The 288358-nt window shown below is 36.5% G+C and overlaps 1 protein-coding gene and 1 pseudogene across 6 annotated transcripts; both read left to right on the top strand.

Moving 5' to 3' along the window:
* The first annotated feature begins 53657 nt into the window (after positions 1-53657).
* Positions 53658-210181, top strand: LOC105483565 (hepatocyte nuclear factor 4 gamma). 6 transcript variants are annotated; one of them, XM_011744448.2, is made up of 11 exons: positions 53843-53923; positions 130665-130784; positions 187536-187704; positions 191710-191804; positions 194776-194882; positions 196414-196569; positions 199382-199469; positions 201897-202049; positions 202177-202413; positions 203725-203847; positions 207302-210181. In XM_011744448.2, exons 3-11 carry the CDS (start codon positions 187559-187561, stop codon positions 207421-207423), a joined length of 1227 nt encoding a protein of 408 aa, XP_011742750.1. In that variant the 5' UTR covers positions 53843-53923; positions 130665-130784; positions 187536-187558; the 3' UTR covers positions 207424-210181. The 6 variants fall into 6 exon arrangements, with proteins under 6 accessions (XP_011742753.1, XP_011742750.1, XP_011742751.1 ...); XM_011744449.3 differs by lacking the exon at positions 53843-53923 and adding an exon at positions 54005-54155; XM_071068073.1 differs by lacking the exon at positions 53843-53923 and adding an exon at positions 121682-121742.
* A 29000-nt stretch (positions 210182-239181) lies between these two features.
* LOC139355824 (protein phosphatase 1 regulatory subunit 14B pseudogene) lies at positions 239182-241882 on the top strand (annotated as a pseudogene).
* The last annotated feature ends 46476 nt before the right edge of the window (positions 241883-288358 follow it).

The following is a 288358-nucleotide window of genomic DNA, read 5'->3' as shown; positions in this document are numbered from 1 at the left end:
TTAAGAAAATAATTCCAACGGTGTAAGAGGGATACTGAGAGCTTCGCTATGAATAGCCACAATAAAAAAATAAAAAATAATAGATGTTGGCAGGCATGTGGTAAAAACGAAACACTTCTACACTGCTGGTGGGAATGTGAACTTATACAACCACTATGGAGAACAGTGTGGAGATTCTTTAAAGAACTAAAAGTAGAACTACCATTTGATCCAGCAATCCCACTACTGGATATCTACACAGAGAAAAGAAATCATTATATGAAAAAGATCCTGCACATGAATGTTTATAACAGCACAATTTGCAATTGCAAAAACATGGAACCCACCCAAATGCCCATCAATCAATGAGTGGATAAAAAATTGTGGTGTATCACAGGTGGGAACTGAACAATGAGATCACTTGGACTCGGGAAGGGGAATATCATACACCAGGGCCTATCATGGGGAGGGGGGAGGGGGGAGGGATTGGATTGGTAGTTATACCTGATCTAAATGACGAGTTGATGGGTGCTGACGAGTTGATGAGTGCAGCACGCCAACATGGCGCAAGTATACATATGTAACAAACCTGCACGTTATCCACATGTACCCTAGAACTTAAAGTATAATAAAAAAAAAAATTGTGGTGTATATATACCACATATTATATAATGTGGTGTGTATATATAATATATATAATATATAAAAATATATATTTTATATATAAATATATAAAAATAATATATAATATATAGTATATTATATATTATATTATATAATAGATATATAATATATAATAGAAATATATATTTCCATATATAAAAATATATAAAATATATAAAATAATATATAATATATTGTATATATAATATATAGTATATATATTATATATAATATATATAGTATATATATAATATATACTATATATTATATATAATAGATATATAATAGATATATATAAAATACATAATAGAAATATTACATATTTCTATATATATTTGTCTATGGCCTCTGTCGGGAGCTGGGACACCTGGACAGAGTGGGCCACCTAAATTGGGTGGGACACGTCGCCTCCCTCAGGGGAAGTCCCATTCCATGCAGGTGCAGAGATCCCATAAAGGCCCCCAGGTTTATGAGAAACACACATTCACCCATCCAAACCCAAAATATATATATATATATTATATATTATATGTTATATGATTTCTGAGATGGTCCAAAATCTCAGAAATCGCCACTAAGGAACTTATCTGTGTAACCAAAAAACACGTGTCCCAAAAAATATATATTAATTATATATTTTATACATAATTATATATTATTATAATATATATTATATATTATATGATATTATTATAATATCCTTTTCAAACATGACTTTTTTATATATCTATATATAATAGAACACTATTATATATGTATATAATATATATGTATATAATAGAACACTACTCAGCAATAAATAGGAATAAATTAATGTCAGTTGCAGCTAGCTGGATGAGATTGGAGACTACTATTCTAAGTGAAGTAACCCAAGAATGGAAAACCAAATATCATATGTTCTCACTCATAACTGAGGGCTAAGCTATGAGGATGGAAAGGCATAAGAATGACACAATGGACTTTGGGGACTCAGGGGGAAAGGGTGAGAAAGGGGTGAGGGATAAAAGACTGCAAATAGGGTGCAGTGTATACTGCTTGGGTGATGGGTGCACCAAAATCTCACAAATCACCACTAAAGAACTTACTCATGTAAGCAAACACTACCTGTTCCCCAATAACCTATGGAATTAATATATATATACACACACACAGAACCATATATCTATGGAATTAATATATATATGGAACCATATATATATGAACCATATATATGAACTATATATACTAAAGTTTATATATAAAAAGTATATATATAGTTCCATAAATATATATAGTTCCATATATATGTGTATATATATAGTTTATATATATAAACTATAGTATATATATGGAACCAGTTTATATATATACAACTATATATATATGGAACCAGTTTATATATATGACTATATATATATATGGAACCAGTTTATATATATAACTATATATATATAGAACCATATCTAAATGCCCCACAACCAACAAGTGGATTAAAAAAAATGTGATATATATAGACCATGGAATACTACTCAGCCATAAAAAAGAACAAAATAATGGCATTTGCAGCAACCTGGATGGAGCTGGAGGCCACTATTCTTTTTTTTTTTTTTTTTTTTTTTTTGAGACGGAGTCTCACGCTGTTGCCCAGGCTGGAGTGCAGTGGCGAGATCTCGGCTCACTGCAAGCTCCGCCTCCCGGGTTCCCGCCATTCTCCTGCCTCAGCCTCCTGAGTAGCTGGGACTACAGGCGCCCGCCACCGCGCCCGGCTAATTTTTTGTATTTTTAGTAGAGACGGGGTTTCACTGTGGTCTCGATCTCCTGACCTTGTGATCCGCCCGCCTCGGCCTCCCAAAGTGCTGGGATTACAGGCTTGAGCCACCGCGCCCGGCCTGGAGGCCACTATTCTAAGTGACTAATTCAGGAATGGAAAACCAAATATTGTATGTTCTCACTTATAGGTGACAGCTAAGCTATGAGGATGCAAAACATAAGAATGAGATAATGGACCCTGGGGACTTGAAGGAAAGGGTGGGAGGAGAATAAGGAATGAAAGACTATACATTGGGTACAGTATACACTGCTCAAGTGAGAGATGGTCCAAAATCTCAGAAATCACCACTAAGGAACTTATCTGTGTAACCGAAAACCACGTGTCCCCCAAAAATGATTGAAATAAAAAATAAATTTTAAAAATATATATGATATATGTGAATAAATTGCACAGTAATTCCATCACTTTGAAACTCAGATATGTTTAACTTAATCCTTCACATTGTGAAAAAACTTCCTTATCTGAAATTTTCGCTGTTGATATGACTGGTTTCTTTCTATATTCACAAAAATAGTTCTTAGTGGAATATTACCATGAATATACTTCATGCAAAATTAATTTTCAAGTAATCAGAATGCAATACACATGCTTCATATTTTATTCTTAATTCTTCTTAGTATTAGTCTAATTTTGAGGTTTGGGATTGAGATATCCTTGCATATATGCACCATCTTTGACCTGACAATCTCATATTTTCCCTAAGCTTAGCTTAAGCTTCACCTCTTCTGGGACATCTTCTATAATCGCTTCATTCCTTGGCCCCAGAGGAAGGTCAGAACCTTTCCTCTTCATATCTTCACAACTTCTAATTCTTCTAGTTGCTTTTATTAGAGCTTTCATCACTTGCATTGTACTTGCTTGTTTACATGTGTATCTACATGACAAGTTGGATCTCTTTAGGAAAATTATGCTTTCTTTTACTCATCTTTCTATCTTCAGTATCTGGCACTAAATAAATAATGAATAGAATATGTAAATAAACAGAACACGGATGCACTAAGTACCAGCAGAATTTGCAGTGTGTAATGATTGAGAACAACCTAAGGTTTAACAGACCCAGATTGAAAATTGCTGCTGACACTTGATAACTTTGATGTCTCTAAACCCCAAATACATCTTTGGGAAATGGAAATATTACATTTGTGAGACAGCTTTTACAAAAGGTTGTGAAAATTAGGAAATGAACAAAAATCTAAATAAACACTATGTCAAGCACATAGTATGCTATATAGAGAGGATTTGGTGGGTTTTGTTGGTGGTGGTGGTGTTGTTGTTTTGCGATTGTTATTCTATCCTTAGACATAACTGAGGCTGAGATATGAAATCCCTCAATCAATACTTATGATATTTCTACTAGGTCTCATAAGTGAGAGTCATGTTTGAAAAGGATGCAGAAAGTCCCTAGAACAAGTTGACAATCAAAGGAGATAAGTCACAGAAGCAAACTGCAATCCGAGAAAGCAGGTTAGCTCAAAAGTGAGAAGGATGAAAGTAGGAAAATGAAAATTGGGCCTAGAGTAATACCAGAGACTCAGGTGACAGGCTGGATAGTGATTGTTCACTTGCTTGCTTGGGTATTTTTAATCATAGATGTTGGTTCGGAATTGGGAGAACATGTCTACATATTACACATTCATTTAAAAAGGTTGAAGCAGAACAGTTTATATGGGTTTATTCTCTTAATCCAAATAAAATGTTTGAATATCTTCAATCCACCTTCCAAGTGCTCAGAACCCCTTATCAGTCTATTAGTCAACAAAATGGGCTGAGCACGGTGACTCACACCTGTTTTGAGAGGCCTAGGCAGGAGAACAGCTTGAGCCCAGGAGTTGAAGCCCAGCCCAAGCAACACAGTGAGACTTTGTCTCTAGAAAAAGTTTCTAAAAATTAGCCAGCCATAGTGGTGCATGCCTGTAGTCCCAGCTACTTGGGAGGCTGAGGTGGAAGGATCACTTGAGCCTCAGAATTTGAGGCTGTAGTGAGCCATGATCATGCCACTGCACTCCAGCCTGGGAAACATAGCAAGATCCTGTCTCAAAAAATAAAAAAGTAATTTACAAATTTTAAAAAGTATTGATTGCCTAATATATCCCCAGCCCATGCTGGTGCTCTAGAAGTCTAATAGACACCACTGGGGCCTTTCATGTGATCGATTGGATAAGACCACTTTACCCATAAAACAGACATCAACGGTCTACATTTGACAGTAGAATTTCAATTTTTACTATTATTTTCTAACAGTTTGAGTTAGGTACCTTTCTTAAATGCACTGAACAGTTTCCTGCCTTCATAAACAGAAGATATTTAATATAAGTAGAATGTTTCCTACTAATCAGATTATCGACATCATTGGCTGTTTCCTGATATAATTATGGTTCTCAGCTTTCTTGATGGTGGAAACAAAACTTACTCATTTTAATTTTTAAAGATATATAGATATTGAAAAAAAGGTTGAATTAAAGAATAAATAATACCTTCCATTTATATTAAAGATTCCTAAGGTGCTAGGGAGCTTTCTGAGGTCTGAAATCTTTCTTTCTTTCTTTTTTTTTTTTTTAATCTTTCTAGATGTCAGCTCTAGTTTTACAGTATGTATCACTTTATCTTTCATCCAAGCCCCTTTTCCAAGTTTTGATTCTTATTTTTTGCATACTAGAAGAATAGACAAGTAAGTTTATTAAAATTCTGTCTAAATTAGGAATGAATAGATTCATATATTTCTAGTAAGTAGTATGTATAAACGTTAGGTTACTGATGCTATTTTGAGTTTCAGAGTTTTTTTTTCTTTTGGTTTCTTATTATCTTGTTTCCAAATATTTGAGATTGTCAGATAAATTTCATGACTGAAAGTGGCATGAATACAATTAAAGGTACGAGGAAGTGCAACACTATTTGGTATAAGCTCTGCAATTCACCGAATTCCAAAAATAGAACGACCTTTGAAGTCTGCATAGTAAGGGAAAGTATTCAGAGTCAAGAGTTATTACTCTCAATTACGTTTCCTTTATTTTTCTAGGTACTAGGGAAAGCCTGCATATATACTTAATGAAAAGAAATGCATACAGCATAAAATTTTAGGCAGGCTGAACTGCATGTACAAAGGCACAGATTCAAGGAAGGGAAAATTTGGTGAACTTAAGCAATGGCAAGGAATGTGATTTGATTGAAATTGAGGTTACATGTCGGGCAACAGAAGTTAGAGGCAGATATAAGATGATGGAGGTAGGATGGAAAAAAATGGCCAAGGACATGGAATACCCTGCTAGATTATGGGTGTTATTCATCAGAGCACTTGCTTTTAACTATTGGTGTTCTTCATAATCACCTGGTGAGTTTGTTAGAAATAGTACCTGCTATTTTTGCTATGAATCCTCTAATTTAAGAACCACTACTTTAGAGAATAAGAAGCCAGTTGAGATTTAAGAGCAAGAGGCTGATGTAATTAAAGCTTTGCTTGTTTGTTCATCCCAGAAAAATAACTGGCTGGGCTTGGTGGCTCACACCTGTAACCCCAGCATTTTGGGAGGCTGAGACAGGAGGTTTGCTGGAGCCCAGGAGTTTGAGACCAGCCTGGGCAACACAATGAGACTCCATCTCTACAGAAAAATTTAAAACTTAGCAGGACATGGTTTTGCACATCTGTAGTCCCAGCTATTTGGGAAGATGAGGTAAAAAGATAACTTGAGCCCAGAAAGTTGAGGCTGAAATGAGCCATGATAGTGACACTGCACTCCAGGCTGGGTGACAGAGCAAGACCTTCACTCAACTTCCACCCGACCCACCCCACCCCCCAAAAAGAGAAAATAACTGAAAGTATAATGGAAAAGAGAAAGACTGAGGAAAAATAATTTAGTAGGAGGTATGCAAAAGCCATCATATCTACAGAAGGACAGACTACTAACTTTGGCCTGATTAAGCAGGTTGCAGTACACATAAGATAGAAGAAGGAAAAGTAACTGAAAATTTTAAGAAATAAATGCCTAAGAAACGACCAGATAATGAAATCTTAATTACCAATTATGTATGAGTTTTACCTCTAAAGTACAATGTTTTTATTATCTATTATATAACCTATATGAGTTTTGTTATTAATTGATATTTGAGATTAGTCCAGGTGATGAAACAATAAAATAATACAGGATTTTTTTATTATCAAAGTAATACACTTAATTTTAAAAGCATGAAGTATCAAAACCTAAACAAAATTTACTATGAACTTATTAAAAAGGCAGAAAAGTCAAAGTTTAAAAAAAATTGCGGTTCTTTTGAGGGGAAAATGCAACCTCTCTTCCAATATTCCACGATTCACTGCTAGAACTGAGAGAAACTCAGAGAAAACAAGTACTATATTTCTTCTCATGTGAAGAAGTAACCTATTACTATTTTACTCATTCATTAATTCCTTCAGCTGCAATTTATTGAGGAGTTACTATATGCTAGATACTTAACTAAGGGCATATATTCAGTGTGCACAAAGCTAGATATATGTCCTATTCTCCAGAGTTTGCTCTCCCTAGCTAGAGACATAATTAAAGGGAGAGAAACTGTGATTAAAGGCTAAGAAGAGATGCTTAACAACTACTAGCCCCGCCAAACTGATATAATATCTTGGTGTTCTAAATATCCAGTAAGAAGAAAGAAGACACATTTATAAATGAATGGTATGTTCATATTAAAGGGAAAATGAAGTATTTGCAAATAATTTAGAATTAGAAATTTTTCATTTGAGTATAATGTGGTTCGTCCACTATTTAGTTATGTAACATTAATGAACATACTTAAGTCTCATGATTTACTTATGTTTAAAGTGAGAATAAATATAAAATTTCAAAAAGGACTGCCAGCCTATAGCAAATATATAAAACAAAATAAGTACATGAAATAAAGTGGAACGTGAATAAAGTGTGGAATAAAGTACATGAAATCATTTTGTAAATTGTAAAGGACTCTGGGGATGTTATATGACATATAAACAAAGTACCATATGAAGAACTTCTTAAACTCTATTTGAGCTTAGTCTATGAATACTCACTCTGTTTGAAATGTTTATTAGAACAAGAAGTGTAGGTCTATAAATTGCCTATTATTTTGGGCCATTTAATTATAAGACTAAAATTATCAATTCTTAAAATATTAAAGTCTGCAAAATGGCTGCACTTTTAGAGCTATTTTTCGGTGGTTGTTAAAATTGATCTGATCTGTTAACTTGTCACTGGACAATTTTAAAGAAGTATGTAGTTTAAATTTCCTATCCAAATAAACCTATCTTCAATATAGTTACATCTCCATACATTAAGTTATGGAGATAAACTCAGGTTTCCCAAAAATGTTTCTTTACTAAAACAAAAAAACACTCAGGCTTTCCAACTTTCATAAAATGAGTCAAAATTAAATTTCAAGAGTGAGATGTTTCCTTAATGTTTCCTTAAATGAACTGTTGACAAGTCTTTGGAACACTGCAGTATTAAATTTGGCTTCCCTCACAATAAGGCTTCTTCTGTACAGATTGTTAAAATCTAGTCACCACACAACCATAGATCCAGAATTTTCATTTTTGTTCCAAAATGTCACTGGAAGGGATTTTGCCCTTGCAAACTGCATAAAATTTACAGTAGAATATTTGTAAAAGCAGAATGCTGAAATAGATCTGCTTTGATTCCTTGGTAAAGAGAAAAGAAGGGCAAGAAGCTTCAGCTTCTGTTTACCCTGGCTTTAACTCAAGATAAGCCTTAAAATTACTTTTTGGTGTACAAACAGTGTGGTTTCCCCATCAAAAGGTTATTTGTTATAAAAGGGCTTTATTCTGTAAGATATTGGGTACATTCACTTTGTAATTAGAGCTGCCAAACCCTGGGCCAGTGTGAGGTCAAAATCATGTCTTTTTATGATGCTCTTTTTTCCTGATTATAAAAGTAATAATAAAGCAATAGGACCAATTTTTCCCCGCAGAGGATTCTCTCAAGTTAACTGCAGCATGAAAAAATTAACCATAAACAGATGCCCTGATTTTGCCCTTTTAAAAAAACAATGTCTCGAAAGCTTTCTCAAACACTACAATGCTGTACAGAGACTGTTTGGGGTAAAAATGAGATTGTGTTGTTATTATTGTTGTTATTTTTTATATTTATCTGGCACTGAATGAATGAATGAATGAATGAGTGAACAAGCTTTCACATGAGCCAGACTGTTTTATTTTCTGGACAGGCAACAAAAAACAGGGGTAATCAAATACAAATTTTATCCTGTTGCAGTGTTTATTGCTGAGAGTTGTGAAGCAATATCAAGAACACAGTGACTCTGCACGAGAATTTTTACCACTTAAGTCTTAATAATGAAACATTTATAGTTGACTCGATATATAAAATCAATGTTTATTTTTCCACTACCAATTTTCGTTTTCCTAGTCTCCATACCTACTTAATTTTTAAATTTCTTACTTCATTGGCAAGGGTGAACAGGTCCTAAAATAAAGTAGTTATTGCTCAACTTTGAGTCTCAGATTTACCTTTTTAGATATATGCTTTCATAAAAAAATGAATGTTTTGAACACTAGCCGTTGTTGAAAGAAGAAATCATCTTGCAGTTCACAAATCTTCCCACTGTAAAGCCGGAGCAAAGGTTAAGGGTCTCAGCATAGGGTTTTCCTACAAAAGTCATAGCAAAGAGTAAAGAACATCAGTGCAATTCAAAGGAAAAAGACCAACCTTCGGCATCAGGATGAGGTTGGAAAGATTTGGAGAAGAGGACAATCGTGAGGCAGAAACAACTTCCCTTCTACTCAACTAGTCAGGTCAACCCTGGAAGAGGAGATAGGATGTTCTGAGAAGAAATGATAGAACACAGGAGGAAGTTTGGAAAGCTGAGAGGAGACTATATCATAGGAAACAGTGTAACATCATGGTTTCACTGAAATAGAGCATGAGTAAATATTTCAAGTCATGAAGCAGTGTGGGCCAGTGCCTGTGACCTCTGTGGCACACACAGGGGTTTTTGATGGCTGAGAGGAGGATAGAGAAGTGATGAAAAGCTGGTTTTCAGAGTTGCAGTATTGCAGGGCACCCAATGACATGAAGCCCCCAGGACATCTCCGTGGAGATAGCATGGACTCAGAAAAAGGTGGGCCAAACAGAGGTCCTTTCTTCCCCACCATTAGATTGGAGACTCTTTGTCCTGCATCGTTATCATACCTCCTGGGGAAAGAAATGGGGAAGAGAAAACTCTTCCTGATGAGAAGTTTGACATGACTATCTGAAAGACACCAACAACTGGAATAAGTGTTGGCTTACCAAGATTGAAGTTTTATTTTCCTTTTCTCTTTTACCCTCTCCTTAGTCACTGAGAAAGGGTGCTTGAGATGAAGATGAAATCAATTCTAGAAAATAAATCATGCCACAGGTTAACGTATCTGAGTTGTAGTGGGTAAATTCTGAGTGCATAAAAGTGGTATTACCTGGACATTCCACAGCACTCCCCTAAACTCTGTTTCCATTCTTTGCTGTGGGACTGTAGCAAGGAGATATTAACTTTCCCAGGCTTAAATTGAATTTTTGGAAGAAAAAGGAAACTTGTTTATTCTGAGTAAAATCTCATAGTTGTGAGCTTACACAACTATACTCTCCCACAAAAGAAAGAATAAAGGCAAATAATAATCATTTTAGTATCATTGGTTATGATTTCAAATACAATTTTATAAAAATGCAAAGGTATACTCAAAGCCATGTATCTAAAACAAACTATAGTTCAGGAAAATTATAACATACTGAATGCTGTTTTTGGAAAATAACTTTTTCTAAATTATGCTAAATTAATAATGTACGTTATACAAATATTTCTTACATTGCATTTATTACATTGTATTTATTACACTGAATAATACTTGATAGAGTTGCAATTCTCTTACTTTAGTGATTTTTTTTTTTTTTTTTTTTGAGACAGAGTCTCACTCTGTTGCCCAGGCTGGAGTGCAGTGGCATGATCTTGGCTCACTGCAAACTTTGCCTCCCTGGTTCAAACAATTCTCATGCCTCAGCCTCCTGAGTAGCTGAGACCACAGGCAAGCGCCACCATGCCCAGCTAATTTTTGTAATTTAGTAGAGACGGGGTTTCACCATGTAGGCCAGGCTGGTCTCAAACTCCTGACCTCAAGTAATCCATATGCCTCAGCCTCCCAAAGTGCTGGGATTACGGGTGTGAGTCACTGAGGCTGGACTTATTTTAGTGATTTTCGATGGTAGTATAAAGCTAATTAAAAAATATATATATGTGTGTGTATATATATATATATATACACACACACACACACACATATATAGTCCAGAGAAAAATATGTTGACTATATTTAATCATGAAGAAATATTTTAGACTTTCTTCTGTGTTGCCTGCTTTCCCCTATGAATGTGCTGAAAGAACAAAAGCAGAATAAAAATGTTCATATTTGTGGACATACAGAGTGGAATAATAGACACTGGAGACTTGAAAATGTGGGAGGGTAGAAGGGGGTAAGGGATTTGAAATTACCGTGGCTACAATATACACTATTCAGGTGATGGTTACGCTAAAAGCCCGCACTTCACTACTACGCTATTGCTTAACGAATCCACGTAACAGATTTGCATTTGTATCACCTAAAACTATAAAAATAAAAAACATATAATAAAAAACAAAAAAGTAAAACTGTCCATGTTTGGATAAATATAATTTCATGAATAAGCCAAAGAAATTAACATCTTGGGTTTTATGTATAGAGTAGCTTTACAGGTAGTTTTGATGTCCTTTCCCAATGCTGAATTGAATTATCTGGATAATGCACTTGGACTTGACTTTGCCAGTGAAAATAAGCCCAAAAAGATGGAGAAACGCACATCTTTTAAATCTCAATTTCCTAATGCATAAAATTAGGAGTTTGGACTAAATTATAGCTAAATATTTAATGTGCCAAAGTTCTCTTAACTAGGGATTCTTTAAAATTCATCCATATTAGTCTTCATTACTTACACTAAATCATAAGAAACAATTCTACACACACATATGTCATAGCATTCATATCTATTATATTATTATACTTCGGTTATGTCAACATTCCATCAAAACTAGCCGGGAGAAAAAATCTAAACAAAACTTCAATATCAAGAAAGGGCCCATGTAGCCATCTGGTGGTTACTAAGGGAAATACATTTGAATCTTTCCATCAATATTGAACATTGGTATACAGTGTTTTAAAAAATAAGCCATTCTTATACTAATTTAATATTTGCATGATTCTAAGACTCACCTAAGATATTTTAATTTCTTATAGATGTATATTTACTTTAATATTTTTCTTTAAGGCATAGTACTTTTCTCTCTATTATATATTAATTACTAAGAAATAGACATAGTTGTGGCTATTCATTATAAATTATGCCATCATTACACTTTTGAGATGATAGCTCCTTTAAAATATAAGCTCCAAATAAACTAAACACATAAAGTTGAATAATTATGGATTATGGATAAGCTTTTTATAAATACCCATATATTACTTATGTTTGCATATAGGACCTTTCACTCAGTATGCATATATTATTACATATATTATGACAGGTGTCAGGATCCATAAACATATAAAAAAGTATAGATCAGGTTTTGAAAAATAATGTAAAGACATACACAAGTGGTAATATATAAACATATCCTAGCATTGTTAAACTTGACTAAAGTACAAAAATATCAAAGATCATGTTGTTTGAAGAAAGTTAATTGCAAGAAAAAAACTACCCTATGTAGATTTACCTACATATTGCTATTACCTATGTAATGCCTTACCTGTGTAATGCTTTCATAAATTATTGCTCATTTAGAAAATTTTACAAATATTCTGAATATGTCTTTTAGAGAAATAGACATTTTTCAATGTAGCTGTTTCTAAGCAATAAAAAGCTAGTTTACAATTTAATATGACCATGATAAAATGCAAAAATTATTATGGATATTATTAGTAAAGTTTTGCAGATAGAGGCAAAATAAATGTGTAAATTTACCAGAGGAATATTTTGTCATAGATCTATGTTAAAAAAAAAGAAAGTAAATAAATGAAAAACTATTTTAAAAATTCATGTGCTATATTTTTCCCAAAAGGCAGTGATATTCTTAATATACTAAAATATAACAGTTGCTAAAAAATGCAAGTTTATGAGATTAGCAGTGCATTTGCATAACAATAATGTTATTGTTACTACTTTGCTAGGCATTCGTGACATCATTGTATATTATATTTAACTCAATGTTTATTTAAATGTGAAGGCTCATGTACACATATTGTTCAGATAAAACCCTTGCTCAGAATTGATTTTCAAATGTGTAATACTTTTCTTCTGTGTAATTTTATTGCTAACTTTATGAATAGTGAGTTTTTCAGTCAATAAAGTATATAGAAACAATACACAATGTTTTAGTGAGGTTATGATGGAAATGTAAAAGTCAATGAATCTGATAACAAAGGAAACCAAGGAAAAATTAAAAAGCTCAACACCACTAAACTTTCAATTTTAACATTTAAATCTAGAAATGTCAATGTGACTAATAAATTCTCATTAAAACTGGTGATTTTTATAATCATTCTGTAGATATAACACAGAGAAGACGGTCAAGACTGGTTTCCTCAATTCCTGACTTCAAGTACAATTCTGTCCCGCTCAAGCCAAAAACAAAACAAAACAAAACAAACAAAAAAACACAACTGAAAACATCAAATTTTAAAGATACAAAAGAATAAGCAAATATGCTTAAATCATATGTATGAAACAAATATTTATTACCTACACCTACCTAAGCTTTTTGTCTAGAATATTGGTGTGAACATTCTATACCAAGAGTTTTGGCCCTTTAATACTATTCTCAGAACCATTTTTGTTGGTTTGTATTTTAATGAGCAGAGAAGAGTACTGATTCCAGAGACACGTATTTCTGGTCTAAAAGTCAGCTCTACTGGTTAATAAATATCCCTTCTTGAAAATAATAAGAAAACGTTAGTATTATAACACGACTTTTTTATTGTAAAATTAGAGAGTTGATTGCATATGTATTCATTATATATAAGTGAGTAATTATAAAGTTAACAATCAAATAGCTACCACATAGGTCAAGAGTTTTGCCTATAACCAAAACTTCACCATTTGACCCTTTCATACTGTCTTGCTTTCTTTTTTTTATAAATTTACTACAGCAGCGTGAACACTTTACAATGTATTTTAAGTTTTTCCAGGTGTGATTTTCATGTAAATGAAATCATACCATATTCATTCTTTATATCTTAATTCTTTCAACATTACATTTGTGAGATTTACTCATGTTCTATGCAGTGGCAGTGAGTTAATTTTCATAGCTGTATAGAATTTGAATATGAATATATATATACACTTTCATTCAAACTGTATACAGCTATGAAAACATATATATACAGCTACATATACAGCTATGAATACACACACAGCCATATGTATATATTTTTTTCTATTCTAGTATCAATGGGCACTTGCGTTATTTCCAGTTTAGAGCTGCTACAAACAAAATCACTATAAAGATTCTTGTGGGGGGCGGTTCCAAGATGGCCGAATAGGAACAGCTCCAGTGTACAGCTCCCAGTGTAAGCGACACAGAAGATGGGTGATTTTTGCATTTCCAACTGAGTTATCGGGTTCATCTCACCGAGGCTTGTTGGACAGTGGGTGCAGGACAGTGGGTGCAGCCCACCAAGCGTGAGCCGAAGCAGGGCGAGGCATCACCTCACCCAGGAAGCACAAGGGGTCAGGGAATTCGCTTTCCTAGCCAAGGGAAGTTGTGACAGATGTCACTTGGAAAATCGGGTCACTTCCACCCCAATACTGTGCTTTTCCAATGGTCTTAGCAAACAGCACACCAGAAGATTATATCCTGTGCCTGGCTCAGAGGGTCCTATGCCCAGGGAGCCTTGCTCATTGCTAGCACAGCAGTCTGAGATCAAACTGCAAGGCAGCAGCGAGGCTGGGGGAGGGGCGCCCACCATTGCTGAGGCTTGAGTAGGTAAACAAAGCTGCCAGGAAGCTTGAACTGGGTGGAGTCCACCACAGCTCAAGGAGGCCTGCCTACCTCTGTAGACTCCACCTCTAGGGGCAGGGCATAGCCAAAAAAAAGGCAGCAGAAACCTCTGCAGACTTAAATGTCCCTGTCTGACACCTTTGAAGAGAGGAGTGGTACTCCCAGCATGGAGTTTGAGATCTGAGATTGGACAGACTGCCTCTTCAAGTGGGTCCCTGACCCCTGAGCAGCCTAACTGGGAGGCATCCCCCAGTAGAGGCACACTGAAACCCCACACAATTGGGTAACCCTCTGAGATGAAGCTTCCAAAGGAACAATCAGGCAGCAACATTTGCTGTTCAGCAATACTCGCTGTTCTGCAGCCTCCACTGCTGATACCCAGGCAAACAGGATCTGGAGTGGACCTCCAGCAAACTCCAACAGACCTGCAGCTGTGGATCCTGATTGTTAGAAGGAAAACTAACAAACAGAAAGGACATCCACACCAAAACCTCATCTTTATGTCACCATGATCAAAGACCAAAGGTAGGTAAAACCACAAAGATGGGGAAAAAACAGAGAGCCTCTCCTCCTCCAAAGGAACACAACTCCTCGCCAGCAACGGAACAAAGCTGGACGGAGAATGACTTTGACGAGTTGAGAGAAGAAGGCTTCAGATGATCAAACTTCTCCCAGCTACAGGAGGAAGTTCGACCCATCAGAAAGAAGCTAAAAACTTGCAAAAAAAAGATTAGATGAATGGCTAACAAGAATAACCAGTGTAGAGAATTCCTTAAATGACCTGATGGAGCTAAAAACCATGGCATGAGAACTACGTGACACATGCACGAGCTTCAGTAGCCGATTTGATCAACTGGAAGAAAGGATATCAGACATTGAAGATCAAATGAATGAAATGAAGTGAGAAGAGAAGTTTCGAGAAAAAAGTAAAAGGAAATGAACAAAGCCTCCAAGAAATATGGGACTATGTGAAAAGACCAAATCTACATCTGATTGGTGTACCTGAAAATGACGGGGAGAATGGAACCAAGGTGGAAAACACTCTTCAGGATATTATCCAAGAGAACTTCCCCAACCTAGCAAGGAAGGTCAACATTCAAATTCAGGAAATACAGAGAATGCCACAAAGATGCTCCTTGAGAAGAGCAACCCCGATACACATAATTGTCAGATTCACCAAAGTTGAAATGAAGGAAAAAATGTTAAGGGCAGTCAGAGAGAAAGGTCGGGTTACCCACAAAGGGAAGCGCATCAGACTAACAGAGGATCTCTCGGCACAAACTCTACAAGCCAGAAGAGAGTGGGGGCCAAAATTCAACATTCTTAAAGAAAACAATTTTCAACCCTGAATTTCATATCCAGCCAAACCAAGCTTCATAAGTGAAAGAGAAATAAAATCCTTTATAGACAAGCAAATGCTGAGAGATTTTGTCACCACCAGGCCTACCTTACAAGAGCTCCTGAAGGAAGCACTAAACATGGAAAGTAACAACCGGTACCAGCCACTGCAAAATCATGCCAAATTGTAAAGACCATTGATGCTAGGAAGAAACTGCATCACTAATGAGCAAAATAACCAGCTCACATCATAATGACAGGATCAAATTCACACATAACAATATTAACCTTAAATGTAAATGGGCTAAATGCTCCAATTAAAAGACACAGACTGGCAAATTGGATAAAGAGTCAAGACCCAGCAGTGTGCTGTATTCACAAGACCCATCTCATGTGCAGAGACACATATGGGCTCAAAATAAAGGGACGGAGGAAGATCTCTCAAGCAAATAAAAACAGGGGTTGCAATCCTAGTCTCTGATAAAACAGACTCTAAACCAACAAAGATCAAAAGAGACAAAGAAGGCCATTACATAATGGTAAAGGGATCAATTCAACAAGAAGAGTTAACTATCCTAAATACATATGCACCCAACAGGAGCACCCAGATTCATAAAGCAAGTCCTTAGAGACCTACAAAGAGACGTAGAGACTTAGACTCCCACACAATAATAATGGGAGACTTTAACACCCCACTGTCAACATTAGACAGATCAATGAGACAGAAAGTTTAAAAGGATATCCAGGAATTGAACTCATCTCTGCACCAAGTGGACCTAATAGACATCTACAGAACTCTCCACCCCAAATCAACAGAATATACATTCTTTTCAGCACCACATCGCACTTATTCCAACATTGATCACATAGTTGGAAGTAAAGCACTCCTCAGCAAATGTAAAACAACAGAAATTATAACAAACTGTCTCTCAGACCACAGTGCAATCAAACTAGAACTCAGGACTAAGAAACTCATTCAAAACCACTCAACTGAATGGAAACTAAACAACCTGCTCCTGAATGACTACTGGGTACATAACAAAATGAAGGCAGAAATAAAGATGTTCTTTGAAACCAATGAGAAAAAAGACACACATACCAGAATCTCTGGAACACATTTAAAGCTGTGCAAACAGGGAAATTTACAGCACTAAATGCCCAAAGGAGAAAGCAGGAAAGATCTAAAATTGACACCCTAACATCACAATTAAAAGAACTAGAGAAGTAAGAGCAAATACATTCAAAAGTTAGCAGGAGGCAAGAAATAACTAAGACCAGAGCAGAACTGAAGGAGATAGAGACACAAAAAACTCTTCAAAAAATCAATGAATCCAGGAGCTGGTTTTTTGAAAAGATCAAGAAAATTGATAGACCACTAGCAAGACTAATAACGAAGAAAAGAGAGAAGAATCAAATAGATGCAATAAATGCAATAAAAGACAGATCAATGAGACAGAAAGTTAAAAAGGATATCCAGGAATTGAACTCATCTCTGCACCAAGCGGATCTAATAGACATCTACAGAACTCTCCACCCCAAATCAACAGAATATACATTCTCATTGATGCAATAAAAAATGATAGAGGGGATATCACCACCAATCTCACAGAAATACAAACTACCATCAGAGAATACTATAAACACCTCTACGCAAATAAATTAGAAAATCTAGAAGAAATGGATAAATTCCTGGACACATGCGTCCTCCCAAGACTAAATCAGGAAGCAGTTGAATCCCTGAATAGACCAATAACAGGCTCTGAAATTGATGCAACACATAATAGCCTACCAACCCAACAAAGTCCAGAACCAGATGGATTCACAGCCAAATTCTACCAGAGGTACAAGGAGGAGCTGGTACCATTCCTTCTGAGACTATTCCAATCAATAGAAAAATATGGAATCCTCCCTAACTCATTTTATAAAGCCAGCATCATCCTGATACTAAAGCCTGGCAGAGACACAACAAAAAAAAAAGAGAATTTTAGACCAATATCCCTGATGAACATTAATTCAAAAATCCTCAATAAACTACTGGCAAACTGAATCCAGCAGCACATCAAAAAGCTTATCCACCATGATCAAGTGGGCTTCATCCCTGGGATGCAAGGCTGGTTCAACATATGCAAATTAATAAACGTAATCCATCATATAAACAGAACCAAAGATAAAAACCACATGATTATCTCAATAGATGTAGAAAAGGCCTTTGACAAAATTCACCAGACCTTCATGCTAAAAATTCTCAATCAATTTGGTACTGATGGAATGTATCTGAAAATAACAAGAGCTATTTATGACAAACCCACAGCCTATATCATACTGAATGGGAAAAAACTGGAAGCTTTCCCTTTGAAAACTGGCACAAGACAGGGATGCCCTCTCTCACCACTCGTATTCAACATAGTGTTGGAAGTTCTGGCCAGGATAATCAGGAAGGAGAATGAAGCAAAGGGTATTCAATTAGGAAAAGAGGAAGTCAAATCGTCCCTGTTTGCAGATGACATGATTGTATATTTAGAAAACCACATCGTCTCAGCTCAAAATCTCCTTAAGCTGATAAGCAACTTCAGCAAAGTCTCAGGATACAAAATCAATGTGCAAAAAACACAAGCATTCTTATACACCAATAACAGACAAACAGAGATCTAAATCATGAATGAACTCCCATTCACAATTGCTTCAAAGAGAATAAAATACCTAGGATTCCAACTTACAAGGCATGTGAAGGACCTCTTGAAGGAGAACTACAAACCAATACTCAATGAAATAAAAGAGGACACAAACAAATGGAAGAACATTCCATGCTCATGGATAGGAAGAGTCAATATTGTGAAAATGGCCATACTGCCCAAGGTAATTTATAGATTCAATGCCATCGCCATCAAGCTACCAATGACTTTCTTCACAGAATTGGAAAAAAATACTTTAAAGTTCATATGGAACCAAAAAAGAGCCTGCATTGCCAAGACAGTCCTAAGCCAAAAGAACAAAGCTGGAGGCATCTCACTACCTGACTTCAAACTATACTCCAAGGCTACAGTAACCAAAACAGCATGGTACTGGTACCAGAACAGAGATATAGGCCAATGGAACAGAATAGAACCCTCAGAAATAATAGCACACATCTACAACCATCTGATCTTTGACAAACCTGACAAAAGCAAGAAATGAGGAAAGGATTCCCTATTTAATAAATGGTGCTGGGAAAACTGGCTAGCCATATGCAGAAAGCTGAAACTGGATCCCTTCCTTAGACCTTATACAAAAATTACTTCAAGAGGGATTAGAGACTTAAATGTGAGACCTAAAACCATAAAAACCCTGGAAGAAAACCTAGGAAATATCATTCAGGACATAGGAATGGGCAAGGATTTCATGTCTAAAACGCCCAAAGCAATGGCAACAAAAGTCAAAATAGACAAATGGGATCTAATTAAACTAAAGAGCTTCTGCACAGCAAAAGAAACTACCATCAGAGTGAACAGGCAACCCACAGAATGGGAGAAAAATTTTACAATCTACTCATCTGACAAAGGGCTAATATCCAGAATCTACAAAGAACTCAAACAAACTTTCAAGAAAAAAAGCAAACAACCCCATCAAAAAGTGGGGAAAGGATATGGACAGACACTTCTCAAAAGAAGACATTTATGCAGCCAACAGACACATGAAAAAAATGCTCATCATCATCACTGGCCATCAGAGAAATGCAAATCAAAACCACAGTGAGATACTATCTCACACCAGTTAGAATGGCAATCATTAAAAAGTCAGGGAACAACAGGTGCTGGAGAGGATGTGGAGAAATAGGAACAGTTTTACACTGTTGGTGGGACTGAAAACTAGTTCAACCATTATGGAAAACAGTGTGGTGATTCCTCAAGGATCTAGAACTAGAAATACCATTTGACCCAGCCATCCCATTACTGGGTATATACCCAAAGGATTATAAATCATGCTGCTATAAACACACATGCACACATATGTTTATTGTGGCACTATTCACAATAGCAAAGACTTGGAACCAACCCAAATGTCCATCAATGATAGACTGGATTAAGAAAATGTGGCACATAGACACCTTGCAATACTATGCAGCCATAAAAAAGGATGAGTTCATGTCCTCTGTAGGGACATGGATGAAGCTGGAAACCATCATTCTGAGCAAGCTATCGCAAGGACAGAAAATCAAACACTGCATTTTCTCACTTATAGGTGGGAACTGAACAATAAGAACACTTGGACACAGGGTGGGGAACATCACACAGTGGGGCCTGTCGTGGGGTTGGGTGAGGGGGGAGGGATAGCATTAGGTGATATACCTAATGTAAATGACGAGTTAATGGGTGCAGCACACTAACATGGCCCATGTATACATATGTAACAAACCTGCATGTTGTTCACATGTACCCTAGAACTTAAAGTATAATAAATAAAAAAAGGAAAAAAATGATTCTTGTACATGCAACCTGGAGAACATGTACAAGACTATCTCTAGGGCATGATTCTAGGAGTGTAATTGCTAGGTTTACTGTATTTGTATTGTATCTTTAATTCTACAGCTGAACTTTTTTCCCAAAGTAGTTGCTCCAATATGTAGCCCCATCTTCTTATTGGAGGAGAGTTTCCTTTACTAAGCACACTTCCCAAAATATGTTATTGTCAGACTTTTCAAGTTTTGTGTAGTAGCAGTTATCTAATGGCATCACATTTTGGTTAAATTCCACAATTCCTTGACTACAAATAGGATTGATCATCTTTTTACTCCCTTGTTGGCCATTTATATTTCCTTTTTTATAGAGGTTAGGCATGGTGGCTCATTCCTGTAATACTAGCACTTTTGAAGGCTAAGGGGGAGGATCACTTGAGTCCAGTAGTTCAAGACCAGCCTGGGCAACATGGTGAGACCCTGTCTCTAAAAAAAATAAAAATTATGTGGTCATGGTGGTGTCTTACTGTAGTCCCAGTTGCTTTGGAGGCTGAGGCTGGAGCATCACTTGCTCACAAGAGGTTGAGGCTGCAGTGAACTATGATCCTGCTACTGCATTCCAGCCTCAGTGACAGTGCAAGACCCCGTCTCAAAAATAAATAAAGAAAAAATAAATGTCGTTACTTCAACTTGACTTTTGAATACCTGCTACATCAAATTTTAGATGACAGATTTCTCTCTTTTAAATTTTTAAATGACAGGTTTCTCTCTTTTCTCACTTTAGGCCGGGTGCAGTGGCTCACGCCTGTAATCCCAACACTTTGGGAGGCCAAGGTGGGCAGATTGCCTGAGCTCAGGAGTTCGCAACCAGCCTGGGCAACACAGTGAATTCCCATCTCTACTAAAATACAAAAAATTAGCCAGGCGTGGTGGCAGGGGCCTGTAATTCCAGCTACTCGGAAGGCTGAGGCAGGAGAATCGCTTGAATCTGGGAGGCAGAGATTGCAGTGAGCCGAGGTCATGCCACTGAACTCCAGCCTGGGCAACAGAGCAAGATTCCGTCTCAAAAAAAAGAAAAAGAAAAAGAAAAACACTTTGAAGATGTCATGTCATTTTCTTCTAGCTTGCCTTGTTTTTGAGGAAAAAATTATTGTTGTTGCTTATGTAATATGACTTCTATGTCTTCTCCTCACCTTTCTTGGAGCATTTTAAATATTTTCTAAAGATTTAAAAAAATCTCTTTCTTTATTCTTATTTTATTTTGTTTTATTTTACTTTCGTGAGAAAGAGTCTCACTCTATTGCCCAGGCTGGAATCCAGTAGTGTAATCTCAGCTTACTGCAACCTCCACCCTCCAGGTTCAAACAATTAAAAAAAAAAAATCGTTTTTTGTCTTTCTTTATTGTTTAGTAATGTGACCATGATATGAAGAGGTGTGATTTTCTTTGTATTCATTCTGGTTGAGAGCCATTGAGATTTGTGAACCTGTATATTAATGCTTTTTATAAAAATTGTAAAATCGGCCAGGCACAGTTGCTCAAACCTGTAATCCCAGTACTTTGGGAGGAGACCAGCCTGGCGAACATGGTAAAACCCCGTCTCTATTAAAAATACAAAAATGACCCGGGCACGGTGGCGGGCACCTGTAATCCCAGCTACTCACTAAGTCTGGTAGGTCTGCTCCACCAGGTGGCCGGATACTGCCCACATGCCCCTATCATTGCTGTGACACGGAATGCCCAGACAGCTCGTTAGGCCCACCTGTACCATGGCATCTTCCCTGTGCTGTGCAAGAACCCAGTCCAGGAGGCCTGGGCTGAGGACGTGGACCTCTGGGTGAACTTGGCCATGAATGTTGGCAATGCCTAAGCCTTCTTCAAGAAGGGAGATGTGGTCATTGTGCTGACTGGGTGGCGCCCTGGCTCCGGCTTCACCAACACCATGCGTGTTGTTTCTGTGCCGTAATGGACCCCAGAGCCCCTCCTCCAGCCCCTGTCCCACCTCCTTCCCCCAACCCGTCCATTAGACCAGCAACGCTTGTAGAGCTCACTCTGGGCTGTAATGTGGCACTGGTGGACTGGGACACCAGCGAAGAAGATCAATGCCTCGCTGAAACATGACTGTGTTTACAGCCTGCTCTAGTGGGACAGCCCAGAGCCTGGCTGCCCATCATGTGGCCCCACCCAATCAAGGGAAGAAGGAGGAATGCTGGACTGGAGGGGTGACAACTTCCTTTCTTGTGTTCACTCTGTTCAGTTCCTTTAGAAAATGGATGCCCAGAGGACTCCCAACCCTGGCCTGGAGTCAGGAAACAGCCCGCGAGAGTTAGGGGCCTTAGGGCACGGGGCAGTTGTTCCACTGAAGTGGACTCTGATCCTGGTCCTTACTTGCTTCCCCAACCCCCTGGGCTTCCCCAATCTGCACCTGTCCCCGCCCTCCACTCAGCTGCCCTGCAGAAAACACTCCACCCTCCACCTTCCATTTTCCCCTACTACTGCAGCACCTCCAGGCCTGTTGCTATAGAGCCTACCTGTATGTCAATAAGTAACAGCTGACGCACGCACACGCGCGCGCGCGCACACACACACACACACACACAATATAAACATGAGCCGGGAATGGTGATGGGCACCTGTAATCCCAGCTACTTGGGAGGCTGAGGCAGGAGAATCAGTTGACGCTGGGAGGTGAAGATTGCAGTGAGCTGAGATTGTACCATTGTACCCCAGCCTGGGCGACAAAACCAGACTCTACCTAAAAAAAAAAAAGAAAAAGAAAAAAAAATTCCTCACCGACATTTCTTTCCATTCCATTTTTTTTTTCTTCTTTCTGGAATTTCAATTACATGTATATTAGACCACTTCATAAAATCTTACAGGTAGTGATGCTTTTCTCATTTTTTTCACCCTTTTTTTTCTTTTTCTGCTTCAATGTGAGTAATTACTATGACTATTTTAATTTCATTTATCATTCTGTAGTATTCAATCTTTTATTCAACCCAATGAATAGATGTTTGATTTCAGACTATATATATATACACATACGTATGTGGGTTTTGCTCTCAGAATTTCCACTTGTGTCTTGGAATGCCTCATCCTTTCACTCACTCTATCCACCTTTTTCTCTAAATTTATTCATATATCTATAATAGTCAGTTTAAACAACCTAATTTAAACCTTGTGTGTTTTTCTTATTCATGAGTCACATATTCCTTTTTCTTTGCTGTTTTGTTACTTTTAATTGTATACTAGTCGTTGTGTACAGAAGAACAATGGAGATTAAAATATGATTTTGTTTTACTTAGTTTTATTTGTCAGAAAGTGCAACCCTTTTCCTTGGCCTGACAGTGAGTAGAGGACTAATTATTTAGATAATTTCTGAAGTTGAATTGAACTAAAGCTGGATTGTACCTTTAAATTCAGTTGAATTTGACCATGATCAGAGGCATTCTCAACCTCCCATGTTGCTACCATGTTTATTATGTCAGTATTTGAGATGAAAACAGATTGGATTTCAATTTCAGATATTTTTGAACCAAAAGTTGAGATTTGCATGCGGCAATCCATGATTAAATGTAGTTCTATGTGATTTCTTCCCACTTTTCTCTCAAATCAAGTTTTTTTGTTTGTTTTTTGTTTGTTTGTTTTTTGCAGAGAGGATGCAAAATTAAGCTTGTATTGATTGGAGCCAAAAGAGAACTGTCAGGTAGAACAATTTGTTTTGGATTCAGGGCTCTAGTTACCAAACTGAACTGGATTTGTTTGCCACATGCATTGGAAAGCCAAACACCAAAGCATCAGGTTTTCATATAGAGAAAGGTTTATTGTGAGTCACCTGGCAAGGGGATAGGAGGCAATGCTCAAATCTGTCTCTCTGAGCTGGAGGCTGGGGCAGGTTTTATAGGCAGAGGGTAATAAGATGCAAGCTGATTGGATCTTGCAGTGAAGTGATGTTGGGAGGTGTGATCTTATTGAATCGCATAATGGGGTGATGCCAGGGCTCAGTCTGATTAGATCATGGATCATGCCATGTGGTATCAGTTTCTTAGTTTGGTCCCGTTTCTTGGTCCAAGCACTTACTTTCCTCCTGTGGTTGCACACTTGGTTTATCTACGCATGCTTAGGTGACAAAACTTGCAACCTGGGGTCCATGGCAACTGAAAAACAACTCACTATTTTATTACCCAAAGTTGAACGAGGTTGGGTTAGTTTTATAATTGCACTCTTATTTGATTTCATCTCTTCAACCTACACTATTATCTAAGGCTTAGCTGATTTATTCTATTCTTGGAAGAGTTTCTCCTATGTCAGGCTTTTTCTCTGTCCAGGCCTATCTAAACTAGATACCCAACCCTAGTAATGGAAGCTGACGTCATGGTTGTCTGCTCACCTGTGGAGAGCTTGTTCCTCTCTAGAATTCAATTTATTGAGCCTCTTTGTATCCACTGTTCTCTGCTAGTTGCAAACAAAATTGTGATTTTTTAGCAAAAGAAAGTACTTATCTATATATTTTAGATATATATATCTAAATACATATATCTAAATATAAATATCTCTCATATATATATATATATATATATATATATATATATATATATTTTAGAGACAGGGCCTGGCTCTGTTACCCAGGTCAGAGTGCAATGGCACAATCATGGCTCACTGCAGCCTGGAGCTCCTAAACTAGAGCAATTTTTCTGCCTCATCCTCTCAAGTAGCTAGGACTACAGGCACGCACCACCACACCTGGCCAATTTGTATCTTTATTTTAGTTTTTGTAGAGAGAGGGTCTTTTTCTATGTTGCCCAAGCTGGTCTCAAACTCCAGGCCTCAAGTGATCCTCCCACCTCGGCTTCCCAAATAAGTAGGATTACAGGCCTAACCCACCATGCCTAACTAAAAATTGTGATTTTTATTTTGTCTGTATTTTTCTTGTTGCCATGGATATTTCTACATTTTTAGAAGAATGCCATTTATCTGAGACCATATTAGACATAACATAATGCTGATCCAAGAAAGTGAGGCACAATAAAAATCTGGAAAATTCCATTTCTCAAAAGGGTTAAAGAATAAATATGCTTAACACAATGGATATTTTCAAGTGTATATGCTTATCTTTCTATTAATGCACAAATATTTCACTGAATTACTGCAGCTTTAGGGTAAGTATTGATCACTATTAGGGCAAGTTCTCTCTCTCCTTTTTTTTCTTGAAGAGCGTAATGATTTTTCTTGGCTTTTTGGCACTTTATCAAAACATACATTCCTTCAACTTGGGAGAACTGATGACATGTTAAAAAGAAGAGAGACAGGAACAAGCACACTGAGTCCCCTCACCATGTGATGCCCTGTGCTGCCTTGAGACTTTGAAGGCTCTCACCCAATACAGTCCCTTGTCCTTGAACTTCTCAGCCTCCATAATTGTAATAAATAAATTTATTTTCTTCGTAAATTATCCAGTTTCAAGTATTCTGTTATAAGCAACAGAAAATGGACTAATGCTGCATGGGAACTTGTCTGAGTTTATATTGTATCAGTTTCTGATTCAAGAGGAAAAAGTAGAAATTTCTACTCTTTCGAGGAGGGAATCTGCCCCAGTTTGGATCAAATTATTCACCTTTTGGACACCATGATCCAAGGTATGGAAACTAATCATTGGCTCAGCCCAAGATGTGTCCTTCCATTTGTATGGAGAATGGGATAGACTGAGGCAGAGTACACTGACTAGCCACCCATTATAAACTACTAAAAGCTACTAAAAGGGAAAGTAGGTCTCAAAGGTTATGTGGGGTGTGAGGCGAGTTGGAGGTGAGACTGTTCTGATGTTACCCAGAAAATGGGAGGAAGGCTGGGCAGATGAAAACAACAAGCTCCTGGAAAGCAGAAACTATAGTTTTTCAATGTTTTCCTCTGCCCCCATCCCTCATATCTCCTCTGAACAGAGAGAGTGGTTTCTGAGGTAAACTGATCACAGGAAATATCTATGGGCTGAATTTATGAATCAAAGCTATAGAGTTTTAAAATATATTCATAAGAAATTTTGCTTTGCAACTATGTATGGAACAAAATAATGATTTTTTTAAACATTGGTGAGATAGGTACCAGTGTCAAAAAAAATAAAGGAAGATAGAAGGTTTAGAGAGTAGGGTAAAGATATTGAATGTGGAATAAAGATTTATATCAAACACAAGAACAGACAAATACATTTGTTTTAGTGGAAGAGAATTGTAATGACTTCTCTGCTTTCAGTCTCTCCAAATCTTACCCATAATTCCAGGCATGACTTATGCACCTTCTTTTCAATCTTGACATCTGTGGAATTCCGACCTTCATCAACCTCTCTGTTCAGTAATCCCACTCTGTTTATATCTTTTTTGTAATGCCACAAAGAGTAAATTTGACCATTTATTTGAAATTGCAGAATAATGAGATATTTATGTCCTTAATAATTTCTTATAAATATGTCTTGGATGTCTCAATTAGGTTCTAGATTTTTTAACAGAAAGTGACAAGTCTTTTGCTGCTCTTTAAACCTATTTAGTCCTGATAATAGCTCTGAACACACAGTACTTCAGTTAATGTGTGTGGATAGTAAAGTATCAAAATGGAATGTTAGGAACTTCCCGCAGGATATATCTTGTTACTGCTTTGAAGGTAGTTTAAGAAAAAAACATGAGGTCTGCTAACTATGCATCTTTATATTTACTGTTAGAGATGCCAAGTCATCACCATCCTTCTTCTTCTAGGAAAAAAAAAAAAAAAAGAGGGTTAAAATCAGAGCCCTGTCTCCTCAGTAAACAGGTAAATTTATGCCACTAGAAGAGTATTAACAATCAAAAAAGAGGAAAGGATGAGAAGCTCAACTGGCTTCTGTAAGCACATCTCATTTAGACTGGAACGACAATTTAGATTCTCTTGGAATTTGTTACAAATTCTTTGGAGAAAATGGTAGAATATAGATAATTAAAAATGAAAGAATTCTCTCAAAATGTGATCCAAGTCTATTTTGTTTGTCTCACCTGAAATAGAATAAAGAATTTATATTTTTTTTTCTTAAAAAGTATCTGTTTTTAAGATCTGTTCCTTTCTCAATTAAGTTATTCAGGGTCCATGAAAGTTATGAGGACAGAAGAACTAGTCCAAATCACTGGGGTGAACAGTACATAGTACAGGCGGGAAACTAAATATTAGCCCCATGTGGAAAGATTTTAGCTAATTTGTCTTTTCTGAGATGAAGGTAGGTGCGTAGGTTTTCTTGTTTGCAGAGCTTGTCCTGCTTCTGTATACTTGCTAGTGAACCAAACAAATGTCTAAAATTGCATAACTACATTGAACAAGTCAATTTCTTATGAACTATCATGTATCTTTGTCTTCTACACCCCATGATGCTTTCAAATTCAGGTCACATAATTTTTCTATTTATAAAACACTTGTGTAAAAATCAAATAAGATGAAATATGAAAATAATATTTTGGATTTCAAATACAGAGAACCAAGAACTCAAAAAAAAAAAAAATGACAGTGATGAGGGAGAAAACTTGGCCTTTACCTAAATTCCAGCACAGAAAACATGTCCCAGTTTACTAAAATATAGATGTAGCTATGTAGTAGCTCTTTTTGTTGTAATACAGACTAGTCCGATGTAGTTTGATTTCTAACTTAGAAATATGGTTTCTCTTGAGGCTCAAACATGGCATCTGGTAGTGACTGATTTTCTTCTGCATCATTTTGGTCACATGTACTTTGGATGAGATATAGTGATGTCCATGTCTGAATATTGTCAGAATAATGAGATGAATCTAGCAAAGGCTATAGTCAAGATCAAAAACCAATGCAGCCACAACTGGCTGGACCAAGAATCAAGAATCTTCCAGCACATGTACAGCTCAGAAGAAGCAAACAGGGACAGCTAGACACAAGGAACCCTTTGCTGGTCTGTGTTAGACATGAAGAAGCCGCTGAGAATTTTGGTGAAGTAAAGGCAGAAGACTGAGGAAGGATCCTGAATTAACTAAAATTATCTGCAACTCACTAAAGTTAAATTTCTGTGACAGAGAACATTGGAGACTCAAAATGGACCTTAAATTCAGTATCAAAAAAGAAAAATAGGCAGCGCACGATGGCTCACACCTGTAATCCCAGCACTTTGAGAGGCCAAGGCAGGAGGATTGCTTGAACCCAAGAGTTTGAGACCAGCATGGGCAATACAGCAAGGCCCCTCTGTACAAAAAATCAGGCAGATGTGGTGGTGTATGCCTGTTCCCAGCTACTTGGAAGGCTGAGGCAGAAGGATCTCTTGAGCCCGGAAGATTGAGATTGCAGTGATCCAGGTTTATATCACTGTACTCCAGCCCTGGTGACAGAGCAAGACCACGTCTCAATAAATAAATAAATAAGCATTTCTGGTCCAATTGGCTTTGTGAAGTGAGAGGCATGTTTGATTAACTTGAAAAGAAAAGTTGTTTCAAGAGAACAGCTAATCATGTCAGTTACTACAAGTTTCAAACTTAAATTTTGGGAGTTTCTATTATTCTGGGAAATGACAGGAATGCAGGGAATTGTGGGAAAGCAGATGGCAGATCTTCCAGAGCAAAGGCCTAATTCTTCAAATTGTGAAGGCAGATATGCCCAGGCCTGTGTGGACTGCAAGCATGATGGAGCAGCAAGAAGCCTATTTGCATCAGGGTTGGGAATGCTTCATGGAAAAAAATAGATATTGATGAATTGGTATGCTTAGCTCTTTTTTTTTTTTTTTTTTTTTTTTTGACAAAACTATTAAGTTTTGAAGGAGGCAAAGGACCCTAAAAAATCTATCCTGTTTAAAATAGAGTCACACAGGCTGCATCAAATAATACGTTGGGAGGCAGAGTTCCAGATAAAGTTTTAGCGTAACATTTTGTGTGACACACAGATGGACACAAGTGGCTTGGGACAGTTAACACCTGTGGCCTTAGAAGTGACGGGAGAATGATATATGCTCTCTCTGATGACTACTTGGTGTTCTGGCTGTTCCAGAAGACACTAGTAATGGGATCCAGTAAAAAACAAGGAGATCTATAGGTTAAAACCACATGAAATTAGAAATAGAGAATGAACCATTATGTCATCAAACATGTCAAAATATGCTGTTTTGTTTTGTAATAAATACCTTCGGCAACAATCTACCCCACCCCCAACACCACCATCAAAAAAAGAGAAAATACACATTTAGGAAAAATTTAGTAGTACACTTCGTTCCTCAAGAGAGTTGATAATGAACATGTTAACTTGTTCAAAATATGTGATGACCTCTACCATCCACCATGGGGGCTATAAGGATATCACTGACCGCCTAAAAACCAGAGGAAGTATGTCTGATGAAGAAATATCAACAAGTATTCCAAAAAGAAGCAGTTAACTTGAAAAAATTATGCTTGAAGACAAAGACTGAATAAGTGTGGCTGCAAAAGGTACATTTACTTATCACACTGTGATGTGTGACTTTTCATATACAGTCATGAGTCACTTCACAACTGGGATACATTCTGAGAAATGCATCATTAGGCAATTCCATCATTGTATGAACATCATAAAGTGTACTTACACAAACTTAGATGGTAGAGTCTACTACACACCTAGGCTATATGGTATGGTACTGATCCGTGGCCTGTCAGGTACCAGGCCTCACAGCAGTAGGTGAGCGGCAGGCGAGTGACAGAAGCTTCATCTGTATTTATAGCCACTCCCCACAGCCGGTATTATCCCCTGAGCTCCGCCTCCTGGGAGATCAGCAGCAGCATTAGATTTTCATAAGAGCACAAACCGTATCATGAACTGCACATGCAAAGGGTCTAGATTGCATATGGTCTTTAGAAGAATCTAATGCCTGGTGTTCTGAGGGAGAGCTGAGGCGGTGATGCTAGCACTGGGGAGCAGTTGCAAATACAGATTAACATTAGCAGAGAGGTTTGATTGCACAGAGACCATAATAAATTAATTGCTTGCAGACTCGTATCAAAACCTTATCAGTGAGTGGGCAAGTGACAATTAAGCTGCATCTGGTGGCAGGCTTTTTAGTGGAGAGTTGATGTACTTTAATTTTAAAGCTGCATCCGGTGGTTTTAAAAGTATATTTGAGACAACTTCAAATCTCTATACATTCTAGATTAAAGTCAAGGCAGAATATCCTGAGATTGCCACAGAAGCACTGAAAATAGGATATTTCCAATATCCTATCCTTGTGAAGCAGGGTTTTCTGCAGTGACAGCAACCAAAATGAGATTATGGAGTAGACTGGACATAAGCAACACACTTTGGGTGTCACTGCCTCCCATCAACCCCAGATAAGACCATCTAGTTGCAGGAAGACAAACTCAGGGCTCACATATTATAATCTTATGGGATTAGCATCATATTTGCAGTCTGTTGTTGACCAAAACATCATTAAATGGCACGTGACTATAATCGTTAATTTTACTCATTTAATTATTTCTTATGGAATTATGAAATGATTGAGTTTTGGGTTTTTTTGGTTTTTTTTTTTGTTTTTCTGTTTTTTTTTTTTTAGATTGGGCACACTGGAATAATACAATCTTATGTCCCTATTTTAAGGTTCCTTATCTCTATTTATTTATTTATTTATTTATTTATTTATTTACTTACTTATTTTGAGACAGCATCTCGCTTGGTTGCCCAGGCTGGAGCGCAGTGGTGCAATCTCAGCTCACTGCAACCTCCACCCGCTGAGCTCAAGAGATTTTCCCACTTCAGCCTCCTGAGCTGCTGGGACCACAAGTGCACACCACCATACCCGGCTGTGTTTTGTTTGTTTGTTTTGCTTTGTTTTGTGTTTTTGTATTTCTAGTAGAGACGGGGTCTTGCCGTATTGCCCAAGCTGATCTCGAAATCCTGAGCTTAAGCTATCCACCTGCCTCAGACTGCGAAAGGGCTGAGATTACTGGCGTAAGCCACCGCGCCCCGCCTGTGAAATGGTTATTGATAGAATGTTAGATCCTTTAGCAAAAGATCTTTATAGAGTTAGATAATGTCAGTTTTATATCAAAGCTATCAGATGCTAAAAGTAATAATCACCTAAGCTAATTTTAATAACAATTTGATAATTTATTCATCAATTTATGGAAGCAATATAGAGACTTAGAAGTTTATTTTTGTCTGATGTGGAACAATTGAGGTAATGAATGCTGCCATGAATTCTATTAAGAAGGTCAAAGTTAAGGACAATTTTTTGCCTTTTTTTTTTTTTTTTTTTTTTTTTTTTGAGACAGAGTCTCGCTTAGTCGCCCAGGCTGGAGTGCAATGGCGCGATCTCGGCTCACTGCAAGCTCCGCCTCCCGGGTTCACGCCATTCTCCTGCCTCAGCCTCCCGAGTAGCTGGGACTACAGGCGCCCGCCGCCTCGCCCGGCTAATTTTTTGCATTTTTAGTAGAGACGGGGTTTCACCGTGTTAGCCAGGATGGTCTCGATCTCCTGACCTCGTGATCCGCCTGCCTCGGCCTCCCAAAGTGCTGGGATTACAGGCGTGAGCCACCGCGCCCGGCAAGGACAATTTTTTGTACTGACAATTCAGAATACTATATTTTCATGAAACTCAGTAGCATTAAACCATGAACATTTTAGAATTAGGAAACCAGTGAACCAGAAACATACTTTAAATTAAATTACTCATAGTGTAAACATAGTTCACAAATGCACCTATATTATATCTTATAGATGTAATTGTTCTTATATCTTTTTATGTGCTCAGGTAATGTCATCACCTGCACTCAAACACCAGGTGACTCTAATTTCCAAGCCCATGCATGCATTTAACCACTAAGATACCCCCACCCTCCAGCTTAAGAGTTTTCCTCTCCATTGTCCCATAGTTTGAGAAACGTTACACCACTGAATATACAATCTGTTTTCTATTTTATTTTCAGGAAGAATGCAAACTTAAAGAACAAAACTTGATCAAGGTTGAATATAAGAATGAATTTTCTGTAAAAGTAATTTAATGTTTAATAGTTTTCTATTATTATCATAACAAATGACCAGAAATGTATTGTCTTAAAACATATATGTATCATCTTACAGTTCAATCGGTCAGGAGTCCAACACAGGTGTCCCTAAGCTAAAATCAACGTGCAGCCTGGCTGCAATATTTTTTGGAGACTCTAAGAGAATTCCTTGCTTTGTCTATTAGTTTGGTGCAAAAGTAATTGCGATTCTGCCATTACTTTTATCTCAAAACTTGCAATTACTTTTTCACCAACATAATAGCTTCTAGAGGCTGCCTACATTCCTTTGCTTTGATCTTCTTTCTCCATCTTCAAATCAGCAAAGCAGCATCTTTTCGACCCTGCCTCTGTCATCACATCTGTTTCTCTGACAACATCTGGGAAAGATTGTTTGCCTTTATATACTCATGAGATTAGGTTGAGCTCTCTCAGGTAATGCAGTATAATCTCCCCATGTCAAGATTCTTAACATTTTTTTTTCTTATTTTTTTATTTTATTTTATCTAGAGGCGAGATCTCGCTGCATTGCCCAGGCTGGTCTTGAACTCCTCAGCTCAAGCCATCTGCCCACCTCGGCCTTCCAAAGTGCTGGGATTATAGGCATGAGTCACCATCCCATGTCCAAGGTTCTTAACTTAATCACTTCTACCAAATTCTTTTGGATGTACATGAACATATTCGTAGGTTCCAAGTTAGGGGGTGGAAATCGTTTGTGGGCTGTTGTTTTGCCTACCACAAGCATCCAAATAAACTGTCCTGTTCTACCAACCAACCCGTATATTGAAATGTAACAGTCTCACAATGATACATTACAATGATAAAAGTTATAAAAGAAAGTTGCAAGGGCCAAGAGAATATGTAACAGAAAAGTCTTCTTCAAGAAGTTTGAGCTGACAACTGAAGAATGGGTAGAAGATAAATAAGCCAAGATTGTTGAGCACGTGTACTGTAGGCTGCGGTGCTTTCAAGGAATGGAAAGGTCAGAGTAAAGGCTATATAATGAGTAAGGAGAAGAGTGGCATAATCTAATATCAACCAAAGAACCAGGGACCAGGTCATGCAGGCTTTTTAGATTCTATTAACTTTTTAAAAATCTTAAGTGCAGTGAGAAGTCATTTAAGGGTTTGAAGCAGGAGGAGAAGTGTTGTAATCAAATTTAGCATTTTGGAGGATGTTTCTAGCTTCACTGGGGAAAACGGATTAAAAGGGACAAAAGTGGTTACAAGTTACTAAAAGAGTTGATATAAGATGCTGTGGTCTCATCTACTCTCAGAGATCCTAAAGTCACCTCAATAAATCCCAGGTCTTCTCACAGAAATGTCTTTTTCTTTAGCGTCTCCCATGTGAGTAGATAACCATCTAGTTTGGTCAGCCAAAACGTGAGAGTCGTCTCTCATCTTCCCCTTGTCACCTTCCAACATTCAAGTTCTATCAGTTCTGCCCCTAAATAGTGTTTGAATTTGTACCCATCTTTACATCTTCACTGCCACCACTCTAGTACAGACTACTCTCATTTCTTGCCCAGGATATTGATATAGGCTTTTAACTGATTCCCCACATAGATTTTTGCTCCCTCTGTTATCCACACTGCAACCAGAGTGATCTTTCTAAAGCATAAAATTTATTAAAATCCGTTTACTATACTTTACGTTCCATACCTCCTCCCTTCACTCACACACACACATGCAGACACACACACATATTTATGACCCATAGGTGGCTTCCTACTGCCCAGAACATACAGAATTGCAGCTTCACCCCTGCTCTGTGTCCTCCAGGAGCAGATGACGGTCTCCCTCCCCAGCTGTCATACCCCATAAAGATCCCTCCCTCTCAAGCTCCATTTCAGAGGCCTTATGTTTCTCTGGGTATGCTGGGCTCCCTCTCATAATACCGCTTTTGTGAAAGCCAATTTCTTAGACTGTCTGTCTACAACGTTTCTCCTGTGTCTAGCTAACTCTGATTCTTTTTCATGTCACAGATGAGAGATTATTTCCTGAAGGAAGCATTTTCTAATACCTCAGTTCTTCTTTTGTGTTCTTATATCTTCTTAGGTGCTCAGGTAATGTTGTCACCTGCACTCAAATCCAGGTGACTCTGATTTCCATGCCCATGCATTTAATCATTAAGATGCCCCCACCCTCCAGCTTAAGAGTTTTTGTCGCCAATGTCCCATAGTTTGAGCAAGGCTACACCATTGAGTATACAATCTATTTTCTATTTTATTTTCAGGAAGAATGTGAGCTTAAAGAACAAAACTTGACCGAGGTTGAATATAATAATGACTTTTCTGTAAAAGTAATTTAATGTTTAATGGTTTTTGGTTACACCCCAAGTAGACACTTGATAAGTGAGAATCCGTGATAAGAATTTTCAAAGTTGTGCTTAAAGAACGTATATACCAAGTGTATTAGTTAGCATGAGCACTGCCTGGGAACAGAGAAATGAATGAGCCTGTGACACTGGGAGAGCTCTCACAGCTGTTAACCTCCCTGGGAAAAATTGCAAACACAATAGGTGACTTTGCAAGTCATCTTAACAAGTAAAAGAATAAGTAAGGAATCTCCTATTCTTAGAGAAAAGGGGTGAGATGTACTAATGATGCTGCTTAAAGAGGTTTACATTTTCACTGTTTGTGCCATGCGATAGATAAAAAGGGCTCCAGTCTCCAAGGTTGTCACTCCATCACCCTTCACAACACTAAATTCACTTAATTTTTTTTTCCCTTTAGCAGCTAAGGATGTTATCACTTATGCTGAGGTCACTGAGAGGGTAATACTACTGTTGGAGACACTAATGAAAAGGTACAGTGGTGACATGAGTTAATTGCATAGTTACCACACAATTACCAATTAATGTTCTACTGATGTTAACAGAGAAAGTGAGAGAGCTAGCATTATGTGTACTGAGCACTGCACGGTATAATAATATAATATAATATAATATAATATAATATAATATAATATAATATAATATAAATAGTGTTAGCAGTATACAACATTTTCCTGAACAGGTTTGCTCACATAAATAAAGAGGATCAAGAAAATGTGTGTTTTCCCATGTTTACTGTTCTAACACTGCTTGAAAATGAACCTAATAACAATGATCTTTCTTTCAACTCTTTCCCTCTTAATCATTCAGGTTTCAAAAACCCAGCTGCTAGAATTTTTTTTTTTAATTTAATGTTCAGCTACAAAAATAGTTATTTTACTCCCGAACACAAGCTTCAATGTGACTTTATTTTTCTATAAGTGAAACAGATTAGGTTGTGGACTCAGTTTCTGTAACAGAAAAAAAATCTTTATGAAAATTGTATTAGATGAAAATAAATCTCGCCAGGTGTGGTGGCTCACGCCTGTAATTCTAGCACTTTGGGAAGCTGAGGCATGTGGATCACTTGAGGTTAGGAGTTTGAGACCAGCCTGGCCAACATGGTGAAACCCCATCTCTACTAAAAGTACAAAAATTAGCTGGGTGTGGTGGCAGGTGGCTGTAGTCCCAGTTACTTGGGAGTGTGAGCCAAGAGAATCCCTTGAACCCGGGAGGCGGAGGCTGCAGTGAGCCGAGATCATGCCACTGTACTTCAGCTTGGGTGACAGAGCAATACTCTGTCTGAAATAAATAAATAAATAAATATTTTTAATTTTTAATTTTTGAGATGGAGTTTTGCTCTTTCACCCGGGCTGGAGTGAAGCAGCGCAATCTCAGCTTATTGCAACCTCCACCTCCTGGGTTCAAGCAATTTTCCTGCCTTAGCCTCCCAAATAGTTGGGATTACAGGCATCCACCACCATGCCTGGCTAATTTTTTTGTATTTCTAACAGAGATAGGGTTTAACCACGTTGGTCAGGCTGGTCACAAACTCCTGACCTCAGGTGATCCACCCTCCTCAGCCTCCCGAAGTGCTGAGATTACAGTCATGAGCCACCTTGACCAGTCTATAAATAAATAAATAAATAAATCTCTTTATCTAGTGTTTGATTAGTTCCTTACTTGCCCATAATTTTCAGGATCTTTGAATGTATTTTATTTCAACATTTTTACAAATTCCTGGAAAAACAAAAAGACCTTTTTTTTAGTGTTTAAATCAATTTTCTTGAGGTATAATTGAAATATGAGAGAATGAATTGTTTTAAGTGTATAGTTCAATGAAAATATGCTCATTTTAAAATATGATTTATTTCTTGAGTCTCTGAAGGATTATTTCAGTAAAAGTAGGAACTGATTGCTTCTAGAAAATTATCCATAACATCTCTGAACTCACCTCTTGAGAAATTTTGCCCTGAATACCACACACAGCCCATAACTTACCTATTACCCACACAGATGTAGAGCAAATCTAAGAGCAAACTTTCTGTCAAAACAATTTAATGTTAAACAGTTTTCAGTTATGACCTCCACACATTTGCTGATAATGAGCCATAATAGGCAACAGCAATAAACTAAAATAAAATTCACAAATTCTTTGCTATTATCCAGTCAAATATATACATGAAGTACAAGGCACTTGCAGACACTGGAGACACAGTAGTAAACAGCACAGACACAGCCCCTACGACTCGTTTCTTTATCCTTCCTAACATTTTGGTAATCTATTTAATACTGCATATTAAAACAATTCCTGGTTATATTAACTAGAGTAAATTCTGTTCTCTGAATACTGAACAATGTATTATAGCTACTAATGCTTTCTTTTCTAATGCATGGTCCCAAATTACTGTCTTTCCATGAATCTGCTATTGCTGCTGACTCAATATAATGTCCACACTGTAGAGTACATATGGGACTATAGCCCATTTCCATTGATGGTAAAAGCAATTTTCCAATTGTTTAGGAGTTGAATAGAGTCCTGATTGTGCAGAAAAATGACCTCATCATATGTGTCCTTAAGTGCTTAATGCTCATAGTTATATATGAGCATTATATGAGGTTACAAAAGAATGTTAAGGTTAATACTTGCAAACATCAAGATTTCTCAGTGTGGTCATTAGACCAGCAGCAGCAGCATCACCGTGAACTTCTTGGAAATGCAGATTCTTGGGTCTCACCTCAGACCTATTCAATTAGAAACAAAAAGTGGGCTCCCAATCTGTATTTTAACGAATGCTCCAGGTAATTCTGACGCACAGTTAGTTTGAGGATCTCTGGGTTGAATTACGCTCAGATAACTAACATTTTAAGGCTTAAAACACAGAAGGTAGGCCGGGCACAATAGCTCATGCCTGTAATCTCAGCATTTTGGAAAGACTAGACCGGCAGGACGCTTGAGCCCAGGAAATCAAGACCAGCCTAGGAAACAGGGCAAAACCATTCTCTACCAAAAATTAACCCAGCATAGTGGTGCACGTCTATAGTCCCTGCTGCTAGGAAGGCTGAGTTGGAAGGACTGCTTGAGCCCAGTAATCAGAGATTGCAGTGAGCCAAGATGGCGCCACTGCACTACAGCCTGGGCAACAGAGAGACTCACTCTCAAAAGGAAAACAAACAAACAAAAACAAAAAACAAAACACCACCACCAAGGGTTTGTTTCTCACTTATGCAGGATATTTTTTGGTGTGTTATCTGGCTGCTCTCTTTTGCGATGTCCCTACTTTAGAATCCATGCTAAAGAAACATTGCTGCCATCATTTTAAGGGAAAAAAGACATCTGGCAAATAGATGTTCTTGCCTAGAAAGGCACATGTCCTTCCACTTAGAACATTTTATCCATATCTGGTCACTCAGGCCCACCTGGTAAGGTAAGATCAGGAAATGCTATCTAACATTTCCCTGGAAGGAAGAGATCAGAAATAGCAAATGGCTTTTTTGACCACCATAATGCCCAAATCTTGCACTCAAATATTTGGCTCATTCTCTCATCTGCAGACAAAATACACTCACCCACTAATGAAGGCACATGAAACAGGGCTGGACGTGGTGGCTCACACCTGTAATTTCAACTCTTTGGGAGGTCAAGGTGGGTAGATCACCTGAGGTCAGGAGTTCAAGACCAGCCTGATCAACATGTTCAAACCCTGTCTCTACTAAAAATACAAAATTAGCTGGGCATGATGGCACGCACCTGTAATCCTAGCTACTCAGGAGGCTGAGGCAGGAGAATCGCTTGAACCTGGGAGGTGAAAGTTGCAGTGAGCCGAGATCACACCACTGCACTCCAGCCTGGACAATAAGAGCGAAACTCCATCTCAAATAAATAAATAAATAAATGAAAATAAAACGAAAGTCCCAACCAACGTGGCACTGAGCCCAAACTCCACATTTTTTGGGTGAAGCATTATATTATTTAAAGTTGGGATAATGTGTGATAGTCATTACAGCACCTTTGGAAGTAGCTCCTCCTAATTCAAATAACCATGGAAAAAAGGCAAGTTACTCTTCTCCTAATAATAAATGATGGAAAAGGGCAGTTTATCCACTAAAAACATTCCCATGTAGAAAAGTGATGAATGGCCATCATGCAGCAGTCTCTGTTCTACAGCAATTCTAAAATCCAGGTGATCAGATTCTGCAAGGGTCTTCTACCTGCAGAACAGCATGTTCATTCAGTTCCTCCAAGATGCAGATGCCCAAGATGGGAGTAAATATGCAATTATTTTGTTATGAGAAAAACTTGTGAGAAAAAAAATAGGGAAGGAGCCAGGGGAAGCTGGGAGAGACATAAGGGCATGACGTCAACCTGACCCTAAGTGAAGGAGGGAGGACAGGAAGGTAGAAGAATCTTCCATGACCACACAGTCAAAAGAAGGTCCAACAAGACCGCCAGGGGTTTCTGGAGCCAAAATCAGCCATTAGAGTAATACCTTATCTCAAATGAGCCTGCCTTAGTAGAAATGGGACTGCGTTTGTGTCCCTGGTGCACTCAGTCACCACCAATGTGAAACCTGTGGCAAATGTGCCACTGGGCAGGCTTGATGAGGGATGTCAAAGTGTGGTAGATCAGTTAGTGAAGCTCCCTGTCTTTGGAGGTCTGCAAGACATGTACTTATGGCCACCACAATCCACCCATTGTGTCTTTTAGGTATACTCACACAGGTTCCGGGAGCAGCTCCTCCACACTTCCTGGGGATCCCTCTTCCTGTCTGGAACCCAGAAGAGGGAGGTTAGTGAGATGAACAACAGTCTCCATCGCTGTGGTTGATCCTAGAGATAGCACTCATCCTCTCATCCACCATTCATTCAAATTCCCCTCACTTTCAGCTACCACTTTGGAATTTACCCGTCTACAAGCAGCCCTACCTCTTCCTGCTCATTAGAAATTGCTCAGTATGGTGATTCTTTTGTCTGCTGGCCCCCGGGCACATGGAATCCAAAGTGCTCTGATAGCAGCTGTAACTTGTAGTTCAATGGCAACCTTGCTTTACATTCCCTTTAAGATCACATTCCTCTGGGGACTAGGACTTTTAAAACTGCATGGCCCAGAGTTTGTGGAAACAAGAAGTACAGTGTTTCCCACTGTGTCATTGAGGGCAATGGTTATAGAGGCCACTTTTGCTTTCACCTCTTGATTCCTGGATCCAGGTATCTTTTCTCTTGTGGACACAAGCCATGTGGGGGTGTTTGATTTAATAAATACAGCCATCCTGAAAGATGGTACCCCACCCTTTCAAGTGTTTTCTCCAATGTGGTACTTCAATTATATCTTTGTTTTTGTTTTTTGTTTGTTTTGAGATGGAGTCTTGCTCTGTTGCATAGGCTAGAGTGCAGTAGCATGACCTTGGCTCACTACAACCTCTGCTTCTCGGGTTCAAGTGATTCCTGTGCCTCAGCCTGCCAAGTAGCTGAGATTACAGGCACATGCCACCATGCCCAGTTAATTTTTTTTTTTTAGTAGAGATGGAGCTTCACCATGTTGGCCAGACTGGTCTCGAACTCCTGACCTCGAGTGATCTGCTTGCTCAGCCTCCCAAAGTGCTGGGATTACAAGCATGAGCCACTGCACCCAGCCCCAGTTATACCCTTGGAAGGCTGATCCAGATTTCAGTGAAGCTGGTTGACTCTGAGTCATGCATAGACCCCATAGTCACGTAGATCCCGTAGTAATGGTCCTGCTCTCATATCCCTAGTTACATACAACGTTGTGTGGGTTATGCCGGGAGATAACCCTAGCTGTCAACTTGGCATGCAGGTCAGAAAGTGAGCAGCTTCTAAGGGGGGAGGGAGTCATCTGTTCCCTTGAATGAGACAGGTTTCTGCAGCATCTTCTGGCACAGAGGAAATGCTAGCCCTGACTAGGGAAGAATGAATCACTTCTGTACCCCCAGAAGACCCAGGGAAGTTACAGAGACAATATTCTTTTTTTTTTTTTTTTTTTTTTTTTTGAGACGGAGTCTCGCCCTGTCGCCCAGGCTGGAGTGCAGTGGCCAGATCTCAGCTCACTGCAAGCTCCGCCTCCCGGGTTTACGCCATTCTCCTGCCTCAGCCTCCCGAGTAGCTGGGACTACAGGCGCCCGCCACCTCGCCCGGCTAAGTTTTTGTATTTTTTAGTAGAGACGGGGTTTCACCGTGTCAGCCAGGATGGTCTCAATCTCCTGACCTCGTAATCCGCCCGTCTCGGCCTCCCAAAGTGCTGGGATTACAGGCTTGAGCCACCGCGCCCGGCCTGAGACAATATTCTTATGGTCAGTTCATCTGGTTGACTGTATACCGTGATTCAGGATTTGAAATTTTCCTTAGCAGGGCCCTAACATTCATATAGCAGACATGCCGTGGCTGAGCATTCAAATATCTCAGGAGTTCTGTTATTCTGACAACTAGGTCTTCAGTGTAACCTTAACTGTGTCCGCCCTTCCACGCCAAGTATAAGGGCATTTTTTGTAAACCTGAGACAGAAACTCTCTGGCTTTCACAGTTAGGTATTTACCGCTGGTTAACAGCCCTTACTCTCTCATTATTCTTCGGCAGGGGTAATATAATCTAACAGTAATCAATGAACTCAGCATTGCTACCCTCATGTTTCTCCAAATACATATTATTTTCAAATGACACCAAATTATATCATTATCATACCTTCCACAACATCCCCCGCCCCCACCCTCACCGGAACAATTTCTGAGGTCACCTCTGTTGAAATCTTTGGCAATTATTCTGCCACCTTGTGCCAGGGACAACCTGTACTCCACTGATCAACCAGGATGATGTCTTCGCTACCTGCCACGTGCTGAGTGAGCTATGTTTACCTTTTACTTGTTAGAGTTAAGAAATATTTTAATCTTCCAACTGTACAATTTTCCTAAATTTCTTTCTTCTCTTTCACTTATGTGTATAAATCAGCAAAATCATTTTTTCTTGTAATATATCGCCAAACATAGCCAACTGCAACAAACATTGTTACCAACATCTATTTTCAGAGCATGTTTCCTGGAGCTCGAGTTAACTAGGTATATAACCTGACTTCCAAGTTAATACAATCACCAGTTTACCAGATGCTTCACTGACACATTTTATGGATTTCAGATTTTGAAACCAGTTTTCTCACCACCTATGTATGCCCAGCCCTTTAACTATTGCCACATACTTAATAAGGTTTTTGTTTCTCTGTAATTAGCATGCCACTTCTGGTATGAATTTCTGTTTCAGTTAAATTTGGTTAGCTTATATTATATTATCAAGCATATTCACAAATTTCAGCTTAAAAAAACAAGGGATTGTTTTACTTACATAAATATCCCTAGCAGAGCAGCTGGAGACCTACTCCATTCTGTGCCCACTTTTGTAGCCCAGGCTGATGGAGCATCCACTATCTGGATCAAGTCCTTGCCACCATGATGGGGCCCAACTCTGCCAGGGCTCCACCCAGTCACCCCCGAGGCAACCAAGTATAAATGGGACTTATTCCAGTTGATACAAGAGCAATTCTGCCTCCTGAGATAACTACTGAAATTCCAATTCTTCCCCTCACTATTAGACCTGAGTAATGTAACTTATCCAAAGGCTCCTGAAGGGAATAGGAGACACCACAGAAATGTCTAGAGAGGTATCTCTCCATGAACTAAACTCTGGGCATTGAGAACCTGGACAAAAGGAAACAATAGTTAGAAGAGAACTCACAGATAAATCCCTCCTCTTTCCTTCTCACCACTCTCTCCTGCATCTATCAGGATCCACTCAGGAGACTGAAATCCCAGCTGCAATTTTAACACACACACAAAAACTCAATGTAAAGACTTTTAATTAGATAAAAAGTAGTTGTATTAGTCTGATTTGCTATAACAAAATGCTGGGTGCCCTAAGTAGCAGAAATTTACATTCTCCAGTTCTGGAGCCTAAAAGTCCAAGATCAAGGTTCCAGCTGGGTTTCCAGTGGTGAGTCTCCTCCTGCTTGCAAATGGCTGCTTTCTCACTATCCCCTCCCTCACGTGGTCTTTCGTCAATGTGTACACACAGAAGAAGAGATGCAGAGCTCTCTGGTGTCTCTTTCTTACAGTGCCACTAATCTTATCAGATTAAAACCCCACCCTTATGACCTCATTTACCCGTAATTACTTCCTCTTTAGAGGCTACATCTCCAAATACAGTCATGCTAGGGGTTGAAGATTCAACATTTGAATTTGGAGGTACATAGACATTCAGTCCATAATATACCATAACTTCGATCAGATTTTCAAAGTGACCTAAACCTAAGAAAATGTAACAATCATTGATTTGGAAATTAGAAAGTTACAGGGATGCCTAGAATGCACAGGTTTTCTTTAAGTATTATTAATTAAAATATTAACAGGTTAAAAGATAGTAAAATATAAAAGATGAGACAGCCACTGGTTTTGCCTACATCATGTCCATTCTATACTTCCTTACTGTAGTAGACTCAGGAAAAAATAACCATAAATTTCTCCCTTTCCTGTAAGTATTGTGAGTTTGCCATCCTCCCATCAGGAAGTAATATTTCTCTCTCTACTTGAACCTTGGATTAGCCATGTCATTGGCTGTAATCAATGGGACATTAACAAACATAACATTAAATGATGCTTAAAAGGTACTAGTGTATTGGAGCTTGCCTTCTCTTCCTTTTTTTAGTAATGCTGAGACTACCATGAGAAGTCATATCTTCCTGGGTCATGAATGGTCATATAGAGAAAGAGGAAGGGCCAGCAATCCCAGTTGAAGTCTTAGACAAGAGTTTAAGGCCATTGCATATTATTCAGTCGAGCTGTCACAGAACTGACCCACCAACCCAAAGAATTGTGAGATATAATATTATCATTGTTTTAAGCAACTATATTCTGAGGTAGCTTGTTGTATTGCAAAATTCAATTTATTAATACGTATTAACAAAATCTCAAATGTATTTGGTTTGGCAGTCTGGTTACTGAAGATAACCTTCCTGTAATCTATGACTATAAATAGTATCTTCTTGATCCAGTTCTGGCCAACGAAGCATATACATACGTTGTTAATTGGTGTCTGGTAGTGGAGCCAGCTAAAGGGAGGCAATTCTAGTTAGAATGGTCCTTTGGCCCTTTGCTTTTCCTCCTCCTTCTTGCCTGGAATACAGATAAAATAAAGGAAACATATTGCAACCATGAGATAAAAGTCCCACTCTAAGAATGGTAGGACAGGAAAATAGAAAGCGATTGAGCCTCGATGGTAGTTTAGTTGCCCTACCAGGTCAGGACTATACAATCTCCAGACTTTTTGTTATATGAGAAAAATAAAATCTTTAATCCACTGGAATAAATGAATGCAAATACTAACTCAAGGTATTAAAGAAGGTGGAATCACTGACGGTTCCTATTTTGCTAGCTTTGTCAATTGGATAATGGTTCCATTAATCCAAAGAAAAGAGATATTTGGGGATAAGATGATTTAGAATACACTGAGTTTAAAGTGCCTGTAAAAGGTATAGAAGACACCAGTTGGAAGGTGAGAGGTGAGACAAAGCTGTTATAATACTGATAGGTAGAGGGAAGATCTGGGTTTAAGTATAATTTAAGGAATCAACAGCCAATGTTGTGGTAGGTAAAACTGTTAGAGTGCATGGGATTTCCCAGGAAGAGTCAGAAGAAAAAAGTGTAAAGGAAGAATCTTAGGAAACAGCAGTTGTTATAGGATGGTCGGAGCAAAGTGTTAAGAAATACAGATAAAAGAATGCTAAGAGGGTTAGACATAGACTCTGGTGAGCTTAATATAAGGATTGAACATGTCCTTATTGGATTTACCAATCAGGAAGCCACTAAGGCCCTTTCTGAGAGCAGAGTCCCTGGAGTGGAACCAGCTAAAGCCGGATTATGGTGGGTGGAAGAGTGAATGAAAGGTGTTGATAAGGAGACCATAAGTCGACTTGGCTAGTGAATCTTGGCTGCAAAGGACAAAAAAACAGGGCAATACCAGAAGGAGACAGAGTAGAGAGGAAATTTTGCTTTTGCTTTTTAAAAATGTTTTAGTTCGTTGGTAAGACTTGAACCTATTTATAGCCTGCAGGGAAGAAACTATTGGAGGGGGAGAGTGTGAAGATATAAGAAAAAGAAATACTGTAATTGGTAGAACAAGGCCAGGCATAGGCAGGAAGGGATGGAATGAAGAACACAGGTGGACGGATTAACCATAAATAGGAGTTGAATCTCTTCTTCCTGTGAGAGCATCAATATTTCTTCCTGAGAAGGGGAAGGTGCACTTAGATCTACATGGATACACAAGAGAGATACAAAGGGCCTGACTGCTGTAGTTTCAGCTTTTATCTGCTGTGTGATCTTGATTGGAGGCATGTAAGAGATCAGGAAGGCAGAACAAGTGGTTTCTCGTGTTAAACCATGGCAGGAATCCCGCGCCAGCTGCTGTCAGCTTTTGAAAATATTCACTACTCATAAATTAATACCTACATGCTACAGTGTTACTTAATTAGTCATCGTTAATATTTCAAATATTCTGAATTACAACAAAGCAAAAACATATTGCATCAGAGATTGATCATTCACCTATAGTTTCTAAAATGAGCAATATGCTTCTGGAAGAGAAGTCTTGTTCTCATGACACAATTATTGAGGAATCTGAATACATTTAACCAGCTTAGGTTTATACAGTCACTGTCCTGAAAAGAGGGTAATATTTTCTGTAATTAGGTAATAGAAAAATATGTTCAGAACACACTTACATTTTGTTTTGTAAATAAAATAAAATTGGAAATTAGAATGAGGCAAAGTGGAAAAATAATTGAGATGATGAGGCCAGCTAAGTTCAGGGACAAATTTTTGGCAGTATGTTGGAGGGCTTTTCAAGAACTGTTTGCAGTAGCATGGGTAACTTTATTACTTGAAATTAAAATACAGAGGGGCATAGACTCTAGAATCAATTTATAATAAAGATTTGAATGACAGTGGTCAAAAATTATACTAAATAGATGAGATGAGTGAATATATTTTTTGCTTTTTACATATATTTTTCTTAGTACTTGATTTTTATAATTAGTGTTAATTAACTGATTTTTTTTTTCTTTTCATTTGGATGTCTGATACATTACAGACCATGTGCCTTCAAGCAAATGCTTCTTTGGGATGTACCTTGTATCTCTTTTATTTTTTTATATTTATTTATTTATTTTTTTTGAGATGGAGTCTTGTTGTGTCCCTCAGACTCCTTTAGCCCATAACTTGAATCGCAGTGATGTCTTTTTGCCTCTTTTGTTTATGGGAGGCAGCATGATATGAAAGGTGCACGCCACCCTCGCCACCCTCGGCTCTGGAACCTTATCAGCTCTGACCTACCAGTTTCATGACTTCCTGATTCCTCAGCTTCCAGGATCGCTAGTAAAATGGTGTTTACAATATAGATCTTCTAGGGTTTTTGTAAGTACTCAATGTGTTAAGTACTTAAAATCCCATAAAATATTCCTGGCATATTAAAAGCACCCTTAAAATAAAAAATGTCAGCTATCATTAAAATATAGTGATGATTTTTTAATGGTCATTTCATCAGTAAGACTTCTACATATGTTAAATATTTTATAATGTGAACTTCAACAAAAAGTAGTTTTCAGTTGCCCTACCAAGTAGATTTTTACTCGTTTTTGATGAGGTTGTCCCTAGGTATCCATGGGTGATTGCTTCTAGGACTTCCTGAAGATGCCAAGATCTGAGAATATTCATCTCTAATATAAAATGGTATAGGCTGGGTGCAGTGGCTCAAGCCTGTAATCCCAGCACTTTGGGAGTCAGAGGCCAGTGGATCACAAGGTCAAGAGATCGAGACCATCCTGGCCAACATGGTGAAACCCTGTCTCTACTAAAAATAAAAAAATTAGCTGGGGGTGGTGGCCCATGCCTGTAATCCCAGCTACTGGGGAGGCTGAGGCAGGAGAATCACTTGAACCCGGGAAGTGGAGGTTCCAGTGAGCTGAGATCATGCCACTGTACTCCAGCCTGGTGACAGAGTGAAACTCCATCTCAAAAAAAAAAAAAAAGAAAAAGAAAAAGAAAAGGTGTAGTATTTGCATATCACCTAAGTATTAATACATCCTCCAGTATACTTTAAATCATCTCTACATTACTTATAGTACTTAATTTAATGCAAATATTATATAAATAGTTATATTGTTTAGGGCATAAGACAACAAAAAAGTTTTGTAAATCTTCAGTACAGATGCAACCATTCATTTTTTTTTCCCAAATATTTTCTGCCAAGTGCGATGGCTCATGCCACCAGCACTTTGTGAGGCCGAGATGGGTGGATTGCTTGAGCTCAGGAATTCAAAACTAGCCTGGGCAATCATGGTGAAACCCAGCATCTACTAAAAACACAAAATTTAGCTGGGCATTGTGGTGCATTCCTGTAGTCCCAGCTGCTTGAGAGGCTGAGGTGGTAGGATTGCTTGAGCCTAGGAGACAGAGGTTTCAATGAGCCAAGGTGCACCACTGCACTCCAGCCTGGGCGACAGAGGGAGACCCTGTCTTAAACAAATATATATATATATGTGTGTATATATACATATCTATTCAATCCTCGGTGTGTTGAATCCAGGGATGCAGAACCAACTGTATTTGATGTGGTCTAATTTTGAAGGAGTATAAAACTTATAGCAAGGTATCAAAAGCAAGCATGTGAGTGTGTAAGTATAATCAACTCCATCTTTCTTTGCTGCTGCTGCTGTTCCTTCTCCTTTTCATCCTCCTTTTCTCTTTCTTTTTGCGAAAATGAGAGATGGCTTTGTGCACGCGTTTTCAGAGTCCAAACAGGAAGTAGGTACCTCTTAGCTGTTTTTTGAATTCTTGAAATTTGCATATCAACTGGATCCAAAGCTGATAGAGAATTTAATCCATAAAAAGACAAATAGCATAAAATTTATATGAAGATATTTAGAAGAAAAACTAGTATATAATAAATTGATGATCTGAGTGAAGATCAGTAACCTTAATGATTAATACATACAAAAGGAAATGAAATAAATTGAATGATTATGTTATAACACTCCCTAGTGCAATAGTGTGTTTCTTTCACTTTAGCTTTAATTTTACATTTTTCTTTCATTTCTTATACTTGTTTTGGTTTGTAAATAAGAAAACAACTAGACTCAGAGGCTTTGGAGGATACCTAGAATCTGTATTTTCTCTTATGCCCACTAGATGGCAGGTATAGGATTCTGAATGCTTTTCAGGAGCTATGTGTCACCTATTTTTTTTTTTTTTTTTTTTTTTTTTAAAGCTCACTGTAATTGCATTCATGTAAAGTTCAAAAATAGTCAAAGCTAATTGGGTTAGAAGTCAGGATAGTGGCTACCTTCGGAAGAAGGTAGTGACTGGAAAGGTTTATGGAGTACTGGAAATATCCTATTTATTTTACTTTTAAATTCATTTATTTTTTAATTGACATATAACATTGTATGTATTTATTATATACAACATAATGTGTTGAAGTATATAAACATTGTGGAATTGTTAAGCCTAGCTAATTAACAAATGCATTACCTCACATAGTTATCATATTTGTGAGGGGAATACTTAACATCCACTCTCTTGGCATTTTTTAAAAGTACAATACCTTGTCCTTAAATATGGCCTCCATGTTGTGCAATAGATCTCTTGAACTTATTTTGTCACCTATTCTTATTTGCAGCACTAGATGAGAAAACCAGTTTTGTTCAAAGCACAACATTTTAGAAATCAATCATTTTATCTTCAGCCCCCTCCCCCAGTCTCCTACATAGATCCTAAAAAACAAACAAACAAAAAAAGGACTGGTAAAACTGGTCAAGGAAGATAGGGTTTCTAATAAGGCTTTTAAGTATTTTCATACAATACACTCATTTTCCGTCTTTTTCCTTTCTCCTTTGGACACATACGATCCAAAATGTGGTGTAGTCTCTGTGTAATCTCAGTGCTTTTATTTTCTCACAGTGGAAACATCCCTGTTGCCCAATTGCAAGGGGCAGAGAGAGAGTACATTGTAAATTGTTAGTCGATTTACTTTGTGGTTTTTTTTTTTTGTTTGTTTGTTTGTTTGTTTGTTTTTTTGAGACGGAGTCTTGCTCTGTCGCCCAGGCTGGAGTGCAGTGGCCAGATCTCAGCTCACTGCAAGCTCCGCCTCTCGGGTTCCCGCCATTCTCCTGCCTCAGCCTCCCGAGCAGCTGGGACCACAGGCGCCGCCACCTCGCCCGGCTAATTTTTTGTGTTTTTAGTAGAGACGGGGTTTCGCCGTGTTAGCCAGGATGGTCTCGATCTCCTGACCTTGTGATCCGCCCGTCTCGGCCTCCCAAAGTGCTGGGATTACAGGCTTGAGCCACCGCGCCCGGCCGATTTATGTTTTCTTTGTGAAAAAAAAAAGAGTAGGAAATTGGGGAATTTTAAATAGTTCTTTCCTTGTTTCTCACCATTTTGTTTAAAGTTTTTCTTTTTCTTTTCTTTTCTTTTTTTTTTTCCTTGCTTGAAATACAGCTGAAATAACTGAGTTTTCTACTTGAAACGTGTGTGCCTTTCCACTGAGGGGCCAAGGCCCTGGAAATGTAAAGGGCCAATCTTTGTTACAGAGGGGTTCATTGCAGTGAAGGGCGGGTTCTGCAAAGACAAACAGGTCTCATAGATAGTTGCCAAGGACACCGAATACATCTTTGCATTACACCTTGAACTAGCGTGCTCGTATCACCTGTTTTTATTGCATGCACTATAAATGACTGTAAAAGTTTGCAAATCTTGTAGAGACCTTGGCAATCAATACTTCAGCAGGAAATCTACAAAGAGGCGGGTGGGAAGAGAAGTGATCCAACTTACTAGTTTGCCTATTTGGTACAAGAACCATACCTTGACATTGAGAATTAATAAGTGTGTTCGATTTTCACGGTGTCTCAGTCAGACGTGTAACATACGCAGAGTAGTTTCAATTTAGACGCTCAATTTGAAATCTTGGCTTTGCATTTTTATTAACAGGTAACGGAGTCTGGGAACATTCCTTGGCCTTCCTTAATCTAAACTTACTCTGGGTGCTTCTGATCTGTGACTTGAGTGCAAAATAAAGACTAATTTTTATCTGGGTCAATGTGGGGCCAAGTAGGGTGGCCAGTCCTGAAGACCACGCCTGCAGCTTTAGTGTTTTTAAATGTCTAACCACCAAACGGGTCATGCAAGTGTATGGACTGTTTTCTTTTCTTTTTGGAGTCTGCACAGTGATGGTAGGACTGGGAGTACTAATCAATCCCTGTGCCACGTTCAATCGGTCTGTTCTACTGATTTTTATTGTTGTTCTTGTTTCACCGTGTTAAATTTAAGTGTTTAAGAAGTGGACGCCCCGTGGAAAGCCCGACAAATCAAACAGCAGAGGAGGGTACCAAAGTCCCGGGGTCCCAGTTACAGTCTGCTATTGCTCTAGGCCCAGCAGGGGTGGACGTCGTTGAAGGCTACGGTGCAGGTCGGAGAAGATGAAATGGCCTCGCATCCCCTTTCCCGGAGGCTCGAGTCGGCAGATTTAGAGCTCCGACAATCTGTGCCCTCGCTTTGGACTGCGCCAGGGAGCAAAAAACCTGTGCTTTTTTGAAAGAGGCCGGGGCAACAAGGTAGAGAGCCGCAGCCAGAAGCAGCCCCGGGCCATAAACCCGAGGCCTGGATGGCTTAAGGCTGAAACCGCCCCCGCCCCCACCCTCACCCTGCTGGCCGAGCCCTCCCCCCTCCTAGCCACAGTGACCGGAATCCCAGCCTCCCCTTCTGATGCATAAAACATTCAGTGGCCTCCAGGGAGTTTTTGAAATTCTGGCGGAGGCTGCTTTATCCGTTGTTTCGCCCCCTGGGTCAAACACTGGTCCATTGGGTGAGTTGGAGGAGCGATTAGCTCAGCTATGGACTAAATTTAACCTGAGTCCCGGTGGCCGCGTCCCGCCCGCGGTCCTTTCCATACGAGTGGCTTTGAAGGTGTCACTGAGCTGTGCCCAAATCTAGAAAAGAATGGGAGGGGAACTGCATGAGCTTTTAAATTTTCTTCCTTTTCCCCTCTCTTCCTGCGTGTAAACTCGGGTAAAGGTGGGCGGTAATCCCCACTAATTGAGCCCGCGTGGGGAGGTAGCGACTCCGGCGTGGGTGCCACAGCGGTCGCGAAATATCGGGTTCTGGACCCGGTCAGCAGGGGTGGCAGCGGCCCTAGCAGCACCTAGGCAGGAAGAGGACACTTCCCGTTCGCGTTTGGTGATGGTTTCATGTGCCAGGACATGGGCGCGGAGTTGCCCTCGGAAATAGGGTCTCTGGATGCTGAAATCATAAAGATGTGTTCCCTGAGGTTGCGCGCGCCGGCCCGCACCCTCCCTAATTCCTGAGCCCTCTGCCTGAGGCCACTGCTTTTAATTAATAGTATCAGAACGGTTCGTGGGAGAACCTGAAGTTCTTATCAAGACAATCTTGGTGGCGTAGGGAAGCGCGAGAGTGGGGGTGAGGGGGTAGGGGGTGGGAGGAATGGTGTAAAAAAGATTAAATACCAAAGAGAAAAGGAAAAGTACAGGCTAAACGAGACATTTAATAGAAAAGTGAAGTAAAGGATTTTTGACGCCACATTTTGTGTATTTAGTTTTAGGTTAAAAGAGCAGATGCAACATAAATATATATGTGTATAATTTCCCCCAAACCACTAACTAGCGAAATGGAACATTGTATCTGCTGAGAACCTTTCCCTGAAAAATTATCCTGAGCCTTTCTTCTCATTGTTGTCCAACCCCCCCACCCCCAAGCATCAGGGGACGACTCTCCATAGAGCACATTTTTCATCTTCAGCAGCTTAAAGCCATGCCATGGAGAATCGTAATAAATTAGTTTCAGGAACAATATAAGTGATGCTGTAAAGCTTGGTCGTGTAGCATTGGTTTATCTAGTAAAAACCGCCAAGCTCCAGAGTGGAGTCAAATCCTTGTCCCTTCTTCTAGTTCTTAACGTCGTTTATTTATTCATTCATCCATTCATTCATCTGAAACCCCTTCTTCTTGCTCCTGACACAGAATGGTTGGCAGTGTTACCTAAACTCTTCTCAGGGGTTTTTAAAAATTGAACAAATGCAATGTTTTTCTTAGATAATAATAAGACTGCACAGAGTTTAATTTCTTGAATGCATGACTGTTTTTCTCATTATTGAAAATCCTCGTGTTGACAAATTTTGTCACAAAGTTCTACATATTGTGTCAAAATAATTTTGTACACAGAACATATGACTATTTCCTGGTAGATCAGCTATTCTACCACATACCAGTAATGAATTAATTATTCAAAACCCAACCCACTTACATCGCGGATTAACAGTGGAATAAACTGAGACTATTGAATTAAAATATTATTTCTCTGCTGAGAACAAGAGATGTCAGGTGTCATTAAAGCTTCTGTGAATGAGGATGAAGAACTTGTCTCCAGACTTTGTGTTTTATGGAAACTATACATTTACATTTTGGCATAGAATAAAACAACCTTCATTCTCCAAGTATCTGGAAATATTTTTAAAGAGAATGTCCACAGGTGATCTGTAAACTACACACCTATGAAAGATTTGCATAATAAATATAACCCGTTAATTGTAACTCTTCTGCCTCTCCCGTGTCTGGATGGTTTCCCATGAGCGATATGAACAGAGGCCACTTTTTTGACACGGTTTGCAAACCGCGTGGGCAACAAGCAACCAAAGAATGTGTTTTATTCAAAAAGGTCGATTTATAGAAAAATAGTATATGATCTCTCCCCTTTGTCCTCATTTCTAAAACAACCAACAACTTGTTTTTCAAAGAACCTTTCAGCAAGATATTCGGAAGGAGGAAACTGAGAAAGTTTAGTAAATCCGATCTAAAAAGAAAAAGAAGAAACACCTAGCTCTTTGATCTCCCTGGCATTGTTATTACAGCCTTAAAATATCAGCCAACCCTCTGGTAGGAAAAGAAAAATCTTACGGATTAAGTAACTATTTATCTCATGATGATAATTACTTGTTTGACCTGAAGTCACTCATTCCTGAAACCACGAAGTTAAATTGTTGAGATGTTTTTAAAAACCGGCTCCCTGGCTGTATTGCTTGTGAACAAATGCCTGACCAAGAAGATCAGCGCATCTGGGATGGGTCTGAGCCCCACTTATGCAAGTCCAAAGCTAAAGGGTATGGGAGGGAGAAAGGGAAGTTTTCCATCAAATACATATGTAAAGAGGTACTTAAAGACTAAAACCACAGGTAGCTGGCACGGATGGGAACGGAAAACCATTCCCCCTCCTCTTCCCAGAACTCTTGCCGAGCTAGGTGGTCAGGAGCGTCATGGTAGAATATAACCCTAGAGGCCCAACGTGCAGTTTGAAGAAACGGTGGGGGCTTCCCCTAGTGGTGTGGCTTCAGAGCTGCCCCTAGGAACCCATTTAATTCCCTTTAAAGATACTTCCAGCCGTTTCTGGACCTCATGAGCTCAGGATGAAATCGGCATTCTAGGGTCAGCAGGCTTCCCCCTGCTACCGCGCGTCCAAAAGCACTTCCACAAGCCAGGGTTGACATCGCCCAAGACGAGGCGTGACCCGGGGCGGGGGAGGGGACTTAGCACGAGTCGAGTGAAGGATGCCCTGGCCTCGGGCTCCAGGCGCGGACCCTCGGGGGCTCCCCAGGGTGTAGGAGGCGGAGAGCGATCCGCTCCAGTCCAGAGCGGTGCAGCGCGGGGCGCCTCGCCCGGATGGTGGAGATTCCGGCAGTGGCGGCGGCAGTCACCGCCTGGGCCCCGCGAAGGCCCGAGAGAGCCACTGCGGTCTCGGGAGACCGGGCTTTGAGACTTGCTGGCCCGACCGCCAGTCGCCCTGGGGCCTTGGGAACAGGGAAATGCGCGCGCCGAGGCGGTGGCGGCCTCGCTGCTTTCAGTTTTCATTGAGTCTACTGGTTACTGTTTAACGTCCCCACCCACGTTTCAGTTTGTTTAGTAAATCGATCGGACTGTGAGAGTCAGGCCGCTGCCCTGTCGCCATTGAGCAAAGCTAATATTCTCCCAGCATATGGTCTAAAATATTTGCTAGAGATCGGGAAAAACAAACAAACAAACAAACAACAACAAAATCCTTAAGCTTCCTCTCCCAAGTCCCCTCAGCCCCACCCCCACTTCCCACCTCCTGGCTTTCAGCAAACTTCCCAGCCTGGGAAAAGTGCGGCGCGGGACAGCGCGGCGGGGTGGGTGGGGGACCTGATGCCAGGAGATGCGGCGGCGGCCGCGCGGCTGACTGCGACTCGGGAGCTCCGGGAGCGGCCCGCGCAGGTAAGTTTCTCCGCCGCCGCCCGGGGCCCGGGCTGGCCGCAGCGCACTGCCCCGGCTGCTGCCGGGCGGGAGGAGCCTCGATTCCCCTCGGGCGGCCGAAGGAGGGGCTGAGCCCTAGGACCCCTAGGCCGGTCCGTGTGGAAAGCAGATGCCCCAAGGCCTCGCCCAGGCTGCTCTGGAGGGAAGAAGGCTCTGGAGGGAAGAAGGCGCTGGAGGGAAGAAGGCGCTGGAGGTGGGGCAGCAGGGAGTAAGGGGAGCGGGGAAGTGAAAGATGCCAGTTCTTCACCTTAGAAAAGAAAGAAAGAGAGAAGGGAGGAGAGAAATAGAGATAGAGAGAGCTGTATTTGTATTTGTTTGGGTGCAAAGAAAGCTTTGGTGGCTGTAGCGGGTCATGTGATTCCCAGGTCTCTAGGGGGTCTTCCGTGTAAGTACTTCTGTGGCCTGAGGCAAGTCCAGGACAAATGGATGTTCATGGACCCTGGAGGTCTGTGGGGAGGTGCTTGGTCCTGCAGCATCACCCCTTGCATGGCCTTCTCTCAAGTCTCAGCTTCCATCCGTCTCTCATGGACAAATTTTGGGAGTCGGCATCTGCCGGTGATGCCGTTGGGGGATACTTTAAATATAATATTGAGACCTTCCTAGCTAACTTTGGGATGACATGCCCTTTGGAAGCTTAGTTAACAACGTGCCAGTTAAGCAATAACCGTTCTGTGTCTAACTGAAATAAGCCAGCACGTGATAAGATCTTAGAATGGAATATATGTGCTTCATACCTGATGATCTGTGCTTATAAATCTTGCTCTGAACTGAGTCAAAGCACTGCTCCAACAAGCAAAACAATCAGCATGAGTTTTCACTTGCGGGCAAGGGCAAGAGAATACAGAATCCAGAAGCTCAAAAGTGAATGGGACGTCCTGGAAACTAAATACTCATTGAGAGCACCATTTCCTGGTTTTGTTTTTGTTAGTTTCTTCTACTTTCTCGTTCATTTTACAGGTTTCTCTTCTCCCTTTAGAGGCGGTTATTTGTCCTTAAACTGTTCTTCCTGTCTAGCTGTCACCGTTTTTCCATAGGAGTCCTCCTGTCCCCACCTCCTCACCACCACTCCCTCTCTTTTCATGTCCTGTGGACACTCTCATTCAGGCCACCTGATCTGCTGTGTGGTTGAAGTAGGTGAACAAGTAGTGTTGGGCTCTTTCCTGGTATCATTTGAAGGTGTGGCAAGGAGAGGGAGGTGGTGGTGAGTGTTGGTAAACTGCTCATTTTTCACTTTTCAAAATGGAGTGGAAAATTGAGAGCTGTTTGTCTTCCCATTTCTCCTGAGCTCCAGTTATGGGCATGCAAATAAGGACATTTTTCCAACATGCTTTATGAAGGTTCAACCCTTTTACTAAAGTGTGTTTATTAAGATCTCACAAATATTGCATTCTTTAATCACGATTATAGGCATATGGGATAGCGCAAATTTATTTTAGGGATTGCTAAGATTTTAAAAAAACATACTCCTTATGCAAATAATAAGTATTTGTTTTTGAGTGCCTTGTTTTTTGTTTTTGTTTTTTCCAAGATGAAGTCTTGCTCTGTCACCCAGGCTAGAGTGTAGTGGCACAATCTCAGCTCACTGCAACCTCTGCCTCCCCGGTTCAGCCTCCAGAGTAGCTGGGATTACAGGCACCCACCACCACGCCCAGCTAATTTTTGTATTTTTAGTAAAGATGGGGTTTCACCATGTTGGCCAGGCTGGTCTTGAACTCCTGACCTCGTGATCTACTCGCCTTGGCCTCCCAAAGTGCTGGGATTGTAGGCGTGAGCCACCACAACCGACCTGTTTTTATTTATTTTAAATTCTTGTTTTTTCTATGAATTCTGAAGGTAATATTTTCTCATAAAACAACATCAAAATTGTAGTAAAACATAAAAACAGCCCCCCTCCTCCATGTATATGTAACTTCTGTTGATGTTTGGGTTTGTATTTCTCTAATCTCCATGTGTATAACACAGAAATTTTTCTTTTATTGTTTTAAAATTTGAATAATGGTTCATATCATACTAGTATTCTGAAATTTATTTTTCTTTAATATTTTTCAAATGCTTATCTGTCAATATATACAGATTTTTTTTTTAATGTGTCTACCTAAGGTAACCAGCCAATGTCCCTCAGAATATTCACTTGGATTTTTCAATTCTAAGTATTACAAACAATGATGTGAATATCTACGTGCATTATCTTTGCATGGATACTGTTGAATATTTATTCTGAGAAGAGAATTGCTGGCACCAGGGAGATGTTTGATAGATATTGCCAAGAGCCTTTCTAAACACCCACAGTATATTTATTGTACCATGCTTGCCAACACTTGATAATAATGACTTATTTAGAATGTTGTCAATCTATTGTTGAAAAATTGATTCCTCATCGTTGGGAATTGTATAAACCAGTCCCAGAACATCTGACTTGGGGATTTTGGGAATTTCGCTTTAAAAATATAATAAAATGGGAATGGAATTAAATACACTTGAATATACCACCTTATTCTGAGCTTGTAAAAGAATCTACTGCATTTGTTGCTAACTATCCATTTACTGAATGGCTGGAGATACTGACACATGATAAGTGAGCATTTCTAGATTGCAAACATGGTCCACAGGTTGCAGTTGTAATTTTGTGGTTTGTACCTACATGTTTGCCCCCTTCCTAAGAGAAGATTCACACCCCTAGGACAAAAGTATGATTTTAAATGAGGTCTTATCACTCTGGATCCTTTAAAAAGTTATCCCTGCAAATGAAACAACTGGGTATGTTGTTGAAACAAACGCAGCCTTGCGATTACTTCTCTCCACCCTCCTCAAAGGTATTTATACCTATTGGTGTCAGTCCTGACACTCATATACAGACATAAGGAACTCTGCAAATATGGCTTACTCTTATTCTTATGTTTTAAAGAACACACACACACACACATATACACACATACACATATATAGATAAGGTAATTCTTATGGAATACTTAATATGCACTAGGTACTATTGTAGGCAATGTATATGCTTTTTGCTTTTTAGATTCTTATAACAATCTTATGCCATTCATATGAACAGTCTTCCTACTTTACAGATGGGAAAAGTGAACCAGAGATAAATGAATTAACTTGACTAAGGTTACACGTTTACACGGGATAGAGTTGCGGATTCAAATGCAGGCACGTCGACTCTAGGTCGTGAACAGAACCATGGCTGCTCCATGTTCTCATTGAGTTGCTCACTGCACAGAGGTGCCTAACTGAGCAGAGGAAGGGTTGAAACCTTGACACTACCCACAAGCCAAGCCATGTCCCTTTGCTTTTGGCTAAATATTCCCTGGGGAAGACACTTTTCTAGGCCACAAAATATCTGTAAGAGGTATCAGCACCCTTCCTGCTGTTGGATAATTTGTAGGAGCTATACAGAGCTATTTGTTTCCATATGTATCTTTGTAACTCAATACTATTTTACCCACTCATTATAGGTAGACCTTAAATAACAGATCTGCCTTATTGCCTGTTCTTCCCTACCTTATATTTTAAAATGTGTTGATAGAGTATGCTCTTTACATGAGAGAATTAGCTGATAACATCTGATGTTCCCCTGAAAAGCTTTCATTTTTATCAAGATGGTTTCCTGGAAATCGAATAGGGAGTTCATTTTTTTCTCTTTGTGTAACACTCAACATTTTGAAGAACATGAAGGTCTTTGAGGATGACCAGCTTCATGGGAAGTTCTGTGGTGTATAAGTCACAAGGGCAGGCCTTGTGGTCAGATGGCAAGGTTTACATCCCAGCCCAGTTTTTCACTAAATGCGAAGGGAGGGGGAGCTTCGGCAACTTATCCTCTTTGAGGCCCAATTTCCTCATTTTTGAAATGTTTGCAATTATAATACCTGTGTCATAGAATTGGTAGGGTAATTATATATGCTAATCCATGGGAAACATTTAGAACAGTGCCTGGCACATTGAGTACCAGGTATGTGTTCTGTGTTGCTGTCCTTATGATAGAGTGAGATAATGCATCTAAAGCACTGCTTGACTTGTTGTAAGTTCTTAATAGGTGTCACTTGTTTTTATTGATCTTCTCTCTAGAGATTATTATATTTATATACACAAAGTACTTATAACTTCAGAAAATTGTGGACCCCTGGAAACCTGTCCAAACCCTCTAATAGGCCTTGGAGATGTATTGATGAATAAGAAAGAGAGTCTCTAATTTCTTGGAGCATACAGCTAAGCAGTGTAGAGAAAAATCACACCACGTATAGTTCAATGGCTGGAACATTGGCTTTGGAGTCATTCCCACCTGTGTGCAGATCTCAGTTCTGCCCCTTGTCAGTTGTGTATCCCAGAGCAAGACATTTAATGTTTCTTCAGATTAAATAGCTATGAAATGAGAAAATAGTTCTTACTCTCAAAGTACATGTGGATAAATTCTTGCATTATTTAAATCAAGCATTTTATCTGTTGAATGTTTGACACTCCGTACACTCTATTTCAGTAGAGAAGAATCATATTTATAAACGATAACAAAAAGTTGACAAGAAATCTAGACAGTTTTTCCCCATCTAATTTAAAAGTATCATTATTTAATAGTAGGATATCATTTAAAAGTATGATATCAACTGGACCTGACAATTTAATGTTTTAAATATTTTGAATCTTTGCTCCCTTGGGCTTAGGCACTGTCTTGTGCGTTGCTTACGCTCTTGGCTGACTGAAGATTATGGACTGTGTTTCAATTTTTTTTTTTTTTTTTTGCATTTTCTTATTTCAGACATCATAGTTATAGGTTTCAAATAAAGTTAATACACATTACTTTAGCAGAAATTAAGTTATAGGGTCTGTACACAGTACCTGGAATACAAATATAAGTAAAGCAATGTCTCTACCCACAAACAGTAATAATCTACCTTGAAGACAAACATAAGGTGACACTATTATATTGGGATAATAAATAATTATAATTAGTATAATACCATGGAAAACAGAAGCAAAAAAGGATACTTTTAGCTTGAGTAGCCTGGAGATATATCAGGGAAGTGTTATTGACTTCTGATGAGAACTTGCTGAGTAGAGAAGAATTAGAAAAGTATTTGGGGCAGAGGAGATTGCACTTGGAGTAGGAATAGTGGCAAGACATGAAGTGGGGAAGGAACACTGGGCCAGATTCTAACAATATTGGATGTAGTAACAAGGATTGGACGATGTCTGCTAGGCACTGGGAAGCCATCAAAATCTTTAAGCAGGTTGAGTTAAGATTTTCTTTTTTTTTTTAAAGATTGACTGGCAGCATATTGGAAAATAGATTAAAGACAGAAAGAAAGGGAGAGGAGAGGAGGACAGGAGAGAGCAGGGGAGGGGAGGGGGAGGGGACAGGAGGGGAGGGGAGGGAAGAGGATTAGTAAGAACTTGTAAGCAATTGTCCAGTGGCAATGAAGATGAGAAAAGATTAGAATCTGTAGGTTTCAAAGGTATTTAAACTGAATTGAACGATTACAGAATATGTAAGATGAAGGGGTGAGAGAGATTGAAACTGACTTACATTTCTATATTTCTCAGCAATGACTTAGAAACAACCCTTTCCTAAGATTCTCCTGTCTGACTAGGGATATCTATTAAAAAAAAATTATTGGCTGAGTGTGGTGGCTCATGCCTGTAATTCTAGCACTTTGGGAGACTGAGGCAGGTGGATCACTTGAGGTCAGGAGTTTGAAACCAGTTTGGCCAACATGGTGAAACCCCACAAAAAAATTAGAGTGGGCATGGTGGCGGGCGCCTGTAATTTCAGCTACTTGGGAGGCTGAGGCAGGAGAATTGCTTGAACCTATGAGGTGGGATTGCAGTAAGCTGAGATTGTGCCATTACACTCCAGCCTGGGTGGCGAAGAGAGACTTTGTCTCAAAAAATTAAAAAAAAAAAAAAATTAAAAATTTATTATTCAACATGCTAAGTATAATTGTTGAGTCCTGGGGAACTATTATTCAAACCTAGTAAAAAGCCCACTCACTTTTCCTGGAGTAGGTTATTAAATGTAAAATCTTTATTTTTAAGTCAGATTTATTGCGATATAATTTGCCATCAGTAAAATCCCTTTTAATGCATGTGTTTCAGTGAGTTTTGAAAAAGGTATGTAGTTTTGTAACCATTACCACAATGAAGATAAAGAATATTTCTGCGCCCATCTCCCTCAAACTCCCTGTGCCCTTTTGTCATTTTTCCCTTCCACTACACCCCAGGCAACCACAGATCTGATTTCTGTCATTAATGTTGCCTTTTCCAGGATAATATATAAATGGAGTCATATAGTATGTACCCTTTTATGTCTTTTTTTTTTTAACTTAGCATAATTATTTTGAGATTCATTCATCTTATTGTGTGCATCAGGAGTTTATTCCTTTGGGGGAGAAAAAAACCCTTGGATTTATGCGATATTATTGACATACCATAAACTGCATATATTTAAAGTGTACAATTTGAGAAGTTTTGATATATGCGTATACCCATGAAATCACCACAGTAAAGATAGTGAATATAGCCAACACCTCCAAAGGCTTTTTAAAGATCTTTTATACACTCTTTCTCCTGGTCCTTGCCATCCCCTCCTCCCCTGTAAATTTGTTTGCATTTTCTAGAATTTTATATCCACGGGGTCATGCAGTGTTATTTTGTGTCTGGCATATTTCACTCAGTGTAATTATTTTGAGATGTATTTATACGCTTGCATGTATGAATAGTTCTTTTTAAAAATATTTTTTGCTAAATAGCATAATGTTGTATAGATATTCTGCAATTTGTTTATTTGTTCACTTGATGAACATTTGGGTTGTTTCCAAGTTTTGACTATTACAAATAACACTGCTATGAACTTTCTTGTATCCAGTCTTGGTGTATACACTTACATTTGTCTTATATGATTACCTAGGAATAATAGAATGGTTGGGTCAAAGGCAAAGAGTTATCAAACCGGTTTCCAGAGTGGTTGTCCGATTTTACATTTCCACCAGTAGGGCTTGAGAATTCCAGTTTCTTTACATCCTAACCAACACTTGGTATGATCAGTCTTCTAATTTTAGACATTCTAAAAGGTATGAGATATTTCATTGTGATTTTGATTTGTATTTCCCTAATGACTCATGATTCTGAACATCTTTTCACGAACTTATGTAACATAAATGATTATCTTTGGTGAAGTTTTATTCAAATCCTGTGCAGTCCCCTTCTTTTAAAACTGAATTGTTTGTTTTTTTTCATTATCAAGTTAGAAGAGTTCTATATATATTATAGATATCAGTCCTTTTTAAGATATGGGTTTTGAAAATATTTTCTCCCCACATGAATTTATTCTTGTACAATGGATAGGATTTGATCAACAGAAAAAGGGTAAAGAATATTATAATCATAAATGGGAATAACCTGTACAAATAAAAAAATACAAAATTGGATTTACGAGGCCTCAATATGCAGTAAAATAGAAAAAGGTGATAGAAAATGAGTTTTCAAAAATAAAGATTAGCCTAAATATAAAGACCTATTTGTGTCATGCTATGGAATTTAGACTCTTTTGTGAGCACTAATTCTACTACAACAACAATACAACAACAATAGTTATACTAAGAATTGAGTGTTACAGTTTATATATTTTTTATATACACAGTCTACAGTGTTTCCCCTGCATTAGTTTACTTTAGTCTTGTGACAACTATGTGAAGGCACAGAGACTTGGAGCCATGTGAAGTCAATATCAAATATAGGTTTTTGGAGTTTAAGCCAATGCCTTTTCAACCAGTGCGTGCATGTGTGTGTTGGGGGGCGTGGGGGGAGGTCATGCATGTGTAAATTTAATGGGGTGTGAGGAAAGAAAGACAACTGGATTGGTCTACAAGGGCTCAGAAGGGCACTTTCCCAATAGGGCAGGAGGCAGTGTCCTGCTGAGCTCTGGCAGGTGGTACAATAGGTTCTGATAAAGGTTAGGGTGTATAGCTGTACTTTAAAATGACAATTCACAGATATTACAGAACGGTTCACAAAAATTTCAAAATCTCAGAAGATATTTTAGATTCTGCGAATTATTTTTTAGTTGTCTTTTATTTGTAACCTGACTCTAGATAAAGTAAAATTATATGGGTCAATTTGTTAAGAAAAAATCATGTGATCAAGTTCTAGTCTTTATTTTTAATTTCATGATTTTTATTTTTAGTTTCTCATGGGAATTCAAAGAACTTACTTTTTCAAACACAGTCCTTTTGTTCAGTATATTCTGATTTCATTGTCTTGCTCAGGGCTCTGCCCTGACTTTTTTCTCCATACCGCTGACATGCAATTTGAACCTCAGATCAACTTCAGAAACTTGAATGAAAATTACCTGCTGAACAGGCTTATGATTTGGAAGTTTTCATTTTTTTCTTCAGTTTTTGAACTTACATTGAAGTTTTGAAATGTCCTGATTTGCTGTGTTTTCAAAATTTTCACCCATTTTTAACTCCTATAGATTCTTTTTATGGTAAAGTAACAGTGGCTTATAACCCAGAGAAATTGAAGTCTACTTGCAGGTGTGTGGCTTCTCCATATTAAAATGGTGTACCCGTATAAGGAAGGTAAAAATGATTTTAAAAGTAATTATGTTTAATATGCTAATACACATTACTGTATGTTATTTGTATATCTTTTGTGTGATCATTTCAAAATCAGTTTAAGAACTACTCATGTATTGTACAGCATGTCTATGTAGACTTCACATGGGATCTGCCATTTTCTCACAGATAAACCTAGAAGGCCTGAATTTCTTTCAAAATAAATTTGCAAAATCATTCTGTTTACATTCATATTACTTAATTTGTTTGGGATGATGAAAAACACATGCAGGTTTTGGAGTTAAATACACTTGATTCAAGCCTGCAGCTTTGAGCATGTGAACATGTTAGCAAACTTCCTGGAGCTCTGCCTACCCACTTCACTGTACATTGTGAGACATAAATAAGATGGCATTTAAAGTGCTCAGCACAGAGTCTGGCAAAAGGTGGATGTACTTAATAAATGTTGTGATTGCTTGCTATCTTGACTCTTCTCTATATTAATATTTCTATATATTTATTCTTATTTCTGTAGGTTTGGTACACACACACACGAGCATGTGCATGCGCGTGCAAGTGTGCGTGCGCGCGCACACACACACACACACACTGCTGTGACTAGTCAGTGACTAGTCAACATTCTCTTATTTTAATTTTTTATAGATGAGGGTCACCCAGGCTGAAGTGCAGTGGTGTGATCATAGCTCACTGTAGCCTCAAACTCCTGGCCACAAGCCATCCTCCTGCCTCAGCCTTCCGAACAGCTGGGATTACAGGGAGTTAACATTTATTCAGTTTATATATGCTAGACACTAAGTGCTTCACATATATTAAGTTGTTTAATTCTTTCAATAACTCTATAAGGTATAAGCTGTTGTTATCACCACTATGCTGCTGAGGAAACTGAGTCAAGGAGATGTTATGAATACCCTGTGAGACTAAACAACCAGTATAAGCATTAAACAGGAACCAAGGCCATTTGTCTCCAGAGCCCAATTTCTTCTGATAATAACTTTAATACTAATAAGGTCTTATGCTATTAATCTCATCTCAGTTTTTATAGTATCTTCTAAAGCTAAAAATTAAATAAGGTAATTTTATTTTTCTCCTTCTCTGTGTTCTGTCAATTATTTTTATGAAGCATATGAATGATTTCACTGAATTCAATTTGAGCATCAATTAGGTGAAAGTAATTTAACTGATATGTCATGTGTAAATAAACGATATGGCAGATTGACTTCTGAGACATGTTAGAATAGATTTTGTGAAACCCTGAACATGATATTTTAATTGAAACTAATTTATGAAATCAGGAATAAACATTGTAATAGTCACATGTTTGATCAAATAGAACCTGGTGCCTATGGTATTAATTTTTATCTAGTTTTTCCCAGATAAATTCTGAATACATAGTTAATTATAAATGTGTATGCCTTACTGTCTTCTCTTCAAAAATCACAAATAAGTATTGTTTAGAAAGTTTCTTGATGGGTAACTACTTAGTAAAACTTCTTGGGAAGTGAGGCTTACAATTTAAAAGACATGAGATGTTTCAGAAGCTAATTTTTCTTTCTTTCTTAATTTAGTTGGTCACTTACTTTCTAGACAAAGAATCCTGCTACCTGAAACTATCCTCATTATGGGTGTATTAAATAGGAAACTTGGGTATATTTGTACCTAGCACATGTAACACATATTGAATTACTCTCTATTACCACATGGCTTATGAATTTTAATGGTCATATTTTTCTTCTATTTATGCATAGATTCCCAGAATGTTAAAACTTTTATAACTTGCAAAGTAATTGTTGTGTAAGTAGAGAATATTTTGAATTTATATCCTCAAGCTGCCTTACATTACTCGAGTTGTAATGGAGAATAAATAGTGTGCCTGAATAACACGTAGTTTTATGATTTAAGCCCAAAACAATTTTGGATAACATTGTGGTTTTCTAGTACATAAAACACGTATTTTTTCTTATAAATGAGTTCAAAATCTGACATTTTGTTTGTAAAATTGAGCTAACATTTCTTTGAAAGAAGTAGCTATGATAAAAATGTATCCTTTGTTAAAAAGGGTTACAATTCAATTAGGCAAGAGTTTTTGAATGGGTTTTATTTGCAAAACATGTTGTGGCTCAAGTGACTTAAAAAAAATAAAATCCTTGGAATTTAGGAACTGGCAAATTAGTTGGGAAAATAACTACAAGTTTCACTGAAATTGGACTATGGTAGGTGTTGTAATATACAAATCACTTATTCCAGGATACTAATATACATACATACATAGAAACACAAACACACACACACACATATAACATATATATATATTAAATACACATTCACACATAATATATGTATATCTTTGTATATATATTATTATTATTAGTTTTTGAGACAGAGTCTTGCTCTGTTGCCAGGCTGGAGTGCAATGGCACGATCTTGGCTCATTGCAACCTCCACTTCCTGGGTTCAAAAGATTCTCCTATCTCAGCTTCCCGAGTAGCTGGGACTATAGGCGTGCACCACCATGCCCAGCTAATTGTTGTATTTTTAGTAGAGACTGGGTTTCACCATGTTGGCGAGACCAAGAGATGGTCTCGATCTCGACCTTGTGATCCGCCCCACTTGGCCTCCTAAAGTGCTGGGATTACAGGTGTGAGCCGCCGCGCCTGACCTATATATATTCAATACACATTCACACACATATGTGTATATCTGTGTGTATATATTATTTATATGCATTAATAACATACATCAGAATATTAACACGTGTAAATACACATGTGCATTTAGATTGTAAATATATGAAATGCTTCATCCTAAGTTTAATTGAATTAAATAAAAGAACTTAACCACTCTTAATCATTTGCTGTATTTTCCGTTATCTATCATTAGTGCCATTCTTACACTTAAGTATTATTCCTTGAACAATTTGTAAATTTAAAGCAAAGAAAAAGCAAAATTAGAAGAGCCATCAAAACTGGTGAAGATTATTTTGATAAAAGAAGAAAATGGGACAAAAATGTGGGAAATTAATGTAACCTAGAATAATATAAATTCACTTCTATAAAAATATATATAACAAAGAGATTGCATATCACCTTTTAAAAAATAGTTTTTTACAGTTATAGGAAAAATACACAGACCTTATTTAAACAATACATTTTTTCCTAAATGAAGAAAAAGAAGGAATATAATATATATTTTAGGTAGGAGTGTTAGTTTGCTAGAGCCACCATAACATAATTCCACATACTGGGTGGCTTAAATAACAGAAATTTATCTTTTCTCAGTTCTGGAGGCTAGAAATTTAAGATCAAGGTTTCAGCAGGCTTGGTGTGTTCTGAAGCCCTTCTCCTTGGCTTGCAGGTGGCTGCTTCCTCCTGATGTCCTCATATGGCTGCCCCTAGATTGGTGTCTGTCTGTGTCCTGATCCCCTTTTATGAGGACACCAGTCATATTGTATCAGGGCCCACCAACATGACTTCTTCATCTTACCTTAGTTATTTCTTTCTGAGGTACCACTGGGGGTTAAGATTTTAACATATGATTTGGGGAGGGACACATAGTTCAGCCAATAATAACAGAGCAGCCATAAAATGGTTTTGTCTCATTAGAAGCTTGGATGTTTTAAATCTTCTTTACAGTCTATGCATATATTTGTTTTCGACTATCAATTAAGTCAACAGGGTTCAAACATCTATAATCAAAACCATTTGTTTACTTGTAGAAAGCTTTCCTCTCTCTTAACACTCATTCTCATCCACACTTTCCTTGTTGTTGGCCTTAGCATATTCCCCCTTTGACAAGTCCTTCTGGCTAGGACAAACGGCAAAACTGATGTGACTTGAGGATGATATCTGCAGTCACTGAATATATAGAAAGAAGAATCTTTCATGAATAATCTAGCGATAAATCTCTCTCTCTCTCTCTGTCTCTCTCTCTTTTTGTTTTTGTTTGTTTGTTTGTTTGGTTGGTTGGTTTTGTTTTGTTTGAAATGGAGTTTCGCTCTTGTTGCCCAGGCTGGAGTGCAATGGCGCGATCTCAGCTCCCCGCAACCCCTACCTACCCGGTTGAAGCGATTCTCTTGCCTCAGCCTCCCGAGTAGGTGGCATTACAGGCATGAGCCACCGTGCCTGGCTAATTTTGTATTTTTAGTAGAGACAGGGTTTCTCCATGTTGGTCAGGCTGGTCTCGAATTCCTGATCTCAGGTGATCCGCCCGCCTCGGCCTCCCGAAGTGCTGTGATTTCAGGCATGAGCCACTGTGCCCGCTTGTGATAAGTTTCTTGTGTTTTAAAAATTTATTTTTGTCTGCTACTTATGTACAAACCACTATTTTCCCATCATGGCCTTTGAGTAAACGATAGTGTTTTGATTAAATAACAGCAGAGGGAAGTTCTGTGGGCATGCATGTTTGTGTCCCTGAGACTATCAGAAGTTAAACAACAGTGCCAAAGTAAGCTGAACTCCAAAGCAAGGCAGATACTGTGTTTGCATTTGGGAGAAACAGTTTAAGTATTTCTTTGAGGCTTTTGTACTCTGCTCGGTTCAGGTCCTCATACAGGCATTCATGTATCACCTTAATTTATAAATGGTGAGTTTTAGTAAGAAACGTTGAATTTACACAGAGAATAATCCAGAGGCTACTGCACTAGGTACTTCTCTTGAATCAACAGAAAGAAAAACACAGCAAAGCGCCCTTCATGTGGAGCAAAAGTTTCAAGATGTTAGACCCATTCCGAGGTACTCTATCTATGGTGGCATCCCCTCTGTCTGTTTGAAAGAGATAAATACACATAAGCCTTTAAGATACAAAGGGCAGTTTCTGTATTTGAAGTTATGCATTCAACAGGTGATTTCAGGGTTTCTCAGGTCAAATCCTAACAACTCTTATTGCAGTACAAGCTCCATGATTCACGCCCACAAACACTTCAGTGTCACTTACAGTGTAATTTCAGCTCATGGATGTTTGGAAGAGTATGCTCACTCCCGTGAGTCTGTTTTAAAACAGTGAGTTATTAGTTGTGTTACGGCTTTAGCGATCTTGCAATAAATATATTAGGAACAGTAGTTTGTTCATTTAGAGAAATTTATCAGGTCCTAGCTGTGTAACTTCTTTGTGCCTTAGTTTGCACATCTCTCATCTGGGATACCACCACTTACTTCCGTAGGATTCCTGAGAATCTTCAATTGAACAAGATATATAAGACAACACTCAGCACCATTTCTGGTACTTGGCAGTTGCTTAATCAACTGAAATATTTTCTCTCTACTATTTTTAATTTCCTCTTATGATATCAGAACTAGGTTAAAAAAAAAGAACTCCCAATTTTTTTTGCTTAAATCAAAAGCCAGGAGTCTTCTTAATTTCTGTCTTCTCCTTACACATCTTATCTAATTCATCAGTAAATTAGAGATCTGCCAATGTTACCTTCAAATGGGCCTCACGTTTTCCACTTATCTTTACTTCTATAACTACTATGTTGTCTGAGCCAATTGTGTACCCAGACCACTGCTGTAAGTCTACGAACTGCTTTCTCAGTAACCACGTTGCTCCCTTCAAGGGAGCATTAAAACGTAAATAAGAATACGTTGTCTTCTTGCTTCAAATCATCTGATTGGTTCTCATTGTGCTAAGAATAAAGTCCAGACTCTCTGTTGTGGCCTATGAGGCATCTGATGTTCTGGCCTCAGCCAGAGGCCAAGAGAGGTAAGAGAGATCTTACCTCTTGCAACTCTCTTTGACCCCCCCAAGTTTTAGTCACATCTGAGTTTTCTTTATTCTCCTTAAATTAGTCAAGCTTTTTTTTTTTTTTTTTCTTTTTTTATCTCAGGGCCTTCATCACTTTGTTCAATATTCCTTCCAAACCCTTCCCCGACCTCCCATCCGCAAACATCACATGAATATATTTTATCCTTTAGTTCTCAGTTTCTGTGAGTTTCCTCTGATTTGTACAGGTGTCTTTTTTCATATTTATTGATGATTGGAGATAACTGAATAGACCCAGCTGACTGGGAGGTCTATCAGCAGCAGAAGGTTGAGAGGATATTGTCACAGAAGACCAGGGAGCAAGAGGAGAAAGGAAATTAGGATACTGAGTATTTAATGAAGCAAAACAAACAAACAAAATAACTCTGACTCATTCTTTACATATAACCTGAATATGTATATGACATGACATAATTATTTTTGTTTGGATTAAGACATGATGATTACAAGAAATGCTAGTTGAGGATTCTAAAGCAGTACTGGACAATAAAAGTATAATTCAGCCTCATGTGTACTTTTAGTTCTCTTACAGCCACATTGCAGGTAAGTAGAAACAAAGGAAAGTCACTTTAATAATCTATTTTATTTAACTGAATATATTAAAAATATAATCACTTCAATGTATAACCAATATAAATGGACAAATTATTAATGAGAAAAAACAAAGCAAACAAAATTATTAATAAGATCTTTTCTGTTCTTTTCTCATAGTAGGGCTTGGAAATCTGTGCATTTTACACTTGCAGCATATCTCACTTCACCTAGTCACAGTTCAGAGCTCTGTGATCACATGTGGCCAGTGGCTACCGAATTGGTCAGTCCAGGTCTAACGGTTATTTAAAGGAAGTTTAATCTGCACCAACCTAATTGGTCAGTCCAGGTCTAAAGGTTATTTAAAGGAAGTTTAATCTGCACCATTCTTTTATCGTCTAGGATGACTTTTTATTCAATTTTGTGACAATTTAACTTTGAATTGGTTTTTTAGATTAGATATACCAGCTTTCTATTTTCAATGACTTTTAAATAGACTTATGGGAAAAATATGTTCTTGCATTTATGAAAAATCTATCATCTCTATCTTAATTATGTTTGAAGATAAATAAGGTTGACAGGGGTTAGTTTACACTGGAGAGTTGACAGTGCTGCTAGACTTTCCACAACTTTTAAGATTTACGTAAGGCAGTTTATACGGAAATTGCACATGCAAGTGGTTCACAAACTTGAGTGGGCATCAGAATCAGCGGAAAGCTAGTAACTCTGAAGATTTTTCGGCTTCACCCCAGGACTCAGTAGGGCTAGGATGGTGCCGAGCACCTGCATTTGTAGCAAGTTTGCAGGTGCTGCTGCTGCTGCTGGTAGAGGCCCGTACTGGCATACACCATCTCATCTCTCCACATGCATGGTGCACGTGGAGATTGCCTTGAGCGACAGGGCATGCTTTTCTTCTTTATATGGTTGATGATGCAGACCTTGGAAACGACTCTTTTTTTCCTTTGTTTCTATGTGTGTGTGCGCCAGTTGGAGGGTAGAGGGAGGAAGTTACTTACCTGTTCATTATGCTGTTATGTTCTACTCTGAGAAAACAGTAGCAAAATAACTTTAGGGGAAGCATAACAACAGAATAAATTCCAGAGAAGGAAACTGAGATCAGTGACCAACACAAGCTCCTAGTGACTGTTCCATATATTTTACCACGCTGTGAAGGGTGGGGAAATAGGAAAGTATTTTACCTGTACAGTGTCGATTTTCTAGGTCCAGATGACAGACTATTACTGAAGTAATAATAGCTTTGTTGAATACTGAACCAAAAGCTAATATTTTCCCCAGAGTAATTTATCTGTTTTCTAGCCATTATGATATCCACTAAGTTCTAAGTGTTAAATTAGCTTTGAGGCTCACATGGAAATAAGTACCATTGTTTATATGATCAGGCCAGTGCTTGTTCAGCTACTGCTTCATGTTGGATTTCTGCAAAGCTGCAATTGTGTGAATCAGGCCTCAGTGGATACTATGTAAAATGAATGTCAAATTTCTGAGTGGTGAGGAAAATCATTATCAAAGTAAATATATTAACTTTGATAAGGCTATACATTTTAAGATTTTTTTAAAAAAGGCTAAATTTAGGAAATAATCCAGTGAAATTAATCTTTCCTCCTTATGTTCTCTGAAAACTTTTATTTCCTTGCTACATTATCTAATATTTATTGAGCATTTAATATTTGCAGGCATTGCTCTAAATGCTTTATCAGCATTAGTTCATTTAGTCCTCATAACAAGCTGATGACTATATTATTATCATTCCGATTTTACAGATTGGTGTTACACAACCAGTTAGGAGCAGAGATGATATTCTCCTGGACTTAACTGCCACATTATATCTTCCTCTGTGAGATTCAGCTGCCTTAATGCCTTCTTTCAGCACTCGGTCTTTCTTCCTTGACCTTCTCCTAGTTCATAAACTTATACCCAACTATACATCCATTTGAAATAGTTTTGGCCAGGAATTTTTTTCCCTTTTCCATAATTTTATACTTTTTTCTCCCTCCATGTCTTCCCTGTCATTCACCTTATCTGAAAGTATAATCTCTCTTCTTTTGGCTTAACTCTGCCCTTAATAACATTTTACATTAGTTAGCTCTCATAACTTTCAATTTATTTATGACTATTCTTTTTTTATTTTTTGATATGGAGTCTCACTCTGTTGCCCAGGCTGGAGTGTGGTGACGCAATCTCGCTCACCGCAAGCTCTGCCTTCTGGGTTCCTGCCATTCTCCTGCCTCAGCCTCCTGACTAGCTGGGACTACAGGCGCCCGCCACCATGCCCGACTAATTTTTTTGTATTTTTAGTGGAGACGGGGTTTCACTGTGTTTGCCAGGGTGGTCTCCATCTCCTGACCTCGTGAGCCGCCTGCCTCGGCCTCCCAAAGTGCTGGGATTACAGGCGTGAGCCACCACGCCTGGCCATTTATGACTATTCTTAATTATAAAAGCAGAAACAGAACATTTAAAGAGTTTTTTAAATGAAAATCAAATCACTATCCAGCACACACATACTTCCTTCTTTGAAACTTTCTGCCCAGTTTCTTTTTTGTTTTTTTTTTTGAGACAGAGTCTTGCTCTGTCGCCCAGGCTGGAGTGCAGTGGGGCAATCTTGGTGCACTGCAACCTCCACCTCCCGGGATCAAGCAATTCTTCTGCCTCAAACTCCCGAGTAGCTGGGACTACAGGTGCGCGTCACCACACCCAGCTAATTTTTGTATTTTTAGTAGACCCGGGGTTTCACCATGTTGGCCAGGATGGTCTTGATCTCTTGACCTCATGATCCACCTGCCTTGGCCTTCCAAAATGCTGAGATTACAGGTGTGAGCCATTGCGCCTGGCCCTGTCCAGTTTCTTACATGTGTGTGTTTGTTGGCAGGTGTATGTTTTTTATTCACTATGAGTAATATGTATATGGATTTTTACATTGATTATTGAATTATTTTTTTCCTTATTAGAGTAATATTTAGCATTATCTTCTTAATATCAAATTAAATGTTCATTAAACAGAAATAATACAACCTACCTAACCCTTTTTAAAATTTTTGTACAGGTTGAGAATGTTTATTAATACAGCATTTTAAATTTTTTACCTTTATTTTATTTTTTAAATTTCCACTTTTATTTTTGATTCAGAGACCACATGTGCAGGTTTATTACAAGGGTATATTGGATGATGCTAAAGTTTGGGCTTCTACTGATGCCATCACTCAGATAGTGGCAATAATACCCAACAGGAAGTTTTTCATCTCTTGCTCCCTTCTCTCCTTCACACCTTTTGGAGTTCCCGGAGTCTACTGTTTCTAACTGTATGTCCATGTCTACCCAAGATTTAGCTCCCACTTATAAGTGAGAACGTGCAATAATTGGTTTTCTGTTTTTGTGTTAATTTGCTTAGGATAATGGCCTCCAGTTGCATCCATGGTGCTGCAAAGAACATGATTTTTCAATTTTTTAAATGACTGCATAGTATTCCATGGTGTGTGTGTGTGTGTGTGTGTGTATATATATATACCATCTTTTCTTTATCTAATCCACCATTGTTGGGTGCCAAGGTTGATGCCATGTCTTTGCTATTGTGAATACAGCTATGATGAACATACAAATGCATTTGTCTTTTTGGTAAAATCATTTATTTTCCTTTGAGTACATACCTAGTAATGGAATTGCCAGGTCTAGTAGTTCTATTTTTAGTGCTTTGAGAAATATGCAAACTGTGAATAGAGCTGCGATGAACATACAAATGCATTTGTCTTTGTAGTAAAATCATTTATTTTCCTTTGAGTACATACCTAGTAACAGAATTGCCAGGTCAAATGAGAGTTCTATTTTTAGTGCTTTGAGAAATCTGCAAACTGCCTTCCACAGTGACTGAACTAATTTACATTCCCACCAATAGTGTAGAAGCATTTCCTTTTCTCTGCAGCTTCACCAACATCAATGCAGCTTATTTACTTATTTATGTATTTACGTATTTATTTATTTATTTATTTTTGAGACAGAGTTTTGCTCAGCCACCCAGGCTGGAGTGCAGTGGTGCGATCTCGGCTCACTGCAATCTCTGTCTCCCGAGTTCAAGTGATTCTCCCATCTCAGCCTCCCGAGTAGCTGGGATTACAGGCACCTGTCATCATACCTGGCTAATTTTTGTATTTTAGTGGAGATGGTGTTTCACCATGTGGGCGAGGCTGATCTTGAACTCCCAACCTTAGGTGATCCTCTTGCCTTGGCTTCCCAAAGTGCTAGGATTACAGGCATGAGCCACTGCGCCCAGCCCAATACAGCTTTTAAAAAAATCAACTTATCTAGTATTAACTTCCAGAAGTTAATTTAGTGAGTCAACAAATTAGCCTTTTTCTGGCTTTTTACATATATCTTTGTATTGGTTTTGCTTTTAAATGATTTTTTTTTTAAGTTAATGGTAGCCAATCTTAATCACACACTCAAATTTTTACATATATATACACACATACACACTTCTCTAACAATTGCTACCCCACATAGAAAATTTCCAACTCCCCAAAAGTATCACTGGGCTCCTAACCAGGCATAGATTAATTTCACCTATTTTACTGTCTTGCTGTGTATTTTTGTTGTTGTTCTGTGGTATGCCATTGGATGAATATGCCACAAATAATTTACCAAATCTACTGTCGATGGTCAGTTAGGTTTCCCGTTTTAGGCTATTACAATAAAACTGTCTTGCACATAGTTTACAAGTCTTTCACTGGACTTGAGCACTCCTTTCTGATGGGTCTATTTCTAAGGGTGGATTTACTGGACCATAGGGGATACATGTATTTAGCTAATATTAGTTTTTTAAGGTATAAAATCTATTTAAAATATGAATGGATATATTTCTATTTTGTCAATTGGTAAGAATAGTATACTATCATTTGAAAGGAGAGAGATTCAATAATTTAGAAAAGTGGTAGCAGTCTAGAAGGAACTACTTCCACTTGCCTTTGGTCATTTCCTTTCTTTCTATATGAGCTTACTGTACATGCAACTATATAACTATTTTTTCACAGCAATATATTCCTAAGTTTTTAGACTTTTATTATCATACTGTTTTGGCTATAAGTACCTTTCACTTCCATTCTTCATGGATTTCGCTCATGCCATTGTGTCTGTCCAGAATCACATCTTCCCTGATCTCTATTTGTTTCCCCATTGCACTTCCTCTAAACTTATCATACTTTTAATGATACATTTTAAAGAACTGAAGCTATTCTTATAAATTATCTCCTCCAGTCATCTTATAGAATAATTTTCTCTAAATTAAGCAGACACTTCTTTTATATCTTCTTTTATACCTCTGAACCAGGAAGTTAACTCAGAAAAACATTTCCTTCAACACAGGCTTTCATTTGTTTGTTAGGGTGTGCCGGCAATAAATATTTTCTCTCTGGGACACCTAAATTATGGCCACTGTTTTAACCTTAATAATATTGTTGAGGTGCAGACCAGACAATGTTTCCATTATTGCAATTTTTATTTATTGGAGGATAAAAGGTTGTTTAGTGAAAAGAGTAGATGGGAAGAGATAATGATTGGCTAAGTACTATGGAACTCCCTGACACAGATCTAATTATGTTAATGTTTAGTTCAGTACTTGGGAGTATTACAGTCACTTGTTAAAACTCCATCATGTAACACCTTTTTCAGGCCTGGGATCATGATGGGGTTAGGCATAAATACAATGATTAATTTTTAATGCAAGTTAATAATCAGATTTAAACATTTTAAATCTGTGTATTCTTTTTCATATTGTTTTTTAAGTGGTTTATTTTTGAAAAAAGTTTTAGTTAATGTTCAATGATATTGTTATTACATGAGAAGTGAGGTGATAATAAGTAATCTTTTTAGACCAGTCTTATCAAAAATTTACAGCATACCATGTACTGGCTATTTGCAGGTATTCTTTTACTCATGATCTCTCTGTATTTCTTAGAATGCATGTTACCTTGTGAATATCAGTGAGTAGGCTATGATGTTGAACATCTGACAGGCATCCAGATTCTAATTAAGTGTTGAAATAAAAATATTAAAAAATTAAGAATAGGCCAGGCACAGTGGATCACACCTGTAGTTCAGCACTTTGGAAGGCTGAGGTGGGAGGATCACTTGAGGTCAGAAGATCAAGACCAGCCTGGCCAACATGGTGAAACCCTGTCTCTGCTAAAAATACAAAAATTAGCCTGATGTAATGGCACCTATCTGTAGTCCCAGCTACTTGGGAGGCTGAGGCAGGAGAATCGCTTGAACCCAGGAGGCAGAGGTTGTAGTGAGCTGAGATTGCACCATTGCATACCAACCTGGGTGACAGAGTGAGACCCCGTCTCAAAAAATAAATAAATAAATAAAATAAAATAAAGACTATCTTGGCATCTAGTATACTACATGACAGGTAGTGAATGCCTTGATAAGTATTTGTTGAATGAATGAATATATTAATATAATAGGTTAAATTGTAATAAGCCTATATTTCTTTGATTTGGATAATAGCAGGGTATATTGAGAAAAATGTGGAAAATAAACAGAATTTATATACTACCCCTATAAATGTATATATATGTTATGTGTATTATATGAAATAAGTTACATTTTATTAATGCAAATAAACCCTGAAGGTTTGTGTAGCACCTTAAGCCAGCAGTTCTTTTCCTCGGTTTGCACCCTTCACAAAGTCTTGCACGTGAATAAGAGGAAGTAAGTACAGTAATATCAATCAAAGCAATGTTGTTTTTAGTAGTTGAAATCAACAGACAATCCCAATGTCCATCAATATGCATAAAACATTGCTTTATATACGTACAATGGAACATTACATTGTGGTGAGAACACATAAACTAGAGGTATACCCATCAACATGAGTATTAATATTATTACATACATTTCGTTATTGATCAAAACCTAAGGTTAATGCTGAATCGTTTTAATCTATACCTAGCAGGTGGGTATATGATTGGAGAGAGGCACAACTAGGGCTTTCCCAGAGTGTCAGTGTTCTCTTTCTTCACATAGGTAGGTTATTTGGTGTTTCATTTATTGTTAGCCTTTTATCTGCACAAATGCATTATATGTATGCTTTCATCTCTGATATATTTTAAAATTAAAAAGAAAATAAACTATTTCCTAGGGGTAGTAATATGTTAGGTAATATCCTTGTATTTATAGAGCTTCCAGCTACAGTAAAGGTAGACATTAATTCAATAACTGCAATTACTCCAGGCTTATTTAATAAGAAGTATGTGATGCCATAAGACTATGCAATAGCTGATACAATCTAATCAAGAAAGTGCAGAAAGAGCTTCACTGAGAAAGTGGGAACTGAGCTGATATCTAAATGATGAGTGAAAATTAGCTTAGAAAACAAAGGAAAAAAAAGAGGATTATTTGCAAAGGCCTTGTGGCGCGGGAGAGAGCACTGTTAAACATGAAGAAAATAAAGAAGGCCGGTATAGTTGGAGAAAACGGTATCATGAAGAATATTGAGAGGTAGTAAGGGTCAAAATAAGAATCTTGTAGATAAATGTTAATGCTTTTGCCTTTGCCTATGTTGATGAGAAACTACCGAGATATTTTAAGCAGGGAGATGATGTCAACAGATTTACACTTTGAATATATTATTCTGGTGGCAGGTGAAAAATGGATTGGGTGGAGGCAAAGGTAGATACGGGAAGACCAGTCAAGACAGTATTTTAGTAGTTCAGGCGCCAGATCATGATAGCTTAACGGAAGTTACTGGTAGAGGATATCAGAAGAGTAGATTGATTTCAGAGAAATTTTGAGGGCAAAATATAAGGGACTTGGTAATAATTTGGAAATGGCAAGTGTGCAAGAAATTCCTCAAGAATAATTTCTAAGTTTCTAGCTTGCTTAAATGAATGGTTGGTGGTACCCCTCACAAAGAGAGAATATAGGAAGAAGACCAAAGGTTAAATGGACTCTCTAATATGGTCAGATTTGTACGCCTAACATCTGTGCATCTTAGATCTCTGAGAGGAGGTACTGACTCAATTTAGACTTTGTCTTTCAAAAGTTATGTTTCAACAATGTATTTTGTCTGGAATTTAATCTTCAATATAGTGTAACTCCATTTTTTTCTCTTTTTTTTTTGTTCTTTAGACAACATACAGACATATTAATATAAAGTAAGTGTTTGGGTTCTTTTTTTCTTTCTTCCATTTCAATTTCTTACCATTGTCCCTACTTCTACCATAGGAATCTCTGGATTTCTTTCCACCACAGGAATCTCTGACTCTAAATCCCACATAATGGAGGATTATTGGTTCTTTGCTACTCACCATGGTTAATTAATACTCACTTCTCATAATGAAGCTGGTAGTATCTAATGTAAGCCTTGTTCCAGGATCAGTGAAGATCATGACGTTTCATAAAAGTGTAGTGAAGTGAAGCATAGCTCTGTGTTTTGTTCCCTTTAAAGTGGAAAGTCCCATCAGGTCCAAAAGTCTGAGCTGAAGAAAGGTGGCTAGAATCATAGCCTTTCATTGCAGTCTTCCAATCAGAAACCTCATAGTTATCCTTTCCTTGAATTTCTGACAGTATGGTAGACCGAATGTCTAGAGAAATCCTTTCATTAACAAAAAACCTAAAGATTCCAGACAGTATAGCCAAGGCTGATGGATAACGAGGTCAGGAGATCGAGACCATCCTGGCTAACACAGTGAAACCTCGTCTCTACTAAAAATATAAAAAATTAGCCAGGCATAATGGCATGCGCCTGTAGTCCCAGCTACTAGGGAGGCTGAGGCAGGAGAATCGTTTGAACCTGGGAGGCAGAGGTTGCAATGAGCCGAGATCATACCACTACACTCCAGCCTGGTCAACAGAGTGAGACCTCGTCTCAAAAAAATAAATAAATAAAAATTTAAAAAATAAATTAATTGCATAGCTGAGTTGGTGGAAAGTAAGGGGAATTCTCAGAGTCCATGAACAGCATGAAATAACAAATCAAGCGAAGTAAGCAAGATGAATGTCACTGAAACAGACATTTTCTCTGAAGATGTTTGGCAGTTCTTCATTGCCTATAGCCTAGGATTTAAAAGACCATTTTTTTTTTGTAAACAAATTTAGTTTGAGCTGGCAAAAGTTGGCAGATTTGACTGCAAATACCTCGGCATGAATAGGATCCCTGAAAGGCAATACTTACTGTGAATTAAATAAGTAAATGAAAGAGACGGGGGTAGGGAGGGGAGAGAGAGAGAGAAAGAGACAGAGAGAGAGAGAGAATGCTGTTGAGGGAGATATTTCGTTCTGGGTGTAGTGAAGGAAAAGGAAAGTTTCACCAGAAGAAAATTCGTAACCTCTCCATTATGTAAGCCATATTCATAGTACGTATGTAACGTCAAAACCTCTAAAGGTAAAATTTTACTTTTAAGTGACACTTGGTTGATAGTGTCCCCAAGTACTTTGCAGAAGCAAGCAAAAATCCTGTTAAAAGAAAACACTTTAAATAAAGGTCCAAAATAACTCTCATAGATAAAATTTCAAAGGACATGAGATTGCATTAAAAAGATAATCACTAAATACAGACAGAATAGAACATCTCAGTGAAAGAAATCAGTAAAAACAAACTGCAGAAGTAGATTACAAAGATTGTTGTTAGAAATTTCATTTGTAGAATGTAAATTAATTATATATAACGTTCAATAATATAATTATTAAAAATACGGTAAAAGAAGACTATAAAAACAAACAGATGCATTTAAAAAATAACCAAAGAGCATTTTGAGATATGAAGAAAAATTAACAAATGAAAGTTGAAATGTATTGTATGTGTTAAAGTATATAGAAGGTAAAGCAAGGAGACCGAGCTGGAAAATACATGAGACTTTAGGAAATAGGGAGGACAGAAAGAGAAATTGCAACATGCATCTAATTGGAGAGCCGGAATGAGGGAAGAGAAAAAACATGGGTGAGATGTTTAAAGTGATAATAGTTGAATTACTTTTAGAATTGATGAAAGACATAGATCTTCATATTCACATAGCAAAACAAATCTTAAGTTAATTATAATTATGGTATAATCACAGAATGGTTTGATATATTACAGTGAAATCACTGAACGTTGATCAAGATTTTTAAACAGCAGAAAAAGATAATATAGAAAATAGAAGACAGTAGTATATGATAGACATGAATCTAAACATATCAGTGATCACAATAAATATGTTGAGTTAAATTTTCAATTAAAGGCGATTATCAGACAGAAAACAAAACACTACAAAGAAAATCCCAATTCTGTTGTTTATAGGAACACACCTAAACTAAAGAATATAGATGCTGAGTGCAGTGGCTCACACCTGTAATCCCAGCACTTACAACAGTGGCTGAAGTAACAGTATAGCTGGAACTAAAGAGTTGCAGACCAGCCTGGGCCACATAGGGAGATCCCATCTCTACAAAAATAAAAAGAAAAATAATTAGCCAGGCATCATGATGTGCCTGTAGTCCCAGCTACTCAGAAGGCTAAGGAGGGAGGATAGTTTGAGCCCAGGAGTCTGAGGCTATAGGTTAAACCATGATTGCACCACTGCACTCCAACCTGGCTTACAGCCCTGTATTAAAAAAAAAAAAAAAAAAAACAGATTACAGAAAATTTTAAAAGTGAAAACATGGGAAAAGATATACCAAAAGAAAAAAAAAAGAATTTATTTATTTATTATTTATTATTTTTTTTTTGAGAAGGAATCTCACTCTGTTGCCCAGGCTGTAGTGCAGTGGCACCATCTTGACACACTGCAATCTCTGCCTTCTGGTTTCAAGCGATTCTTGTGCCTCAGCCTCCCAAGAAGCTGGGATTATGTCTGGCTAATTTTTGTATTTTTAGTAGATATGGGGTTTCACCACGTTGGCCAGGCTGGTCTCAAACTGCTGGTCTCAAGTGATCCACCCGCTTCAGCCTCCCAAAGCACTGTGATTACAGGCATAAGCCACCATGCCCAGCCAGAATTTACTTTTTAAATAACATAACAAGGAAATTCTAAGACAAAAATACTGTTCTATATGGTAGCTAGCTTCTGAGATGCCATCCAGCAATCCTTGTCCTCTGGTATTCATGACTTTTTATAAGACTCATCTAAGAATGAATAGGTATGATCTTTTTAACCAATAAGATAGTCCAGAAATGACAATGTGTGATTTCTGAGGTTAAGTTATAAAGCACAGTGTAGCTTTCACCTTATTCTTTTGGAACACTTTATGGGGGACCATCAGCTGGAATTCTGTGTAAACATTTAGGCAGTGTGGAAAGGTACATATTTAATAAATTGAAGCCTCAACAGACACTAACAATTTGCCAGCTATTTGAGTGAGCCATTTGCAAAGAAGATCCCTGCCCCAGTGAAGTCTTTGGATGTCTGTACTCCTGCTAATACTTTGAGTGTGCCCTGTGAGAGATCTCAAAACAGAACCACACAGCTAAACTGCTCCCAAATTTCTGACCCGTAGAAGCTATAAGAAGGCCAGGTCAGATGGCCCATGACTCTAATCTGAGCACTTTTGGATGCTGAGGCAGGAGGATGGCTTGAGGCTAAGAATTAGAGACAGGCCTGGTCAACATAGCAAGACCCCATCTCTATAAAAGAGAAGAAGAAAAAAGTTAGCCGGGCATGGTGGTGTGCACCCATAGTTTTAGCTACTTAGGAGACTGAGGCAGAGGATCACTTGAGCCCAAGAGTTTGAGAGTTCAGTGAGCTTTGATGGGACCATGACCCTATAGCCTGGGTGACAGAGAGAGACCCTGTCTCAGAACAAAGAAAAAAACAGAGAAAGAAAGGAACTTTAAGATAAATTTTAATTGTTGCGTTAGGCCATTAAATCTCTAAGCAACTCAACCCAACAAGAAAATATGATTGTATTTACTGATTGATTTTCAAATGTTTTCCTATTATTATTATCAGTAGTAGTAGTAGTAGAAGTACTAGTAGAGACAAGGTCTCACTACTATGTTGCACAGGCAGGTCTCAAACTCCTGGGCTTCAGTGATCCTCCCACCTCAGCCTCCCAAAGTGTTGGGATTACAGGCATGAGCCACCAAGCTTAGCTGAAGATACAATTTTAAACCTTTATGCATGCAAGTATAATGTCAAAATAAACTAGGTACTAATTTGCATACATTTTAATATATCATTACAGCTGGAAACTTTAAGACAGCTATATCAGCAATTCTAATATTGACTAGCCAAAAAACAATAAGTATATAGAAGATTTTATAAATTGCAAAAGACTAATGTCATATAACTATAGTGTCTGACTTTAGCGTAGTTAAAATAGGATTCAGTATAAAGATAAGAACCCTCTAGTTTGGAAATAAAAATAATAGATACCTTAAAATAACTTTATTTATTTATTTATTTTTTGAGACAGAGTCTCATTCTGCTGTCAGACTGGAGTGCAGTGGCGAGATCTCTGCTCACTGCAACCTCTGCTTCCCAGGTTTAAGTGATTCTCCTTCCTCAGCCTCCTGAGTAGCTGGGATTATAGGCACCTGCCACCCCACCTGGCTAATTTTTGTGTTTTTAGTAGAGATGGGGTTTCACCATGTTGGCCAGGATGGTCTCGATCTCCTGACTGCATGATCCGCCCGACTTTGCCTCCCAAAGTGCTGGGATTACAGGCGTGAGCCACTGTGCCCAGACTAAATAACTTATTTTCCAAGAAGAAATCGTAATGGAAATTAGAAATTGTTTAAAAATGAATGATCATGAAAATGCCACATATCAAACCATCTGGAATAGCACTGAAGTAGAAACAAAAGGGGAAGTTAAGGCCTTAACAAGCTTATAATATAGGAAAAAACGGTGCACATAGATGAGATAAACACCCAACTAAAGAAGTCAGAAACAGAACAACAAAATAAACACAAAGTAGAAGGAAAGAAGTCGTATGATAAAAATGTAATAAACAAGGAAACAATAATACAATAGAGAATGACAAATAGGGAGTGAAAAACAACACTTAAAATTTGAAAACTCCTAACAAAATGATTCCAGAACACAAATGACAAGGCCAACACACACACACACACACACACACACACACACACACACACACACACAATCAGGCAAGAAAAGTGGGATATAACTATGATGCAGCAGGTATTGCAATGATAATACAGGGACACGATAAATAGCTTTACACCTGTACACTTAAAAAATTTAAAATAGTAATGTGTCCACAAAAATATAGTTTCTCAAAAATAACATTTGAAGAAACAGAAAAACTTAGTAGTCTGATAATCATTAAGGACTTGAACCCATTGTCAAAAATCTCTCCATAAAGAACGTACGAATCTCAATAAATGATTTTACAGGTGCATTTACCTAACAGTTAAGGAATCTGTAATTTCAGTCTTACTTTAACTCTTTAAAAGAACAGAACATTTGGGAACACTCTGCAACTTATTTCATGAGGCTAGTGTAATTCTGATATCAAACCAACACAAAATACAAGAAGGAAAAAATAGTAGGTCCGTCTGACTCAAGCACAGATGCAAAGGCCCTATACAAAATATTAGGAAAGCACCTAATTTGTTTATAAAAGATAAATCATGATCACAGGTTTATTATAGAAATGCAAACTTGATTCGTTATTAGAAATCTACTAATGTATTCACCAAATTTATAGGTTAGAAGTAAAATCTATTACAGTCATCTTACAAATACAGAAAAACAACCTATAAAATTAATGTCAATTCATATATTTGTTAAAAAAGCTTAACAACCTAAAAATACAAGAAACTGCCTTTACTATAATAAAGTGCAGTTACCAAACATTTTTGCTAAATATTTCATTCCATGGTGAAACATTAAAATCCAGAGTAAATCAATGATGCCTGTTTTTACCACATCAGTTCAACACTGTACTGCAGACTGGACCCAGGGCAATGGCAAGAGAAAAAGCAACAAGTTATTAGGCTCTGAAAAGAAAAAAATAATTTTTGTTGTTGTTTTGAGATAGTCTCGCTCTGTCACCTAGCCTGGAGTGCAGTGGCAAGATCTTGGCTCACTGCAGCCTCCGCCTCCCGGGTTCAGGCGATTCTCCTGACTTAGCCTCCCAAGAAGTTGGGATTACAGGCATGCACCACCATGCTCAGCTAATTTTTGTATTTTTAGTAGAGATGGGGTTTCTCCATATTAGCCAGGCTAGTCTCGAACTCCTGACCTCAGGTGATCCACCCACCTTGGCCTCCCAAAGTGCTGGAATTACAGGTATGATTTTAATGTTCTATAGAAGATAGGACTTCCTATTTTAAAAAATCTATAGAAGAATTTTTAGTAATTTTTTACTATAAAATCCAAATACAGCATTCATGTGCATTTATGTATATCAATAGTCTGTTGTTACTGTCTTAACTTTGAAATAAGGTACCTCAGAATAATGGGAAAATGCAAGTTGTTTACATGGGAGAGAATAAAATTGTATTGAAAAACATTAGAAGACACTTAAATAAATAAAAAATTATAAATAGGAAGGCACTGTTTTCAAAACAACAGTTTTGCTCAAATTGGTTTATGATTTAATGCAATTCCTATTGTCTCACCAGGACTTTTCATGAAAACTGACTAGCTCATTTGAACATTTATGTGGTAGATGAAATGGACAAGAATTACTGATTTGCTCTTGAAAAAGTAGGACAAGGAAAGACCTCTTGCCCTATCAGATATCAAGATCTATTTTAAAACTATTATAATTATTACAATGTATTGTTAGTTTAGAAATATATTGCTGAAACAGAATGCTCAGCCCATAAACAACCCACACTTCTGTGGAAACTCATTCTCTGAGCCTGCATTGCAGATCAGTGGGGAAAGGGTAGTTGTCTGAACAAAAGATACTGGGAAAACTGGTAGTTAGTATAGAAAAGATGAAACTGGATCCCACCTCACACTTAAAATTCAATTCCAATTGGCTTAATAGGCGAAATTTGAAAGGAACATAAGAGAATATCCTTTTGATTACTTTTCATGAAAGAATTACTTTTAAAAAGAAGCAAAGCTGTAAAGAGACACTGAAACGTCAGGTGCAGTGGCTCATGCCTGTAATCCCAGCACTTTGGGAGGCCGAGGCGGGCGGATCACGAGGTCAGGAAAGGTCAGGAGATCAAGACCATCCTGGCTAACACGGGGAAACCACGTCTGTACTAAAAATACAAAAAAATTAGCCGGGCTCGGTGGCGGGCGCCTGTAGTCCCAGCTGCTCGGGAGGCTGAGGCAGGAGAATGCCGTGAACCCGGGAGGCGGAGCTTGTAGTGAGCCGAGATCACGCCGCTGCACTCTAGCCTGGGCAACAAGCGAGACTCCTTCTCAGAAAAAAAAAAAAAAAAAAAAAAAGAGAGAGAGAGAGAGACTGAAACATATTTAAAGTTTAAAATGAGAACTTTGTCCAGGCACAGTGGCTCACACCTGTAATCTCAGCACTTTGGGAGGCTGACATGGGAAGATCACTTGAGGCCAGGAGTTTGCAACCAGCCTGGGCAACACAGTGAAACCCCTGTCTCTGCACAAAATAAAAAAGTTAGCTGGGCATGGTGGTGCATGCCTGTAGTCCCAGCTACTCAGGAGGCTGAGGCTGGAGGATCGCTTAAGCCCAGGAGTTCAAAGCAGCTGTGAGCTATGATTGTGCTACTGCATTTCAGCCTGGGCTGAGCATCAGAAAAACATTGTTTCTTTAAAAACAAAAACAAAAACAAAAAACTCTGTTGGTGGTCAGACACTATAAAAGATTGCAATGGCATTCCAAAAGCTGGGAGAAAATATTTGCAATGCCTATGACCAACAAAGTTTCGAAAATAAAAAGTCAGAGTCAGTCAACTAAAAAAAAAAACCCGATAGAAAAGTGGGAATAAGCCATAGACATTTCATAGAAATATTTGTAAACATATTCGCACTTATCTATAATTAGAGAAAAGCAAGTTTAAACTGAAATTCTTCTGTCATACTCATCATATTTCCAGGTATTAAGTGTATAACACTATCAGCATTAGTGAGCAACAGGAACTGGCATACACTGTAGGCAAAGTGAATCTTTCTACAATCCCTCTAGAAATCTATTTGGAATCAATGGTAAAGTTAAGCTATAACACTGAGAAAGCAGTTCCACTGCTAAGTATATGTCAGGGCAAGGGGACTTAAACTATCCAGGACAAAGGAAGAACGTTTTTTAAAATTTCCAGTCTTTTATAAAATGTGACAAAAATAAATTATTAAAAAAACGGCTTGAACCCAGGAGGTGGAGGTTGCAGTGAGCCAAGATCACGCCACTGCACTCCAGCCTGGCGACAGAGCAAGACTCTGTCTCAAAAAACAAACAAACAACAACAACAACAACAAGAAATGTTAATACACTTCTGGAAAACAAAAAATTTAAAAACATAGTCATAAAAAATATAAACTCTTTTATCATTAGATTTGGTAGACATATAATTATATTTTAATAAAATAATATAAAGTAACACTGATGAAAATACAGTTAGGCAAATCAAACAAGTTGTTCATTGAAAGTGTGATTATTATAAATTAATATAAATAATCACTATTATACTTGTCACCTTTTGTCATTGCACAATTATTTCTAAATAAAATGCTATGCGTGAAATAAGCCTTTCATACATTTTATGACTATAGGAGTACTTTGAATATTCATAGTATGTAATTAATAGAGTTTTTAATGTGACAAATGAGCTCGTTTCTTGCTTGTTTGATGTATCTAAACTGGATTGGATTGATGACAACACTACAAGGAATACCGTATTATTGAAGTTGTTCCCATATTTTGTTACACTAAATCAATTTCACAAAAGCATGTTGACAGGTATGTACATGTAATGATGCATATACATAAACAGATGCATATTTAAGAAATCGTGAGTTCACTCTCATACCTCCAATTCTAATCTGTCACCAGATGGTCTTTCTTGACTTTTCTCATTCCCTATTTGTCTCTTCTTGTACAGCCAGAGCCCTGGCTCCCAATAACTACAAAACATTTATTTATTTGCTTAGTCCTATATTGACATCTAAAACTGTTTCAGAATTACTTCCACTGTACCACTGTAAAACTTAAAACAAGTACTGGATATGTTAGAACTTTTTCCCTGTCCCTAACATCCAACCCTGCTCCAGACTGAGTGAATACAGACAAATAATGAGTTCACAGGAAACTTGGATTAATTCCTTTCTTTCCTCTCAATCTCCCTCCCTCTTTCTTTCTCTCCATCCCTCCCTCCCTTCCTTTCTTCCTTTTCAGTTATGATATTCATTTGGAATGCAATTTACCTTCATGCATTTTACCTTGCTTTCTTTCTGTTTTATGGTTTTCTTTATGCTTCCATTCTTATTTAATGAAATTTTAAAATATGTATGTTATGCTTTCAAAAGTAAAAACAATATATATAAAAGTATTATGACAGGACTCACACTTTCATTATCTCTTCTACTCTATACTCCAATCACATGTAACCAATTTCAGTGGGATTATTTTTCATAAAGATTAGCAAATATATGTGTATTAGTTTTTGTTTTTTTCTTTCACGAGTAGGGTAAATATATAAGCTTTTCTTTTTCCCTCACTTTGATTTTTTTTTTCCTCCACTTAATTATCTCTCTTGAAAGTTACTCCAAATCCATTTATAGAGATCCTCGTCATTATTTCTTTGTAGTTGCATAGTACTGCATCGTATATGTGTATTCATTGTATGTTTAACCAGCATCCTAGGCTTAGATATTTAGGCAGTTTCAATATTTGTAACTACAAACAATCCTATAACAAATAACATTGTGCATATATTTATCATGGTTGGAGATGTATCTTAAGGATTAATTCATAGTAATGAGATTAAAGCATCCAAAGAGTAAATGAAAATATAATTATTTTTAACTTTTATACAACATTAACCCATGGAGCCTGGGATTGCAGGCGGATGCCATAATTATTTAGTATTTTCAAAGTTCATTTTCAAATCTCCATCCATAACCTGTTTTAATTTATAGTTAACTTAAATGATGAATGTTTTACGTGTCTGAAATTTGATGAAAAGTAAATTCCAAAGTACTCTATCAGATTCATAGAATTCAATGCTAATTTTTTTGCTGATGTGCAATATCAAGATCTTCACTGATAATATTGTTAAATTATAGGATACGTCACAATACTCTAAAAACTTTGCTCTTTTAGGCTTCTGACTTTCATTTTTGTTTTTTATCTAACATTGAAAACATATTACTTTTTTTCTTAGAAAGATATATGAAGAGCAGTGAATATACTAAAGATAAAGACAATGAAGTAAGTCTGGCAGTCTCCATCATATCTTTACTTGGGATCAAAATGGTTTAATAATTGCAAAGATATTTAGAGTTCCCATGTATGAAGTCATGTCAAAAACTTTAAACATTCTCTATTGAACATTTTCCTTTATTAAGCATTATACCTCCACATGAAATAAAGAGATTTTTAAATAAAATAAGCTTCCATGTTATGATCATAATATAATAATTTCTAACTTAAAACCGTTCTTTAGAGAATTCAGTTTTTACTACATCACTAAGACTTTTTTTTATAGTAAGTCTTTCTTGGTGAAGCAATCAGAATACTGATTTCTATTCTCATGAAAGCTCCTTAAACTTTGTTTTCTTTCCAGTTTCCAAACACAGTATTGAAGGTGAAAGCTTCTTAATCTGCATAACTATTCCAGAATATTGCCTTGTCATTGCAACTGTGCCATCAGAACATTATCTTAATGAAACTTAAACTCCCAACTATTAGTCAATGTAATCCTTTTCAGTTTTTGCAAATCTATAGCTGGTTGCTTCTAGTCATCAATGATGTTCAGAAAATACTTGTCTATACTACCGGCCTATACAGTTTACACAGAGATCAAAATAGCCGCCACGTTCGTGATATTTTTGCATTCATCCAGTTCCTAGCTGTATTTGTTCTGTGAGTGAGTCCACTATTTTTCTTCATTTTCTGTAGTGTTTTAAAGTATGCTGTCATTGAAAAGTGGGACTTAAGCTACTTTCTTTGCAGTGGTTGCAGCTGTCATTTCTAACACACTTTTGATGCAGTCTTTCACTAATGTCTCAGCAACTTTTTATGATTTTTTAGCTTTAGCAACACCAACTGCTTTTCAAAACCATCTATGAAGTGCTTATGTTTCAATAGGAATATGTGTAGTTTCACAGATTGCCAACAATTATGACTAAGAAACTAAATCACATATATGGAAGACAATGTTTTATTTCTTTGAAATTTATTTTTTGTTATTTTGTTTAGTGTTACCACTACATTCTGATAAGGTATACCTTGTCCTGACCAAAATTAAGGAAAAAAAAGTGAAGCTTATACTGCTGGCAATAAACTAAACATTAAAAATAGCTACTATTTGTATTTTTAGTAGAGATGGGGTTTTGCCATGTCGGCCAGGCTGATGTCAGACTCCTGGCCTCAAGTGATCCGCCCTCTTCAGCCTCCCAAAGTGCTGGGATTACAGATGTGAGCCACCATGCCTGGCCTTTATAACAAATTTTGAAGTGTACAAGAGAATATTATTAACTGTAGGCATAATGTATAGCAGATCTTGATAACTGTTTTTTGTCATACTGTGAGTTCAACATTATCAAACTAGCCAAGTCCTATTAAATGATATGAGTTCACTGATTCTGTGCTTGGATATTATAGCAAAGCCAGATTACTGTTAAAATTTCTAAATGCTTGCTCTTCATTTCTATACTTATCCCATCACAAACTTGTAGCAAACTATCAGCGAACTGGCTTCGGTCCACAAACCACGCATTGATTTTTGCACCTGGAAACATACACCAGAATATTTATAGCAACACTGTTTGCAAAAGCAAAAATTGGAAACGTCCCAAATGTCCATTTAGAGTAGAATGGATAAATGCATTGTGGTATACTCATGTGATGATTTACTATATAGTAGAGAAAATAAATAAAGCATTCTTGTATCTATTAACATAGATGAGTCTTATAAACACAATGTTCAGGAAAAAAAATCAAGTCAGAGAAGAATGTATTACAGTAGTATTTTATTTATATAAAGATTCAAAAGAGAAACAACTAAACAGTTAATTGTTACTAATCATAGATATGTGGTAAAACTCAAAGAAATGCAAGAAGGTATTATCACAGAATAGAAATTACCCCAGGGAGTGGAGATTCAACCAAGTTCAGGTACCAGGGCACTCCAAAATTACTGTATATGCTCTACTTTATAACCTGGGTATTGGGCATATGGATATTCATTTCATTGTTATTAAACTCAACACATATTAAATATTCTTTTGCATATATATTTTATGATAAAATTACCAAAATTATAAGTAGGCAAGACTTTTAAAAAATATTTTTGAAATACATTTAAAAACATGTGAATAGCCTAGCACAAATATAGAAATTTGATCATGACAATATAAAAACCTGGTTTTTAAGGTGTCCAGGGATAAAAATAAAATAAAATGCCTATATTCTGTGAGTTTGCCAGAACAACTGTAGAACAAGTAAAGCAGAACAGTCAAGGTCAGATGACTATCAGTATAAATAAATAAGGGCGACTTGTTGTACTGGATATTAATTAAACTCTAAAACTATGATAATTAAAGCACTATCATACTGGTTTGAGAAATGAAGAGTAGAGCAATGAAACAACGTAAAAGCTCTGAAACACAACCTGATATTTGTACGTTTCTAATATAAGATTATATGATGTAAGTATAATGCATGCTTATAATATGTTATTGTAATATATATAAGGGGGAAACTGATAAGTACTGCTGGATACTGTTATGAATATTTGTTGGGAATGAAAAATTGTAAGTGAAATATTCCAAAAATTTTAAAAAAACACAAAAAGGACAACTATCTATTTAATCTTGGGATAAGGAAAACTTTCTAAAAATAAAAGCAAAGTAAGAAACTATAAAAGGAAGTAATGACAGATTTGATGAAAGTTAAACATTTAAAAAATACATAGGACTATATCAGAATTATTACAAATCAAGCAGCCTATTGACATTATTTTCTGTATTACAAATACAGATTTAACTCCCTAAAATGCAAAAGACTTCATAAATTAAGATGAAAATTTCTCAAACCTCATTAAAAATGACAAAGAAAATCAAATAGCATAATTTCACAAAAACTGAGATTTGGGGGAGTATAGCGGTTAGAATGAAGATCACGTTGCTATCTTTAAAGGGCCCAAAAAGTTGTTTAAATAAAATAGAAGTTTCTTTCTCATATAACAACACCAAAGTCTCTGGTCTAGGTTGGATGGCATTTGTGTTATTTGGGGATTCAGACTGCTTCTATCTTTCCACTTTGCTATCTCCTAGGGCAGCCATTGACAATTTTTTTTTGTAAAGAGCCAGATTATAAATACTGTAGAATTTGGGGGTCATATGGTTTCTGTTGCAGTTACTCTACTCTGCAATTGTAGAATTAAAGCAGCTATAAACAACACATAAACAAATGGTTATAGCTATCTTCCTATAAAACTTTTGTAAATTTGGTTTAATTAACTAAAAGTACATAAATTTTTGGTGTACAAAATGATGTTTTAATATATTCATACACTGTAGAATGGCTAGGTCAAGCTACTTCATATATGTATTATTTCAGTAATTTTTTTGTTGTAAGCTTTATGATACTGGTTTGAGAAATGAAGAATAGTTAAAATCTACTTAAAATCTATTCTCAGCAATTTTTAAGAGTACAACATACTGTTACTAACTATAGTCCCCCAATGTACCTGTATTCTTCCTGTATAACTAAAATGTTGTATCCTTTGGCAAATATTTCCCCAATCCTTTTATTCCCCACCACCTTAGTCTCTGGCAATCACCATTTTGCTGTCTGTTTCTGAGTTTGACATTGTTAGAGTCCACACAGAAGTGTGATCTGTGACAGGTGTCTTTCTGTGCCTGGGTGATTTCACTTAACACAATGTCCTCCAAGTTCACCTATGTTGTTGCAAAATAAAATTTTAATTTTTAAGGCCAAATAGCATTCAATTGTGTATATATTCAACATTTTCCTTATCTACTCATTGATTGATGGACACTTAGGTTAATTACATGTCTTGGCTATTGTGAATAGTGCTGCAATGAATATGGGTGTATTTTGGAGGGATCTCATATATTTGATACAATTCCAATAAGAAAAATAAAACAAAAATCAAACATTAATAGCCATAAGTATTCCTAAGGCCTGCAACATACTGATTCATATTCTTTGAATATATACACAGTAGTCAGATTGACGGATCATATGGTAGCTCTATTTTTAATTTTTTTGAGGAACCTCCATACTGTTTTCCATAATGGCTGTGCTAATTTACATTCTCACCAACTGTGTACAAGGGTTCCCTTTTCTTCTCATTGTCTTTCATCTTGATATTGATAATAGCCAACTGACAAGTGTAAGGGGATATCTCATTGTGGTTTTAATCTGCATTTCCCTGATGATTAGTGCCACAATTTGAGTGTGCCCCCCAAAATTCATGTGTTGAACACTTAATCCATAATGCAACAAGTGTTGAGAAATGGGAACTTTTAGAGACGTTTAAGTCCTGAGGGATCTGTCCTCATAACTGAATTAATGTTACTATCATGGGAGTGGGCCATTATCTCTAGAGTGGGTTTGTTAGAAACGTGAGTTCACAGCTCTCTCACTATGTGTCTTGTGTGCTTTCTTGTCTTTCCACCCTCCACCATGCGATGATGCAGCAAAAGCCCTTCACCAGATGCCAGCATCTTGATATTAGACTTTTGAACCTCCAAAATTGTGAGAAATAACTTTCTTTATAAATTATCTAGTCTGTGGTATTCTGTTATGGCCACACAAAACAGACTAAGACAATTAGTAATGTTGAACATTTTTTCATATGCCCCATTGGCCATGTGTATGTCTTTTTTTTTTTTTTTTAGAAATGTCTATTCTGGTCCTTTGCCCATTTGGGCGTTTACTTGTTTTTGTTTTGTTTTCTTTGCCATTGAGTTGTTTGAGTTCCTTACATATTTTGGATATTAACCCCTTACAAATGTAAAGCTTGCAAATATATTCTCCCATTCTGCAGGTTGTCTCTTTACTCTGTTGATTGTGTCCTTGGCTGTGCAGCACTTTTTAGTCTGATATAATTCCTCTTGTATATTTTTGCTTTTGTTACCTGTGCTTTTATAGCCACATCCAAAAAAAAAAAAAATTGCCCAGAAAAATGTCATGGAGCTTTTCCCCTATGTTTTCTTCTGGTAGTTTTATAGTTTCAGGTCTTACATTTAAGTCTTTAATCCATGTTGAGTTGACTTTTGTAAATGGTATGAGATGAGGGTTAAATTTCATTCTTCTGCATGTGAACATTCAGTTTTCCCCAGCACCATTTATTGAGGAGACTGCTCTTTTCCCATTTTGTGTTCTTGGCATCTTTAATGAAAATCAATTGATTCTAAGTGTATGTATTTATTTCTGGGCTCTTTATGCTGTCCCATTGGTCTATGTGCTTATTTGTATGCCCATACCATAATGTTTTGATTACTAGAGCTTTGTAGTAGATTTTAAAATCAGGTAGTGTGATGCCTCCAGCTTTGTTGTTTGTCCCACAAAACTATTTACAAGACAGACAATTTGGTAGTTTAACAGCTTTTGCTCTAAGGCCTTATCTTGTTCTGTTAGGTTGAGGCCTAATCAGAGGCACACCATACTCTAGCTTGCAGGAAGGAGTGAGCATGGAAGATTTCATGCACAATGTCTGAAGGCCTAGGCACCTAAGTAGCAAACATCACTTCTAATCCCATTCCCTTGGTGCCAACTTAGTTCTATGGCTTCACTGAGCTGCAAATATGGCTGGGAATATGATCTTCACCTCCGAAGTGCCCAGATACAAATCTTTTGCTGTGGAAGGAGGGAGGTCATATGTCCGGGAACTACTGGATATCTTTGCCAAACTAGTATTCAACAAATTCAAAGTAACTTTACAATTTTATAATAAACAATATAAATAAATATTACTAAAGAACAAAAGTTATAATATTCAGTGTTGTTATTATACCATTTCTAGTGGTTACAGTAGTAATATTTATAACAAATGATTGTTACAATATTAGTATGTGTCCAACACCAAAGTACATGATTTATAGACTTTTTTATTCCTAACACAACCTCAAGGTTTGTGCACATTTATTGTCACCACTTTCCAAATGAGTATCTTTTTAATGAATTTAAAGACTAATGTGGCCGGGCGCGGTGGCTCACGCCTGTAATCCCAGAACTTTGGAAGCCCGAAGTGGGTGGATCACAAGGTCAGGAGATCGAGACCATCCTGGCTAACACAGCAAAATCCTGTCTCTACTGAAAATACAAAAAATTAGCCAGGCGCGGTGGCAGGCGCCTGTAGTCTCAGCTACTTGGGAGGCTGAGGCAGGAGAATGGCGTGAACCCACAAGGTGGAGCTTGCAGTGAGCCGAGATCGTACCACTGCACTCCAGCCTGGGCGACAGAGCAAGACTCCGTCTCAAAACAAAACAAAAAAAAAGACCAATATATGCAATTAGTAACTGTTTGATCCATAGTTCAACACCAGACAGTCCTATTTTAAAGCTTATGCTCTTCACTACTAGATAATAAAAATATGAACACTTTTATGAAGAGTGAATGTGTTTGCTTTTCCACTTGAATAAGAGATTATTGAAGGCACTCTCTATTATTAATTTTGGTTCTTGAGCACATGGCCTGGTCTATATTAGATACATTTAGAATAAATTAATGAAGAAATGAACGATTATATAAATTTAAAAACGTTATGTGATTGCTAAAGTTCACCTAGAGAATAGCAACCATGTCAGGCCTTCCTAACTTCAGCTTTCTATTTTCTATGCCAGGCTGTTCTAATATCTGCAACCAGACTCCTTGTTTCAGGACAATAGGCATATGTCTGTGTTGTTCCTTGCCAGAAGCAGAATGGCACCAAGACTAATTACACTGATTTGAGCCTCCTGGTGAGAGGTGAAGCCAGCTGGACTTCCTGGGTCCAGAGGGGACTTGGAGAACTTTTTTGTCTAGCAAGAGGTTTGTAAAATGCACCAATCAGTGTTCTGTAAAAACACGTCAATCAGCGCTCTGTAGCTAGCTAAAGGTTTATAAATGGACCAATCTGTGCTCTGTAAAATGGACCAATCAGCGCTCTCTAAAATGGACCTATCAGCAGGACAGGGACAGAGACAAATAAGGGAATAAAAGCTGGCCACCCCCCAGCAAGCAGTGGCAACCCACTAGGGTCCCCTTCCATGCTGTGGAAGCTTGTTCTTTCGCTCTTCACAATAAATCTTGCTGCTGCTCACTCTTTGGGTCCATGCCATCTTTAAGAGCTATGACACTCACTGTGAAGGTCCGTGACTCCATTCTTAAAGTCCGTGAGACCACGAACCCACCAGAAGGAACCAGCTCCAGACACATTAGGACTAAGACCTTGATCTGCCTTCTTTGTGGGCAAGCTATGTCATATCTCTGATCCTAATGTTTTTTGCTTCGTTTTATAAAATAAGTAAAAATAATGTATATCACACAAGGTTGATGTCATGGACTGAATATTCCTGTCCTTCTCAAATTTATATGTTAAAATCCTTCCCAAATTTATATGTTAAAGTCCCAGTGTGATGGTATTTGGAGATGGGGACTTCAGGACATAATTAATATTAGAATAGGTGATACAGTGGGGCTCTCATGATGAGATTAATTGCTTTATAAGAAGAAGAAGAAGAGATTTCTCTCTCTCTCTCTTTCTCTCTCTCCCCCCCCTCCCCTATTCCACATACAGAAAAAAAGCCCTGTGAGGACATAGCAAGAAGGCAACTATTAGCAAGCCAGGAAGAGGGCCCTCACCAGAACTCAATTCTGCTAGCACCCTGATTTTGTACTTATAGTCCCAAGAACCAAGCGAAATAAAATTCTGTTGCTTAAGCCATCCAGTCTCTAGTATTTTGTTATAGCAACCTGAGCTAATTAAGATAGGTGGTACTAAGGGTTAAATGAGATAAGTATAAAATGTTTAGTACATTTCCCAGTACATCATAAAACCTCAGTACATGAAGTTCTTATTATCCTGGGCATTGAATGGTGTGTCTAGCACTTGGTACCCACTAATAGTAAGCACACAGTAGTCCACTTGTTATCTTTCTATGTCATCTCCAACTGTTTACCACCTCCTTGCTCTCCAACCACATTGGCCTACCTGAAGTTTCCAGAAGATACAGAGCTTGTTGCTGTTGTCAGGCTTGTACCTGCTGTGCTCGCCACAGAAGGCCTCTTCTCCCTATTTGCTCAGGTCTCTTAAGTGTCATTCTCTTAGAGTGGCCTTCTTAATTAACCTACCCCAAATAACCCTAATCACTCTGTCACCTCATCCTTCTTCATTTCTTTTCATTAAGTAGTCACTGACATTTTGAGTAATAGATTTAGTTATTTTTGTGGTATCCCTCTTGCTTACCAGAATAAGGTCCATGAGGGCAGGGAATATCCCAAGTGCTGAGAAGAGTACCTAGCCTATAGTATCATTAAACCTATTTTTGAGTGATTGAATGAAAGGAGTTTTATAAGAAAATGCTTCTAGCAAGGAACAAACTATGTAGAAACACATGTATATATGTTAGCATTTTGGAGGGAATGCTTGCCATTCATATATAAAAATTAAGATAAAGGTTTTTAGTCTCTCCTTTCTTATTGTGCTGACATCATCCGTTTTGTGTAAATAATACATTCATTAAATGTATTATTCCATCTCATCAAAAATCAAACAACTCAACTTCCAAATTAAGTATATCAACTCTCAAAGCGATGAAACATTGATATAAGTTTTTGGAGACTGACTTCCTAACAAATTAGTACCAGATTATCATAGTCTTTTTGTAAAAACAAAATGCAGTTCCTAAAACATATAATTTTTGAAACTTTTTATAAATTTAAGCATTATATTCTATATACCTCTTCAACTGTCTTTATCTGGAGAGATTGTATTTGTTTTTATTTAATCATATTGCTTTTAGGCAGATAGGAAGTGATTAATAATTAAAAATTAATTTCCATAAAGTGTTGGTATCTTTAGTTACACACATGCCACAATGATAATCAATGTGGTGAGTAATGTTTAGGTACTGTGCTCCAGAGAACAATTCAATCAATTGCCCAAACTGGTGTTTCCTGTTATGCATGAACTTGGGGAACTATAATTTTCTGAATAATTCAACTTAAAGTAAAGCAAAATGAAATGTGTGAGTAATTAAAGAAAATGTTCTTCTGCTAATATTTATTCTGATAAATCATTTCAGTTCGATGTTTGATTTTGCAGACACATCCATAATATCATTGAATTAGTAAAATATAATAACTCTAAAAAAGCTCATAGAAGTGATTATTGCCTCTACATTTTCTAGTAAGATGTTAATTTTTTTAGATAACTGTAATGCACTGTGAATATAATTTCTTCTACAAGTTACTTTTGCTGCTTCTAAAATATTAGTGGTAGCAGTGTTTGCATACTTTCTGTATAAAGACTGATTTGATGTCATCTCTCAATCACAAAAAAAAAAGTCAAACCAAAACAGAAAGGTCTTCATTTAATCAACTAATACAATTATTACCAATTCTATAGAATTAGATATTTAAATCAGAGCTAGCTGCAACAAGTTATACGAGCTTTGCCGTTTTATGAACATAATTTGACTAAGCAGTTATGAGATCTGTAAAGAACACGTCTTATCTGGGTGTAGCTGGGGACGTCTTTGTTCAGAAGTACACAGAATTGTATAAACCTGTCCAGAGCCTCAAATATATCCAGTAAGGCTCATTTTCTACATATGTGAGATCTTATTCTCTGTATAAGATCTTAACTGGGTAGTGCAAAATTTGACATAATATTATATCATTAATGAAGAAATAAACAGAAAAGAAGAGAATGAATCTCAAATTCATTGAGTACCTACCAAGAATGAAAATAAAAACATTTGAAAGTGGTATGTGGCCTGAGATGTAACACAATTTGAGAAGAAATTTAGGGAATATTATAAGCATTTGCTGATTTGTACACTTGAAATATTGTTTCAAAAAATCCCCTTTTTATTTCCCTGAATGCATGCTCCTCTGAAGAGAATAACTTTCCCTGTGTTATTGGATTACTTAGTTTTCATTTCAAGTTTAAATGTGATGTTTTATGTTGTTTGGGCCATTTTTAAGCCTGATTTATTTTATTTTTAAATAGAACAGAAAGCATTGACTCAGAAATATTTCCTTAGAAAGGGGGACAATGATAGTCTTTCCAGGTTGGTAACCAAAATCTATTCCTAGTCTTCAGAAAATGGTAACATTAACAGTCTATATAAAAGCCACATAGAATAAAGAATATTTTATTTATTTAATTTATTTTAATGAATTAATTTTTATTATTTTATTATTTTGTTTTGAGTCAGAGTCTCACTCTATTGCCCAGGCTGGAGTGCAGTGGTATGATCAAAGCTCATTGCAGCCTCAACTGCCTAGATTCAAGCAATTCCCCCACTTCAGCCTCCTGAGTAGCTGGGATCTCAGACGTGTGCCACCATGACTAAAAAAATTTAAAAAAAAATTATTTGTAGAGACGAAGTCTCACTATATTGCCCAGGCTGGTCTTGAACTCCTCGGCTAAATCAATCCTCCTGCCTTGGCTTCCCAGAGTGCTGAGATTAAGGTGTGAGCACCTGCCCTAAGAATATTTTAACTAGTTAATTTGTTTAAATATTTATCCAGTCTCTAATATATTTAGAACAGATCCATTGGCTAATTAATTGATTCAGTCATTTACCAAGCATCTGAAGTATTCAGAACAGATCCTGAGGCTCTTTATTATAGCTGTAGTCCAGTTGTAAAGAGGACAGAGGACCCACATACATCAGTTTTAAAGACAAGGAACCACACCTCTTACATACCACATAATTTAAGAGAAAGTGATCAGATGGAGATTTGTATTAATGTCCTGGCACCATGTTCCTTATTTGACATAATCAGGTGGTTCCTTGACTTGTCAGGTGGCTTTATATGATCCTCTGTCTTGAACCTAAGATAGAAGGGAGATTGGTCACTGGCTATACACTTTATGCCTATTCCTCTACACGCCTCTGAGATAAATATTTTTAACACTGTTATTTAACTAAACTGAACATGTCCAGGATGAGACAGCAAGTAACAGGGTATCAGAATTAAAACTTGAGTCTATGTGACTCTAATGACTTTCCCCTAGATCTTATTAAGGATTATTTAAGTAGAGAGGTAGTTTCTTAGAGAGATTGGAAATTCCTTGGGGCCTGATGTGTTGCATTGAATCTAATAGGTGGATCTTCTGTTGTTTGCTATAGAGAATACTTCTGAAAGGCATGTGGAATATCTGGGGCAGGGATCGGGGCAATGGGTGTGGTGGCTGCTCAGGTCTAGTTCTATATAAAGATATTTTTCTCATAAGAGCATTGCCATAGAGTAAGGCATTTACTGGAGACAGGGATGCAGGAGTATATGTGAATTACATATAACATTGTGTGTGCATGTGTGTGTGTATGTTTATATTGCTAGGAGTGAGATGATGGTCTTTTGCAGTAGAGAACAAAAAAGAAAGATACCAATTTTGAGGAAAATGTAATGAATTATTCTGTTTTATATATATATATATATATATATATTTTTTTTTTTTAGAGGCAGTGTCTCACTATATTGCCCAGGCTGGTCTCAAACTCCTAGGTCCAAGAGACCCTTTCACTTCAGCCTTCCACAGTGCTTAATTTACAGAGTGAGCCACCAAGTCAAGCCTCAGTTATATCTTAAGACTAGCCTGCTCACTGGTAGACGGTTAGGTTTAGATATGCACATTTAGGAGGCAACGATAAAAGTAGCTGCTCCTATTGTACATACAATCACTGAATGAATGTATATAAAGAAATAGATACAAGAGGGTTAAATACCCAGTCAGGAGGAAAATGTAAAACCCACTAAGGAGATGAGAAAGGAAAAAAATCAGTAGAAAGAAGACTATTGTTAGTTTATATTTAATGGTCTAACCTTTTTTTTTACGTCTAAGGAAGAATAGTTGTCAAAATGAGGGAAACTCTAAAGCTAAAGACACATTCAGATTGATTTTCAAAGCTTCATTTTCTCAAATGATACTGGGGTCAAATTTTCATAGTATCTACTCAGACAACAACAGTAACAAATAAAAAGCTGTTTTGTCTCTGAGCATTAAAAAAACGTAAAAATGTTCCTACTATCCTCTAAGTTTCTTGAAGACAGAAATTGTATCTCCTTAATGTCTTTGTTTCCTAAATGTCTGGTACATGTGATGAATTGATTTTACACCTTCATAGAAAGAAGCAATAACCTCCACTTACAGGTTGGCATTTAGGGGCATAGTTCAGGTTGCATCAGCATCATAACTGGGTCAAAGTTAAGAACACAGTTTTCATCTCATGTGTGTTTTTAAATCAAAAGTGAAAACTAAAGGGAATAACGACAATCTTCTATTTTATTTTTCTAATGACTTTTATATTTTAACTGCTATTTAATGGATATGATATTATTGAAAACATTCTGATTATCCTTAATAATGTACTTTTTTTTTTTTTTTTTTGAGACGGATTCTTGCTCTGTGCCCCAGGCTGGAGTGCAGTGGCGCGATCTCGGCTCACTGAAAGCTCCGCCCCCCGGGTTTACGCCATTCTCCTGCCTCAGCTTCCCGAGTAGCTGGGACTACTGGCGCCCGCCACCGCGCCCGGCTAATTTTTTTGTGTTTTTAGTAGAGACGGGGTTTCACCGTGTTAGCCAGGATGATCTCGATCTCCTGACCTCGTGTTCCGCCCTCCTCGGCCTCCCAAAGTGCTGGGATTACAGGCTTGAGCCACTGTGCCCGGCCAATAATGTACATTTTTAAAGGTCAGTAGTGATCTTTATCTAAGGCAATAAAGATTATGGAACAAACTATTGTAATTATATTCAAAATAGAATATGAAATATTAGGCATTTAACAATTTTTCCCACTATTTTTTATTTGCTTACAGTGACTACATTCATTCAATAAAAATCAAGGTGTTAACAGGGGTGCATTCCTCTGAAGAAGCCCGAAAAATCATTTTCCTTCCCTTTTTTAGCTTCCAGGGTCTTCCTCCATTTTTTGGCTCCATTCCTAATAGTCTATCTAGCTATTTCACCCTTCAGGCAGAGTGGGATTATAAAAAGGAAGGTAATTCCTATTCCCTAGTAGGAAGGAACTCTCTACTAGCTAGGTAAATAACACTTATATAAAATTTAATAGAATGTTAGTTAAATAATAACACCAAATGTATCTCAGCAGTATATGACTGCATTCTTAGTGGGCATAATATTCATAAAATGTCCTGAGTTCTTAGGAAGGAAAATCACTGTGGCCTATCAAAATTATGAAGCCTAATGTACATGCAGAATTTTAAACTTGTGCCTAAATTCTTCTCATTATGTAGCAAAATCTGATTTCTCTGTGCTATACAAATAAGCTCTATAAAATGTGATCAGGAAATCAATAGGAGAATGTAAAAAATAGTTGATTTGTTGAGTGATAGGATTCTGGATCATAAAAGATTTGTTCTAGTCTTGATATTGTAAGTCTTGAGTTCATACTTGGCTTGTGTAGTAGTGTTTATAAATGACCTGTATACTTTGACTTCATTTAGAAAAGATAAGTGAACTCTGCTATATCCTCATGTGAAACCCAGGAACTAATTTGTATACGTGTTCATTCTAGAAGTGTTCATTCATTTATGCATTTAGTCGTATACACATTTATCCTTACTTATCCATTGATGTTATTCAGACACAGATGGTCTGGTGGCAGCACGGACAGGCACTTGTCTTCAGAATGCTAGCCACCTAGAAAAGCCCTCCAGGACTGTACTCAGAGTCCAAAAGAGTTGTTTTTCAAGTTACATAGTTGTGTCTTAAAGTAATTCACATACTAATGAAAAATCATGCACCATGGAATAGAGGGAATTACATAGTAAATCTTTTTCCTTAGTTATATTTTATATATTTTAGAGTGATCATAGTTTTCCGTGAGAATTTGCCTAGTTGTGAGACCTTGTAGATACTAATTAACTCATGCTGTGTGATGATCCTGTATAAGCTGTATAAAGAAAGCTTAAATCAATACGTACGTTCTGAAGAAAAAATATATATATATATCTGTACAGTACACAAAGAGAAAAAAACAAACCCAAAAAGAGTTCCTTAAAATCACTAGTAACTAAGTGGTTTGAAAGAATTAATAGAGTTTCTTACAGACCTAATTAATAAAGACATTACCTATCCCTATATTGAAAAGATGGACATGGTTTCTAGTTCTGTTTCAAGTTGATTTATGTGGGGAGAGTGTGATGACATTTATGTGCTAAATACTTAGTACTTTTAATTCAATTTACCATTTAATCTATAAATGCAAACCATGTTAAAGGATGGTTGACAAAAATAAACTTGAAAGCCAGCATTAACCTCCCAAACCAGCTGAAGGTGCTCAAAAGACAATAAGAGTAAAATTTCATTATACAGACTTCAAGTGGGTTTTTAAAAAATCTATAGACTTTCCAACTAAAATGATGAATGCTGTTCTGATTCTAATTGACAAGTGTTATATATAAAAGAGTTCTTGCCTTCATTCTTATCAAAACTGTGGGGATTTCCAACGATAGGACAATATTATGTGGGTGGAAACTTCTCAGAAGAATAGAGAACTTATCAGTATTTACTTAGGTTCTATTACATTCAGAGCCATAAAAGAAACTACACTCATAAATTTATAGACAGTCAAGGATATTGCCTCTTCCCCAAAGAGGCTAGATATTAAAGGAGTAGAGTGAATGAGCTCAAATCATGAAGTGGTTTCAATATTGGAAGAGTTTTCCCCCTTCATATTTCAACTTGTAACTAATATGAAGAATCGCTGGCTAGCTAACTTTGAGGGTTTGGCAGAAGAAAACAGTCTTAACCACTTTTTCTTACAAATGTTATTTTTCTTCTATAATTAGTACTTAATGATAATATCCACCCTTTAATGAGTTACTGTAGGTTAATGATTACCACACTTGTTCAAATATATTTAGGATTTCAACTTTGCAGATAAAGAGAGGTTTATACAGGTTAAGAATCTTGCCCAAAATCACACAAAAGGAGCAAGACGTAAGCCTGTTTTTTTCTTAGCTTCCTATTTCTGCTGTCACAAATTACCACAAACTGAGTGTTGTGAACAACACAAATCTATTATTTTACAGCTCGAGGTCAGAGGTCCAAAATGGGTTTTACTGGGCTAAAATCAAGGTGTCAACGGGGGTGCATTCCTCTGAAGAAGCCAGGAAAATCTTTTTCCTTCCCTTTTTCAGCTTCCAGGGTCTTCCTCCAATCTTTGGCTCCATTCCGCCATCTTCCTTCTTCAAAGCTCACACTTTCATTACCCAACCTCAGCTTCTGCTATTACATCTCCTTTTCTGACTCTTCTTCCTCTCTTTTTTATCCTTTAAGGATCCTTGCGATTATATCAGGCCCACTTAGATAATCCAGGACAATCTCCTCTATTTCAAGTCAAAGGAATGATTCACATTCAGAGCAGGATGACATGAAATGTAATCACGCTACTCAGATCAGTAACCATTTAGAACTTTTACATTGTTTATTTTTGGAATTTTCAGTTTAATATTTTTAGACTACAGTTGACTGGTGGTTAACTGCAACTGTAGAAAATGAAACCTCGGATAAGGGAAGACTGTTGTGTTTAATATTAATACGTCAATACAATATAGTAGAGAAAAAATATAATCACAGAGATTAATGATTAAGATTAATGATAACTATAATATTTACAGTAGTGTAATGTAATAGAAATAGCTTTGAATCTGGAAAAATTCTGGCTCCATCATTTACTAACTGTATAACCTCAGATAAATATCTTAGTGTCGTCTCTTTAGAGTTGATGTGGTGAGTTACAAGGAATGTTGTTCCTCAGAACGAATGGAAACATTTAAATACTTAGCTGGTAGGTGTTCTACAAATACTTGTTCCTTCTTCATTTTCAGAAAATAACAAAGATAGAGAAGGCAGACAAAATAATATAGTACATGTTGTATTTAGATGTTATAAGTAATGTCTAATAATAATTAAATTTACAAAAAGTATTTTCTAAATATATTAAACATTTTGTGGGCCTTATTTTTATTTTACAAATAATATTCTGTGGCTCAATGTGCTCTTTTTGTTCCTCCTCTGATATTCAATGTCTGCTTTTTTTTTTTTTCTATAATGCCTCTTTAGGAATCTGAATTAATTCATTAGCTTGATGGCTCTTTTTAATTCCATTTTAGGAACTTAATTTTTTAGCATGTAATTTTCTGTATTGTTGTTTGCTGTTATAGGTGCACAACTAGTACTTTTATGAAAAATAAATCCTGCATCAGCCTTTTAAAAATCATTTACAAAATAAATCCCAACCTCACATTTTCGGAAAGTTATGATATAAAGTATCACCTCTGCCTCCTCATTCCCTCACTTTGATCCCATTCTCAGAGGGAACTCCTAGCTGCTGGGTTTTAATTCTTTTTCTTTAGAATGTTACCTTGTAATTCTTGATCACATTCTTGGCAACTTTTTAAACAATTGTTGACTCCTGATATGAAAATCTAGGATCTGGCCAATCTAACTACACCATCTTTCCTTGCCCCTCCTTTCAATATTTGACATTTATACTTTAAATTTTGTTCTTCTATTGTTTACTTTTACAATTTAAAATAATATGGGTAAGGATTCATTTATTTTTTTTCAACAGAGTCTAAACTCCTACTTTCCAGAGAAGATATTAATGCTCCTTCTTGTTTCCTCAACTTTTCATTTCTTCAGCAGCTTAACTTTGGTCAGGTGTCAAGTTTGTTTACATTTACAGTTTTCCTATAACCACCTCCAACTATTCTTTTTATGAATACATTAACTTTTGTTGTTGTTGTTGTTGAGATGGAATTTTGCTCTTGTTGCCCAGGCTGGCGTGCAATGGCATGATCTCGGCTCACCACAAACTCCACCTCCCGGGTTCCAGTGATTCTCCTGCCTCAAGTAGCTGGGATTACAGGCATGCACCACCATGCCCGGCTAATTTTGTATTTTTAGTAGAGATGAGGTTTCTCCATGTTGGTCAGGCTGATCTTGAACTCCCAACCTCAGGTGATCAGCCTGCCTCAGTCTCTGAAAGTGCTGGGATTACAGGCGTGAGTCACCGTGCCTGGACATGTTGACTTTAAAGTTGGAAATGTATGAACAACGTTGCAAAACCACAGATATTATTCGATGCTGAGTCACATAGTGTACTATGTTCTTTGAAGTAGTTTCACTCTCAGGAAACCTAGGACATTCATGGGAACAAGCTCACCATGTGAAAATGGATTCTCTCTCTTTTTTTTTAACTCAATTCCTTGAAATCATTTCAAATTTACATTTTCTTTAGATTTATATTTACTTACTATAATGCCATTCCAAATTTACTTGCATTTGCTTTTTTTGATTTTGAAAGTTTCATGCAGATTTGTTTTTATCCTGAAATGTCAAATTGTCTTTCATTTTGTTTCCTGCACTACATTTGCCTTTATCTTATCTTCAGTTTTTTACCCCCTCAAAGTTTTATATTGTCTCAGATTTTTCCCCTTTGGAAATGTCCTTCATGGAGCTCTCTATATTGTTCCTTCTTCATTCAGAATGTGTGACCTCTTTAATCTTGCTATGCAGCTGTCATTCTCCAAATCCCCTCAATTTATTTTTTTGGATGAGAGTCTTATTTTATTTGACTCAGTGTAATTTTGCCTATGTATTATTGTTTTAACTTTCATGGAGTCTATCAGATTGTATATTAGTAATGTGAGAGATTACAGATTGATTTATCTTATACCTATGACTGCTTTCTAATTCCTCTCATTTAGATCATGGGACATGTGGCTGCCCTTATTTCTGAAATAGTGTACAGGAAAACACCAGGAAACGAACATTCCAGAATCATGACTGCTAGGTTCAAAAGGCATCATCCAAGTATGGAAAGAGAATTCACTAATGAAGTCCAAATAGGAAGAATAAGAGAATATGTTGGGAGAGGAAAATGAATGAGGCAAGATGTAAAGGTGGTAAACCTTATTTTCTAATCTTTGGCTGGATTGGGTTAGAATAGAGGCACAACAGTGTCTGCCTACATTTCCTAAGGCATCTTTGAATAGAGGGAGTAGTCATCTTGTTTATCCTAACTGGAACTCCTGTTTTTGCTTGACTTCTAAGATGTCAGTAAGGGGTGATATTGTGTTATGAGAACTTACAGATAGACTCATATAGGATTCTACAGATCCTATAGCTAACCCATATAGCCTCATATAGACTCTATGCAAAAATTTTCCCCTTGGAAATGTCCTTCATGGAGCTCTCTATATTGTTCCTTCTTCATTCAGAATGTGTGTTAAAGTTTAAGATAATATACATAGCTAGAATAATATATCATGCTCATGAATTAGATGATTTCATAAATTATGGTTGTCAACTCTTTGCAATTTCATCAATAAAGTTACAGTGTTTCCAGTGAAAAGCCAAGCATGATTTTTAGTGAATATTAATAAGCTCATGCTAAACATCTGTATGCCAATCAAAGGCATAAGAAAGCCAGACAATCTTGAAGGCAATATTTTATCTGCTTTTATGCATGTATGGCACATTTTATAGGTTTAAAAAATTAAACAAATAAGTAGAACCAATTATAAAACCAGAAAGAAGTTTCAGAGACTAAATATACAATAATCAAAACAGAAAATGCATTAGAAGCCTAAAAAGTAAGCGAAGGAAATATGTATTATGCTAAAAAGAAAATGTAGAAAGACAACACAAGTATGAAATAAAAAAGAGGAGTAAAAGAAAACTAATTTAGGAAGTACAAGTAGTAGAAATAAGAACAAGAAAGTGAAAGCAAAGAAATGGGAAAGAAGAACTGATCAGAGAGGAAAAAAGAAAAACTAGAAAATATTCTCAAAGTTTACCAGGACATGTTTCAAAAATTGAACTTTCTTTACTTATTCTGCATCTAAGCCTTCCTGGAATCCTCCTTCTATTGGAAATGAAGGAAGCAGCCTGTGATAATAGATTCTTCACTTTGTTCCTTCCAAGTCACAGGGTATGTGTGTGTGTTTGTGTGCATCTGATGAAATAATATATACATTGTAAATATGTATGAAAATTAGGAAAGGCCAGTATTTATTTATTAGCTTCTTTTATCTTTAATATCAATTTTTAATATCTGTACTTTAGTCAGTTTAAGGAAATATCAAGTAGAGGCTCATTATACTCTAAAATGCAAATGTTTCTGAGACTATAAACACCACATTGTCTAACTTCATAATTCTAGAATTCTGTTCCTTTATACTGATACCAAAATTTTCTTTTTTCAAGGATTATTTTGTTAATACATTCTCCCTTCTTTCCTCACAGCTGTCAACAAGCAATGACTGCCTCTTTATCTTCCAACTTTTTTCTTTTCTCAAATTACCAATGTCTTCCTTACAGTCAAGTTTATTTTTATAGATTTTATTTTATTTATCGAATTTGTTTTATTAGACTGTACTGCTGAATTTTACCTTCTATGGCATTCTTTCAGTGGAAATCCATTTTCTTGATTTTGCTTGACTTGTTGACTTTTCTTTTCCCCTCCCTCCCCCTCTTCTTTCTTTCTCTTTCTTTCTTTCTCTTTCTATCTTTCTTTCTTCTTTCTTTCTTTTCTTTCTTTCTTTCTTTCTTTCTTTCTTTCTTTCTTTCTTTCTTTCTTTCTTTCTTTCTTTCTTTCTTTCTTTCTTTCTTTCCTTTTTCTTTCTTTCTTTCCTTCCTTCCTTCCTTCTTTCTGTCTCTCTCTCTCTCTTTCTCTCTCTCTCTCTCTCCCTCTCTCTCTCTCTCTTTTTTTTTCTTTTTTCAGACAGGACCTCACTCTGTCACCCAGGCTGAGTATGATTTCAGCTCACTGCAGCCTTGACTTCCAGGCTCAAGAGATCCTCCTGCCTCAGCCTTCCAAGTAGCTGGGACTACAGGTGCCTGCCACTATGCCTGGCTAATTTTTGTGTTTTCCGTAGAGATGGGGGTTTTGCCATGTGGCCCATGCTGGTCTTGAATTCCTGGGCTCAAGCAATCTGCATATCTCAGATTCCTAAACTGCTGGGACTACAGGTGGAGCCACTGCACCTGGCCCGACCATTCATTCTTTATCTTCTATGTTGTTGTTGTTGTTTAATTTGAGGAGTACACTTTTTTCTTTTATTTTTTCATTAAATAGTTCCTTAGAATATTTTTAGCCTTACATAATCTTCCTGTACATTCTCATTTGTTTTCTTGATGTAAGATGATTTCTAGGTTTTTGGTTTTCCCTATGACCAGTTCACATATGTCCCTGAGACAGTTTTTCTACTAAAACATTTATTTATTTATTTATTCAAGAAATGAGTGCTCATTATGTGCTAAACATTTTAGCAATACGTTCTTTCTTCTACTGTCCTTAACCTGCACTCCATTTTATTGGAATGGCCACATTCCTATTATCATTCAGTACTCACTGGTTCATATTAGAAATTTTTTATTAGCAAACAGGGCTGGGTGCGGTGGCTCATGCCTGTAATCCCAACACTTTGGGAGGCTGAGGCAGGCAGATCACGAGGCCAGGAGATCAAGGCCATTCTGGCCAACATGGTGAAACCCCGTCTCTACTAAAATACAAAAAAATAGCCGAGCATGGTGGCACGCACCTGTAGTCCCAACTACTGGGGAGGCTGAGACAGGGGAATCACGTGAACCTGGGAGGCAGAGGTTGCAGTGAGTGGTGATCATGCCACTGCACTCCAACCTTGTGACAGAGCAAGACTCCATCTCAATTTTATATTAGCAAACAGCACACTAAAGTCTCAAATTTTTATCTATCCATACATTTTACTTCCTTCTTCTAGACATCAAGAAAATCATTATTTTTTTTAAATGCCATTCCCAGATGACTTTAATCAGATCTACCTCTGTGCACTGTTAAAATAGAATCCAGAGTCCTAATCTGGACCATGGAAACTGAGTTGCTAGAATGGACTTGCAGAATCTGCATTAGTAGCAAATGTTCTAGGTGATTCACATTCACATTACATTTTAAGAACCACTGCTGTATATTGATTTCTTTTCTTGTTATAAATGATATCATCATATATATTTATACAAAAATGTACATATGCATATATGCATATGTATGTAATGTTCCATACAAACAATTATATCGTTGCAATAGATGCCTGAGCGGGAAATGATAGTTAAAAGGAAAAACCATTTTAATATATCTTCCATTATTCCAATCGCTTGCATTCTTTCTCCAATTTAATTCTATAATATAGTTTTCCTAGTTGTATATCTATCCTCTTTTCATTCTTTTTCATTGGTTTCCTTCCTACCATTCATTGATATGCTGGTACTCCCCAGGGAGCGGTCCTTCTTTGGTCCTTGTCTTTTCTTCTACACTTAAAGTTCTGCAGAGGTGACTTAGGTATTTCTCAAGAACCATGATTAACCTGCATCTCCCACTTTGTGTTCATTTAATGAATTAAAAGGTCAACATAAAATGTATGTAGGGCTGGGCACGGTGGCTCATGCCTGTAATCCCAGCACTTTAGGAGGCCGAGGCAGGTGGATCATGAGGTCAGGAGTTTGAGACCAGCCTGACCAACATGGTGAAACTCTGTCTCTACTGAAAAGACAAAAATTAGCTGAGTGTGGTGGCATGCGCCTGTAACCCCAGCTACTAGGGAGACTGAGGCAGGAGACTCGCTTGAATCTGGGAGGCAGAGGTTGTAGTGAGCCAAGATCATGCCACTGCACTCCAGCCTGGATGACAGAGCGACACTCCATCTCAAAAAAAAGAATTATGTGTAGAGTTTTCTAATGCTAAAATGTTTCAACAGTCAATGCTTTTCCCTTTCCCTGTGTAATTTACTCATTAACAATTCCTTCCTAATACCATAGCCTTGTTATCGCCTCCCTATTATCTAGAAAGCAAGTTAAGATAAGTAGATTATTATTTTATGGGAAACCAAAGACTTGAGAAACAAAACAAAGCCAACTTTTTGTTCTTTATTCTGAGGTTAAAAAAAGAAAAAAAGCTGTATTAGTTAGCTATTGCTACAAAATGCTGCATGACAAAAGAGTCATAAAACTTTCAGTGGCTTATTGATATTTTATTTTTATACTTAAAAGGCTGTAATTTGACTGACCTACGCTAAGCCTTTCTGAATCAGTTACATGCCTGGCTTCTGATTTGGCTTCAGGTCTGAGGTACTGGCGGGAGGAGCAGTAGAGATATTGGAAAATCTTTTTTTTTTTTGTGTGGCAGATCCCAGGTGCACAAGAGAACAAGCCCAACCATGCAAGCAATTACATTATGTTTTCACTCACATTTCCTTAGTCAAAGCAGTTTTAGGGCAAGCCCAACCTTAGTGGGATGGGGAAATATACCCCACCCACAGTGGGAGGCTTTGTAAAATTACATCGCACAGGGTGTGGAGGTATAATCCTAGTACTAGGCACTGAGTAATTGGGACAATAATCCAATCTACATCAGAGGGATAGTATATGAATCTGAGGATTCTTGGTATACATAATCTTTTGTTTGTTTTGCCATTATCAGAAATTTTCTTGGATGATTTTTTTAAAAGGTTTCACTTACTTGATTAAAAAGGTACTACTCATTTACTTACTTGTGTTTTATAATTAGTTCCTTTCTGTAGAAGTGGCAGAAGCCAGAGAAGAAAGGGCCTCAGTCTCTTGCCTGAGTTTGAGACCCCTGTTTCAAACTGTCCGATGAGTAATCTACAGACAATTTTTCTCAATAAGCACCCATAATTTTATTAATTATTTGTTTACCTAAGCCTGTGGCTCCTTAATTTCTCATCATCAAATCTCCCCAAGTTATCTTCAAGTTTTTCTTCTTTCTCATCCTTATACCCAATTTGTGAACAAATTCTGTCAGTTTCAATGGAATGTTCCTTTCAAGTCCCCTCATTCGATTTTTATTTCATTAAGTGTTTTCATTTTTAACCAGGAGTTTTACTTCAAAAACCTCTGGAGCCAGAGACATCTTATTAAAAAACAAACCTGAAAATATCCCGTGTTTAGAGGGCCCACTCAACTTCTGGAGTCCTGGCTATCTTCTCTTTCTCATTCACCACTCAAACTACATGGAATACTGACTTCAAAACTCTCCCTTTTTAGATGATTCTCTTATTACTTGAATATCAACTACACTGCGTTCTCCACTCAGCAAAGCCTGATTCATCTTCCAGAGCCAAGTTGGGTGTTATCTTTGCACTTAAGCCTTTTGGGATTCTCATACAAAGTCAGTGGCCTTCTCCTGGCGTTCTCACTGTATTCTGCACAACTATCCATTCAAGAATTGTTTCATGGATTATTTACATTTGATTATAAAAGCATTAAAAGATCCTTATAAAAATCAGAGGACATATAAAGTGTAAAGAAGAAAACATAATCACTGTTCTTGGCTTCAGAGAATACAGTTAACATTTTGGTACTATATTTTTACGGCAAGATTACTTCATTTAACAACATAGCATAGCATTTTTTTCAATTGTAGTCTATTGTAAAAATTAATTTTGCTGTATCTCTCCCCCTGCAGATTGTTCATTCCTTTAAGGATCATCATTTCTCATTTTACACCTTATTTCCAGTGCTTGGTACAATCCTTGGCAAACAGGAAGCATTTAATTAACAGTTGTGTGACTGTTAAATGAAATGGAAATATTTTATTAAGTCCGAAATAATTCAGTGAACAAAGGAGCATAACTATAAGCCAATGACAAATTACAAAATAGGTGGTATTTTACTAAAGTCTGGGTATCTTGTTATATTACATATTATTTTTGAAAACCTGACATTGTGTCAAAGCAATAGTCATGCTATAATTCTGTGTTAATCTTGTTTTCTATTTTTTTGACCTCGGGAAATTATTTGCTGTAATTATTTCCAGTCACATAAGACTTTAGATGTTAGTCAAATAGTGTTGTAGTTTTAGCACTGGTAAGAGATACAAGGGGTTAAGTCACTCTAGTCTTTTTTTTTTCTTCTTCTTCTTCTTTTAAAGACATGTAACTTTTTTGTCTGATCTCCTTATGGTCCTTGTCACAACTGTATGGCTTTTAATCACTCATACATTCAGTGAGTTACTGCACTGCTGGAACCTTAATAATGTTCTAGTTTGTTTGGATGATCTTCCTGATAAAGTCCTGACAATCTCTCAGTATAATGGGAAGACAATCAAAATAAAAAATGCTTTAAGAGTTCAGGTAGTGGAGCATACTATTATTTTTCACACAGTGCAAGGATATTAAAATACAGACTTTCATGCATTTGATTGAGTTTGTGATGGAATCCAAGAAAAATTGAAAATTTGAATTATTCTACTGCCAGCAGGGACTGTATATCATGAACAGAAAAGCAGGCATATGTAACTGACTCTTGTAGCATAATCTGAAAAGTGTCAGCTTGCCCTCCTTTTATATGAGTTTCTGCAGTATATCTAAGCAATTAATTCATTATATAACTCTCTTATATTTGCAATCACCACCTGGAATTTTACAAAAATTTAAAATGTCATCTTCAGTGCACATCGTTTGAATAGTTAAAATGATGTCTTACATTGATAGCGTGTTTCAGTTTTTTCAAGGTGCTTTCTGTTAAAGTGTCTCATTTGACTCAACAGCCCTCTGAAAGTAAGCAGTGGAACTCTGATAATTCTCCAGCCTGCCCCATATCTTCTGTCTCCTTCCTTCTTATTAGGAAGCAGTTTGGTGTGATGGAAAGAGCAGAGAATATGAATTCAGGTATTTAGCTCTAACCTCGTCTTGAATTACTTTGACAATGGAGAGATAATTTTCAGTTCTCTGAACCTTGGTTTTCTAATTGGAAAAATAATAATAATAATGTTAAAGTGTACTCCCAATGTTGCGAGGATTAATTAAGGTGATATCCAAGAGCAAATGTAACATTCATGTTAGCTTCTTTTAAGGGCAGCTTGGGATGATGGAAAGAGAACAGATCTTTGCTTCGTGGCTTCTTATTTATGGTACTTGAGCAAGTTATCTACCCTTTCTGAACTTCATTTTTCTAAGTGTGAAATGGCTGTAACAATACCTGTCTTGTGAAGCTGCTGAAAGATAAGGTAACATATATGCTGATTCTAGTATAGTTCCTAACTCAGAGTCGTATACCCTATTGAAAGTGTTTCCCCTTCTTTCATCTTTCTTCCCTGCCTCCTACCACTCCTCTTCCCCACCTCCTGTCTTTCCACTTTACTTTTCAGCCTCCCATCTCAACTTTGTTTGACAGAAAAAGATCAAGAACGTGATTGGAGAATCTCGAGATTTAATACTTTAGAAAGTATTTAGCTTAGAAATTCTTTTTTTCCAAACAAAATTGTAATTTTCAGTTGAGGCAGGAGATGGGGATTCAAATTCTCTGCCCTCCTTTTGAGAAAAGACCCTTTCCTGGCTCACTTTGACATCTCCATTGAATCCTATAAACTTTGCACAGTAGAATTTGGAAAATCACCGGTATAGCCGAACCCTCTCATCTTGCAGATGGAACAACTGAATTTGAGGGAAGTTGAGATACTTGCCTAAGCTTGTGAGGCTGGTAAGTGGTGAGCTAAGACTAGAACTCAGTCGTTCTTTGCCTTACCCTGTTCCTTTAGTAAGTAAAGATACAGAGTGCAAATGTGTATAATTACATTCCTCTCTTGAAAGATGTTAGTCTGTTTGTGCAGATGGAACTTACATTAAAAGATGAAGAAAGTAAAGTACTATGACATAACCATGAAATGGGTGAAATAGGTAAATCCATCAAGAAGAGAGGAACATGGATGATCATTGTTTTGCGGGGCGGGACACTGCAAACTATGAAAGCAGGAATTTCTTTGCTGTGCTCATTGTTATTTTATTCCCAGTGCGTAGAGAAGTGCCTGGTTTCCTACAGGGAATTAACAGTTTTAAAACATTAAATAAATGAATGGCTAAATGAGATATATAAACGAACCAGTCCTAGATAAAGGGCAAGGGTTTAGAAATGTTAGATCAGAGTGTTTAAACAATGGGCTGATCTTCATTGTTGGGCAATGACATATGTTGAGTGGGTCACAATTTATATATGAAAATGTCATTATGTCATGGAAATTGTTTAGATTTTTATGTGATACATACATAAAATACATTTGGATCAATACGCTTGTGTGAATACTTGATCACAAGTTAAAATGTATGTCTCACTGTAGGTCATGATTAAAAATGTTTTAAAAATATGGTTTTAGACAAAGGAAATACTAAAATTTGAGGCAGGCATGTGAATGTTTTGTGTGAAAATAGTGAGTTTAACAGTTTTGCCAAATCTGAGGTGAAGAGAATAGTGAAATGAAGTCTATCCAGGGGAAGAAGAATCCATTTGGCTCTTTAGCTATTAAAGAATTACAGGGACTCCACTTCACCTCTGACTGTCTCCATCATCCACAATAAGAAGATTTAACAAAACTGCATGTTAGAAAGACTACATAGCTTAATCTTACAGGAGTGATTCACTCGGATTGTAACTGGGGGAGTGGACAGAGAACGATGCAAAAGAGGCAGCACAGGGTAGGAAAGTTATGGCTTTAACAGGTGGCACCTGCTAAAGAAAACCAGTTTCTTGGGCATGGTTGGGGTAGATGAAGTTAAAAAAAAAATGTGAATGTGGGGACAAAAGGAAGACTAAATTGTGAATAATTTCACATAACGTCTGTCTGAGAAAAAACAGACAGAAACAAAAACAAAACAAAACAAAACAAAAAAATTAAGAGAACAAAAAGTAGGAGTTAGGAAAGGGTTAGGATGGAGGTGAGAATCTTTGTGGTCAACTAGGTATAGTCAATAGAGATCTCTATACATTGATGAGAAATTAAAGAAGGCTCAAGATCTTTAAAAAGATTACTTTGAAAGAAAGAGATTCCTTCTCCCCTGAAATCTAGCCATTCAGACCAGGGGGGATGGGAGTGATGCTGGATATAGATAACAAAACTGAAACAAACAGTTAATAAATGCTTCTTTCTTTAATTTGAACACTGACTACAACAGAAATTTAAATCAACAATGTGACATTAGCCTACTACTTTTGTGTTAGTAACAAGAGACACTTTTAAATGTGTCAAAACATTTATTTTGCTAGGTGAGAAGCATACTCTTTATTTGCCCTAAATTTGTTTAATATACTACCATTACTTGAGAAATTGTATAACTTTGACCACTCTCCATATTATGGCTAAATTAGGAAGTTAGAAGGAAGATTGAGTATTGTATGAAGGTTTTGGATTTCATGTCCTTAAAACTACTTAAAATGAGTTCAATATTGATGAAAATAGTTGAGAAAGTTAGAAATCTAATTACAAATGTTTGAAATATGTCCACATAAGTTGAGCTTTTCCTTTTGGTTGGAGTTTATCTGAATTCAGAGGAAATTCAGAGGTCAAGAATGATGAATAATAACAATAATAAAAGTAATAATTTTTTTTTTTTTGAGATAGAGTCTCTCTCTGTCACCCAGGCTGGAGTACAGTGGCATGATCTTGGCTCACTGCAACCTCTGCCTCCCGGGTTCACGCCATTCTCCTGCCTTAGCCTCCCGAGTAGCTGGGACTACAGGTGCCCGCCACCACGCCCAGCTAATTTTTGTATTTTTAGTAGATACAAGGTTTCACCATATTGGCCAGGATGGTCTTGATCTCTCGACCTCATGATCTGCCCGCCTGGACCTCCCAAAGTGCTGGGATTACAGGCATGAGCCACTGCACCCGGCCTGTTTTTATTTATTTATTTATTTATTTTTGAGACGGAGTCTTGCTCTGTCTCCCAGGCTGGAGTGCAGTGGCGTGATCTCGGCTCAGTGCCAACCTCCATCTCCCGGGTTCAAGCGATTCTCCTGCCTCAGCCTCCCGAGTAGGCACATGCTACCATGCCCAGCTAATTTTTGTATTTTTAGTAGAGACGAGGTTTCACCATGTTGGCCAGGATGGTCTCAATCTTTTGACCTCGTGATCTGCCCACCTAGGCCTCCCAAAGTGTTGGAATTAAGGCATGAGCCACTGTGCCTGGCCAAATAATTATTTTTTTAAATACCTTGGCTTAAATTATTTATTTTTAAAAGGAAGCCAAATAGTACCCCTTTGCTGTTTATTAAAGGAAATATATGACAACATTATAGATGTCCTGTGAGCACATGTATATGTAAGTCTATATAAATTAAGAGAAAGAACATGAGCCTATGCATGTTTATGTGTGTTTGTGTGTGTATTTATGTGTGTGTGTGTGTTTGTGTGCGTGTAATGAAACTCTGTCTCTAGGCAAGGCCAGGTACAAAGGTCCATCATTTAAGTCTCAGAACTAAATAAACATGTGAGGTTATAATTATTTTATTGAGCTTTCTTATTTTATGACCCACTAATGGCTCATGGATCAGTTATATTGATAAGCACTGAAAACATACAGCTTCAGAGTTTTTTTTTTTCCATTTATTGTTTTTATTTAAAGTGCCAGGAAGAAAATGCCCAGTTCCCAGCCTTAATTTTCATTTATAATAAACCATAGAAGTACAATTTATATAATAGAGTAGAAACTAAGGTGTATGTAGGGTGTATATAACTGGCAATTTGTATGCGACAATGACGTGCTTTCAATTTCTGATGAAAATTGTTGAACTTCATTTTTGAATTTAAAATTAAATTTATTTTTTAAGTATATTTTTAATTATGAATTTGGGGGGTACACATGCAGGTTTGTTACATGGATATATTGTGTAATGGTGAGATTTGGGCTTCTAGTGTACCAGTCATTCAAATAGTGCATATTGCACCCAAAAGATCATTTTTCAACACTCACCTCCCTTCTGTTCTCCAATTTTTTGGAGTCTCCTGTGTCTATTGTTTCCATCTTTACATCCATGTACATTGTTTAGCTTCCACTTGTAAGTGAGAATATGTGGTATTTGATTTTCTGTTTCTAAGTTATTTCACTTGGGATAATGACCTCCAGTTCCATACATACAGCTGCAAAATACATGATTTTATTCTTTCTTTATTGCTGTGTAGTATTCCATGGTGTGTGTGTGTGTGTGTGTATATATATATATATATCACATTTTCTTTACTCAGTCATTCATTGATGAATACTTGGGTTGATTCCATGATTTTGCTATTGTGAACAGTGCTGCAATAAACATAGGAGTGCACCACTAACAGGGTATAAGCATTCCCTTTTCTCCACACCCTTGTCAAAACTGTTGAACTTCTGCATTTGAGTGTATGTCTTGAAATCAACTATTCAGTATCAGGTTAATGTTTCTTTTTGCACTTTTTATTATGGCAAAATTAACCCCATTATGTCATTTAGCATTTGTGAGAAGATAACACAATGCAAACATAGTTTTTTTTTTTTTTTTGGACGGAGTCTTGCTCTGTCGCCCAGGCTGGAGTGCAGTGGCCAGATCTCAGCTCACTGCAAGCTCCGCCTCCCGGGTTCACGCCATTCTCCTGCCTCAGCCTCCGGAGTAGCTGGGACTACAGGCACCCGCCAGCTCGCCCGGCTAGTTTTTTGTATTTTTTTAGTAGAGACGGAGTTTCACCGTGTTAGCCAGGATGGTCTCGATCTCCTGACCTCGTGATTCGCCCGTCTCGGCCTCCCAAAGTGCTGGGATTACAGGCTTGAGCCACCGCGCCCGGCCAATACAAACATAGTTTAAAAAATTTGTTATTTTGTTTTTGCATATACTGTAGATTATTTATGACATATTTTATCAAGAATTCAGATTCTAGAAATTCCTGTCTGTGTAATTTCCTGTGGGAATTACCTATAGCTTTCTGCCCAAAGAAAGAGGCGCGAGGACGGGCTATGCATGCCAGTTTAATCTTCCCAAATTTGCCAGCCAGATAAATTTCTTTACCTGCTCTGGGGCAGGTGAATGAATGTGTGGCCTGAGGTCAGGAGTCAGCTCCAGCTGTACAGAAGGAAACATCAGCAGTGAGGAGTAAGTGCCTCCTCCCCTCCCAGTATTAACATTTCTAATATTCATGGGTAGATTCAATTTGAAAACTAAGTATAAACATTTTGTTTAATGTAGTGCTTGATTATCTGTCTTATCTATTTTCAAGTAAAACTAAAAACTGAGTATTTAGCTTTAGAATTATTTAGCTTCTCTCAAATGCTCAGTTTTTATCAACATTTGTCAATTTTAACTGATAGCACCCTTAGCAGAGTTTGTAGGAATGAAATAGAAACATTTCCCAGTTTTGCTTTAAGAGTCTGAAATATTTTGGTTTTTGAAGGTTATATTGCAGTTAAAAAGAAAACCATTTGACTTGATATATGCATATGTTTCCTGAGGTCAGAGCCTACCATTAAACTTTCTAAAGATTCTTAGGTTAATTTTTTAAACTGTGGACTTTTAGTGCAAAAATATTTATCAGAATCACACTATGGGGGATGAGAAATGTTAGACTTTATCAATATCGTTGTCTATTGGACCCTCTACATTTACGATCAAATTCTTCAAGTCTCATCATATGCACAGAAATTGAAGAACAGTTAATTTCTAGGTAACTAAATTTGGAAACACATGTAAAGAGAGCAGAAGGGCAATGGAAATTTATGCAAGACATAAATACCTGTTTTCTGAATTTGTTGATATTTAAAATAGGATCCGTACACAAACTAAATGAAACTAAAAATTCAGTTCTTGGTATTCTGCTAGACCTTGCATTTCTTTGTATTACTATTTGCACCATTAAAAATATATATAAATACATATTTTTAAAAGTTCTGGGCCAGGCGCAGTGGCTCACACCTGTAAGCCCAGCACTTGGGGAGGCCGAGGTGGGCAGATCACCTGAGGTTGGGAGTTTAAGACCAGTCTGACCAATATGGAGAAACCCCCTCTCTACTAAAAATACAAAAGTAGCCGGGTATGGTGGCACATGCCTGTAATCCCAGCTACTTGGAAGGCTGAGGCAGGAGAATCGCTTGAACCCAGGAGACAGAGGTTGCAGTGAGCCAAGATCGCGGGCTACTGCACTCCAGTCTGGGCAAGGAGAGCGAAATTCCGTTCAAAAAAAAAAAAAGAAAGAAAAGAAAAGAAAAAAAAGAAAAAAAATTATCATGATGCATTAGCTTACATAAATATACATTGAAATTTAGGCCGGGCATGGTGGCTCACGCCTGTAATCCTAGCACGTTGGGAGGCCAAGGCAGGCGGATCTCCTGAGCTCAGGAGATCGAGACAAGCCTCGGCAACATGGCAGAATCCCGTATCTACAAAAAATGGAAAAAATTAGCCGGGCGTGGTGGCGGGTGCCTGTGATCCCAGGTACTTGGTAGGCTGAGGTGGGAGGATAGCTTGAGCCCAGGAGGCCGAGGCTGCAGTGAGTTGAGATCTCACCACTGCACTCCAGCCTGAGTGACAATTGAAATTTAAATAGTATTAGGGACAAAAGGATGAATGAACACTGTTTAAAGAAATTCTGCATATTAGAATTCTGGAATACTTCCGCAGGCATTCTGAAGTCCTAAAACCTGTTGTTTTATGGATTCTAAAAGTCAGGTTTTGGTACAGTGGACTTCCAATTTTTTTTTTTCTTTTACTGAGGACATTGAAACTCATAGCACAGGATCTTGTGAGTCCACCCTGAAAATTAAAGAAAGTGGCTCGTTAGACTCTTCAGTCCTAAAGTATAATGTGAAATGAGAATGCATATTTATATCAGACAAATTTAGGCTTTGAATCTTGGCTTTGTCAAGCAGTATGTATTCTTGCTTAAGCTAATGTACCTTCCTTTTTGAGTCTTAGTTTTTTCATGTATAAAGCTGCAGATAGCCACGCATCCTTTTTTTTTTGTTTGTTTGTTTGTTTTTTGGTTTTTTTTGAGATGGAGTTTAGCTCTTGCTTCCCAGACTGGAGTGCAATGGCGCGATCTTTCCTCACCGCGACTTCCGCCTCCTGGGTTCAAGCGATTCTCCTGCCTCAGCCTCCCGAGTAGCTGGGATTGCAGGCATGCGCCACCTCGCCTGGCTAATTTTGTATTTGTAGTAGAGACGGGGTTTCTCCATGTTGGTTAGGCTGATCGCGAACTCCGACCTCAGGTTATCTGCCCGCCTCGGCCTCCCAAAGTGATGGAAATACAGGCGTGAGCCACCTCGCCTGGCCGGCAACGCATACTTTTAAAGGGATATGAAAGGGCTTGAAAAATATCCAGGAAAGAATTGGCCGTTATTTGTTAAGCACAGTATTATTTCCAAAGGAACTCTTCCAAATTATCCCTGACCAAGCTACCACCCTTATTAAGAGATAGATTGGCCTCTTAGATTATATATCCCTTAGCTTTGCTCATGAATGGAGACAAAGTATTCATTTATCTAAAGGAATGAAAACAATTGCCCTTGAAGTTAGTGGATTCGTGCACCTAAAATAATGGCCTGCATATGGTACCAATCAAACCTTTTATTTCTTGCATATTTTGCAGACAATATGATTTTCAAATACAGGTTGTATGGAATCAAGTGAACCATCTTTAGGAGAAGACTGATTTTTAGTAATCTTTATGTAAGATTATTTGGCAGAGCCCAGATTTGAACTGAGGAGATTGTCTTTAGAGCCATACACTTGTTCAGGACATAGTGAATATTCAGAGATAAAACCAGTGTAGAAATTAGTATCAGGGCTATATCATTAACAAGATTCTATCACTTGATTTGCCTTTTTTTTTTTTTTTTTTGGTGTGTGTATCTCTTCTATAAAGAAATAGCTATGCTGTGAATGCCTACATATTTGTTGAACAAACTTTTTTTTTTTTTTTTAATTAGAAACTGGATAACAAGAGAGAATAAGAAAAAATGTTCTGCATTTGTTAAATTTCCATGGAGGTAAAGGAAGATTTTACAAGCTGAAAAATATGGTGGGGGGGGGGGGGAAGGACATTTCTTTATCTTCTGTAGTATTGATAAATAACGTATTTCCAGAAGATTATCCATCACATCAATGTTTTCAGGTTTATTTGTATCAATTTGAGGAAAGTAGTCTATCATGACACTTTTAACTGATTAGGATATACCGTATTACCAAAAATAGCAAAAGCATATTACCAAGGTTTATGATGTATATAACAGAAAGAAAATCCTTAACTTTTTTTTTTTTGGTGTATAGAAAAAAGTGTTTTTTTGGAAAAATTCTCCCATATAATCTGAGAACAATATAATTCTTATTAAATGTATGCTTAATTGCCTATTAGATAATTTGCTAATTTATGTGATATACCTGGTAACTTTTGGTTTATTAATCTAAATTTTAAAACATTCATCAATAATTAATAATAACACAAAAGTTTAATAAGATTAACTGGAAAGTACATAATATCTACAGTAAAATTAAATCAAAATTTGGGAAAAATAATTTCCCCTTCTTTGAGAAGCACTCATTTAAATTGTATACATGCATAGCCATGGCAGAACACCCACCACATACTGAGTGTTGAAACTGTCAAAGCTGGCAGCCAAGGCTAAACCCTGCAGCATGGCTGTACTCTGATAACAGACTACAGGTCTTCTCTCTGATATTTAGTTTTAATTTTAAAAGTAATTTTTATCAGTGAAACCAAGAGTGAATGATAAAGATAATAGACAAAGTAAAACAAAATTCAGGCAGAGGTTAAAGAAGTCCAACTTTATTAATTTTTTGTATTGAAGTATGATATTGAAATAATATTTTACCATATTTTCCATGAACCTTGCCAGAAAATATATTTGGGATAATTAATAGTGTTATACATATTACTACAAAGGAAGTAAGGACTCTTCATTTTCAATCCTAATGACCTTGAACAAGTAACTTCATTTCTCTGGATCTCATTTTCTTTTCTTTTTCTTTTTCTTTTTCTTTCTTTTCTTTTTTTTTTTTTTTTTGAGATGGAGTCTCCCCAGGCAGGGGTGCAATGGTGCAATCTTGGCTCACTACAGGCAGGGGTGCAATGGCACGATCTTGGCTCACTGCAACCTCTGCCTCCCGGTTTCAGATGTTTCTCCTGCCTCAGCCGCCTGAGTAGCTGGGATTACAGGCACCAGCCACCACATTCGGTTAATTTTTGTATTTTTTATCTTAGTGGAGATGGAGTTTCGCCATGTTGGCCAGGCTGGTCTCAAACTCCTGGCCTCAGGTGATCCAACTGCCTCAGTGTCCCAAAATGCTAGGATTACAGGTGTGAGCCACGGACCCGGCTGGATCTAATTATTCTCACCAGAGGATGGAATTAGATCACTATTTTTCTAACAGTGCTCTGTAGAGTCCTACAGATCAGAAATGCTTTTTATTCTCCCACACAATTCTGATTTTGTATTTTATCCAGTAGTTGCACGCTTGGAATGTATTTAGATACTTTCATAAAGTAAAGGTTTGAAAAGCCCCTGGTCTAGATTATGTCTGAAATTCCTTTAGTTTTAACATTTTATGAGCCATTTATTTTTTTTTCCTAATTCCTATACTTGAGTCAGACACAGGAATTACCATACGAATTTTGTGCTTTTCCACTTCTGGAACTGCCTTGTACTCCAGACTTTTCATGGAATATCCATCTGCTCTTCTTACTAGTCGAAATTCCATTTGTTTTTCAAGGTCCAACTCTGGCTGTCCCTGAGATGGATTGAATTATCAGCCAGGAAAAAAACTTTCTTTCCCTGGGATTTTGAAAACAGTAGGTTAGTATTATTTTTGAGACACTTACCTGTTCTTTGTTCTGTTATGGATGCTATGTACTTGATGAGTTTCTGTCATTCTTACAGGAACTGGGCAAATCTGATAAGCAAGAGTAGGGCAATGAATGTAAGATAATGGTGGGAGCTCAGGGCACTTTCTAGGATGTACACATTTCATCAAGTGGGGGTGTCACAGCCTTAATGAGATTTCTCTCATTAAGGAAATCTCATTAAGGTCCACAGGGAAATTTAAGATCAACACGACCAAATTCTATTTCAATAAAAATTGTGCATCTAAATTTTTAGAGAAATTTTTGACATCTGAAAACTCATTTATAAAAATAAAAACGTAAAATGCCCAAACAAAAAAAATTATGTAATGGCCACTGGTACGCACCTCTGGTCTGCATACCCTGTGCCTGTCTTCATCCTCTAACGTAAACATAATCTGCTGCACCTTTGTTCAGGAAAATTTTGTGAATTTTGTTGGAAATGTTCAGATAGCCTTTTTATGTAAGCTTGAATAAAATCATGACACTGAATTTTTTAAAAATCTAGTGCAAACAACTGTCAAGAGCAATATGACAATGTCCTCAAGAAAATCAAGTGGTTAAGTGGATCATCCTCAAATTTAAAATCTTTTGGTCTCACCCTCAGAATGTCCCCTACTTGAGGCTTCGCAGTGTAAAAGCCTTCCTGAGTAAAAATGAGATTAAGGAACATTTCACAGTGCCTTAAGCAGCAGATAGATTAATTAGTTGCCTAGAAAAAATTAAAAGTCTCATCTGGAAATTTGGAAGGATTTTAATGAGACCTCTGTATTGATCTTGAAAGATATAGTTTGTATTAAAAACCTCCCCTCCCCTCTCCCCTCCCTTCCTCCCTCCCCTCCCCACTCCTCCCCTCCATCTTCTCCCTTCCGCTCCTTTTTCAGAAGGAGTCTCTGTCACCCAGGCTGGAAGTGCAGTGGCACAATCTTTGCTCACTGCAACCTCCACTTCCCAGGTTCAAGCGATTCTCCTGCCTTAGCCTCCCGAGTAGCTGGGACTACAGGCTCGCGCCACGATGCTCAGCTAATTTTTGTATTTTTTTATAGAGATGGGGGTTTTACCATTTTGCCCAGGCTGGTCTTGAATTCCTGACCTCAGGTGACCTGCCTGCCTTGGCCTCCCAAAGTGCTGGGATTACAGGTGTGAGCCACCGCCCCCTGCCCACCCCCCCCCTCCCCTGGTTTTTGTTTTGTTTTGTTTTGGATACTTTCCTGATCACCTTTTGATGTTTGTCACTAGAACACTGACAAGTTTATATTCTTTTAAATACTGCTTGCTGGTCATCATGCTTGCTTTTTCCTTATTAAGAATATGTGTGAATTTTAATCTGTAAAAACAAAATTTGATGCAGTCATATCTTGATTCTATATCTAACAGCAGTAGTGTTTATAACATATTTACACCATTGTTTTATTATTGTTGGCTGAAGTAATTCCTAGTTAACTTTTCACTTTCTGGTTAAAATTGGAATCTAGTTGCTTGTTCTGTTTATCACTAAATAACAGAGTATTCAGTAGTGACTGAATATTAGGAGGGACAATTGAACACTTTTAAACTCAATGTCATGTGAAGTGAACATGCTCAGGGATCATGAAATAAATTTTGAAATGATTTGTTTATAATAAAACAAGAGCTCTTTAATGAGGAAATGGACAATAGCATGTTACATTTTGCTAAAATAAATATAAAATGGATTATATTTCTACAAATAATGAATGTTGCTATATTAAAATACTTATTCATTTATTTCAAATAAGTCACTTTTTAAAAAAAAAATTTATCTTAATAAATTAGTCAAGGGATGGTTACCTTCTCTTTTCAATGCAAATGTAATTCTTTAAGTGGTTTTCATGCCCAGGGCATGACTGCATTTCTCTGCATCTTTTCTCTTTAATGCGGCTGTTAACATTAAGCAAGCAGAGGTGTTCTCTTGTTAAAAAGGAACAATCCACCCATTCCACCCAGAGAAGTTCCCTCTGGTGCTCGGCCCCTCCCTGCACTCACGTCTGCAGTGAGGCCATTTCTTTTCTCAGCTTTTGTTACACTGCCCCCTGCATCTCGCCAAGTGGACTCGCAGTCTAAATTGTTCAGATTTCTCAACTTTTTTTCTCCGTAAAATGTAAACATACCATTGGTGCAACTCTTCCTTGAAGTTTAATTTCGTGTATTTAATGCTGGGCTTAGGTAAGTGAAACATCCACTCTCTAAAACTGAGAGAAATCATTCATTTAAATAGAATGTATACAAATACTGTAAAAACTGTGTATCAAATAGCTCTTAAAATTTATTATAATAACACTTATTAAGGATTAGACAAGGTGATATCTTAGCAAGTGTTATTAGTTATAGTTTCTTAGGTATATTATCTCTGTGTTGATATGTCTCGATCAATAATAATCAGCACTGATATAACTGACCTTTTAGTACAGTTTGCTATACACATGGAGACTTTCACATAAAATACTTTATGAATTATCACAACTTTATTATTAGTAGTATTACTGATTCAAAAGTAAAGTTAAAGAATATTCAAGTTAGAGAAGCCAAGTAGATGGCTGCTTTTCAGAACGTAAATTTTTATTGTTTTAATGAAAGAAAATTTGGCAAAATTGGCAATGTATTTTCCTTTTGTCCCAGTGTGTCATGAAGAATTTTAAGTAAATTAGAATGTTTAGCTCAGCATTTCTTTAAATAGAAATTATTAGAAACTAATCACGTGACTAAATAGGAGCATGGCTAAATATAGTATGGTCCAACTTCATGATGAGCAATAAACAGTCATTACAAATCATGTTTTCAGTAAAATGGAAAAGTGCTCTCAGGTTAATAATAATTGAAAAGAATGGGCCAGGCGCGGTGTCTCACACCTGTAATCCCAACACTTTGGGAGGCTGAGGCTGGCGGATCACAAGGTCAGGATATCGAGGTCATCCTGGCTAACATGGTGAAACCCCGTCTCTACTAAAAATACAAAAAAAAAAAAAAAATTAGCTGGGCATGGTGGCAGGCGCCTGTAGTCGCAGCTACTTGGGAGGCTGAGGCAGGAGAATGGCATGAACCTGGGAGGCGGAGCTTGCAGTGAGCCGGGATTGTGCCACTCACTGCATTCCAGCCTGGGTGACAGAGCGAGGCTCCGTCTAAAAAAAAAAAAAAGATAATATTTAGAAATGTATAGTGCTTCTGATTGCAATTTTGGAAACATATCTTTGAGTTCTGAGCCAAAGTACTCCAGTGCACAAGGCTTCTGCCCATCTCAAGGGCCTCCCTGGTAAATTCTCTTGATCCTCCTCTTTGCCTGGCTACTTCTTCAGTTTCCAGGAAAGCCCTTGCTGATCTACAGGGCACTTCAGACCACATTATGTTCCCCAGTTACATGTTCTCATAAAACTCTAATTTTCCTTCATAGTATATATTATGATTACAATTAATCACCTTGTGGTATCTTTCAAACGTCTGTCTTCCCCAATAGACTATCAGCTTCACTGAAGCAGTAACTGTGTTCTTATTTACTCAATGCCTGTCCCAGTGACTGGGACATAGAATGAGCTCTGTAAACATTTGTTGAGGAAATGAACAAATGAGTGAATTGCAAGGCACTCTCTGAGCACTTTTGACATAATTTCATTGAGACTCCACCAAAAACTTATGAAGTAGAAACCATATTTATTACATTTTATGGATAAGGAAACTAAATTGTAAAGAAAGAAAATTGGCCAGAGTTATATAGTAAGCAGACAGCTCCAATGTAAACCTGACATCTCTGAATGTTGTGCACAAGTTCTTAGCCGCCAATTGTAAGTGCTTGTACTGAATGTAACTAAGATAACTATATTTAAATGGTCAACTTTGTAGGTCAAATATGCAGAAATATTACAAATCTTTATATTAATTTGTTAATAAATTTATAACCATGTTAAATTCTGAAGAAAATATATAAAAAAGGAAATGGTGGTAGAATTGCACTGGTTCGTATTTTTTGCGCACAATTCTACATTTCCCAAATTCCCTATACCAAGTACTTATCATTTTCTATAAAAAGGAAGAAAACCATTAAAATCTATTCACCTTAGCATGTTGGAGCTAGGTTTCAAGTGTAAATATTTTGACATCAAACTCCAAAGAGTTTTCACTCAGCAAAAGAGAAAAGTTGATCACTCTCTTGCGAATTGGCCCGCAATTTACAGTTAATTTTTCTGAATAATTTAACCCAAAATCAATGTCAAAAATATATTTTAAACTTTTTCAATGTAAAATTTTATGTAAAAGACTGCACAATAGATAGCTACATTAAACCTATACCATAGAAACTGTTAATTAAAACTTTGAGCTGATTGAATATATTTCTTTCTATGCATAACTTTTATGCTTTTTGACATTTCCCTAATCACCAATACTGACTAGCAATCAAATTTATATCATTCAGTTTTAAAGATACCTATTTTATTTATTTTAAACTTCAATATTTAAGATAAACTTGCCTTTCAAAAGTTAATTTTGTTTTTGAAACTCACCAAAGCAACACATAATTTAAAATCTATCTCTATAGATTTCCTCTTATACTTTTTATTTTGGTTTACCTTCCAGTGATTACTGCCTTGACTGCCCCTGCTCTTGAAGTAAGTACATATGAACAAGGACCCTGAAAAACTCTGGGCTCAAATTGCTCTAGTTTTTTAGATATTTTTGATGGGACAGGGGCATGTATTTTAAGATATAGCATTTGATAGTCTTTGGAGTTAAGTCATGCTGCCGACACAGATTCTAATGGCTGTTGCAGACACTAGCTTCCCCACTAGGTCTGCTCTAGCTGCCAACCATAGCCTTCATCCAAAGCATCAGATGTCAGCCCTGAATGATTATATAGGGCCCGTTTTTATTCAGGCCTTAATGTCAAACTTATGGATGAATGAATGACGGAATGAATTACAATCCCTGCCTTAACTGGATTCTTAATTTCTAGCTCGTCTTTCTTGATCATCACATTTGACTTCTTGACCTTAACCTTACAAATGAAACTGGCTGTCCTTCCTAAGGACATTGTCCCTGTGATCGGCCTTGGCCAAATAATTTTCTTTTAAGTTTTCTGCATGTCTTAAAGTATAAGTCTTCATTGTTCCTCTTATAGAGACCTCAACATGCTTTCTGCTTGAACCTTAACAGTACCTTTTGTTATATTTTAATAACCAGATTTGAGTAACATGATTTGGTCATCTTTGTTTTCCCTTCATTGATCATACACATGTTGAATCTGTATAATGTACAAAGTAGTAAGCTAAGCCTTTAGGAAGAAAATAGGATACCTATAAACAATAGTCCTTGCCTAACAGTATTTCACACTTTAGTTAAATTAGTAATAATTACTGTAGTAAATCAATTTCATATAGAAATCAATTTCAGTTCATCTGTACCTTTGTAGATGGAAGCTGACCAAATTCAAGCAAAAAACAAACAAACAAAAATTTTCTACACTTAAAGGTTAAAGTTGATTTTGGAATTTCACTTTCCAAAAGTGAATTTTAAAACTGAGTAGCTGGGCATGGTGGTTCATGCCTGTAATCCCAGCACTTTGAGAGGTTGAGCCGGGAGGACCTCTTGAGCCTAGGAGTTTGAGACCACCTGGGCAACATAATGAGACCCCATGTCTACAAAAAATAAAAAATTAGCTGTGTGTGGTGGCATGTGCCTATGGTCTCAGCAATGTGGGAAGCTGAGGCAGGAGGATCACTTGAGCCCGGGAGATTGAGGTGGCAGTGAGCCATGATCACCCCACTTGCACTCCAACATGTGTGACAGAGTGAGACCCTGTCTAAAAAATAAAAACATAAAAAATAAATAAGAAAAAACTGGATAAAGTTAAAATTCCAGTTATTCCAACAATTCAAAAATTGGTAAATATTAAAAACCCAGTTGTTTACTCATTTCTGAATAATATAAATGCTTTAAAACTTGACAACCTTTATATTCCACTATAACAATATTTATCTTGGGACAGGCTCTTTTTGCCAATTTGCAGACAGGTTTTTCTTTTACACGTAACTGTATGTGTGGATCAGCGAATCTTTTTTTTTTTTTTTAAGTTTAACATGCCGTTGGCTCTAGAAGCTGCCATGTTTAAGACTTTCAGGATAGATACATATTTGATCTTTTATATTTATTGTTTGGTTTGTACACATAATATCACTGATCTGCTCAACAAATCTTTAATGGCTTCCAATCATTCATATAAACAAATCTGAAATTTTCTGTCTAGCTCTCTCTAAACCCTCCATAAAACAGTCCCCCTCTTACTATCCAATCACACCTTTCACATATCCTTTCAAACACTAATTATTTGCCTTTCTTCAACCCAAAAGTCTTCTTTTCTTTTGCCCACCAATCAAAATCTACCTATTTTTTAAAGCCCACCTTAGAACCGGTTTCATGATCACTCCAGTTCTCAGTTACAAATTTTCCTCTGAATTTCAGGACTAACTAGAATTAGAATAATTTCTTTTCTCACTTGCTGATGCTAATTAAGATTATCAATATTTCCTTCCACAAAGATTGACTCCTTGTATTAGTTCATTCTCATGCTGCTATAAGGACTTACCTGAAACTGGGTAATTTATAAAAGAAAGAGATTTGACTCACAGTTCCTCAGGGATGGGAGGCCTCAGGAAACTCACAATCATGGTGGAAGGGGAAGCAAACACAGCCTTCTTCACTTGGCAGCAGCAAGGAGAAGGGCCAAGGAAAAGAGGAAAAGCCCCTTATAAAGCCATCAGATCTCTTGAGAACTCACTATTACAAGAACAGCATGAGGGTAACCATCCCTATGATTCACTTACCTCCCACCAGATCCCTCCCACATGTGGGGATTATGAAAATTACAATTCAAAATGAGATTTGGGTGAGGATACAGGCAAACCATATCACTCCTTGAGGGTAAGAACACTGTTTTATATTTTTCTTTATGTCTTTAGACTCTAGAAACAAGGGTCACTTATTAGGGAGTTTAGAAATCGCTGTTGTTAAATGTAATTTGACAAAATTGGTTATTGAACTTTCTTTTCTTTTGCTTTTTTTTTTTTTCTTTTTTGAGATGGAGTCTCACTTTGTTGTCCAGGCTGGAGTACAGTGGCATGATCTTGGCTCACCGCAACCTTTGCCTCCCAGGATCAAGCAATTCTCCTGCCTCAGCCTTCTGAGTAGCTGGGACTACAGGTGTGTGCCACCATGCCTGGCTAATTTTTTTGTATTTTTAGTAGAGACAGCGATTCACCATGTTTACCAGGCTGGTCTTGAACTTCTGACCTCAAGCAATCTGCCCACCTCAGCCTCCCAAAATGCTGAGATTACAGGCATGAGCCACTGTGCTCGGCCTCATTGGACATTTTGGACAATAAGCTTAGAACCATACAATCTTTCTTAGGACTTAAAAACCATTAGGGATTTTAGGGATTAACATAGGAAATTCTTCATTTTACAAATGAGAAAATTGCGATTTACATGGGGACAGTCTCGATCAGCCATTGTTAATAGCCTTTATCTCAGTATCTTTGATAGCCTTTCTCATTCTATTTCCTCAAATTTAAAAAATGGAATATAGGGAGTGTGATATTTTCTGCCTGTTAAAAAGTATGAAAAGGCACTGTTTCCTCCTTGGTTTAGTCAGAAAAGCAGAAAACACTTCAGGAGTTTGAAGTAGAAGGGATTTAATTCCAGGAACAAAATGCTCACAAAACTAATGGAAGACCTGGAGAAACAGAATCCAGGAGAGACCACTGTTAGCTTTTAGGCTCACCACTCACTTTGGTGAGTCAAGAAGCTCCCAGCACTGATCAAAGAAAAGGCCTCCAATATGGAGGTGGCTGAATTCCAGAAAAATAACCCAGAAGCCACAATAGCATCTCATATTTGGTGGAGCCATGTGTTTATTCACCTGCAGTTACTGGAGGAATGGTAAAGCTCCTGCCTTTCTTCCACCTTCCAAATTTTACCTGAGTACTTCTAAATGGCAGAATATGTTTTGGAAAGAAAACTTATTTTTTAATGTATTAGCATCTTAGTTATTTATCTCAATGGTTTGGTGCCTTTCAATTTAAGGGCACATACTCCTAAACATGTCAATAGCTCACAAATTATCAATCTGCTCTAATACTAAACAGTAATTGATGTTTATAATAATAGAATTATTAGTGCTGGAAGACACTAGAGATAAACTGAACCTCATCTTCTCATTTAAAAGACTCAAGTCACATACCAATGGTGTTGAAGAGCCAACCTTTTTGACCTACCTCCATGGCCCAGATGGAGTGTTTTCCTGTTATACCTGTCTCTGAATTTGCCTACTGCTTTGTACTTACATTCAGTTGAACTCTATAACTTTCTGATTTAATAAGGATTTAAACTACCTAATTATTTACTGCTAAGACCATAGTTAAGTTTTATAAGACACTTCAAAAAATTGTACGTAGGGACATACACACAGGTGTAAACTAAAAGGGAGTTTAGATTGCTCATTGCTCTTCCAAGGTGAAATCACCATTTTATCTGATGACTTGCAAATGAAAAATTTGACCAAGAAATCTATTTAGTCAGATTTCTCAATGTCGTGAATGATCCTCCTGGTAACCAGATATTATGTCTGTCATGACATGACCACTTATTTCATGTTGACTTGTTGTTCTGTATGGAACTTCCTGTGGCACTAGAGTTTTCTTAAGTATAAACCATTCCAAAATCACACTGTTATTATGGGTTGCTTTGTACTCAGACTCTCTAGTATTCCTTTTGGGCTATTGGTCTTTCAACGTGCAGTTAGGGGATTAAAGTAAATCATTTAATCCATGCAGCATGTCACTCAATAGTATACTTTTGGAAATTGTTTCCACAGGAGCACCGGCGAAAGCAGCCAGTCTGAGATATTGACACTATAGAAAAAACTGACAGCTTACTCCTTGTATTGATTCTACTCTTCTCTACAAATATAGACTCCGTTCCCTACCACAGCCTTGTAAGTGGTGCCTGCTGAGGCTGCTAAATTGCTTTGTAAATTATTTATTACTTGGACACCTTGTAAAGATCTCTTTCCTTCTTGTCTGACTTGCTTGTGCTTTCATACATACTAAAGGTCTCAAAGTGTACACTGACCACAGCCTTCTTAGGAAATCCTTTCCTTCCCATCGTTTATTACAAATAATGGTTTTCCTTGCCCATATTATGATTATGCCTTTTGTCATTGGTTTTTATTTCTGATCTATTGCTTACAAAATATCATAAAAGTTTATATGCACATGTTTGGAGGCTGGCACTGGGCAATTAATTAGCACATTCTCAAATTAGAAAGTTTGAAGTACTTAAAGAACATTTATTTAATGATAGAAAAGAATTTCTGTTAATAAAAACTGTTTATCAGAGCAAATGAACATCTTTAATTTATTCACACTTATGTAGTAGAGTCAATGTTCTGAAAAAAGATGGCAAGTATTTTCTCTCTTCCCTTGATTATTTCTTCTTAGGTTTTATTTTATGATTTTCTGAAGAATTTTAAAAATGTTCATAATGTAGATAATAAAAACAATATTTTTTATCCAGTAAAAAAACAATTTGAGCAGATTGTGATTGTTCACTGTCAGCTAACTGAAACCATATACTCACATATAAAATACTCAATAGAAAATGTCTGTGCTTAATAATTTGCATTTTCCTCTCTCTCTCTCTTAGCTTCCTATATTAGTCGGCTCAGCACTAGTATAAATTTGATGATTTAGGTCCAGAGTTATTTCAGTGCCTCTTAAAGTTTGGAAATCCAAGAAGCTACTCCTCTCATCCATCCCTCAAAATTCATTAGCTTGTGTTTGGAAAGTACAGGGTTTTCAATCTCGTCTCTGCCATTTATGAGTTCTGTGACTTTAAGCAAGTAAATTAGCCCTCATAAACATCAACTTCTACTACGAAGTAGTAATAATAATAGTAATTATATCTATCCTAAGGATTATTGGAAAAATAAATGTGATATATTTGGAGTGTTAGAAGAGGCATCTATTAGGTATCAGTGATGTTTACAACATGTTGCTGATACAAAATTTTTTTACTTAAGGATTTAAATTTATGATAATTATATTTTATACAATACCAATAAATACATGTTGAGAATAAAAAATGTAGTTAGTAATTATACACTAAAATCATAGTATCTTGTAGGCAACTTTTTTAAGTCATAGAAATTTGAGAAGCACAAAAACGCACTTCTAAAATCACTGTAATTCTTTTTCTTTTCTTACCTTTTTTCTTTTTCTTTTCTTTTCTTTTTTTTTTTTTAAAGACAGGGTCTGGCTGTGTTGCCCAGGCTGGAGTGCAGTGGTGCGATCTCTGCTCACTGCAACCTCTGCCCTCCGGGGTTCAAGCAATTCTCATGCCTCAGCCTCCCAAGTAGCTAGTATTACAGGCATATGCCACCACAGCCAGCTAATTTTTGTGTTTTTAGTAAAGAAGGAGTTTCTTCTCCATGTTGGCCAGGCTTGTCTCAAATACCTGACCTCAGGTGATCCACCCATCTCGGCCTCCCAAAGTGCTGAGATTACAGGCGTGAGCTACCGCATCCGGCCAGATGACTGTAATTCTCATTGAAATGGGAACTGCAAGTGGCTTAGAGGACTAAGGATTAGACCATGAAGATTTATAAACAGAAGAGTCCAGCTATTTCTAGACAGGCCACTGTGGTTAAGAGATGGGCACACAAAGAACAATGCTTGACCCAAACAAGCGGTTTTAGACAGTGAGGTCCTTAGCCAGAAGCTTGAAGTCTATTTCAATAATATCCTCTCCAGGCCAGGTTTACTCCAGAGCTGTGCTGGTTTTCTTGTACACTGCTTTGTGCTAGCACATATTGCTATGACTTTATTTCACTCTTCCCTTGCATACTAAAGGTAATCGCCTTTAAGATGAGTTTTCTACACCTGTTTTCATACTCAATTCCTGGCTTGAAATGCTTCTTAACGTTATTCCAGTGTTTCAAGGCCCAGTTCAAATACCACGTCCCCACACTGATCTAGTCACTCTTACTACCACCTGCTTGTTTCCTCCTCTTCTAAATTCTTTCAGTATTGATAGTATGAATTACCCTAAGTAGTGTCTGAGATCAGATAGAGTGTTATCTGGTTTAATAATTGTTTAATGTAAAACTATCTATTTAGCTAGAAACCTGTAGGAGCGGGAGGAATCTTAATGTAAGATTAAAGGAGAAACCAAAGCCTGGTTAAAGCAGAGTATTTTCAGATAAAATTCACCGTCTAGCGCCAGATGGGAGCATTATCCTGACCCCCGTATGTTTGCACATTTCACATATGTGTCCCATTCTCACCAATAATGATGGCCTTCACCACAACTTCTTTGTAGATTACATAACACTTGCACATAATTTATCTCATTTATTCCTGAAAGCAATTTTATGAGATTGGTCTCTTTATCCTCATTTTGCAGAGAAGAACCAAAGCCTAGAAGGGATTACAATGATTGGTCCTGAGTCACACTGAAGTCCATTACTTTTATTTTCTATCCATCCCAGCTGACCTTACACAGTGGCTCATTCCACCCTCACAGAAACCACTCGAGGAAGGCCAGAAAGATATTTCCGACTTTGATTTATAAGCAAGGAGGCTGATTTCTCTTGAGAAAAAGTGAAAGAAGAACTTCTCATCCAAGCAGTCTCTGTCTTTTCCCTTTTTGGAGCAGGGAGAGTGCAATTCTCTAAACAATAATATTGGTTTGACACAAAAAACAAGTGGAAGTCTGCACACCACTTTGTGCAAGAAATGCATGAGGGAACAGAGTTGGAATATGACTGAAATATATATATATATGCATATATGCATACACACACATACAAATACATATGCAGTCATATACATATGAATCATAAAATACTTAAATATGTGTGAAAATAGGTATTGACAACATGTATATCTATCTTATTTTATATACATTTAGTAAAATTTGGGAAGAAGGGAAAATCTCATCATTGGACCAAATTTGTGGCAAACAATTTCAGAAAAGAAAGCAAGGTATATATCTGGAGGAAAGGAACTATTAGACTGAACCATACTGAGTAGACTGAGTTTCATGTCCTGGGAAGAAATGAAGGCTGGTTGGACACGGGCTTCCCCATCCTGAAGAGTGCTTAGAAAAAGGCGTGCTTTCTTTCTCACAAAATGAATAATTGAGGCAAAAGCTATAAAGGCATATATAGCAAAATAGCTTTGCCAAATGTTTATACCATGGATATTCCCAACAAAAGTGTAAGAGATGGTCCATTTGACTACATTCTTATAAATTCTTGGTATTGTAATTGAAAATAATAAAATGCTAGTTGGAAAAGTTAAAAATTATTGTTTATAATGTTAAGTTCAGAATGAAAATTTTCTATATATTTGTTTACTAATTGCATTTCTTTTTCAAAAAAGTATACTTTAAATATATTTAAATTTTCTGTTTTATCTATTTTAACATCAGTGTTTTAAAATCAGTTATGTAAGCTTCATAGTGTTTTTTACCTGTTTAATGTTTGGTAAGCCTATATCATTCCCACTGATTATTATATACAAGAATTAGAAAACTTTTTTGCTGAATCTGTTAATTTTATTAAGCCTGATTATGTTTTTATTGTTATTCTTTTTCAAAAAAAAAGTTTAAAAATTTGTCCCAAACAATTGGGGTACATTTTCTTTAATTTTCTCTGTTGTTACATTTTCCACTGCAAGCAAATTTGCAGACATATACATTAATGCCAAGTAATAGAATCTAGTTTCCATATATTAATACTTTTCCAGTGTCATATCTCTGAGCAGCATTGTATTGCTATTTTAAATAGTAATAGTATATATTAGGAAAACTGAATGATTTTAAACTTAGAGTTCATTCACAAAATTTACTAAGTTCATACTTTGCTGAAACAATTGTAGAGAAATCAGAGTTGTCTAAAACATCAAACCTTTCTGCAAAGAGAAGACAGTTAATGAGATTATAAATATGTATTCAATACATTAACAAGCAGCATGAAATAAATGACAATAAAATTAGACAAAGTGTTGTTTTTACAGAGAGTAAGGAAAAAAGCCTCCACTCTCCCATACAACACACACAAACACACACACACACACACACACAGGTTGACAATACACAAGGAGACTAAGAAAAAAATCATGTGATAGACATGTGAAAATTTAAGTCATTTTTATTGCCTGAAATAATGAGATGAACATTAATAAGGTCTTTTATTACAGTTGCATAAATTGGGCTTTAATTTGTGACCATTGAGAATACTGCTCCAGACTAAGGATTAAATTTGTTTTTATTGAACGTAATAAATAAAGATTACACATTAAAATATTATGAATCACTTGCATTTAGAAACAGTCTTATCAAGGACCAGTATTGTGGTTTATTAGTTCTTGAAATTATTGCCTAGATTACTGCCTTGAACATAATAAGTGGTGATTATTTTTTTTGAATGAATGAATGGTAGCGAAATGTAATATTTGAAGGGACTGAATTTTAGGTAATACCAGTAATAGCATATGTAGAAATAAACATGCACTAAAATGCAGAATTATAGAAGAATATATTTATTTAACAATAAACATCTCTACTTTATAAAGGTAACAAAATCAGTGTTTATTTAAATTGATTTTGAATTACGATCTGCTATCTATACGCAAGGTGATGTTTTTGGTGTTAAGGAAACTATAGCTTCATAGTTTGGTCTCCATCAATTAGTAAGTGATGCCAGTAGTACACTGGTATATCTCAACAAATAACAAAACATTGAAGACAGAATAAGATGAATATGATAGAGAAAAAATGGCAGAGATTTTGGAACAAAATGACTTTTGCTTATTCTATTTATGCGTTTGCAACTGATTCACAGATTATGTTTCTAAAACTTATAGTATCCTCCTACTCTTCTCATTGTGTCATCTTTGAAATCACCAACAATGGTATTTCATATCATGCAAACTCATACAGAAAACTTTAATACAATTGTAATATCTCTGAAATTTCCATTTTTAATATCTCCATGTGATGGCATTCACTATTATCACATTTATTATAGTTGTTAATGATGGGAAGTTATTATATTAAAGATGACTTTGGATTACTAACTTGTAATGTTTCTGTAGGCCTCAGAATTCACTGAACTGAGGAGCTAACAGGATCCTGACATTTAATTGTTTCTGCCTGAGCTTTCTGTCAACTTTGGAACTTGTGTAAGGCAAGTGTGATAACATACATAAAGACAGAACACTTTTAATTTTTTTTTTTTAAGACAAAGTCTCCTCTGTTACCCAGGCTGGAGTGCAGTGGTGCCATCTTGGCTCACTGCAGCCTCCACCTCCCGAGTTCATGCAATTCTTGTGCCTCAGCCTCCCAAGTAGCTGAGCCCACAGGCCCAAGCCACCAGGCCTGGCTAATTTTTGTAGTTTTAGTAGAGACGAAGTTTCACCATGTTGGCCAGGCTGGTCTTGAACTCCTGGCCTCAAGTGATCTGCCCGCCTTGGCAGTTTTAATTTTTTATAACAAAATATTTGATACAAACACACACACTACATATGCAGTATAAAGAATAATACTGAAATAGGAACAATATAGCCCTTACCTTAATAAAGAAATGGAACAATATCAATATTTCTACATTTTTTGTCCCTATTATTGATCAATTATTTATTCTCTCCCTCTTCAACAAAGTCTTTAAATTTTGTGAGCTATTGTATTATAGTTATGAGCAGGTACTACTAATAACTAATAACTGAATGACAAAATATTCGTCGGAAAAATGTAATATCAAAGCTAATATTTAAAAATCTGTTACTTCTTTAAAAGTAGTGCATATTTAAATCCAATTTTAATATAAGTAATATGCAAAAAATTTGAGATATCCAGATAATTATTCTGCAAGAAGAGTAAATCAAATTTACCATAAAATGTACTTCTTAAAGATACTTTTTTAAAGTACTATTTTAGTTACGGTTATCCTTTATTCTTTTTTTCTTGTCATGAGCTCTTCCTGATACCTACTGGCAGGGTTCTAGTAGCTTCCTGAATATATCTTAATATAATAATTTTTTTCAACTCAGTGGATGTTACATTAGCTTCACAACACTGGAGGTCTTTTTGTTTATGTTTCCTGAGTCCATCAACCCTTAACTACTCACTCAAAAGCCTGACGTTACCAGTTTTTCTCAGGGTATTTTCTTTTTTTTTTTTTTTTTTTTTTTTGTTTTTGTTTTTTTGAGACAGAGTCTCGCTCTGTCCCCCAGGCTGGAATGCAGTGGCGCGATCAGGGCTCACTGCAAGCTCCGCCTCCCGCGTTCACGCCATTCTCTTGCCTCAGCCTCCGGAGTAGCTGGGACTATAGGCGCCCGCGGTCACGCACTGCTAATGTTTTTTTTTTTTTTTTTTTTTTTTTTTAATCTTCAGTAGAGACGAGATTTCACCGTGTTAGCCAGGATGGTCTTGATCTCCTGACCTCATGATCCGCCTGCCTCGGCCTCCCAAAGTGCTGGGATTACAGGCGTGAACCACTGCGCCCGGACTCTCAGGGCGTTTTCAAACTGCTAGTTATTTTAAACAGCCACCAGAATTCTCCATTTCATAACTTTCAGAGGGGATTTACTCCAAAATGTTGGATTTCTTAAAGAATCTTGCATCTCTTCTTACCACTTAATTTATAAAAAAAGAATCTCTCTACAAAGCTCAAGAACATAACTGGTTATCATGAAGGAGCTCCTATAATATTTGGTTTTTATTCCATGAAAATTAATAAGACTACAACCAGAAAAGTGGAAAAAAAGACATAGAAAACATAGAAGCATATGTAGAAATTATAATGAAGCAGCATCAAATACATTGTAACTATATATATATGTGTATATATATATAAATGGCATTAAAATATGCAAAGAAAGGTTTTGCTGTGGTTCTGATGACTGTCTAAAGATTTATGACTATGAGAAATGCAGTTTTTGGAAAAATGAAAAGCAGCAGTGTCTACTAGATTTAGAAACATTATCTTAACAACAAAATGCAAATTTTGTTGCGGAAAAGATATTTCCTTAGTTCCAATGCCCTATGATTCAGAAAAACCTAGTTGAGTAGGGTCTACAGCCCTTTGCTTGTTCCTTCCTAGCTTTGATGGTGTATGTAAATGCTGTGTAGAGGAGAAGGGCTTGAGGACTAAGGACCAAACAGGGTTGTATATTCTCTCTGTTTTAAAACATAATCTGTTTTCTCTATTGGCAGAAAAGGTGTGTGTTTGTGTTTGTGTTTTGGGGTTATTAAAATACATTTAATTCTGTCAGGCAGAGGACACCACATCTGATTCCTTGTAAAAGGAAGTCATAACTGCTGGACACATAGAGACCAGGAGAGGGCTAGATACTATACAGAAATTAAATGAAGTATAAAGTACAATGTATAATACATCTAATAAATAATTTATTGAAGAAAAGGTAAAATAGTTTTGACCAGGTGCGGTGGCTCACGCCTGTAATCCCAACACTTTGTGAGGCCAAGGCAGGCGGTTCACGAGGTCAGGAGTTCGAGGTCAGTGTGGCCAACATGATGAAACCCGGTGTCTACTAAAAATACAAAAATTAGCTGGGTGTTGTGGTGGGCGCCTGTAATCCCAGCTACTCGGGAGGCTGAGGCAGGAGAATTGCTTGAACCCGAGAGGCAGAGGTTGCAGTGAGCCAAGCTCATGCCACTGCACTCCAGCCTGGGTGACAAAGCAAGACTCCATTTCAAAAAAAAAAAAAAGATAAAACGGTTTCATGTAGCTACCAAAGACGAGCAAATAATTATAAATTCAAGGCAGAAAGGCTTCATTTCATTTCAACTCGTATTATCATCAAATGCCTTTCTTCCTAGTTGTTCACTGATCTTTCCTAGATATCATGGATTTCTTTACAGTGCTGAAAAAAGAATCTCCCCAGATATTTCTATGTTCTCAGCTTTTGTTACTGTAGGTTAAGAGTTTATTTTTAAGATTCCTAGAATTTTTTTTAATTAAAAGAACATTCTTATGCTATGATACAGTAAGTCAGTTTAGAAACTAAACTTAAATTGCATTTAATATTATCGTGATGTCTTTGATTTTGTTATAAAATATTTCAAAAAATGTACAAACACTATTTAAAATTAACTGGAATATTATTAATATAGTATACATATTAATAGAGATCCTGCTGAAAACTTTAAAAGAAATTTGAAGTATTCATCCCACAGGAAAATGCTAGGACATTTGGGAACCACAAAGAATTTTTAAGTTCCATCATAGGATCCCTATCAACACACAAGACAAAAAAAAGACATGCTTAATGCAAGAGATACATATATTCTTGTCTTAGCAACGTTATATATAAATCAAATTTCTCTAAATGAATAATATTTTTCTAATTATGACTCTTCATTTTGAGGTATATTATTCAAAACCCATATCCAATTTTTGGGTCTTCTACTAACTTGTTTGAAGTTAACAAGCAACAAAAAAGCAATGAAAGTTCACTAGGAACAGTGAAGTTTCATAACAAATTTGATAATCTAGAAGAAATGGACAAATTTCTAGGAAGACACAAAGTATCAAATCTGACTGAAGTAAAAATAGCAACTCTGAATAGGCTTATAATATGTAAAATAATTAAATTAGTGATCAAAAAAATTCCCACAAAAAAGCCTAGGATTGTATGACTTCACTGTTGAATTCGAACAAATATTTAAAGACAAATTATCACAAATTCTTTGAAAACACTTCCAGAAATTGAAGAGAAGGAAACACACTTATTATATGAGGCCAGTGTTACCCTGATAACAAACCAGATGAAGACATCAAAAGAAAAAAAAAATGGACAGACCAGTAATCTTATGAATATAAGTGCAAAAAATCCTCATCAAAATATGTACTAACAAGGCAAATACAACAACATAAAAAAAAAAAAAAAAAGGATTATCTTCCATAATCAAGTGGGCTTTATCTCACAAATGAAAGGTGGTTCAACATTAAAAAATCAATGCATACTAAAAGAATAAAGAACAAAAACCACGTGATCATCTCAGTAGAAAGAGAAAAAGCATTTTACAAAATACAACACACTTTTAAGAAAAAACACTTAAAACGTCAGAAATACAACTAAACTTTAGTAACCAAATAAAGTACATTTTTTGGCAAATTCATGTCAAACATCAAACAAATGCTGAAATATTTGGAGTCGGGGACAAGATAAGAATGTCTCTTTTTGCTACTTCTATTTAGCATTTTACTGGAGGTTCAAGCCAGGGCAACTAGGCAAGAAAAAGAAAGAAAAGGTGTCCAGATTGGAAAGGAAGAAGTAAAACTATGTAAATTTGCAGATGACATGATGTTTTATCTAGAAAGCCCCAAGAAATCCCTCAGTAGCTATTCAAAGTACTAAATGGGTTCAACAGAGTTGTAGGATAGATACAAGGTTAACATACAAAAATTAGTTTAATTTCTATACATTAGCAATCAACAATCAGAAGGTGAAATAAGAAAATAATTTCATTACCAATAGCTTTAAAATAATAAAGTACTATGAAACACATTTAACAAAAGAAATACAAGACTTGTACGCTAAAAACTGCAAACATTGTTGAGAGAAATAGAAGAATTACTTAATAATTGGAAAGACATCCCATGTTCATGAATTGAAAGATTTAATATACATGTAAGATGGCAATACTCTGCACAAATTGATCTGCATATTTAACATAGTCCTAACAAAATTCCAGTTGCCTTTTTTTTGCAGACCTTGACAAGCTGATAACAAAGTTCAGATGAAAATTCAAGAGACCCCAAATATGCAAAAAACAAAATTTAACAACAACAAAAAGAACACAGCTGAATGACTCACACTTTCTAATTTCAAAACTTATGACAAAGGTACAGTAATGAAAGCTGTACAGTCCTAATATAAGAATAGATATATAGATTAATGAAATAGAATTGAGAGTACAGTGGGGGAAAAACCTCATAAGTTTATGATCAATTGATTTTGACAAGGGCACAAAGACAATTCAATTGAGAAGCAATAGTCTCTCCAAAAAATGGAGCCAGGACAACTGGAAATTTACATGCAAAAGAAAAATGTTGAATGCTTACCTGATATAACATACAAAAATTAACTAAAAGTGATCAATGACACAAATGTAACTGCTAGAACTATTAAACCCTTAAAAGAAAACATATTCATGAGCGTGTATTAAGCAATGGATTATTAGATATCACACTAAAGCACAAACTACAAAAGAAAAAATAAATTAGACTTCACCAAAATTAACCACTGTGCTTCAAAAGACATTATCAAGAAAGTAAAGAGACAATTTATCGAATGTGAGATAATGTTTATAAATCTTAGGTCTGATAAGGGTCTAGTATCCAGAATATATAAAGAACTCTTACACTGCAGCAATAATACAATGAAAGCTCAATCAAAAATGGGCAAAAGATTTTAATAGGGGTTACTTTAAAGACGATATATAAATGAACAGTAAGCACATGAAAAGATGTCCAACATCGTTAGTCATTAGGAAAATGCAATTTAAAACGATGAGATAATGCTTTACATCCCCCACAATGGCTATAATGAAAAAAGGCAGAAAGTAACAAGTGTTGGTGAGGATATGGAGAAACTGAAATCTCATATATTACTGGTTGGAATGTAAAATGGACAACTGCTCTGGGAAATGTTAACAGTTTTTCATGAAGACAAACATAGAGTTACCATATGATCTAGCAATTTCTCTTTAGAACATGTACCCAAGAGCATTTAAAATATATGTTCATATGAAACATTACATAACAATATCTATAGCATTGTTCATAAAAACTGAATAGTGGAAATAATTTGTATTTCCTAACATATGGATAGGAAAATGGATTATATTCATGTAATAGAATATCATTCAGCCATAATAAATGAAGTGTTGATACCTATTACAACATGGATTAGCCTTGAAAACATTAGACTAAGTGAAACAAGACACACATGTACACAAAATACTGTACAATTCCCTTCAGATGAAATGTCCAGAATGAGAAAATTTAATAAAGAAAGAATATCGATTAGTATTTTTCAGGGGGAAGGGGAGGGAGGATGGGCATGACAGTTAATGTATATTGGCTTTTTGAGGACTGATGAAAATGTTCTGAAATTAGATACTGGTGATACTTGTCCAACCTTTTGAATATACTTAAAGCCACTAAATTATAAATAAATATAATAAACATATATATACATATAAAATGTGTTTATAGTTTATTATATATAATTATATTAGATTTTATCCTGGGAAATTTTAATAAAAAAGACTAACAAGGGGAGAATAATGAAGAGTACCAGATTTTAAAACATATTATACAACTACAGGAATTTTAAAAGTTTACAGTCGGACAAGGTGGCTCATACTTGTAAATCCCAGCACTTTGAGAGGCCAATGTGGGGGGATCACTTGAGGCCAGGGATTTGAGACAAGCCTGGGCAAGATAGGGAGATCCTATCTCCACAAAAAATAATAAAAAAATGATCCAGACATGGTACGCACACCTGTAGTCCCACTTACTTGAGGGACTGAGACCAGAGGCTCAGCCCAGGAGTCTGAGGCTGCAGTGAGCTATGATTAAGCAACTGCATTCCAGCCTGGCTGACACAGTGAGATCCTGTCTCAAAAAACAAAATGTTTGGTAATATTTGGTACATAATATACAGATCAGTAAGTTGAAACAGAATCCAAATATACTCCTAAACACACACACATAGTTTTGTTATTTTTTTCACATGAAAAATTATTGAAGAGATTTTCTTCAGTAATGTTGTGTAGACATTTGGTTCACATTCCATCAGAGAAAAAAATTACATCGCTTACCAACTTCACATATTATGCCAAAATATATCCCAGATAAAACAAAAATTTTTAAAAAATGTTAAATTGACAAATTAAAATGGTATATATTTACGGTATACAACATTGGTGTTTTAAAATATGTATCATGGAATGACTGAACCAAGCTAATTAACGTATGCATTATCTCACATAATTATTTTTTTTCATGATGAGAATACTGAATTTTTTTTTTTTTTTTTTTGAGATGGAGTCTCGCTTTGTTGCCCAGGCTGGAGTGCAGTGGCACAATCTCGGCTCACTGCAACCTCTGCCTCCTGGATTCAAGCCTCTTGCCTTACCCTCCTGAGTAGCTGGGACTACAGGCATGCACCACCATGCCTGACTAATTTTTGTATTTTTAGTAGAGTCGAGGTTTCTTTCACCCTGTTAGCCAGGATGGTCTCCATCTGCTGACCTTGTGATCCACCCGCCTCGGCCTCCCAAAGTGCTGGGATTACAAGCCTGAGCCACCGCGCCTGGCCCTCAAGTCTATGTTCTTAGTGATTTGCAAGTATTATTAACTATAGTCGGCATTTATACAATAGATTTCTCAAACTTAAAAACAGGTTTTAGGCCGGGCGCGGTGGCTCACGCCTGTAATCCCAGCACTTTGGGAGGCCGAGGCGGGCGGATCACAAGGTCAGGAGATCGAGACCACGGTGAAACCCCGTCTCTACTAAAAATACAAAAAATTAGCCGGGCGCGGTGGCGGGCGCCTGTAGTCCCAGCTACTCAGGAGGCTGAGGCAGGAGAATGGCGTAAACCCAGGAGGCGGAGCTTGCAGTGAGCCGAGATCGCGCCACTGCACTCCAGCCTGGGCGACAGAGCGAGACTCCGTCTCAAAAAAAAAAAAAAAACAAAAAAAAAAAAAACAGGTTTTAAACATAAAATAATGTATATATAAAAGTTGTGTGAAAGAGAGAGAATTGAGAGAACATGTTTTCCCTGATCCTTATGAGGATACCCTGTATAAACACAGTAAAACATAGAGATAACAAATAATAAAATTTGACTTGATGAATTTTATAAACCTGCATTACAAAAATAGTAGTTTATAGCATATTTTAGATAAATGTTAATTTTAATATGTAAAAAGCTTTTATCAAGTGACAAGAAAATAACAAACAGCTTAATGGGCAAAGGACAAAAACATGTAGCTCAAAAGAAAAAGTAAGCTTTAAAAATATACTAAAATGCCTCATCCTGTACAAATAATTAAAGAAACACAAGGGTAAACAACAATGTAATACTGCTCTTACCATTCAGTTTTTAAACATGTCTTTTAATATTTGGTATTGAAGAGGTTGTGGAAAAACAGGCATTCTAGTATGATATATTGTTGGAGTGTGTGTAATTATTATAATTGCTTTGAAGTAATTTGACCTAAAAAAAAAAAGAGGTCTATACCTTTGACTCAGAAATTCTTTCTTTAGAAAGACACAAATTGTTAGCTATTATGTTTGTAGACTGTTCATGATATTATCTGTAATAGCAAAAGTCTGAAACTGTCTATTAGTTGGGGAGTAGTCCATTATATGATGATACGGATACATTTTCAAACAAAATATGCAAAACAAAATGCATATTGTAATATATTTGTACTTTGAAAGTCCACAAACACTTATACCTATGCAGTTTTTACTTGCATACACTTTTTCTGGACAGATACATAGTATCTACGAAATAGTGAGATATTATTAGGAAGGGCAGCAGGGGGATCTGAAAGGAAAAAGAGATCACTTTTCATATAGAAAACTCCATAGGTAAATAATTCTCAAATATTAGAAACAATTTTCTGTGGTAAAGGAAAGCACTGGTTAAGAGAGCAGACTTTGACATTAGAGAGCCCTGCGTTTGTGTTTGGTTTTGCTGCTTACTAAGCCTTGGGCAAGTACTAAACTCTCTAAGCCTCAATTTCCTCTCTGTAAAATAAAGAGAAAAATGGTGATCACCTACAGAGCTATGAGTATTAAATAAATAAAAACATGTAAAGTAACACAGAGATGTCATAGATTGATCACTTAATGCCATATTCTTTTTATTGCTAATAGTAAGAATGATAGTTCAAGAAAGTTGGGTGTACAGTGTGTCTGGCTTCCAATGATAGATGTTGTCAAGATATTTTTGCAATAGCTTCTGGTCTAGATCAGAGCTTTTTATCCATGGTGCTGTGATGAGCTAATATGTCACAGTCATTGTTGTTTGTGTTCTGAATAATTTGTTACTTACAATACTTTACTGAAGTCTGAGGCTTGTTGTTTGTTAGAGCTCAGTGTTGCATGTTAGAATGTGTTGCACCTATAAATACTCTTACTCTCTTGAATTATAAAATGATTTTTTGAGTCAGACAAAGAGGAGTGGAGTCCTTATAGTACTTATAGGAGTGGAGAGCTTACAGAGTTCTGAAAATTGCTGATAACTCTGGGTGTGCCAGTGAGAATGTGTCATGTATGAGAAAATCACATGGTCACAAGCTGTAATCTTTTGCTGTGGATGGGAACCAGTTTAAAATTAGTAAAGAGAAAGTTCCAAGTCATCTAAAGGCCTAGGAGTAATTGTGGATTATTTTTAGAATACATGAATCTAAGTTGTTTCCATAATCCTAAAAGCTAATAAAATTATGGGTGTGCTGGGAGGCCAAGGCAGGTGGATCTTCTGAGGTCAGGAAGTTCCAGACCAGCCCGGCCAACATGGTGAAACCCCATCTCTACTAAAAATATAAAAATTAGCCAGGCATGGTGGCACACACCTGTGGTCCCAGCTACTCAGGAAACTGAGGCAGGAGAATCCCTTGAACCAGGAGGCACAGGTTTCAGTGAGTTGAGCTGAGATTGTGCCACTGCACTCCAGCCTGGGTGACAGGGTAAGACTTTGTCCAAAAAAAGCAAAAACAAAACAAAAACAAAAAAATCTGGATATGATCAGGGAAGAAAACAAAACATATTTTTTTTTACCTTTTATATTAACAAACGTTTCCCCCTTTAAAATATCAAAGATAGTTCTGGTTACTAAATCTCAAGAAAGATTTTAGAACTGGGATTACTAGGTCAAAAGTTACAAGTATTTTAACTCTTGATATATACATATGTATTATACACTTCCAAACATATATACACATATACATATACGTTTCATAGGAGGGCAATTTACATTGTTATTAGTGTTGCACGAGTGATATTAATTATCTGCAATACATAATGTCATTTACAAAAAGTTCATTTTCTAGGCATAATATATTTTGAGGTTAATGCACTGTAATTATCATCAAATTTGGACATTTCCCAATGTTAGTTTTCTATTTATATTTCCCTTTGTCTAAGTTGCAGGTTTATATTGTACTGATGATGATTTGTTGATTATGGTCTTTCTATTAGGTCTTTTTATTAGGATATTTTCATTACAAATTAAAATGATCTCTTATAACTTATTTATAAGTAACCCTGGGATTTTATACAGTGAATTGTGAATTGTGGAAACTAGTGTGAATCTCTAATCTCTTTCACTTTATAATATTGTACTTTTGAATTATACCTACTACATTTGGTGGGACAAGAGAGGAAAGATGAGTGAATATTTCTTAATTCCACTCATTAATGTAGGTGATTATAGAAACTTCTACCAGAATCTGGGATATGCTCAATTCTTAACACTCATGGTTATCACTGAGAAATTTTCTTTTCAGAGGGTTTTATGGATAATTTACTAGGGTTTGGAGGGAAGGTCTCTGTTTCTCCGTACCAACCTTTTCTGAAAATGTTAGTTTTCAGTACGAGTACTGGTTTTAGCCACTAAATATTGGTAGTTACTGATTTCTAAACTCTCAACTCTTTTGCTAACTTGTTGGTGGACCTTTGACAAGTCACTTAACTTCTTTGTCTCCTCAACCGCGAAATGGAACATTAGTCTGAGATGTCCTTAAGCTCCTTGCTAGCTGTGCTTCTTTCCTGATTCATTTATACTCTGCATTTCTTGCCTGTAGATACACCTTTGGAATATGCAAATGAATGTGGACTTGTGTGTGTTCTAACCTGAGTTGGCTTCTCTCTCTACATCATTCTTTAACCCTTATTCCAGCACAAGACAAACAGTACAAAGGTCTCAAAAGTTTGGGACCTCAGATCCAGAATGTTTTGAAACGATATTCATTCACTAAAATATGAACAAAGTTAAAGCAAAATATTTAACAACATCGTTTTACCTCCCAATCTTTTTGTTTCAGTTTCACTGCCTTGTCATTTATAAACATTTATAAACGAGCCTTATGATAGAGTTATTCTGTAAACTCTGTAATGCAAGTGTTCCAAAAAAAGAACATAATACAAGAGCTGCAAATATACGTATTTGGGAATTCTCGACACTTTTTTCATCTAGTTAAAAAATCATCTGAGGAAGAATGTAATGAATTCATTTAACTATGAGTTATATTTTAAACATTTTGTAGAGACACGAGCTCTGAATAATTAACTCTGTTACTACTCAATAATTTAAGTGGAATGACCCTTGACAGTCTGTTTGTAATAACTAACAGTGCATTTTAATTAATTTTTTAAGTTAGAAATGGCATCTCTAGAGTTTAAGATTCTTGGGGGCAAAATTGAACTTTTAAAATTGATTAGTATAGTGGGTTATTTTTCTAAACGAAAATAAAACTGATTTGCATTTTAAAAATCTGGGTACACTTTTAAAAATGATTATGTCAGTAATTTAACATTAGGCATATCTTAGAAAGAATTATACCTTTTCTTTCTATCTCTTCATACCAATCTTCTGGTATATAGAAACTAGGTAGTATAAAAGTTAAATAATTGTATGCCTGAAAAGTTGAAGATTTAGTGATTTTAAGATTTTTAGAATCTGAGTTTGAAATTTCTGTCAAAAAATATAAAGCTAATTTTATAAAAATGAAAGTTCAGTTTATAGGATAGCAAGAATAAAACCTATCATAAAATGTACAAGCAGCTTTAATACTAAGTTTAATAAGCAGGAAACTTATCTTCTACATTCACTGGCTGTTTATCTTATACTTGAACTTTTCCCTCATTTTATCCTTTTGAATAATACTGCACTAAAGTGAATCTCTGATTAATATTTAAATGTACATGGGGAGAAGTGGGTCACCTAATCAGAGAAAATAATTAACAAACCACCTCATTCTCATATCCCTGAATTCTTACAAGGAGGCATATATTTTGATTACTACAGTGTAGTTCCCTTTGACCTCCTTTCTAATTCAAAGCTTATTAGATTTCACGATTGAACTGGCTCACTAACATTTAATTATAGTTCTTAAATATTTTCTGAATGTGCTTTTATGTCCTGGATTTTTCTAAATTCCACTTTTCTTCTCTCTTAGAGTAGCAAAAATTAACTGGTAAGGATTATTTTCCTCTTCCAGACAATTCTGTGATAGAGTGCAAAAACAAATTCTTGTGGGCTAGGCAAAGTTCTTTTTTGGCAACTGCAACAACAACAACAGCAGCAAAAGCTTTTTATGCAGTGGCTGAAAGATGAGATAGGTCTTTATGTGTTAATGTAGAATGATATTCATGTTTTGATGGTTGAGCATTACAATTTTATTTGGACCTAAAAATGTTACAGGTTTATGAAAAGAACATATATAATAGATGATAGATAGATAGATAGATAGATAGATAGACAGAAATTCTACATGTGCATTTGTATGTTTATATGTGTGTTTGTGAAATATACATTTTATTTTGTATATACATATAGATTATATGTAGGAATTATAAATGGACAGATATTATCTATTTTTATATGTAATCTATCTCCTTAATTTCTATTTTATTACAATCTCTATCTCTATGTAGAGATTTGCCAATGAAGAGGAAACTACTGACTTTTAAAATTCTTTCTTTCTTTTTTTGTGATGGAGTATTGCTCTCTCGCCCAGGCTGCAGTGCAGTGGCGTGATCTTGGCTCACTGCAACCTCCACCTCCTGGATTCAAGCAAATTCTCCTGCCTCTGCCTCCCGAGTAGCTGGGATTACAGGTGCCCACCACCATGCCCAGTTAATTTTTGTGTTTTTAATAGAGATGGGATTTCTCCATCTTGGCCAAGCTGGTCTCAAACTCTTGACCTCATGATCCACCTGCATTGGCCTCCAAAAGGGCTGGGATTACAGTCGTGAGCCACTGTGCCCAGCGGACTTTTAAAATTCTAATTGACATAAATTCTAAAGTTTACTTTAAATTTTTCATTTGCAATCAAAGCTTATGTAACTTTTATAATTAAAAACATGAAAAGGTAGTGATGAGCATTGCTATTCTCTTTTCAATAATGCGTTTTATAAAACTATTTGATATATATAATAAAGTTATAAAACTTGTTCAAAAAGAATTAATTCATCAAAATTTAACTAGTTACATGTTTTTAAAGTACATGGTGTTTCAGAATAATTCTAAGCAGAGATGTGCAAAGTTTAAGACAATTTTAAACTTATTCAATGACTTAAAACATAAAAAAAATGGAATTGTCAGATTTCTGTGTAAGAAAACTAAAGTATGTGGAGAATTTAGGAGTTTTTAAATTAATTTATAGTTTGAACAAAGCTTGCGAAAAGGATTCCCAAGTTAATTTTCATATAATAAACAGAATAAAAGAATAATTTTGAAAAAAAGATAAAAATAAAAGGGAGAATAACCATATCAATGGCTAAACAACATTATAAGAATACAGTGATGGTGTTGGAACAGGAATAGACAAACAGAATATTTTAACGAGTAGACTAAATGACCCTTTTCTGTATACAGAAAGCCCCATCCTTCTAGGACAGGCAGGGAGATTGGCCCAGGAGCTCCTTTCCTCTACTCTCTGTCTCCAAAAAGAACTTTTCCATGCTCTATTTGAGAAAAGGGGCTGGGCACAAGCCTTGAACAATTTTTTTAATCTTGTAATATCCAAATAAAATATGTTTCTGTGACGATTGACATGGAGGTACAAAAACATTTACTTCAAAAAAGAAACAAAAGGAAGCTAGATCTCCATCTTACACCATGGCCCCAAATAAATTCTAAATATATTAAACAGTGACATAAAATATTGGGCCTTAATAACTGCATGAAAAATTTATTAAATCTCTTAAAAAAGAACTTTCTAGTTTTAAAATTATTCATTTATTCAAAAGCTATTGAAACCTCATTTTTTCATCTAGTAGATATACAGCGTTAAGACAAAAGAACCACTTTTCAAAGAGCTTAGAATCTAGCTGAAAGCACAACTCAAGTATTGACAATAACTATTGATCTTTATATTAGGGGAAGAACAGATTGTAGTAAAGGGAAAGACAGGAGCTATAACCACGTAGGAAACACGGAGGCAAGAGAAAACATGAACTGAGAAGTTCATTAATATTGAAGGTTAGAGGGGAAGAGATGAGTGACAAAAGATGGAGCTGAAGAAGGCCAGAACTGAGTTTGAAGTGTCTTGTAATCCATGAAGAGGAATTTACGCTCTATCCTAAGAGCAGTGGAAAGCTATTGAAGAGTTTTGAGTGAATGATGTCATGAATGAATTTTAGAAAATTCAGTTTTACTGACTTATAAGAAAGATGAACTGGAAGTGACTATAAGCCTGAGAGTCTGGTTAAGGAGACACACAAACAGAAAATTACAGAAATGTGTGCTAAGAGGGTGAGTTTAAGGTATCATGGAGGATGACATACCCATAGGACTCCACTTATTTAGAAGTCAGCTGAGGTCTGTAAGCAGAGAAATCAGAAGAGGATTGGCTGGAGCAAGTTGAGATATTTGTAATTAGGCTTGGGGTCAAATTCCTAGTTCTAGTGTGCTCTAGATGACTAGAACACATCCAAGGGAAGTGTAGGGGGAAGTTTTCATTGTGAAGAGCCAAGGACTGAGCCAACATGACAAAGAAGTAGAAGGTGGAAACCCTTGGGAGTCAAAGATTCGTATTTGGTGTCCTGGATCTAAGATTTGTCCTAGGAGACCACATGCCAAGAGGTGTATATAAAGACTGGAGAGACTAACAGGAATTCTGCAATTAGGGTTGGATGTGAGAAGCCTGAACATTCTAATGCCTATTAATATAGTGCATTGTGGAACACATATATTTTAATAGTCATAGTCATGATTCATTTGGAAATCGTGCAAAGTAAGACTTTTAGATAAGACTCATCAATGGAACTTTATCTTCTGTCTCTCCTATGCTGCATAATATGCTGCATAATGATGTTCTGGACAACAAAACATAGTCACGTGATGTATAATGATGTTTTGGTCAATGGTGGACCACATATAAAGATGGTGGTCCATAGGATTATAATGGAGCCAAAAAGTTCCTATGGCTAATGATGTCATAGCTGTTATAATGTCATGGGGCAATGCATTATTCACATGTTTGTGGTGATGCTGGTGTAAACAAACCTACTATACTGCCGATCATATGGAAGTATTGCACATGCAATTAGGTACAATACATAACACTTGGTATTAGTAATAAATGACTATGTTGCTGGTTTATATATTTACTACACTTTTTAATCCTTATTTTAGATTGTACTTCTACTTATTAAAGACAAATTACTATAAAAGAGCCTCAGGCTGTTTCTTCAGGAGGTATTCCAGAGAAAGGCATTATTATCATAGGTGATGACAGCTCCATAAATGTTTTTGCCCCTGAAAACCTTCCAATGGGACAAGATATGGAGGTGGAAGGCAGTGATATTGATTATCCTAACCCTGTGTAGGCCTTGACTAAGCTGTGTGTATTTGTCTTTATATTTTAACAAAAGTTTAAAAAGTAAAACAAATTAAAAATTAGAAATAGAAAATGTTTATAGAATATGGATATCAATAAAAAATATTTTTGTACAGTTGACAATGTGTATGTGTTTCAAGCTGTTTTAAGAGTCAAAAAGTTAAAAAAAAACTTAAAGATGTAGAAAGTAAAAATGTTATAGTAAGTTAAGGTTAATATATTTTAAAAAACATTTTTAAATAAATTCAGTGTAGCCTAAGTGTACAGTATTCATAAAGTCTGCAGTAGTGTAAAATATGGTGTTCTAAGCCTTCACATTCACTCACCACACACTCACTGACTTACCCAGAGCAACTTGTATTGTTGCCAAGTTCCCTTCATGGTAGGTGCCCATGACAGGAGTACCAATTTTTTATTTTTTTATACTGCATTTTTACTGTACTTTTTCTATATTTAAATACACAAATGGTTACCATTGTATTATAATTGCCTATTGTATTTAGTACAGTAATACATTATACAGACTTGTAGCCTAACAGCAATAGACTATAACATATAGCCCAGGTGTGTAGTAGGTTATACCATCTAGGTTTGTGTAATTATACTCTATGATGTTTGTGCAACAATGAAATTGCCTAACAATGCATTTCTCAGAATATATCCCCATAGTTAACATATTTCCTGTGTGTATATATATATATATATATTTATATATTTTATGTGGTTGGATTCTATGTAATTAAAAATAATTCTGAAATTAAAATTTAGCATGGTGTTTCTTCATATTTATCAATCATTTTAAATTGCTGCCTAATGGTTTATCCAGCTAGCACTTTATCTTTTTATTTTCGTATCTTTTGATGCACAAAAGTTTTCTTTTTAATTTATGTAAGGAGATGTGTCACTATATTCTTTATGGTTTGTGCTTTTTGCATCTTTTAGTATTATTCATTTTTCTGTTCTGAGACAATAAATATATTTCACATTATAATTATTATTATATTATAAAAACCTTGCTTTTTACATGTAAGTCATTAATCTCCATATGTTTGTATTTGGGATTTCATTTTATGAAATCTCACTCTCTTTTATGAAACCACACTTTCTTTATAACATGTACATTTGCCTTAATATGTAATTGGGAGGTCTTTCCCTGTTCTTCAGAATTATGCTGGCCTCCTTGGGCCTTTTTCTTTTCTACTATATATCAATTATAGAATCACTTCTTAAAATACAATTAAAACAGTACTTACTGTGGGTCAAAGTTGAACTAAAGCTGTAGATTAACTTGAGCAGTGTTGACATCCATGAATATGGTATATGTTTGCATGTATTTAGCTTGACTTTAATAAGATTTTAATTTGTTCTACAAGATTACAATGTACCCTAGTGTTTTTGTTCCTTTGGTGCATGGAAGTATTTTATTTCTTTCAAATCTCATTGTTTTTTATTAGTTTATTGGCCAGTACAGAGGAATGCAATAGATATTTGGTTTTTGAGTCTACATCTAGGAAATTCATGGAATGATTTTGTTAATATTATATTGTAAATTCTTTTGAGTTTTCTATTTGAGCAATTAAATTGATTGAAAATAATGATACTTTTCTTCTTTTCAAATCTTTATGTTTTTATATTTATTTGTTCTTGAAATTTCTCTCTTGTTAGAGCCTCTAGTAAAATATTTAAGAAAAGCAATGCTAGCAGCCATTTTGTGTCTTTCATGACACTAAAGGAAATGATTCTAATTGCCTTTAATGAAATGTTTAGTTTAAGTTATATTAAAGTTCATTTTTGTTTGCAGTTTGCTACGTTTTTATAGTGGATAGGTATTGAATTTTACCAAACGACTCTCTTACTTCATTTTAGATAAACATCTTTATTATTATTATTATTATTTGAAATGGAGTCTCACTCTGTCGCCCAGTCTGGAGTGCAGTGGCGCGATCTCGGCTCACTGCAAGCTCCGCCTCCTGGGCTCACGCCATTCTCCTGCCTCAGCCTCCAGAGTAGCCGGGACTATAGGAGCCCGCCACCACGCCCGGCTAATTTTTTTGTATTTTTAGTAGAGACGGGGGTTCATTGTGTTAGCCAGGATGGTCTCGATCTCCTGACCTCGTGATCCGCCCGCCTCCACCTCCCAAAGTGCTGGCATTACAGGCGTGAGCCACCGTGCCTGGCCAACTCATTCTTTCTTAAAGGCAAAAAGTCCTGTAATTCCTCCTTCAACTTAATGGAGTTAATAAAACATCTTTATTATTTTAATCTTTTAATGTAGTGAATCACATGAATAGATTTGCAAATATTGTCATTCTAATGTTCTTACAATATATTCAATTTGGTCCTGTTGTATTTTATTTTTATACATTGCTGACTTCGTATGACTTCTGGTTTATGTTCTAAAAGAGTGTATAGATGATTGAGGTTATGTGTTTTTTGAATGTCTAATACAATTTGCTTATAAAATTTCTTAGCTTGGAGTTTTATTATTAGGTAGATTTTAATGAACTGATAGAGTTTTTTCTTTTTTCTTTTTTGAGAAAGAGTCTCGCTCTTGTCCCACAGGCTGGAATGCAATGGTGTGATCTCGGCTCACTGCTACCTCTGCCTCTTGGTTTCAAGCGATTCTCCTGCCTCAGCCTCCTGAGTAGCCAGGACTACAAGCTCCTACCACCACCCCCAGCTAATTTTTGTGTTTTTAGTGTAGACAGGGTTTCGCCATGTTGGCCAGGCTAGTCTTGAATTCCTGACCTCAGGTGATACGCCCGTCTCGGCCTCCAAAAGTGCTGGGATTACAGGCGTGAGCCACTGCACCTGGCCACGTTTTTAAAATAGTGATGACTTTATTCAGATTTTCTATTTTTTATGATTAAATTTGTTAAACTTGTTTAGAAAAATGCCCATCTTGTGATCAAATTTGAGTTCAATTTGTTTAGGAAAATTGCCATAAAATTGTTCAGAATATTCACAGGCTATTTTTGAGCATCTACTGTAATTCTTATGTTTTGTTTTTAATGTCTAACATTCTTTGTGTCTTTTTCCTTTTTTCTTAGTAAGACTTGCCAGATACTTATTACCAATTAATTGTCTTCACAATAATAAACTTGACCTTGTCAAGACTCTTTACTTAATCTTTGCTTTTTTATTTCAATAATTGACACATTTTTACTATTTTATATCTATTGTGTTTTTTTTCCCTGCTGCTTGTTTTCTGACTTTTAAATTGTACTTGAGACTCTAAATTTTTCTCCAACTCTAGTTGTTTCATGCAAAAGTAGATGTTTTTTCTTACTTTGCTTTCTAATTTCTAATTCAATTCATATTATTTAGATTAGATTTTTCTTAATGTTTGAAAGCAAGTGGACTTTTTATTATTTTATTTTTTATTTCTCATTTTATTATATTTTATTTAGAGAATGGGATCTATATAATACTTTCTTTCATTTTTAGGTTAAGACTTTCTCCATAGTCATTTTTTTAAATGTTCATGAATCATTGACAAAAAAACGTATTTTCTAATTGTCAGATGAAGGCTTCTGTATATGTGCATTCTATTAGTTTGTTATTTTTTTCTCCTTTATCTATCAGTTGCAAAAAGATATGTATCGAAGGTTTGAATTAACATTGATTTTCCACTTTTCTAATTTTTTCCATTCTTGCTTTGTATATTTCTAGTCTATATTAATGGATAAATAAACTAAATATAAGCTTAGTAGTTTTACTTTCCATTGTAGTATGTTACCATTACATAGTGATTCTTTTTCTTTCATAATGCTTTTTTTGGTCTTGAAATTTTTTTTGTCTAATATTGACATACATCTCTCTTCTGCTTGTGTGCTTGGTTTATTTTTTCTATCTTTTTACTTTTTTTTCTTTTTCTTTTTTCTTTTCTCCCTTCCTTCCTTCCTTCCTTCCTTCCTTCCTTCCTTCCTTCCTTCCTTCCTTCCTTCCTTCCTTCCCTCCCTCCCTCCCTCCCTCCCTCCCTCCTTCCCTCCTTCCTTCCTTCCTTCCTTCCTTCCTTCCTTCCTTCCTTCCTTCCTTCCTTCCTTCCTTCCTTCCTTCCTTCCTTCTTTCCTTCTTCTCTTTCTCTCTTTCTTTTTGTTATTGTCCAGGTTGGAGTGTGATGGTATATTCTTGGCTCACTGCAACCTCCGCCTCCTGAGTTCAAGCAATTCTCCTGCCTCAGCCTCCCAAGTAGCTGAGACTACAGGCGTGCGCCACCACGCCCCACTAATTTTTGTAGTTTCAGTAGAGATGGGGTTTCACCATTTTGATCAGGTTGGTCTCGAACTCCTGACCTTGTGATCTGCCTGCTTTGGCCTCTCAAAGTGATGGGATTACAGGTATGAGCCACTCCACCTGGCCCATCTTTTTACTTTCAAATTTTGTACAATAGATTTTCATTTTTTAAATAAATAAAGCAGGGTTTTGTTGCTGCTGTTTGCGTTGTTTTAGAAAAGTTATAAGTTTGTTTTCAAGTGACATTTATAATGGTTGCTTATATATGTCATTTTACTTGTGATTTCTTTAGTTATTCTTTTTCAAAATTATTTTCTGCCTTTGCATTGATTAATAACCTTCTCTTTCATCCTCCCTCCATTTTTAGCTTTTCTTTTCTGTTATAAATATTATTTTACTTATTAAACTATAATGTAACTTGCTTATTTGATTCGAGTTCAAAATTAATAAATATATTTGTCATTTAAATAATATAAACCCTTAAGAAGTTTTAAGGAATACCTCCTGTTTAACTTAAATATTATTGTCAACCAGTAGTACTCTAGTTATTTTAGTTCATGCTCATCAATGTCTATGTGTTGCTTTGTTTACTAGTCTTTCCAGTGTTCCATTGCTAGTTAAGCACCCAGAATTCAGAGCTGTAACACCTGATTGATATTCTCAACTGTGCAATTTATAAGCTATTTGTCTTTGTGCATATTTTTTGTATTTTTTAAATTACTTTATTTTAGGTTTAATTTTCTCTCCTTCCTGTAGTTTCATCAGTTTTTCAGTAATCTGCGATTTTAGGTTATTGATTTTAGATCTTTCTTCTTTTCTAATATAAGCACTTTGAATTAGGCATGATTCTCCAGAGAAACAACCAATAGGACACACACCCCCACACAGACACATACATATATATTCATTATAGAAATTGGCTCACATGATTGTTAAGGCTGAGAAGTCCCACAATATGCTATTCACATCAACAAACTGAAGACCCAGGAAAACTAGTGTGGTTTAGTTCAGTCCAAAGGCCTGAGAACTGTGAAGGGGAGGGGAGAAGCAGGAAAACAGTGGTGTAAGCTCTATTCAGAGTCAAAGGGCCAAAACCTTGGAGTACCGATGTCCAAAAGCAGAAGAAAATGGATGTCCTGACTCAGAGAGAATAAATTCACCTCTACTCTGAGTTTTTCTTCTATTTGGGGCCCGCAAAGGATTGGATAATGCCCACCCATATTCATGAGGGCCACCATGTTTTTGTTTTTGTTTTTGAGATGGAGTTTCATTCTTCTTGCCTAGGCTGGAGTGCAATGGTGCGATCTCGGCTCACTGCAACCTCCCCCTCCTGGGTTTAAGCGATTCTCCTGCCTCAGCCTCCCGAGTAGCTGGGATTACAGACATGCACCCCCATGCCCCGGCTAATTTTGTATTTTTATTAGAGACAGGGTTTCTCCATCTTAGTCAGGCTGGTCTGAAACTCTCGACCTCAGGTGATCTGCCTGCCTCAGCCTTCCAAAGTGCTGAGATTGCAGTCTCAAGCTACCACGCCCTGCCTGAGGGCCACCATCTTTTACTAAGTCTACTAATTCAAATGTTAATCTATTCTGGAAACACCCTCAGAGACAAACCCAGAAATAACGTTTACCAGCTGTCTGTAAACAGCATCACTCAGCCCAGTCAAGTTGAAACATAAATTAATCGTTACACATTTAATATTATACATTTTCCTCTAAGCACTGCTTTAGTTTCAACCCAGAATTTTAAAATGTTGCATTTTCATTTAGTTCAAAATATTTTTTTTCAATAAGCCTTCCTCTTTTGCCTATGGGTTATTTGTTGTTGTTGTTGTTGTTGATTTAATATCCCAACATTAGAGTACTTTTTCCAGGTATCTTTTTATTATTAATTTCTAGTTTAATTTTGTCATGGTCCACAATTATACTTTATGTGATTTTTATTCCTTTATATTTTTCAATGTTTATTTTATGACCCAGAATAGGGTTCATCTTCTTGAATGTTCCCTGTGTACTTGAATAGAATGTTTATATTGCTAGTATTGAGTGAAATCTTCTATAAATGTCAACTAGATAAAATTGATTGATTGTGTTGGTCACCTACATCCTTACTGAATTTCTGTTTCTTGTTCTATCAATCACTGAGAGAGGAGTGAAGAATTCAACCGTTATTGTGAATTTGCATATTTCAGATTTATGAATTTTTGCTTCATATATATTGTAGCTCTTTTGTTAAGTCCATATATATTTAAGATTTTTATGTCTTCTTGAAGAATTGACCCCTTTATCATTATATAATGTCACTATTATTACTCCTGACAATATTCCTTTTTGTTAACTCTTTTTTGCCTGAAATTGATATAGCTACGCCAACTTCATTTTACTTAATGATTTTCTGATTGTATCATGCTGCTAATAAAGACATATCCAAGACTGGGTAACTTATAAAGAAAAGGAGTTTAATGGAATCACAGTTCCACATGGCCAGGGAGGTCTCACAATCATGGGAGAAGGCAAAGGAGAAGCAAAGTCATGTCTTACATGGTGTCAGGCAAGAGAGCGTGTGTAAGGGAACTTCTCTTTATAAAACCATCAGATATCGTGAGACTTATTCACTATCATGAGAATAGCATGGGAAAGACCCATCCCATGTATCAATTACCTACCATCAGGTCCCTCCCATTACCTATGGGAATTATGGGAGCTATATTTTAAGATGAAATTTTGGTGGAGACACAGCCAAACCATATCATTCTGTCCTGTCTCTTCCCAAATCTCATATCCTTACATTTCAAAACCAATCATGCCTTTCCAACAGTCCCCTAAAGTCTTATCTCATTTCAGCATTAACTCAAAAGTCCACAGTCCAAAATCTCATCAAAGACAAGGCAAGTCCCTTCCCTTATGAGCCTGTAAAATCAAAAGCAAGTTAGTTACTTCCAAGATACGATGGGGGTACAGGCATTGGGTAAATACACCTGTTCCAAATGGGAAAAATTGGCCAAAATAAAGGGGCTATGGGCCCTATTCAAGTCCAGATTTCAATGGGGCAGTCAAATCTTAAAGCTCCACAGTGATCTCCTTTGATTACATGTCTTACATCCAGGTCATGCTGATACAAGAGGTGGGTTTCCCATGGCCTTGGGCAGCTCCACTCCTGTGGCTTTGCAAGGTACAGCCCCCCTCCTGGCTGCTTTCATGGGCTAGAGCTAAGTTCTGTGGTTTTTCAAGGTGCACAGTGCAAGTCTACAATTCTGGGGTCTGGAAGATGGTGGCCCTCTTCTTACAGCTCTACTAGGCAGTGCCCCAGTAGGGACCCTGTGTGTGGATTCTGACCTCACATTCTCCTTCCACACTATCTTAGCCGAAGTTCTCCATGAGGGTTCCTCCCATGCACCATACTTCTGCCTGGATATCCAGGCATTTCCATACATCCTCTAAAATCTAGGCATGTTCCTAGACTTCAATTCTTGACTTCTGTGCACCTGCAGGCCCAATACCACCTGTAAGCTGCCAAAGTTTGGGGCTTGCACACTCTGAATCAATGGCCTGAGCTCTATGTTGGCCACTTTTAGCCACAGCTGGGACACAGGGCACCAAGTCCCAAGACTGCCCAAAGCCACAAGACCCTGGGCCTGGCCCAAGAAATCATTTTTTTTTTTCACTGCTAGACCTCCTGGCTTGTGATTGGAGGGGCTGCCATGAAGATCTCTGATACGCCCTGGAGACATTTTCCCCATTGTCTTAGTGATTAACATTTGACTCCTCATTACTCATGCAAATTTCTGCAACTGGCTTGAATTTCTCCTCAGAAAATGGGTTTTTCTTTTCCATTGCTTATTCATGCTGAAAATTTTCTGAACTTTTATGATCTGCTTCCTCTTTAAATATAAGTTCCAATTCCAAACCATATCTTTGTGAATACCTAAAACTGAAAGCTTTTAGCAATACTCAAGTTACCTCTTGAATGCTTTGCTGCTTAGAAATTTCTTACACCAGGTGCCATAGATAATTTCTCTCAAGTTCAAAGTTCCACAAATTCCAGGGCAGGGGTAAAATACCACCAGTCTCTTTGCTAAAGCATAACAAGAGTCACCTTTGCTCCAGTTTCCAACAAGTTCCTCATCTCCATCTGAGACCACCTCAGCCTGGACTTCATTGTCCATGTCACTATCAGCATTTTGGTCAAAACTATTCAACAAGTCTCTAGGAAGTTCCAAACTTTCCCACATCTTCCTGTCTTCTTCTGAGCCCTCCAAACTGTTCCAGCCTCTGCCTGTTTCCCAGTTCCCAAGTCACTTCTACATTTTCTGGTGTCTTTAAAGCAGCACCCCACTCTTCCAGTACCAATTTACTGTATTAATCTCTTTTCATGCTGCTAATAAAGACATACCCGAGACTGGATAATTTATAAAAGAAAAGAGGTTTAATGGATACACAGTTCCACATGGCTGAGGAGGCCTCACATTCATGGAGAATGGCAAATGAGGAGCAAAGTTATGTCTTACGTGGCAACAGCCAAGATAGCTTGTGTAGGGGCACTCCCCTTTATAAAACCGTCAGATCTCATGAGACTTATTCACTATCATGAGAACAGCATGGGAAAGACCGACCCCTATGATTCAGTTGCCTTCCACTGGGTCCCTCTCATGACACATCGGAATTATGGGAGCTACAATTTAATATGAGATTTGGGTAGGGACACAACCAAATCATATGAATGATATAACGTTTATTTCTTGTTTAAACTTTTAAATCTGTTTATGTCTTCGCATTTAGAGTGTGGTTTTGTAGGCAGCATATAATTGTGCACGTGAGCGTGTGTGTGTGTGTATTTATTCAATCTTATAGTCTCTGTATTTTAGCTAGTGTATTTAGATTGTTGATATTTAAATTGATTATTAATATGTTGAATTGAAGTTGACCATTTTGCTAGTTGTTTTTTATTTGTTCCATTTGTTTTCTGTTTCTTTTGTTCTCTCTGTCAGCCTTCTCTGTGTTAAATTGAATGTCTTTCACTTTACTTCCTCTATTGACTTATTTTTACATTTACCTTAGATATTATAAGGGCTTTTTAGTTTTTTGTTGAATAAATGAATTAATGAGATAATTTCTCTATAAACCATTGTAAAAGGTGGAAAACACTTTTACCTCAACCATATAATTGTTTGTATAACTAACAGATATAGTAAATAGCATAATAAATAATTTAACAGTGTCTTGAATATAGAAAGAGCTCAATAGTAGTTATAAGAAACTTTTTCTTTCACTATTATGATTTTATTTAATATTATCTGCTCTTTTAATGGAAGTCACTCTAATATAACCAGCAATGTTTATACTTCTTTGTAAATTTTTAAATTATAATTTTACTTTCTTTGTCTTTCCTTCTTTTTATGTTTTTTTTTAAAATTATTATTTTTGTTTTTTGAGACAGAGTCTTACTCTGTTGCTCAGGCTGGAATGCAGTGAAACGATTTTGGCTCACTGCAGCCTATACCTCCTGGGCTCAAGCAATATTCCTACCTCTGCCTCCTGAGTAGCCGGAACTACACGTGGATGCCACCATGCCCGGGTAATTTTTATATTTTTTGTAGAGACAGAGTTTTGCCATGATGCCCAGACTGGTCTCAAACTCCTGAGCTCAAATGATCCATGCTCTTCAGCCTCCCGAAGTGCTGGGATTATAAGTGTGTACCACCACACCCAGCCTATGATTTTACGTTCACTTAGTGAATTAAATTCATGTTTCTTTTTTTTTCTTCTACTATCTCCTTTTGCTTATTCTGGCTGCCAAATAGCTCTTTTTGCTTATTTTTCTGACAAAATTAATTTTTCTATAAAGGTAGCTCACTTTCACAAGTAACCTAAAAATTTATCTTTTTAATAAAGATTGTAAATATTTTGATATTTTGACAGTATCTTAGGTAAATTATTGTGTGAATATATTTGAAATGAAAGTACTAACATATGTAATATTAAATATAAAAAATGCCAAGGTTTCTGCATTTGCAGTTACTGTTGCCCAATTCTTTCTTTCTTTCTTTTCCTTTTTTTTTTTTTTTTTTTTTGAGATGGAGTCTTGCTCTGTCACCCAGGCTGGAGTGCAGTAGTTCAATCTCGGCTCACTGCAAGCTCCGTCTCGTGGGTTCACACCATTCTCCTGCTTCAGCCACCTGAGTAGCTGGAACTAAAGGTGCCCACCACCACTCCCGGCTACTTTTTTGTGTTTTTAGTAGAGATGGGATTTCACCGTGTTAGCCAGGATGGTCTTGATCTCCTGACCTTGCGATCCACCCACCTCGGCCTCCCAAAGTTGTGAGATTACAGGCATGAGCAACCACGCCTGGCCTACTGTTGCCCAATTCTTAAAGTATTATCTCAAGTGGATGTAATATAAAGTATTTTATACATGGATATTTTTAATGGCAAATAACAAAAGAACTACTGTTAAAACCTACTCAATTCTAAAACAACATGTATTTGGATATTAATCAGATCAGGTTTAAAACTATTAAAAAGTAACAAATATTCCTTAAGTTTTCCCAGATAGAATGAGAAGAAGACAAATAAATTCAAGTCATAGAGCCCAAGCTAAAACTCACTGGTTAAAAGAAGACCAGCGAAATATATTTTTAGGGGAAGACTGATGAAAGATATTTTAAAGTGTGACACAAGTAAATTATTTGCTTGATAGCGGCTGCACAGTTCTATGTAGACAGCATGTATACAAATCTATTGATAATATTTTCATATAAATTTTACTTACTTTTCATATAATAAGTGGGTGAATGATTTATTTTTCCAACAGTCATTTAATAATGGTGGTCATTGTTTTAATTTAGTGAGGATTCTTACTACTTGTTTTAGGATTTGGATGTGTGTGGATGTTCTAATAGTCGTGAACTCTGGTTCCAGCAGTTTCAGTCAGTTGAAGCTGTGCTCTGAGGTAAATGTATACTGTTACTACAGAAAATTAATTTGGTACCATCTTTTACTTGATATATCTTGTTTCGTTTTGAACCTCTTCTTAGACTAGCTGGCCTTTAAGTATAATAGTTGAAGAGTTCTGCAGATACATTAAAAATATAATCCTCATCTTCTGGATAAAAAGGCTTTTAACACGTCCATCGCATGTCTACTTTAAGGTTATAGTCACTCCACATCTTACACTTTCGTATGTCTCCATTCCCCATACACACAGTCCCTGACTTACAATGGTCCAATTTAGGATTTTTGGCTTTATTATGATCATGCAAAAGCAATACACATTCAATACATTCAGACTTAAAATGGGGTTACTTTGAAAATACACTTTTACACTTAAGATGTTTTCAACTTGTGATGGGTTTATTGGGACATGATTCCTTTGCAAGTCAATGAACATTTGTACTTAGTTATGAAAATTAGCTTTGGAGACTATAAAGCTTTTTCAATGAAAGACAAAAGCTGTATTCATTAGACTTCTGTGTAGAAGACTAGAAGACTCTGCCCAGGAATCACAATTGTTATGCTAGTATATTAGTTCCTTAATGAAACAAACTTTTTAAACATGCCTATTACTGTCTGACTGTGGAGATAGTGGGATTATGATGATCTATAAGAGGCAATGTTTCTATAGCTTGGAATATACCAGAATATACTTACATGAGTATTAATGTTATAAAAGTCATAACATAATAGATTAAATAGCTCTTTATAAGACTCTTCAAAAGGCTCAACCATACACTCATGTCCATCCTTACAGTTTTCAAAGACTGAAACACATTATCACAATCCCATTTGAAATATGTTAAATATTTTGTCCAAGGACCCATGAGTGGTAAACGCAGATATAGATCTACTATATTATAGGTCAAGTTTTCTCAGCCTGAGCATTATCAACATTTGACTTAGATCATTTTTTGTTGTGGACAACTCCTCCATCATTTTAAGATGTTTGCAGCACTCTTGGCCTCTAGCCACTACATGCAGTAGCATCTTTCTTCCCCAGTTATCACAGCCAAAAATGTCTCCAGATACTGTCAAATGTTCCTGGAGAGCAGGCAAAATCACCTGCTATTGGAAACCACTGATGTAGCCTGATGATTTCTCTAATATGTTTCCTACATTTTGGTAGAGTGATATTTCATATAAGTTAATATGAAGCTGGAGTTATAGCATGTCTATATAATGGAAATGCTTTCACTAGAGTTTATTTACTTTAGATAGCTGGACAAAGTGAATTGATGAATACCTCAAAAGAGATGGCATCAAAGAAACAAAGCCTTTGCAATCAGAAAGACCATTTTTGAGGCCGGGTGCGGTGGCTCATGCCTGTAATCCCAGCACTTTGGGAGGTCAAGCAGGGCAGATAACGAGGTCAGGAGATCGAGACCAGCCTGGCCAAAATGGTGAAACTCCGTCTCTATTAAAAATACAGAAAATTAGCCGGGCATGGTGGCAGGCACCTGTAATCCCAGCTACTTGGGAGGCTGAGGCAGGAGAATTGCTTGAGCCCGGGAGGTGGAGGTTGCAGTGAGCCGAGATCGCACCACCGCAGTCCAGCCTGGAAACAGAGTGAGACTCCATCTGAAAAAAAAAGAAAAAGAAAAAAAAAAAGAAACACCATTTTTGAATCCCAGCTCTATGTAAATAATGCAAAGAAATAGCAATATTCTCAAATCCACAAAATAATTAATTTCTTCTCTCTCAATCTTCTCCCAGATACTAATTCAAACTTCTTGAATCAATTCAATTTCACAGGCTCTCTAATTGGTCTCATGACTGCAATGACTCCTTTTTGTAGAAAATATTTTATTTCAATAATTTATTTTATTTTCTGCTTTTCCCAGTCATACACACAAAACACTCCTAGATATATAATAAACTAATGTTTCCAATATTTTGAACCCTGGTGATGAACAATAAATATAGAAGAAAGGTATCTATGTGAGTCTTTTTAGTGTATGGGGAAACTGGAATATGTACTAGTGCTATCAAAGCATCCAGGTATGACTAGTGAAAAATCAAACATTTTTCTAAAGTAGAAAGATGCAATGAATTTTTACAAAACTTCTCCCTACTATATAATATAGTATTCTATTTTATAATACTAAATAGAGTATTACATTATAAAAAGATAACCAAGTCATTGCAGTAACACACTGATTATAACTGATGAGAAACAAATAATTTTGTATACTTCTATATTTTTATAGAATATTGATAATTGTCACATCTTTATCAAATAATATTCTTAGTGTAACAATATAAGAAGTATAATGAAAATATTTACTAGAAGACACCTTATATGGGGTATCTTTTAATTTTAATTAAAAATTAATCTGCTGTGAGATTATATCTCAAGGACGTATGAGTATACTTATATAGATACAGAAAAGTGCACAGATTATCCACCTATAGCTTGATAAAGTTTAACAACTATACATGCCTATGTATCCACAGATTAGGATTTAAGTCAGAGACATGGGGATTTTTAAAAGACCTATAATGGACACACATTTCACATGGTGTGACTTCTTATTAATATAGTTATTAAATAATAGTATTTTATTAGGTACCATAAGATATATGAATAACTATGCAAAGTTATAATGTAAGGAATTTCTCTGAATTTGGGAGGCATATTAATGGAAACTGTAGTCAACAATTCAAAACATTCTGCAGCTGTGTGCCCAACCTCATCTTCCTTAGAAAGGAACAAAGACTCAAGAAATCACATAATCACTCTGTCTGATTAAAATGGTAATCTTGAGAAATGTTTCATCATTCAGTTTTGTATCATGCATAGTTTTGAAAACCTACTTCATGTATTTATGTCCATGTTAGATATTTTTATTATAGTAGCCATTAATTTGTGTATCAGAATTATGATATTATAAAATAAGTATTTTAAGACCAATAGCCTGTATACAGTACACAGAATGAAATGGATGAGTAAAAAGATGGAGGAAGTAAATGTACTGAAAGGCAATATTGCAATACCCTACACAGGAAGTGTTTCCACCTTGAATTAGGAAGACAAGGGGAATGAATAGGTAGAGATAAATAAGAAAAGTGTTATTTAGGATGAATCAGCATAACCTGGTTTTTGAATTGATAAAAAGATTAAAGTAGACAGAATTTGCTATGTTTGTTAAGATTATACATGTACATATATAGCATATGGGTTATTTGAAGAATAATTATACCAAAATAAAATTAGGGAAATTATAAAGGCAAACTTTTACATTTGCAGTGGGAAAATGGGTTCCAGTGTATGTATATTAAAACTTGTATTAACCTGTTTCATAAATATGACAGTTTGGGAACAATGTCAGTTTTTAGCGGCTGGTTCTCATTCTTCCTAAACCGCCAGTTCTCAAAGTGTCAGAGAAGATAAGAAGACAGATGAGGTCACAGCAGTAGACCCACACTGGGAACTAATGAGACAAAGAATTATCACTGTTTTGGCAGTTTTAACCAATCACACTTTCCAACATCTTTTCTGTTTTTGTTTTTTTTTTTCTGAGACAGGGTCTTGCTCTGTTGCCCAGGCTGGAGTACAGTGGTGTGATCTTGGCTCACTGCAACCTCCACCTCTTGGATTCAAGCAATTCTCCGGCCTCAGCCTCCTGAGTGGCTGGGATTACCAGCATCTGCTACCACGCCCGGCTAGTTTTTTGTATTTTAAGTAGAGACAGGGTTTCACCATGTTGGCCAGGTTGGTCTTGAACACCTGACCTCGTGATCCGACTGCTTCAGCCTCTCAAAGTGCTGAGATTACAGCTGTGAGCCACCGTGCCCGGCCTCTAACATCTTTTCTAATAATATTTCGGCTTAATGAGCAGTTATTAACCTGTGAAAAGCACCTCTGGGACCTGAAAAGACATGGATTGTGCTACTTGACATCTCACCTCTAAGCCAGCTAGCTCCACAGGTTCACCTGTGATATTTTATTAACCTTTTATTAATGAGATTGAATATTTTGGTCCACACTTACATTGTGGTGGCAGAGTTTTACCGTGTGTGACACAAAAAGCACTCTAAGAAAAAAAGGGTTATTCAACCAAGTAAGATATAAAATTATATTTTGCAATGGAGCAATCTCTGTAAGGAAAATTTGAACTCATATTTCTAAATAGTAACGGTAATATTAAATTACCATTAAGATTCCAAAGGAAAATTATAGCAGCAAACTAAAGAATGAACTTTAGAGAATATTTGTATTTATGAGGTGGATGAGGAAACAAGCAAATAAAAAAGGCAGTTGTCACAAATGTAGAGGATGAATCAGAAGAATACAATTTTAAATAAAAATATTTACTGCATTTGGTAAGTTGGAGGGAGATTTCAAACGAAACTAGAAACTGAAATGTCAGGACTCATGTAAATAGAACGGATCTTCATTATTTGCCAATTCCATATCTATGAATTTTCTACTCGCTCAAATTTATTTATTTATTTATTTATTTATTTATTTATTTATTTAGAGACAGGGCCTCACTCTGTCACCCAGGCTGGAGTGCAGTGGCATGATCATGGCTCACTGAAGCCTCAATCTCTCAGGCTCAAGCGATCCTCTCACCTCAACCTCCTGAGTAGCTGTGACCACAGGTGCACATCACCACACTGGGCTAAGTTCTGGGTTTACAAGCCTGAGCCACTGCACCTGGCCTCAAATTTATTTTTAACCTCCAAATCAATACTTAGACACTTTGGCATCCTTTCTTGGACATATGCAGAGTGGTGAAAATGTTTGAGTAACTCATTGCGCGTATTCCCAGTTGAAGTCCGAGGCAATGAGCAATACTCTTCCTTCTTGTTTCAGCTCTCATGCCACAAGCGTTTTTTTTTCCTTCTCCTTCTCCTTCTCTTTCTTCTCCTTCTCCTTCTCCTTCTCCTTCTCCTTCTCCTTCTCCTTCTTCTTCTTCATCTTCTTTTTGTTGTTCTTGTTGAGACAGAGTTTTGCTCTGTTGCCCAGGCTGGAGTGCAGTGGTACCATCATAGCTCACAGTGGCCTTGACCTCCCAGGATCAAGCAGTCCTTCCACCTCAGCCTCCCAAGTAGCTGGAACTATAGGCATGCCACCACACCAGGCTAAATTTTTTTTTTAAACTTTTAGTAGAGACAGGGTCTCACTCTTCAGTTGTCCAGGTTACTAAACATTCTTTTCAAAACATATTTAGTGCTCTGTTTTCCTCATTTTTGTGCTTTTTGTTGGTGTTTAAAATGGTCCTCAAGCATATTGTTGAACTACTCTCTAGTGTTCATCAGAACAAAAGGTCTATGATGTGCCTTATAGAGAAAATATGTGTTAGATAAGCTTTCAGATTTGAGTTATAGTATTGTTGGATGTGAGTTTAATGTTAATCAATAATATATATTAAATCAGTGTTTTTTTTTAAATTATACTTTAAGTTCTAGGGTACATGTGCACAACATGCAGGCTTGTTACATATGTATACGTGTGCCATGCTGTGTGCTGCACCCATTAACTCGTCATTTACATTAGGTATATCTCCTAATGCTATCCCTCCCTCCTCTCTCCACCACATGACAGGCCCCAGTGTGTGATGGTCCCCACTCTGTGTCTAAGTGTTCTCATTGTTCAGTTCCCACCTATGAGTGAGAACATGCAGTGTTTGGTTTTCTGTCCTTGTGAAAGTTTGCTCAGAATGATGGTTTCCAGCTTCATCCATGTCCCTACAAAGGACATGAACTCATCCTATTTTATGACTACATAGTATTCCATGGGGTTATATGTGCCACATTTTCTTAATCCAGTCTATCATTGATGGACATTTGGGTTGGTTCCAAGTCTTTGCTATTGTGAATAGTGCCTCAATAAACATACATGTACATGTGTCTTTACACCAGCATGATTTATAATCCTTTGGGTTTATACCCAGTAATGGGATGACTGGGTCAAATGGTATTTCTAGTTCTAGATCCTTGAGGAATCGCCACACTGTCTTCCACAATGGTTGAACTAGTTTACAGTCCCACCAACAGTGTAAAAGTGTTCCTATTTCTCCACATCCTCTCCAGCACCTGTTATTTCCTAATTTTTTAATGATTGCCATTCTAACTGGTGTGAGATGGTATCTCACTGTGGTTTTAATTTGCATTTCTCTGATGATGAGCATTTTGTCTTGTGTCTGTTGGCTGTGTAAATGTCTTCTTTTGAGAAGTGTCTCTTCAGATCCTTTGTCCACTTTTTGACGGAGTTGTTTGATTTTTTTCTTGTAAATTTATTTAAGTTCTTTATAGATTCTAGATATCAGCCCTTTGTCAGATGGGTAGATTGTAAAAGTTTACCCCCATTCTGTAGGTTGCCTGTTCACTCTGATGGTAGTTTCTTTTGCTGTGCAGAAGCTCTTTAGCTTAATTAGATCCCATTTGTCAATTTTGGCTTTTGTTGCCATTGCTTTTGGTGTTTTAGTCATGAAGTCCTTGCCCATGCCTATGTCCTGAATGGTATTACCTAGGTTTTCTTCCAGGGTTTTTATGGTTTTAGGTGTAACACTTAAGTCTTTAATCTATCTTGAATTAATTTTGTATGAGGTGTAAGGAAGGGATCCAATTTCAGCTTTCTACATATGGCTAGCCAGTTTTCCCAGCATCATTTATTAAATATGGAATCTTTTCCCCATTTCTTGTTTTTGTCAGGTTTATCAAAGATCAGATGGTTGCAGATGTGTGGTATTATTTCTGAGGGCTCTGTTCTGTTGCATTGGTCTGTATCTCTGTTTTGGTACCAGTACCATGCTGTTCAGTTACTGTAGCCTTGTAGTATAATTTGAAGTCGGTAGCATGATGCCTCAAGTTTTTTTATTTTGAAAAGAAATTGCGCTGATTTTTAGAATTTTCAGCTTTTCTACTCTGGTTTCTCCCCATCTTTGTGGTTATATCTACCTTTGGTCTTTGATGATGGTGACGTACAGATGGGGTTTTGGTGTGTATGTCCTTACTGCTTGTTAGTTTTCCAACTCTGTGAAGAAAGTCATTGGTAGCTTGATGGGGAGGGCCTTGAATCTATAAGTTACCTTGGGCAGTATGGCCATTTTCAAGATATTGATTCTTCGTATCCATGAACATGTAATGCTTCTCTGCTTGTTTGTGTCCTCTTTTATTTCATTCAGCAATAGTTTGTAGTTCTCCTTGAAGATGTCCTTCACATCCCTTGTAAGTTGAATTCCTAGGTATTTTATTCTCTTTGAAGCAATTGTGAATTGGAATTCACTCATGATTTGGCTCTCTGTCTGTTATTGGTGTATAGGAATGCTTGTGATTTTTGCACATTGATTTTGTGTCCTGAGACTTTGCTAAAGTTGCTTATCAGCTTAAGGAGATTTTGGGCTGAGACGATGGGGTTTTCTAAATATACAAACATGTCCTCTGCAAACAGGCACAATTCGACTGCCTCTTTTCCTAATTGAATACCCTTTATTTCTTTCTTCTACCTGATTGCCCTAGCCAGAAATTCCAACACTGTGTTGACTAGGAGTGGTGAGAGAGGGCATCCCTGTTTTGTTCCAGTTTTCAAAGGGAATATTTCCAGTTTTTGCCCATTCAGTATGATATTGGCTAATAACTAAGATCAGAGCAGAACTAACAGAAATAGAGACACGAAAAAAATCCTTCAAAAAATCAATGAATCCAGGAGCAGGTTTTTTGAAAAGATGAACAAAATTGATAAACCGCAAGCAAGACTAATAAAGAAGAGAGGAAAATCAAATAGACTCAATAAAAACTGATAAAGAGGATATCACCACCGATCCCACAGAAATACAAGCTACCATCAAAGAATACTGTAAACTTCTCTACACAAATAAACTAGAAAATCTGGAAGAAATGGATAAATCCCTGGACACATACACCCTCCCAAGACTAAACCAGGAAGAAGTTGAATCCCTGAATAGACCTATAACAGGCTCTGAAATTGAGGTAATAATTAATAGCCTAGCAACCAAAAAAAGTCCAGGACAAGATGGATTCACAGCTGAGTTCTACCAGAGGTATAAAGAGGAGCTGATACCATTCCTTCTGAAATCATTCCAATCAATAGAAAAAGATGGAATCCTCCTTAACTCATTTTATGAGGCCAGCATCATCCTGATACCAAAGTGTGGCCGAGACACAACTAAAAAAAAGAGAATTTTAGACCAATATCCCTGATGAATATCAATGCAAAAACCCTTAATAAAATACTGGCAAACCAAATCTGGCAGCACATCAAAAAGCTTATCCACCAAGGTCAAATTGGCTTCATCCCTGGGATGCAAGGCTGGTTCAACATACGCAAATCAATAAACGTAATCCATCATATAAACAAAATCCAAGACAAAAACCACAAGATTATCTCCATAGATGCCGAAAAGGACTTCGACAAAACTCAACAGCCCTTCATGCTAAAAACTCTCAATAGACTAGGTATTGATGAGATGTATCTCAAAATAATAAGAGCTGTTTATGAGAATCAGTGTCTTTAAGTAGAAACACACACAAAAGGAAGGTTACATATTGATTGGTCCATGAAAATGTTGTGACCAGAGGCTCACAGGAGCATAGCCCTATTTCTCCTAGGAACAGTGTTTCAGTATTTGCTAATTCAATGTTCACTGTGACTTTGTAAAAAATGATTACCATAGATAATGAGAATCAGTATACAAACAGATGTATACATAGATACACACACATCCTTTTTGTGTTTAAGAAGTTAAAATAGAAAATTATAGTATACTAGTATTAGTTACAGTCTCCAAGAATACAACTACAAAAACATATTTAAGCCATTAGTAAATTTCATTATATTGCAATCAGAATTCAAGTAATTTTAATATTTGCTTCTGAAATTGGTGCACCATTTAGCTGTTTTGATACCATAAACAAGTAAATTTTATAAATGTAGATATATGAGATCTTTCAGTTACTGTGATCGACTCATTTATAAAATATATCTTTGAGTATATATTAGGATTTCTCCTTTTCTGTGTAAATTAAGTAAAATTCAATACTTTCTCTGCTAACTTTATTTAAACAATGCTTCTTGAGCTCTCTGTTATTTGATAGGAATTTAGTAGTACAGAGAAATCAATAGACTTTTCTACTTCTTTTCTGTCTGTTTGAAATCTCGAATAAAGGCTTTAAACCTGATAGCAATACCTTTATCTCTAACCCTGTGCATTTGAGAGTGCATAATTGTGCATTTTGCAATTTCCTTGTCTCATTTGTTCTCTCTTGTTTATCTGCTTGCTCCTAAGGCTGGGCAAAGTGATAATATATGAGTGGCCCATGTAGTAGGTAGAAAATGAGGGCGAGTCCATGGATATCTTACCCATGTCTTGGTACTAGTGGCATGCAATAATATGGGCCTACCAAAGCTCCTAGATTTTTTCAGCCCTAAGTTTTTTGTTAGATACACTGCCAATATATAGAAAAGACTATAACATGGGAAAACACGAGTGGTTAGTTACATTCAGGCCTTGCTGTTTGCAGCCTTAAACTTCATGTAAAACCTCAATGAAACATATTTTCTCACTTTTAAGATAAAGGATCTGAACGATTGATCTAACTCTTTCACAGCATTACTGTGATTACCAGAGGAATAAAAAGCAATTTTAGTAATCTATCTTTTCTTCTAAAATACTTCACTTTCTCTATGTTTGAAAAATGAGGTCCCTCATAGAACAAGGTCAGTATTATGGGAGAATGACTCATTTAATTCTAAAATGTAACGTGTTACAATAATTTGTCTTAAGATGGTTCAATGCAGGTGTCATAGAATGAGTTCCGATGGGTCTGCAGAGGTGAATTCATAGGAATGTTTGTTACCTCTCTGTTTGGATTTATGAAACTGGTTCTCTAGCTTCATTGTATAGTAATGCCCCAAAAGTGAAAAGCCTAAACTACTTCTACTTTTTTCATGCTATTCGTGTGTATTAGTCTGTTCTCACGCTGCTGTAAAGATACTACCTGAGACTGGGTAATTGTGAACAAAAGAGGTTTAATAGACACAGTTCTGCATGACTGGAGAGGCTTCAGGAAACTTACAATCATGGCAGAAGGCGAAGCAGGACATATCTTGCAAGGCAGCAGGAGAGAAAGAGGGGAAACTGCCACTTTAAAAACCTCAGATCTCGTGAGAATTCCCTCACTATCATGAGAACAGCATGGGAGAAACCACCCTCATGACTCAGTCCCCTCCCCACTAGGTCCCTCCCTTGACACATGGGTATTACAATTCGACATGAGATTGGGGTGGAGACACAAAGTCAAACCATATCATCTTAGCTGTAGGCAAAGAATGGGATATATCTTTATTCTTTGACTTTCTAGAAATGCCACTCTCTCAAAAATATAAGCCTAGGAGACAGAGGGTGAAGGCAGGGTACTATTTTCTACTGTAGTGGGGATAAGTGACACTTTTTTATCCTATTAGTTTAATATAGGCAATGGAAAATGATCATGTAAATGAAATTAATTCCATAACTACCAAATGAACCACAAAGAAACAGAAAAGCATTCTGTGAAAGAGAACTATCGGGAAGATTCACCTTAAATTAGATGTGAATTTCCTTCCACTAATTTCTAGTTGAATTATTTAGGCATACTCAGGACTCCTGTTGTATTTTTTAAGATTCTGAGTTTGGATCACCTTTCTCATCACAACATTTATCTTATTTTTAATTTTTTAAAAATATTTAATTTTTAAACACTTAATTTTGTTGTCCTCTCCTCCAAACTTATATCTGATCACCATCCACCTTTCTCAAGAAGAGGAGCTACCAAAATCACGTGGCAGTAAGGCCAGGAGGGTAATAACAAAGCAGAACAGAGTGTGCGTGCAGAGACTACTGTTCCCTGCTCTAGATGTGAACCTGGGGACCTGTGCCACAGGGTCCTGGAGCAAGAATCAGAGTTCCAACCAAGATATCTGGACCTGTCCCACTCACCTCAAGGATAGATTGTGCCAGCCTAAATACATTATATCTGGAGAGCTGCTGGCGTTCTAGGCCTCTGGGAAAATAGCAGAGCTGTGATATTAAGCTGAGTTCCCCTATCCTTGATCCTCAGGGCACCAGACTTTGTAGCTGAAGGCATCACAAGCAGAGAGGTTCTACTTGTCACCTTGCAACAGAACTGGCAATTTTTTAACTGTTCTAGCACCTACCCACAAGGTTACTGTGCCTTACACTGCTGTGTGAGTCCTTCATTTATTATACTCAGGCAGGCAGATCTGGATATGAAGGTGAAAAGATCCACCAGTAGTAATTAATAATAATAATAATAATAATAATAATAATGGTCATAATAATAATACCTAGGAAACCCAGCAGCTAGAGAAAGGAAATGTAAGTAGAACACGCAGGTACCAAACTGACATTTAGGCAGAATTTCTGCAGCAGGTTGATGACAATTAGAATAAAAATAATAAAGATTTAAGGTAACTTTAGGTTTAAATCATTTTCTAAGACTAAAATGTATGATTTTGAGTTCAAAAATGTAGAAGGATTCAGTGAGAATATGGTCCCTATGGAGATCTAAATTAGTGGTCCAGAAGGTGCACTAGAATACATATCTGAACAAGAGCAAAGCTGAAGAGATGGTAATCATAATGGAAAGCATACACGACAGAAGACTGGCAGGCATTGTTCAATGTTCAATGTGCTTTTTTTTTTTTTTTTTTTGAGACAGGATCTCACTGTGTTGCCCAGGCTGGAGTGCAGTTGTGCGATCTAGGCTCACTGCAACCTCTACTTCCTGGGTTCAAGTGATTCTCCCACCTCAGCCTCCCCGGTAGCTGGGACTATGGGCATGCACCACCACATCCAGCTAATTTTGGTATTTTTCTGTAGATACAGGGTTTCCACCATGTTGGCCAGGCTTGTCTCGAATTCCTGACCTCAGGTGATCCATCCGCCTTGGCCTCCCAAAGTGCTGGGATTACAGGTATGAGCCACCATGCCTGGCCTCAATGTACTTTTTGTTTCTAACTTAGTTAATCCTTACAAGAACCCTTTGAGATAGAAATTCTAGAGAAATATAATACTTGAATAATGAAAAATTTTGTAATAAAAGAATAAAGAAAGAACAAACTATAAAAATGTGATAGAAGAATTCTCTCTTGATGAAGAAATGTTAAGTACAGATAGAAAGAGCTCATCAAGTTCCATGAAGGATCATGAAAAAATAAAATTAAAAGATGCACTCCTAGACATATGGTAAAACTCTATTCCAAATATCAACAGTCAAATTTATCATTTCAATACAACAGGTTAGAATTGATAAAAATTACATTTACAAAAGATAGAGGTTAAAGGACTTTGATATCTTATCTTTCCACTAAGATATTATTTACCTGCTAAAGAAAGGTATTTTCTGCTCATTTGTTATGCTTTGTCATCTTTATTTAAATATGCATGAAATGTATTATTCTATGTGGTGTGGTGTGAGTCCAACTTACCTTTATCTAGGATAATAAAATATCAAAATAATTATTTGGATGAAATATCCCTTTTTCACACTGAACTTAAACACTTTTATATTATATAATCAGCCCTTCATATCTATGGTTTTCATAATCACAGATTTCATCAATCACAGACTGAAGATATTTTCAAAAATGAATAAATAAAAAATAATAAAACAATATAAATAAACAATTATGATGACTATGTAGCACCTGCATTGTATTAGGTATTATAAGTAATCTAAAGGTAATTTAAAGTATACAAAAGGATGTGCATAGATTATATGCAAATACTTTTTATAAAAAGTATAAAATATATTTGTATAAATATATATTTGTATAAAATATATGCGATTTTATACAAAATGAGCATCTGAGGATTTTGGTATCCACAGGGTTACTGAAACTGCCCCATATGGATACTAAAAGACAACTGTATTAATTTGCCATATACACCAAGTAAATTGGAATTTTTCTTTTATCTCCTGTTCTATTTATTCTTAAACACAACTATTCTGTTTTTATTATAATGGCTTTATACTATATTTGCGTATCAGATAAGATCATCTTCGCTATTCTTTCATTTATAACTTTTGGCTATTTTAAAATTTTTATTCTTTAATATGAGTTTGAAGTTATAACATCTAAAACCCCTCTACCTCATCAAAAATAAATAAATAAATTCCTCCTGTGGCTGGCTTTGTACTTGGAACTGCGTATGTTATTTTGAGAGAAGAGTTATTTTTATATACTAGATGTTACATATAAGAAATTGAATCTTAATTATTGTTTTCATTTCTGGTTGGTTATTTTCTAGAATGTTATTTTCATATCATTTTCCAAGATTTATACCATTATTTTTTTCTTTCCCTATTGTAAATGCTAGAACATAAAAAATAATAGTGATTAGTACTGGTAAGATTACATACTTTTGTAGTATTTCTAGACTAAGGGAAATGATCTTAATATGTCATCATTTAGAACCATGTTCAATGTTGAGTTTTGGTATATTTTAAAAATTATATTTTTGTGGGCACCTTCTATTCCAGTGCTTGTTTTTTATACCACATTGAATCATGCTCCCCAAACATTACCTCTTATATTTAAGCCTGGAGTGGAAGTGAATGGGGCAAAAGAAGAATGTTCTTTGTGCTCTGAAAAGTCAGCATTGGTATCATGAGGTAGATATGCAATCATATACAGGAGATTGCATTAGAAATGGAATAAGTTTTTCTTCCTATTTAAACTAGTCCCAGGCTAGTAATCCTATATGTGTATTTTGCAACTTCCCACTGAAATACCCATGACTAAACTACCGTGCAAATTAAGACAGGCATTCAAGGGTCAGACAGTATCAGTATTACATCTCTGTCTAGCTGTAAACCAATGAATTTGTTCTGTTGCAGAAGTCTTAATGTATAGGATATTAACTCTATTTCTCAATCCAGCTTCATGGATCCTATAGAAAAATAATGGTTCAGCTATTTGTCTCTTTATACAGATATAAATCATTATCATTATCATCATGATCATTATTTTATCATGGTTACTTGATTATAAGCTCCATGAGGGCAAGGATTTTCTCTATTTTTTCATGTAGAAATATCCAGTCCTTAGAAAACCATTTGACACATAAAATGTACTCATATCCTCAGTGTAAATGCTATACACTTCAAAGTTTATTATTTGCATATATATTTTATTCACACTTTCAATTAGTATTTGTGGAGCATTTCCTGTGTGACATACAGTATTCTAGGCACTGCAGACATAATAGTAAATAGAAAATAGAAGGTCTTTGCCTTCATAGAACTTGCGTCTTAAAACAGTGGTTCTTAAATTTTGCTGCACATTGGAATCACCTAAAGAGTTTTTAAAGCACTGATACCAGCTTCTACCTCCAGACTTTCTGATTTAATTCATGTCTGGTGCAACTTGAAACTTGGGGGCCTCCAAAAGTTCTCCAGATAATTGTAATTATTGTGCACCAGAATTTTTGAATCATTGGCCTAATATACAAGTTGGCATTAAGCAATTCCAGGTTTCTTACTTGAGAGTGATAATAGATTGTGTAGATTATGTTACAAAAGCCACCACTTTACCTACTATGTTTAGCTCATATTATATTCATATGTTTACTATTAATATTATTTTAATTATGTCCTATATCCTTGAACCAAAAAAAAAAAGTTCCTTATGGTATTTTTGAGAAACCAACCAACACTATTTTTCTAAAAACACATTTATCAAAAAGGAGGTGAAATATTTAACATTTCAGTTGAGCCAGTTATACACCTACCTCTATTAAATGGAGATGCAAATATTGTTTACTTTTATCCCAATCAAATATCACATTAAAATATTGTTCTCCATATGTATCTAAGAAAGCTTTAAAGAGGAATTTTGAGCAGTTCTTGACTACTTGACTGAACATATAATCTATTATTATGTTTTATATAGAGAAACTAACTCTTATTTATATACTTATTTATTTATTTATCTGGCTTCCAGATGCTAAAGTGTATGTTCATTATAGTACATTATAGTTCATTAAAATGTTCAGGTCTAAATTGCACTCAGCATAGTGAAACTGCTGCTATTTTTCTTAAACATTATACCTCTTCAGAACATATTTGCAATAGGTACTGGCCCAAACTGATAACTTCCTTCCCGTCATTTTGCATAATGCAGCAACTTTGGTTTCAAAATGCCACTACAATCTTAAATATTCTGACTAGCTTTGCTGAGTTTGCAGTAGCAACAATGATAATACCCACTGTAAAAAGGAAATGCAGAAATAGTGACTGGCAAATCCTAACATGTTCCTTATATCCACACTTTAGTTTCCTTACCAGTATAATCTATATTCCAGTTAATAATTTAGTGCTAATCAGCTCCTTATCTTCTGAAAAGGAGAGTCTGCTTTGAATCACAAGGCAGTTGACCTTGAAGGTAGGTTTAATATATGCAGATTTCTTATATCACCTCTAAGCTTTTGTTACTCAGAGTATTTTCTTGGTTACATTTAGTGTGAGCTGTGCAAACCTCATTTTTTCTATCCTAGTAGTAACTGATTTAATAACGATAGTTTTTACTCTTCCTTAGTTTTGGATTTTACATTTATTTGTATAACTAGTTTTAAATAACATAGTGTATTAATGTGCAAATAAAATAAATATAAATAGTTCAGGAAAACCATAAATACTAGAAAGAATATAGTAGGATCTTTCTAAACAAATTCAGCTATTTCACAAGGTGCTTATGTATCTCTGTCAACTTTCTTTAGATTTTACTATCAAATGGCATTTTTTAGTAATGATGTGATAAAGATTTAAAATTGGTTCTTTGGACTGCATTTTGTGAATTGAAAATGAATATGAATTGAGAAATGAGCTGTAGAATTTTATTATATATAAAACTATAAGCAAAGCTATATTATTATTATAAAACCATGTAAGCAAAGCTATAGAAGTTCAGTTTAAATTTAAAAAATTTTCAACAAATCGAGGACAGGAACATGTTTCAAAAATAATATCAAAATTAGAATTTTCGCATGTTATAAGAGCTTTGGTTTAAATGTGTTAATAAGTTAATACGATTGCATAGATCTAAACTGAACAGCAAAGGAAAAAGATAAAAAATAATTTTTATTTATCTAAAAAGTACACATAATCTAGGCTTTAGGAAAAAAATTTATAAAGCTCTTTGGAAATAGAATCCCATCATGAGACAATTTCAAACTTATTTGTATGTAAATAGTAGTGACTTGCCTTAAATATTAAAATACCCATCTTTGTTTGTTGTAATTGTGAATTTACTTATTTTCTCCCATCAAAATTAGGAAGAAGAAAATACAAGATTTCTATTTCAAATGAGGAAAAATGATTAGATTAGGACAGTGGGAGCAAGGAAATATGATGATTTTCTTTTTAATTGAGATCCTTTTTTGAGAAACAAAAGGTGGCTTTGCTTTGAATTAAAAAGTCATTTTTGTTGGGTAGAATTCTTCACTTAATGGTTTCCTGCTTACACTGAAAAATACACTGGTTGATTTAGATTTGTTATTTTTCTTCATTTTGCTTTTAGTGATCACATTTGTGTAATCTTCATGCTTGAAAAGTAGAATATGAAAACAAGAACTATAGATGTGCTTTGGAGATTGATATGTAGTGCTTTTGCTAGTGAAAAAAATCTCAAAGAAATAAGTTTAAAAAACACATTTCATTAACTCTATTTTACAATAAAATGTTTGTATACTGGTATTAGCATTCCAAATTATTTTCATGAAACTTATTTTATGAAAATAACCTTCATCTTATTAGCGTGCTTTCTATTTTAAATCACGTGGTGAAAGAATGATTAAATCAAATATAAGTTATGGAGCAATTTAAATGGCTTAATCGTCTTCCAGATAAGATAGAAATGTTTCTGCTATTATCCTGAAGAATCAATAGTGAATTGAGTTGTCTTCTTTAAACACTATGCTGTTTTCACTGCTTGTTATGTTGCTTTAAAGAAATTTAAATATTTCACATGCCAGTTTAGAGAACTATTGCTTGAAAGAAACACTTTTCAAGATCATTAGTTGTGCTATTTAAAATTAACCTTTTATCTACAAATAATGTTGTCATTCTCTTTGGAGTGTTTGACCTGACTAGAGCTATGATGGCACATTTTAGCCTGCAAAACACGAGATTTCACTAAGTAAAAGTAATGTTTTGCTCAGTTTAGAGAAGAGATACTGGAAAACAATGTTAAGAGAAATTTTCAGTAGTTCATAGTTTATCATAGATTTATATTTTTTGATATAGATTAAATTTATATATCTTTAGAAAATGTGTGCTATTTATTATAAATTACTGTTTTATGTATTACTATGTGGAAATGATGTGTTTCCCAATTTAACCTTTAGAAGTAAACTTAACATAAATTTCTGTTGAATGTGGGGTTTAATAACATAGGCCTTATTTATTTAAGGATAATTTTCTTCTACTATCACCTAGGCATAAAATTAATGCCGTTTTATTTTTAACTACTTAAGCTCTTAATCTAACATACCCTTAATGAACTTACCCGTGTAAAGTACTTGATGAAGCCATCATGAAAGGCTGCTTGGATAATATTCATCAGTTCCTTTGCTGAAAATAACTGAATTTTAATGTGAACAGTTGTATATTCACCATAACTGTTTCAAGAATCTAAGGTTTATGCAACTTAATTTAATAATTTCATTTTGTTCAATTGTTCCACAGGCATGTTTATTGAGTAATGAAAACACCACAATTACGAATGAATGAGAAACACAAAGAATTAGTATTAAGAGTATGCTGTATGTTTTGATTATGATGCATAACTAAAAACCTAAAATTAACTGTAACTTAAATTGTTTCTCTGTGACTTTTTTTCTTTCTCATCCTCCTTTTTCATTCTCCCCTTCTCCTCTTTAAATAAATAAAAATATTCTGAATGTAGCTGAGCTAGTTTTAGAAGTAGAGAGGAAGATTGGTTATAAAGAGGAATGTAAGTTAATTTATAAATACAAGTGATCTCAAGTTAAAATCAATATAAGACAGCCTCTAATCTCCATGTAGCCAAAACCTGGGATTAACTCAATTCTCAATGTCCTTTGTAAATCATACTAATTAGTTTTCAGGGTAGGCACATCTTACCAACTTTATACACTTATCAAGAGTCATTTGGATTTGTTACCTAGTGTATGATTGACATTTGTTCTTGTTATTTCATTTCACAATTTCGTTAAAATTTGTGCAATCTAATGCAACATGAGCATTAAAAGGCTTTCATTTTATCTTTTTGAAACAAAGTCTTGCTCTATCACCCTGGCTGGAGTGCAGTGGCATGATCTTGGCTCACTGCAACCTCCACCTCCCAGGTTCAAACGATTCTCCTACCCCAGCCTCTCGAGTAGCTGGGATTATAGGCGCACGCCACCATGCCCATCTAGTTTTTTTGTATTTTTAGTAGAGATAGGGTTTTGCCATGTTGCCGAGGCTGGTCTCAAACTCCTGGGCTCAAGCAATCTACCCGCCTTGGCCTCCCAAAGTGCTGGGATTATAGGCGTGAACCACTGTGCCTGGCCAAAAGACTTTTTTATTTTTATTTTTTCTCCACTATAAAAACCAAGGGAAATACTATGGAAGTAGATAAAAGCAAATTGACTAAATTATAGACAATATTTTGAAAAACTAAAATTCTAGAAGGCTTCTAGAATTTTTGCTTTGGATTGCTTTGGATTGAGTGGCTTTAACTTTTTTCTCCATTAAAAAATAAAAAAACTAGAAATCAAAGGCAATGTGTGAGACTTATGAACAAATAATTAAGTGAAGAACCCTAATCAGTGCATTCTTACTTAATGAAAAGGTCTTGGTTTTACAAACGGTAGCATCCATATCCGGCTATGTAAAATAAGATCAAATAAGGATATACCTTTTTATGACTTTCTGTTTTAGTTATTTTATTTGCTTAATCAGTTGGGTAAATTATGAGTCCTAGAATTTAAGAAAAGAGGGCTTCCACTGCACTTTGTACTCTCCGTCAGAGAAAAGCTAAAGAAACCCCTTGTTTTGTTAGGCTGAGGCTGGCTGAATTCCATGGGTGTTTCTACATCTGAATATCATTACAAAGACTACCCATTTGAGGAGATAAGCTTGCTATTCAAATCTACCATATCTTCTGGAAATTTTTGAGTTCTTACTCTGCGAAATGAAGAAAATAACATAAACTAACAAGAACGGGGCACAGGTTTCTTCTTGAATGCCAGCTCTGATTAGTTGCTAATTGCTACTTGAAGATCTGTGCTGAGATCCATGTCTAGCCCCTTTCACCTTAGAGTCGAATGCCTGGTCTGGTGCTGTCAGCTGCGGCAATAGACTAGGGTAGAAGATGAAACTATCACAGCATTGTTCTCCTGAGCTACAGCCACATTTCTTTCAGTGTTTTCCAGATGTATAAATGAGCTTTTCCTGTCTTTTTCTTTTTTATTTTTTCTTCTGCTGGGACACTCCCATCAGTGACATCCCTCTGTATTGGTTAATTATTTCATAGATTAGAAAGTTTGTAGGCTCTGCACAATTCATCCCTTTGGCTCCTATAGAAAACAAATGTTTGTTAACTCATTTAAAATAAGGACAACTTCACTCACAAAATTCATAGAATAAAAACCACTTCTGTCTACTTCTCTAAAAACTGAATAACCTATGTCTAGTCTTCATTAAAGAAAGTCAGTCAAAAAAGAAAGTTTATTTCAAAATATTATCCTCACAATGAAGAGTATACAGAATATGAGGGCAAGAGGACTATTCCAATCATCACTGTTTGATTTAGTGAATCTGGCTGCTAAATTGACTCTAAGCTATTTTCTTTACAGTTTGTCACATGGTTTAGAGTCTTTAAGAGGCCAGCCTTCCCAGGTGAAAAGTAGAATAGTTTCTAAGACAGAGTATTCATAAGGTTTATGGTGTTAAGAAATTGGTTAAGAAATATTACTTCGCTGCAATCTTTAACAAATGTGGTAAAAGACATTCTGAATTTATAATGTAAATGGGGCTGGAATTGTTTCTTAGAAAATAGAATCAATAAACATATTCTCAGAAGTAAAATATATTGATTGAGTGCTATTGTCTAAATATTCCCTACACCCTAGAAGTTCCTTGTCAAATATACACACAGAAGATATACTATGCTATATAAATGAGGGTTGATGATAGGAATATATAGATCTACACGTTAGGGATAATTTTTTTTTTCAGTTTAATGACATCAAAATTCAAAACAAATGAAACATTATACATGTAACCATGTTTTAAATGCCTCCCATGTACTAGCAGCTGTACTGGTTCTGCCCTTGGGAAGTTTACTGACATAGTTGGGACACAGGCCCATAAATAGATAATTAAAGAGAATATAATTAAAGGCTATTTTAGGGTTATGCTTAGGGAGCTCTCAGGGTATGTCATAACTCCCCACATTTCAAATTACAAAATTTGCTTTACTCCAAAATAAAGGTAGCCTTATTGCACATTTAAGAAAACTTGAAATTGTAAAGTGTTTATGTGAAATGTTAACTTACAGACTTGATTTACCAAATTTACAACAGTAAAGTCAGTCCCATTTTTCAGAATATGAAAGGTATGTGATTTCAGCACCTTAAATGGGATACCTCACATTATTATTACAGTTTAAAACCTATGAGATTTTCTTTTCTATTTTTAATCCTTCTCTTAATGATCTCATTTATTGTCTGCTGGAAGTCAATTTAGGAAATCATGTTAGTCCACTAAGCACTTCAGATAAGGCTATACCATGAAGCATTCCAAGATTATCACAAGGAATTGCTTTCGTATGCCATAAAAGAAGAAATAAGCAGAATATGGCCTGCCGAAGAAGGTTACAGTTTTACAGCCCCTCCCACTGCAGCTCTTAAGTCACTCAGTTACAGTTAACTTCGGATTATCACTCACAGACTGAAAGCAAAACACATCAAAACACTCATCACACACTCTGGGCTTGCGGTGCCACTTGTATATGCGTTTCTAAATCAATGATGAGGGTATCAGAACCAATACTGGACATGGACATGGCAAATTACAGTGAAGTTCTGGACCCAACTTATACAACTTTGGAGTTTGAAACTATGCAGATTCTGTATAATTCAAATGGTAAGTCATCATCTATTTATAGATGTAAAGAAAAGTAAGTATAATTGGAGAAGGTAGACTGAGATTCCAAAAGTAGTGGCTCAATTTTTTTTTTTTTTTTTGCTGGAGAGTTTAGGGCTTGCTTTTAAGGCCACAAATCTGAGCTTTTGCACTTCATTACAAAATTTAAGTTAATAATGCTGTGGCTATTTTGTGTTAGAGGTAAGAAAACCCAGTTTTATGTAATAAAGTAATGTCAGAATTCTGTCATGGGTCAGTTAGAGAGGTAAAAAGATTAGTTTCAGCTGTTATTTTATTTGCTGTAAGTCATAGTAATAAGTAATATTGGCAGATTGGCTGTGAAAGTATATTTTCTATGCAATATATAAAATGACTTATGGAACAAAGTTTCCATAAAACATTAGAGAGTTTCACTGATTGTCTGCTTTTTTCATTATAATTCCAGTTCTCAATTGGTACTGATGAGAAACTGCATTTTAAATTACTATCAGGTTTTTGCATTGAATGCAAATATGAAAGGGAATAAGGCTTGTATTATAACCTCACTTGACAGGCTAATGTTTAGCCCCACAAAGCTGTTGGTATTTAATTACTGTAATATTTTAACTTTAAATAAGACATGAGTTGTTTAGGGTTTGTGTCTTTATGTAATACAGTTTACTATTGACTTTGAATTTAGACTTAATACCTAGTAAAAAATCTTGTTTAAAATATGTTATCACTGTTAGAACTCCTAAGATCAAGTAATTATGTATACTTTGGAAAATGTGTGTGTGTGTGTTTAATGCAAGATTGAGAATATATCTTGTACTGAGGATATCTTACTATTCTACTGTATTGTATAATTTGTATGACTGGTGTTCTGGTTCTATTTTTAATAAGCAGTGCCTTATTAATGGGTATTTTAAAAAACAGTCAAAAGGTGAATTCTGAAAATTTAGCTCAAATACAGTTAAAATAAACCTGTAGTACAACTTTCAGGAAGTCACTGTTTTGTGTCCTTATGTTTAGACTTGATTAGAGATATTTCATAGAGTATTTCATCAGAATCATGACTTTAAAAAAACACTCATGATTAAGAAATGGTAGGGACATATTTACCATAATCATAACACTTATTTACTATGTTTAACGAATATACTGAAATAACAAATTCGTATGGCAATATCCAAAGTGTGGTGTAACTTGTTTGTAATAAGATTGTCAGCAACATGTAAGTATGACACTAAACTTGAAGCAAGAGTGGAATTTTTCATATTTCTATATAGTCTGTCAGAATACAATCAATTCCAAACAGTTCTAATTTTCATTTTGTTAGTATCTGTTTTGTTAATGTTACCAAAAGAAAAATGTTTAGCATTTTAATCCTATAATGTCACATGACTAACCCTAAGCATATTCTCATTAAAATTTTTTTTCTACTTCATGAAATTATATATGACAATATTTGTCTACTCAGAAATATTAGTAAGTAGAACATATGTAAGTTACAAAATATAATCAGGACATGACAACCTTTAGTTTTATCCTTTTGTTAGATATACAATAATCAGTTGTCAATATAAAATTTTGCAATAAACTTTTGCTATATTACATATTTAATATCTTTTGAATGCATATTGATTTTTAAAGATGTAATCCACAATATTAACTCATTTAAGAAATATTTATTTTATTACAAATATCTACATTTTAAAAATAATTCTTCCTTCAGAATTGTGTATTAGATGACCCACTATATCCTGGGCATAATCCTAAATACTGGAAAACAGAAGACTAAATAAGACAGATAAATTCTCTACCACCATGGGGCTTATATTCTGTGTGTAAAGATGGGTAATAAATGAGCAGACCAATGCAGAATATACTTTTCACCAATAAAGTTATATAAAAAACTAAGGCCATTTAAAAAACTAAGGCCAGGTGTGGTGGCTCATACCTGTAGTCCCAGCACTTTGGGAGGCTGAGGCAGGAGGATCACTTGAGCCCAAGAGTTTAAGACCAACCTGGGCAACATAGTGAGACCTTGTCTCTGCAATAAAAAAATTAAAAACTAGTTGGATGTGGTGGTGTACTCCTGTAGCCCCAACTACTCGGGAGGCTGAGGTGGGAGGATTGCTTGAACTCAGGAGGTCCAGGCTGCAGTGAGCTAGGATTTCACCACTGCACTCCAGTCTGGCTGACAAAGCAAGACCCTGACTCAAAAAATAATAATAATACTTAAAATAAGCAGGGGTCTAGGTTCTACTTGAAGGACAGATGGGAGGTGACATTTTTAAATGTGTGTTCAGAGAAGGTTTCACACAAAATGTGAGACTTTAACAGAAACCTTGTAGCTAGCTCAAAGAAAGGTTTAGGGAAGAACTTTCCTTCCAGACAGAAGGAAGAGCAGGTGAACAAGTTCTGAGATGAGAGTAGCCTTCAATGATGGGAAAAAAAAAAAAAAAAAGAAGAAGATATTGCTGGAGAATAGTGAACTGGATGAAAAGTGGTACCAGATACTGGGATCAGAGATTTGGGGGAGTTGTAGGGGGGTTTGACATGCAGGGTTTACAGGCTGCGGGAAGATGCCTGGATTTTATTCTGTATCTAGTTACAACAGGGTTGGATGCAGAGGGCGACATTATATGAATTACTTATAGCAATATCACTTAGGTGGCTTTGGGGTAACAAACAGTAGGGCAGCAAGAACGGAAGGAAAGAATTTAGATAGCGGGCTGTTGCCATAATCTAGAGGAAAGATGATGGTTGATTGAATAAGGATGTCTGTGGTGAAAAGTTATGGATTAAATATGTATTTCAGGCCGGGCGCGGTGGCTCACACCTGTAATCCCAGAACTTTGGGAGGTTGAGGTGGGCAGACCACCTGAGGGCAGGGGTTCAAGAACAGCCTGGCCAATATGATGAAACTCCGTCTCTACTAAAATTAGCCTAGCATGGTGGCACACGCCTGTAATCTCAGCTACTTGGGAGGCTGAGGCGTGGGAATCATTTGAACCTGGGAGACAGAGGTTGCAGTGAGCCGAGATCGCCCCACTACACTCCAGTCTGAGCAACAGGGGAAACTCAGTCTCAAAAAATTAAATAAATAAATAAATAAATAAATAAATAAATAAATAAATAATATTGTAAACATGGACTTACCAATGGATTGGTTATAAAAGATAAAGGAGAGAATACATTAAAGACTCACAGATTATTGGCCCTGGGAAACTGGATGGAACCATTGACTGATATAGGGGAGACTGAAGGAAAGAAGAACAAGTTCTAGCGGAAAAATGAAAGAGTTTTGTTTTTGATACGTTAATTTACAATTCTGATTAGATTTCATAATGAAGGTCTTCAACAGGTGCTTGGGCATTTCAGGCTGATGCCCATGGGAGACATCGGGGCTAGAGAGATAAAATATTGGAATTATTCATCCTACAGCTAATATTTATTGTCATGGAACAGATAAACCTCCCTTGGGAAAGAGCGGAGTTGGAGAACTAAGCCCTATGGTGTCCCAAAGTTAAATGTTCAGAAATAAGAAAGGAGAGGTTGGAGCGGAAGCCGCCAGCCGCGGGGGTTAAAAGGAAAGCACCGGTGTGGGGTCTCCAGGAAGCCAACGAACGGACTGTTTGAGCCTCTAAATTATTAGCAGGACAATTTAATCAGGAAATAGTACTAACTGTAACTGTAATCTTCCTTTTTTTATTCACAGATAATTCTGCCCCAGAGACAAGTATGAATACCACAGACAACGGTGTCAACTGTCTGTGTGCCATCTGTGGGGACAGAGCAACAGGAAAACACTATGGGGCATCGAGTTGTGATGGGTGCAAGGGTTTCTTCAGACGCAGCATTCGTAAGAGTCACGTTTATTCTTGCAGGTACTTTAAATGCCCTTTTAGTCAAGTTATCTTTACAGGTGTTTCAGTTTGGCACGGAAAAAGTAAGAGAAGAAAATTCAGAGTTTTCGTGTACCTGTAAGTCTATAAATACAATCTCTAAACTGCAGTACAAGTCAGAACGTGTGGGTATGTATACAGGATGTATTCACATAGGTGGTTCTTTTTTATGAAACATTTTAGACTTATAGAAGGTATATAAAAAATCCACCTACCTACCACCCAGCTTAGACCAATATAGTTGAAGCCTTTAATGGACACCTCCTCTAGCACTTTTACTCCTTTGTCTCCTAGAGGTAACTACTATTGCAATTTCATGTTATCTTTTCCTTGTGTTTCTTTATTGTTTTATCACATGTTCATATACCTCTAAACATTTTAAAATCTGCATTTAAAAAGTTTTTCAATATGAACATTTTTCTTCATGTTGATTTTTTAAGTGCCATTACATCCTAGGTCTAAAAACAAAATTATAAAAGTGCAGATGATTTTGGTAGTTTGTTGATATCAATGAGTGAAATTTAATTTTCAGTCCTGAAATATAAAACGTATTTCTCATGCTATATTTTTTGTCATTAAATTTAAATGTTTTGTCAGAAGCTTATTTAACTATATTATATTTGTCACGCATTTCCAGTAGGCTGTTTTCTTGTTTTTTTTTTTTTCCTTTATTTTTAGATGAACACCTAGTCAACATCATAACATGATTTAAGTATACATATTGCATCTTGATTCATATGTATGACTATCCTTGAATGCAGATTACATTTAGATTGAATATAGGCTATTAACAAAAATGGTTAAATTTAACAACAACAAAAAAAACTATGTTTGTTCTGTCAATAAAAGGTACGTGTAGAATTATGTCCTTTTAAGAACAGACAGACATTTGGGAAGAGGTTAACCCTCCCAAAGTCTTGCCATGTGATTTCCTAGGGTGCAATACAAGTTAATATATAACTCCCCAAATATCTATCTAGTTCTCTGATAATTCTTTAATTTTTCCAAGATAGTTTGAAGCAGGTTAAGAAAATACAAATTGCCCACTTTAAAAACTTTATAGGTCATATACACCATGGAATACTATGCAGCCATAAAAAAGGATGAGTTCGTGTCCTTTGTAGGGACATGGATACAACTGGAAACCATCATTCTCAGCAAACTATCGCAAGAACAGAAAACCAAACACTGCGTGTTCTCACTCATAGGTGGGAATTGAACAATGAGATCACTTGGACACAGAAATCACATCACACACTGGGGCCTGTTGTGGGGTGGGGGGAGGGGGAAGGGATAGCATTAGGAGATATACCTAATGTAAATGACGAATAAATATGTGCAGCACACCAACATGGCACATGTATACATATGCAACAAACCTGCACGTTGTGCACATGTACCCTAGAACATAAAGTATAATAATAAATAATAAATTATAAAAAAATAAAAAATAAAACTTTCTAGGTAAACAAAAAAAGTGTATTTAGATGAGTTTTGCTTTTATTTACATTAAAACTCTAAAGGTAAAAGGTAGATCAATTTCCTTCATCAAAAATATTTTTGTACGAATGCTTCTAAACTAAAACAAATACAGAATAACCTGTAAACCATACCTTCTGGAGTCATGTGCTCTGTTAAAATTGAAATACCTGTGTGTGTGTGTGTGTGTGTGTGTGTGTGATGGTGATCCAAACAGCTAAATCCAACAACTTTTGAGAATCAGAGAATCACAAAGGCTCTCAGTACTTCTGTGCTTTCTGTATGGGGAGAGTGTAAAAGGGATGCTCTCAGAGCAGCTTTTAGAGGTTTAAAAAATATTCTAACAACAGATACAGTTTAACTCCTGCACCTTTCTATTAGGAATGTTACTGCCAACCTAGCTGTCTTTACATATGTTAGTATTCAGCAAATGTGATGATTTTTTCGTTTGGAAAATGGTTAGTATATTGATGCAAGTTTAGGGGCATGGAGACTTTCTGAAGCTCAGGTTGTGCTGGTCTCAAATGTATCTATTTCCTTAGATGCCAAAATTCCATTTCTACTCTAACTGCGTCATCACACCGAGGTTGGGCTTTGCTTCAAAAGCACTTTTAATGGCTGTTTTGACACTTTTCATGTTATGTTTTTCACCTTATGTACAATTTGTATGCATACGCTGTTAGATTGTAATTTCCTTGAGTGGAGGAGACAAATAGCATTAATCTGTTTAATCCTTACACCAGGATCTTGTATGTTGTAGGTGCTTAATAATATGTTTATTCAATTTTTATTATTAATTTAATGTTAATTGAATGCATTCTCCTTGTATTTTTGTCAATCTGGTCCTCTCTCCTGAGTCTCATCAGCCATTTGTTCCCAAATGAGCAATACCTTGTTCCTCACTCTGAAAGTACATTTCTCTTCTAGCTCAATTTGATTATAGGCTTCACTTCTCATTTGATTTTAAGTGGACACTGATAGTTTTTAGAAGAAATGCATTTCACAAAATGTATATCTTTATTCTTATCATTTATCATCAACTACAAATAAACAGGTACATATCCAGATGTATGGATAATTTTGTGCCAGAATTTTGAAGAAATGTTTGTGTTTACTGTATGCTTAATATTTGCCCCTAACTATTTGAGGTGTTTTCACACAACAGCCTTTTGGGCAAGTCCTTCTCTTTATTTTACAATTGTAAACTAAAGTTACTTAACACCCCCAAGTTCTGCTGAGAATCAACGGTGGAACCAAGCTTAGATTTAATTTCAGAGACTGTACTCTTTTTATTTGTTTGTTTGTTTGGTTAAGTACACAAGTCAGTTTTTTAGTTTATCCAGAGTGATGCAATGATCGCTACAGTCAAATTTGAACATTTTTTTATCACTTTATAATGAAACCTTTAGTAGTTACTCCCCCATGTCCTCCCAACTCCCTCCCCAACAATATGAGGTAACTATGAATCTATTTTTTGTTTCTACAAATTTGCCTTTTCAGGACATTTTGTATAAACAAAATCATACGATGTGTGATCTCTTTTGTCTTACTTCTTTTGTTTAGAATAGAATAGGCTGCCAAGGTTTATCCATGTTGTAGCATTTATCTGTACTTCATTCCTATTTACTGACAAATAATAATATTCCACTGTGCAGGCATGCCACATTTTGTTTTTCTATTATCATATGCTCTTGTATATTCTTCACTTCTGGGCGATGATGAATAATGCTGCTGTGGACATTTATGAGCAAGTTTTTATGTGTACATATGTTTCATTTCTCTGCATACAGACCTAACATGGCATTGCTGGGTTACACTATAACTCTATGTTTAGCTTTTTAAGACAATGCTAAACTTTCTTCCAAAGCAGCTGCGTCATTTAACATTTTAAACAGCGGTGTATGAGGGTTCCAATTTTTCCACATCCTCACCAACACTTGTTTTTTCTTTATTTCATTTGCAGCCATTATAATGTGTGTGAAGTCTTACCCCATGATGCCGACTATACTCTCAATGTTGTCCTCAATTACCTCTTGATGTATAATTTGACATGTAGGGTAAACTTCAGTGGGGTGTGGGGTACACTTAAAATTAATAGAAGGATATTTAAAAAGAGAAAAGCATGAAAATGCAGGGCCATGAAGTTCTGATAATAGCCTCCTTCATACTGAAATCATTTAGCAATAAGCAACAAAAACTTGAATGCCAAAGATATTCAAAACTAGGTTTGGCTTTCATGACTCATGATAGAAGTGGTTACGCACAGCAGCCAAAATGAAGATAGTCATTCAGTTTTATTTTACTATAAAGACTAAGTGAGAGGTGAGGCTCATGTTTTCACGCACATGCTGATTGTGAGACTGGAAAGGTCATAGTTGATTGTTCCTATACCTTCTTTTTATCGAATCAAATGTGACAACACATATTTAAAATCCATTTGTCTGTTTATTTGCTTTTTTTTTTGTAAATTATAGTTTTCTGTAAACTAATATATCTTTGATGTTATAGGTTCAGTCGGCAATGTGTTGTTGACAAGGACAAAAGGAATCAATGTAGATATTGTCGATTAAGAAAGTGTTTTAGAGCGGGAATGAAAAAAGAAGGTAATAATAATGGTGATGATAATTAACATTATTGATGAAAAGTGATAAACATACACACATATTCTCATTGATCACTATAACCTTTTTACATGAGTTCTAATTTTCCTCACTCTAATAAGGAGGAATCTATGGTTCCTCAAGATAAAGAATTTAGTCTAAGGACATACAGCTATTAAGTGGTGTAGCCAGTATTTATCTGGTGACTATCTGATTATGGATATCATTCTCTCCACCGCTATATTGTCCAAGGCAACAAAATTATTGACTAAATAGTACACCAATATTCTGTTAGTGGATTGAAATTACAGATTTCTTTTTTATTTTTGAGATGGAGTCTCACTCTGTCAACCAGGCTGGAGCGCAGCGTCACAATCCTGGCTCACTGTAACCTACCAGATTCAAGTGACACTTCTGCCTCAGACTCCCTAATAGCTGGGACTACAGGTGTGCATCACCACGCCTGGCTAATTTTTGTATTTTTAGTAGAACCAGAGTTTCACCATGTTGGCCAGGCTGGTCTTGAACTCCTGACCTCAAGTAATCCACTCCGTTCAGCCTCCGAAAGTGCTGTGATTACAGACTTGAGTCACCACGCCTGACGCAAATGTATTTTTTTTTTTTGTTCTCAATAACAAATGAGTGTCTTTTTTCTTTTAATGAACATTAACTGAACATCTACTTTTCATGCATTCATTTATTTATTAAATATTATTGAACACTGCAATTTTCCAAACACTGTTCTAGGTGCTGAAGCTTCAATAGTGAACATAGTAGACAAAATAATCTTCCCTTTCAGGAAGCTTATATTATATTGAGGGACCGAAACAATAGACTAGATGTGCTATTTTAGTGTGTACTAATTTCGTCTTGCATATATTAAGTATTCTGATTATATTCTCCTATATTCTAAATACGGTTAATTTAGAAACAAATGTATTGAACACATTGTAAACATTTGACAGCGTGTAACAGCTACAAAATTCTATACTTGTCAGTTTTACTGTTTGTTCATGCCTATCATATGCAAAGAGATGTTTTTCACAACTATTTCACAAACTAAAAAAATCAAATGAAATCACTATACTAAAGAAGTGTAAAATATATCAAACCCATCTTTAACATAGTTAGCTTTTTCTTTGTCATTCAATATTTTAAGAATACAGGAATACCATTAGTTTTGCTCAGGTTGGTAATCTTGAAGACAACAAAAAACAAAGTTCACAAAATTAAAGGAGAAGCACTTTCTCATTTAAAAAGCGATTTATTTCTAATTTCATAGGAAGCTCTATTTGGCAGTTTACAGGATTAATTACATACTTGGTCAATTGCCTCCCTCCATTTCTACTTGAACCCCATGTTTATCCCCACAAAAGTGTAAGCAAATAACAATCCTACATTTCCTTTATGAGTTTTACAATTTGTGAAATACAATTATGATTTAAAATAGGTAAATTTTATCTTCTGTTCATAAAATAATGTGTTAATTTTCTTAAATAGGTTGTAAAGTAATTTTGAGTTTTCAAGTTGATGTATTTGTCTTTTTTACACTAACAGCATAGTAGCGAGATTAATTAGGTGGAAACAAATAAAAACATAGTTTTATGTCAAAAATGATAGCAGTGAGAAGATTATAAATGTTTATGATATCTTTTAGCATTTTTCTAAAGAATAATCACGTAAGTGGAATTCATAAAAGCATAGCTAACTTCTTAATATTTTATAACTGCATATGCATTTCCAAATGAGTCAGTTTAGGTTAAAAATCAATAACAATTTCTGTAAAACAAAAAGAGCAAGCTACCAGTAAGTATGATTTTAAAATAAAATATTACTGATTCACTCCAACTTACAGACAACTCACTCCTTTTTTTTTTTTTTTTTTTTTTTTTTGGAGACAGAGTCTCGCTCCGTCTCCCAGGCTGGAGTGCAGTGAGGCGATCTCGGCTCACTGCAAGCTCCGCCTCCCGGGTTCACGCCATTCTCCTGCCTCAGCCTCCTGAGTAGCTGGGACTACAGGCGCCTGCCACCTCGCCCGGCTAATTTTTTGTATTTTTAGTAGAGACCGGGTTTCACCATGTTAGCCAGGATGGTCTCGATTTCCTGACCTTGTGATCCGCCCACCTCGGCCTCCCAAAGTGCTGGGATTACAGGCTTGAGCCACACTTGGCATGATTGTATTCTCTGTATGGTAAACATGTGAGTTAATATTTTCCCTGTCAGTCTTCCTTATATTTAAAAATGCAGTTTTCAGTAAGGGATTTGGGGAACTACATTATTATTATTATTATTATTATTATTTTTCTGAAGTAAAGAAGCAGATCTAGCTCTCTCTTAGAAACCTGTATAATATATAGGATTTCTTCATCTTTCCAAAATGCTGGTATTCAAACCTCAATTTTCTCAGGAGAGACTGCTCCATGGTACAATTTTTGCTTTATTAATGTTGGTAAACTGTCCCATGGACAGTGTTTTATAAGAGATCATAATATTGTAATCCTAAAGTCATTGTAACTAAAATAAGTTTACTTTCCATTTTTGCTAGTGTTTTATAGAGAAGAGAAAACGGAAGTTTCAAAATCTATGACTCATATTTTCTGATAGTGAATACACTCTTATCTTTGACCTGGTCAATCTTATAGGCAATGCTCTTCTTCTAGTTATCTTACAGTTTTATTAACTTTGAGAGAATAGAAAACCACGCTATTAAAAATACAGCATGGCAGAACTGGCTGAGCCAACACTTTCTAACATGCATGCTGTCATGACGTCTCAAACAGCAATGTTTTATGAGCTCTAGTGACAAGTCTGACGATTCCTGTTTTTGAGAGTAGTACAGAATGAAAATATCTTTCTCCCACCGTCTTTTGGAAAGACCCTTTCTCAATTTTTTACTTAAAAAGACCTCCTCAAACTCTACATCCTAACATACACTAAAGAGAAGTGCTCAATAAATACTGTTTTTTCCCTCTAGCTGTACAAAATGAACGCGATAGAATAAGCACCAGAAGAAGCACATTTGATGGCAGCAACATCCCCTCCATTAACACACTGGCACAAGCTGAAGTTCGGTCTCGCCAGGTACCTGTGGCACGTCAGCATCAAACCCTAATTAATAAAATCGGATGTCCATGTAGACATCATGCTAAAATGATATGTTTATTCAAATGTGCTTATTACTAAAATAAGTTACATCTACATACATTTAAGAGTTTTACTTTGAAAGTTTGAGTGGGACTGCTGACTTAATTTTGACTATTCTTGAACAGGATTAGTTTTAAATGGAAAAATAAAATAAATTTCAGTCTAAGATTGTTTTAAAAAAAGCTTGCTTATAAGGTTGATTCAAAATAATGAATAGCGCAAAGCTCTGTAGGCAGTGTTTTATCTTATTGATTGAATCTGTACAACCCGCTACCACGACTTTTGGGGAGTTTGGTTGAGATTTGTTATCGGAGCTTCTTTCATTGGAAATGACTTCTGGATTATTGGGACCTGCTTTGGAAACAGACATTTAAATGAAGAGTCAGAATTCAGAAAACACAGAAGAAAGAAAACTTTATTATTTTAAATTTATCCAATAACAGTTCTACAGTTAAAAAAATAAGTCATTAGTTATATACATAAAAATAAATTATTTAGTGTCGTATAAAGAAATCCTTAAATCAAATTTATTTTAGCATTGACCTTATTAGAAATGTTAATTTTTTTTCTATTATAAAGCAGATTATAAAATTGCCAAGTAGTTAATCAGGTCCTATAATGAGTCAGTGCAACTACTTTCATTTTTGATAACACAAGGGTAATATGATGAGGTTAACATCACCGTTATCATTATTACTTGAATATTGCTTGATGGGCAATAAAGCTTTTAGAGAATGACTTAAAGGGGAGCTATGAGAAAATATTCAAATACAGATAAAGATACACTCACACGCATGTTCAAAAATAAGTTTATAAAAACTTTTAGACTTTTTTCTTTCAGCAGAAAAGCCTTATTTAGCTTATATTTTTATATAGTCTAAAATTACACATAATCTTACAAATGTATTATTATATGTTAAGCTCTTCGGCATTTCTGAGTCACACATTGGTTTCTTAATTTAATTTTGATGGGCTTCCTTTTAATGCAGCGAGACAAACAGTTCTTGCTTCTTGTCTCCCCAACTGAGTAATCTTTATGAAAACATTTTCTTCATAAACTTCCACAGATTAAAGAAAATATCAGCTTTAATTCAAAATAAAATCAAAGAGCATATTACATATGGATAGTATCTATCTATTTATATAGCCATTTTGATTGTAAAATTCCTCAAAAGTCAGGGTAAAACTTAGTGTACAGATTTGATCACTAACATAAGATATTGCTCCCAGAGGATGGTGCTATATAAATGAAATGGTTTTAAATTAACTTGTAAACTGATAGGTATTTTATTTTTCAATTTAAATCAGTATTTTGTTTTTCAATTTAAAACGTTTAGTATTTGTCAAGATACTGTAACAACAATAGTGCATACTTCTATGGTCTTTACTTGTCACAGTCAAAAGACAAAACGGGAATGTTGGCCATCTATAATTTTAAATGATAATATCATGTTTTTCTTAACGCTAGATCTCAGTCTCAAGCCCTGCGTCAAGCATTGACATAAATGTTAAGAAAATTGCAAGTATTGGTGATGTCTGCGAATCTATGAAACAGCAGCTCCTAGTCTTGGTGGAATGGGCTAAATATATTCCTGCCTTCTGTGAATTACCATTGGATGATCAGGTATACATTTAAAAATTTATAAGTGCTTTAAAAATGCTTCTTGAACTTTGCTAAGTTTATGTTCTTTCCATTTTATTTGTAATGCATATGCTATATTACTATATTTGACAAAAGATAAATTATGAGAAAGGATTGGGTTTTCTTACCCCTTCACCGGTTTTCTTACCCCTTCACCTTGTTCTATCAAGAGGCACAACTGTTTGACTTCTATTTTAGGGGTGTAGCAAATGTATTGATTGGACGAGAACTGAACAAAACACTCCTCTGCCCTTTTGGAATTTTAAAAGGCTTATGTGAGGGAGAAAGGCAGATAGCATGTAACTGTCATTGTGAGACAAAGTATTAGAAGAGTGAATGTCTGGGAAGCAAATGGTGGATGTTGTGTATTGGCGTTTACTGAAGGTGTTATATAAACCTCCTCAGAAATACCAGGTCACTCCTAGACAGAAACCACACAGGTTATGATGTTGTCTTGGTGGGTACTTCATGCAATTAACATAAAGTTTTACCTTTCATGTTGTCAGTTTTATTCTAGAATTTATTGTATAAAAGTTATATGTCTGGCAAAAAGAAAAAATGTCTGTAGAAGCATGATCAGAAATTTATAGAGAAATAAAATTACAGAAGGAAATATAGATGATCTTTTACTAATACTTATATTTTCATATTTTGTCATATATCCATTATAATATTTTAATAAGTGCTTAGAAACTTGAATTTCCTGATTGCATTATAAAGATAAGTATTTCGGTTTCAGATTCATTTTGAACTGTTCTTACTAAGTAGCATAAAATATTTGTAGATGAAAATAATTTGAAAAATTCCCTTTCTGTCACATTAAGTTAACAATGATAAGTGTCGTACTAGTGTATATTTATTTTTAAGAGAGCATTTCACCTGGTGACAGGAAAAAAAAAATACAGTGAAATCTGAAGTAATTCTTAAAAGGCTCTGTAACTGCCTTCCTGGTATGAGTCACGAATATTGACATATCATAAAGATAGCATGGCTCAGAAGGTTATGCCAGAGTGAATAATGCTAAATTGCTAAAACCTACGAGTCTCACCCCAAGCAATATAAGTAGGGTTACGTTATGTATCAGTTTTATATTTTTATTATCATTCTTCTTTAGAAATTGCTGACTTATATATACAATGATTTAAAAATTGGGAAATTAAAATCCAGTAACCAGTGAGAAACAGTTTTAATTTGCCAACTGATTCTTTAATATTAACAGTATAACACTTATTAATTAGCCACAAATTTGTAAATGTCTGTTATGAATAAGGCACTGGGAAATTAGCTTTCAGTTGCACTATAAATTACATAATTTCATTTAATTATCTCAGGAGCTCGGTGACAGGTGTTATCATCTTCATTTTACAGTTTCTAAAACTGAATCCTAGATCAGTAAAATTCATTCAATAAATTCATCAAATGAATATTTATTAGATTACTGTTCAGTTTTAGGAACTGTGGGTATTTAGCAGTAAAAATACAGATTTCTTCACTATTCTCATAAATGTACACTCTGAGAGAGGTGGATAACTTAAAAATGCAAAAATTATGAGAAAGTTCATTCTAAGTGGAGATAAGCTCTATAAAATGCTATAAAATGGAATAAAATGAGTTGTTGGAGAATGGGGATAAAATGAGAAGAGAGACTTTAAACTGAGGACCAGAGAAGTTATTACCTGAGATCCTGAAAGTCAAGGGGCCAAGCACAGGAGAATCTGAGAAGAAAGCATTCCAGATACAGGAACAGCATGTCCAAGGTTCTGAGTCAGGCAGGAGCAATGTGAACAAGGGGTGCTGCAAGATGAAGTCAGAGACACGAGGGCTGGGAGGCAAAGCACTGACCCACTGTCACTCTTCCTATCACCTGCGAGGCCATGTTTGAGGAGTTTGGGTTTTAGTCTAGGGACAAAAAGAAATCATTAAAAGAGTTTTCAGCCTGGACTGGGGTGGTAGCAATGGAGATGAAAAGAAGTGGATCACTTTGACTTGTATTTTGAGAAGCAGCACTAGAATTTACTGTAGAGTTAGAGAGGGCTCAAAATAGTCTCTTGTTTTGATGTGAACAAGCACTTTGGATTATGGCGACATTTACTACATGAAGATACTGGCGAAGTGTTATGTTGGTAGGTATTAAATTTGTAATGCTTCCTATACTTCCTGGTGGTGATACCCAGCAGGTAATCTAGTGTACAAATGAAGCTTAGTTGAGAGCTTACTGCAAAGAGTTAGGGGTTCAATCTAGAAAGTGGCAGAACCCAGGCCTCCCATCTTTTCCTTACAACAAGTCTTTGCTTTGCTTTTGTTTATTTAGTTTATTACATGCAGGAGATTAAGTTTTATATATGTTTTATCATTTAGTACTCATGAGTACATGCTGAGCTTTTTTTTTTTATCTCTACTCCCATTTTATAGATGAAAACAAATGCGTAAGTTCCAAACACACAGGTTAACTTACACAAGGTTAAAGAGGTAGTAAGTGGCCATGCTGGGATTTGAACTCTGGTGTGTTTGATTCTGTTTCCCTTCCAAACAGTAACTTTCAGCTTTTTTTTTCTGCTGCTATTGTATTGACTTGCTAGATAGTTTTAAAATTTTTGAAAAGTTGATTCTATTGACATGCTACTTAGAAAACTGGAAGTTTACTGATGGCATATATCTATGAATGCTATAGTTTGTTAAAACAACAACAACAAAAGTCCCAGGCTTAAAGAACACTGTAAGTTAACAAGACTCATGTCATCTTTTAATCATTATATATTATAATTAATTGTTAAACTTAGAATTTTTCATTAAGGTGGCACTGTTGAGAGCTCACGCAGGGGAGCACTTACTCCTTGGAGCTACAAAGAGATCCATGATGTATAAAGATATTTTGCTTTTGGGTAAGTTTTTTTTTAATATAAGAATAAATTATGCATATTTTATTCTTGCAATAATATACAGGGTCTGTTCTGTATGTACCAAGTATTTGCAGACACTGTCAAATGGTGCTGCCACTTCACAGGTTGGATTTAATTGTGTCCTCACTTGGCCTTATTTTTCCTTGCCTTGACTGTATGTAAGTTCAGAGTCCATGAGATGATTAGGGAGTATTAAAATTTACAAATAAAAAAGAGATGTTGTTCAATAAACATTATATTGAGGTATGTTCAGATTATATCAGAATGAATAATTAATGACTTATATGGCTGCCTTATGGAGTCTCAATGTGTTTTCATATTTCCTCAGAGTCTGCTTTTTATTTTATATGCTTTTAAAAAAAAATGTTTACAACCTATGATCTTATTGCCCATGATAGCCCATGATATGCTACGAAATGATCAAGTAAAAAAGTACTGGTGGTAATGACTATTTTGATAGACAGGAATGCTAGAAGAGGTGAAAGAAGGATAATAGGTGTGGGGTGGTGGAGTAGAGAAGACATAAAGAAAAAACGTTTGTCTTCATTAATTGCTCCAATCCTGCTACTTTACTTAATGTATATAATTAGGTTTTGAGGGTTGAGATCCTTCTGACACTTACTAGCTCTACCTCTCTCTGGCATGTGTGAAAATATGACTAGATTATTTTATTTTTGTGCTAGATGTTTTAGCCCCAAATATAAATAAATTGAAGACAATATAACAATATCTAATATTATTGCGGGTTTACTATGTAAATACACTGGTCTAAGTACATTACATGTATATATATATTCTCTCATTTAATCCTTGAAATAGCCCTAAGGGATTAGTACTATTATTTACAGCCCATTTTGCAGGTGAAGAAATGGAGGCAGAGAAAGTTTACCAAAGGTCACAAAACTAGTAAAGAATATAGCCAGGATTCTAAACCACATAATGTGATTGTGGAGACTATGCCCTGAAATGTTATTAAATACCTCCCTTGCATTTCTAGTAAACACCTAGAATACTGTTCTCGTTATAGACCTAAATGCAATAGACCTAGAAAACAAAATGTCTACTGTATAAATTCTAGCTCTAAATTAGTTTACCCAGAATAATTAGGTAAGCTAACATTTCATAAAGAAAGAGTGAAGCTCAAAAAAAGATATTAACTATGTGAACTGAAATATATGTTAATTAGTTTTACCATGGTAATTATTTCACAATGTAGATACACATTAAAGCATTACATTGGGCCAGGCATGGTGGCTCATGCATGTAATCCCAGACAGAGGCAGGAGGATCACTTGATGTCAGGAGTTCGAGACCTGCCTGGCCAACATGGTGAAACCTTGTCTCTACTAAAAATACAAAAAATTAACCGGACATGGTGGCGGGCGCCTGTGATCCCAGCTACTCTGGAGGCTGAGGCATGAGAATCACTTGACCCTGAGAGGTAGAGGTTGCAGCAAGCTGAGATCGTGCCACTGCCCTCCAGCCTGGGCAATAGAGAGAGACTCTGTCTAAAAACAAACAAACAAAAAATCACGTTGTACACCTTAAATATATACAATTGTTTGACGGTTATACCTCCATAAAGCTGGAGAAAAAAGAAAGAGCAAGGGTACCGTTGAATATGCTGTTACCCTGAGGATTGTCTTTGCCTGCAGTGAAAGAATTTAGAATATTTGTCTTTTTATAAAACCAGAAAATAACAATTTAGCTGTTATTTTTGAAGGCTATAAAAATGTCCATTATATTATAGCCAGAGAATTTCTGAGTTAGCAAGATCTTTAGGGAATAGGTGGTCTAGCTTGCCACCCAAGTTTTGAACTCCCTTAAAGTCAGCCTTATAAAGTGGTTATCCCACCTCTATTTAAAGAAGTCCAGGAAGAGAAAATATACTATCAGAGGCAACTCATGAGAATTCACATGCTAATTAAAAAAAAAAAAATCAGCTTCCCTTACTTAGACGTGTTAAAACTGTCTCAATAGTGTATGCCTAGAACGCCTAGAGTGTCAAAGTGCTGTTTTTAATCCACTGTAAACAAGAAAGATTCTTTAGGGTTTGTATTGTAGTCATTAGTGAATAAAACTCTAATAGATGAGTGACACAGAGAAAAACTAATCATTATATTTAGAATTTCTCTTGTCAATTATTAGCATGTTATTTAGTCTGCGCTTTTGTGTTATCACAAGTGACTGATACCATTAAAATGCATGTGATCATATTATCAATGTTATTCGTCCTTTAAGCATGCTTGAGTTTTTCCAGCATAACTAACAACACCACTGAGAGAGAAAGTACATCACTATTCCTTCAAGGGTAGACTATTTTAAACACAGGTTTGTTAAATTTTAAACAATGCTGACAATTTTAGGAGACAGGTGGTTATTTTGTTGCTGTTGTTTTCTCTTCCATAGGAAACAACTATGTTATTCACCGCAACAGCTGTGAAGTTGAGATTAGCCGTGTGGCCAATCGTGTTCTAGATGAGCTGGTTAGACCATTTCAAGAAATCCAGATCGATGACAATGAGTATGCTTGTTTAAAGGCAATTGTATTTTTTGATCCAGGTTGGTTTTCAAAATTCCACTAGAGAATTGATATAATAAAAATTAAACTACTTTTCAAGATTAGAATATTTATTGTCTTCACACTCTAATTACGTTAAATCTGCTGCCTTTCTTATTCCTTGGTTAGATGCAAAAGGGCTAAGTGATCCAGTAAAAATTAAGAACATGAGGTTCCAAGTGCAGATCGGTTTGGAGGACTACATTAATGATCGGCAGTATGACTCCCGGGGAAGGTTTGGAGAGTTGCTTCTGCTCCTGCCCACGCTGCAGAGCATCACTTGGCAAATGATTGAGCAAATACAGTTCGTTAAACTTTTTGGGATGGTCAAAATTGACAACCTGCTTCAGGAAATGCTACTAGGTGGTGAGTACATTGAAGAATTTCTACTTTATTGATTAGAATCACACTAAATATAAGTTTGACCCATTGATTTTTTTTGGTCCATATTTAATTCATCTATTGAAGTCACTGTGATGCTTCTGAACTTTTCTCCTTCTGCTAGGACATAATGAACTCAAGTTTTTACATTTAGAAAATTTGCAAGACCCATCAGAGAGGCAAAAATACTTGGACGGATTCAAGCCCCCATTCTTTTTTTGTTTTCTTGAGACAGAGTCTCGCTTAGTCTCCAGGCTGGAGTGCAGTGGTGTGATCTCGGCTCACTGCAACCTATGACTCCCTGGTTCAAGTGATTCTCCTGCTTCAGCCTCCAGAGTAGCTGGGACTACAGGCACACGCCACCACACCTGGCTAATTTTTGTATTTTTGGTAGAGACGGGGTTTCACTGTGTTCACCAGGATGGTCACCATGTCCTGACCTTGTGATCTGCCAGCCTCGGCCCCCTCAAAGTGCTGGAATTACAGGCGTGAGTCACTGTGCCTGGCCTCAACCCCCGTTCTTATTAGCCTCCACCACCTCTACTCCACAGTCCCTCTGACTTAAATTTTCAGATCCTTCCAAACATGGCAAACAGAAACAAATTTCCTGGTTTTATGACCTCTTCAAATATATCATGGTTTTTCATGCTCTAATTTGTTTAAAACCTCAAGGATACTGGAATTGCAATATAACCTAATATATATATATATATATATATATAATATATATATTAAAAAAATCTTAAAAATGAACATTGTGTTCCTGAAACAATTAATTGACACAAAATAGAAAGGGAAAATGATATTTCATTGTTGCAATAAATGTCAGGAATAAGTTAAGAAATTTATTTTGCATTCCAATCTAGATTAAATTTCCTTGTAAAATCATCATATTTGTTTTTAGTTTTCTGGTGCATAATTTGTTCCTAATGATATCTTTCTGAAATGAAAGTTGTTCATGCTATTACGGTGATCCCAAATACTATAAACTTGAGGTAAGTGATTCTTGGAATTGCCTTAACAACAGGCAGCGAACCTAATGATTCCAGGAAATGGCACACAAAGTCCATTTTTAATATACAGCATAATATGATGCAACATTAATCTAGCCAATGTACAGTGAAAGCTGACATTGTTCTTAATATGCCAGTGGTTCTGTCAATTTGTTTTTGAATTCCCAAAAAGCACTTGGCAAAAATAGCAATATTTAAGCTGTCAATCAAAACATTTGTTTCAAGGTAAACTTGCTGTTCCTGATTAAATATCACTAACACAGCATCTTTTTATCTTTTGTAGGGGCTTCCAATGACGGTAGTCATCTCCATCATCCAATGCATCCACATTTGTCTCAAGATCCATTAACCGGGCAAACTATACTTTTAGGTCCTATGTCAACACTGGTTCATGCAGACCAGATCTGTAAGTATATAGGCTACTTTTCAACCATGATATTTCTTAATTACCTGAGAAAAAGTGGAATTGTGGGAAAGAATCTATTAGTAACCAGAAATGGCAAAAACTTGGTGTAATTTCCCATCTGGGACTCAGCAGTAGAAGATTGTTATTCAGCTTGTCACTTATTCTCCCTAGACGTCAGTTTGCTTCCTAAAATGAAAATGTAAGAAAAATCTTTCTACTTCATAGGTCTGGGGAGCACAAAAGAGTATACAAGTAGTCCTTGCTCTGCATGGCAGTGTGAGACGTAAAAACGACAATGTAAGCTGAAACCACGCAAGGGAATCTTAATAATCAATGGGAAAATTATTTCCTGCTTGGGACCTTCAAAAATGTTTGTGAAAACATTAAGAACTCTCTGAATGTTTATGGAAACTAAAGAAATGTAATCTTTATACTTTTTTTGTAGAATTAAATATAAAACATTTCAGTTGGTACACTGTAATTAAAACATTAGGAATATTGACAATCGAAGTGTTTTATTTCTTTATAAAATAATTGTGAAACGCAGTTTGACCAGTTCTTGTCACCTTCTAAAACTTACATTAGGAAGCGAGGATCTTTTCTACGCCCTGATGAGTTTTACTCGTTGGGAAATTTGGATCAGCTTTCAACATTTTAATTCCTTGTATCCTCAATGTCCTGGCATGTTTCTGAGAATTCATTTAATGTGAAATTTCTTTTGCCGCGTTCACTTCTTTTGGGACACCTTCTCCCCTTTTGACACATCCAGCTTTCTCATTTATGTGGACAAGTTTTCCTTTGCTAAGTTCTTGACTGCATAGAGACTCAAACCACAGCAGCGGCAGTATTCCCATGGACAGCTACTTCTTCTGTGATTGCCTTTGTGTTCTATTTGTATGTCACTTCCAGCATTATCACCTTCTATTCCTTTTCTGCACTTTCACTGTTGTTGGTCAATTCTAATTCAATTATTCAGTTTTGTAAAATGTGAGTGAATTTACCACTAGGAAACAAGAAGGTGACACAGCCACTGCATGCAGTTTGTTTTCCATGCCTGAACTGAATAGAAGATGCTCAGTGACCAATCATGGACAGACTAAAAATTGTGACATGATCAGTCATTGATCATAAAGCGCATCCGTTATTTAGATAGTTGTTTGCAGACTGAAGAGTTGGCAGTGGAGTCTGTATTTATGAAATCACTCACTAATTGTGAGTTACCATGGTGACTGAAACTTGAACCATGTTGTTGCCAGACTGGTGCTGTTTAAGCCACGGTAACTAGAATTCATTCACATCAGAATTGTGCAGTGAGGGTGGCTTATGAAAACTCCTTGGAACTCAGATGACTATATAAATACTATAGAGATTGTTAGTAGATAAGTTAATCTATTATTATAACCTTCATGATAATTTTATTTTTCTAGGCTATTCTGGTGATACAGATCTCTAATTATTTGATAAAATATCTAGATTAACTGATTAATTGCTTCGGAATTTAATGTAATTAATCCCAGATTTACCTTCGATCTATTGCCTCTGAACACCAAACCTACTAACTCACTGAGATGACTTGAGTTATTGTGATGTAATTATTATGCATACTCTTATTGCTTACTGAATTTACAATAGTCTTTAATAGCTAGCTACAACATTTTTTTCCCCAAATGTTGTATGCAATGCAACAATTTACCAAGTACCACCTGACTTCTAGCCACTGATAGGGAACGTAGAGGCCACAGAACTTCATGTTACCATGCCGTCTTTTAGATACAAGCATAGGTAGATCTTTGTGTAAATAGTATCTGAAACCAAAATTCTTTGAGTATATGAGAGAGAGAAAGAAATGAAATTGTTAGGAAAAATATAAATTATAGAAAACTATCGCATAATCTTGGATTTCCAATGTACTTGAAAGACATTATTTGGGACCATCCTTGCAAAATAGATCTTACTGTTTTCATTTAATAGATAATCAAGAGCAGAAAGAGAGGGGCAAGCTTAATACCATACTAGAGAGTTTATGGAGTTGTGTCTCTTAAAGATCAGTTATTCATAAACTCACAAAATGAAACACATTAACAACACATTAAGCAGTGTAGGAATCAACTGGCAAGAGAGTTGGACAGTTCTGCTGGTGGTTGAATACTTTTTAAGGGCTAGTATTCTAGTATTTTAAAAACATATTTGCTGACCCTAGTCTTTTAAAAATCACATTGTTACACTCATTTTTATTCTTGTTCTTTCCACATAGTATTTGTGGGATTTATTTGTAAAAGAAAACTTGGCTTTACTATCCTCATTTGAAATAATTTATATTTTATGCAAGCAAGATATTAAACACAACCAAAAGTTAAGTTCATGCATATTTTCTTGGTCTTTTAGAGAAGGCTACTGCAGTCTTAGATCTAGTCTAAATAGCCAGAAATAATTTTAAAAGCAGATTTTGATATTGGTTTGTCATTTAAATGGCACTTAAAAATTTTGCTTCTGAGTAATTGCTAATCCATACTTAACAATAATATAAAGCTAATGTATTAATGAACACCAGGCAGAAGGAGGCTGTTCTTGTTTTGTAGATAATTTTTAAAAACTGTTGAGACATAAGCTATAAAGTTTACAAAACCTCAGTCTGATCATCAAACATTTTCTGTTAGTTCTATTTACTATGTGGAATAATCCAGTAACAATAAGCGTGAGTACTAAAATATTTCAAGTTTCTACAAATTACAGAATAACTCCTAGATTATTTTATAATATGGCTACATTTTACAATGGAAAGAACTACTATTCTAGACAATGAAGTTTTGAAACTAACTTTTTACATTCAATTCAATCTTTTTGTATTCAATTACTTTCTATTCAATTACTCAGGCTTGCTCTTTGCATCAAAGGGGATGGGACAGGCAAGCTCGATTGTAATAGAATAATTTTGAAGCAAAAAAAGCCAGTAGTTTTCAGATGCTTTTGACTACAACTTAGATTTCAGAACATTTATAAAGTACCTTAACCTTAATTTTTTATGTCATTTAATATGTCTGAATTATATTTTTATTTTATGTGAATTTTGATGGTAAAAATTATAAACATTGCTTTCTAATATTTGAGAAAACTATCCTTCTGTTAATTCTTTTCATTGCCTTTTTTCCTGGTAGGTTTATTAGAGAATCAAATGCTTATAAATGCTTTTAAGAAAGGCAGGAAACACCTTAAAGTGACTATGAAAAAAATTTTTTAACATGACCTCTATTTAATGTTATTTGGGAGGTAAGGTAAGAGTACTCTCTAACAGTATGTCATGGGCCAATAATACATTCTACAAATCACTATTCTATATAGGATCTTTTTAAAACATTGCTAGATCATGCTAATGTGTATTGGTGTTGTGTAGGGTTTAATGGGGTGGGGAAGGCTGACTGCCACCATCACACTCAATTCTCTGATTCTTTTTCAGCAACTCCTGAAACCCCACTCCCTTCCCCACCACAAGGCTCTGGGCAAGAACAGTACAAAATAGCTGCAAACCAAGCATCAGTCATTTCACACCAGCATCTCTCCAAACAAAAGCAATTGTGAAAACGTGTTTACTTCAGAACGGCACTACATAAATGTGAAAAGTTGTTGATGTTGAAATATCTCAGGATAGCACTTTTGGCAAACTCTTAGCCAAGGCTTCTTCATGGTGCTGTTATAACATGGTGTCCTATTTTCTTGTTTATACGTTCATTCTGTTTGTTGTTGCTACTACGTAAAACTTTCACACGCAACCAATGTGTATCTGAGTTTGAAGATGTTTATATAGGGTATTTTTTCCAACTGCCCCTGCATTGTGCCCGAACCAACTGAATCTTATGTACGAGTTTCATTTGTTTTATTAATGTTAATTTAAATTTGTAAATAATTGCTTTATTGTGATGTGATACAGAACAAAGTGTTCATTTTTGACTGAAAATAGTGGATCAGAAATCCTGGTTTAATATAAAATGAGCTAAATTTTAAAAAATAAATTATAAACTTGCAGATTAGAAAAATAAAGCAGTTGCGGTAGAATAGGCTGTATCTTTTTCAAGAAGAATCTCTTATGGACATTCTGTGGTAAAGAAGCAACTCTTTGCTTCAGAGTTAAATATTCCTATCTTAAGTTTAGAAAAATACAAAGAACCATTCCAAGGACGACTGGATACTTTTTGAATCTGACTTTATTTGAAGATGTATGGTAAGCAAAAGCATGTTGGTTTTATCAGTTAGGATAGAGGGTGAATTGTAACAAAGAAACCCCTAAAACAGTGACTAAACCAAGAGAGGCATCTATTTCTTTCTCCTGAAACAATTTAGAAATAGTTATCCATTGACTAGAAATTAGCACATGCCCACAGCTGGCTCCCAGGGTGGCCAGGAGAGTTATCTATAGGTGGAAAGTCTGTGTCAGCCAAAGCCATGCCACTCTGAGAGAGCTGATTCTGAGGACACGTTAGCCATCTACCACCCATGTTCCTTATTTAGTCCTCACAATAACACTGTAGGAGAGGTATCCTTTTCTCTCTTTTATAAATAAGGGAAAGTTTAGCTTGAGGGTTTAAGGAACATAACAAAAGTTCACCAACATTAACGAGTGAGAGAACCACATTCAAACCCAGGTCTAGTTGACTTAATGAATCTTTGGTGTGGAATGAAAAATGTGAACTTCTTACTCATAGTGTGGTTTTTAAATATATGCAGTTGAATGATGATTGGATACTATTCATCATATTGCCTATAATATATATTTACTGATAAGCGGTGAGTGTAAAATTGTTGCGCCTAGAATAAGAAACCACTTTTGTAGTTTTAACAAGACTTTTCCTTAAAAACATTAGAGAAAATAAAAGATTCACCACATAGATTTTGATGAAAACAAAAACAAAGCAAAATGACTGGCTTAGCAGATTCTTTAAAATGTAGCAGCCCAGGGATGTACCAAATGTCAAATTCTAGACTGAGGAGTACAGTTCATTGGAGCCTTAAACTCTCTGATATCACTTAAAGCTGGAATTTATTTTAAAACAAATTAAGCATGGGCCACCTCATGAGGCAGTGGCTCGTCTCTGGTTGAGGAGAGGGAAAATTGGAAAAACTGGTTCAGTAATTATCAATAATATTTTTTGAAAAAGAGGATCCCAAGCTGTAAAAGATTGAATTAGATAATCTTTCTCAGGATTTTTTAAATGTCTAAGATTATGATGTCATATATCCCACTTACCCTGTAAGTAAAAAGTTTATAGTAATATTAAGTAACTTATTAGCTCTTAAAGTAAAATTGAACTCTTCAAGTAGAAACATGATTATTAAAAGCTATCTATGATTTAATAGATTTAATAAAATTCCTTCAAGACCTGGTACCCTTGTGAAACTGTAAAATATATCATATGGGGGAGTTTTTTAACTCTTAGTTTTTGAAAATTTACTGTAGTTTCTATTTCGTGCATAAGAATGTTTTTGATTTTTATCATACAAATAACTTTTGTAGATTTTTGTTTACTTTGGGGGGGATATTCCCTTAGAAGATATTAAAACAAAATACTGCCTTGGTCTGTGCAGGCTGCTGTAACAAAATACTGTGAACTTGGCAGCTTATAAATAATGGAATTTCATTTCTCACTGTTCTCAATGGTGGGAAGTCCAAGATTAAGGAATTAACAAATTAGGTCTCTGGATCATACATGGCATTTTCTAGCTGTGTCTTTACACATAAAAGGAACAAGGTAGCTCTCTCGGGTCTCTTTAATAAAGGTACCAATTCTCATGACTGAATCCCCCTCCAAAGGCCCCACCTCCTAATACCATCCCTCTGGGGACCAGGTATCAGCATGTGAATTTTGGAAAACACAAAAATTCAGAACATAGCAAATACTTTTAAAGCATGAACGGTAACATTCATTTTTAGTGAACCCTGTAATTTATTCGTGTATATTTACTAAAACAGCTATGTCTTTGAAATTATTAGCAATGATTCTGCTTCAATAACTATGGTCAGGGGGATTTATAATATTATATTTTTATATACTGAACTGCCAAAGATGCTGGAAAAAAGGAACTGATGTTTTCAGCATATTTTCAAAATATTGATAAGGGAAGTTATCACTTTTATATAGTATTCAACTTTTTTCAGGTAATAGAAATGAATAATTTATTGTGAAATAATTCATTTTATAAATGTAAAATTATTTTTATAAATTTTATTGTTGGAAATCAAAAATTAGTAGATTTTTTACAATGTTAAATTATACTGAGATTAAAGTATTCCTAAACTGTGACGCTACATTTGTTTCACTAAACTTTCTAAATAAAAACTGAGGAAAAAAAAAAAATCACTGAAACCAGGTTCTTCATTAGTGTTCAAAAATGATTTCATATTTTTACAGACACTGATGATATATTTTATATAGTCATTTGTATTAGTCTGTTTTCACACTACTATAAAGAACTATCTGAGACTGGGTAATTTGTAAAGAAAGGAGGCTTAATGGACTCATAGTTTTGCATGGCTAGGGAGGCTTCAGGAAACTTATAATCATGGTGAAAGGAGAAGCAAGCACCTTCTTCACAGGCAGCAGGAGAGAGAGAAAGCGAGAGGGGAACTGCCAAACACTTTTAAACCATTAGCTCTTGTGAGAACTCACTATCACAAGAACAGCATGGGGAAAACTGCCCCCGTGATCCAATCACCTCCCACCAGGTCCCTCCCTAGACACATGGGGATTACAATTTGACTTGAGATTTGGGTGGGGACATAGAGCCAAACCATATCATTCTGCACCTGCCCTCTCCCAAATCTCATGTCCTTCTTACATTTCAAAACCAATCACGCCTTCACAACAATTACCCCAAATCTTTAACTCATTCCAGCATTAACTCAAAGGTCCAAGTCCAAAGTTTTATAGGAGACAAGGCAAGGTCCTTTCACTTATGAGAGTGTAAAAGCAAAAACAACTTAGTTACTTCCAAGATACAATGGGGATATAGTCATTGGGTAAACGTTCTCATTCCAGATAAGAGAAATTGGCCATAACAAAGGGGCCACAGGCCCCATACAAGTTGAAAACCAGGCAGGATACTCATTAAATCTTGTAGCTCCAAAATAATCTCCTTTAACTCCATGTCTCATGACCAGGGCACACTGATGCAAGATGTGGGCCCCCAAGGCCTTGGGCAGCTCTACTCCTGTGACTCTGCAGGGTAGAGTCCTCACACAGCTGCTTTCATGGACTGGCTCTGAGTGTTTGTGACTTTTCCAGGTACACAGTACAAACTGTCAGTGGAACTACTGTACTGGGGTCTGAAGGATAGTGGACCTCTTCTCGCAGTCCCACTAGGCAGGGCCCCAGTGGGAACTCTGTGTGGGGGCTCCTACCCCACATTTCTTCTCTGCATTGCCTTAGTAGAAGTTCTCCATGTGGGCTCTGCTCCTGCAGCAGATTTCTGCCTGGACATTCAGGCATTTCCAGATATCCTCTGAAATCTAGGCAGAGGCTCCCAAGCTCAGCTGTTGTCTTCTGTGCACCCACAGGCCCAACACTACATGGAAACCACTAAGGCTTGAGGCTTGCACCCCCTGAAGCAATGGCTTGAGCTGTGAGCTGTACCTTTTAGCCATGGCTAGAGCTGGAGTGGATGGAACACAGGGCACCATGTCCCAAGCCTGAACAGAGTAGTAGGACCCTGGGCCTGACCCAAGAAACCATTTTTTTTTTCCTCCTAGGCCTCCAGGCCTGTGATGGGAGGTGCTCCTGTGAAGATCTTTGAAATGCCCTGAAGATATTTTCCCCATAGTCTTGGCTAGTAACATTCAACTTCTCTTTATTGATGCTAATTTCTGCAGTCAATCACTTGAATTTCTCCCAGGGAAATTTTTTTTTTTTTTTTCTACCACATGGCCAGCCTACATATTTTGCAAGCTTTTATGCTCTGCTTCACTTTTAAACAAAAGTTTCAGTTTCAGATAATCTCTTTGTGAATGCATATCACTGTATGCATTCAGAAAAAAACACGTCACATCTTGAACACTTTCCTGCCTAGAAATTTCTTCTGTCAGATACCCTCAATCATCTGTCTCAAGTTCAAAGTTCCACAGATCTCTTAGGTAGGGGCAAAATGCTGCCAGTCTCTTTGCTAAAGCATATCAAGAACTTTGCCCCAGTTCCCAACAAGCTCCTCATTTCCATCTGACACCACCTCATCCTGGACTTCACTGTTCATATCACTATCAGCATTTTGGTCAAAACCATTCAACAAGTCTTTTGGAAGTGCCAAACTTTCCCACATCTTCCTGTCTTCTGAGCCCTCCAAACTGTTCCAACCTCTGCCTGTTACTCAGTTCTAAAATTCATTCCACATTTTCAGGTTATCTTTATAGCAGTGCCCCACTCCCAGTACCAAATTTTCTGTATTAGCTCATTTTCACACTGCTATAGAGAACTACCTGAAACTGGGTAATTTATCAAGAAAAGAGTTGTAACTGACCCATGGTTTTGCATGACTGGAGGGCCTCAGGAAACTTACAATTATGGCAGAAGGTGAAGGAGAAGCAAGCACTTTCTTCACAAGGCAGCAAGAGAGAGAGCACGAGGGAGGGGAACTTCCAAACACTTTTAAGCCATCAGATCTTGTGAGAACTGTGAAAGGAAAATATCTTGGGCCCCCAAAATCACTAAGGAAAACTCAAGCTGTAAACTGCTTATGGCAAACCTGCCTCCCATTTTATTCAAATTTATCCCTCTGCTCACTAAAATGGATGCATATTGGATTGCCTTCTTTGGAAAGGCTAATCGAAAGCTCAAAAGAATGCAACTGCTTGTGTCTCACCTATCTGTGACCTGAAAGCTCCCTTTTCCCTTCTAGTCTTCCTGCCCTTGCTTCAAGATGTCCCGCCTTTCCAAACTGAACCAATGTACTTCTTACATGTTGATTGATGCCTCATGTCTCCCTAAAATGTGTAAAACCAAGCTGTGCCCCGACCACCTTGGGCACATGTCATCACACGGACATGTCCTCAACCTTGACAAAATAAACTTCCTAAATTAACTGAGACCTGTCTCAGATTTTCCGGGTTCACAGAACTCACTCACTAACACAAGAGTACCAAGGAAGAAGCCGTCCCCATGATCCAATCACCTCCCACCAGGTCCCTCCCTCAACATGTGGGGATTACAATTAAGAGATGAGATTTGGGTAGGGACACAGAGCCAAATCATATCATCATTTAATTAAATTTATATGTTAACACTTGTCTTTAGAGTCCAAAGCAAAATTAATTAGCACATCTCCAAATAATCAAACAACTAGACACTGATTGAAAAGAGAATCCTCACATTTGCACTTTAGTTATGTAGTTTTTCTTGCTTTCTAGTGTTGTCATAGTAATAAAAATATATGCCTTAAATTGGCTTAAACATTATATGAATGTACTTTTGATATATAAATATTTAACCTAGATGCTTCAATTGCTGGTATCCTCTATTGATGTTTAAAGCTTCTTTGTAAAATGTCTTAAATTATAAGGACTTGTTAATCTTATATTTATGGAATTCTACTAAGTTTAGTTTTGTTTTTACTCATATTAAGGTAATATGTGTACATCATTTAAAAAGACAAATTGGCAGGGCCTGGTGGCTCAGGCCTGTGATCCCAGCACTTTGGGAGGCCGAGGCGGGCAGATCACGAGGTCAGGAGATCGAGACCATCCTGGCTAACGCGGTGAAACACGGTCTCTACTAAAAATACAAAAAATTAACCCAGCATAGTAGCAGGCGCCTGTAGTCCCAGCTTCTCAGAAGGCTGAGGCAGGAGAATGGTGTGAACCTGGGAGGCGGAGCTTGCAGTGAGCTGAGATTGTGCCACTGCACTCCAGCCTGGGCGACAGAGTGAGACTCCGTCTAAAAACAAACAAACAAACAAAAGACAAATTACACTTAAGGCTTACAATGAAAACCTGGAACTCTCCTTCCTACCATTCATCTCTTATCCAACTTCACTTCTGCAGCAACAATATTCAAATACTGTATCAGGCATTTTTTTCTCAATAGTCTGAAAGCATATTTAAATCACATTTATTTATTTATTTGTTTATTTATTTATTTTAATTTTAGACATTACTTGCTGTGTTTCTACTATGAAAGAAGACGTTTTTAGCACATTTGCTTTCATACAGATAACCCCCATATTTTCCCAATTTCTTTTTTTTTATTATTATTATACTTTAAGTTCTAGGGTACATGTGCATAATGTGCAGGTTTGTTACCTAAGTATACTTGTGCCATGTTGCTGTGCTGCACCCATCAACTCGTCAGCACCCATCAACTCGTCATTTACATCAGGTATAACTCCCAATGCAATCCCTCCTCCCTCCCCCCTATTTTCCCAATTTCTTAATGAATCAATATTTTCATTACATTAGTAGGTACTATTTAAATAATTTCAAACCATTTTTTAAAATATTTAACAGATAATTTTTATATCTCAGTGGAGAGTAGAAGAGATATAACCTAATTTCACAGAGAAAATTAGAAGGAAGTCTTTGCTCTGGGTCATAGGAGAAATATGACATAGAATTTAGGAAAGAATGTCTTAATAATACGGTTTATTTTAACACTATATGTGAGTGCAATTTGACATCCTTTTCAATGTGGCTATTTGAGCCGATAGTTTTTTTGTTTTGTGAGACAGTCTTGCTGTGTTGCCCAGACTGGAGTGCGGTGGTGCAATCAGGGCACTTTGTAGCCTCGATCTGCCAGGCTCAAGGGATCCTCTCCCCTCAGCCTCCTTAGTAGCTGGCACTGCAGGTGCAAGCCATCCTGTCTGGCTATTTTTGAATTTTTTGTAGAGACAGGATCTCCCTATGTTGGCCATGCTTCAGCTGATACTTGAGCTTATACTTGAGGTCATGCACTCATTTTCCTTGAGGTAGATGGGCTGATGGGGCAGGGGAGGGGCAGGGGAGAGGCAGGGGAGATGCAGGGCCACAGCAATTTCCCTGCTTTATTGGACTGTGAAACAGGATTACTCAACAGCCAGCTCTCAACGGGAGCCTTGTCACTGGTAATTATTGGACAATGGATAGCTCCTGGCACAAAGTAGTAGTGCAATTATTTAAATTTTCACCTATAATGAACTGTAATGGTATATTGATGAAAGAAAATGTACTAGTGGATGTAATATATCAGGTGTTAAGAAAAATGAGGGAAATGATAAATGCAAGAACAAGGATACTCGAGAGCTGTGTCTGGGGGCAACTGTGTTTGGAAAAAGATAATAAAATGCTCTTCTCAATCAGAATAAGAATATCACATTTTGAGTGTATATTGGGGGAGCAAATATTATGCTCTAGTAAAGAACTATAAAATGCAAGAATAATGGTATCCATTAAATCTCCGCTTAATTCATCAAAATGTCTTAAAAGGGCAGATAGATGTTGAAGATGGATATTAGAATTCCACCAAGTAGTAGCCCTAATCGTAGTGATTAGCATGGCTGCAATTGTGATGTATGTGCCTATTAATCTATATGAATGCATGCTCTTTTGCATTCTTACCAGAAAGAAGGATCAGAAACAGTTTATATTTACAATATCAATCCAACTATATGCTGACTCCCTATCGTCTGCCATCATCTAGTCTAAAGATACTAGATAAAATGTTTTACAGAATGTTGTATTGGTTCCTATTCAGCCAGCGGGGTTGGCTTAATAGAGAGATGTAATGGTGAATCTAAGGAGCCAGACCTGGACCTCTTGCCTCAACTCCGAAAAACTCTGAAAGCCATCTCAATTTCAACTCTCACTGTGGCAATGGCTGACCCTCTTGTTGAGTCACCATCACAACTTAGCTTCTTCTACTAAAGTTTGCCTCCACTTCCCTTCTGGGTGTGTGTTTTTAGAGCATTTCCTAATAAATATCCTACACACAAATCTTAGAGTCCTACTCCTGGGGAAGCCAACCTAAAATGACATATAAACTGTATTTATATATTAGCAAAGAGAGTTATAAAATGAAATTAATCACAATATAGATTACAATATCATCAAAAATCAAATTTGGAAAACCCACACTTGTAAAATTCACATTTGTAGACTACAATACCAGCAGAATTCAAATTTATAAAATAATCTAACGAAAAAGACACTGAAACAAGAAAAACTACGAAACATTAATGATTCGAATTTATTTCCAGGTAAAAAAAAAAATCAAAAATAAATGGATTGGGAGAAAAGGGAGACGTTAAAAAGTGTGGAGGAAATTGAACTAGAGATATTTAGAAATAACAAATAAAATGGAAAGGCTGGCAAGATCTGAGTTTGGGTTAGAAAAATATACTGTAGTTAAGAATTTCATAATGGACAAGTTCCAGATGACAAATTTCTAGCTTCACCCTTTCATAGGCTATTTCTTCTGACTGGTGTTTTCTTTTTTCCTTTGATCTCTTAGCTTACTCTTACCTGTTCTTAAAGATTTAGATTAAAAATTTAGTTAGTATACTACCCTCACACTTGAGTGAACATTTTTACAATCTTCTTTGGTAATATTAAGGAATTCCCTCATGTGTCTCACTATTTGTTGTATATACTTCTATTTATAGCATTTATTTTAATATTTTAATTGTTGTTTATTACCCTTTACAATGAACCCCAGAAGAGCAAAGACCATGTTGGCTACGTTTTTCGATTTCCAAGATTCAACAGAATTCCCATCAATTATTAGGTGATGAATAGTGATTTGTAAATTAGACAAGAGATTAGTCACACTATTCATTATTTTTGGTTAGTAAAGTTTGAGAAGGAAATGTGCTGAAGAAATAATGTATATACTTATTCAATGGGTTATTTTAAACTATTAGTTATCTAAAATTATAATATAGATAACTATGATTTTAAGATAATCTATCTGTCATATTAATTTTTGAAAATAAAAATAGTAAAAAATGATTCAACTTTTTAGTAAGTGAAACATTATCACTTAATCCCTGTCTATATTTTTAACTTATACATTTTTCTCATGGATATTTTTAATACAGATTTCAGTTTATATTCTTTATTTTAAAATATATACTGTATAAAAATATTTCTCAAAACACATGTATTATATTTTTATATGGCAAAAATGGCATCAAAACACAAAGGTTTTTACCCTTATAATAGGTTAGGCTTTTTATGCTCATTTGATCTGAATTGTCATTCACACAATTATTCTCCTAGTCAGACTAGATATTAGATCACAGGCAGTTTAGTAGGTACACTTACAATATAGTCTGTTTATTTTATTATTTTAAGCTATAAAATAACATGAATTTAGTACAATAATAATTTAGAGAAAAATGTAAAGCCCATTCATCCTAAGATAATGGCTGTAAAAGACAGGATTTAAATAAGGTTAAATAATTGATTACTTTATAAATCATCACTGCCCTTGCACTATGTAATAACTGAGTCTAAATATAAATGTAAAGATCTAATGAGTAGTTAGCTGGCAGATAAGATCAGATGCGCAAATCAAAACTTATAGTGACATTTGTTTTGCAAAGCACTGACCTTAGTCTAGAGTTAGAGTTTTGTCTAAAGAAGGAAATTCTGAAATGATTTCTAACGGCATCATGAGACACACAACTTGATGGTATTTCAGTAGCAGAATTAAAGGAATGTACTACTGAACAGCCATAGAATTACCTCCACATTTCTATACCAATACACATAAAAGAATCTTTCGTTAAAAATATCCTAGTAATTCTAGAATAAAAATAAAATCAAGAATTTCAATATAAGCACATTTAAAACTTGACAAATATTTATTTTGCACAGACTAGGGTCAAGAAACAGACTAAGTAGGATGTGGCCAGAAACAAAGATGAATGACGTGTATGCATCTTTGTTCTCAAGGAGTTTCAAATCTAGTGAGAAAGACTGATAACTTATTAATATTTATAACAGAGAATGGGACAAGTATTAGGATACAATGCATCATGGAGACTGAGAGTTTAGGCTCAGCCTAGATACAAATGTGGACTCTACTGTGTAATCTCTTTAAAATTACTTGCAAATTCTTCTTGAGTATTAGTTTCCAAACAAAGCAAAACAAAACAAACAAAAGAATACTTAGAATGCTAACACGAGTTACACTATTATTTAAGTGAATCAGGTTGGTTTATAAAATGTGCTTATCATGAAATCTGGGAATTAGCAAGCACTAAAAATAAATGTTAGCCACCATCATCAACGATACAAACAATGGAGCCTGAAAACACAGGTAAAATGTCAATTATTTCTGAGTCTGAGTACTGGGAATACTTAATAGAGGACATACTTTTGAGGTGAGCTTGTAAGCAGGATTTGAATACAGAACAATATGGGAAGAGGTTGTGAAGTACATTCTTGGCTGAGGGATCAAAGACGCGAAGAACATAAAAGTTGAGAAAAATTATAAATAAGGTCATTGTAGTCAAATCATGGAATGAATGTAACTGAAATGAAAGCATTAGCTAAGAGGCAAGTTGCAAAACCCAGAGAATGGAGGTGAAATAGTTAGGGATGCACATCACAAATGGAAAAAAAAGAATTCAGGTTAAGAAAAAACCCAGGAAGATGCTGAAATTACTTTTAAATTTGGAAAATCTATTGAAAGAATAGGCAAGTACAATGTAACAATAATCTCCTAACATTTATTTTAATATTTCATTGGCAGGACTATCTTCAACAAAACAAGATTAAATTATGACATGGAAATCATGATTTGATGGAGATACTAGATATCTGTCTTCAGTGTATTTTAACTGTTACATATCCCTTTCATTCATTTCCTAGAACATTGTTTTTGGAAAAATTTATCCTTAAAATATGATTTAGAAAAATAATGTGGTTCTTTTTCAGGTTATTTATGATAAATCATCAATAATTCTGTCATGTGAATTTTAAGAGCTAATTTTAAGAGCTTCGATAAGTAAACCAATTTTTAATCTAAATTTGCAAACTATAGTCTTTATTTGAAAAGTGATGCACATGATAGCATTTTGATAACTCCAAGATATACAAAAAGTTATTAAATATGTTACATATTACTTTTTGTATGGTACTCTGATATAACAATGCTGTTTTGTAAATTCTGGTAATGCTTTGTAATAGTTACCAAAGGACCTATTCACTGACAGCTTATAAGCATGACTAAAAATATTACAATTATTTAACTGTGAAATGAAAAATATCTGTATATAGTACCGGATAAGGCTTTTTGAACTTGTAAATAATAATTTAAAAGGGAAATGAAATATCTACTTTCACACATTTATTGATTGTATAAGAAATGCCTGGCTGGAAAAGGAATGGTAGAGATGCAAGAAATGTGGTCAATCCTTGTCCAGGAATTGGTGGTGTGTCTGAAACCTGTAGCTAGAATGACTTCAAGGACATAACCTAGGGGTTGAAGTTTTATGTGGCAATACTCACGATTTAGACAGCCTGAGTGACATAATCTGTGCTCTTACTGGTCTAAGTGCTGTAAATAATTACACAGGTGCAATTGCAAGAGTGCTATAAATTAGAACAACTCTAATTCCGGCAGGTTGAGAATTTTCTGTAGTTACAGAAGGCTCAAAGTACTCATCTCACATGGATTTGAGATCTGGCCAACTAATCACAACAATTTACTCTGGGGCCAAGATTGTCTCCTGACTCAAAGGTAGATTCAGATAAGATCAGATACAGAAAATGACCTTCCCTAGTTTTTCTTTTCTTTTTTTTCTTTTTAATTTAAGTTTTGGGATAAATGTGCAGGACGTGCAAGTTCTTACATAGATATAAATCTGCCATGGTGGTTTGCTGCCCCTATTGACTCCTCCTCTAAGTTCCCTCCCCTCAAGCCCCACCCTCCAACATTCCCTGGTGTGTGTTGTTCCCCACCCTGTGTCCATGTGTTCTCATTGTTCAACTACTACTCATGAGTGAGAACATGTGGTATTTGGTATTTGGTTTTCTGTTCCTGTGTTAGTTTGCTGAGGATGACTGGCTTCCAGCTTCATTCATGTCCCTGCAAAGGACATGATCTCATTTCTTTTCATGGCTGCATAGTATTCCATGGTGTATATGTACCATATTTTCTTTATCCAGTCTACCATTGATGGGTATTTAGGTTAATTCCATGTCTTCACTGTGATGAACAGTGCTGCAATGAACATACGCTCACATGTATCTTTATAACAGAATGATTTATATTCCTTTGGATATATACCCAGTAATGGGATTGCTGAGTCAAATGGTATTTCTGGTTCTAAATCTTTGAGAATTCACCACACTGTCTTCCACAATGGTGAAACTAATTGACATTCCCACCAACAGTGTAAAAGCATTCCTATATCTCCGCAACCTCACCAGCATCTGTTGTTTTCTGACCTTTTTTAGTAATCACCATTCTGACGGGCATGAAATGGTTTCTCATTGTGGTTTTGATTGCCTTTCTCTACTGATCAGTGATGTTGAGAAAACTCTCCAAATTATATATTATGGTGTATTGTGATGGGACTATCAGGAGTTCATTTACGTATTTATAGTTGTGGAATATTAACGAAAGAAAAATAAAATGTGATTATAATCTGGGAAATGCAGCTCAAAATGATCATATTTGAAATGGCAGAAAGTGAAATGCAGGTCTTACATGGCAGCTGGCAAGAGAGGAAATGAGAACCAAGCCAAAGGGTTTTCCCCTTATAAAACCATCAAATCTTGTGAGACTTATTCCCTATGATGAGAACAGTATGGGGGAAACTGTCCCCATGATTCAATGATTTTCCACCACGTCCCTTCCACAACATGTGGGAATTATGGGAGCTCCAATTCAAGATGAGATTTGAATGCGGACACAGCTAAACCATATCACAGGCTAACTAGAAGACTGAGACCTAATCTTAAAGCTATAGAAAGCTTCTATTCCCACATTTTATCACTACCTGCAGTTTCTTCTACCCAATAAAGTATGTCCCCCTTTCAATGAAAAATTACAAGACATAGTAGAAAACACACACACACACACACACACACACACACACACACACACACACACAGAGACAATATGAGAAGACAGAACAAGCAAGCATCAGAACCAGAGCCAGATGTTTCAGAGATGTCAGAAGTAACAGAGTGCGAATTCAAAACAACTACGATTAATACGGTAAAGGCTCTAGTGAAAAAATTAGACACTATACAGGAACAGATGGATAATGTGGGAAGACAGCTGGAAATTCTAAGAAGGAACCAAAAATAAATTCTGAAGGTAAAAAACAATAGAGAATGCCTTTTATCAGTTCCTTAGTAGACAGAACATAGCTGCAAAAAATCTTTGAGTTTGAAAGTATGTCAATAACAGCCTCCCAAACTGAAAAATGGAGGAAAAAAAAAAACAGAAAAACAAAACAAGCATCAGAACAGAATATTGAAGACCTGTGGGAAAGCTACAAAAAGTTGGACGTGCATGTAATAGAAATACCAGAAAGAGAAGCAAGATAGAAAAGAACAGAAGACATATTTGAAGCAATAATAACAGAATTCTCTCAAATTAATATCAGACATCAAACCACAGACCTTGTAAGCTCAGACAACACCAACCAGGTTAAACACTGAAAGAACTGCAAGTAGGTTTATCATATTTAAACTGCATAAAATCAAATGTAAAGAAAATAATCTTGATAGAAGCCAGAGGAAAAAGAAAACACTTTACTTATACAGAAACAAGGACAAGAATTACAATAGACTTCTCAGAAACCATAAAAGCAAAAAGAGAGAAGAGTGACATGTTTTAAATGTTGACAGAAAACACACACACACACACACACACACACACACCAAGCTATAATTCTGAATCATGCAAAATTCCCCTTCAAAAGTGGGTACCCTCAGACAAACAAATTTTGAGAGAATTTGTTGCCAGTAGACTTGCCTTGAAAGAGATGTTAAAAGTTTTTTTTTTTTCTTTGAGAGAGAAAATGATAAAGTTCAGAAAGTGTGCTTTTTATAAAGAAAAAAAAGAATGTTAGAGAAAAAATAAGTGAAGATAACATTTAAAAAGTTTTCTTCTTCTAAATTGTGAAACTGGATCATAGCCAAATTTAATTTAACCTTTAACATTTTGTTCAGAAAATAAAAAAGGAAATATCAATTTTAGTAGGGGAGATTTATCCTGCTTTTCACAAAGTATTGCTCTTAGAGATAGCATGAGAGAATAGTTAGTGATTTGCTCTTCTCTGTTTCAATACCATGTTTGGTTTTTTTTTTTTTTTTTAGACAACCTCGTTCTGTCGCCCAGGCTTGGGTGGGTGGGGTGCAGAGTGGTGCAATCTTGGTTCACTGCAACCTCCGCCTCCCAGGTTCAAGTGATTGTCATGCCTCAGCCACATGAGTAGCTGCGATTACACGCATGTACCACCATGCTAGGCTAACTTTTGTATTTTTAGTATAGACGAGGTTTCACCACATTGCCCAGGCTGGTCTCTAACTCCTGGCCTCAAGTGATCCAACCACCTCGGCTTCCCAGAGTGTTGGAATTACAGGCACGTGCCACCTTGCCCAGCTGAATACCATGATATCTTTGAGATTGTGAGTATCTGACAGTTCTTGATGTGATTCCAATGCTTAAAGGGTAATCTTTTACAATTCACTTCTCACATTAATTCTGATTTTAGAACTCAGTCTTCAAGCAAGATGCAACTGGACTATATAATTTATAAAATATTCAATATTAATTTTTTTTTCATAATATCCATTCAATTTTATATAACTTCCAAAAATATGCTCCTGTTTTGTTTTTTTTTTAATGATATTTAAGTCAAACTCCTTGTGGACAGAAATGGTTTCTTGTTCACTCTTGCATAATTACTACTTAGCATAGTGCTTGACACATAGTAGATGTTCAACAAATATTTGCTGAACAAGTTATATGGCTGCCAGCAGTTGCATTAACTTTGCTTTTTCTTAGTAGATACCTTAAAGTTTACAATATACAGTTGCAATTAGTCCACATCCACTTTCAAATAGCACTATAGTATTTCACAACTAGTACCTTTTAGTAACAAAATATTCTTAATATCTTCCTCCTGCCTCTTGTTTCATTGCTTATTCATTCCATTTATCAATAAACTATGTTGCTGGAATACATCATTGTTATTATTTTGAACAAATTATTCTCCATTAGGTCAACTATGAATAAGAAAAAAGTGAAGTAAAAATGTGAATGAAAATGCATAGAAAAAATGCATAAAAACAGTAACAGATATGGTAGATACTAATCTGACTATACCAATGATTTAATTTCAACATTTGTCTCCTCGAAATCTCATATTAAAATTTGATCCCCACAGTTGGAGGTGGGGCCTAGTGGGAGGTGTTTGGGTACAGGGCAGATCCTTCATAAATGGCTTGTGTCATTCTCATTCTCATGAGATTCAGTGAGTTCTCATTCTTATTTCCTGCAATATCTGGTTGTTAAAAAGAGTGTGGCACCTCTCTCCCATTTCTCTTTCCTCCTTTCTTACCATGTGAGACCTACTCCCCTTCTCCTTCCACCATGAGTGGAAGCTTCCCGAAGCCCTCACCAGAAGCAGGTGTTAGCATACACCATGCTTCTTGTACAGCCTGCACAACCATGATACAAATAAACATCTTTTCTCTATAAATCATTTAGATGTATTTCTTTATAGCAATGCAAACAGACTAAGACAATCAATGAATAACTCTTTTAAACATGAATGGTCTAAATATACCAATTAAAAGGCAGAGATTGCCAAGCTAGACTGAAAAAAAAGTAACAAGAATGTCTTGTTTATAAGAAACTCACTTTAAATACAAAGAATCATATAAACCGAAAGTAAAGGGACGAGAAAGATATATTATGCTAACATTAATCAAAATAAAGAGGAGAAACTACATTAATTTCCGACAAAGCAGTCTTCAGAGTAAGGAATATTATCAGCAATAAAGTGGGGAATTTCATAATGATAAAGTGGTCAAATCTCTAAGAAGACATGACAATCCTTAATGTGTTTGCATCTAATAACAGAGCATCAAAACAGATGAAGCGAAAACTCATCAAACTGCAAAGGGAAACAGATGAACTTACTATTACATGTGGATACTTCAATACCTTTCTTTCAAAAGTAAACAGATCTAGCAGGCAGAAAATCAATAAGGACACAGTTGAATTCAACGGTACCATTAATCAACAGGATATCAGATACATCCATTGACAACTTCATCCAATCACAGCAGAACACATTCTTCTCAAGTTCACATGGAACATTCACTATGATAGACCACATTTCAGACCATAAAATTGCACCTGAACAAATTTGAATAAATAAAAATTTTATAATGTCTGCTCTAAGCCCACAATGAAGTTAAGCTAGAAATCAATAACAGAATAATAGTTAAAAAAATATCAAAATACTTGGAGATTTAAAAATATACCTCTAAAAAACACATGGGTCAAAGAAAAAATATTAGATAAATTTTAAAACATCTTAAACTATAGGAGAGTGAAAATACAACTTACCAAATGTGGGGACAGTGAAAGCAATGCTTAGATGAAAATTTATAGTGTTGAATGCATGTATTAGAAAATAAAAAATATCTAAAATCAATAACATAAATGTCCACCTTAGAAAACTAGTAAAAGAAGAAAAAATTAAATCCAAAGTAAGCATAAGGACAAAAATAATAAAAATCAGACCAGAAATAAATGAAACTGAAAAGAAGAAATTAAAAGAGAAAATTAACAAAACAAAATGGTGGTTTTTTGAAAAGATCAATAAAATTGATGACCCTTTAGCTATGCTAACAGAAAAAGAGAGAAAGCACAAATTACTAATATCATGTCTACAGATTCCATGCAAATTAAAAGAATAATAAATAAATACTATGGAGAACTCTATGTCTACACATTTTATCACCTAGATAAAATGAACCAATTAATTGAAAGACATAATCTGCCAAAACTCACAGAAGAAATAGACAATCTGAATAGGCTTATACTTTTTAAATAAATCGAGTTAATAATTAAGCTTCTTAAAACAGGAATAACAGGCCCAGAGGTGTTTAATGATGAATTCTACGAAGCATTTAGGGAAGAAATTATCCCAATTCTCTACTATTTCTTCCAGAAAATGAAAGGTGAGAAAATACTTTCTCATTTTATGAGTCCAGCATTTCCCTAATACCAACATCAGGTAAAGATATTACACGCAAAGAAGGCTACAAACCAGTGTCTCTCATGAGCATAGATGCAAAAATCCTCAGCAAATTATGAGTAAATCACATCCAATAATATATAAAAGAAATTAAACATCACAGTCAGTGAGATTTGTTCAGGTATGTAGCATTGGTTCAACATTTGGAAATCTATTAATATAATCCATCACAACAACAGTCTAAAGAGGAAAATTACATGGTCATATAAATAGATGCAGAAAAATCATTTGACAAAATTCAGCACCTATTCATGATAAAAACTCTAAGCACACTAGGATAAAAGAGAATTTATTTAACTTAATAAAGAGTATTTACAAAAAACCTTGCAGCTGACCTCATATTTAATGGTGAGAAATGAAAAGCTTCTCCACTAAGATCAGGGACACTTTACTGGAAGTCCTAGCTAATGCAATAACACAGAAAGGAAAATAAAAAGTATGCAGTTTTGTGAGGATGAAATAAAACTGTTTTTCTTGACAGATGACATGATTGCCTATGTAGAAAATCTACAGTCAAAGATCTCCTGGAACTAATAAGTGACTATAGCAAAGTTAACAAATGCAAGGTTAATATGTAAAAGTTAAGCACTTTTTTATGACAGCAATAAACAAGCGGAATTTGAAATAAAAAACACAGTACTATTTACATTAGCACCCAAAAACATAATATATCTAGGTATAAATCTAACAAAATGTATGTAAGATCTATATTTTATTTTATTTTATTTTATTTTTTATTTTTATTTATTTATTTATTTATTTTTGAGACGGAGTCTCGCTCTGTCGCCCAGGCTGGAGTGCAGTGGCGCGATCTCGGCTCACTGCAAGCTCCGCCTCCCGGGTTCACGCCATTCTCCTGCCTCAGCCTCCCGAGTAGCTGGGACTACAGGCGCCCACAACCGCGCCCGGCTAATTTTTTGTATTTTTAGTAGAGACGGGGTTTCACCGTGGTCTCGATCTCCTGACCTTGTGATCCGCCCGCCTCGGCCTCCCAAAGTGCTGGGATTACAGGCGTGAGCCACCGCGCCTGGCCAAGATCTATATTTTAAAAACTACAAAGCTTTGATGAGTGAAATTTTAAAACAGAAGTAAGTAAATAAATAAATAAATAAATGGAGAGATATTACATGTTCGTGGATAGGAGGACTCAATATTGTTAAGTTGTTAGTTCTTCCCAAATTGATACATAAAGTCAATGCAATCCCATCTAAATCTCAACGAGTTATTTTATATATATAGAAAAGCTATTTCTAAAATTAGTATGGAGAGTCAAAAGACCCAGAATAGCCAACACATATTGAAGAAGAAAAACAATGTTGGAAGATGGATAATATCCAACATCAAGACTTACTATAAAGCTATGGTAATCAAGGTAATTATATTGGTAAAATAATAGACAGATAAAGCAAACATAATAGACAGCTCAGAAATAGACTCACATAAATATAGTCTACTGATCTTTGACAAACGACAAAACATAGTCTTTTCAACAAATAATTCTGGAAGAGAACTAGGATAGCTGAAAACAAATAGTTCAACAAAATATATAAGTTTAGACACAGACCCTACATTCTTCACCAAAATTAACTTCAAATGGGTCATAAACCTAATTGTCAGATGCAAAACTACAAAACTCCTAGAAGATAACATAGGAGAAAATCTAGATGGCCTTGGATATGGCAATGACTTTTAAAATAAAATCCCAAAGTCATGTTCCATAAAATACATAACCAATAAGCTGAACTTCACTAAAATTAAAAATTTATCTGTGAAAGATACTTTCAAAAACATAAAAAGACAAGACACAGAATGGGAGAAAATATTTGCCAAAGACGTATCTGTTTAAGAGCTGTAATCTAAAATATAAAAAGAACTCTTAAAACTTGACAATTAGAAAATGAGCAACCTGAAAAATGAGCAAAAGACCTAGGCAGACACCTCACCAAAGAATGTATACAGATGGCAAGTAAGCATATGAAAAGATGCTCCACATAATGTGTCATTAGGGAAGGCAAAATAAAACAATGAGATGCCACTACAGGCTGATTAGGATGGCCAAAATCCAAAACAGTGACATCAAAAGGTGGTGGAGAGGTTGACAAAGAGGACCTCTCACTGATTTCTGGTGGTAATGTCAAGTGGTAGAGCCACTTTGGAAGACAATTTGGCAGTTTCTTGCAAAACGAAACTTACTTTTACCACATAATACAACAGTTTTGCTTCTTACTATTTACCCAAATGAATTGAAAAATTATGTCTATACAAAAACAAATACACTGGTGTTAATAGCGGACTTATTCACAATTGCCAAAACTTGGAAGGGACCATAATGTCCCTCAGTGGTTGAAAAGATAAATGAACTGTGGTATATCCAGATAATGAGATATCACTGAGTACTAAAAAGAATGAGCTATCAAGCCATGAAAAGAGCGATAGTCATGAAAAAAAAAAAAACATAGAGGAAACTTAAATGCATATTACTGGGCGAAAGAAGCCAATATGAAAAGGCTATATACTGTATGATTAAAACTATATGACATTCTGGAAAAGGTAAAACTGTGGAGACAACAACATCAGTGGTTGGCAGTAGTGGGAAAAAGGGATGAATAGGGAGAACACAGATGATTTTTAGGGTAGTGAAACTATTTTGTGTAACACTTTAATTGTGGATACATATTATACATTTGTGAAAACCTATAAAATGTACAACACCAAGAGTGTAGCCTAATGAGAAGTGATATCGCTTTGGGTGATAATGAACTATCACAGAAAGTTCATTGCTTTTAGCAAATTTATCATTGTGGTATTATGGATCCTGGGGTTAGTGTGTGTGTGGAAGTAGGAACATAAGGAAGCTCTGTGTACTTGCTGTTCAATTTTGCTGTGAACCTTAAATTGATCTAAAGATAATGCCTATTCAATCCTGCTGTAAAATGAAATAAAAACTTTTCTAAAGTGTTTAATTATGGTGGTTCCCATGACAGACCTATAATTGCAAAAAAGGTCTGGCTAATTTTTCTGCCAGTATACTTTCATAACTCAACTCCAGACCACAGAAAGGCAATAACTTCATTTCCACTGTAGTTCTAATTACAGTTTGATTTGAGTTCTTTATGTTTTGTATGATATTATTGATGATCTAGTTGAAAATAAAACTAATGTAGACATGTAAAGTTATGTTACATTTTGTGGTCTACATTGCTTATGTGTTAAAATTATAGTTTTAAACATTAACTTATTAATGTTATTTTTATTTGTAAATATTGTCAGTGCTTTTTTTATAACATAAATACGGATTTTAAGTATGTGACAATATAGCAACTTGACATTAATTTCTTCACCTTTCTGTCCCCTATTTTTATGCAAATACTAAATTTATTTTTCAGTTGCAAATAATTTTTAAAATATACATGTATGGCTTTATTATGCCATATAAACACAAACAGAAAATCTTTCTTTAATGTGTGAAAATTTCTGAAAATTTAAAAATAAAGTTAATGAAAATGTATATTAAAAATTAGATGAACCGTCCATGAATCTTTACTCTTGCTTTAATTATTTAAAAAAAAAAATGTACACTGGGTAATTTGGGAATGTACCAGTAAACTTAAGTTTGATTTTTCAAGAATTTCATTAATAGTTATTGTATTAGTCAGGGTTATCTTAGAGGGAGAGAACTAATAGGAGATATATATCTATATAAAGGGAGTTTATTATGTATTAATTTACATGTTCACAAGTCAATTAATTTTACTGTTGTAAATTATTTTACTGTTTGCAGCCATGGAAGTTGCACCAAGAACCTTGAAGACAAGCAATTCAACTATTACAACTCTGAAAGCATTTAAAGTGTACAATAAAACTGACTCTCAAGCATAAATTAGAAAAACCAAACAAACAAAACTACAGTCTTTGAATTTGGCAATCTTTCAATGTGGAAATGCTTTGACACTTCCAAATTTAGTGTGAGTGTCACTGAATGGCAGTGTATATAAAATGAAACTAGGAAACCATATACCCTAACGCTTAAAATAACCCCAAACCTTAAACCATATCTGACCGGTAAAACTAGGGATGTTACAACAAAGACAGGAAAATACTTAATAGTGTGTTTTAAAATATAAATCCTGAATTTCTTGGCTAGCAGAAGTTCTTTAATTAGGAATTTGCTTAATGTTATTCTTTTGTATTATCATGCCTCTTTCTCAGATCTTCTTTAAATTTCTTTCATTTACTATTTTCACATTCAGATTTATCTTGTAATTTTATCAGTGAATGAAACATAGTCATGCACTGGGATCCTACTGCTAAAATACATTCTCAATCTTCTGTAAGTCCAGAGACATGTTTCTAAGCTCTTCAAGGAAAACTTTTATAAGATTTCAAAGTATTATGTATACACAAAATTATTCCCTTTTTGTTGTGCTTGAGGCATATAGCAATAGTCTGATCCAACTATTTGTTAACGTTTGGTTTTAGAATACTTAGTGTTGAAAGAATTCCCATCGGAACTTAATTTACAAAAGGAGATTTCCAATCTGGGGAGCAAATATGTAAGTATAGTAGAAACCATGAACAGGAAGGAAAATGGTCTGAGACAAATGGGGAGGGTCCCGAGTAGGGATTGAATAGCTAATTGAAGAACCAATTAACTAAAGTACAAAACTAAGATAATCACTACAGCAGTTGAACCTCATAATTGACTTGGTTGAAAATATTTACACAAATAAATCAAAAGTACCTTTCATTTATTAGCCAGGCATCTTCCATAGTTTATTAAATATGTAGACACAATCATCTTCACAAGTGAATTCAGTATTTAAGAATAAAAATAGGAGCACTATCTTGTTTATAAATAACCTTCCAATAATATGACTTGATGCTCACTTGTGACTCATTTATCTGATTTGGACTTTGGGCTTGGGAGTGTGCAATAATTAAATCTTTGGATTACACAGTGTTCAATTAAGATTGTATCTACAACACTAAATATCTGTAATTTCTATAACCTGTACATATATTATATATATAATTATGTATTTATATTATGTTAATATAATTTTATAAATATAATTTTATATAATTATATACAAAATATGTATGAATATATAATATTTATATAACCATATCCATATGATTGTTTATATAATTAATCTACAGGCTGTGCTGTAATCACTGAGGTAATGTACATACATGAAAAACAAAGTAAAAGAGAGAATTAAAGCCAGGTCCTGAATAGTGTGGAGGAAAGGGAGTTTATGGAGTAGAAGTGATCTTTAAATAGAAAACTCGATTTCTCAAATTCAACTTTCTAACATTTTCATCCATAACCCCTATTAAGCAGTTAAATTCTACTGATAAAATCTTGCCATGTAGTTAATCTTTGAACTTTGTACCAGTGTTTTCAATAAATCTGTCCCTTTGAGTATATAGAGTAGAAAAATATGCAAAAATCACCTGCATATTAATCACACTTTCAAAATCACTGTGTGATACAACCTTGCCTTTTTGTGTGTATCAAATATAAACCATGGCCGTGTTACAACTTTGTGAGATTCCTCATCATTGTAGTGACATACCTATATTATTATTGTCTTCCTAATCATTACTTCAACAATGTTTTATTTTGCATCCTTAAAGCAAGAGTAGAAGTTAATAAGCCTTACCAGATTGAAACCAAGCAGATAAAGAAATATAGTTTTATATTGTGATATAAATTTGAAAACTTAAAACTGTCTCAAAGTTCATGAAAAATAAAACTTTTCATATACAATTCATTTGAAAAAAAATCACTATAATAAATTATTGTAAAAATGTTACCACATATTTATAATGTTAGTAAAGATTTTATTGTTTTCCACAGATCTATTTTTTATTATTTTAATTTAATTTAATTTTTTTTTTTTTTTTGGGAAGGAGTCTCGCTCTGTCACTCAGACTGGAGTGCAGTGGCATGGTCTTGGCTCACTGCAGCCTCCACCTCTTGGGTTCAAGTGATTCTCCTGCCTCAGCCTCCCAAGTAGCTGGGATTACAGGTGTACACCACCACGCCCAGATAACTTTTGTATTTTTAGTAGAGATGGGATTTCACCATGTTGGCCAGGCTGGTCTTGAACTCCTGACCAATGATCTGCCTGCCTCAGCCTTATCAGACACATGGTTTGTAAATTTTTTCTCTCAACCTGTGGGTTGCACCTTCACTCTGTTAATTGTGTGTTTTTCCTTTTTTTTTTTTTTTTTTTGCTGTGCAAATGCTTTTTAGTTTGACATGATCCTTTTGTCTATTTTTGCTTTCGTTGCCTGTGCTTTAGGGTTCTAATCAAGAAATTGTTGTTCAGACTAATGCTGTTGAGCTTTTCCTTATGTTTTCCTATCATAGCTTTACAGGTTTAAGTCTTACGTCTAAGGTTTTAAATCCATTTTTGAGTTGATTTTTGTATATGGCATAAGAAAAGAGTACAATTTTATTGTTCTGCATGTGGATATCCAGTTTTCTCAACACCATTTATTGAAGAGATTGTCCTTTCCCCATTGTGTGTTATTGACATATTTGTTGACCATCAGTTCACCATAAATATAATTATTTTTAGGTTTTTTGTTCTGTTCCATTGGTTGATGTCTATGTTTTTACATTAATATCATACCGTTTTGATTACAATAGCTTTGTAATATATCTGGAAATCAGATTATATTATGCCTCTAGCATTGATCTTTTTGTTCAAAATTGTTTGTGCTACTTGGAATCTTCTCTGACTCTATAAGAATTTGAAGATTTCCTTTCTATCTCTGTGAAAAAATGACATTGGAATTTTGAAAGAAATTACATTGACTCTTTAGATCAGTTTTATGTAGTATGGATATTTAAAACAAACAATATTAAATTTTCTTTTTTCTTTTTCTTTTTTTTTTTTTTTTTTTTTTTTTTTTGAGACGGAGTCTTGGTCTGTCGCCCAGGCTGGAGTGCAGTGGCCAGATCTCAGCTCACTGCAAGCTCCGCGTCCCGGGTTTACGCCATTCTCCTGCCTTAGCCTCCCGAGTAGCTGGGACTACAGGTGACCACCACCTCGCCTGGCTAGTTTTTTGTATTTTTTAGTAGAGATGGGGTTTCACCACGTTAGCCAGAATGGTTTCCATCTCCTGACCTTGTGATCTGCCCGTCTCAGCCTCTCAAAGTGCTGGGATTACAGGCTTGAGAAAAAAATCAGGCAAGAGAAAGAAATAAAGGGTATACAAATAGAAAAAGGGTAGTCAAATTGTCTCTGTTTGCAGATGACATGATTGCATAAGTAGAAAACCCCAGTGTCTCAGCCCAAAACTCCTTACTCTGATAATTAAATTCAGCAGAGTCTCAGGATACAAAATCAATGTGCAAAAATTACAAGCGTTCCTTTACACCAATAATAGACAGAGAGCCAAATCATGAGTGAACTTCCATTCACAATTGTTACAAAGAGAATACTATAACTAGGAATACAACTTATAAGAGATGTGAAAGACCTCTTCAAGAGAAGTACAAACCACTGCTAAAAGAAATAAGAGAGGACACAAACAAATGGAAAAACATTCCATGCTCATGAATAGGAAAAATCAATATCATGAAAATAGCCATACTGCTCAAAGTAATCTATAGAATCAATGCTATTCCCATCAAGCTACCATTTACTTTCTTCAGAATATTAGAAAAAACCATCTTGAATTTCATATGGAACCTAAGAAGAGCCCTTATAGCCAAGACAATCCTAAGCAAAAAGAACAAAGCTGGAGGCATCACGCTACCAGACTTCAAACTATACAAGCTACAGTAACCAAAACAACATGGTACTAGTACCAAAACTGATATACAGACCAATGGAACAGAACAGAGGCCTCAGAAATAATACCACACATCTACAACCATCTGATCTTCAACAAACCTGACAAAAATAAGCAGTGGGGAAAGGATTCCCTACTTAATAAATAGTATTGGGAAAACCGTTTAGCCATATGCAGAAAACTGAAACTGGACCCCTTCCTTATGCCTTATACAAAATTAACTCAAGATGGATTAAAGACTTAAACGTAAGACCTAAAACCATAAAAACTCTAGAAGAAAACCTAGGCAATACCATTCAGGACATAGGCATGAGCAAAGACTTCATGACTAAAACACCAAAAGCAATTGCAACAAAACCCAAATTGACAAATGGGATCTAGTTAAACTAAAGAGATTCTGTACAGCAAAAGAAACTATCATCAGAGTGAACAGGTAACTTACAGAATGGGAGAAAAATTTTGCAATCTATCTACCCGACAAAGTGCTAATATTCAGAATCTACAAGGAACTTAAACAAAGTTGCAAGAAAAAAACAAACAACCCCATCAAAAAGTGGGTGAAGGATATGAACAGACACTTCTCAAAAGAAGACATTTATGAGGCCAACAAATACACGAAAAAAATCTCATCATCACTGGTAATTAGAGAAATGCAAATCAAAACCACAATGAGATACTATCTCATGCCAGTTAGAATGGTGATCATTAAAAAATAAGGAAACAACAGATACTGCAGAGGGTGTGGAGAAATAGGAATGCTTTTACACTGTTGGTGGGACTGTAAACTAGTTCAACCATTGTGGAAGACAGTGTGGCGATTCCTCAAGGATCTAGAACCAGAAATACCATTTGACCCAGCCATCCCATTACTGGGTTTATACCCAAAGGATTATAAATCATTCTACTCTAAAGACACATGCACATGTATGTTTATTGCAGCACTATTTACAATAGCAAAGACTTGGAACCAACCCAAATGCCCATCAATGACAGACTGCATAAAGAAAATGTGGCACATATACCCCATGGAATACTATGCAGCCATAAAAAAGAATGAGTTCATGTCTTTTGCAGGGACATGGATGAAGCAGGAAACCATCATTCTCAGCAAACTAACACAAAAACAGAAGACCAAACACTGCATGTTCTCACTCATAAGTGAGAGCTGAACAATGAGAACACATGGACACAGAGAGGGGAACATCACACACTGGGGCCTGTTGGGGAGTGGAGTACAAGGGGAGGGTTGGCATTAGGAGAAATAGCTAATGTAGATGATGGGTTGATGGGAGCAGCAAACCACCATGGCACATGTATACCTATGTAACAAACCTGCACGTATGGTACATGTTTCCCGGAACTTAAAGTATAATTTAAAAAAAGAAAATGGTGCTAAACTTTAATCATCATCAGGAAAATAGAATTTAATACAACCCTACAATGCTAACACACATTTACCCAAATATCTAACAATTGAAAAAAACTGAAAATACCTTGTGTTACTGAGGATGTGGATCAAATGGAAGTATAATACATTGTTAGTGGACTTATAGAAAAATTACTCCACATAATTATTTTGCAGTAGAAATTCGTTAAACGAACCAGTAATGCAACAATTTAATTTCTGGATATATACCTAGAATATGAATATAAGTTTTTGAAGAAGCATATGGGAATGTTTGTAGCCACATAAAAAAAGCCCAACTGAAAACTGCTACATTTTTGTGGTGTATATCTAAAATTGAATAGAGAAGAATATTCTACAACAATAGGATGAATGAGTCATAGGCCACAACACAGTTAACATAGAAACCTAATGCTGAGCAAAAGAAGTCAGGCCTAAGAGAGTGTGAACTATCTACAAAGTTCAAAAACAGGCAAAACTCATCAATGGGATTAAAAGTCAGCACGGTGTTCACAATGATTAAAAAGAGACATATGGGGGCTTTGGGGTGTTGTTAATATTTTATTTCTTACTCGGGGTGCTATATACATGAGTTTGTTTCTTTTATGAAAATTAATCTTTGAATTTATGATTTGTGTACTTTTTTATAAGAGGTTTGTTTATTTATTTATCTATTTATTTGTTTATTTTGAGACAGAGTCTCACTATGTCACCTAGGCCGGAGTGCAGTGGCATGGTCTCAACTCACTGCCACCTCCTCCTACCAGATTGAAGCGATTCTCCTGCCTCAGCCTCCTGAGTACCTGGGATAACAGGCGCAGGCCACCACGCCCAGCTAAATTTTGTGTTTTTAGTAGGGATAGGATTTCGCCACATTAGTCAGGCTGGTCTCAAACTCCTGACCTCAGGTGACCCGCCGGCCTTGGCCTCCCAAAGTGCTGGGATTACAGGTGTGAGCCACCATGCTCGGCCATGTAATTCAATTTAAAATTTTCCAATCCAAAAACAAAAGTAAGGATTTCTGCTTCTTTTCATGAGAGAGTAGATGGGAATTGATTTACTTTCCCATTTTAAACATGTAGAAAACTAAACAAAATATATGAAAATACTGTTTTTAGACATTGGAGAGCAGGAAATGCAAAAGTGGGAAAGTGTTCCTTTCAAGTGCTGTGAGTCTTACAAACACCCCAGCTTTTTGCCTGGAGGATCAGTCCAACCTGGTAACTCACGATGTAGGCAGGGAAATCCAACACAGACCAGAGTGGTCTCAATGAGTTGAACAGACCAGGAGACAGAAATCAGAGTTTAGGGTGGCTGAGGTGGATGAAATCTGCTAATGTGTCTATTTTCTTATTCATCTGAGAAAAAATGTTGATTTATTTTTTAGATTACTTCATCTGCTGTACATGTTGGAGCTGAGCACTCAGATTATTCTAGCTCATCTAATGTTTGTAAATTATGTATAAAAAGCAGTAATTTTGTCAAGAAACATATAAAATAATTTAATATTAAAAACAATACATTTGGGACAAAAAAGAAATGTATTTTAAGATATCTAAAACTGGCATTGAGTTTATTAAGTTTTTTCTCTTTAGTTCTACACAGCCCATAGACCAAACAGACAATCTCTCCCCATCCTGTCTCCCACCTCCACTTCCCCCACATACAGTGGGCATTAGAAAGCAGTGGCTTTTCGTTTAGTCTGAAGGGATCAGCGTCCTATAACATATGAATTAGCAGAGCCTCTGAGAAACCCTATATTGACCTCAGTCATTTTGTTCAGCAATTCTTCAAAAGCAGGCCAGAGGCTCACTAGTGAACATGCTTGCAATACTGATGTTTGTGCAATGGAAAATTTTAGGAAGGGAATTCTATTTCCCCGAGCAAGTTTCCAAGCACTAAACTCTCTTTCAAATAATAAAAGAGGTTAGAGACTAACTTAGGGAACAGATTCAATTTTTCAATGTGGCATTAATAGGGGCAAAGCAAAGAGACAGATTGCATTGACAGGGAAACAAAAATGGATAATGGATTTAATAGCTTGAGTTCTAATGGAAAAAATAACATTCTCCCTCAGATTGTCATATATTTTTTAAAAATGTGGCTACCATTAATAGTACATACATGAACAAAAAAAGCTTATATGGTGCTATATAAATCATTAAAAAGTTTTCAGCAAAATTAAGTAGACAAGTATTTCTGTTTCCTTCTGTATATTATCTCCTTCATTATTCATATCCTCAATAATTTCTCGCATACTTGCTATCATTGATAGCTACATTTGCTGTATTTAAGATTAACCTGTAGTTTTCAACTTTTTGCTAGTTATAACAAGAAAAAAAAAACACACCAATAAGAAGTAGCATGAAGCTATTTAGGATGCTAGAATAACTATCTGTATGTTTTCTTTTTATAAGTATATATAATGAAAATTATTAGATTCAGTATGTGATTACTTGGCCAATTGAGGGATATTTCAGTTTATAATTTTGTTAGCAGTCCCTACCTGTTATGTAAGCTAGTCATAAAAGTTCAACAACCAAAAGCTTTGAAAATTTTGTGAGACTGATGGAATTTATAATAATGCACATATAATCACATCAACATTTTGCATATAATTTGGATGGATAGAAGAAACTTTGAAATATCACATTAAATCTCTTATTTAAACTATAAGGTAGTAGTTAAGGAACTACATGATATAAGAATATAATAAAATGTAGAATTAACATTTTATTTTGGTCAAAATGACAAGAGAAAAATACCTTGAGTATCATAATTGATCCTAATGCACAAAAATTCATGAGGACCCAAAGGGATAGGATCTAATAAAAAGTTGATATTTGGGAAAAAATTCAGTTTTGTCGATGTATAAACAGTAATTGTGATTATTTTACAAATGAGGGATGTGTGTGTATGAGAGAGAGAAAGACAGAGAGAGAGATAAAGAAATGTGTGGGAGGGAGAAAATAGCAGATCTTGACAAACAGAAAGGGAAGCAAAAAAGTAATGTTAAAAATGCCTAATAAGAAGAGACAATATAAAAAATTATAAATTAGCAAATTACTTCCCATCTCACTTCATACATCAGATACTTGATGAGATATGTATCAACTCTTCAGTGTTCTATTAACTGGTTTTAATGACTTTGTCAGAGTGTTATTGTTCTTTCAGAAGCAATGAAGTAAATTAATGAGCATATCAATAAAAACAGTTAATTATGGCAACAATTCAAGCATAAGAAATAGGACAGAAGAAACATCTCAGGTGTTATCCATCTCAAATCTCAATGAGTGAATGTTACTGTATCTGATTCTAATTTTCCATTGTTAGAATTTGTTTGTGTCAGTTCAGTATCAGATCTTATTAAACATTCGTTAAAGACCTGAACCATGGCAAGCAGTATCCAAATACATTGTATGAATGGTTGGAACTTAACTTTTAGAATACTCTGAGAAACAAAAATTTTTAAAATTACTTAGTCATAGAAGCCTATTATGTTCTAAGGTACCATTTACTTAAGAATTAAATGTGTGCCACATGAAACCTTAAAGATGCAGCTGCTATGTTTATTAGCTTACAAAAATAGGTACTTTTCTCTCTATAAATACCTTACAAATGTTTCAAACCTTGGCAAAACAAACGAACAAAATTTTTTTAGTAGCTGCGTTTCTTTTTTTTTTTTTTTTTTTGAGACGGAGTCTCGCTCTGTCGCCCAGGCTGGAGTGCAGTGGCCAGATCTCAGCTCACTGCAAGCTCCGCCTCCCGGGTTCACGCCATTCTCCTGCCTCAGCCTCCCGAGTAGCTGGGACTACAGGCGCCCGCCACCTCGCCCGGCTAGTTTTTTTTTTGTATTTTTAGTAGAGACGGGGTTTCACCATTTTAGCCAGGATGGTCTCGATCTCCTGACCTTGTGATCCGCCCGTCTCGGCCTCCCAAAGTGCTGGGAATTACAGGCTTGAGCCACCGCGCCCGGCCAGTAGCTGCGTTTCTATAGAGGAGTAAATGTACTAAGACTATGAAATGACTTATTGATACCTTAACTAAAACTTTTGGGTGGAAACAAAAGACTAGTTAGAAAAAATGTGAAACTAATTTGGATGTTAGAATTTTTTTGTGTTATTTTATTGGTAGGGTGTGTATGACTAAAATTATTAGATTCAATGTGTGATCAATTGGCTAACCAAGGGACTTTTCAGAACATAATCACGTTAAATGTCTCTTCCTGGTATGTGAGATATGAGTTCATAAGATATCAACCAGTTTAAAGGCTTTTTTTAGTGACCAACTTTATCCTCATCTTTACTATTAAAAATTACCTATCAGGATATTTTTTTCTCTTCTCTGCAGTCTGTGCAAGTCATATTTTAGTACATAACTCTATCCAATATACATGTAATTACTTGTATATTTTCATTGCGCTCTCTTATTGCTTTAGTTGGGGACATTCCTTCAGTATAGTTTTCTATTAAAAATGCTAATTTTTATTAGTCCCACATTCATGTGTGGATGTATACAAACCTCTTAGCTAATTTTTTAAAAAAGAATTCTTGACGAATCAGAACTAATGAAAGAAGCTTAGTGTGACATGAAATAACGCAGGTCACGTTGCTGAACGGAAACTTCTAGGAAGGACAAATGAACTCAATGTTGAGGTGGAAAAAGACTGTCAACATTATACTGGTGGCCTCCTGTGAGTTTCACAGAAGCAACAGAAGGATTTGAGACAGTAATTTTGATTAAAAAAAGTTAAAAGCTCGGGGCGCGGCCAGGCCAGGCCCCCGCCGCCGCCCTCGCCGCAGAGCCGCGCGGAGCTGAGCCGGCGAGCTAACCCGAGCCAGCCGGCGGGCGTCCCGGAGGCGGCGGCGCAGGGAGGGGCCCAACGCGCGCACGTGGCCCCGGCGGCCGCCATGGCTGACAGCGGCACGGCGGGGGGCGCGGCGTTGGCGGCCCCGGCCCCCGGGCTGGGCAGTGGCGGCCCAGGACCACGCGTCTACTTTCAGAGCCCCCCCGGAACCGCAGGAGAGGGCCCGAGTGGCGCGGACCATGAGGGCCCAGTGAGGCGCCAAGGGAAGGTCACCGTCAAGTATGACCGCAAGGAACTACGGAAGCGCCTCAACCTAGAGGAGTGGATCCTGGAGCAGCTTACGCGCCTCTACGACTGCCTGGAAGAGGAGATCCCAGAACTGGAGATTGATGTGGATGAGCTCCTGGACATGGAGAGTGATGATGCCCGGGCTGCCAGGGTCAAGGAGCTGCTGGTTGACTGTTACAAACCCACAGAGGCCTTCATCTCTGGCCTGCTGGACAAGATCCGGGACATGCAGAAGCTGAGCACACCCCAGAAGAAGTGAGGGTCCCCGACCCAGGCGAACGGTGGCTCCCACAGGACAATCACTGCCCCCCGACCTCGTAGCAACAGCAATACCGGGGGACCCTGCGGCCAGGCCTGGTGCCATGAGCAGGGCTCCTCGTGCCCCTGGCCCAGGGGTCTCTTCCCCTGCCCCCTCAGTTTTCCACTTTTGGGGTTTTTTATTGTTATTAAACTGATGGGACTTAAAAAAAAAAAAAAAAGTTAAAAGCTATTGTTTCCACTCAATAGATGACCAACCATGTCAGCTAAGTGCTTCTTTTCCAGCCTCGCTTAGGACAAACCATGTAGAGGAAACTGCTAATAATTGAAACTCCCAGGACAAATGGCTTAGTGGGTGCTACAGCTTTTCACTCCACACTGGACATGCTCCCTGTTCCACCCGGTAGCCATGCTGCTGTTTTCTCTAGGCCTATGTGCTGACCTTGGTTGTCAAGCATTTCCTCAAGCCCAGTTTCTAAGTGTTGGGAATTCATGTTAATTGTCTTGTAGTTCTTGGATACGGCCCGGACACAAAACAGTCCAACTTCAACCCATCTGTTCTCTCCTAAAGGATACAAAACTCCCCTGCACCCTCTTAGCAATTTCTCTTCTGGGTTCCTGCCTATACCACACCAGCAGGTAACTCTGAAGATAATTTCCAAATTTTTGCCTCAGTTTTTTATTCTTTATGCTAGATCAACTTCTGCTTCTTTTGGCTTAATATTTTGCACTACTTCAAAAAATGCAATTTGTCTTTTCAAGTGAAATAAATGAGGACTGCTGCAGGGCACCGACACAGTTGAGCAGATTTTCGGCTCTGCTGTAACCTATTTAGAAAGCAAACTTCCCAGATATATGTTCATACACCATGTTGGAATTAACAACAAGAGAGTAGTAGGAGGAGTTGCGTAGTGTTCCACCCAGTCATTTGCAAAAATGAAGTTTGTCTCAAAAGATTAGAGAGCTAAATAATTAGGAGTTATAGACACTGTCAATGCTATTTTTTATATCTCTATCTATCTCTATATATGTGTGTATATAGACATATATAATATATCCATATATATAAATATATATATATATATTTGCTTTTTAAAAAATACCCATGTTGCTGATCTAAAGTGAGAGGGAGGGAGGGGAAGGAAGACTGAGAGCAGGTAGTTATAAAGAACAAGGTACATTTTACTCAGCAAAGCTCTTTGAAACCAGTATGTATTATCTGAGTTTGAGATGCTGAGTATTTTGGATATTTACTCTATGTGGCAAAAAAAAACAGCTGATTTTATAGTGTCACACTATCCTCTAATAATCTGATAGAATAAACTGATAGACATTAGGGTATATGCATCATATGTTACATTTCTATCAATGTAAATGTTGAGCTATAGACTGCATATTTCAAATTATGCTGCCCGACATAGAATAAATATTAAGCAACTATTCTTCCTTTGTTCTGTCTCTTCCATATCTTTTCTGAGATGATTGGTCAAAAGTAGCCAAAGACGTTCTGGAGAATTTCTTGAAAAGGCTGTTGTTTTCACTAATTCATGCCAAATCATCAGAATATAGCAAAAGCTTTTTTTTTTTTTTTTTTTTTCAATCTAAATAATAACATATACCCCAGCAACTGGCAGAAAAGCAAATCATCTTATTCAATTTTCCTTTAAAATTGTTATATATTCCATAATGTTTATTTGGACTGACACATTTTAATTAGAATAGTCATATTATCATTCAATATCAAACAAGCTATAGAGTACACCATTCAGGCACCTGAATAAAAATGACAGAAAGTATTAATATGGTAACCACATAGCACTCCAGATAATTTTTTTTTCTATCACTGCATTTTATTGCCAGTGGCCACAGTGTGAAGTTGTGGAATTTTGGAGAGACATCTGCATACTTAAAGGAGAGAAGAAGAGTATAAAAGTATAGAGGTCATGATCTTTAAACAAAATGTAAAAGAACTTTGAAGTTGAGAATTAACACAGAAATAATACGAAGGAAGGACTCACATACAGAACAAAAATGAAATTTCCTAAGGACAATTTTTGTCTTTTCTCTTATTTTTCTGCATATGTTTGTATGTATGTATTTTTAGGTATATCCATGTATGCAAATATATAAAAATAGTAACACTGTGGAACTTCTACCAGTTGGTTGTGTATTTGAGGTTAAAATAAAGAAGGTTACACCTACCAAAATTAAACTCCCCACTGTTAAAGTACAAAATATTTTCCTTTTCAGTTTTATCTTTTCTACCACATTTACCACCAAAATTACTTGAAAGAAAGTCATATTTGAACACTAATTTTTTTCTAGAGTCATTTTTTATTCTTAGAGAAAAAAGTTTCAGACTGTAGATTTGTTTTGAATTCTCATTCTATTAATTTTGAAACATTTTAAAATGTAGAGAGAGTGTTAGAAAAGTGGTAATTGGTGAGTGATTACCAGAACTCTTCTCTGTTAACTTCATTGCTGTGTACACCAGCTTGGGTTGACAAAGTTGGAATTAATAAATGATTGGGCACTCAGCGCTGTGGCTCGTGCCTGTAATCCCAGTATATTGGGAGGCTGAGATGGGTGGATCACTTGAGGACAGGAGTTCGAGACCAGCCTGGACAACATGGCAAAATCCTGCCTTTGTTAAAAATACAAAAATTAGCTGGGCATGCTGGTGCGCACACTTGTAATCACAGCAACTCAGGAGGCTGAGGCAGGAGAATCACTTGAACCTGGAAGGCAGACATTGCAGTGGGCCCAGATTGCGCCACTGCACTCCAGCCTGGGCAACGGAGCGAGGTGCTGTCTCTAAAAAAATAAATAAATGTTTGGTAGCATGAACTAATGGCAAATCATCAGAACTGGGAATGAGGATAATGGTGGCTTTGATGCTATAGCTGTGACTATGGGGAAGTTAACTGCCTTCATTTGTACAGTACCCTCATATCTGTATAATAAGATAATTATCCTATATATTCTCTAAAATGCAGTTCTACAAGTGCAAATCTACTGATATCCTGTTTAAAAAAGAGTTATTTTTAAGCAAACATTTAGCCACATACATGGCAGCTTGGCTTGTTCTGTTTAATTTATATCTAGGATATCCATAATCCATAAATTACTTGAATTCTAGGGCTATTAGTAATTGATCATTATAAAAAAATTACATTTGGGACAGAATTTAAGAAACCATATATATGTACACACACATATATATCCATATATATATATCCATAGACACATGTGTATGGATATCCATATGTATTATATATATTCCCCGTGTGTGTATACACACACTATATATATTTACCAGCAAAATAGAATGTCGAAAATGTGTAAAAGAATTACTGTCCTGTTTTTTAAGAAAATAATGTATTCCAAAAGATTCCTCTGTTTAGAAAACTACAACTTATTAATATAATCTGCAAAACCATTTTGCAATATTCATAATGATTTGAAACAAAATACTTAAATTTGACAAAAAAAGATCAGTTTTGTTTTATCTGTTCTTATTCCACCAAGAACTCTCCAGACATTGATTATTCTGAGCCAACTGAAGATTATGTCCAAATATGACATATACTCCATGTGAGAGGTGAAAATTAGTGAATTGTCCTAATTCTGACTGAGCCGTGTTTTCATTGCCATTTTACAGATAAGCTTTTCTTGCTAATAGAGAGGTTTGACAATTCTCAGAAACCCAGACTACTTGAGTGAAAATTCAATAAGTAAGTTAAGGATACCAAATGGTAACCAGGCCTTGGGGAGGCTACACAATTGAAACACAACTTTTTCTGACAGTTTGTAGTGTAGCTCTGGTGGTGTGTTTCAAAATCTGTCAAAAAGATATAACTGGACTTAAGAGTTTAGTTTGATTCTTAAACCAAATAATCGGATAGCAATGTGGCATTACTGCCTTTGGCCATTTAGAGAAAAAAAAAATCTTGGTTTTGAAAGAGCAAAAGCATTAAACTCATCAAACTGCTGCTGTGTACTGGCAGAAAAACTTTCTAAGTTTCACTGCATGAACAGTCAGGACAATCAGATAACGAAGGCATCTTCACTGATGTCAATAGGACTCGAACAATCACATCCCCAAAGAAATGATGTTTAACAATTATCTCATGTAATATGATGGGGGAGTCATCAACTTCCATTTGTTTCAATGGTGATTTTACTTTCATTTTCTCAACATCAGTAAAACAGTTGCCCCCGCATTTGTCATATTGATGCTCAAGTAAAACTAAGGAAATTGACACTAGAGTCTCATTGCTTTTGAGTGCCACCAGGTTGCTGCTATGAATCTATTTTTAAAAAAGGTAAAATTGAGCAGGGCACGGTGGCTCACGCCTGTAATCCCAGCACTTTGGGAGGCCGAGGCAGGGGGATCACGAGGTCAGGAGATCGAGACCATCCTATCTCTACTAAAAATACAAAGAAAAAAAAAATTGCCGGGCTTAGTGGCGGGAGCCAGTAGTCCCAGCTACTCGGGAGGCTGAGGCAGGAGAATGGAGTGAACCCGGGACCTTGCAGTGAGCAGACGTCGCACCACTGCACTCCAGCCTGAGCGAGAGTGAGACTCAGTCTCAAAATAAAATAAAATGAAATAAAAAGGTAAAATTAAAAAATACATTAGCATTGTGCTTAAAATTGTTTGTGATTGGATACATATTAAAAATATAGTTCGTAATTGTATAACTCAGAGTCACTAGACTCCAGAGTTTGAGGACATCATAGAAGCTATTTATTTTTTATTCTGCTGTTTGTATTCTGTAATATTTTAGCACCAAACATGTTAGATTTAGCCACTAAATCAACAGGATCCTAATTATTTTCATGTTTACTTGGAGCAAATAACATCAATAGTAGGAAGTATTTATTTTCCACACACTGTACTAGTACTATATGTGCATTTTTCATTTAACTCTCAAAACCCTTGCATAAAGTAGGTACTACTAATATCTATATTTTACAGCAAGGAGATAGAGGTTTAGAGAAGCTTCATGACTTTTCCAGAGGACAAAGGCAGTGAATGGCATTAATAGGTGACTCTGAATCATGGCCTACCTGGATTTATATAGAGATCTTCCTATAGGTATTTGATTTCATTACTAAGTAAATAAATACATAAATAAATATTTGTAGGTCTCCTACTTGATGTTATGTAAGGGATTTGAGATAGCCATCCCATTGGAAAAAAACTTATTACTGGTTCAGTCTAAACTTTGTAGCAATTAATTCAATAGTGCAAACAAATTATCAAGGAACTCACCTGCCTCCCATTGTTTCATCATTCATTGCATCCATGGCTATTATTTTGAAGACATATAACCCCAAAAGGTTACATTATAAAGGACTAGGTAAGATTGTGATGAATCTCAGTTGAAGGGATTAGCATGTGGAAATCAAGACAGGAAAAGCCGTTCTGACACAGGGCTTTGGGGGGAAAAAAAGAGGAGTACTGAAAGAATGTTTAGGGTATCACTTATATAATATCTTCTATTAGTCTCTATTTTCCAAATGACCATTTGTATATTGAACAAACAAAGAATTTTTTGAAAGCATCATATGTATAACGCATACAAGACAAAGAAGTAATCATTTTCCCAGAATTCACACTAATAAGATTAATGCTGAAAATGTCAGAACTGGGTTAAGGGGAAGACCAGAATGAAAATTACTCAATATTCTCTAGGCAGTTAAACACCACCAGAAATGTAAGAAGATAAAAAAAATAAAAAGTATTTCCTAGAACTCTTCTTGTGGAAAGTTCTGTGAGTAGTTTAAAGATGGAATGTTTAAGGTGAAATTTGGCTCCCAAACCCATCTATTTACATAAACTCTCTTCTGAGGAAATTGTAGTCTTCTGCTGAATTAGTCCATTTTCACACCGCTATAAAGACGTACATGAGAGTTGGTACTTTGTAAAGAAAAGAGGTTTAATTGACTCACAGTTCTGAATGGTTGGGGAGACCTTAGGAAACTTGCATGGTGGAAGGAGAAGAGGCACATCTTAAATGGTGGAATGCAAGAGATAGGGAGCAAGAGCGGGGAAAACTGCCTTATAAAACCATTAGGTCTTGTGAGAACTCACTCACTATCACAAGAACAGCATAGGGGAAAATGCCCCCATGATCCAATCACCTCCTACCTGGTCCCTCTCTCGACATGTGGGCATTATGGGGATTACAATTCAAGATGAGATTTGGGTGGGGACACAGTCAAATCATATCATTTGCTAAGTGGAAATGCAAGTTTGGAGCTTGGAGTTTGGAGATGAACTCTTGAAGACAATATAGTATCGACACAGCAATTCTTTATTTTCCTTTCTTCCCGGGGTGCACCCTAGCATCCTCCTTATCAAAATGTGCTTACAAATAGTTTGACAATATATGTTTGAAGGGGTATCAGTTTATGAGGCTTCTTAGGGCCCCCATGTGTCTAGGCTAGTCCTGATTATTGAAGACTGGAGGAGATCAAAGTATGCCACTGTTTTACATAATTACTTAAAATAAAATGAGGAAAATCATGAAACCCCAAATCAACAATAACAAGCCAGCAAGAAAAGTTTATAATACGTTTCTCTTTCCCTCTTTATATTATTTCATCACTTTCATCCTTTAGTACTGAATAAATATTCATTAAATAAATCGTCACAGCTGCACCATATCTCAAATGCTTTAACTCTGTTGGTGCTTATAAAACATCTGCTTAACACATATCGTCATAATCGCTTACTCTTAATTTTTAAGTGAATTTATTTGAAGACTTCAGAAAAAATATTTGACTACTGATGCAGTTAACTTAATGGTTCAATGTCTATTCAGGATTACTGTATCTTATTAGATCAGTTTTCGAAAATTATACTTCCGTAGATAATTGTCTACGTTGTTTAACACTGACCGACATAATATAGTTTAATGCTTTCTCAAAAATATTTTACTTTTATAGTTATGTTACTTTTTATATTTTGAATGTTTTCAATTTTATTTGCATAAACTCTTCAGTCCTTTGTCTGTTTAATTAAAGATTAATAATAAAGAACTAGCTTTAGATTTGGATAATCTTTTTGCTTCTTCATTTTATATTTTGTCTTATATTATTTCTTTTTTAGACTGTCTGCTATTATTTCATTATTTTAAAAATATTTTGAATAGAATGCTTTAACTATTAATTTTTAATCTTTTGTTAGCTTTTAATATATATTTCAACCTGTAAGTTTTTAATTTTAGCTATGTACACATGCATATAAATGTAGTGATATTATCTTTTAGTCATAAATATTTCGTAATTTTCATTATGATCTTCTTTTACTCAAATGTTAATTAGAACTATGTTTTAAACGTTTAGATTTTTTTAAAATTAAGCTTTCTAAAAAGCTAAATTTTAGTTTTAAATCAGTATGATCTGAAAAAAGTTTGGAATAATATTTGGTATTTGTAAAATTTGTTTTGTGGGCTAATCTTAATTTGTGTAATTATCCATGTAACTGGAAAACCATACGTATTCTTTAAGTAGTGTGTTCAGAATTCTCTCTCTCTGTTTCTTTATATGTATCTATCTATTTATCTATTTATCTATCTATCTATCTATCTATCTATCTATCTATCTATCTATCTATCATCTATCTAATGATGCAGGATTTTTGCTCCTTAGTTCAACTAAAATCCAGGTTCTTGTAACATGACCAGAAAAAATTAGGCACATGGACACATTGAAAGATGAGGAGAGAGGAATTTATTAAAAGAAAGCTCTCAGGGAATAAAAGAGGTCCTGCCAACAGGCTCCCACCTCACAGATTGAATACCAGGCCACGACACAGGAGCAGAGAGGCCAGGCTCCTCCCCCCTGCGTAAGGCATGAATTCCCAGTGGCTCCACCTCACTCTACCAATACTGCAGGCAGGCCCCCAGTCTGTTGGGGGCATGCCCAGACACCCTGGACAGATTTCCTCATCTGCATAAAAGTATCTGATGTAAACACTTGCGGGGCAGGTTGGAGATTCTCCGGGTAGCTTCCTTTATCTGCCTCCTGCATCTATTACATACACATACATATGTATGTATTCCCACTTCCGTGCACAAACACATACATTCAACTTTAACCCCAATTTATTAATCAACTCTATCATTTATTTTACTTCTACTTCTTTGAATCTTGTTTTTTCATGATTTATAGGCAACATGTTAAATGTATATAGATTGATAATTAGTTACATCTTTATGGTAATTTTTTTACTTTACTATTATGCGACAATCCATGATCCTAACATGCTTTGACCCTTAAGGTACATTCAGTCTGGTGGTAATGTTGCTCAACAGCCCTTTCTTTTCACCTCTCTCAGTGTGCGTGTGTATTGTTAAACTTTTTTGTGTGTGTGTGTAAATTATGATTTTTGTGTATTTCCCCCAATGTGGGAATTGTTGTTAAGAGAGGTATGTGTGTGTGTATATATATATATATATATATAGAGAGAGAGAGAGAGAGAGAGAGAGAGAGAAAGAGAGAGAGTTATAGTTATTATGACATTGACTATATTTTAATTATTTTATTCGTTATTCTTATATTTTAATTTTCATCCTACATTTACTAAATTATAAATTATAAATATTGCTACCACCACCATGAACAATACAAAGTCACATAATATCTGAAGTCCAAACAACTTCCCAATGGTTTATTTCATTTTATTGTTATCTAGTACTTTATACCTACTTTGATTTTTACTTCTGCTAAAAAAACTTCCTGTTTTTGTAGCTAGTATTTATTTAGAATTTCCAATAGCCTTTCTTTAGACTTCAATTTCCTTCTTAACAAATATTTAAGAATATTAACATTTCTTTCAAGACATGAAAGTTATGTATTGGTTCTGTTTGAAAATGTCTTTATTTTCTCATTTTTCTATGATAACTATGTGACTGGATATTGAATTCGAGGTTGAGAGTTTTTTCCCCAGCATTTGAAATATTAATTTGTCTTTTGACATCTTTTAGTTTATAAGAATTATGCTTTCATCTAAATTTTAATGAGCCCTAGGCATAAAATTGGGCTTTTTTTTTTTCTGGTTGTATTTATCTTTGGTGTTACTGTAATATACTTGAAGGTGCATTTATTTATATTTATTTCCCTTAGAATTATGTCACTTCTAAGATAGACATCACCAATTCAAAATTAGCTTATTTTCCATATGTTTATGTATTTTCATTTTTGCATTGCCTATTATGTACTTTTTTTTAAAGATATAATTTCTTTTTAAAAGTGGTTGCTGTAAGAACTAGATACATGTCCTCCACTTTCAACAGGCAACATAGTGTTAAACTTGTACCACTTCATGTACATTATAATAACTTTACAACTGTATAGGTAAATTTGCATTCCCTGACTGTCCCTGCCCCTGCAGCAATTGTTTCTGTTGTAGCTGTTACAGGAAAGGGGTCTCGATCCAGACCCCAAGAGAGAGTTCTTGAATTTCATGCAATAAACAATTCAGTGTGACTCCACAGTGCAAAGTGAAAGCAAGTTTATTAAGAAAGTAAAGGAATGAAAGAATGGCTACTCCATAGACAGAGACTCCCTGAGGGCTGCTGGTTGCCCACTTTTATGGTTATTTCTTGATAATATGCTAAACAAGGGGTGGATTATTTATACCTACCCTTTTTAGACCACATAGGGCAACTTCCTGACATTGACATGACATTTGTAAATTGTCATGGTTCTGGTGGGAGTGTAACAGTGAGGATGATCAGAGGTCACTCCTGTTGCCATTTTGTTTTTACTGGCTCCTTTATTGTAACCTGTATTTTGTGCTGACCTCCCATCTCATCCTGTGGCTTCGAATGCCTTAACCATCTGGGAATGCAGCCCAGTAGGCTTCAGCCTACTTGGGTTTCTAATAGAAAACAGAAGAACCAACAAGCTGAGTCATTTTTGAAGAGGATGGCAAGGGACCCCAAATAAGCTCAACAAAACTGGGAATCCAAGGAATGGTGCTTGTAGGGAAAGAGAGGTCAGTTGTAGTCCTTAAACCTCTTGGCACCTGGTGTGGGTTATAAAACAAGGAACTGGAGTAAAATTGCCCTTACCCCTAATCCAAATGCTCTCCAGGATTTAGGAGCTACCCAATATGGTATTGGTTTCTATTTTTTGTTTGTTTGCTTGTTTCCAAAACAACCTTGCTTGGTACTGCATGGAAAGTCAAGCTTTTCTTCTTGCCCACTCAGGACCACCTGTCTGGGCTGGCCTCTTCCCCCTGTCTTCACAGCATTCCTAAGGAAGATTTTTGCAGTGCTCTCTGGAGCTGAGGGAAGTGGAATTTGGTCCAGAGAAGGTGCAAGGAAATAGTTTTCCTGTTTCCTTTTCTCAAGGTGGATGTTCTCAGGCTTCCTTCATACCTCCTTCCCATGGGTGCAGCTGGCAGTACAGTCAGGTTGTGGAGGAGGGCTGAGAAGAAAGGGGCACTGGTCCAGCCCCAAGTTTTATCCAAGACAGGCACACATTAGATACCATCCCACCTTCCTCTCTTAAGAACAGGCCAGCCACACATACAACCCTTTCCCTACTTTACTAATGTGTCCTTTATATGGTACCAGAAATGGGAGACAGGCAGACTTACCTACTACGTGCTCACAAACAGGGTGTTCCCGATAAGTTCTGCTCTCGCAAACGAAGCAGGGCGTTCCCCATAAGTCCTGCTCTTGCAAACGAAGCAGGGCGTTCCCCATAAGTCCTGCTCTTGCAAACGAAGCAGGGCGTTCCCCATAAGTCCTGCTCTTGCAAACGAAGCAGGGCGTTCCCCATAAGTCCTGCTCTTGCAAACGAAGTCAGGGAAAGGTCAGAAAAGCAACAATGTGTCTTGTGACTTGGTAACATTCCACAAACAACTGTATAAAATAAAGCAGAGCGCGCCATTCTGGGCGGCCGCCATGTTTGTCTTGTCTTGTGTTGTCTTGTGTGTTCATTCCTTTGTTTAGGAAACTCGCGGACCCCAACACTTACCCCCCGCAATCTAGAGAGAATGTTGTTACTATCCATAAAACTTGACCATCCCCATATCCTACTCCTTTTCGTAAAAACAAATGCTTAAACCTGTGAGCCTGCCATTCCTTTCTATGTGTTGATCAGTTTCCTTCCACTCGAGCTGTGTGGGAGGGAAGGGCATTGAAATTGTAGGTTGTAATCTTGTGCCAACCAATAAAAAACAGTATTTCTCTCTCTCTCTCTCTCTCTCTCTCTCACACACACACACACACACACACACAGCCTATACGAAAACTAATTATTTTTGCTGCACTTTATACAAATAATCAGGCCAAGTGTAATAAAGCAAATCAGTCTTACCATAATTTTTAAGTGAAAATGGGAAACTGTGTTATGCCCAGACCATTTATTCCCTGAAGAAGACCACCAGAGTCCAGAGTCAAAGCTAAGCAGCAAGGATCTTTATTACAGGTTCGAACCTGGAGCTCTCACTTGCTCGTGAAACGAGACGGGCAGGAGAGCTCCCCCACTGAGCTCCGAACAATGTTATATAGTCTAAGGAAAGTAGGCATAGAATCATTATACAAATTAGAGGTATGATTGGCTGGAGTTTGAACAAAGCGATTTGGCAAACTGTGATTGGTTCCCGCCATTTCTCATATTTCAGTACAACCCTTGAGGCGGAAGAGCAGTTTTACACAAAGGCAGTTAATTATATTGCGTCAGGTTGCACAACCAGTTTATGGCTATCTTGCTTAAACACACCTTGTGACCTGGCTCTCTTACTTAAACATTCCTTGTGACCTGGCCTCAGAAAGAAAAACATGTACTTACAGAACTTACGAAACCTCTGGTACGTGCAGAGATTAGAAAGCAGAACAAAGAGTTTAGCAACATTGGGGGGAGGAAGGGAGGGTACGCATTTTTGTATCTTTGTGTCCTTTCATTTCCCCCTCCCATAAGTAACTGGATGTCCAATCTTGGATTTCCAGAGTCTTATAATGTAGCCTCACTTTCTGGGTGCAGGAGAGGCTGGTGATGGCTACGGAGGACCATTAGTTGGATGGTATCAAACCTTTCTCTGACAAATTGTAAAATTTTATTTACCACACAGGGGCCTATAGTGAATAGAAGTAGTAAAGACATTAGGGGGCCTAAAAGGGGTGCCAGAAGGGAAAACATTGAAGAGCTCCACCAATTGTTAGCGGCTGTAGTGAATTGTTGCTTTTTCATTTCTAAGCTTAGTTTGTGTAGGTGTTGGACCTTTTCCTCAACTAACCCTGACTCATTTATATAGAAACAGCATTCTTCTTTGAGGAACATACAGGTACCTCCTTTCTCAGCCGTGAGTAAGTCTAAGGCTCTGCGGTTTTGAAGGGTGACCTGTGCTAGGGAGGTGAGCTGCTGCTGAAGGGAGGCTAGGGAATAGGTGGAGTCTTCCATAGCAACAGAGAATTGTTGTAACAGCTTGTTGTTTTCTATCATGGAGTGTTGTAGGGCCCCTCCTGCTAACCCCGCTGTGACGACAGAGGTGGTTAAGGATATTCTGGCAATTAGTGGTAGAAAAACTGCTCATCTATGTCGCGCAGTTTTAGTTGGGGCGGTCCCTGCCCAGCCTATGAACTCTGCCAGGGTTAGCAGTGTCAGTCGGGGAACTAGGGTAACAGGGATACACAACTGTCCGTCAGAGATGCTTTTGGACAGAGTTTTTAACAGAGTCATATTACACCAGAAGAACACACCAGGAGGAGCATATATGGGACTATTAGGGTATGTAGCCGATTGGTTACAGAGGCTGTTGCTAAATGCCGAATAACAATAGGGGTATTTCTCTTGGTATGGGTCACGGTACAGGGCCACATCAGGTATCGTGACTATTGATGAGTTAAAACCTGTATAGTTTGTGGGAGGGGAGGATAGAGGAACAGCCGTTAATGGTGGTCTTCCTAGGGTTGCACACATAAAGCAAGAGGACAGGTCGCCTAAACCGGTGAGGTTGGCGAATGCTAGCCCTTCCTGTAGTAGGGTTAGCCAGGAGAAGGGCTGCAAGTCTTGTGATAGCTTGGTTTCTTGCCTGTGGATTTGTGTATGGATTAAGGGTTGAATCTGGACTAGACTTCTCCACAGATATAAATGGCTACTGGGCCAGGTACTAGTTGATGAGTAATATACTCCCCCATGTTGTGGGGTTGTCCACCGAGAGTCCCATGGGTCTCTAATTATCCAAGTGTAAGTGACGGGAGACTCAGTTTTGTAAAAATACCACCTTTGTTGTTCTCTCCAGTATCGGACAGAGTGCATCTTACAGTAGCTATATGGGCAACCTGCACTCTGGTGCCACCAATAATTTTTACAATTATATTCAGTTTGATCATATTCAAAACAGATCATGGGTATTGCTGGTTGGGCAATCTGGAACCTAGTGAAATTGAGGTAAACTATAGTATTACACCCTAAGGGGGGGCAGTCTGCGCTAGCTAGCAGTTTACCCGCTTGGGGGGTTTCCCCGTGGTGAGTTTTGTTCTCATAGAGCCAGAACCTCCAGACATAGGGATTAGACGGTGCAGCAGTGAGAAGAGTCAGATGCATAAGGCATAAAAGCATAGGTAAGCTAGACATGGTTACGGCTATGGGGATGACGGCGCAGGGTTAGCTTTAAGGGATTGTTCTTAGCTTTGTCTACAGTCCATGTAACTGGTGCTCCAGACGGCCCGAGAAGGTCGGATGCTGGGTCCACTGGTTTGACGTGTGTGTAGTGGATCCACGAAGCAATGCCTTCTACCTTGAGAGCGGTGGGAGTAGTCAGGAGTACTTGCAGTGGTCCTTTCCACCTGGGTTGAAGAGTTTCTTGCCGGTGGCGCTTGACTAGGACCCAGTCTCCCGGCTGGAACGGATGAGGCGTCGGCGGAGGTCCTGCCTCGTACAGTTCTCGTAGTCTGGGCCAAATTTCCTGGTGAATTTTCTGTAAGGCTTGTAAGGAGAACAAGAGCTCAGAGACATTTTCAGTTTCAGGTTTGAGTAAGTCATCTTTTAGACTGGGGACCAGGGGTGGGGGTCTGCCATACATGATTTCATATGGTGTGAGGCCCAGTCTGTAAGGGGTATTTCGGGCCTGGAATAGAGCGTAGGGGAGAAGTACTACCTAATTAGTGCCAGTCTCCATGGTCAATTTAGTTAAGGTCTCCTTTAGAGTCCGATTCATCCTTTCTACCTGTCCTGAGCTTTGGGGCCTATAAGCACAATGTAATTTCCAATTTGTCCCAAGAATGGAAGCCAAATCCTGACTTACCTTAGCAACGAAGGCTGGTCCATTGTCTGACCTTATTTGGACAGGAAAGCCATACCTGGGGAGGATTTCTTCCAAAATTTTCTTTGCTACAACCTGAGCAGTTTCTCTCTTAGTTGGGAACGCTTCTGTCCATCCTGAAAAAGTATCTACAAAGACAAGTAAGTACTGATACCCATATTTTCCAGGCTTTATCTCAGTAAAGTCTATTTCCCAATAGATACCAGGCCTAGTTCCTCTACACCTGATTCCTGCGGCGGTCTGGGTTTGGGGGCAAGCGTTGTTCAGTTGGCAGGCTTTGCAATTTGTTGTGACATCGCTGGCCAGTTCAGCTATGCGTCTGATTCTGAACTTGGCGTGCCTGATTAAGTCTATCATTCGCCGGGCACCCAGGTGGGTTGTCCAGTGGATATGTTCCAACACCTGCCGTCCTAATTTTTCTGGTAGGATGGTTTGGTCATTTATATCAGTCCACCACCCATTTTTAACCTGTTTTAGGGGAAGCGTGTCCATCCATTCGCGATCCTGTTCAGTATAGTCGGGAAAACATGGCAAATTTCGCGGGCCAGGATCAGGGAGCTGGAGCGCGAGGAGCTGACTGGGAGCTTTTGCTATGCTCTTTGCGGTTTGGTCGGCTAAGAAGTTGCCTCGAGCAATTGGCGTAGCTGGTTTCTGATGCCCAGGGCAATGTACAATAGCCAATTTCTTTGGTTTCCACAAAGCAGTTAATAGAGCTAGGATCTCTTGCTTGTTTTTTATTTCTTTGCCTTCAGCTGTTAATAGTCCCCTCTCTCTGTAGATGGCCCCATGTATGTGCGCAGTAGCGAAAGCATAGCGGCTATCCGTGTATACTGTTAGTTTTTTCTCTGCCCCTAGGGTGAGGGCCTGTGTGAGTGCTATCAACTCGGCTCTTTGGGCCGATGTCCCTGGAGGCAAGTGTTCCTCCCAGATTACCTCAGTCTCTGACGTTACAGCTGCTCCTGCATACCGCTGGCCTTGGTGGACGTAGCTGCTGCCATCAGTGAACCAGATGAGTTCTGTGTCGGGGAGCGGACGATCTTGCAGGTCCTCCCGCACCCCATGCACCTGAGCCAGTATCTCAGTGCACTCATGGGACGGGGCGTCCAAGTCTGGATTTGGCAGCAGTGAAGCAGGGTTTAAAGAGGTTGGGGGCAGAAAAGTTATTCTGAGGGGGTTTAACAGCAGTCCTTGATAGTGGGTGAGCCGGGCGTTACTAATCCATCGGTCCGGCGGCTGCCGGAGGACGCCTTCAATGGCATGTGGGGTTATAACGCGCAACTCTTGCCCCATGATAAGTTTATCAGCGTCTCGGACCATTAGGGCGGTCGCCGCGATTATCCGGAGGCAGGGTGGCCAGCCAGCAGCCACTGAATCTATTTTTTTTGACAAATAGGCAACTGGCCTCTGCCAGGGGCCTAAGTACTGTGTTAACATGGCTTTTGCAACACCCTTACTTTCATCCACGTATAAGTGGAAGGGCTTGGAGACATCAGGGAGCCCCAGCGCAGGGGCTGATAACAAGGCAGTTTTGATTTGCTGAAAGGCCAGCTCAGCCTCTTCCGTCCAATTGAAGGGCTGCCGTTCCTTTGTTGCCTGGTATAGGGGCTTGGCTAACTCAGCAAATCCGGGTATCCATAACCTACAGAACCCTGCCGACCCCAGGAATTCTCTCACTTGCCGTGTTGACTGGGGTCTAGGGATGCATAGGACTATTTCCTTTCGGGCTTTGGTTAGCCAGCGTTGCCCCCCTTTTAATAGGTACCCCAGATAAGTTACCTCCGACTTGCAGATCTGAGCCTTTGTTGCTGAGGCTCGGTAGCCTAGCTCCCCCAGAGTCTTCAGGAGGTCCTCAGTCCCTTGAACACAAGTTTCCGGGGACCTGGCCGCTATTAAGAGATCATCAACATATTGCAAAAGAGTTATTTCAGGGTGTTGCCACCGGTACTCACCCAGATCTTCATGAAGGGCTTCATCGAACAGGGTTGGCGAGTTCTTGAACCCTTGTGGCAGTCTGGTCCATGTTAGCTGACCGTTGATGCCCTTCTCAGGATCCGTCCATTGAAATGCAAAGAGTTCTTGACTTTTGGGAGCCAGAGGAAGGCTGAAGAAAGCGTCTTTTAGATCAAGAACGGTATACCACTGTTTTTCGGGATGTAAGGCACTCAGAAGGGTGTATGGATTGGGCACAGTGGGATGTATGTCCATGACCCTTTTATTAACTTCTCTTAAATCCTGTACTGGCCTGTAGTCCGTACTGTTGGGTTTACGAACAGGTAACAGTGGAGTATTCCAGGATGAGTGGCAAGCCCGTAGGACTCCCTGGTCTAGGAGTCGGCGGATATGGGGCGTAATTCCTTCTCTTGCCTCCAGGGGCATAGGATATTGCCGAACCTGAACCGGGTCCGTCCCTGGCTTAACTTCCACAAATATGGCAGGTCGATGTTTAGCTAGCCCCAAGCCCCCAGTTTCTGCCCACGCTTCAGGGAAACGCTGGAGCCAAGAGTCAATTCCCTGATCGGGGGGCTTTTGCTCTTGATGGAGTCGGTACTCATCTTCTAAGGTGACAGTCAGGATAGATATTGGCCTGTTTTGGGAATCAGTTATCTTGGGCCCTTCTGGCTCAAAGTGGATTTGGGCCCCCATCTTTGTCAGCAAGTCCCTCCCTAGTAGAGGGCAGGGGCTCTCTGGGATGACTAGGAAGGAATGGGAGACTTTTCCCGTTCCTAAGTCTACAGTCCTCTGGGTTGTCCAGGGGTATTTTTTAATGCCTGTGGCCCCGTGCACCCAGGATGTTTTCTTAGACATTTTTCCAATTGGTTTGGTTAGGACTGAGCGTTCCACCCCAGTATCGACCAAAAAGTGAACTGGGGACCCCTCCACTTGCAAAGTTACCCTGGGTTCGGGGAGGGGGTCCGAACCCCGTCCTCCTTAGTCAGAGTCCTGGGTAACGAGTATGGAGGTAGGGTTAGCTGGTCTCCGTTTCTTTGGGCAGTCTTTAATCCAGTGGCCACGTTCCTTGCAATAAGCACACTGATCTTTTTCTAATCCTTGCCTAGGGCCTTGCTTTTTCTGCTTTCTGTTTTGGCCATTTCCTGCCTGGGGGAAAGCTGCTACTAAGACTTTGGTCATTTCTTTGGTTGCCTTGAACTGTTTTTCTTCTGGAGTATCCCTATTATTATAAACTCGCTGGGCCATCTGAAGGAGGTCCGGAATCTGCTTTCCCTCTAAACCTTCTAATTTCTGGAGTTTTCTTTTAATATCTGGTGTTGCCTGGTTTACAAAGGACATTACTACCGCTGCCTGATTTTCCGGTGCTTCCGGGTCCATAGGGGTAAACTGTCTGAAGGCTTCCATTAATCTCTCTAAATACACAGCGGGGCTTTCTGTCTTACCTTGTAACACCGAATATACTTTAGCCAAATTGGTGGGCTTGCGAGCTGCAGCCCGGAGACCTGCCATTAGAGTCTGGTGATAAATGAGCAGTCGTCCCCTACCTTCTGCCGTGTTGTAGTCCCATCTGGGCTGGGTCAAAGGAAAAGCCGCGTCAATGAGGTCAGGATTTGCAGTTGGCTGGCCGTCATCTCCTGGAACCAGCTTTCTGGCCTCAACTTGGATTCTTTCCCGCTCCTCCGTTGTGAACAGGATTCGGAGGAGCTGTTGACAGTCATCCCAGGTCGGCTGGTGAGTAAACATGACACTGTCTAACAACGAGGTTAGATCTTTGGGATTATCTGAGACCGAGCATTTTGGGACTTCCAATTGTATAAATCACTGGTGGAAAAAGGCCAATACATGAGACGGGAGAGCCCGGTATCATCGAGCGATCCTATTTCTCTGAGAGGCAGGGCTACAGTGGAGTCAGGGAGTCGGGAAGCTTGGTCCCGCTGTACGCGGCCTCGTGTTCGGCCGGCCGGCCGGCCCCCCCAGGTTACTTTCGCTCTCGGCTGCTTCCGCTTCTCGGTTTCCCTCTACGGAAGCACCACCCTGGGGGACTGGGTCCTGCGGGATAAGGTGCGGATATGGTGGGGGAAATGTGGGTTCTAACGTAAGGGAGTCCTGGCTGTCTGGCAGCACAGGGGCCGAGGGAGCAGAGGGAGTCCTTTGTCTTGTAGGTCGCGTTACTAGGACCTTGCAAGGCTCAAGGATGAATGGAGTTATCCAGGGCGGTGGGTCTTCCACAAGATTTTGCCACACTAGAATATAAGGAATTTGATCAGGATGTCCTGACTGCCCTGGCAGGAAAATCTTAGTTTTTACCTTAGTAATAATAGAGAGACAGAAAGTTCCTTCGGAGGGCCACCCTACACCGAAAGAGGGCCATTCCGAATGGCAGAAAGTAACTAGCTTTCCTTTCTTTAGCTCTACGCTTAAGTTATGCCCCCGAGCCTTCACATCCTTAAAATTGGTAACAAGGAGTGAGAGCGGCGTGCTCTGGTTGTTGCCCATCTTTGGACTGCTCCTACAAAGAGAAAGGGGGACGAAAATGAGTGTGAAGCAGAGGGGAGTATCCGACAGGTCCAGTCCTGGAAGGGGAAGAAAAGGTTTTATGTTTCGTTTTGGGCTTACACTTAACACTTAACAATAACGGACAGACAGTGATAACGATGAGCATTCGCGAGCGCGTGTCGGACTTCCGACCTGAGTCAGACGGGGCAACCAAGGATGGAGGCCCCCAGATGGGCACTGGGGAACGTCTCCCACCAGTCCCGAGTGGCTGTCTTCTAGCGCGTCCGCCAAGGCCGTGCCACTTACAGAACAGACCAATACAGATTACAGATTACGGATTTCACGAAATTTCAGGGAGACAGACAGAGACAAAGACAGAGACAGTGACAAAGCCGGCTTACCTACAGATTAAGATCCATTGACTTGGGGGTCTGGTGGGCTTGGGGGAAATCCCGGACGAGCCCTCATTTGTTATGCCCAGACCATTTATTCCCTGAAGAAGACCACCAGAGTCCAGAGTCAAAGCTAAGCAGCAAGGATCTTTATTACAGGTTCGAACCTGGAGCTCTCACTTGCTCGTGAAACGAGACGGGCAGGAGAGCTCCCCCACTGAGCTCCGAACAATGTTATATAGTCTAAGGAAAGTAGGCATAGAATCATTATACAAATTAGAGGTATGATTGGCTGGAGTTTGAACAAAGCGATTTGGCAAACTGTGATTGGTTCCCGCCATTTCTGATATTTCAGTACAACCCTTGAGGCGGAAGAGCAGTTTTACACAAAGGCAGTTAATTATATTGCGTCAGGTTGCACAACCAGTTTATGGCTATCTTGCTTAAACACACCTTGTGACCTGGCTCTCTTACTTAAACATTCCTTGTGACCTGGCCTCAGAAAGAAAAACATGTACTTACAGAACTTACGAAACCTCTGGTACGTGCAGAGATTAGAAAGCAGAACAAAGAGTTTAGCAACATCGGGGGGAGGAAGGGAGGGTACGCATTTTTGTATCTTTGTGTCCTTTCAACTGGAGAGAGAAATATGTGACAAGAACTATGGTACACTTGTTATTAAATTATTGTCTCATTAGTTGTTTTTAAGTTTGTTTCTGCAACTTAGGCTAACCCTGCTTATTCCTGTGAAGCAACCAGTAAACTCTGACTGCTACTCAGAAGAAATAAGAGGGTTGGGTAATGTAAAAATCTGGATCAATATGCTAATCCTGGGCATGTATTGGAATCATCTAGCAATCCCATATCAGTTTGGTTCCAACAAATTCCCAGTTCATGGAAAGCTTTCTAATTTAGTTTACTTGGGACAACTTTATTTATTTTGCTTTACTCTTGTGGAATGTATTGCTGTTATACTCTTTGTGTAGGATTTCAGGGCAAGCTTGCTGACTGTTATGTTAAACACTTATTAATCTTCCAGATATCACCCTTTGTCAAAACTCAAGAGTTATAAATGGACCTTACTGTACTGATGGTTTCTGACTGAGGTTCTCTCTACCCTGAATGCAAGGGATCCTCATAGTTAGGCAGGAATATCACTGCCCTTATTCAGCCTGAAGAAGTTACAGAAGATGAATCTTTGCCCCTCTGCAACCCTTAGGATTAAGGGTTCTCTTGTGAAAGGGAGAGGGAAATGTCAGAGGTGTATGTACCAAAGCAATTCCATCTTAAATAGGAGCCTCCCCTTTTTAGACCATATAGGGTAACTTCTTGACATTGTCATGGCATTTGTAAACTGTCATGGCACTGGTGGGAGTGTAGCAGTGAGGACTACCACTCTCATTGTCATTTTGGTTTTGGTAGGTTTAGGCCAGCTCCTTTACAGCAAACTGTTTTATCAGCAAGGTCTTTATCACCAGTATTTTGTGCTGACCTCCTGTCTCATCCTGTGACTTAGAGTGCCTTAACCATCTGGGAATGCAGGCCAGTAGGTTTCAGCCTCATTTTACCCAGTTCCTACATAAGATGGAGTTGCCGTGGTTCACACGCCTCTGACATAGCTGCCTTATGTATTATATCCCCATATGTTATAAACCCAAGAAGACGATGCTATAATTTTTGTTCTAAATAATCATTGGGATACTTATCCTTTATTCCAGAAGACTCAAGTTTTTTTTCAGCCTGAAAAACTACCTTTCATAGTACAGGTTTGCTGGAGATAGATTCTCTTAGTTTTTTTTATTCTTTTTTTTTTTTGAAAGGGTTTTTTTTTTTTTTCATATTATTAGTTGTGAATATTGTATTTTATGTTAAATTCTTTGTTGAATTTTTTTTATTTTATTACTACTTTTTGGCCTTCATAGTTAATGATGAACAGTCCATGATTAATTTAATTGTAGTTTCCTGGTATGTCATCTTTCACTTTTCTCTGGCTGCTTTTAAGATATTTTTTTCATCTTTGGTTACCAGCAGTTTGACTATAATATGCCTAGGCATGGTTTCTTTCTATTTATGGTGTTAGGGATATCTTGATGTTTTAAAAATTGTCAAATTATGTGTTTCACCAAATTTGGGACATTTGAAACCATTATTATTTAAATATAATTTTCTGTCCCATTATCTCTCTTCTCTTTTGGAAAGTCTAATTTTATTGATCTCTACCTACATATCATCTATCCATGTATCTATTTATATTTGTATGTATGTCTCTATATGTCTCTATTATGAAAGAAAAATATCTTGGGTCCCTTCAAGCTGGGAACCACTCAGGGCAAATCTGCCTCCTCTTCTATTCACGTCGTCTCTTTGCTCGCAGAGATAGATGCATATTCTGATTGCCTTCTTTGGAAGGACCGATCAGAAACTCAAAAGAATGCACGCATCTGTCTCTCACCTATGTGTGACCTGGAAGCCCCCAGTGGTGGGGCCTTGTTTTTAGCTGCCTCCACCTTTCTGGACAGAACTAATGTACTTCTTACATGTTGATTGATGTCTCATGTCTTCCTAAAATGCATAAAATCAAGCTGTGCCCGACCACCTTGGGTACATGTGGTCAGGACTTCTTGAGGCTGTGCCATGGGTGCGTCCTCAACCTTGGCAAAATAAACTTTCTAAATTAACTGAGACCTGTCTCAAATTTTGGGGGTTCACACTATCTATCTATCGGATGTTTTGATATTGTCCCACAGCCCCCGAGCCTCTGTTCTTTTTAATTTTCCCTTCCTTATTCTTCGGTTTAGATTATTTCTTGTGATTTGTCTTCAAATACACTAAACTTTTGCTCTATCATCTCAACTTTGCTATTAAGCCCATACAGTTAATTTAAAAAATGTTTTGTATTGTGTTTTGCAGTTTAAAATTTTCCATTTTATTCTCGTATTAATTTCCTAGGGCTACTGTGACACAAACTGTCTGGCTCCAAACAACAGAAAGTTATTATTTCCTAGTTTTAGAGGCTAGAAGTATGTTATCATAGATTGGCAGGGCCATGCTCCTTCCAAAGGCTCTAGGGAAGAACCCTGCTTTGCCTCTTGCAGCTTCTGGTGATTGCAGGTGCTCTTTGGCTGTGGAATCAGAACAACAATCTCTACCTCCATCTTCCCATGACATTCTTCTTTCTGTCTTTTCTATATCTCTGAGTCTCTTCTTATGAGGACACCAGTGACTGCAGTTAGAGTCCACCCTAATCCAGTCTGACTTTGTGAATGAATCATGGTTTCCTAGTTCTTGGCATACTGAGAAACTTTGGATTGAACTTTTTGGATTTTGAATATTAGGCTGTGGAGTCCCTGGATTCTGCTGTTTTCTTTTAAAGCATGTGATACTTTTGTTCTAGCACATAATCAACATGATTAGATTCAAACTGAAAACTCTTTTCTACCCGCTGTGGGAGCAGTTCAGATTTAAGTTTATTTTGAGGTGTTTTTCATTTGCTGGATTATTTATAGACTGCTTCTTGCATGATAGGTTCAGTGGTAAGCTAGGACTTGGACAGTGCTTGTACATAGAATGGGATATCCTCTTTCATCAATCTCTTTTGTCCAAGGTTTCCTCCCACTTTCTGGCTTCTCTGGCTGACCTGCCTTGTTTCTTTTTTTATCTTTTTGTATCCCTCACCCTCTCACACCCTTAATCCCAAGTCCCAAAGTCCATTGTATCATTCTTAGGCCTTTGCATCTTCATAGCTTAGCTCCCACATATCAGTGAGAACATACAACGTTTCATTTTCCGTTCCTGAGTTACTTTACTTAGAATAATAGTCTCCAATCTCATCCAAGTCGCTGCAAATGCCGTTAATTCAATTCTTTTAGTGGCTGAATAGTATTCCATCATATATATATGATATATATATACATCAAACACATATATGTGATATATATCAAACATATATATGTGTCTATATACACATATCACAGTTTGTTTATCCACTTGTTGATTGATTAGCATTTGGATTGGTTCCATGATTTTGCAATTGCCAATTAAGCTTCTATAAACATGTGTGTGTAGTATCTTTTTCATATAATGATGTATTTTCCTCTGGGTAGATACCCACTAGTGGGATTGCTGAATCAAATGGTAGTTCTATTTTTCGTTATTTAAGGAATCTCCACACTGTTTTCCATAGTGGTTTATATTACTAGTTTATATTCCTACCAGCAGTGTAGAAGTGTTCCCTGATCACTGCATCTACACCAACATCTACCATTTTTTGATTTTTTGATTATGGCCATTCTTTTCATTATTATTATTATTATACTTTAAGTTCTAGGGTACATGTGTACAACGTGTAAGTTTGTTACATATGTATACATGTGCCAGGTTGGTGTGCTGCACCCATTAACTCCTCATTTACATTAGGTATATCTCCTAATGTTATCCCTCCCCCTACCCCATGACAGGCCCCAATGTGTGATGTTTCCCACCCTGTGTCCAAGCATTCTCATTGTTCAGTTCCCACCTATGAGTGAGAACATGCAGTGTTTGGTTTTCTGTCCTTGTGATAGTTTGCTTAGAATGATGGTTTCCAGCTTCATCCATGCCCCTACAAAGGACATGAACTCATCCTTTTTTATGGCTGCATAGTATTCCATGGTGTATATGTGCCACATTTTCTTAATCCAGTCTATCATTGATGAACATTTGGGTTGGTTCCAAGTCTTTGCTATTGTGAATAGTGCTGCAATAAACATACATGTGCATGTTTCTTTATAGCAGCATGATTTATAATCCTTTGGGTATATACCCAGTAATCGGATGGCTGGTCAAATGGTATTTCTGGTTCTAGATCCTTGAGGAATTGCCACACTGTCTTCCACAGTGGTTGAACTAATTTACAGTCCCACCAACAGTGTAAAAGTGTTCCTATTTCTCCACATCCTCTCCAGCATCTGTTGTTTCCTGACTTTTTAATGATTGCCATTCTAACTGGTGTGAGATGGTATCTCATTGTGGTTTTGATTTGCATTTCTCTGATGGCCAGTGACGATAAGCATTTTTTCATGTGTCTGTTGGCTGCATAAGTGTGTTCTTTTGCGAAGTGTCTGTTCATATCCTTTGCCCACTTCTTGATGGGGTTGTTTGATTTTTTCTTATAAATTTGTTTAAGTTCTTTGTAGATTCTGGGTATTAGCCATTTGTTTGATGGGTACATTGTAAAAATTTTCTCCCATTCTGTAGGTTGCCTATTCACTCTGATGGTAGTTTCTTTTGCTGTGCAGAAGCTCTTTAGTTTACTTAGATCCCATTTGTCAATTTTGGCTTTTGTTGCCATTGCTTTTGGTGTTTTAGTGATGACGTCCTTGCCCATTCCTATGTCCTGAATGGTATTTCCCAGGTTTTCTTCTAGGGTTTTTATGGTTTTAGGTCTAACATTTAAGTCTTTAATCCATCTTGACTTAATTTTTGTATAAGGTGTAAGGAAGGGATCCAGTTTCAGCTTTCTACATATGGCTAGCCAGTTTTCCCAGCACCATTTATTAAATATGGAATCCTTTCCCCATTTCTTGTTTTTGTCAGGTTTGTCAAAGGTCAGATGGTTGTAGATATGTGCTGTTATTTTTGAGGGCTCTGTTCTGTTCCATTGGTCTATATCTCTGTTTTGGTACCAGTACCATGCTGTTTTGGTTACTGCAGCCTTGCAGTATAGTTTGAAGTCAGGTAGCATGATGCCTCCAGCTTTGTTCATTTAGCTTAGGATTGTCTTGGCAATGCGGGCTCTTTTTTTGTTTCATATGAACTTTAAAGTAGTTTTTTTCCAATTGTGTGAAGAAAGTCACACAATTAACTTAATGTGTTAAGTTAATTAAGCTTAATGGGGATGGCACTGAATTTATGAATTACCTTGGGCAATATGGCCATTTTCACAATATTAATTCTTCCTATCCACGAGCATGGAATGTTCTTCCATTTGTTTGTGTCCTCTCTTATTTCATTGAGCAGTGGTTTATAGTTCTCCTTGAAGAGGTCTTCACATCCTTTGTAAGTTGGATTCCTAGGTATTTTATTCTCTTTGAAGCAGTTGTGAATGGGAGTTCACTCATGATTTGGCTCTCTGTTTGTCTGTTACTGGTGTATAGGAATGCTTGTGATTTTTGCACATTGATTTTGTATCCTGAGACTTTGCTGAAGTTTCTTATCAGCTTAAGGAGATTTTGGGCTGAGATGATGGGGTTTTCTAAATATACAATCATGTCATCTGCAAACAGGGACAATTTGACTTCCTCTTTTCCTAATTGAATATCCTTTATTTCTTTCTTCTGCCTGATTGCCCTGGCCAGAACTTCCAACACTATGTTGAATAGGAGTGGTGAGAGAGGGCATCCCTGTCTTGTGCCAGTTTTCAAAGGGAATGCTTCCAGTGTTTGCCCATTCAGTGTGATACTAGCTGTGGGTTTGTCATAAATAGCTCTTATTATTTTGAGATACGTCCCATCAGTACCTAGTTTATTGAGAGTTTTTAGCATGAAGGGCTGTCGAATTTTGTCAAAGGCATTTTCTGTATCTATTGAGATAATCATTTGGTTTTTGTCTTTGGTTCTGTTTATATGAGGGATTACGTTTTTTGATTTGTGAATGTTGAACCAGCATCGCATTCCAGGGATGAAGCCAACCTGATCATGGTGGATAAGCTTTTTGATATGCTGCTGGATTCGGTTTACCAGTATTTTATTGAGGATTTTTGCATTGATGTTCATCAGGGATATTGGCCTAAAATTCTCTTTTTTGTTGTTGTGTCTCTGCCATGCTTTGCTTTGGTATCAGGATGATACTGGCCTCATAAAATGAGTTAGGGAGGATTCCCTCTTTTTCAATTGATTGGAATAGTTTCAGAAGGAATGGTACCATTTCCTCTTTGTACCTCTGGTAGAATTCGGCTGTGAATCCTTCTGGTCCTGAACTTTTCTTTGGTTTTTATGCTATTAATTATTACCTCAATATCAGAGCCTGTTATTGGTCTATTCAGGGGTTCAACTTCTTCTTGGTTTAGTCTTGGGTGGGTGTATGTTTCCAGGAATTTGTGCATTTCTTCTAGATTTTCTAGTTTATTTGCGTAGTGGTGTTTATAGTATTCTTTGATGGTAGTTTGTATTTCTGTGGGATCAGTGGTGATATCCCCTTATCATTTTTTATTGCATCTATTTGATTCTTCTCTCTTTTCTTCTTTGTTAGTCTTGCTAGTGGTCTATCAATTTTGTTGATCTTTTCAAAAAATCAGCTCCTGGATTCGCTGATATTTTGAAGGGATTTTATGTCTCTACCTCCTTCAGTTCTGCTCTGATCTTAGTTATTTCTTGCCTTCTGCTAGCTTTTGAATGTGTTTCCTCTTTCTTCTCTAGTTCTTTTAATTGTGATGTTAGGTTGTCAATTTTAGATCTTTCCTGCTTTCTCTTGTGGGCATTTAGTGCTGTAAATTTCCCTCTACACACTGCTTTAAATGTGTCCCAGAGATTCTGGTATGTTGTGTTTTTGTTCTTACTGGTTTCAAAGAACATCTTCATGTCTGCCTTCATTTCATTATGTACCCCATAGTCATTCAGGAGCAGGTTGTTCAGTTTCTATGTAGTTGAGTAGTTTTGAGTTTCTTTTTTCTTTTTTTTTTTTTCTTTTGAGACGGAGTCTCACTCTGTCGCCCAGGCTGGAGTGTGGTGTCCAGATCTCGGCTCACTGCAAGCTCCGCCTCCCAGGTTTATGCCATTCTTGTGCCTCAGCCTACCGAGTAGCTGGGACTACAGGCGCCTGCCATCTCGCCTGGCTAGTTTTTAGTTTTGAGTTTCTTAATCCTGAGTTCTAGTTTGATTGCACTGTGGTCTGAGAGACAGTTTGTTATAATTTCTCTTCTTTTACATTTGCTGAGGAGTGCTTTACTTCTAACTATGTGCTCAATTTTGGAATAAGTGTAATGTGGTGCCAAGAAGAACACATATTGTGTGGATTTGGGGTGGGGAGTTCTGTAGATGTCTATTAGGTCCGCTTGATGTAGAGCTGAGTTCAATTCCTGAATATCCTTGTTAACTTTCTGTCTCATTGCTCTGTCTAAAGTTGACAGTGGGGTGTTAAAGTCTCCCATTATGATTGTGCAGAAGTCTAAGTCTCTTTGTAGGTCTCTAAGCACTTGCTGTATGAATCTGGGTGCTCCTGTATTGAGTGCATATGTATTTAGGATAGTTAGCTCTTCTTGTTGAATTGATCCCTTTACCATTATGTAATGGCCTTCTTTGTCTCTTTTGATCTTTGTTGGTTTAAAGTTCGTTTTATCAGAGACTAGGATTGCAACCCCTGCTTTTTGTTGTTGTTTTCCATTTGCTTGGTAGATCTTCCTCCATCCCTTTATTTTGAGCCTATGTGTGTCTTTGCATGTGAGATGGGTCTCCTGAATACAGCACACTGATAGGTCTTGACTCTTTATTCAATTTGCCAGTCTGTATCTTTTAATTGAAACATTTAACCCATTTACATTTAAGGTTAATATTGTTATGTGTGAATATGATCCTATCATTATGAAGTTAGCTGGTTATTTTGCTCATTAGTTGATGCGGTTTCTTCCTAGCATTAATGGTCTTTACAATTTGGCATGTTTTTGCAGTGACTGGTACCAGTTGATCCTTTCCATGTTTAGTGCTTCCTTCAGGAGCTCTTGTAAGGCAGGCCTGGTAGTGACAAAATCTCTCAGCCTTTGTTTGTCTGTAAAGGATTTTATTTCTCCTTCACTTATGAAGCTTAGTTTGGCTGGATATGAAATTCTGGGTTGAAAATTCTTTTCTTAAGAATGTTGAATATTGGCCCCCACTCTCTTCTGGCTTGTAGAGTTTCTTCCTAGAGATCCGCTGTTAGTCTGATGGGCTTCCCTTTGTGGGTAACCCAACCTTTCTCTCTGGCTGCCCTTAACATTTTTCCTTCATTTTAACTTTGGTGAATCTGACAACTATGTGTCTTGAAGTTGCTCTTCTTGGGGAGTGTCTCTGTGGCATTCTCTGTGTTTCCTGAATTTGAATGTTGGCCTGCCTTGCTAGGTTGGGAAGTTCTCCTGGATAATATCCGGAAGATATTTTCCAACTTGGTTCCATTCTCCCCATCACTTTCAGGTACACCAATCAAACATAGATTTGGTGTTTCACATAGTCCCATATTTCTTGGATGCTTTGTTCATTTCTTTTTACTCTTTTTTTTTTTTTTTTTCTCTAAACTTGTCTTCTCACTTCATTTCATTCATTTGATCTTCAATCACTCATAACCTTTCTTCCACTTGATCGAATTGGCTACTGAAGCTTGTGCATACATCACGTTGTTCTTGTGCCATGGTTTTCAGCTCCATCAGGTCATTTAAGATCTTCTCTATGTTGTTTATTCTAGTTAGCCATTCATCTAATCTTTTCTCAAGGTTTTTAACTTCTTTGTAATGGGTTCGAACATCATCCTTTAGCTTGGAGAAGTTTGTTATTATTGATATCATCTGAATCCTTCTCTTAACTTGTCAAATTCATTCTCCATCTAACTTTGTTCTGTTGCTGGCTAGGAGCTGCATTCCTTTGGAGGAGAAGAGGTGTTCTGATTTTTAGAATTTTTGGCTTTTCTGCTCTGGCTTCTCCCCATCTTTGTGGTTTTATCTACCTTTGGTCTTTGATGATGGTAACGTACAGATGGAGTTTTTGGTGTGGATGTCCTTTCTGTTAGTTAGTTTTCCTCCTAACCATCAGGACCCTCACCTGCAGGTCTGTTGGAGTTTGCTAGATGTTCACTCCAGACCCTATTTGCCTGGGTATCACCAGCGGAGGCTGCAGAATAGCAAATATTGCAGAATGGAAAATGTTGCTGCCTGATCCTTCCTCTGGAAGCTTCATTGCAGAGGGGCACCCTCTGGTGTCATTTGGTCCCTACTGGGAGGTGTCTCCCAGTTAGGCTACTCGGAGGTCAGGGACCCACTTGAGTAGGCAGTCTGTCCATTCTTAGATCTCAAACTCTGTGCTGGGACAACTACTACTCTCTTCAAAGCTGTCAGACAGAGACATTTAAGTCTGCAGAAGTTTCTGCTGCCTTTTGTTCAGCTATGCCCTGCCTCCAGAGGTGGAGTCTACAGAGACAGGCAGACCTCCTTGAGGTGCGGTGGGCTCCACCCAGTTCGAGCTTCCTGGCCCCTTTGTTTGCCTACTCAAACTTCAGCAATGGCAGATGCCCCTCCCCCAGTCTCACTACCACCTTGCAGTTCAATCTCAGACTGCTGTGCTAGCAGCGAGTGAGGCTCTGTGGGTGTGGGACCCTCTGAGTCAGTCACAGGATATAATCTCCTGGTGTGCTGTTTGCTAAGATTGTTGGAAAAGCACAGTATTAGTGTGGGAGTGTCTGATTTTCCAGATACTGTTTGCTATGGCTTCCTTTGGCTAGGAAAGGGAACACCCTTGTGCTTCCTGGGTGAGGTGATGCTCTGCCCTGCTTCAGCTCACATTCCATGGGTTGCACCCACTGTCCAACAAGCCCCAGTGAGATGAACCCGGTACCTCAGTTGGAAATGCAGAAATCACCCATCTTCTGTGTCACTCATGCTGGGATCTGTAGACTGGAGCTTTTCCTATTCAGCCATCTTGGAGACTCCGATTATGGCTATTCTTGGGGAGTAAGGTGATATCGTGTTGTGGTTTTGATTTGCATTCCCCTGATCATTAGTGAAGTTGAGCATTTTTTGTATTTTTTTTTTGTCATTTGTATATCTTCTTTTGAGAATTGTCTATTCATATCCTTAGCCCATTTTTTTTCATGGGATTGTTAGTCTTCTTCTTGTTGATTTTTTAGAGTTTGTTGTAGATTCAGGATGTTAGTCCTTTGTTAGATGCATAGATTGTGAAGATTTTCTCCCACTCTGTGGGTTTTCTGTTTATGCTGCTGACTGTTCCTTTTGTTGTGTGAAAGTTCTTTAGTTTAATTAAATTCCGACTATTTATTTTTGTTTTGATTGCATTTGCTTTTCAGTTCTTGGTCTTGAAATACTTTCCTAAGCCAAAGTCTAGAGGGGTTTTTCCAATGTTATCTTCTAGAATTTTTACAGTTTCAGATCTTAGATTTAAGTCCTTAATCCATCTTGAGTTAATTGTTGTATAAGGTGAGAGAGGAGGATTCAGTTTCGTTCTGCTACATGTCACTAGCCAATTGTCCCTGCACCATTTGTTTAAAAGGGTGTTCTTTCCCCACTTCATGTTTTTGGTTGCTTTGTTGAAGATCAGTTTGCTGTAAGTATTTGAGTTTATTTCTGGGTACTCTATTCTGTTCCATTGGTCTACATGCCTATTTTTATGCCAGTATCATGCTGTTTTGGTGCCTATGGCCTTATAGTATAATTTGAAATTGGATAATTTGATGCCTTTAGATTTGTTCTTTTTGCTTAGTCTTGCTTTGGCTATGCAGGCTCTTTTTTGGTTCCATATGAATTTTAGAATTCTTTTTTTTTTTTCTAATTCTGTGAAGAATGATGATATCTTGATCGGAATTGCATTGAATTTTTTGATAGCTTTTGGAAGTATGGTCATTTTCACAATGTAAATTCTACCCATCCAAAAGAATGGGAGTATTTCCATTTGTTTGTGTCATCTATGATTTTTTTCAGCAGTATTTTGTAGTTTTACTTGTAGAGAGGTCTTCCAACTCCTTGGTTAGGTATATTCTTAAATATTTTTTATTTTTATTTTTGCAGCTGTTGTAAAAGGGGTTGAGTTCTCCATTTGGTTCTCTACTTGGTCACTGTTGTTGTATAGAAGAGCTGCTTATTTGTGTACATTAATCTTGTATCCAGAAAATTTCCTGAATTCTTTTATCAGATCTAGGAGCTGTCTGAAGGAGTCCTTAGGGTTTTCAAAGTAAATTATCATATCATTAACAAACAATGACAGTTTTACTTTCTCTTTACCAATTTGAATGCCCTTTATTTCTTTCTCTTGTCTAATTGTTCTGGGTAGGATTCTCAGTACTATGTTGAAGAGGAGTGGTGAGAGTGAACATCCTTGTCTTGTTCCAGTTCTCAGAGGGAATGCTTTCAATTTTTCCCAGTTCAGTATTATGTTGGCTGTGGGTTTGTCATAGATGGCTTTTATTACATTGAAGTATGTTCCTTGTATGTTGATTTTACTGAGAGTTTTAATCACGTAGGGATGCCGGATTTTGTTGAATGCTTTTTCTGCATCTATTGACACGATCATGTGATTTTTATTTTAAATTCTGTTTATGTGGTGTATCACATTTATTGACTTGCATATGTCAAACCATCCCTGTATCCCTGGTATGAAACCCACTTGATCATGTTGGATTATCCTTTTGATATGTTGTTGGATTCAGTTAGGTAGTATTTTGTTAAGGATTTTAGCATCTATGTTCATCAGGAATATCAGTCTGTAGTTTCCTTTTTTGGTTTTGTCCTTTCCTGTTTTTGGTATTAGGGTGATGCTGGCTTCGTAAAAAGATATACGGAGGGTTCCCTCTTTCTCTATCTTGTGGAATGTTGTCAATAGGATTGGTACCAATTCTACTTTGAATGTCTGGTAGAATTCTGCTGTGAATCCATCTGGTCCTGGACTTTTTTTGGTGGTAATTTTTAATTACTATTTCAATCTCACTGCTTGTTATTGATCTGTTCATGGTATCTGATTCTTCCTGATTTAAGCTAGGAGGATTGTATCTTTCCAGGTATTTACCTGTCTCTTCTAGGTTTTCTAGTTTATGTATGTAAAGGGGTTTATAGTAGCCTTGAATGATCTTTTGTATTTCTGTGGTGTCAGTTGTAATATCTCCTGTTTCATTTCTCACTGAACTTGTTTGGATTTTCTCTATTCTTTTCTTGATTAATCTTGCTAATGGTCTATCAATTTTATTTATCTTTTCAAAGAACCAGCTTTGTGTTTCCTTTGCTTTTGTAATTTTTTTGTTTGTTTGTTTCATTTTCATTTAGATCCACTCTGATCCTGGTTATTTACTTTCTTCTGCTGGGTTTGGGTTTGTTTTTTTCTTGTTTCTCTAGTCCTTTGAGGTTTGACCTTAGATTGTCTGTTTGTGCACTTTCAGTCTTGTTGATGTAGGTGTTTAGGGCTATGAACTTTCCTCTTAGCACTCCTTTGCTGTATCCCAGAGGTTTCAATAGGGTGTGTCACTGTTGTTGTTCAGTTCAAATAATTTTTTAGTTTCCATCTTGATTTCATTTTTGACCCAATAATCATTCAGGAGCAGTTTATTTAATTTCCATGTATTTGTATGGCTTTGAAGGTTACTTTTGGAGTTAGTTTTCAGTTTTACTCCACTGTGGTCTGAGAGAGTGCTTGATATAATTTCAATTTTCTTAAATTTATTTAGGCTCATTTTGTGGTCTATCATATGGTCTGTCCTGGAGAAAGTTCCATGCACTGTTGAATACAATGTGTGCTCTGCAGTTGTTGGATAGAATGTTCTATACATAGCTTTTAAGTCCATTTATTCCAAGGTACAGTTTATATCCATTGTTTCTTTGTTGACTTTCTGTCTTGTTGACCTTTCTAGTGCTGTCAGTGAAGTATTGAAGTCCCCCAATATTATTGTGTTGCTATCTATCTTATTTCTTAGGTCTATTAGTAACTGTTTTGTAAATTTGGGTGCTCCAGTGTTAGGTGCATATATGTTTATGATTGTAATATTTTCCTGTTACACAAGGCCTTTTGCCATTATATAACGTTCCTCTTTGTCTTTTTAAACTGCTGTTGCCTTAAACTTCGTTTTGTCTGATATAAGAATAACTACTCCTGCTCCCTTTTGGTGTCCATTTGCATGAAATGCCTTTTTCCACCCCTTTAATTTTATGTGGGTCCTTATGTGTTGGGTGAGTCTCTTGAAGGCAGCAGATAGTGGATTGGTGAATTCTTATCCATTCTGCAGTTATGTATCTTTTTTTTTCTTTTTTCTTTTCTTTCTTTTTTCTTTTTTTTTTTCTGAGATGGAGTCTTCCTCTGTCACTCAGACTAGAGGGCAGTGGCACAATCTCGGCTCACTGCAACCTTCGCACAGTGGGTTCAAGCATTCTCCTGCCTCAGCCTCCCAAGGAGCTGGGATTACAGGTACCTGCCACTATGCCTGGCTAATTTTTGTATTTTTAGTAGACATGGGGTTTTGTCATGTTGGCCAAGTTGGTCTCGAACTCCTGACCTCAGGTGATCCACCTGCTTCGGCCTCCCAAAATGCTGAGATTACAAGTGTGAGCCACTGTGTCCAGCCCAGTTATATATCTTTTAAGTGCAGCATTTCGGCCATTTACATTCAATGTTAGTATTGAGATGTGAGGTACCATTCCATTCATCATACTATTTGTTGCCTGTATACCTTGGTTTTTTGGTTCTTGTTTTTGTTTTTTAAATTTTATTTTTGTTTTATAGGTTCTGTGAGATTTATATTTTAGAGAGGCTCTGTTCTAATGTGTTTCCAGGATTTGTTTCAAGATTTAAGCTCCTTTTAGCAGTTTTGTAGCAGTGGGTTCTCTCAGCATTTGCTTGTCTGAAAAAGACTGTATCTGTCTTTCATATATGAAGCTTAGTTTTGCTGGGTACAAAATTATTGGCTGATAATTGTTTTGTTTGAGGAGGCTACAAATTGGGCCCCAATCCCTTCTAGCTTGTAGGGTTTCCACTGTGATATTCATTGCTAATCTGATAGGTTTTCCTTTATAGGTTGCCTGGTGTTTTGTCTCACAGCTGTTAAGATTCTTTCCTTTATCTTAACTTAGATAACCTGATAACAATGTGCCTAGGCAATGATCTTTATATGACAAATTTCTCAGGTGTTCTTTGTGCTTCTTGTATTTGGATGGCTAGGTCTCTAGCAAGGCTGGGGACACTTTCCTTGATTATTCCCCCAAATATGTTTTCCAAACTTTTAGATTTCTCTTCTTTTTCAGGAACAACAATTATTCTTAGGTTTGGTCATTTAATATAATTCAGGACTTCTTGGAGTCTTTGTTCATATTTTCTTATTCTTTTTTCTTTGTCTTTACTGGATTAGGTTAATTCAAAGACCTTTTATTTGAGCTATGAGTTTCTTTCTTCTACTTGCTAAATTCTATTGCTGAGGCTTTCCAGAGCATTTTGCATTTCTATAAGTGTGTCCAATGTGTCCTAAAGTTTTGATTATTTGTATTTATACTACTTTATTGAATATCTCTCCTTTCACCTCTTGTACCTTTTTATTTTTATTTTTTATTTATTTTTATTTTTTATTTCCTTGCACTGGGTTTTGCCTTTCTCTGGTGCCTCCCTGATTAGCTTAACAACTACCATCCTGAATTCTTTTTCAGGTAAATCAGGGATTTTTCTTTCTTTCTTTTTTGTTTGTTTATTTGTTTGTTTGGATCCATTGCTAGTGAGTCACTGTGATTTTTTAGGGGTGTTAAAGAGCCTTGTTTTATCATATTACCAGAGTAGACTCTCTGGTTCCTTTTCATCTGGGTAGACTGTGTCAGAGGAAAGAGCTAGGGCTGAAGGCTGTTTTTCAGATTCTTTTGTCCCTCAGGGTGTTCCCTTGATGTAATGCTCTTCCCATTTTCCTATGGATGTGGCTTCCTGAGAGCTGAGCTGCAGTGATTGTTATCTCTTTTCTGGGTTTAGCCACCCAGCAAGTCTACCAGGCTCCAGGCTAGTACTGGGAGCTGTCTTCAGAGAGTCCTGTGATGTGAGCCATCTATGGGTCTCTCAGTCGTGGATACCAGCACAGTATTTGGGGTGTCTTCAGGGTTCTGCAGGAACAATTCACTTCCTTTGGATGGTCTGTGGGTCCTCTCAGGTTTCCTGATTTATTCCTGCGGTCATTTGGAGCTAAAATTTATGATGCAGGCCTCCGCACACTGCTCTGTCTGTTGGAGTCAGAGCTGTAATCTAGTCCTGCCTCCAATCCACCATGATGGAATTCAGCCTGACTTCTTTCTTTCTTATGCCAGAAAGATGGAAGGTTTTCTATAGGAGCTTGAGTCACTCTGCCCCATGTTACAATGCCAGCCTGCCCTTAGGCCAAAGCTACAAAGACAGGAGATTCACCCTTGGACAGTTTATATTTCCAATTTTCTGCTCCCATCCAAAATAGATGACTTTTGTGCATACTTCAAACTTCTAAGGTAGTTGTTTTATGGTATTTTTGTGCAGAGTTTATAACAATAAATAGGTGCAGGAAGTTCAGCCCAATGAAATCTTATTCCACTATATCAAAAGTGAAACTTTAGAATATCTATTAGGCATATCTGGTACTTTTGCATTCTACCTTTGATATCTTAAAGTCTTCTTCATATTTCTTAAGTTTATATCTCTTTGTAGTGCATTCTGGACAAAGTTATTGAGTCTATCTTCTAATTTTTTAATTGTTTACTTTGCAAGTTAATTTGAGGTTTCTGCAATGTGGTAGGCTGAACTAACTTAAGCAACATTCACCTTCCAAACACAGAGATATTCTGGATTATATATCTTAATTTTTAAGAAAGCATATGGCTCAGCATTGTAAAGTTCATTTTGAGTGATTTGGGATAATTTGTGAAGACAATTGTAGAAAATCAAACTGAACTTTATTCTAAAAATAATTTCGTTTCTTTTTATCTGAATTTAATTGTGTTTTATAAATTAATTTTTGCCTTTTATTATTTGATTAATCACTTGTTAGTATTTATTTTTAGAGATAAATTATTTTTCACTTTCCATTTATGTTAACTAGTGGAAAATACATGATGAATTTATGAACAATAATAACTAAGGAAATTAATGAAGAGGTAATACATTTTTTAAGGACAGTAAGAATGAGTTTATATTTTGCTTTATTTCATTAACTGTAACCCTTTGGGAAATATTCTTTTTTGTTTGTTTTCTAAGTGGATTTCTTTTATTTTTTGTGTATTCTTGACTTTCTACATCCATACCCATATCCAAAATGGTATAGGATAGCATAATTTATTTTTGTAAATTGCTTTCAAAAATCATTATCATCTTACTAATTATATTGTCTGAAAAATTTGCATTGACTCTACTCACATTTACACAGTAACATTTACCACAGATCTAATAACTCCATTTCCTGTATCCCTGGCCAAACACCAGTTTCAGCCAAAGTCGTCTGCTTCTGCCCATATAAATCATTTCATAAATTAGAGTCAGCATTCCTCACAGAACATGAATTTATTTTCAAATCCAGACAAAATAAATCATAAGGAGCCATGAGGTTGGAACTGTGGCCTAATTTTTAATAAGTCCCTTCAATTAATGCAGTTTAAAGTTTCACATTCATAATAAAAATACTGTAAAATTATGTCCATCTTAATTGTTTTTTTCTCTTCTCATATTACGCAAATACACTACTTATCCAGAAGATCTCCCTCTTTTTCTTTTCAAGATCTTTGTGCTTTTATGTGCTGCTTAATTTTATTTATGACTTTCAGGTTTCTTTAGAAGGCCTTGTGGCACGTTAACAAGTGTTTTCGGTATTTTGATGTTAAAGAAGATGGACTCTGGATTTAGTAACAACATGTCAACCATCACATTTATTCATCTTTTAATATTTATTAATTCATTAAATATTCATAGAGTGCCTACCATGAGTCAAGTATGTGATAGCGACAAATGTTACGTTTTCTGCTCTTAATTGCACAGTCAAATGAGTGAGACAAATACTGATATATTTGAGATAAGTGCTGAAAATGGGGTATGTGCATGGAAATTACATCTTCACTGGCTATTGCCAGCTAACAGTCTAGTGGAAACCTATATCAGTTGAAGAGCTGCCATCAATCCCTGTTCATATTAGTAAAGTTATCACTTTTGTAGCTGCTCAAATTCTTTTTTTTTATTGGCTAGAAATTATGTAAAGTGTTTCCTCCATATGTCTGAAATGTAAGGATGATTGTTTTTAATATAAATTTTTAAACTTGTCCAAGCAGTGTAAACAGCATAAAAGGTGAAAAGTGGGAATGTCACATGTCACACTGTATCAGGGTAATGAGATGTCTAACATAGACCCATAGACACACAACCTGAAAAGCACTTCTTCATATTCATGTTCTTGATAATTTCACATTTATAACATAGCATAAGCAAGGAAAAGTATTTCTTTCAATAGAATCATGGGTCAACTCAAGGTAAGCCATTATTCTATAAAAACATGGTTCAGAAATAACCTAATTAGGGCTTATAACCATATTTCTAAGGGCTACTGTTCTGTTATTATGTGTAAAATATAGGAACACTTCCCAATAATGTGAAAATAAGGAAAACTGATATGAAATCTACAGGAGTAAGCTAACAATTTTCCAGACAACAGAATTATATATTTTGCATTATTGTTCCGGAGAACTATAGGCTTTGATTACTTGGGACAGCTTTTTTTTCTTTTTTTTTTTTTCCTTGCCTTTCCTAGCAGAGCTGCAGATTTAATTTTATCGGTATGAGAAATATGAAGCTAGGGAATTTAATAATTGTTTCACTAGGTAAGGGATGAAGTAAATTCCATTGCCTTTCGTTTGATTACAATCTTCCCTGCTGGTTTAATTAAAAACATCCATGTGAGGAATAAGAAACATGGTACAGGATCTAATTGTTTTATTGTATTGAATGTAGAGTAGGAACAATGAAACCGAAAGGTTTATAGTTGTAAAACTTAAATGTTTCATGTAAATCTAAATTGCAGACACAGGTCAGCTATAGACAAATGTCAGTAGACTAGATTCAAAATGCACTGCAGGCAGAAAAGATGACATTTATCAGTCATCCATACATCAGTAACTAAAACAATTTTAGGGTTGTCTAGACAGGCATTTATTATTTCTGAAATTTAAATCTTTAGTAGAAGGACAACAGGAGGCATGGTATCTATATTCAGTTTCACAAGAAATGAGGAAAAGGCCTAGAAAAAAATCCAAAACCATTTGCAGGAATATACGTATAGAAAAGAATATCATTGCTGTTACTCTATACTGGAAGCAACTATATGATTAAATTAGCTTTCTCAGTTACTGTGACAAAGGCCTGAAAAATTACAATAAATACTGGTAAACATGATTTAATTTTATGAATTTTGGATAATTTGCCAATAACAATATTTTAAAAATCTGCTAATATTTTACTTTTTTTTCTTTTTTTTATAAAGTTTTTATTCTTTTAAAAATTGCCATAAAATTAGAAAATTGTGTTTAAATGTAGCTTTTGAAAATCATAGAATTAGGCAGCAGAAAATTAAATATGCCAACATTATGAAAATGACATTCAACATCTTTTCCAAATTCAACGACAGCAAAATATTGTGAGAAATAATAAAAAATATATGAGAAGATTATAAATTAACTTTCAATCTTCCAAGATAAAACAAAATTGGGTAGAAAATTTTATTTCCATTATATTTGAAATTATCAGTATAAACTGTAGTGGAGACAGGCTTATCTATGAAACAACAATATATCACATAATTTCTAAATAAAAAGAATGACAAAATATCATATTTTAGAAGTCTGAGGAACTAAAAACAAAAAAACAGAAATAAAAACAAACCATAAAAGTACAAGCAAAATAAATCTCAGCATATCAGTTGCTGGACCATTTTAAAATTGTGCTTCTTTCATTTTTCTGCTGTCATTTTATTTTATTGTTTAAATGCAACTACAGTTTTTAGTGGAATGATTTTCTTATTGAATATTTTTTTGCTGGAATTAATATACCTTTTTTGATATGTAGATATCTAGTAAATAAATTATACATCTTCACTCCTGTTTGTCATAGGGAATCTATCAACTCTATTACTTTTTACTATACTCATTTAAAAAATTCTTTCTTTCTTTTCTTTTTTCTTTGTTTTTAATTTATGATTTTAAAGTTATCCTTAGTTGTGAGCTCAATAATTTTTTAAAAACTTTCATGCAATAATTCAAAGTACTTTTTTGTGTTGAGAAATCATGGTATTTTAATGCAGTCTATTCTTTGGCTCTCCAGGAAGTGCATTTTTCACCCTTGCCCAACACACCCCCCATATATACATCTTTGTGATGAACATTATTGTGCTAAACATATTACATAGTGCAGATTACTTCAGTCCACTGCTTCTAGATCTTATAGCCGTAAATCACAGCTGTTAAATATTTATAACATTCCCTTGAACACTTAAGGGAGAAAGCCAAAATAAAATTTTTCATTTGCTTCTAGTGTTAAAATGCTTGTAGTGGTTAAAAAATACTACAGTTTTCTTCAAGATATTAAATTAAACCCAATAATCTGTACCTAACTATTGGTATTGAAGGAGTTTGCCTAACTGTCCAGATTTTCCCTCAGAAGCATCCAAATAATCGTTAAGAGAAGGCCCTTAATGCAATCCAAGGATCTCTTTTTCTCTTCTTTCTATTTCTGTTTTATCTGGAATTCTCTTTGGCCCTGGTGATAATTGTGAAGCTCCCTAATTTTATTTAAAATTCATATTTTTCCATCAAAGATCAACTGCAATACACAATCCAAATGCGTAGATATAAAGTTGGCATTTACAACTACTCAGTGAAAACGTCTTGCCGGCAAAGCGGCACTGATCATTTTTGTTGCAAAGAATAAGCTGGTCTTAGATAAAGCATTGGAACTGGGGGTACCCTAGCATTTCTTAGAATCCCTTCAGACATCATAAACCTATTTGGGGTTCATTTCCAATATTTTTGTGTCAAGCCTGATTTGCTGCTTTTTATTACATGGTAGGAATTTGTTAGCTTTTACTTCTTAACACCTGCTTTGTCATCAGTATCCACTAGGTGGAGATATAATTTTATTTTTTCTTTGGTTTAGGACAACTTGAACATTTATGATGCTATGAAAGGAATATTCATCTTCACAATTTGAACATATACCTTTTAATTGGTGTTTAATAAATATTATGATGTGAAGTTATATTTTTTCTGAATATTGCCTGTATCTGTCTACATTTCCTTTTTTGTTTGTTTTTATGTTTTAATATAGATTCTAAAGTACAGACCATTGATTGACTTGGTTTCATTTTTATATTTCCTTCCAAGTGTTGGAATATACAAATGAGTGAGTATTCTCAATTCCAGAGTGTAGTGAAATGCAATCCCCAGCATTATGTAAAGATGCTTTGAGACTAAGTACAGGTTGTTGGCAGGGATTAAATAGGAGAGGTTAGAAAAGAGGTAAGAGATTTTCCTTTTTTTCTGTAAGCCAGGTGAGAATGCCCCTCTTAGTCCTATAGCTGCCAGGAAGAAAAGGATATGAAAGCAAATGAAGTGGTTTCCAGATCCTGAAAGATACTCTCTTCACAAAATCTCTCTTCTCTCTTCTTTTCTTCTCTTTTTTCTCTGTCTCCTTCCCTTCTCTTCTCTTTTAGAAATATGCCTTGTTCTCTGTGTCTGTCTCTTGCTCATTTCTCTCTATAACTATCTATCTATCAGAGATGTACATATATACATACATTTACATTAGATTTTAAAATGTAATTCAATATATACATATACATGTTGTATGAACATGCACAGTTTGGGACTCTGTAAAAAAGCAAGAACTGAAGTCTCCACTTTTAAGAGGACTTTATTTTTTCTGTCTTTCATGTGGGTACTCGTTTTATAAAAAAGTATTTGTTAGTTATATATTTCTAGAAATCTAAGAATCATATTTCTCCTTTCCTGCTTTTTTAAAGAGGACAAAATGTTTCCTGTGACTCTTGTTTCAAGTGTCGTCCTGGAAACCAGTGACTTTACACTCTGCAGACAATGTAAGGCAGAGATGTTCTTCCCTACTTAAGTACAGACTGAATTTAAAACAAAGGACTTGCAGGAACTGTCTTAAATCCTGGGGTAGCAAAATTTCAAGAGCTAGTTTAGTGTGCAGTTCTGAGTTAACAAGCACGGAATCTAACACTTGGTAGACAACATTTCTCACTCTCTTCCGAAGGAACACAATCCTAATGTTCAAGGCTAAATACAATGGTGATATCTCTGATAATACCACTTATCATCTGCTGATACATGTACAAACAACGTGTGTTTGTAAATTACAGTGCTTATACCAAAGACATTTCATAAAACAAGCAATAAAGCAAAGGAAAGTCTGGATCTCTTGGCTTTGGCAAACTGTTTAGGCCTCTTAATTACATTTGATCATATGTGAATGAACTCAGGGTCTCTGAGTTTTAAGAAAACTATTCTCCTTCCGTTCTCCATGGTTGTCTGTGCCTGTAGTCCTTTATTTCTATACAAACATGCTTACAGTGACTTTTGCCACATTTCAAGCAGCCTGCCTTTATGAAAAATAAAATAACATTTTGTATATGAAAAGTAAATGCATTATGCTCAACGAAAAACCCTCTTTTCTAATGTAGGTATTTAACCAATTCCTGTTGCTAAAATCCTTGATATCATTGCCTTTAGATTCTGAGAATTCAAGGCAAGTTAAAGTTTCTCAAAATTTCCAATTACTTCCCATTGATAACATTATTGCAATGATAATGTTTGACAGTTTTAGGCTTTTCATTTAGTTCCTCATTAGAATAGGGATAAATGTCACTAATTATGAAAATGTTACATTCTATAACCAAATAAAATAAATTATATAAAAGACAATGCCAACCTTCATAAAGAAATACATGACAAGATAACATCATACTACTGCTGTTTTCAAGGGCAGGTGCATGTGCTTAATTATAAGCATTTCTTTACGTATTTTTTTCATCAATTTTGGTGCAATCTTTTTAAGACATACAAATAAAGAAAAAAGTAAACTAACTGGGTAATGCACTTTTCCTTATAATTTGGATGCTCAGTAACATCTTTTATGTACTAATGCTAAGTGTTCTGATACTGATTCCACTACTGGTATTATTGTTACTGGCTGCAACATTTCTGTTGCCATCAGCGTTCATCTGTCTCAGAATTGATAAGATCAAAGGAATGGCCCTTTCATTTACCTTATGGGGACAAACCTCGTAATGAACTTTCACATATGTTTTACTCAACTCTTCCTTCTGCTACATGCTGACTTCCCATCTCACAGTGTCTCTCCTTCTCTCTCCCTGTTTAAAAAGATGAGATTAATAGAAAGTTTCAGTATTAAATTTCCTCTTTGTAACTGTTTCAGAGATCAGAGCCTGGAGTAACTATTATAATTACATTTTGTTGTTGTTGTTGTTGTTATTCAACACCTATTGTAAGCTAGGCAGTTTATATTTGTCATCTCTGATTATGAACTGAAAATGCCAGCTGAAATGATGGCTAATTACTAATGTGACATTGAACAAATTATTTAAACTTTTTCTCAATTCAAGTCACTGTAAAATTAAAAAGATATATACCTGATTTCAGTATTAATTGAGTCAACGTATATAGTCCTTACAAAAATATCTGAAAGTCAAATGTAAAATTTTACCTATTGCTATTACAGATATTAGAAATACATGAAGTTTAGTTATGTTTAAGCATTTCTTCATATTATTTATTGGTATTTATTTAAAAATATTTCTGAATAGTATTTGGCACTTTTATATTGGCATTTATTCCTTTCTCTAAGGAACACATTTTTTTGTTTGTTTCCTGGAGATCGTGAAAGCTATGCCTAAAAGATATAATGTCACTTTCCCAAAGTTTTAATGCTTATGCATAAAATAGAGCTTAGATTATGGAAACCAATGTGTTGCACACCAGGTTTCTTCACCACATAGTCTACCTAAAAATCACTGTGCAATGAGAATGAGAATTGTCTCTATTAACATATTTTTTTTAAAAAAAATAACAATACTATTATAATCATTACTATCTGTGTGGAATGACTCTAAATTTACACCTTTTTTTTCTTAACTTTGTTTCATTTGAACCCACAATAACTCTGTAAAGAAGGCATCATTAGTCTCAAAAAAAAAAAAATAATAATAATAAGGCAATGGAGGCTAAGAGACTTAAATAACTTGCCAAGACTCACTTAGCACGAAATAGTGGAACTATATCTAGGAGGCAGGTTTTCTATCTCCAGAGCTCTCTCTCCTAAATAGATCATTAGCACTTAAATGGACCTTCAAATTTTCTAGTCTAAATCGTTATTTATTCAATGAGAAGATGGAGGACAGGGAAGAAAAGGACCTGGACAATCTGACATAGAGACAGATTTAAGACTAAGGCTCTTTTTTGGTAATTTCTAATTCATTGATCTTTATTCTACACCACAATACCCTGTAATCAGCATTTTAAATAGTTTTTTCCTACAGTTTGAGAATGTCTGATTTTTTTTTTTTAATTCCAGTATTTATAATAATTATCTCACAGTTTACCCAACCCTGGGATTCAGAGACGAGAAAATGGTTTTTATAGGCTTCCCTATTAAGAAAGACAGAACTTTATCACACAAGATCTCCAATTCCATTATCTGTACAGTGGGGGGAGTAAACATTAATATCACCTATGATAGCAATTCTCTCAGTCGTGTATCTCTCCCAGAACCAGTCAGAGGTCATGCATTCTGCTTTACATGAAGACTAGGTTTTTGTTTATTTGTTTGTTTTTCCAAACTCCGGGGAATCTGGACTCTAAGAGAAAACAGTAGAGGGAATACAAAAAAGGCAAAACTTCCTCAAGCTGTGATGAAGATAAGGCATTCCATGACAATGTCCGTGTTCCCAATGACTACATCTGAATTAATTTCTAGATCCTCTCTATATAAGCAGAGTAGAATAACATTGTCTTAGCAACATCTTCATTTGTGTGCCAAATGTATATGGGCAGCACTGAATTTGAAAGTGCTACAATTTATTGCACTTTCTGAAGTACCATAAGATTTTATTTAAAAAAAAGTTTCAAAGACAAAAAATGTCAAGTAGATACAAAGAGAAAAGTCCCACAGAATGAACACAGTCCTCTATGACTGAATTCAGTGTGTTCTTCGGCAAAACTTAGATTTCATTCATTCACTCATTCATTTGTATTCATTTATCTAACACTACACTGTTGCAACAAATACTTATTAAGAATCTAATAAATGTCCAGCCTGTGCTAAGTGCAAGTATGGAGCAATCAAACAAACCGAGCAAAAGATATAGTCTGTCCTCAAAGCACCTAGGAGGAATTTAAGTTTTAATACGAATAATGACATTACCAAGTTGAGACCAGTAAGTGTCATAAGAGTTTATTATAGATACGATGCGTTGGAGATGTTAAGAAACAGGTATGTCCTCATGGAATGAATAATTAGAGAATGATTCATGAAGGAGAAAGATTTTGGTTAACTGAAAAGAGGGAAACTTGAGTTTATGGAGGTGGTGGTGGCAGCAAGGGCATTTGAAAAGAAGGGCACAAAATGAATGTTAGCAGAAAGGCATGGACATAGAGGGTAGTGAGGATTAGTGAGTCATTTATTTGGCTGGAGCATAGAGTCATTCAGTAACACACTGAAAGAAAAGATTAGAAAGAAGCTTTGTGTGTTCTGTTTTCAAACAAGCAGTTTTATGCCTAGAAATTTATCTCACATATATATGCTCAGGTGAGCAATGACATGTATAGAGAAGAACCATTAGGGTATTATTATAATATCAAATATTTGAGACACCTGAGTGCTCAAGAGGTAAATAAATTATGGCATCCCCATGCCATGCCTACTGGGCAGCTATGAAAACAAACAAGCAAGCCAACATGTGAAAGAAACAACAAAAATAGAGCTGGGATGTCTCATATGTACTGATATTCTCCAGCCTCCAAGATATACTGTCAGGTGGAAAAATTAACACATGGAACAGTGTGCATTGTATATAATCAATTCTATAAGCAGGATATAAACATATATGCTTAAATATGCTTAGGCTGTCTGGAAGAACATACAGTAATAAAAACGATTGCATCTGGGAAAGGGAGCTGGACTTCTGATGGAAGCCAGGAAGGAAGAGGTACTTTTCACTGAGTACCATTGAATGCACTTCAAATTTTATATATAATCAAGTACATAGAGCATACATTACTTAAAGTTTATCTAAAGACAGGTTGTGAAAAGTTCAACTTTAAAAAATATAATGGGAGGAAAAATAAATACATACTATTGGAAGCTGCAGTGTTGAATTTTTTGCTATTTTTTTCTTTTAATAGTAAATGTTCTGGCTATGCTCGAAGGCAGGAATGAGGAGATGGATGAATGGAGAGGAAATGAAATAGAAGGTAAGTGAAAATTATAGGATTTAGGGCAGAAGTGGAAAGGCTGGTATCTTAGAAGACAAATGTCCTTTCTGTGAGGTGTCTAAACAAAGCCACTGAATCACATATTTTGGACAAAAGCTGATGGGTTATTCTTCTGTTTGTGTTTGTATCAATAAGAACTATTGAGAGACAGGTAATATGAGCTGAGTAATTTAACAGTTACACAAGTCAGGGCACAGATCTCACCACAGGGGTCCTGAGCAATGCAGGTTGCTTTAAGGTAATGGGTGAATGGTTGAGATTTATAATTTAACAACTGTTTCTGTAGCTACTACTTCCTTATTGTAAGACTTGTCCGTGGTCAACTAGGAGATGGGACTTGTAACCAAGGTGGGAGAGACTGGGGAGAAGATTTAGAAATAAGCATGTGTGTCGTTCTTCAGGGCTGCAAGCTGCTTCTCATAACTCATTGATGAATTGGGTGCAAAGACAAAATCTTCCCAGTTGATCTGTTTGTTGTAAAGATAGAGTTAGGTAACATATAAATTATATTTTGGAAAAAATAGTATAAAATGTTCTGCAAAGACAAAAACACAGATGAAATTTGCTTAACTATTTTAGTCTCTTATTTGAAATACATTATATAGATGGCCAAGTTTGAAGTTGGGCTGTGGCCTATTGAGTCAATACAAGATAAATATTTATATATTTAGTATAAATGCTAATGTCTTACTGCATTCACTCCAAAGATAGACAGATAAAAAACAATATTCAATTTTGTTCTACACTAAGATTCATTTTGCTTTTATCTATGTCAATCTTAGCAGAATGTTCGATGCATATTCGTTGAATAAATGAATAACTCTGCTAATGTTCAGAGGCATTCAGAAGGGTTGCTTGAACCTTCACCCTGTCCTCTCCTAAATTTTGTAACCAGTCTAAGTATAACTGACAAACTATCCAAAAACCATTAAATAATAAAATTCCAGTATAGTGTCATGAAAGGTCAGTTTTAGTCATGATTTCTGAAATTTGGGGGTCAGGAAATAAGAATCTTGGATTAAAAAACTAAGGAAAGGGTAAAAAGAATGCCTCTTTGATGAAGTGCTTAGCCTCAGATTTGTTATGATCTTAGTTTCAAATTTACAGTAGTCTACAGAAGCTGACTTACTGTCGAAGAGCATAGAAGATGCATTTTGAAAGTGGGAATGTTGAAGACGATGCACCAAAACAGTACTGAAGCTGAAGGTGTCACTCTGTCTCTATCTAACTCTATCTATCTATCTATCTATCTATCTATCTATCTATCTATCTATCTATCTATCAATCATCTATGTCAGTCAGTCTGTCTGTCTTCTGTCTGTCCGCCTGCCTATATGTCTGCCTGTTTATCTACCTACCTACCTACCTACCTAACCAGCTACCTACCTGCCTACCTACTTACCAATCTATGTGTGTGCACATATATATGAAGTATTAAATAAAAAAAGAAATAACTAGGGCATTAGAAATTTCTCCAATAGAGTCACTATTAAACTTTGAACAGTTAGTGAAATGGAGAGTCACAATTAGTTGAAATTAGTATATCAGCTCTGATAAAAGAAACTTAACAGTCCAACTGGCAGGAGCATATATTTTCAAGAAATTTATAAAAGTTTGAGATAAATAAAACAGGCCCTGGATTGTAATAAACGTTCCCCGAGACATTTTTTAAATTAAATACTTCACCCTTACCCTAGAGAAATATTTCAAAAGTTTCATTCAATCCATCAAATACCATCTTCATAATTCTTGTCATTTCTGTTGGCCATCTACATTACTGACTTCTTAATGTATGTATGTGTGTGTGTGTATGTGTATATATACACATATATATATATTTATACTCTTTCTTGCTATATATATGACTTTGACACAGGGCCTTGCTCCATCACCCAGGCTGGAGTAGAGTGGTGCAATCTTGACTCACTACAGCCTCCACCTCCCAGACTTAAGTGATCCTCTCAACTCAGCCTCCTGAGTAACTAGGACTACAGGTGCACACTACCACATCTGGCTATTTTGCTGTATGTTTATTAGAGATGGGGTTTCACCAAGTTGCCCACACTCATGAACTCAAGTGACGCTCCTGCTTTGGCTTCCCGAAGTGCTGGGATTACAGGAGTGAATCACCCCACCTGCCCATTCTTTATAATATTTCTATTTATATCAACTTTAATTTGAATCAGAATTCCTTAGTCTCTTTTCACACAATTTCTTTAAAATTTTGAATTTAATATTATAGTTGTGTTGCTTCTCCTACAGATAAACTAAGTTTATAACTAATTAAATAATATTCACCTATCTCATAATTTTGTGTTGAATGCCATAATGTAACTGCATCCATTTACTCTGACATGGTGAGAAGAAGTAAATAATTGCAAAAAAACCAATAATGTGGCAGTTACTAATCTATTTAGATGAAAAACAGTACACAGCAAGTGCAAGGTAAATGGTATATGTCTATGGAACGAAATGGCACCATCATTTTTCTTAACCCGAGAAGAAAATACCTTGCATTGCTTTTAGGGGAGATAATGAAACTCTGAGGGTCCAAGTAACAAGTAATTTGTTTTTCAAAGAGGGGGAGTAAAGAGAGGAGAGAGAAAGATGGGTTGAAGCATGAGACACAGCTTGCTTCAGGGGATGGATTTAAGGTAAGGCCAGGGTAGAATCTACTATAGTGGAGAGAATGTTTTACAATGCATAGAATATAGTGGCCAGATAATATTTTGACAATGGATTGGCTAATGCTTTGTGGCAGAAGAATGGCTGTCCTTTCTGTTACTATACGAACTACTTCTGGCTTTCCAACCTCCCCAGTTTTCAGTAAAGTCAGTTACACTTACTGCCAATTAGTGTGAGTGGAAATTGTGTTTAAGTAAAAGAGGCATGCCTAGTAGCATGGTCCCAGAGGCAAAGGTGACGATGAGAATTCACATTCTTCCCTGAACATTTCAGGACATTTGATAAGGACTTTGAAATGTTTCAGCGTGGAATCCAGAGATATAAGATGATTTGAAACTCAAGTGTCAGTCATATTAGTAGTGTCTCTTTTATATATAGTGTGGATTCAGTTTTCATCTAGTTCATTTTTTTAAATATTTTCATAATGTTGCCAAAAAATAAACCTTTAAGATTTTTAGGACAAGGTGATGAAGACAAGTGGAACTCATACAATTGCAGTTCACAGCCTGGACTTTAAAAGTAGCTTGATGAAGACGATAGCACCCCTGAGGAAACTCGTGTATGTGCATGACAATCTATACAGGCTTTCTCCCGCCCCCTCTAATGAGCTGCAATTGTCTTAGGCTGGTTTCTCCCAGAAGCAGACTTTGAGAAAAAGTTTCAAGCTCAGTAG

This window comes from Macaca nemestrina, chromosome 8 (assembly GCF_043159975.1).
Source record: "Macaca nemestrina isolate mMacNem1 chromosome 8, mMacNem.hap1, whole genome shotgun sequence".
In the NCBI taxonomy this organism is placed as follows: domain Eukaryota; kingdom Metazoa; phylum Chordata; class Mammalia; order Primates; family Cercopithecidae; genus Macaca; species Macaca nemestrina.
The sequence above is the reverse complement of the archived record's forward strand: the minus strand, read 5'-3'. Positions and strand labels throughout refer to the sequence as shown.

Bases quoted from the DNA above. Each gene is read 5' to 3' on its own strand.
- LOC105483565 (XM_011744447.3), top strand. From the start codon at position 183,715: ATGATGAGGGTATCAGAACCAATACTGGACATGGACATGGCAAATTAC. The intron at 202,414-203,724 runs GTGAGTACATTG...TATCTTTTGTAG, and splicing joins TCAGGAAATGCTACTAGGTG to GGGCTTCCAATGACGGTAGT. The intron at 203,848-207,301 runs GTAAGTATATAG...ATTCTTTTTCAG, and splicing joins GGTTCATGCAGACCAGATCT to CAACTCCTGAAACCCCACTC.